Source organism: Oncorhynchus mykiss, chromosome 28, assembly GCF_013265735.2.
Source record: "Oncorhynchus mykiss isolate Arlee chromosome 28, USDA_OmykA_1.1, whole genome shotgun sequence".
NCBI classification, from domain to species: Eukaryota; Metazoa; Chordata; class Actinopteri; order Salmoniformes; family Salmonidae; genus Oncorhynchus; species Oncorhynchus mykiss.
In genome coordinates, this window is record NC_048592.1 from 710,897 (window position 1) to 963,599 (window position 252,703).

Sequence of the window (252,703 nt, forward strand, 5' to 3'; positions counted from 1 at the left end):
ATATACGACTGATTGTTGTCCTATGGACAGAGTCTCCCACCTCAGCTGTAGATCTCTGCAGTTCATCCAGAGTGATCATGGGCCTCTTGGCTGCATCTCTGATCAGTCTTCTCCTTGTATGAGCTGAAAGTTTAGAGGGACGGCCAGGTCTTGGTAGATTTGCAGTGGTCTGATACTCCTTCCATTTCAATATTATCGCTTGCACAGTGCTCCTTGGGATGTTTAAAGCTTGGGAAATCTTTTTGTATCCAAATCCGGCTTTAAACTTCTTCACAACAGTATCTCGGACCTGCCTGGTGTGTTCCTTGTTCTTCATGATGCTCTCTGCGCTTTTAACGGACCTCTGAGACTATCACAGTGCAGGTGCATTTATACGGAGACTTGATTACACACAGGTGGATTGTATTTATCATCATTAGTCATTTAGGTCAACATTGGATCATTCAGAGATCCTCACTGAACTTCTGGAGAGAGTTTGCGGCACTGAAAGTAAAGGGGCTGAATAATTTTGCACGCCCAATTTTTCAGTTTTTGATTTGTTAAAAAAGTTTGAAATATCCAATAAATGTCGTTCCACTTCATGATTGTGTCCCACTTGTTGTTGATTCTTCACAAAAAAATACAGTTTTATATCTTTATGTTTGAAGCCTGAAATGTGGCAAAAGGTCGCAAAGTTCAAGGGGGCCGAATACTTTCGCAAGGCACTGTAGGTTCGGAACTTTTGTGAAATAGCATAGTTACAAATAGAAATCATCAAACTGGATGGACATCAGAAATAGAGGAAGGACTAAGAACAAACAAGAGAGAACTATTGTAAAGTAGACTGTGTCTGTAGAATGTGTATAAGATGTATGGATTGAAGGTAGAAGCAGAAGTGTTTATTAGTTTACTGAAATTGGGGGATCGGCGGAATGGTTTGTGGGGAATAATAATAAAGGTATATTCTTTAAAAAAGTATGTATGTCTATATTGGTATGTGTATGTATATATGTGTATATATATGCATTGGTGTATGGATATACTGTATATATTTACCAAAAAAATATGGGGGATTGGAAATGATGCAGACAATTACATTGGAAGCAACATTCTTTCCGCAATATTAAGCTGATCCACCCTCTAATTTTTTTAAATTAAAAAAAATATATATATAATAAAAACATTTAAAAAAAATAAATAAAATAAATTAATGGAGCCTACATTAAATAATGTATTTACATTATTAAGGTTGTGTGTGTGTGTGTGTGTGTGTGTGTGTGTGTGTGTGTGTGTGTGTGTGAGAATGTTTTTCAACTCAAAAAAGCACACCGAGTTTTCTCAAACTACAAATTAAGCAATACTCTTACAATATTATCAATCACACTGATTGGAAAGATTCTTAGAGTAATTATGTAGATATTGATAATTAATATGTAGGCATAGATATCTCCAATCCTAAAATAAAATAATGAAGTAATTACAATGCATTTACATTGGGGATAATGTGTGTGTGTGTGTGTGTGTGGGATGTTGTTTTATTTTTCCTTGTCAGCCACCTATCTCTGCTTTGTCAATCGTGATAGACCCGGTGTATGCACTTCTGGGTGAGGCTATCAGGGGCAGTGGTGGAGTGCATGGCAGATCTGAAAGAGAGAGGCACAAAGTGACAGTAGGTAAACAGTTGTTGGTGTGAGGGAGTGAGCGTATGTTTATGTAATATAATTCTGAATGACCTGTATCCATCTGGGAATCCTCAAAAGTTTCTCCCTTCGCAGCCAGTGTAGTAAGAACTGGTGCAGCCGGTAAATGAAATACCACAGCAGAGGACTACTGTGACTGCAGCTGAACTGGGGGGTGGCAGATCTAAAAGAGAGAGGCACAATTGTATTAACTGACAATAATCATACAACTAAACAGACAGAATGAGTGTAAGGCCTAGATTCGATCAGATCAAGCGTTAACCGGCGATATCCGACACCCACATAGCTGATGTTTTGGTGGTGTCTGAGGTGCAACTGCGTTGGATCTGTCAAATCAGGAAGCAGCTGCTCTTGATCATTGTCACAAAACTACACCCGTCCTACTCACGTTACACTTTCTTGTTCTGAATTTGCATGTTACATAGAATTAATGACACTCAAATTCTAAATCATTAAACTAAATAATGAGGATTTCTATCAGCCTAATCGAGGTGTAGATTACATCTCAAATTGCAGTATTCTAACTTGTGTGTTTGTGTGTGTGTGTGTGGGGCAACCACGCAGCAGACTTCATTTTCCCGACTTCTCATTGTACTTCCCTCGCAATCTGTGGTGTGTGTGATATGTGTTATTTTGACTCAGAAGTGAGTCAACCTGACCACATCCTTGTAGTAGGACATTCAGTGATTAGATTCAGATCTGGATTGACAATTACGCTACATCATGTGAAGTTAAAAAAACCTCTAGGGCTTAGTCTACACAAATTGAATAAAGGATGCAGGACCTGAGCCCTAGGACGAGGACTACCTGGCCTAATGACTCCTGGCTATCCCTGTCCCCAGTCCACCTGGTCGTGCTGAGGATTCAGTTTCTGCTGTTTCTGTCTGTTGCTATGGAACCCTGACCTGATCAGGACTCACCGGAAGTGCTACCTTGTCCCAGACCTACTGTTTGATCCTGTCTCTCTCTACTCTAATTGCTCAGCTATGAAGGGCCAACTGGCATTTACTCCTGAGGTGCTTAACTATTTCATAATCTATAACCATAATCTATATGTGATTATTAAATGGCTGCACTCTTTTATAATCTCTACCAGCACAGCCAGAAGAGGACTGGCAACCCCTCAGAGCCTGGTTCCTCTCTAAGTTTCTTCCTAGGTTCCTGCCTTTCTAGTTTAGTTTTTCCTAGCCACTGTGCTTCTACATCTGTATTGCTTGCTCTTAGGGGTTTTAGGCTGGGTATCTGAATAAGCACTTTGTGACAACTGCTAATGTAAAAGGGGCTATATGAAATACATTTGAAAGATTGCTTGTATATGTGTCGTCGTCGGCCTACTAGCTGCCATTGATTCCCTTTTTTGTTTCTGTTAGTTTGGTCTGATTGGTTACACCTGTTTTGAGTTTAGTTTTGTTTGTGGGCTATTTAAGGGCACTAGGCCCGCCGGCTTTTGTGCGGGCTTGTTTTCTGTTCATGGTGTTGGATTATTTGTGGATTCTATTTTTCCGGACAGTTTAGTCCTGTTTGTTTGGACTGGGTATTTTATGCGCCCTTGTGTTTGGCATGTCCGTTTTCACTGTCTTTGGAATAAAGATCCGCGTTCTGAACTACCTGCTCTCTGCGCCTGACTCCTCCACCCACTACTCCTAGAAGCCGTTACAATATGCTTCTATTCATGTTAGTAACTCTAAATATGACATCTTACATTTCCTCAATAGGATGCTGCACCTTAAGCCAACACTTTTTCCTGGTCTTTCCTGCTGGGGACAGGGGGCTTCAGGTTTGGGAATGAAGGGGCTAGAGAATTGGAATATTAACAATAATTAGTGTTCACATTTATGAATGAATTAACTTAAAATTTCAGTTAGCTGTGTACCTCATCTGATTGAGAATTGCTGATGATATGCTGTATATGTCAATTTTCATTTGAAAATCTGCCACCGAACCACACAATTCTATCTGGTGAGAGTGCACACAACCATTAGTTTCTTTTACCAGGTCAAAAATAACAATTTGTTAAAGGGAGACCTGGCAAAGAGGACAGGGCTCTCAAGTAAAAGGCATATCCATAGCATGGTATAGATAAAGACAATGAGACACAACAACATCTGCATGAATGTCTGATCTTTCTATAATATTAACTAATTAAACCATAAAGCCAACGAATAACATAACAATAGGAAGGCTATTGTTTCTGTATTGTAGCCTACTGTATCCCACCCCATCAACCAACTACTAGCTAGTGACAAGGCTACGTTGTTATCATTTAGTAATGTTGTACTGTAGCCTACTGCACCCCATATCAACCAACTTTCCAACTAACGTTAGTAGTGTTCAAGGCTATATTGTTGTCATTCAGTAATACTAATGGTACTGTAGTGTACTGTAGCCTAACACATACATACATACATACATACATACATACATACAGACATACATACAGTGCCTTGCGAAAGTATTCGCCCCCCTTGAACTTTGCGACCTTTTGCCACATTTCAGGCTTCAAACATAAAGATATGAAACTGTATTTTTTTGTGAAGAATCAACAACAAGTGGGACACAATCATGAAGTGGAACGACATTTATTGGATATTTCAAACTTTTTTAACAAATCAAAAACTGAAAAATTGGGCGTGCAAAATTATTCAGCCCCTTTACTTTCAGTGCAGCAAACTCTCTCCAGAAGTTCAGTGAGGATCTCTGAATGATCCAATGTTGACCTAAATGACTAATGATGATAAATACAATCCACCTGTGTGTAATCAAGTCTCTGTATAAATGCACCTGCACTGTGATAGTCTCAGAGGTCCGTTAAAAGGGCAGAGAGCATCATGAAGAACAAGGAACACACCAGGCAGGTCCGAGATACTGTTGTGAAGAAGTTTAAAGCCGGATTTGCATACAAAAAGATTTCCCAAGCTTTAAACATCCCAAGGAGCACTGTGCAAGCAATAATATTGAAATGGAAGGAGTATCAGACCACTGCAAATCTACCAAGACCTGGCCGTCCCTCTAAACTTTCAGCTCATACAAGGAGAAGACTGATCAGAGATGCAGCCAAGAGGCCCATGATCACTCTGGATGAACTGCAGAGATCTACAGCTGAGGTGGGAGACTCTGTCCATAGGACAACAATCAGTTGTATATTGCACAAATCTGGCCTTTATGGAAGAGTGGCAAGAAGAAAGCCATTTCTTAAAGATGTCCATAAAAAGTGTCGTTTAAAGTTTGCCACAAGCCACCTAGGAGACACACCAAACATGTGGAAGAAGGTGCTCTGGTCAGATGAAACCAAAATTGAACTTTTTGGCAACAATGCAAAACGTTATGTTTGGCGTAAAAGCAACACAGCTCATCACCCTGAACACACCATCCCCACTGTCAAACATGGTGGTGGCAGCATCATGGTTTGGGCATGATTTTCTTCAGCAGGGACAGGGAAGATGGTTAAAATTGATGGGAAGATGGATGGAGCCAAATACAGGACCATTCTGGAAGAAAACCTGATGGAGTCTGCAAAAGACCTGAGACTGGGACGGAGATTTGTCTTCCAACAAGACAATGATCCAAAACATAAAGCAAAATCTACAATGGAATGGTTCAAAAATAAACATATCCAGGTGTTAGAATGGCCAAGTCAAAGTCCAGACCTGAATCCAATCGAGAATCTGTGGAAAGAACTGAAAACTGCTGTTCACAAATGCTCTCCATCCAACCTCACTGAGCTCGAGCTGTTTTGCAAGGAGGAATGGGAAAAAATGTTAGTCTCTCGATGTGCAAAACTGATAGAGACATACCCCAAGCGACTTACAGCTGTAATCGCAGCAAAAGGTGGCGCTACAAAGTATTAACTTAAGGGGGCTGAATAATTTTGCACGCCCAATTTTTCAGTTTTTGATATTGTTAAAAAAGTTTGAAATATCCAATAAATGTCGTTCCACTTCATGATTGTGTCCCACTTGTTGTTGATTCTTCACAAAAAAATACAGTTTTATATCTTTATGTTTGAAGCCTGAAATGTGGCAAAAGGTCGCAAAGTTCAAGGGGGCCGAATACTTTCGCAAGGCACTGAACATACATACATACATACATACATACATACATACAGTTGTCGGAAGTTTAGATACACTTAGGTTGGAGTCATTAACACTTGATTTTCAACCACTCAACAAATGTCTTGTTAACAAACTATAGTTTTGGCAACTAATTTTTCCAAAAATTGTTTACAGACAGATTATTTCACTTATAATTCACTGTATCACAATTCCAGTGGGTCAGAAGTTTACATACACTAAGTTGACTATGCCTTTAAACAGCTGGGAAAATTTCAGATAATTATGTCATGGCTTTAGAAGCTTCTGATAGGCTAATTGACATAATTTGAGTCAATTGGAGGTGTACCTGAGGTCTACCTTCAAACTCAGTGCCTCTTTGCTTGACATCATGGGAAAATCAAAAGAAATCAGCCAAGACCTCAGGAAAAAAATTGTAGACCTCCACAAGTCTGGTTCACCCTTGGGAGCAATTTCCAAATGCCTGAAGGTACCACGTTCATCTGTACAAACAATAGTACGCAAGTATAAACACCATGGGACCATGCATTCTGTCTCCTAGAGATGAATGTACTTTGGTGCGAAAAGTGCAAATCAATCCCAGAACAACAGCAAAGGACCTTGTGAAGATGCTGGAGGATACAGGTACAAAAGTATCTATATCCACAGTAAAACGAGTCCTAGATCGACATAACCTGAAAGGCTGCTCAGCAATGAAGAAGCCACTGCTCCAAAACCGCCATAAAAAAAGTATACGGTTTGCAACTGCACATGGGGACAAAGATCATACTTTCTGGAGAAATGTCCTCTGGTCTGATGAAACAAAAATAGAACTGTTTGGCCATAATGACCATTGTTATGTTTGGAGGAAAAAGGGGGAGCTTGCGAGCCAAAGAACACCATCCCAACCGTGAAGCACGGGGGTGGCAGCATCATGTTGTGGGGGTGCTTTGCTGCAGGATGGATTGGTGGACTTCACAAAATAGATGGAATCATGAGGAGGAAAATTATGTGGATATATTGAAGCAACATCTCAAGATATCTTGGTCGCAAATGGGTCTTCCAAATGGATAATGACCCCAAGCATACTTCCAAAGTTGTGGCAAAATGGCTTAAGGACAACAAAGTCAAGGTATTGGAGTGGCCATCACAAAGCCCTGACCTCAATCCCGTAGAACATTTTTGGGCAGAACTGATAAAGCATGTGTGAGGTTGGAGGCCTACAAACCTGACTCGGTTACACCAGCTCTGTCAGGAGGAACGGGTCAAAATTCACCCAAATTATTGTGGGAAGCTTGTGGAAGGCTACCCAAAACGTTTGCCCCAAGTTAAACAATTTAAAGGCAATGCTACCAAATACTAATTGAGTGTATGTAAACTTCTGACCCACTGGGAATGTGATGAAAGAAATAAAAGCTGAAATAAATTATTTTCTCTACTATTATTCTGACATTTCACATTCTTAAAATAAAGTGGTGATCCTAACTGACCTAAGACAGGGAATTTTTACTATGATTAAATTTCAGGAATTGTGATAAAATGTGTTTAAATGTTTTTGGCTAAGGTGTATGTAAACTTCTGACTTCAACTGTACACAAATATAGCTAGCTAGTACGAGTTCATGTAAAACAACTCTACAGATGATTACAAAGTTCGAAAGCAAATTTGATTTACCGGTCTGCTGCTTTTGGGAACTAGATGGAGGCATCCACATAGGTCATCTAGCATCATTAGCTAGCTAGCATGTTAGCTATAAACGTTATCTATCCAGCAAAATGTTGACTTCAAAAATAACAGAAGCCATGATGACTTAGTACAATAAATCAAATAGGGTTGAAATAATTAACAGGCTAAAAGTACTTTTCTGTGACTCACTAGCTAACTTCAGCTTGCTAGCTCAGTGACTGGTGCTGGCACCTCTTCCTGTTGATAGTTTCCCCATGGGGAAATCAGACTATAAATCAGAAATCAGACTAATCAGAAAAAGAAAAAAAAAACGTTTTAAATAAACAAATAAATATAAATATATTTATAAATAAATAAACATATAAATATAAATATAAATAAATGTAAAAAACTAGCGCCACAAAACCAGAATTATATTACATCCGGGTTGGCAGCGTTTCTCAGCCAGTAGAAATCATGAATCAGCTGGCATCATTTTTATGAATATATACAAAGAAATTTCAATTGAAAAAAGGTGAAACGAAAAGGACAGTTTGCTGTCTTCCAGCTTCAGTATGAAGTGATTGAGTTAGCTGTGTTGTTGGCTAGCTCCTTTGAACAACAGTGTCCTGAGGAGTGAGCAAATGTTCTATGCCAGGCGAAATTTCGCCTATTTTCTCATTGTTATGTGTGTATCCAAATAAATGTCACTAGAAAACAGCTTAAACAAATGCAAAGGCAAATACTTTGCTGTTATTCTGGTTGCACTTTTTGACGTGACTGTAAATTAGCCATAATTGGCTAGCTAGCAAGCAAGGGATACGATCGTTGCCAGCCAGTATGACAATGGAACGTTTAGATCAAACAAATGGGTCGCGTCCATAGATATAGAATGAATGACCAGCCGGCTTGGGTAGCAACACTAGATTTGTGTATGGAATATTGTACAAGGAGGAAATAATATTAATAAATTCAGCAAAATAACGTTTTTTTATGAAAATATGTCAATCATTATTTGAATATGTTGGTAACCCTTGTATAAAAGTGTTAATGCCCTTCGAAGCTTGTGTTTGGAGGATATACATTATTGGCACGGTTTGCCAATACTAACAACACCCGTGACAATATATCCTCCAAACACTGGCTTCCCTGGCATTATCACTTAAGCAGAGACGCTGTCATAGCATATTTAGGTTCTAGTCCCAGATTAGGTGCACGAGACTGGACGAATACGTACATTGAATTAGTTCTCCTGGAACTGGATCGGGTCCAAACGCATGCAATGACACACGCACACACAAACACACACAGCCCCCCCCCCCCCCCCCCCCCCCCACACACACACACACACAAACCTCCATAGTAAATGAGCGTGTCCATTAAACCTCCAAAGCCCCAGTATCCATCAGCCAAGACTCAAAACAACAATGTTGTTTTTAGAAACACTAGAAAGGGGCAGCAGGAAGGAATATTTCTTGAGAACGAGACACCGTGGGACCCCGGGTGGTCCAAAGGGGAAGCCAGTGAGGTGGAAGAGGACGTCACACTCGGACTGAGTGGAAAGAGCGGATGGCATCACCTCTTCCTGAGTGCGGATCGTCGTGGCGCCCTGGCGGAGCCCTCGGATGAATCACTCTGTGAACTTTATTGTTGCTCCTGTCAGGCAGCTTCGTGTGAAAGGGTCTCTGTCTCTCACCTCTGCAGCACCCCTTTCCCTTCCCATGTTCTATATGTAGATCTCCGTCGGTGGAGTGCCTCCAGACAGACTGCGTCCTTCACTCCCATTGTCCACGGATGTTGGGTGGACCGTTTAACACAGGGATGGGTGTTTCTCACCTAACGGCCACTTCGACAAAAACTGAGTCCCAAATAGCCCCCTATTCCGCATGTATCACTACTTTTGACCTGTGCCCTGTAGTGCACTATGTAGGGAATAAGTTGCCTTACGGGATGCAGTCACTGCACATCACTGTTTAGTTTTTGTTCCACCAGGGGAAGGTTGGGAACTGTGAAGATTGGACAGAGTAGACCCACCATGACAGCCCCCACTCTCCTTCCCATCCTCACATATACAGTGCATTCGGAAAGTATTCAGATCAGCATTTTGTTACATTACGGCCTTATTCTAAAATTTATTAAATAGTTTTTCCCCTCATCAATCCACACACAATAATGAGAAAGCAAAATCAGGTTTAGACATTTTTGCACAATTATTACAAATAAAAATGGTAACATCACATTTACATAAGCATTCAGAACCTTTACTCGGTACTTTGTTGAAGCACCTTTGGCAGAGATTACAGCATCAAGTCTTCTCGGGTATGACGCTACAAACTTGGCACACATGTATTTGGGGAGATTCTTCCATTTGTTTCTGCAGATCCTCTCAAGCTCTGTCAGGTTGGATGGGGAGCATCGCCACACAGCTATTTTCAGGTCTCCAGAGATGTTTGATCGTGTTCAAGTCTGAGCTCTGGCTTGGGCACTCAAGGACATTCAGAGACTTTATTATTTATTTATTTATTTATTTCACCTTTATTTAACCAGGTAGACCAGTTGAGAACAAGTTCTCATTTACAACTGCGACCTGGCCAAGATAAAGCAAAGCAGTGCAACAAAAACAACACAGAGTAACACATAAACAAACGTATAGTCAATAACACTATACAGTGTGTGCAAATGTAGAAGAGTAGGGAGGTAAGTAGCAATAAATAGGCCATAGAGGCGAAATAATTACAATTTAGCATTAACACGAGTGATAGATGTGCAGATGATGATGTGCAAGTAGAAGTACTGGGGTGCAAAAAAGCAAGAGGGTAAGTAATAATATGGGGATGAGGTAGTTGGGTGTGCTGTTTACAGATTGGCTGTGTACAGGTACAGTGATCGGTAAGCTGCTCTGACAGCTGATGCTTAAAGCTAGTGAGGGAGATATAAGACTCCAGCTTCAGTGATTTTTGCAATTCGTTCCAGTCATTGGCAGCAGAGAACTGGAAGGAAAGGCGGCCAAAGGAAGTGTTGGCTTTGGGGATGACCAGTGAAATATACCTGCTGGAGTGCGTGCTATGGGTGGGTGTTGCTATGGTGACCAGTGAGCTGTGATAAGGCAGTGCTTTACCTAGCAGAGACTTACAGATTACCTGGAGCCAGTGGGTTTGGTGACAAATATGTAGTGAGGGCAGCAGGGGGTTGTCAGCGTAGCCTAGTGGTTAGAGCGGTGGACTAGCAACCGGAAGGTTGCAAGTTCAAACCCCTGAGCTGACAAGGTACAAATCTGTCATTCTGCCCCTGAACAGGTAGTTAACCCACTGTTCCTAGGCTGTCATTGAAAATAAGAATTTGTTCTTAACTGACTTGCCTAGTTAAATAAAGGTAAAATAAAAAAGGGCCAGCCAACAATAGCATACAGGTCACAGTGGTAGGTATTATATGGGGCTTTGGTGACAAAACAGATGGCACTGTGATAGACTACATCCAATTTTCTGAGTAGAGTGTTGGAAGCTATTTTGTAAATGACATCGCCGAAGTCAAGGATCGGTAGGATAGTCAGTTTTAGAGGGTATGTTTGGCAGCATGACTGAAGGAGGCTTTGTTGCGAAATAGGAAGCTAGATTTAATTTTGGATTGGAGATGCTTAATGTGAGTCTGGAAGGAGAGTTTACAGTCTACCAGACACCTAGGTATTTGTAGTTGTCCACATATTCTAAGTCAGAACCGTCAAGAGTAGTGATGCTAGCCGGGCGGGAGGATACAGGCAGCAATCGGTTAAAGCAATCGGTTAAAAATTCACTTAGTTTTACTAGCATTTAAAAGCAGTTGGAGGCCACGGAAGGAGGAGCTCGTTTGGAAGTTTGTTAGCACAGTGTCCAAAGAAGGGCCAGATGTAATACAGAATGTTGTTGTCTGCTTAGAGGTGGATCAGAGAATTACCAGCAACAAGAGTGACATCCTTGATATATACAGAGAAAAGAGTCGGCCAGAGAATTGAACGCTGTGGCACCCCCATAGAGACTGCCAGAGGTCTGGACAACAGGCCCTCCGATTTGACACACTCAACTCTATCTGAGAAGTAGTTGGTGAACCAGGCGGTGCAGTCATTTGAGAAGCCAAGGCTATTGAGTTTGCCAATAAGAATGTGGTGATTGACAGTGTCGAATGCCATAGCCAGGTCGATGAAGACGGCTGCATAGTACTGTCTTTTATCAATGGTGGTTATGATCTCATTTAGGACCTTGAGCGTGGCTGAGGTGCACCCATGACCAGCTCTGAAACTTTTTTGCACAGTAGAGAAGGTACGGTGGGATTCGAAATGGTTGGTGATCTGTTTGTTAACTTGGCTTTCAAAGATTTTAGTAAAGCAGGGTAGGATGGATATAGGTCTATACTTTTAGGTCTAGAGTGTCTCCCCCTTTGAAGAAGGGGATGACCGCGGCAGCTTTCCAATCTTTGTCCTGAAGCCACTCCTGCATTAGGGGAAGGGGAACCTTTGCCCCAGTCTGAGGTCCTGAGTGCTCTGGAGCAGGTTTTCTTCAAGGATCTCTGTACTTTTCTCCGTTCATCTTTCCCTCAATCCTGACTAGTCTCCCAGTCCTTGCCACTGAAAAGCATCCCCATAGCATTATGCTGCCAACAGCATGCTTCACCTTAGGGTGAAGAGTTCAATCTTAGTTTCATCAGACCAGAGAATCTTGTTACTCATGGTCTGAGAGTCTTTAGGTGTCTTTTGGCAAACTCCAAGCGGGATGTCATGTGCATTTTACTGAGGAGTGGCTTCTGTCTGGCCACTCTACCATAAAGGCCTGATTGGTGGAGGCCCTTCTCCGACCGATTGCTGAGTTTGGCCAGGCGGCCAGCTCTAGGGGGACTCTTGGTGGTTCCAAACTACTTCCATTTAAGAATGATGGAGGCCACTGTGTTCTTGGGGACCTTCAATGCTGCAGAAGTATTTTGGTACCCTTCCCCAGATCTGTTCCTTGACACAATCCTGTCTCGGAAGTCTGAAGACAATTAATTTGACCTCATGGCTTAGTTTTTGCTCTGAAATGCACTGTCAACTGTGGGACCTTATATAGACAGGTGTGTGCCTTTCCAAATCATGTCCAATCAATTGAATTTACTACAGATGGACTCCAATCCAGTTGTAGAAACATCTCAAGGATGATCAATGGAAACAGGATGCACCTGAGTCTCATGGCAAAGGGTCTTAATACTTATGTAAATAAAGTATTACTCTTTTCTATATTTAATACATTTCTAGAAACCTGTTTTCACTTTGTCATTGTGGGATATTGTATGTAGATTGAAGAGGATTTTTATTTATTTAATCCATTTTAGAATAAGGCTGTAACGTAACAAAATGTGGAAAAAGTCAACGGGTCTGAATACTTACCGAATGCACTGTATATATTCTACAAGACAAGCACTTTATGACACTGTGGCAGACTTGGCTGAATAACAAACACTAGGCTGAGCTACATATATTATCATACATGATATAACAGAGCGAGAGAGGCCTTCGCATGGCTCTTATCAGTCTGAACCCTGACCCTGTTGTTTTAGTCTTGTTTGAATAGTGTGCAGCTGGTTACCTACATAGAGGAACAAGCTGAGGGCTATTGGGTTAGCTTTTCAATACTGTGTCAAGGACATTCATGTGTAGCTCAAGGCTTGAGGTACTCGAAGGGCCGGTTTACCAGTGAATCTCCATTGAAAGTGTTTTTTAATCTGGAACTAGACTCAATCTGTTTTAAACCCTATTCCTCACTGACTGTTGTCCAGCGTTTATCTGGCCATTTTGATGGTTATGCTATCATCATGAGGTTTCTACTGTACGTCACCAGACGTCAGCCACACTGATCACTATGACATTTAAAGGTAATTTACAATTAAGACAACATCTGCAGCGTTGACTGAATGAAGTCTCGGAGACCGCAGTAAGATTGCCTTTAAATGTTTCATAGCCGAAAAGGGGGCTATCGGATTGAATAGTTAAGTAAGTAATGAGTCAAGCCCTAACAGATTTGCTCTAGCAGTAAGAGATTTGCTACCTAAGCTGTGATGACTCCATGGGTGTCCAATCTTGCTGCTTCATCCAGACTGTACCCCATTCCTGGGCAGAGCAGGTCTATGATCAGTTTACTTATCCTAAATCCTTACCTTAATCATTGAGGGAGATAATATATACATTGAGTGTACAAAACATTAAGAACACCTTCCTAATATAGAGTTGCACCCCCCCTCTTTTGTTCTAGTCAAGCACTATAACACACCTGATTCAACTAACAAGGGCTCAGTGATTATTTTGAATCAAGTGAGTTAGTGCTGGGTTTAACAAAATTGTGCACCCCTCTAAAGGTCCAGCATTGAGAAATACTGAGCTGTATGGTATACCCCTTCAAAGTAGGAGGATACATAATAAAATAAAAGATGACTGGTCATTGGTCAGAATGACATCAGATTGTGATGTCATGATCTGGGCAAAAAACTCCATACCATCCATCCCTGAACAGGCTGAAATTCCAGGCATTTTTTGAAACAGCTGTTAAAATGGCATTATCATAATTTTCTCTTTCAGATTGCTATTTATCATTTGTTTTACCCCCTTTTCTCCCCAATTTCGTGGTATCCAATTGTTAGTAATTACTATCTTGTCTCATCGCTACAACTCCCGTACGGGCTCGGGAGAGACGAAGGTTGAAAGCCACGTGTCCTCCGAAACACAACAGCAGCATCCAACCCGGAATCCAGCCGCAACAATGTATCGGAGGAAACACTGTGCACCTGGCTACCTTGGTTAGCACGCACTGCACCCGGCCCGCCACTTGTCCCTACCGGCCAAGCCCTCCCTAACCCGGACGACACTAGGCCAATTGTGCATCGCCCCACGGACCTCCAGGTCGCGGCCGGCTGCGACAGAGCTTGGGCGCAAACCCAGAGTCTCTGGTGGCACAGCTAGCGCAGTGATGCAGTGCCCTAGACCACTGCGCCACCCGGGAGGCTATTTCAACCTCGTGGAAATATCTTTAAAAAAACGGGAAATCACATTTTTAACCACTGCCCCTTTAACACGGACAGCTTCTACTGAGATAGCGTTCCTCTTTAACGCATCTGATTCATTGGTGATTATTTCAGTCAGATGTGTTAGTGCTGGGTTAGAACAAGATTTTGCATCCCATAACAGAGAACTAGAAGAGTCTCAGTCTCTTCACTCACTTCTCCTGTTTGATGGATTTGATCCTCTCGATGAGGGTCCTCTCAGACTCCATGTCTATATCCGACCGGTTAAGATCATCCATTTGAGGTACGTCCAGCTCTGATGAATGTTTCTCTAAGATCTTCAGAGATACAGTATGAGCCAATATACCAGGCAGCAGACAAGACAACTATTTTTGGAAACGTGGGAATTGTATTCCCAAAGTGAAATTCCCAGTGGGAATTGGTATTTGGATCACCAGGTTTACATATTCTCAGATGTATTACACACAAGAGCATACCAAACATTAGGATCACCTGCCTAAATTTGAGTTGCACCCATCCCCCTTTTGCCATCAGAACAGCCTCAATTCTTCGGGGAATGGACTCTACAAGGTGTCGAAAGTGTTCCACTGGGATGCTGGGCCATGTTGATTCCAATGCTTCCCACAGATGTGTCAAGTTGGCTGGATGTCCATTGGGTGGTGGACCATTCTTGATACACACGTGGAACTGTGTGAAAAACCCAGCAGTGTTGCAGTTCTTGACACAACCGGTGTGCCTGACACCTAATATCATACCCTGTTCAAAGGGCACTTAAATCTTTTGTATTGCCCATTAACTGTCTGAATCCATGTCTCAATTGTCTCAAGGTTTAAAAATCTTTCTTTAACCTGTCTCCTCCCCTTCATCGACACTGAATGAAGTGGATTTAACAAGTGATATCAATAATGGATCATAGCTTTCACCTGGATTCACCTGGTCAGTCTATGTCTTGGAAAGAGCAGGTGTTCTTGATGTTTTGTACACTCAGTGTATATACTGAAAACTGACCTTAGATCAGTGTGTAGGATCAGCTACATAATCATCTCTGAGCTGGCCAATGCTGTGCAGTGTGTAATGGGATTTCAGAGAAACCCCTGAGAGAGAAGAGGGAGGTAGAGGGCGAGAGAGGGTAGCGAGAGAGAGAGAGGAAAATAGAGAGAGGGGCGAAAAAGAGGGTCCTAGCTTTGACCTGCCTCCCCCAGGCCCCTGGAACCGGATTAGGAGTCAGTCAGTCACTCAGTCAACAACAGCCTTCTGACTCTATGTCTACGTACCAAATACTACGGCACCCTATTCCCTATATAGTGCACTACTTTTGAGAGCCACAGAGCCATGAGGCTCTGGTCAAAAGTAGTGCATTACATACACTCTTAGAAAAAAAGGTGCTATCTGCACTGTAAAAGGGTTGCCGTGAATCTGACAGTAGATACAGGCAGCTCCGTGGTTAAAAAAAAATTATATAGTTTATATTACAGTACACCTGCTGTAATACGGTATCAAAGCTAGTGCTGTGTAAGGACAGTACAATACCGTAAATTGACTGTTTTATGCTGTAAAAAAACGAAATGCTAGTGTAATCTGAATGAATGGATGAATGAATTATCTACCATGGAACCAAAAAGGGTTCTCCTATGGGAACAGCTGAAGAACCACTTTGGAAAACTTTTGCTAGAGAATGGGGTGCCATTTGGGACACAGACCATGGCTCCATGGCTACTGGTTACATACTGTCAACAATAGCATCATGTGTTTACCGGTCATCTGCTATCCTTCAGTTGTCGTCAATAAGTAAGCCTTGTCCGAGCCAGAGTGGCCCATAGGGGCAGGAGCTTATCTGCTGTTTCATGTACCGTGAGTTGGCTTGATGTCCAAGTACACCCCCTGGACAGGAAGCTAGACTGTCAATACTACATCAATACTGCATGGCCCCAGTCTTAAATTGTTGTTCAAGAGAACCTCAGTAGACCTCACAACATGTATTTGTGTTTTAATGTCGCCATTAACTAGACCAGGCATTTATTTGTGTGCTCGTCATCGCTCTTATTTCCATCAGAAATGATGGGAAAGTATCTTGCTTCAATTTCCTCAAATGGTTATTGAACTACACTGTCAAGGAGGCAAAACAAGCCTTACTGTAAACACCCACAATCAGCCACTGCATACTGCTAAATAAATGATATTTTCCTCAATGGAAAACACTTTATTTGAAGTGTACCTACATGACTTGTATGACTTGTGAATGTGTAATGTAATCGCTTTGAATGTATTGTGAAGTGTTATACCCTTAAAAGAAACTGTTGCTGGAAATGTTGTGAACAAAAGACTGAACAGGGTGATTAAAACTAAAACTGCCTGGTGCCATAATGTTATTATAACTCCACATACCTACAGACAGACAGACTATGATATTATAATTTGTGTCAAGAAGTGCATCACAACCCTATTAGCTTCCTTACACCTTCTTATAATAAAAGATGTTCCCAGATTAGTGATGTGCTGAAATCGGCTCATTGGCTCAAAGCTGCTGGTCACCTCTCTCTCACCCTTACCCTCACCCCCCTCTCTCTCTTAACCTGTCTCCCTCTCTCCCATAGCCTTACTATAGCCCATAGCCATAGTAACTTTACTTCATAGTCATTTAGCAGACATTCTTATCCAGACCTATTTACAATAAGGGCATTAACTGAAATAGCTAAGGTAACCACATTCAATACCAATCATCACAAGTCAACACTTTTTGAAAAGAACTGCTATCAGAAAGCCCAGTGCTAGGCTCCATCCAGTGCCTGTGAGTGACTCACCTCCCACTACACAGCCTGCGGATGACACGTTGAACAGCATCATCATTAGTAAGATGGCTATAACATTCACGGCCTCCATATTGGCACTCAGAAGGAGCAGTCCTCCATGGGAATTAATGGAATTCTACAGCAGTATTTATTTGTATTGAGGACAGTAACATTAGTATTAGTACATTAGTAACTAACTTGGCATTTTTTGAAAGTAGAACATACATACAGGAAATATTTATTCAATTGTAGCAATATGTGGCAAATGATTTCAATTTATCCATGTTGCAGAGATCAGCACAGCACTGCCACCGGCAAATGTGTGCCGAGCTGGCACTTTCTATTCAGTTGAATAAAAAATATTGACACAAAAGCGTTGAAAAGAGGGTCAAAGTACTGTTGTTTAGACTGATTTGTCTCATGATTGGTCATCTCGTGTACAATCTGTGTTTCAGTCTGATCAGCTGTAGCCAACTAACAATCACAGCTGCAGGTAGCCTAGAGAAGCCTATGAGCTCTGATCCCATCTGGCCAGGGGAAACGAAGCAGTAATAGCCTAAGCTATGTTCCTGTATTTATAGCCGAAAATAGGCCTATTTATTTGTGTTAAGAGAAAATGTGAATGTCATCAAATTTGTTTTATATTAGAACTTCAGGCGGTTAGGCTACTTAGACATTATCAATCCAAAAGGATTGACTGGAATTAATCAATTAACACAATAGTGATGACGTACTGTGTGAGTAACTATTTAATTACAGATGTAAAGGCGTACAGCAAGCGCAGCCCTGTTAGTTGTATTGTCCAATCGCAGTTGTTGTGTAGTTTTTACAATACGACCAGATTATAAAAAGTCTTGTCCCATCATAGCCCATAAAACACAGTTTTACAGCTGACATATTACTATGCCAAGAGTGTGCATAGCTGTCATCAAGGCAAAGGGTGGCTACTTTGAAGAATATCAACTATAAAATATATTTAGATTTGTTTAACACTTTTTTGGTTACTACATGATTCCATATGTGTAATTTAATGGTTTTGATGTCTTCTCTATTATTCTACAATGTATAAAATAGTAAAAATAAAGAAACACCCTTGAATGAGTAGGTGTGTCCAAACTTTTGACTGGTACTGTAAGAATTCAGACCCTTTACTCAGTACTTTGTTGATGGACCTTTGGCAGCGATTACAGCCATGAGTCTTCTTGGGTATGATGCTACAAGTTTGGCACAACAGTATTTGGGGATTTTCTTACATTCTTCTCTGCAGGGCCTTTCAAGCTCTGTCAGTTTGGATGGGGAGTGTCGCTGCACAGGTACCCTTCCCCAGATCTGTGCCTCGACACAATCCTGTCTCGGAGCTCTACGGACAATTCCTTTGCCCTCATGGCTTGGTTTTTGCTCTGACATGCACTATCAACTGTGGGACATTATATAGATAGGTGTGTGCCTTTCCAGATCATGTCCAATCAATAGAATTTACTACAGGTGGACTCTAATCAAGTTGTAGAAACATCTCAAGGATGATCAATGGAAACAGGATGCACCTGAGCTCAATTTCGAGTCTCATAGCAAGTTTTAATACTTATGTAAATACAATATTTCTGTTTTCTATTTTTAATACATTTGCTAACATTTCTAAAAAAACTTTTTTTGTTTTGTCATTATGGGGTATTGTTTGTAGATTGATGAGGGGAAAAAAACATTGAATCCATTTTAAAATAAGGCTGTAACGTAACAAAATGTGGAAAAAGTCAAGGGGTCTTATTACTTTCCGAATGCACTTTATGGAAGCCCAATTCATTTTTATATGTTGATGCTATCTCAACATTTAGTATCTACAAATGTTGAGATACTACCTCAAAATATCGAGATACTACCTCAAGATATTGAGATCCTAACTCCAAATTTTGAGATACTAACTAGAAATGTTACCTGGTTAAGTTCTCAAGCTTCTACACGGGGAGCTCCAGCCGTTTCACAATTTTGTTTTAGCCCTGAACTAGTTCACTTGAATCGCCTAATCATTTAAAAGCATGCATTAAGGTGTCTGTAATATAATACACTTCTCAAAAATGAATGTAGTACCAAAATGGCTGCATAGTGGCTTCAATACAGCATCCCCTGTCAGTCATCCAGGGTTTATAGACATCATTGGTGTGTATGTGCGTGTTTGTGCATGTGTTTGAATTCCTGTAAGATTGAGGGCTATTTTCTCTTAATTGGTGACAGAAGAGGTTCCTTTTTTTATCCGAAATGTACTGGTCCTGCTGGGAAGGCAGGATGCTAACAGGTAGTGAGTTAACACTGGTAGTATTGTCCAGCCAATCCCCTGGCTGCCAGTACAGGAAAACTAATCTAAGTCATCTTTCCGCTTGTTGTTATCAGTTCTAAGCATCACCCATCAACTTTTCAACACAGGCAGGCTTGTGGTTAGTTATGATTACAGTAAATGAACAATAAGCATCTCCACCCTATCAAATCATGCGTCCCAAATGGGAGCCTATTCCCTATGTAGTGAACTACTTTTGACCAGGGCCCATAGGGCTCTCATCGAATGTCGTGCACTATATAGGTAATAGGGTGCCATTTTGGACGCAATGTAGTAAAATCTATTTTTATATTATTTTTTATTATCTATCTAGAACCCTTATTTTACCAGTTAAGTTGGTTGAGAAGAACACATTGTCCTCTCCACGCCAGCAACGAAGTGTGGGAAAGAGTTGGAGCCAGGGAAGAGGCGAGCCAGTATTTGTGGGTCGTTCCACCAGTTCGCTGCCTTTTGAGAAGTGTAACTTGGTCCCAAAAAACATTTATCATAAAGAGCACGTTTAACTTAATAAAAAACACGTTGTCCCAACTCAAGAGGGATAGGCCTTTGAAAAAGCCTTTTTGGTTCCACAGAACCATTTTGGGTTCCATGTAGAACCCTCTGTGGAATGGGTTCTACCTGGAACCAAACATGTTTTTCAAGGGGTTATCCTATGGGGACAGCTGAAGAACCCTTTTAGGATCTAGATAGCTCCTTTTTTTCTAAGTGTACTGTAAACATCAACACACATATGTTAGTCCCAAATGGCACCCTATCCCCCTATATAATGCTAAACTATTTAGGGAATAGGTCGCCATTTGGCACGGAAACATACTCCCACATCTTCAATAGTGTCTCTCTACAGCAGTGTAGGAAGAGACCCCATCAGTTCAGCCCTTTAAGACTGGCAAGTGAGACTAAGTATGCCGCAAATGGCACCCTATTCCCTACGTAGTGCATAACTTTTTTTAAAGTAGTGTACTAGTGCACAATGAGGAGAATAGGGTGCGATTTGGGATGTAACCCACCTTTTAAACAATGCATACATACAGAGAACACAAGTGAATTCAGAAAGCTAAAACTGGAAACAATTGGTACACAAATGTCTTAGTGATAGTCAGTTGTGTAAAGTACTTAAGTAAAAATACTTGAAAGTACTACTTAAGTAGTTTTCGGAGTATCTGAACTTTACTTTATTATTTCTATTTTTGACAACTTTTACTTCACTACATTCCTATGAAAAGTATGTACTTTTTACTCCATGCATTTACCCTGACACCCAAAAGTACTCGTTACATTTTGAATGCTTAGCAGGACAGGAAAATTGCCTAATTCACACACTTATCAAGAGAACATCCCTGGTCATCCCTACTGCCTCTGATGTTTGTAAATGATGTCTGAGTGTTGGAGCATGCCCCTGACTATCCGTAAATAAAATAAACAAGAAAATTACGCTGTCTGGTTTGCTTTATGTAAGGAGTTTGAAATGATATATACTTATACTTTGATACTTGAGTATATTTTAGCAATTACATTTACTTTCGATACTTAAGTACAGTACCAGTCAAACGTTTGAAATGATGTAATACATACATACACACACACACACACACACACACACACACACACACACACACACACACACACACACACACACTACCAGTCAAAGATTTTAGAACACCTACTCATTCCAGAGTTTTTCTTTATTTCTACTATTTTCAAAACTATGAAACAACACATGAAATCATGTAGTAACCAAAAAAGTGTTAAACAAATCTTATATTTGTTAAAATTTGTATTTTATATTTGAGATTCTTCAAAGTAACAACACTTTGTCTTGATGACAGTTTTTCACACTCTTGGCATTAAGACAAAAAATAAGAAAAACCCTTGAATGAGTAGGTGTCCAAACTTTTGACTGGTACTGTATATTTAAAACAAAATGCTTTTAGACTTTTACTCAAGTAGTATTCTACTGGGTGACTTTCACTTTTATTTGAGTAATTTTCAATTAAGGTATCTTTACGTTTACTCAAGTATGAAAATTTGATACTTTTTCCACCACAGGTGATAGTTCCTCTCTAAGCGGTTAGCATTGACATGGTCTATCTGAGCATAGGAGTTTCAGTGCAGCTGTTTTTCCCATAAAGGCTGCCAAGAACTAACACAGAGAGAAGAGATAACAACGCTGGACAATGTGATATTTAAACAGGGTAACCTAGTGGTTTGAGCGTTAGGCCAGCAACCTTCGAATCCCCGAGCTGACGAGGTAAAAATGGTTCTGCCCCTGAGCCTGGCAGTTAACCCACCGTTCCCCGGGCGTCAAAAACGTGGATGTTGATTAAGGCGACAGTCTAAGTAATTAATAAAAATCCCTATCCAAATCAGTCAATTTAAACTATTGTTTTTTTTCTCCATGGGCTGCATCTCAATATCTCACACCCACCTATTTCGGCCTTCCGCATCTGCGTGAAAGGTGGCCAAGATATAGCGTTATTTCTAAGACATCCCGAAAATCGGTCTTCTTCTAAATATAGGACAGACACTTAAAAATCTTATTCCTTATGATTCATTTTTTAACTTTTAAAAAATTTTTTTAACATGTATGAATGTGTTATTTAATAATGCGTTTCTATGGGTTATAGTAGTAAAGATTATCCATGGTATGACCCCCGCTCGTTTGTAGCCTATTCACAGATGCAATGTAGGTTTTTACAGTATTTTTTAGTCTAACTGCCTAATCCAATATATTCCAGTCCGTGTTTTCCTTTAGCCCCAGCTGGCTCACTTGCAGGTTTTGTTTACTGGCGGAGGAGAGGCAGAGAAGAGGATTTAACAATCTACCTCTCATGTGGGAGACTAAAATATACGTTTTCGACTTTATTTTTTGCTGTTGTCGTTGTGCAATAACCATGTGGTCATTTTGAAGGGAGATATCCCTCATGTAAAATCACCGAAACGCGCTTTATTGTGAAGAAATAGTGCGAACAATTTGACCAACGGTGAAGTCTGACAGTCAATGTTGTCTTGAGTGGAAGTCTCGTTAATGTCAGTATTGACCGAATCGAGTTTGCGGTTTAATTGTTTATTCTCTCCATACAAGGTTCAGTTGAGTTTAAGTAAACTACCTATTAATCGAAATACTTTTGCGTTTATTATTGTGGTATTTTTTGGTGAAAGACACCAGCGGTGAGCGTGAAACGCAGTGACCCGTGGATTTGGTTTAGTACGCCACGCGTGCCATGAACCTGAAGTTGTCATAAGGGAAGCTACAGAATGTGGGACTGCGACACGAGAGAAATTTCTGCACATCACTAGCTGTGGTTTTTATCCTTTCAATGCAAGGGAATAAGCCATTTCCGAAGTAGATACACGGCGCCATAGCGAGTGTTACCGAAAGCGTAATTCAATTGCGAGTTGGTATCAAATCGCACAAACTTGCGTTGTGGCCTGCTGCACAGCCAGCTAACAGTAGCTAGCAGTTAGCTAGCTACTCAGCTTGGCCTGTTCTGACTGCGGATTGAATCAAGAACAATTGAAAAGACCCAATGCCATGCAAGTTATTGGCAAGTGAGACTTTAGCTTCGTTTGTCCACAATGAATCACACTGTTGCATTTGTTTGTGGCGATTTTGAATATCCACCAGATCTGTACAGATAACTAGCAGTGGCTAACCAGGTAGCTAGTGAACACGTTGGACTCTTAACTTCCCTCCGCCCATTTTTCCGGAATGCATGTTTTTATTTTTGTTTACCTCTGGGTTCTCGTGGTTTAGCTAACGAACCAATTGACAGCTACCACTTGCCAGCTAGTTTTAACCGAGTTGACACGGATTCTAACCCAGTTCTCGACTGTGTCTTCGGTCGGATATTGATTTAAGTAAATATGTGTCAGCGGACTTTACTTGTGGTTTTTGTGACTGCCGTCTACGTATGGAATTGTCAGCCAACGAATGGAGAAAATACAGAAAGTAAGTAGCTAGTTATAATCTTCTCACCCTACTCATCTGTTTCACATGTGTTCACTTGCATAATTGTACCTAATTTAACAGTGTCACTGTTAAATTAGGTGTCACTTTTGGAAGGCTCTGCTTTGACATCAATATCCGCTATGATGACAGCAAGGCCAGCCTTTTCGTTAGATACGCTAGATTTAAACGGACAAAGGTCAATTTTATTGACTTTTTGGTTAGTAAAAAAATTACTTAACCACCTAAACTGATCAAAATGCCTTTGCAACCTGCAATTGTTCATGTCTATCCCATAAATGTGCTTGGCTATCAAATAGGTGCGTACAATGTACATCACATTGATTAGGGGTAGGGTGTTAGGGCTCAAAATTAGACACTGGTTCTGGTGTTATACTTTGTATTCCATATAGTACACGCTTTATTTCATGAGGGTGTGAGACTTACAATCGCTGAGATCTTATTTTCACGTGATCAGAAAAGGTACAAAAAAAATTGTGGACAGGACAATGATAAACCCTTGTCAAAAAGGCACAAAATCACCTGTATGGATTCTTAATTTCAACAAGTTTTGTCCAATGTCTTAAGATGGAGGGATCATATTGTTCTGACATTTTATGAAATGTATATGTAATATTATGACAATTAGGCTCTTAATATGCACATTAGGCAGTAGGGAATGCATAATTACTGTAATTTGAGGGCCAATTGTCATATTAACAAATATACATGCTTTATGCATAACTGAGAGTTTGTAACAAATTGAAACATTTTTTGAAATTAGAATAAAAAATATATACGGCTTTATGCAAATTAGATGCATAATAATATGCTAAGTAGTCTATACAGAATAAAACAAATACAGTATGTTAAACCCATTAATTTAAAGTCAGGTGGTCCTATTGTTAACATATATATTGAGATATTATGCACTCCTGGGAGTCTACACTGAAGAGTAAGGTGGCGCCCACACACTTGAGTGCGCACACACAAACAAACACACACCAGGGGTGGTAACAGAGTAATTGGGGTGACATGATCATGAACAAAAAGTAGGGTAACTATTTACTAGTTAGTAAGTTAGGTTGTATCACAGTTGTATTCAGTAGCCCCTCTGAATAGGACTAGAGTGCACACAAACACTTCTCAGCATCCCTACACACTCATACAGCACCAACACACACACACACAGCCTAACGCAGACTTACACTTCTCAGCACTCACACCAACACACATACGCCACATACGCCAATCAGTACTAGTCATTATTACAGGACTTGTACATGTATTAGCCATCTACATTACTGTGTGATTCACTAGATTGACTGTTGTGTTGCAAATACCAGTAAATTAGTTAACAAAATGACAGTTTAAAAGAGGGTACTTAATGTCAAACCAGACACTCTGAAATTACAGCAGGTTTATCACAGGACTGGATCAAATTGGATTAAACAAATTAGCATATTTCAAATGAAAGGTAAAGTATGGTACACCCATCTAGTACTGTATTGGGACCCCCTTTGCCTCCAAAACAGCCTGACTTCTTTGGGGCATATATTTTACAAGTTGGAAACATTCCACAGGGAGGTTGGTTCATGCTGACGCGATGGCATCACGCAGTTGCTGCAGATTGGACGGCAGTACACCACCGCCACCATTCTGTACCTTTGACATCAGTCAGGATGGGTCCATGTACTCATGCTGCTTGCAGCAAATCCTGACTCTGCCATCAGCATGACTCAAAAGGAACTGGGATTCCTTGGAAAAGGCCATGTTTTTCCACTCCTTAATTGTCTAGTGTTAGTAATCGTGTGCCAACTGGAGCCGCTTCTCCTTGTTTTTAGCTGATAGGAGTGGAACCCAGAACAGTGGTCGTCTGCTGCAATAGCCTGTGTGTGACGAGGATCGACGAGATGCCATTCTGCACACCACTGTTGTGCTGTTATTTGTCTTATTTGTGGCCCCAGTGGATGAGCCTATGCCCTCCCATGCCCACTCATGGCTGCACCGCTGCCCAGTCATGTGAAATCCATAGATTAGGGCCTAATTTATTTATTTCAATTGACTGATTTCCTTATGAACTCTAACTCAGTAAAATCTTTGAAATTGTTGCATGTTGCATTTATACATTTTTTTTCATTGTAAGTTGTTACGTCTTACATGTCCAAGCAGGAATGCATGATTCAAAATATTTTGATATGCAACCTAATCCAGTTATTGTCATGCATTTTGGATTGAACATTTTTAAAAATATTTTACCGTCAAATAGGGCTCCAGAATGTTTTGTTAAATAGAGATTAATTTGCCTTCATCTTTATGTACATTAACATTATATATTTGCTTAATTCAATTGGTGCTAATTCACCGCCTGAGGAAGTAGAAACTCAACACATTAGCTAGATCACGAACTGTAAATATAACACCTACTGCTAGTAGCCATGTAAGTGCAATGAGGCTAGTTCCCTTGCGATGGCCGATGCTCAATTTCACACCCTCTGTATTTCAAAGACATATCGGGTATCTTGATTGTAGAAGAGTGCTTTGAGCACAGTAATGATAGTTGAAAACTAACAACTATACCTACAGTAGAAGAGACACTCCTCTCTTTTTAATATGGACAACTAGTTGCTTCCAAAGTTGTTTTTTTTCCCCTGCCATTGCATTTTGAAGCAATTAAAAATGAAACTCGCACAGCCAAGTTAAAAGGTCGCATAATATGACTAAATTGTCACACTCTGGATTCCTGCGTATGGTTTCTATTCACCCCGTCTGCACCTGGTGACCCACTTGTGATTTTTAACTATTTGAAAAGCTGGGAAGAGTCAATGTAGTAGAATTCTTGACACTTTGTGATGAAATAGGCCTATACCTACTCTTGCACCAACACTATGCACCATTAATGTATTTGGGCATGGGAGTTAACCCTCTTAAACAGTCTTTGTCTAGCAGCATTGCAACAAATCAAACGCTCAACTAACACCTCTGTACTTGTTTTGGATGTTAAATGCTGTCGGGTTTGGTTTCAGCCTATGTGATGGGACGAGAGAACGAGTTGGACTGAGAGTTGGAAAAAACCTAATAGTAATGTCGGAGAGGTGCGAGAAGGGGGCCAGTCAGAGCCAGTAGCCGGGTAGCTACCCTTTTCATTAAACTGAAAGGGGGGGTGTTGAGATTGGGTAATGGCATCAGACCAGTTTGTGAGATTCTGTTGCTAGACTGACAATTCGTAAACAATTTGTGTATTGCTCGGCTACTGGCTCTGACTGGCCCCCTTCTCGCACCTCTCCGACTTGACAGTGAACCAGTGAGTGAGTGAGAGAAACTTGGGTCTCACGGAAAGTGTTTCATAACATTGACTGACAGTAACTGACCAATGCTTTTGCTGAACCAAGCCCGTGTCTGTATGTGACTTATGTTGTGAAGGAATTGTAAATGTTTATTGACCCAATACCTCTATCAAAATGGACAATTCTGGCTTGGGCAAGCTTAATTAATTAGTTTGTCAAAATGGCTAAATGAAACTAAAATCCTTGGTGGGTTTTATATTTAAATTTTTACATTTACATCACCCCATTTTACCAACTGAAGGTTTGAGTATAGGCATAGATTAAGAATTGTCCTATCTGTATCCTGTATCCTTTCTATTCTGTTGTCAGATCTGTATGCACAGGTCTCACCCTCCTTCCACATGGTAGAATGTCTTACGTTCTATTTCTGCCTGCAATGTTTGTTCATCATTACACTCTATTGTGCTACCATCCATCGTACGGTAGGTCACCTCGGGTACCAAGATACAGTAGTTAACCACAGGTCTCCAATGTAAAGTAGTAGTTCACCTCAGGTACCACCGTCCAGTAGTTCACCTCAGGTCTCCAACGTAGAGTAGTTCACCTCAGGTTACCAATGAAATCATTTGAAGTGGTCAGGTTGTCAAACCAGACAATATCAATATATCTTAGAAGTGTGCCTGAGGCTGGTCTAGCGGGTAATGCTGCCGCCTGCAGCATGTACACGTCACCCTTCAGCATGGGCACGTGTCCCGGCCCTACTACTACTCTGCGTCTACCTCCCTATCAGTGTCTCCCTGCTCATTTCCACTTAGCAGAATACATGTATTTTTGATATCTCCAAAGTGGCCAGGTTGTCAAACTACACATTATCAATCTATTCCTGAACCAGACAGTATCTACAGTGCATTCAGAAACTATTCAGACCCCTTGACTTTTTCAACATGCTGTTACGTTACAGCCTTATTATAAAGTGTATTAAATTAAAATTTGTACTCAATCTACACACAATACCCCATAATGACAAAGCGAAAACTGTTTTTTAGACATTTTTGCAAATGTATTAAAATTAAAAAACACCTTTTTATTTATATACAGTACCAGTCAAAAGTTTGGACACCTACTAATTCCAGGGTTTTTCTTGATTTTTACTATTTTCTACATTGTAGAATAATAGTGAAGACAAACTATGAAATAACACATACAAAATCATGTATAAACCAAAAAAGTGTTAAACAAATTAAAATATAATTGAGATTCTTTTAAGTAGCCACCCTTTGCCTTGACGACAGCTTTGCACACTTCGCATTTTCTCAACCAGCTTCATGAGGAATGCTTTTCCAACAGTCTTGAAGGAGTTCCCACATATGCTGAGCACTTGTTGGCTGCTTTTCCTTCACTCTGCAGTCCAACTCATCCAAACCAACTCAAAACAAATGATAGTCCCACTAAGCACAAACCAGATGGGAAGGCATATCGCTGCAGAATGCTGTGGTAGCCATGCTGGTTAAGTCTGCCTTGAATTCTAAATAAATCACAGATGGTGTCACCAGCAAAGCACCATCACACCAACTACACATGCAGAGATCATCCACTCACCGACTCTGTGTCTCACAAGACACGGCGGTTGGAACCAATAAATCTCAAATTTTGCAAAATCTGTTCTTTGGTCTGGTGTAATGTTCATTGCTCGTGTTTCTTGACGCAAGCAAGTCTATTATTATTATTATTGGTGTCCTTTAGTAGTGGTTTCTTTGCAGCAATTCGACCATGAAGGCCTGATTCACGCAGTCTCATCTGAACAGTTGACGTTGAGATGTCTAACTTGAACTCTGAAGAATTTAGGCTGCAATCTGAGGTGCAGTTAACTCTAATGAACTTATCCTCTGCAGCAGAGGTAATTCTGGGTCTTCCTTTCCTGTAGCGGTCTTCCTGAGAGACAGTTTCATCAAAGCGTCTGATGGTTTTTGCGTCTGCAGTTTAATAAACGTTTTCCCGATTGACTGACCTTCATGTCTTTAAGTAATAGACTGTCATTTCTCTTTGCAGATTTGAGCTGTTCTTGCCATAATATGAACTTGGTCTTTTACAAAATAGGGCTGTTTTCTGGTTACTATTTGATTCCACACGTATTATTTCTTAGTTTTGCTGTCTTCACTATTATTGTACAATGTAGAAAATAATACATTAAGCAAAACCCTTGACTGAGTAGGTGTCCTAACCTTTCACTGGTACTGTATGTAAATTAAATGTAATATTTCAGTTATTCATTTTTTATACAATTCTAAACCTGTTTTTTGCTTTGTTTTTATGGTGTATTGTGTGCAGATTGAGGGAACGCTCTAACCACTAGGCTGGTAGCCACGTTAGAGCGTTGGGCCAGTAACCGAAAGGTTGCGAGATCGAATACCCAAGCTGACATGGTAAAAATATGTTGCTCTGTCCCTGAACAAGGCAGTTAACCCACTGTTCCTAGGTTGTCATTGTAAATAAGAATTTGTTCTTAACTGACTTGCCTAGTTAAAGAAAGATAATCCATTTTAAAATAAGGATGTAACGTGACAAATGTGGAGAAAAGTCAAGGGGTCTGAATTTTTGCCGAATGCACTGTACATGTATCTATCCTTGAGGTGCTCAGGAGAGGGAATAGTCTAACCAAAAACCGTGTCAATCCATCTCACTCAAGAAGCTCAATTTCCACGCCTCATGTTAAAGACAGACATCCTTTTGTCATAAGTGTCACCCAGTGTGTAACTCTACTAAAGAACTAACTCTTGTTAAATGTCACTCGTCAAATGAGATCCGGTTGGTCTGTAATTGTGTAACATAACAAGCTATTGTCTGCATCCCAGATGATACCCCGTTCCCTATGTATACTGAACACAAATATAAATGCAACATGTAAAGAGTTGGTCCCATGTTTCATGTGATAAAATAAAATATCCCAGAAATATTGCATAAAATAAAAAGCTTTTTTTTTTCTCAAATTTTGTGCATAAATTTGTTGACATCCCTGTGAGCATTTCTCTTTGGCCATGATAATCCATCCACCTGACAGGTGTGGCATATCAAGAAGCTGATTAAACAGCATGATCATTACACAGGTGCACCTTGTGCTGGGGACAAAAAAGGCCACTCTAAAATGTGCAATTTTATTACACAACACAATGCCACAGATGTCTCAAGTTTTTAGGGCGAGTACAATTGGCATGCTGACTGCAGAGCTGTTGCCAGAGAATTTAATGTTAATTTCTCTACCATAAGATTCCTCTTTGTAAAAGTATTTATTTTCAACTCGCAATCTGTGGATTCGATTAGAAAGATTGAAATTGTACGTAAAACGTCACAGCATAGTTGAAAGATGTGTTGCGTAGAAACCCGAAGAGGGTGGCCAGCAGAGATGGGTGGGATAGGCTGAGGATTGGGATGTGGAATTGGAGACAAGTGGGAGTGGAGTTGCTGTGTGGGAGATAGAATGATGGTCAAAGATAAAAGTTTAAAAAAAAGTCAAGTTGAAACATAAAAAGTACATTTGAATGACACTGAGGCAGTGTTTTTACAACTAATGCCGGTTTGCCTGAGGCTGATGCCGTGCAGGTGTTTGTACACATGCATGTACACGCATTCATTCAAATTAACACACACAAGAACACACGCATACATGTAATAATGCCAGACATGCACACAAACATGTAGTTTGCTTTGCTGTTATGATTTTAGTTGTCCTTGATATCCATATCCATGTGCTTCTACACCTGCATTGCTTGCTGTTTGGGGTTTTAGGCTGGGTTTCTGTACAGCACTTTGAGATATCAGCTGATGTACGATATTTGTACGATATTTGATTTGATTTATTTATTTATACTTGACATTTTTCTGCATTGTTTGTTTTCTTCTGTCTTTTCACTTTCTCTTTAGTTCATTCTCTTGGTTGTTGGTGCATTGGGGTTTCTTGGGGGTGGGGAATGGAATTAATTGTATTTTTTATTTTTCTTCTTGGGGGAACTGTGGGAGGGGTCTCGAATGGTTGAGGGACAGCTATTGGGGAACTGTGGGGGGATCTTGGAGGGTTCATAGTTTATGTTTTTTGGCGTTGTGGGAGATCTGTCAACTTGGCCTTGAGCAGGGTATTGACCCTGGATGCTTCTGTGTGTCGCTCTGAATGGGAGTCTGTTCGATGACTGGTATGATATAGTTGTTGAGTGGCTTCACTGCAAGTATATTGTATGTTTCGGATATTCAATAAAATAAATACAAATATTCCTCCAATGTTTTAGAGAATTTTGCAGTATGTATGGCGTCGAGCGGTTTGGTATGGTTATGGTTATGGTATGGGCAGGCATAAGCTACGGACAACGAACATAATTGCATTTTATCGATGGCAGTTTGAATGCACAGAGATACCGTGACGAGCTCCTCAGGCCCATTGTCGTACCATTCATCCACCGTCATCACCTCATGTTTCAGCATGATAAGGCACTGCATCTCATTGCTAGAGGAGTTACTACAGACCCTGGTTCTATTCCAGGTTGTATCACAACCGGCCGTGATTGGGAGTCCCATAGGGCGGCACACAATTGGCCCAGCATTGTCTGGGTTAGGGTTTGGCTGGGGTAGGCAGTCATTGTAAATAAGAATTTGTTCTTATCTGCCATGCCTAGTTAAATAAAGGTTAAGTAAAAAATAGGGTGCTGACATGGCCACCACACAGGGAGAGTCAGTCAGTGGTGATCTCAGGTAATGAATCTGGTTATGTCCCAAAAGGCACCGTATTCCGTATATAGTGTACTACTTTTGACCAGCGCCCATCAAAAATAGTGTACTATATTGGGAATAGGGTGCCATTTGAGACACTCTGTGAGAAAACCATGAGTGTGTGTGTGGTTGATACACAGGAATTGTTTGTCTTTATTGTTCTCTTGAACAATAGTCCTTTAATCCTGGGTGACATGTTCAACTTTGTCAAGCTGTGAAACACCTCATTTTCAAGCAACTCAAGCACCTGGATCTGTGTGTATCAAGCAACTGAGTAAGAATGCTAATCTAGGATCAGTTCCCCTGTCTATAATCTTACTCATTATGATCTAAAAGTCAAACCTGAACCTGAATCAACACTCCTACTCCGAGATGCTTGATACATATGGCCCTTGATCTGACAATGTGCTTTCTTTCTGAGGTGCGTACTCAGTACGTGCCCTTGTCATGGAGGCCTAACTGACCTTGATCAAGGAAATGTCATATTACATGATACCATAAAGCAGGTAGGGATCCATTGTAGTGTTGCATGGTATACCAGTACCAAAACGTTGCCAACATTTTAGAATACGATTTCATCTGATACTACTGAATTTTTCGACCCTAAAATTCTAAATGTTTATAAAGTCAGTTTTGTTAATAAATTCAGTCAACGCAAAAAAAGCAACAGTAACTCTCCTGTATGCGCCCGTTCACTAATGTTCATTTCACTTTCATGTGTATATCACATTTAGCAGCTGTAATTAGCCAGCCACATCCCCTACCAGCAATCACTCACAGGTTCTCTCCGTCCTCTCTTCCTGCGCATCTGTTACATTTGGTTTTAAAATATAATTTAGCCATGATGTCAAGCAGGGATGCAGACCCTGGCGTTCTTCTGCTACATGTACATTTGATAGATTGGAGCAGTGTGCAGAGCGGGCAAAGTTGAAACATTGCATAATTTCATCACTTGGTATAACCAAGAGCACAGGCCTTTCTGAGTAGGCTTTGCAAGTTTGCTGTCAGCCTCTGAGTGTCAGAGAGAGAAAATAGAGCACAGTACTTTACAGCAATGAAAACGGCTTGTCTCTAGGGCACACCATTAATAAGAGATGACCCGTATTACCAGAGCGACTTTTTACAAATTCACATTCATTTTATATACTTTTACAAACAGCTGTTTTAAACTGTTCCCGGGTGGCTAATTATTGATTTGATAACAAACAACCTTGTTCAGTCATGTTACCTAACTAGCTAACAACCAGTTAAAGGAAAGATTCACCCATTAAGAATGTTCTATCGTTTTTCTATCTCTGAGCGATGTTCTATCGATTCCCGTGGTCATTTCATGTATGTTTAAGCTATTGCCTGTCAAGCATGCAGAAATACAGCCGGTATGACGAGTTTTGCATCGATACACATGAAAACATGAAATGACCCCAGGAGTCGATAGAATATCGTTCAGAGATGCAAAAAAACTATATATAACATTCAAAATGGTTGTTTTACGTTGTGTAATGTGAAACAGGATATGTAAAAGTTAATGCAGCTGGTGAGTTTGAGGAATGACTGAAGTACAGTGCATTTGGAAAGTATTCAGACTCCTTGACTTTTCCACATTTTGTTACATTACAGCATTATTCTGGGGCGGCAGGTGGTTAGAGCGTTGGGCCATTGAGCATTAACCGAAAGGTTGCTAGATCAAATCCCTGAGCTGACAAGGCAGTTAACCCACTGTTCCTAGGCTTTCATTGTAAATAAGTGTTCTTAACTGACTTGCCAAGTTAAATAAAGGTTTACATTTTTGAAATTTAAATTGTTTTCCACATGTGTCAAATACAATTTGATTTAATTTGAGGGGAACAAAGCAAAAATGCAGTGGAACTGGCTTCGAGGTCCAGAGTTGGGTTTGAAGGTCCTAGAGGCACAGTTCCTAAAAGCTTAAGCAATTATTCATCAATCGCCATCAAGTACCTTTAATACATTATAGAGATTTTTTAGAACATCATAGGCATAGTTGATCTCAGACTATGGTTAATACCGCTAATCCTTGTTAAGAGCCCGCTAGTAATTATTTAAAGTGCCTTTACTGTTCTGTTGTCTGAAACCTGAAATCTGTCTATTATTGGTAGCGTACTGGTTAGAGCGTTGGGCCAGTAACTGAAAGGTTGCTAGATCGAATCCCCAGATCAAGGCAGTTAACCCACTGTTCCCCAGGTGCCAAAGACATGGATGTCAATTTAAGGCAGCCCCCCCGCACCTCTCTGATTCAGAGGGGTTGGGTTAAATGCGGAAGACGCATTTCAGTTGACGGCATTCTTGGTATGGATTACATCACGCGCCGCTGCAGCCAATTGTCTGATCCGCTAGTGCCTCCCTGATCTTAGCTCCAGCAGCATATGTTGGAAAACAATAAACCAACGATCCACCTAGTAAAATCTTGAAAAGGGAAGTGTTGCAATAGCTGCTGGGTGTTTGTGTTCTTCCTGAGGCCACACTAGTGTAGGAGGGAGAGGCGTGTGAGGCCCAGGGAGAGGTTTATGTCCCAAATGGCACACTATTCGTATGTAGTAGATTACTTTGACCTGTAGTGAAGGAGGGAGAGTAGAGGGAGAGATGCACTCACACACATCTGGACAGTGCCCTTGCCCCCGCCTGTTGTCTACTTTTTCAGAAAAGGGCATCAAATTAACTGTGTGGTCAACCTACCGTTTCATTTTCACTTAACCTTTATTTATACAGGTTAGTCTAATTGAGATTTAAGTTTACATTTTTTAAATATTTTTTTTACAGTGAGACCTGTACAGTGTTTATGGAACCAGGCATGCAGCCAGTGTGGCTGTGGATGAAAACAAAATTCACCAGCCACTCAGACTCTGTACTATATGTAGCCTCATACCAGCGACATTTTCAGTGCAGGTTTATTTAGCCCATTCGTGTAGATACTATCTAAATGCATTCATAGTAGATGTAGGCAAGTATCTACATGCACTACATAAGAGTGCTGATGTTGGAGTTTTCTTCTTGAGTAGGTGAGTGTTTGAAGTGAATCAGAAGCTCCATAGCCGCCCTTATGTAGTTGGCTTGCGGGTTTCTTTTGGTATCTTCTTCCGGGAGAATCATGTCAGGACAACTGTACAGCTGCAGCATATTTTTGGGTTTTCATGTTCTGAAATGTTATTATATTCTGTAATATTATTTATATTCTGCAAAACCTTATCAGACAGTTTCATAATCTCTCAATTTCACCTTATAAATAGCTTGTTCAATTACAGAGCTTTTTCTTTCTAATCATAGACAATGGAACCTAAATTCTCAATTGACTTTAAGGATTCTAGAATTGAAGTCTAGGTTCTAGAATGAATGACCTGTATCTCCAGACAGCAGATTGTAATAGACAGTGTTTTTTTCTATTAGTTTTGCTAAAGTTTTATGTGCTATTTCAACAGATCAGTTTGCTCCAGCACCTACAGAGTTAACCTCTCACAGTCTACAGCAGATGACTGTTTAGGAATAGACGATTTTGTGTTAGTTTCTAGTTAGTTTCTACGAATATATTATTTCATTACTTGTTATTGCTGTGTTATATGATCCATTGCTGGCAATTCAGTGGTTTGCTCCAGCACCTACAGAGTTAACCTCCCAGCATGACTTTCCTATGACTCAATCCTGACCTTTGATTTTAACTCTCTGCCTGTTGTTAGTTGATCACCCCTGTTATTTCTTCATGCACAGGAGAGGTGGTACAAACGACAATTAAAGCCAATTAAGTTTGAATTCCTTTGCATGGGGATTCTGCTGTTTTGAGGAATAGAAATACATCATAGTTAGCCCCCCTCTACAACTCTCTTAATGGCTGTTAGACTCTGTCAGTGGTGGTGTGAGATATTATTGATCAGTGGAAATCTTCAGTCGTGATCCTTTTATCGATTATACAGTACCTCCGAGGCACAGACTTATCTCTATGTGTCTGTATGAGTTAGTCCAGCAGCCCCTGTCTGCCTGCCTGCCTGTCCGTGTGTGGCTGGTTTCCATGGTAACTCCATCGGTTTGCGTGATGTTCCCAAAACATCTCCTCTTTGTTTTTTTCCCAAGTTGATAGGAAGGACTCTTAACAGCTAGGTTGCTCCCCAAATGGCACAATATTACCTATGGGCCCTGGTCAAAAGTAGTGCACTATATAGGGAATAAGGTGCCATTTGAGCTCAGGCAGCCCTATACCTGTGGTGTTATGGATGGAATAGGATACCCCTCGACTGTTCATGAACTCTCTTACATCTGTGACGGTTGTCCCTGTTCTACCAGTTTGTGTTCTACACCGTTGTGACATCGGCGGTATTATTTGTTTGCATCAATGTTCAGTCATAGTAAAAACTCAATGTTAGTCATCATAGAATCTGGTACAGGTGAATCATGATTTGCCTCTGGAGAGTAACCAGCTTTCTACAGATGGGCATAAAGTTATATGATGAAAGCCTAACCACCACACTCAGCCACTGCTGTGTGGTAGGGTTGAACATTTTCCTGGTATTTTACAAATGTTCCATCCCGAGAATAAATCACTTTGCGATATACCTAAACCAACTATGTTTTTAGTGCCATTTAAATTGGACAATTAATAATGAGGCAAATAACAGTACTTTGGCTGTTTTTAGTTTTAATCAGTTTTTTTGTGAAACGCACCAAACAAGCTGTCGACCTCAATGGATACAGCGAGCCGCGATATCATACACAAGAGATGTCCTGCTTCATCTCTGGCCCTTTGCTTCAAGTCTACACTGCAATGGAGTACCACCATCATGACAATCAACATGTCCCCAAGGATAGGCTTCAAAACCAAGGAAGGGTGGCAGCAGAGGAGGAATTTGGATTCGGATGAAAAAAAACGCCCTTCAGAACACCTCTTCCATCTATTATGCATGGCAATGTAGAAAGCATAAGGAATAAGACTGATGAGTTACGGGCTTGTACCCAATACATCTGAGTACTGACAATCCTGCTTGATCTGTCTGAGACCTGGTTTATGGAACATGATCCCGACTCTGTTGTGGAGCTGCATGGCTACAGTGGGCATTCGTCAATGAGAAATATTGCAATCCTGCCCATATTACAACTAAGCACAAGGTCTGTACTAAAGATATTGAACTCCTTGCTCTTAACCTACGGCCATACTACCTGCCACAGGAAATAAATCCAGTCCGATTTATTTATTGTTTACATAGACTCCTCTGCTGACACACTCAAAGCTGCCGACTTGATTCATGACCTTGTATCCCAGGCTGGGACAGTCACCTGAAGCAGTAAAGCTAATCATGGGAGACTTTAATGTGTGCAATCCATCTCAACATTTACCATCATATCAGCAATATGTTACCTACCCGAACTGAAGCCTGTCTGGACCTCTGTTATGGTAACATCCCAGGTGTGTATTTTTCCAAGGCACTACCCAGTCTTGGGGGTTGGGATCATAACATGGTTCTGCTCATCCCAGTCTACAAAGTGTGTCTGCATCGAGAGAAGGCTTAAAAGGTAGAGATTCAAAGATGGACTCCTGAAGTGACTGAAGGATGCTTACTTTTTCTGTGGCTTAACCTCTCTGGGATCGTTCGGGATGCTAGCGTCCCACCTCGCCAACAGCCAGTGAAATTGCAGGGCGCCAAATTCAAAACAACAGAAATCTCATAATTAAAATTCCTCAACCATACAAGTATTTTACACCATTTTAATCGTTAATCGTTAATCCAACCACCGTGTCCGATTTCAAAAAGGCTTTTAGGCAAAAGCAGGTCAGCAACTAGTCACAGAAAGCATTCAGCCATTTTCCAACCAAAGAGAGGTGTCACAAAAAGCAGAAATATAGATAAAATTAAAATTAATCACTAACCTTTGACAATCTTCATCAGATGACACTCCCGGGACTCAATGTTACACAATACATGTATGTTTTGTTCAATCAAGTTCATATTTCTATCCAAAAACCTCAGTTTACATTGGCGCCATGTTCAGAAATGCCTCCAAAACATCCGGAGAAATTGCAGAGCTACATCAAATACTCATCATAAACTTTGATGAAAGATACATGTTTTACATAGAATTAAAGATAAACTTGTTCTTAATGCAACCGCTGTGTCAGATTTCAAAAAAGCTTTACGGCAAAAGCACAATTTTCAATAATCTGAGAACAGCGTTCAGCCACAAAAGCAAGCCATACAGTTACCTGCCAAATTGTGGAGTCAACAAAAGTCATAAATAGCATTATAAATCTTAACTTACCTTTGCTGATCTTCGTCGGAATGCACTCCCAGGACTCCCACTTCCACAAGAAATGTTAGTTTTGTTCGATTACGTCCATATTTATGTCCAAATTCCTCCGTTTTAGTTTGCGCGTTTAGTTCACTATTCCAAAGGCACAATGCGCGAGCGCAAAATCCAGATGAAAAGTCAAGAGTTCCATTACAGTTTGTAGAAACATGTCAAACGATGTTTACAATCAATCCTTAGGGTCTTTTTATAATAAATCTTCAATAATATTCCAACCGGACAATAGCGTATTCATTACACATTACTGCGCGCAGTAAACTGATTGGCCTCAGCCTAGTCCACTTGTTGAAACAGCTCTTATTTGACACCCTTCCACAATAGAAACCTCAAACAACTTTCTAAAGACTGTTGACATCTGCTGGAAGCCTTGGGAAGTGCAATCTGGTCCCATAGACACAGCATATTGGATAGGCAATCACTTAAATGAAACTACAAACCTCAGATTTCCCACTTCCTGGTAGGATTTGTCTCAGGTTTTCGCCTGCCATTTGAGTTATGTTATGCTCACAGACATGATTCAAACAGTTCTAGAAACTTCAGAGTGTTTTCTATCCAATACTACTAATAATAAGCATATATTAGCATCTGGGACAGAGTAGCAGGCAGTTACTCTGGGCACCTTATTCATCCAAGCTACTCAATACTGCCCCCCTCTCACCAAGAAGTTAACAATTGTATTGATATTTACAGATGACATACAAGTTTCTTATTAAGGCACATGAAAGTTCACATGTTCAAGAAGGCATTTCTGCCACAAAAACACATTTTGATGAAAACATTTTTTTTACGTTCAAACGGCTCGCCTGTGAAGTCGTGACTTGCGACATACACCTAGTTTCCTGAATTGGGTCATATATTTTCAAGCAGAGTGGTGGCTGCATTATTTTGTGGGTATGCTTGTAATCATTGAACTGGGGAGGTTTCAGAATAAAAAATTTACGGACTGGAGCTAAGCACCGGCAAACATTTAAGGAAAACCTGTTTCCATTTGCTTTCGACCAGACACTGGGAGATGAATTCATCTTTCAGCAGGAGCTCTAACCTAAAACACAAGGTCAAATCTAAACTGGAGTTGCTTACCAAGAAGATGGTGAATGTTCCTAAGTGACCTAGTTAAAGTTTTGTCTTAAATCTGGTTGTCTAGCAATGGTTTTCTAGAAATGATCAACAATTTGAAAGAGCTTGAAGAGTTTTGAAAATAATAATGGGCAAATGTTGCACAATCAGGGTGTAGAAAGCTCTTCAGCCATGTTCACATGGGCAGTTTGAAGTGATTCAAATCCTATTGATTCGCATATCCGATTCGAATCTGTTCTTTTTCCTGCAGTCTGAACATCCAAAAAACACACTGAATCGGATATTATTCGAGCCACATTTCAAACCACCTTCGGAGGTGGTTTGAAGTCGGATACAAATCTGATTCCTGGCCATGACTTGTCTGAATGGTTAAATCTGATTTATTTGAAAGTCTTTTTACAATTTTGTACATTCAAAGCAACTGGGAAACATCCATGGCAGGCATTGTCACCTTAGCTTGCTACGTAACTTCTGAGGGATAGGAAGCATGAGCACCACCACCAATCAGCCTACACCACTGCACACAGACCTGTCGTTACTGTGACAACTGCTTTAGCCTTGTTTGCAAATGACTGCTACCTGAACAAACACACACATCCTATTTGGTCACATGCAACTTGCTATTTGGACAGTCCGTAGTCCAAAACAGATTTGAAAAACAAAACTCTATGAGCAGTAAGGCCTGCAGTGCCAAGCAGAATTGTAAGGCTGCGTTGAGACACTGACTTATCAATGACCCAAGCCCAGCTCAGTTAATCCCTACCATGCTGAGTTGTCATAATGCTTCATTCAGCAAATGTACATTATACCACGGGTGTTGGTAGACAATGTAAGTAACCTAATGTATGTCTCTCTAACTGCCCTGAATGCCTCTGCTAATCCTACAGCTATCGCATGCAGTAATCATGTGCCTTGTATGGTTGAGAGGGATGAGGCAAAAGGAATGGCAAATAAGTCTGTCTGCACAACCGATTGGCAAACCTATTGCAAATTGAGAAATCATATGACTAAAATTAATAAAAAGAATAAACTACACTGAAACAAAGATGCATGACAATAAGAATGGTAGTAAAAAGCTTTGGACCACCTTAAATGACATTTTGGGACAAAAGGCAAACTCCGCTCCATCGTTCACCAACTGATATTGCCAACTACTTTAATGCTTTTTTTCATTGGTAAGATTAGCAAATTTAGTCATGACATGCCAGCGACAAACTGACACTACACATCCAAGTATATCTGACCAAATTATGAAAGACTGGCTCAAATAGCCGACCAATCAACTTGTTACCAACCCTTAGTAAACTTTTGGAAAAAAATTGTGTTTGAGCAGATACAGGCTATTTTACAGTAAACAAATTGACAACAGACTTTCAGCATGCTTATAGGGACGGACATTCAACAAGCACAGCACTTACACAAATTGAGAGAAATTGATGATAAAAAGATTGGGGGCTGTTTTATTATATTTCAATGTGGCTTTTGACATTATCGATCATAGTCTGCTGCTCAAATCCATTTTAAACCCACTTTGTAACACAACAAAATGTGGAAAAAGTCAAGGGGTGTGAATACTTTCTGAAGGCACTGTATATAGTGCACTACTTTATCAACACTAGTCACTATCACCACAGTGGACTGTATTAGATTCTCAGTTAGGAATGCCAGGCTCTGGCTGAATGAGATGTCCATCCCAAATAGCATCCTATTCCCTATGTAGTGTACTATGTTGGGAATAGGGTGCCACTTGGGACATGACCAGCCTGGTCAAAGGTAGTGCACTGTAAAGGGAATAGGCTGCCATTTGGGACGCAAACAGTGTGTCCACACTCCACAGCACACTGCTGGGAGCTGTTTGTTCTCTGGTTCCCAGGCTGCTCCTTTGGGTCATTTACTGTCTCTCCCTGTGTATGTATCTCTATCTGTTTGGGTCATCTTACCGCTTCAGCCCTTCTGCCGCTTTCTCTCTCTCCCTGTCTCTCTATCTATCTCTCCCTGTTTCTCTATCTCATACACTCTCTGAGAGGGGCTCTCATGATGGGTGATGATTTGGGGTGTTTGTGATGGATATCTTAATTAACCCGTGATGTCCAACACCAGGGCCCTCTATAGTTGTTAGTAAGACTTGTTCTTATACCTCTACTTATCTGTGTAGTAACAATGCAATTACTGCAGTAATAACATTCTAATAACATGTTATTAGTCTTTAGTCATTGCTAAATGGAAGGATTGTTCCTTATTCCAGTTGTGTAATAACAAAACTCCATTACAATGCATTTACTAAATTAGGCTACTCTGTAACAATGGCATAGTAAAGTTGTTCTTACTATAGTAATTACAGTGTTACTACTCGGGTGTAGTCAGAGCAGTAACAGTGATCATGACAGATCAACACGATCCGGAAACGTCTTGTTTGGAAATAAGTGTTGCAATGACAGGTTTCAGAGTATGCACCGCATGGTTCAATGTTTTCCCACACAGACTGTCTCTTTCTTTCTCTCGCAATTCAATGAGGCTGTCATTGTAACTAAGAATCTGTTAAAGAAGGATTTTGAAGCCTTTAGACAATTGAGACGTGGATTGTTTCAATTGGGGTGGGGGGGCTGCAACTCAATATTAGGAAGGTGTTCTTAATGTTAGTTTTGACTACTTTAATAGTGGATTAGGTCTACTCTATGCAAAATTAGCATCTCTTCCCTGTTTCAAACCTGGTAGTTTGGCTGATGGGACTACCAGCTCTCTGTAACCTAGAGAGCAAAATTTACACTGAAGAAAAAATATAAATTCAATTTCAAAGATTTTACTGAGTTAATTCATATAAGGAAATCAGTCAATTGAAATACATAAATCAGGCCTTAACATGACTGGGACTAAAGTTATGTGTCTGTTGGTCCCTAAAATAAAAAAAAAGGTGATGGCGGTGGATGAATGGCACGACAATGGTCCTCAGGATCTCGTCACGGTATCTCTGCGTTCAAATTGGCATTGATTAAAATGCAATTGTGTTCATTGTCCGTAGCTCATGCCTGCCCATACCATAACCCCACTGCCACCATGGGGCACTCTGTTCACAACGTTGAAATCAACAAACAACTCGCCCAACAACTCGCCCATACACACTATCTGCCATGTGCCCGGTACAGTTGAAACTGTGATTCATCCGTGAAGAGCACAGTTCTCCAGCGTGCCAGTAGTCATCAAAAGTGAAATTAGCTTCCCTGAGAGAGTTTCTGACAGTTTGTGCAGAAATTCTTTGGTTGTGCAAACATCGTTTCATCAGCTGTCCAGGTGGCTGGTCTCCAATGATCCCGCAAGTGAAGAACCCGGAGATCTTGGGCTGGCGCGGTTACACGTGGTCTACAGTTGTTAGGCCGGTTGTACGTACTGCCAAATTCTCTAAAACAGCGTTGTAGGCGGCTTATGGTAGAGAAATTAACATTGACTTCTCTGGAAACAGCGCTGGTGGACATTCCTGCAGTCAGGATGCCAACTGCACGCTTCCTGAACTTGAGACATCTGTGGCATTGTGTTGTGTGACACAACTGCACATTTTAGAGTGGCCTTTTATTGTCCCTAGCACAAGTTGCACCTGTGTAATGAACATGCTGTTTAATCAGCTTATTGATATGCCACACCTATCAGGTGGATGGATTATCTTGGCAAAGGAGTGATGCTCACGAAGAGGGATGCAATCAAATGTATGCACAAAATTTATTTGAGAGAAAAAAGCTTTTTGTGCATACGGAACATTTCTGGGATATTTTATTTGTGCGCATGAATTATGAGACCAACACTTTTTACATGTTGCGTTTTATATTTTTGTTGAGTGTAGTTACTTAAATTACAGCCTCCAGCCCCATGCCAAATAAGAGTAGAGTTGTCAGTTGTGATAACAGAGCTTACTTCCGTATTGGAATAAAATGTGGGAAGAAACCAATGACAGCGGCCCCTAGTAGAATAATGCTTACAGCCAATGACAGTGCTCAATACTGGAATGTGGGTATTAACAGCCAATGATGGCGCTCTATATTATAATGTGGGTAACACCCAGATATGTGGTTGCTGAACCAACTGTCTGCAGAGAGGCATGGGTTTCGTCAAACCAAGATACTGTAGATACATAACCACATATATTGATGTGAAATTTGTTTCTTCTCAATCCAGACTATTTTAGTCTATTTTTATTATAGTCCTTGGTCTCTTTGCCCTAAAACTGGTTTTGCAATGAAGGTTATATTAAATATTACACAATTCACTTACTCTGAACTATGCATAGCATACTGTACAACCATTTCATGAAATAGCTGTTAGATTTTATCTATCAATTGTATTTAACCCTTAATCAATGTTGGTCAGTTAAGAATAATTTCCCATTTGCAGAAATAATGAGCTAACTAAGATATCATCAATATTCTTATTAATTAGGCTACATATAGCATCTTAATCAGACTTATGTGGCTATTGCTTGGGTTCACTGTCTACACAAATGTTATTCACATTCGATACAACACAATAATTGCCCCTGAGGGGATAAGTAAAAAAGTTGTATTGAATTGAAATAAAGATATGTATAAGTGAGGTAGGGCCCGTGAAGGTGTTCTTAATGAACTTAGTAGGTTGTAGCAAGCAAAATAAACAATAGCCTACTGCGGTTTATTTCTTGAACTATAAAAAGCTCAACTCTTGGGGATATGATACAATACAAAGCCGAACTGATCATTAAATTAATGTGCTTGAAATACATTTTTTTTCTTCCCAGGAGGTAAAAAATAACATTGCATGAATAGGATATAATGCGCTCACTCAGATTATTCCTCATAAGTGGTTGGTTGTGGAATCTTCTTTAATGAAGTCCATAGAATTTAGATTGACAACACACCAAAAAATATGCAGACCAATAAATGTCTTGACAGAATATTTTTGATGTGCAATACTATCGTTGCCAGAATCCCATCACTAATCAGTTTGTCTCCTCCCCTTCCACTTCTCTCTCCTCTCTTCCATTCCCCTCTCCTGCTCCCCTGAAGTATCCCCTGGAATCTGCTCCAGTAAGGACATCCGGAACAACGTGACCAACCTGCGCTCCCTGGAGAACTGCACAGTGATCGAGGGCCACCTGAAAATCATCCTCATGTTCAAGACCAAGCCCGAGGACTTCAGGGGCCTAAGTTACCCCAAACTGACCGTGGTCACAGACTTCCTCCTCCTGTTCAGGGTCTACGGCATGGAGAGCCTCAAAGACCTCTTCCCTAATCTCACTGTGATCCGAGGTAACAACCTGTTCTTCAACTATGCTCTGGTCTTCTTTGAAATGCTGCAGCTCAGGGATATCGGCCTCCATAGCCTGATGAATATCACTAGAGGAGCGGTGAGAATCGAGAAGAACCCAGACCTCTGCTACCTCTCCACCCTGGACTGGTCCAAGATCCTGGACACTGTGGAGGACAACTACATCGTAGCCAATAAGAATGACCGGGAGTGCGGGGACGTGTGTCCTGGGGCGGCCAAGGGGAAGACCACCTGTCAGCAGACCACCATCAACGGCCTCTTCAACGAACGCTGCTGGACGCACAAGCACTGCCAGAGAAGTAAGTCACTGGGTTCTTATTTAGTTAATCCTTTATTTAATCAGGACGTCCCAATGATGTCAGAAGACCTCTTTTACAAGGGAGACCTGACTGTCTTTGGTTCTTAGTCATTTCTTTGTACGATGGAAGGAGTGTTTGTATTTAAATGCATGTAAAATTGCACACTAGGATAGATGTTTCCTTCTCTGCGGTTATTCCATGTTTTGGATACTCACTCTGTTTTTTCCTGCCATAACCTCAATCTGGGAGAAGACCCACTGCCGTGCACAGGGCTTGTACTTGTTTTAATGTGTCCGATTATTTATGTTTTAGTGTTTTGCTATTTATAAGCGAAAGTAGATCAGGGATCTTATCTGATTGAGGTGAATCTGGAAGGGGAGAGGGAGGGCAGGGGAAAAAGAGGGGGAGCAATCAAGAGTGGGGGAAGTGTGAAAGAGAAATTGAGAGTGGGGAAAGTGTGTGTGATAGAGAAGGAGCTCTCAGGTTGCAGTGATGTCACTTAACATTCAAAGACCTGGTCTCCAGGGGAGATGAAGGAGAAGAGTTGTTAGAAAGCGAGAGTGGAGTGTGTGTGTGTGCGTCAGACGGAGTGTTGTAGTCTTGCCTAGACACTTACTCACTCACTCGTGTCCTTTAGTGTAGAAAGTCCAGCTGCAGAGCCAAGAAGTCATATGCTAACTATTAGGGGTGTAACGGTACAGTTCGGTATAGGGGCCTCGGTTCGGTCCGCACTGTGAACCCGAATGAATACATAAAAAAACACTAAGCCTATTGGCTATGCCTACGCTGTGTTGTAGGCCTATGCCTCTTGAGTAAATATGAGCTGAAAAAACATTTTGAGGCTATTCCGTTAAAACAACTAGAGCCTATGCGCCCGTTGTACTTCAAATTCAAATCTTAATTGGCACATTTCAAACTGTCCTTTTGTGAGGCGCAGCCAGGAACTAGTTCTGTGCGATGGTGAGTGGTGGGGTCGATAAACCAGAATTGGAGGATCCTCCATCATCGTTTAAATCTACAGTTTGGAGACATTTTGGCTTCGAAGTAGATTACAACTGCGATGGGCAGAGAGTAGTGGATAAAATGTTAACAGTATGTCGCTCAATAGCCTTTGCAGCTGCCAACACCTCAAATATGTTGACACATTTAAGCCGACATCACCCCAGTATACCGGAACAAGACAGAAACGCAAAGAAACATCAACACAACACCCTGCCCCCTCTGCATTCAAGCAGCACCTGGCAGCTGATTCTTACATGGCCAAAGAAATTAAAGGAGCGATAGGTAGGCGGTTTATATTTTTACAGTCTTTGGTTTATAGCCGAGGATATGCGCCCGTTTTTGGTGGTTGAGAATAGAGGGTTTCAGCACCTCGTGAAAGTGCTTGAGCCACATTACGAACTTCCCTCTTGCAACCGTTTCAGCAAACAGGTAGTACCCACTCTATATAAGCAGGCCAAAGCCAAAGTTTTCAATGAATTGGCCAATGCACTCTGTGTTGAGCTTATTTAACAGTGACAGCCCATCACATTACCCCAGAGTGGGAGATGTACTGTGCTACAGACACGCCCCCTTTATGAAAGTCACACGTGCACATCTGGCACTGAAGGAGTCAGGGTCATGGTGCGTTTAACTAATATAGAAGTGGGAATTTACCACATATGGCTGGGAAACATCTACTGGAGCAGCTCTCCAACTGGTAATTACTAATGAGAAACTCCTCCGGAGCACCCGCTTCACCCACATGGTGACCCTTGATGTCACCTACTAAGGAAATGGCCTCTTAAACAGCATTTTCAGCAGTTAAATGCAACAACAAAACTATTTTTATAAAAAGCTATCTATTTGTGTATTTTTTTTTACTATAAGTTATTACAATCATGATAGCTGTACTTAATTTATGATTGACGCAGCTTGTTGGCCATTAGCCAATCAGAGGTTCTCTGAAAGTAGTGCACTATATAGGGAATAGAATGCCATTAGGGGCACACCCTGCCTGCTGCTGAGGCCCGTTCTCCTTCTGAAGTGGGTTTGTTGTGAAACCAGGAGCCCACCCATTCCACATTCACACTGTTCAATCAGCTTTCAGTCTGAGCTTGGAGAAGAATGTAACATATGGGTATTACTGAACCCCCTCTCTCTGCTCTGCCTGCCTGGACTGCAGTATTACGTAACACACTGTAGAACAAACACACACACATATACAGTACCAGACAAAGTTTGGACAAACCTACTAATTCAAGGGTTTTTCATTATTTTTACTATTTTCTACATTGTAGAATAATAGTGAAGACATCAAAACGATGAAATAATACATATAGAACCATGTAGTAACTAAGTGTTAAAACAATCAAAATATATTTGAGATTTTTCAATGTAGCCACCCTTTGCCTTGATGACAGCTTTGCACACTCTTGGCATTCTCTCAACCAGCTTCACCTGTAATGCTTTCCCAACAGTCTTGAAGGAGTTCCCACATGCTGAGCACTTGTTGGTTGCTTTTTTTCCCCACCATAATTTGCAAATAAATTCATAAAAAATCCTACAATGTGATTTTCTGGATTTTTTTTTCTCCCATTTTGTCTGTCATAGTTGAAGTGTAGCTATGATGAAAATTACAGGCCTCTCTCATCTTTTTAAGTGGCAGAACTTGCACAATTGGTGGCTGACTAAATACTTTTTGCCTCACTGTACGCCGTCTGCCATCTGCCCGGTACAGTTGGAACCATGATTCATCTGTGAAGAGCACACTTCTCCAGCCATTGAAGGTGAGCATTTGCCCCCTGAAGTTGGTTACGACGTCGAACTGCAGTCAGGTCAAGACCCTGGTGAGGACGACTAGCAAGCAGATGAGCTTCCCTGAGACAGTTTCTGACAGTTAGTGCAGAAATTCTTTGGTTGTGCAAACCCACAGTTTCATCAGTTGTTCGGTAGGCTGGTCTCAGATGATCCCGCAGGTGAAGAAACCGGATGTGGAGGTCCTCGGCTGGCGTGGTTACACGTGGTTTGCGGTTGTGTGGCCGGTTGTGCATACTGCCAAAATCTCTCATTGTCTTACGGTAAAGAAATTAAAATTAAATTATCTGGGAACAGATCTGGACATTCCTGCCGTCAGCATGCCAATTGGACGATCCCTCAAAACTTGAGACATCTGTGGTGTTGTTTAACAAAACTGCACATTTTAGTGGCCTTTTATTGTCTCCAGCACAAGGTGCACCTGTGTAATGATCATGCTGTTTAATTAACTTCTTGATATGCCACACCTGTCAGATGGATGGATTATCTTGGCAAAGGAGAAATGTTCACTAACAGGGATGTCAACAAACTTGTACACATCATTTGAGCAAAATAATCTTTTTGTTTATATGGAACATTTTGAGGATCTTTTATTTCAACTCATGAAAAGTGGGACCAACACTACATGTTGCATTTATATTTTTGTTCAGTATATTTAGGAAAAGTCCAGGACTGATAGGGCGTGACATTAAAAATTGCAGAGTAATAAAACAATTAGTCATGAGCAGTCCAAATGGTCCAAATGACCGCCTTAGCGCTTCTAGTGTTAAATATGTGGTGACTGTTCCATGGGGTTTCTTTCAGAATGTCTTTGTTCTGGTGAAATAATCTCATTGCGGTAGTGACTACTGAGCCATGCTGTGCTGTGCTGTGGTGTTGCGTGACAGTCTGTCTTTCATAGGGGATTGAGCACCACAGCTTCTGTACAGCAGCTGGCCTTTAATGTACTTTAGTCAAATGGCATCCTATCCCCTATATAGTGCACTACTTTTGACCAGAGCCAAAAGTAGTGCACTCAATTGGGAAAAGGGATACACCCCAACAATGAGACTCCAGCTAAATGAGTGCTGAATGAGCCAGAGGTTCCCAGGAGACTGGTATTTGACACGCATTATAAAATTATCTTCATTATCTTCCCCTCAGAGAAGATTACACACACACACACACACACACACACACACACACACACACACACACACACAGCTGTGAGGGAGGGAGGAAAATATAGTGGGGGAGAGAAGGGGACCAAGAAAGAGAGGGAGAAGAACATATAGGAAGAGAGTAGCAGTAGCAGCCTGTGTTCCAGTGTTATGATTGGTGTTCCAGTGTTATGATTGGTGTTCCAGTGTTATGATTGGTGTGCCAGTATTACGGTAGGTGTGCCAGTGTTACGGTTGGTGGTTCAGTGTTACGGTTGGTGGTTCAGTGTTACGGTTGGTGGTTCAGTGTTACGGTTGGAGTTCCAGTGTTACGGTTGGAGTTCCAGTGTTACGGTTGGAGTTCCAGTGTTACGGTTGGAGTTCCAGTGTTACGGTTAGTGTTCCAGTGTTACGGTTAGTGTTCCAGTGTTACGGTTGGAGTTCCAGTGTTACGGTTGGAGTTCCAGTGTTACGGTTGGAGTTCCAGTGTTACGGTTGGAGTTCCAGTGTTACGGTTGGAGTTCCAGTGTTACGGTTGGAGTTCCAGTGTTACGGTTGGAGTTCCAGTGTTACGGTTGGAGTTCAGTGTTATGGTTGGTGTTACGGTTGGTGTTCCAGTGTTACGGTTGGTGTTCCAGTGTTACGGTTGGTGTTCCAGTGTTACGGTTGGTGTTCCAGTGTTACGGTAGATATGCCAGTGCTACGGTTGGAGTTCAGTGTTACGGTTGGAGTTCAGTGTTACGGTTGGAGTTCAGTGTTACGGTTGGAGTTCAGTGTTACGGTTGGAGTTCCAGTGTTACGGTTGGAGTTCCAGTGTTACGGTTGGAGTTCCAGTGTTACGGTTGGAGTTCCAGTGTTACGGTTGGAGTTCCAGTGTTACGGTTGGAGTTCCAGTGTTACGGTTGGAGTTCCAGTGTTACGGTTGGAGTTCCAGTGTTACGGTTGGAGTTCCAGTGTTACGGTTGGAGTTCCAGTGTTACGGTTGGAGTTCCAGTGTTACGGTTGGAGTTCCAGTGTTATATATGGTTGGTGTTCCAGTGTTATGGTTGGTGTTCCAGTGTTATGGTTGGTGTTCCAGTGTTATGGTTGGAGTTCCAGTGTTACGGTTGGAGTTCCAGTGTTACGGTTGGAGTTCCAGTGTTATATATGGTTGGTGTTCCAGTGTTATGGTTGGTGTTCCAGTGTTATGGTTGGTGTTCCAGTGTTATGGTTGGTGTTCCAGTGTTATGGTTGGTGTTCCAGTGTTACGGTTGGTGTTCCAGTGTTACGGTTGGTGTTCCAGTTTTATGGTTGGTGTTCCAGTGTTATGGTTGGTGTTCCAGTGTTACGGTTGGTGTTCCAGTGTTATGGTTGGTGTTACGGTTGGTGTTACGGTTGGTGTTCCAGTGTTACGGTTGGTGTTCCAGTGTTACGGTTGGTGTTCCAGTGTTACAGTTGGTGTTCCAGTGTTATGGTTGGTGTTCCAGTGTTACGGTTGGTGTTCCAGTGTTATGGTTGGTGTTACGGTTGGTGTTACGGTTGGTGTTCCAGTGTTACGGTTGGTGTTCCAGTGTTACGGTTGGTGTTCCAGTGTTACGGTTGGTGTTCCAGTTTTATGGTTGGTGTTCCAGTGTTACGGTTGGTGTTCCAGTGTTATGGTTGGTGTTACGGTTGGTGTTCCAGTGTTACGGTTAGTGTTCCAATGGTGTTCCAGTGTTACGGTTGGTGTTCCAGTGTTATGGTTGGTGTTCCAGTGTTGGTGTTCCAGTGTTACGGTTGGTGTTCCAGTGTTATGGTTGGTGTTACGGTTGGTGTTCCAGTGTTACGGTTGGTGTTCCAGTGTTACGGTTGGTGTTCCAGTGTTATGGTTGGTGTTCCAGTTTTATGGTTGGTGTTCCAGTGTTACGGTTGGTGTTCCAGTGTTATGGTTGGTGTTACGGTTGGTGTTCCAGTGTTACGGTTGGTGTTCCAGTGTTACGGTTGGTGTTCCAGTGTTACGGTTGGAGTTCCAGTGTTACGGTTGGAGTTCCAGTGTTACGGTAGATATGCTAGTGCTACGGTTGGTGTTCAAGTGTTACGGTTGGAGTTCCAGTGTTATAAATGTGGTCCATATTGTGCTTACAGAATGACTTCTCTCTCTCGCTCGCACGGACCCTAAGAACTGTTGCAATGTTGCCTGGGTGTTATGTTACAGTCTTCATGTGCTGGTGAGTCCAGAAAGAGTCAGGTGAGGTGAATGGTGGTCATAAATATAGGCCTACGGATGGTCCAAATTTATCCTAATGGACGTCGCATACACTTGCCTCCACCAATCAGAGGCCTGTGGGATGGTCTGGGACACTAAGAATTTCCTAACTGCGAACACACACACAGCCTAAATCACCTAGCGTGTGTTTGACTGAAGATGTCCATTGTTTTTTCTAGCTTCTAGATAATAGCAGAGTAGCACAGTGGTGTAAGGGTGGATGTGTACCCCCCAGTGGTAGGCTGTGTGTGAGTGCACTTATGTATCTCTGTGTGCATGTGTATGTTTTTGTCTATAAGTCTGTGTCCACGTGTGTGTGTTTGTTGTGTGTGACACCTCTCTCCCCTGTGGCCGGCGGTGGTCTCCACACATCCCAGTCAAGTCTGTCTGGCACCAAGTCCATCTCCTCGTGGAACAATAGGAGTCCAAGTTCATAGAGTGTTCTATGCACGATTGTTTCCTGTCTTTGTGAGGCCAGTTCCTGTCCAAGGTTATGGATGGCCCCATGGGGCCGAGCGAGGGCCATCTCTCTCTCCGCATTGATGTTGCCGTGCAGACAGACTCTTTTACAACCAAAACACTTCCGCCATGTGACCTTATGTCTTGTTCCTTGAAAAGCAATGTATCTTCCTTTTGAAAAACTGATTTGGAGGGAATCAAGGGATTGTTAGCCTAATTATTGGGTTCTTACCTATAGTAGCTCATTGGTCTCCTCTTTCTTTGATTTGATTCTGACATGTGGAGCTCTGGTGAGAGGTGAGCCAATTTCAACAGCTCTGCCAGGCAAGAGGGAATGTGTGTGTGTTCATTAACCTGCCTGCCGTAGTGTTGCCGACTCATCCTCCTAAAACAGGATATGTGTTTGAAAGCCAAGCCAGCCCTGTCCAAGTCAAATCAATCAAACTTTATTTGTCACATGTGCCGAATACAACAAGTGTAGACTTTACCGTGAAATGCTTACTTACAAGCCCTTAACCAACAGTGCAGTTCAAGAAGAAGAAAATATTTACCAATAAAAAGTTACACAATAAGAATAACATTATGAGGCTATATACAGGAGGCACCGGTACCGATTCAGTGTGTGGGGGTACAGGCTAGTTGAGGTAATCTGTACATGTAGGTGGGGGCGAAGTGACTATGCATAGGTAACAAAAAACAGCGAGTAGCAGCAATGTATAAAAGGGAGGGGTGGGGTCGATGGAAATTGTGCCGATTTTATGAATTGTTCAGCAGTCCTATGGCTTGTAGGTAGAAGCTGTTGAGGAGCCTTTTGTTCCTAGACTTGGCGTTCCATGCCACGATGTGAATCACTCTCCATTTTCTTGAACTCTTGTAGAACTCAAACTAACTCTTCATTAAAACTCGTTTTTCAACCACTTCACAAATTTCTTGTTAAAGCTTGTTCGCAAATGGGTCTTCCAAATGGACAATGACCCCAAGCATACTTCCAAAGTTGTGGCAAAATGGCTTAAGGACAACAAAGTCAAGGTATCTGAGTGGCCATCACAAAGCCCTGACTTCAATCCTATCGAAAATTTGTGGGCTGAAATAAAAAAGAGTGTGCGAGCAAGGAGGCCTACAAACCTGACTCAGTTACACCAGCGCTGTCAGGAGGAACGGGCCAAAATTCACCCAACTTATTGTGGGAAGCTTGTGGAAGGTTACCCCAAACGTTTGACCCAAGTTAAACTATTTAAAGGTAATGCTACCAAATACTAATTGAGTGTATGTAAACTTCTGACCCACTGGGAATGTGATGAAAGAAATAAAAGCTGAAATAAATCATTCTCTCTACTATTATTCTGACATTTCACATTCTTAAAATGAAGTTATGATCCTAACTGACCTAAAACAGGGAATTTTTACTAGGATTAAATGTCAGGAATTGTGAAAAACTGAGTTTAAAAGTATTTGGTTAAGGTGTATGTAAACTTCTGACTTCAATTGTATGTAATCAAAAACTGTATGCTGTGTGTGTGTTTACGTATTCTATTTGCTGATTTAGTTAGTTAGTAAATAAATAATTAAGCCAATTTGTGTATCGCTGATTCATCACTTAGGGTTAGGGTTTGTGAAGATATCCAAGAACTGTGCGACGTTCATAATGAGACTGATGAGGTAATAATTAATAATTGACTGCTATCGAAGTAAGAGATATTTATATATTTTTAGAGTTGGTAAGTCAGGAGATGGTAACTCGCTAAATAACTTTTCCTGTGGTGCCCCAAATTCCTAATGCGTTAATTGTTACATGATTAATGAACCGTTGTAGGTAATTATTCGATAAATAGCAATCATCACATTATTGATAGTCATGACACTAGAAACATTAAACAACTGTTGTTCCCCAGCATTCCTAGAAAGAGGAGCACCAATTAGGGCTCCTGATCTGCGCAGCGGTCTAAGGCACTGCATCTCAGTGCTAGAGGCATCACTACAGACCCTTGTTCGATCCTGGGCTGTATCATAACCGGACGTAATTGGGAGTCCCATAGGGCGGTGCTCATTTGGCCCAGCATCATCCGGGTTAGGGTTTGGCCTGGGGTAGGCCGTCATTGTAAATTAGAATTTGTTCTTAACCGACTTGCCTAGTTAAATAAATGTATTTTAGTAATGTGCCTTCATGATTCACTACACTGTGTAGGAGGTCATATCCAAACGCCTGTCTCCCCTCCTTTCGGGACTCAAACAGATTTGTCGCGCTCTGGCGAGCTCTGGCGAGCTCTGGCGGGTTTTCCCCCTTAGTTGGTGTGAACACTACCCGAAGTCGGGAGCGCACTAAACAACGCGCTGTGGTTCCCTCAAAAAGGGTGGTCTCGGTCCAATTCCATTTGTACCTTTTATTGCGGTTCGCTGCAGATGAAAACACAGTCCAGACCAAAGAGGCAAGCAGTGTATTATTGGTTGTTTGACTGCAAGCATTTAATGAAATGCAAGTAGTACCATAACTTGATATCTCTGAAACATTCTGTGAGTAGTAGTGCATTTATGAGTGCATCTGATGCAGATTGGGGGAGACGGAGGCTATACCGTGGATATAGGCTACTAAATATAGCCTTTTGAAGTGAAATTCGTATGAATCATAGGTAGATTTAACGTGAGTATTTTTCTCCTTTAAACAAATGACATGGACGTGGTTTTGTTTATGCATTTTGTTCGTTTAACATTTGGAGATGTGAAACCAATGTAACAAATAATCCAACTTTGATTCGAACTATAACTCAGAACTGTGTGAAAATGCCTTAAGCCCTCTCTGTTCACACTCTGGTTGCTGCGCTACTGTACTACTTCGCAGTTCACCTCAATCTGGTGGTGGTGTTGTGCTGTAACGAACAGGGAGACACAGGTCAGTCAGTCTAGTGCCGCTTTGTGCTGCTCTGAGCCAGTTCACTGTGTGTCTGCTCGGCTGTAAGCCCTCGCTCAAGCTCAGCTCCTGGAATCTCTGGCATTTGAGGCATGTGTTAAAGCTGGGCAGACAAGTGTTTCTTCGCTACTCAGACAGTCACACACTGCTCAGACACACTCGTAGGCAGCACAGACACAAACACTCCGGCAGCACTTGTGTCTTGGGCTGTATACCGTACCCAGAGTAGGATTGTCAAACCTTTGAAGCTGTCTTTAAAGTTTATTAAATGTATATATTTCACTACAACATTTTTGCCAGTTAGATATCTTATAACTATTAAGATAACTGTCTAAAATGTGCTAAATACTCTCCAGTTGTGTGTTTGGTTTGCTAGCTATCTGAGTGGCTAACTTGCATGGTCAAGCGTCTCTTGAACTCAGCAGAGAATAGCCTCCTGGATCAAGATCCCTGCTGTTAAATACATTTTTGTGTGCATGCAGCACACTGTGACTAGCCTTTCTAGATACTTGTATAACTTTATGAGCTTAGTTATCTGTCCTTGCAATTTAGTTAGCACTTACAGTGCCTTGCGAAAGTATTCGGCCCCCTTGAACTTTGCGAACTTTTGCCACATTTCAGGCTTCAAACATAAAGATATAAAACTGTATTTTTTTGTGAAGAATCAACAACAAGTGGGACACAATCATGAAGTGGAACGACATTTATTGGATATTTCAAACTTTTTTAACAAATCAAAAACTGAAAAATTGGGCGTGCAAAATTATTCAGCCCCTTTTACTTTCAGTGCAGCAAACTCTCTCCAGAAGTTCAGTGAGGATCTCTGAATGATCCAATGTTGACCTAATGATGATAAATACAATCCACCTGTGTGTAATCAAATCTCCGTATAAATGCACCTGCACTGTGATAGTCTCAGAGGTCCGTTAAAAGCGCAGAGAGCATCATGAAGAACAAGGAACACACCAGGCAGGTCCGAGATACTGTTGTGAAGAAGTTTAAAGCCGGATTTGGATACAAAAATATTTCCCAAGCTTTAAACATCCCAAGGAGCACTGTGCAAGCGATAATATTGAAATGGAAGGAGTATCAGATCACTGCAAATCTACCAAGACCTGGCCGTCCCTCTAAACTTTCAGCTCATACAAGGAGAAGACTGATCAGAGATGCAGCCAAGAGGCCCATGATCACTCTGGATGAACTGCAGAGATCTACAGCTGAGGTGGGAGACTCTGTCCATAGGACAACAATCAGTCGTATATTGCCCGAATCTGGCCTTTATGGAAGAGTGGCAAGAAGAAAGCCATTTCTTAAAGATATCCATAAAAAGTGTTGTTTAAAGTTTGCCACAAGCCACCTGGGAGACACACCAAACATGTGGAAGAAGGTGCTCTGGTCAGATGAAACCAAAATTGAACTTTTTGGCAACAATGCAAAACGTTATGTTTGGCGTAAAAGCAACACAGCTCATCACCCTGAACACACCATCCCCACTGTCAAACATGGTGGTGGCAGCATCATGGTTTGGGCCTGCTTTTCTTCAGCAGGGACAGGGAAGATGGTTAAAATTGATGGGAAGATGGATGGAGCCAAATACAGGACCATTCTGGAGGAAAACCTGATGGAGTCTGCAAAAGACCTGAGACTGGGACGGAGATTTGTCTTCCAACAAGACAATGATCCAAAACATAAAGCAAAATCTACAATGGAATGGTTCAAAAATAAACATATCCAGGTGTTAGAATGGCCAAGTCAAAGTCCAGACCTGAATCCAATCGAGAATCTGTGGAAAGAACTGAAAACTGCTGTTCACAAATGCTCTCCATCCAACCTCACTGAGCTCGAGCTGTTTTGCAAGGAGGATTGTGTCCACTTCATGATTGTGTCCCACTTGTTGTTGATTCTTCACAAAAAAATACAGTTTTATATCTTTATGTTTGAAGCCTGAAATGTGGCAAAAGGTCGCAAAGTTCAAGGGGGCCGAATACTTTCGCAAGGCACTGTAGCTAGCATCCACTATGGTCATTTACATGTACGTTCTGATTAGACACTCATATTAGCGCCGGTAATACCACATTGTGTGCACTGCCGATTTATACGGTATGGCACAAGGACGGTATGAAAATGTGGATATCAAAAGTGTCACCTATACACAAGCATGAGATGAGAGGGGCCAGAGCGATGAGGGGAAGGAGCCTGACTGATGAGGTGGGGACTGAGAGATGCCTGCAGCATAGATAGGCATTCAGACTGCCTTTGCTGGTGTACAGACGAACTGCTGAGGAAAGATGCTTTTGGTATCCATGGACAGATTTAGCATGTGTTATTAAGTGGACTGTCCGGGTTAAAGTACCTGTAGTATGGCTTCCCTGTTGGCGCAGTGGTCTAAGGCACTGCATCGCAGTGCTAGCTGTGTCACCAGAGACTCTGGGTTCGAGCCCAGGCTCTGTCACAGCCGGCTGCGACCTGGAGGTCCATGGGGCGACACACAATTGGCCTAGCGTCGTCCGGGTTAGGGAAGGTTTGGCTGGAAGGGATATCCTTGTCTCATCGCGCACTAGCGACTCCTGTGTCTGGCCGGGCGCCGTGCACGCTGACCAGGTCGCTAGGTGTACGGTGTTTCCTCCGACACATTGGTGCGGCTGGCTTCCGGGTTGGATGCGCACTGTGTTAAGAAGCTTGGTTGGGCTGTGTTTCGGAGGACGCATGGCTTTCGACCTTCGTCTCTCCCGAGCCCGTACGGGAGTTGTAGCGATGAGACAAGATAGTAACTACTAACAATTGGATACCATGAAAAGGGGGTAAATCTTGTATAAGCCTAGTAGGTACTCCGATGCTCCAGCCACCAACACAACCCTTAATTGCTTGGCAACTGACAACTCTGTGACAGACTCAGCCTCCCGTATTAATTTGGCGCAGCTTCATGTCACAGTATTGACGTCTCTTGTAATTAAATAAACTAATTGGATAAAAAAAGCTAACTCAAAATACTGTACCTCTCCCACTTACTCCAACTTACTCCCCCGTCTGCTCTCTCTCTCTCCCTTCCTTAATTTCTCCCTGTTGGTCATCTGTATTCTTGTCACGTTGGAACATCCTGTCATTAGACCGCAGCGCTGGGTGATATTAAACAAAGTGCACCTCTCCTCCATGTTGTATATGCATCCCAAATGGCACTCTATTCCCTATATAGTGCACTACTATTGACCAGGGCACATAGTCTATGGTCAAATGTAGTGCACGATATAGGGAATAGGGTACCATTTGGGACTGACCCTGTGTGTTCTATTACTGAAGGCTGGCATAACAAACTAGCTAATGAAATTGTTTACAATTCTTGTTGCCGACAAACCCTGTTGCTATGACTCAGACCTGACTACCAACTGAGGAACTGGTTACCAGGAAATGAGAGAAATGACACAAGGTTATTATTATCCTATCTTTAATTTAAAATCACGCTTTAATTCAAAATTGACGGATAAAAGGTTTGACCCTTTAATTCCTCTGACATACTGTTCTCACCGTTTCCATCCTTTTCATCTACTCTCGCTCACTTGCGCTCTCCCTTACTCGCCCTCCCGCTCTTCCTTACTCGCCCTCCCGCTCTCCCTCATTCGCACTCGCCCTTCCGCTCACTCGCCCTCACTCGCACTCTCGCTCATCCTCCCGCTCATCCTCCCGCACCTGCCCTCGCTCACTCGCCCACCCGCCCTCGCTCACTCGCCCACCCGCCCTCGCTCTTTTGACAGAGTGCGTGCGTGCGTTCGGAGAGGCACTAAACTGCGAGAGGCAAGTAGGGAGGGACTAAGCAGGGACATGGGATGGTACAAGTGGTTAAAGTGCAGTAGACAAAGATGTGTAGGAGAGTAGCAGTTGTGAATGGAACATCAATAGCAGAAGATTGTGTGTGTGTGTGTGTGCATGTCACCGACTGACCTATGTGCTTGAGACACGCTAGTCATCAACCAGACCACATCAGTTTACAGCTCTTTCTCTCTCTCTCTTTCTTCGGGGGGAAAAAACAGATTTGATTTTCAAATCTCAAAATCTTTTTCAGTCGATCGGAAGATCACCATTTTAGGCTGTCAGACTCTCCTCATCTCATCTTTTCTCCATCTGATGCTTCTGCAATCATTTAGCAGCTAAATACCCACCTTGTTATGGTAGAGTGTTAATGACCAAGCGACCAGTACGCCACCACCACATTTCCTAGGTCTACATTTCAAATGGCAGGCTATTCTCTTTATAGTGCGCTACTTTTGACCCTACATGGTGTACTTCTTTTGACCAGGGCCCCTAGAGCACTGATCAAAAGTAGTGCACTATATAGGGAATGGGGTGCCATTTGGAGGACACACCACATTGTCTTGTGTGTTCTTAATTGACGCAGAAAGCCTGAATGGGGCTTCTCATGTTGCCATAGGGCTCTAGCCAAAAATAGTGCACTATATAGGAAATAGGGTGCCAATTAGGACGAACCCCGAATGTGGCTTATATTGTCCTGCTATGTTAAGCTAACAAGAAAGATAACGATTCTTACTAAATTACTATATTTAACTACGTTAGGGCTTAATATCACTTCCAGATACCACAGAGCACTCTTTTTCTCTCTCTTTTTCTCTTTCTCTCTTCCCCCACCCCCAGTGAAACTCGCCTCAAATTATTTTGTGGTCATAGTATGATTTCCTGATTACCCAATGTTGTCGTAAGAACAGCTGGGTAATAGCGCTGATATGATAGTCCCTGTTTGTTGTTGTTTTGTTTTACGTTTTGAGGGAATTAGGGTGTGTGTGTGTGACATGAAGAGAGCCAGGCATTCCTTCAGCATTCCTCCCAGCCTGCATCAGATCCACAACACTCAGTAACATGAACCCAGATATCCGTGTGTGTGTCTGGTTGCAGGCTCTCTTCGGGCAGATTTTCCCTTCAGCCCTGGGGTTCAAACCGTCAACCCTCCGGTTACTGGCCTGCCTCTCTAACCGCAAGGCTAGCGCTGCCTGTCCGCCTGTTCTTTCCATATGCCCATTGATAAGCTGTAACTGTTGTTGTGATTTCACACAGCGGCCCTGTGGCTTGAGTCGGGACCACATTCACAGGCTGCGTCTGAAATGGTATCCTATTCACTATATAGTACACACTACTTTTGACCAGGGCACATAAGGCTATGGTAAAAAGTTGTGCACTGTATAGGGTGCCATTTCGGATGCAGCCACACACAGCATTACTAAAGGACCCAGAAACAGAGAGAACTAAAGTCAGACTGGCAGCTCTTTTCACTGCTCCATAGTGGGCAGGGCTAAGCAGAGGAGCCCCATACCCTCTTCACAGTACTCAGTCAAACCAAGCTGAGCTGTAGTACTTTGGCCTGGTTACGCTTAAATATTGCGACAAGGAGAAAAAAATGTTAATTCATGTTTGCAAAACAATGTCCATACATGCTAGAACACTACAGTGCAAGAAGATATGTGATGATATGCTAACCATAATGCAAAAACATCAGCGAATTGACAGTGTGCGTGAGTAGGGCTCCAACGGGCCGACCCCTTCTTGCCTCGTGAATGACATCATTACTGGTTAAAGGGACGATTCTAAAAGTTTAATTTAGGCTTGTGGCGGTCACGAAATTTCATCAGCCGGTGATTGTAAAGCAAATAACTGTCAGTCTCACGGTAATTGACCGGCAATTAACATTAACACATTTAGCATCTCCTGGTGTCCACACACAGCCTAAAAGCCACTGACCTTTGGAACATCTACATTTTAAAAAGTATAATACATCCATGTAATATAGCCTGCAATCCATTATTTATTTTAGACAGGTCTAAAGAAACACGAAATGAAGAAAATGTAGTCTATTTCAGAAGAACAGAATAGCATACTCTGAGTTGTTCTTATGTTAGGTCCTGATCTGGCTATGCCAAATGGCTCTGGGCTACACTAGTTCATTTAGCAGACAAGATTTGCTTAGAAGTCCGTGGCATTATTTTATAGTATGAAGAATACAATTGAACAAAGCTGAATAATTTAGAAAGGATGTTTCCTCCAAACGGTTTGAGGGAGTCCGCACATGGGGCTATTCTGTGTTGAGCGGTTAACAAAGAAATAGGTACTCCTATATGCTTAATTTAGATTTATTAATGTAACTAGTTGTTCTACAAACATTGGGCTATATATTTAGATTTTTAATACATTGGGAAAGGGGGACACCTTGTCAGTTGTACAACCACATGTGTCTTCCGCATTTAACCCAATCCCTCTGAATCGGAGAGGTCTGGGGGACTGCCTTGTAAGGCTGCATGTTGCGACTCAAATAATGATTTGAAAAAAAGAATGAGCTCTGCACGCAGGCTGTATACACTTCATCAGTCTCTCATTCGACAAGGTTTTATTTAAAACCTCTTGGAACCACCCATCCCGGATCCGGGATAATTGTCATCAACTACACTAAATAGCATAGCGCAAAGGTCAAATAATCTTACTAGAAAATATTCATATTCATGAAATCACAAGTGAAATATAGCGAAACACAGCTTAGCCTTTTGTTAATCACCCTGTCGTCTCAGATTTTGAAATTATGCTTTACAGCGAAAACAATACAAGCGTTTGTTTAAGTTTATCGATATACTAACAAAACATTATGTACACCTAGCGGCAGGCAACTTGGTCAAGAAAATCAGAAAATCAGAAACGCAATCAAATTAATCGTTTACCTTTGATGAGCTTCGGATGTTTTCACTCACGAGACTCCCAGTTAGACAGCAAATGTTCCTTTTGTTCCATAAATATATTTTTTATATCCAAATACCTCCGTTTGTTTCATGCGTAATGCCTAGGAATCCACTGGAAATGGCGGTCACGACAACGCATACAAAAATTCCAAATTATATCCATAATATCGACAGAAACATGGCAAACGTTTTTTATAATCAATCCTCAAGGTGTTTTTCAAATATCTATTCGATAATATATCAACCGGGACAGTTGGCTTTTCACTAGGACCGGGAGGAAAAATGGCTACCTCTCTTTTTGCGCAAAAATCACACTGAAAGCCAACAACTGACTACTTACGCAATGTGGACGTTTACGCTCATTCTTCAAAATAAAGGCCTGAAACTACGTCTAAAGGCTGTAGACACTTTAGGGAAGCCACAGAAAAAGGAATCTGGTTGATATCCCTTTCAATGGGCAATAGGGATGCATAGAAAGACGGGGGTTTCAAAAAAAGATTCACTTCCTGATTGGATTTTTCTCAGGATTTCGCCAATATGTCAGTTCTGTTATACTCACAGACAATATATATTTTTTTGAAACTTTTGAGTGTTTTCTATCCTAAGCTGTCAATTATATGCATATTCTGGCATCTGGTTATGAGAAATAGGCAGTTTACTTTGCGAACGCTATTTTTCCCAAAATAAAAATAGTGCCCCATAGCTCCTTTCTAGTGCAGGCGTTCCACTAGCGGAACCTCTCGACAACATTCCGCTGAAAAGGCAGTGTGCGAAATTCAAAAATATTTTTTTAAATATTTAACTTTCACACATTAACCCAGTCCAATACAGCAAATGAAAGATAAACATCTTGTTAATCTACTCATCGTGTCCGATTAAAAAAAAAAAAAAAAAAAAATGCTTTACAGCGAAAGCACAACATATGATGTTAGGTCATAGCCAAGTCAAAAAAACACAGCCATTTTTCCAGCCAAAGATTGGAGTCACAAAAGGCAGAAATATAGATAGAATTAATCACTAACCTTTGATGATCTTCATCAGATGACACTCATAGGACATCATGTTACACAATACATGTATGTTTTGTTCGATAATGTGCATATTTATATCCAAAAATCTCAGTTTAAATTGGTGCGTTATGTGCAGTAATGTTTTGATTCCAAAACATACAGTGATTTTGCAGAAATACTCATAATAAACATTGATAAAATATACAATTGTTATTCACAGAATTAAAGATAGACTTCTCCTTAATGCAACCGCTGTGTCAGATTTCAAAAAAACTTTACGGAGAAAGCATAATCTGAGAACTGCGCTCAGAGCCCAATCCAGCCAAAGAAATATCCGCCATGTTGGAGTCAGGATAAATATTCACTTACCTTTGATGATCTTCATCAGAAGGCACTCCCAGTTCGACAATAAATTACAGATTTTTTCCATAAAGTTCCACTAAGTCCATAATTTATGTCCAAATAGCCACTTGTTGTTAGCGTGTTCAGCCCAGTAATCCATCTTCATGAGGCGTGAGCACTTCGTCCAGACAAAAACTTGAAAAGTTCCGTTACAGGTCGTAGAAACCAGTCAAACGATATATGGAATCAATCTTTAGGATGTTTTTAACATAAATCATCAATAAGGTTCCAACTGGAGAATTTCGTTGCCTGAAGAAAAGCATTGGATGGATTACTCTCTTGACAACAAGGTTGATGAAATCCTCAACACTGGGGCCCCACAAGGGTGCGTTCTGAGCCCTCTCCTGTACTCCCTGTGTGGCCACGCACGCCTCCAAGTCAATCATCAAGTTTGCGGACGACACAACAGTGGTAGGCTTGATTACCAACAACGACGAGACGGCCTACAGGGAGGAGGTGAGGGCCCTCGGAGTGTGGTGTCAGGAAAATAACCTCACTCAACGTCAACAAAACTAAGGAGATGATTGTGGACTTCAGGAAACAGCAGAGGGAACACCCCCCTATCTACATCGATGGAACAGTAGTGGAGAGGGTAGTAAGTTTTAAGTTCCTCGGCGTACACATCACGGACAAACTGAATTGGTCCACCCACACAGACAGCATCGTGAAGAAGGCGCAGCAGCGCCTCTTCAACCTCAGGCTGAAGAAATTCGGCTTGTCACCAAAAGCACTCACAAACTTCTACAGATGCACAATCGAGAGCATCCTGTCGGGCTGTATCACCGCCTGGTACGGCAACTGCTCCGCCCTCAACCGTAAGGCTCTCCAGAGGGTAGTGAGGTCTGCACAACGCATCACCGGGGGCAAACTACCTGCCCTCCAGGACACCTACACCACCCGATGTCACAGGAAGGCCATAAAGATCATCAAGGACAACAACCACCCGAGCCACTGCCTGTTCACCCTGCTATCATCCAGAAGGCGAGGTCAGTACAGGTGCATCAAAGCTGGGACCGAGAGACTGAAAAACAGCTTCTATCTCAAGGCCATCAGACTGTTAATCAGCCACCACTAACATTGAGTGGCTGCTGCCAACACACTGACTCAACTCCAGCCACTTTAATAATGGGAATTGATGTAAAATATATCACTAGCCACTTTAAACAATGCTACTTAATATAATGTTTACATACCCTACATTATTCATCTCATATGTCTATGTATATACTGTACTCTATCATCTACTGCATCTTTATGTAATACATGTATCACTAGCCACTTTAAACTATGCCACTTTGTTTACATACTCATCTCATATGTATATACTGTACTCGATACCATCTACTGCATCTTGCCTATGCCGTTCTGTAGCATCACTCATTCATTTATCTTTATGTACATATTCTTTATCCCTTTACACTTGTGTGTATAAGGTAGTAGTTTTGGAATTGTTAGTTAGATTATTCGTTGGTTATTACTGCATTGTCGGAACTAGAAGCACAAGCATTTCGCTACACTCGCATTAACATCTGCTAACCATGTGTATGTGACAAATAAAATTTGATTTGATGATTTGATTTGATTTGGAACGAAAGCTAACTATTGGGAGCGCGCGTCACGAGCCTGAGACACTCTGCCAAACCACTGACTCATTCAGCTCCCATTCCCCGGTTGACATCTAGTGGAAGCCATAGGAAGTGCAACTTGACTCCATAGACACTGTGTGTTTGGTAAGCCAAGCTTTGAAAAACTACAAACCTCAGATTTCCCACTTCCTGGTTGGAGTTTTCTCAGGTTTTCGCCTGCCATATGAGTTCATTTATACTCTCAGACATCATTCAAACAGTTTTAGAAACTTCAGAGTGTTTTCTATGCACTTAAATAGTGAATGAAGGATGCTTTTCCCGTGGTTAATTTTCATGCAAGCCAGGTAGGGTATACCCCTGTTGTAAAGATAAGCATTGTGCTTAATATTAGGGAAGTTGAGAAATAAATATAGTAGGCCTAGCCTATAGAAAGCTGATGGGATCCTCCTGTTTAAGAGGCCATCACTCTGTTTTCTCTCGCAATTGCATAGCCTATAGAAATGTTTGCACAACATGAGCTCATGGACTCTCATAAAGTGTTTGATTTAGATTTTCGATTACATTTGGATTGATGTCAGAGTGATTAGAGGATCAATAGAGTCCTGAGTACCAGGCAGGTAGCAAGTTTGGTAGGCTACTAATGACCATCAGAAGCGTCAGAACTTTATGGAAGTCTTATTACCGTTGATAAACGGTCATGTGGAATTTGACTGCCTTCATGACTCGTGACCACCGGTTTGGCGGTAATACGGTCACCGCAACAGCCCTAGTTTACACTTCATATTCATCTCCAGCACCACCCCAACATCAACATACAGTGGGGCAAAAAAGTATTTAGTCAGCCACCAATTGTGCAAGTTCTCCCACTTAAAAAAATGAGAGGCCTGTAATTTTCATCATAGGTACACTTCAACTATGACAGACAAAATGAGAAAAAAAATCCAGAAAATCACATTGTAGGATTTTTAATGAATTTATTTGCAAATTATGGTGGAAAATAAGCATTTGGTCAATAACAAAAGTTTATTTCAATACTTTGTTATATACCCTTTGTTGGCAATGACAGAGGTCAAATGTTTTCTGTAAGTCTTCACAAGGTTTTCACACACTGTTGCTGGTATTTTGGCCCATTCCTCCATGCAGATCTCCTCTAGAGCAGTGATGTTTTGGGGCTGTTGCTGGGCAACACAGACTTTCAACTCCCTCCAAAGATTTTCTATGGGGTTGAGATCTGGAGACTGGCTAGGCCACTCCAGGCCCTTGAAATGCTTCTTACGAAGCCACTCCTTTGTTGCCCTGGCGGTGTGTTTGGGATCATTGTCATGCTGAAAGACCCAGACACGTTTCATCTTCAATGCCCTTGCTGGTGGAAGGAGGTTTTCACTCAAAATCTCCCGATACATGGCCCCATTCATTCTTTCCTTTACACGGATCAGTCGTCCTGGTCCCTTTGCAGAAAAACAGCCCCAAAGCATGATATTTCCACCCCCATGCTTCACAGTAGGTATGGTGTTCTTTGGATGCAACTCAGCATTCTTTGTCCTCCAAATACGACGAGTTGAGTTTTTTTTTTTATTTCAAAAAGTTATATTTTGGTTTCATCTGACCATATGACATTCTCCCAATCTTCTTCTGGATCATCCAAATGCTCTCTAGCAAACTTCAGACGGGCCTGGACATGTACTGGCTTAAGCAGGGGGACACGTCTGGCACTGCAGGATTTGAGTCCCTGGCGGCGTAGTGTGTTACTGATGGTAGGCTTTGTTACTTTGGTCCCAGCTCTCTGCAGGTCATTCACTAGGTCCCCCCGTGTGGTTCTGGGATTTTTTATCACCGTTCTTGTGATCATTTTGACCCCACGGGGTGAGATCTTGCGTGGAGCCCCAGATTGAGGGAGATTATCAGTGGTCTTGTATGTCTTCCATTTCCTAATAATTGCTCCCACAGTTGATTTCTTCAAACCAAGCTGCTTGCCTATTGCAGATTCAGTCTTCCCAGCCTGGTGCAGGTCTACAATTTTGTTTCTGGTGTCCTTTGACAGCTCTTTGGTCTTGGCCATAGTGGAGTTTGGAGTGTGACTGCTTGAGGTTGTGGACAGGTGTCTTTTATACTGAAAGCAAGTTCAAACAGGTGCCATTAATACAGGTAACGAGTGGAGGACAGAGAGCCTCTTAAAGAAGTTACAGGTCTGTGAGAGCCAGAAATCTTGCATGTTTGTAGGTGACCAAATACTTACTTGTCTGTCATAGTTGAAGTGTACCTATGATGAAAATTACAGGCCTCATCTTTTTAAGTAGGAGAACTTGCACAATTGGTGGCTGACCAAATACTTTTTTGCCCCACTGTATGTGAAAATGGCATGTTTCAACGCTTTGTAGTAAAAAAGATCAATGAAGATAATGTGATAATGTGTTTTCCATGACAACATGTGGAGCCTCAAATAGAATTCGAATTTATAACGAAGTCAAAAACAAAGATTTAGCAGTTAGCTAGTCAAGTTGTTGTATTTTGAGGTTCAAAAAAGCAGAGATTTTGTGGTTGGAATTGCAGTATGACAATTTAGACGTGACCTAACAACGTTTGACAGACTGGTTTCGACTGGACAAACAAACAGTTGCTTAGCAACCGGATACAAACTTTTGTGAGTTCGAATATTTGGATAATCTTTATGATTGGAGGATAGCTGTGGGTTATCGAATCAGGATCCACTCCTCTGTTCTCCTCAAGGTCATTAATGATAAATGTTCATATTTGTAGATGGCAGAAAGGCCTGTTACTTTGACATTGACAAGGAGTGGAATGTTAGCTAAAGAGACTGGTACTCAGGCTAGAATGTCTCTGCTCTAACCGAGAAGTTTGGTCTTGACATCTTGCCACTTAGCTAGGAAGTTAGTAAACCAAATGCAAAGCTTGCACACATTTGTTTACATCTGTTAGTGAGCATTTCTCATTTGCAAAGAATAATCCATCCACCCGAACGGTGTGGCTTATCAAGAAGCTGATTAAACAGCATGATCATTACACAGGTGCACCTTGTGCTGGGGAAAATAAAAGGCCACCTTAAAATGGGCAGTTGTCACACAACACAATGCCACAAATTTCTCAAGTTTTGAGGGAGTGTGCAATTGGCATGCTGACTTCAGGAATGTCCACCAGAGCGGTTGCCAGAGATTTCATTTATTTACCATCAGCTGCCACAAATGTCATTTTAGAGAATTTGGCAGTATGTCCAACCGGCCTCACAACCTCAGACGATGTGTATGGCTTTGTGGGGCGAGTGGTTTGCTGATGTCAATGTTGAGAGCAGTGCCACATAGTGGTGGTGGGTTTAGGGTATGGGCAGGCGTAAGCTATAGACAACGAACACAATTGCATTTTAGGGATGGCAATTTGAATGCACAGAGATTCCATGACAAGACTCAGAGGCCCATTGTCAATCCATTAATCCACCGCCATCACCTCATGTTTCAGCATGATAATGCACGGCCCCATGTCGCAAGGATCTGTACACAATTCATGAAAGCTGAAAATGTCCCAGTTCTTCCATGGCCTCCATCCTCACCAGACATGTCACTCATTGAGTATGTTTGGGATGCTCTGACGTGTATGACAGCGTGTTCCAGTTTCCAACAATATCCAGCAACTTTGCACAGCCATTGAAGTGGAGTGGGACAACATTCCACAGGCCACAATCAACAGCCTGAACAACTCTATGACTATCTGTGACCGGGTATCTGTGACCAAGGTATCTATGACCAACAGATGCATATCTGCATTCCCAGACATGTGAAATCCTTATATTAGGGCTGAGTTAAGTAATTAATTAACTTAGTAAATTATTGGAAACTGTTGCATTTATATTTTGGTTCAGGATAATTTATTTGACACATCTTCGATAGTTATAAGCAGTGGTGTAGCAATCTCAGTGGCTTGTCCGAAATGGCACCCTATTCACTATATAGTGCACTATTGGGCCCATAGGGCTCTGGCCAAAAGTATTGCATTATACAGGGAATAGGGTGTCATTTTGGACACAGCCCGTGTCTCTCCTCATGACAATTCCTCACTGCCACACTGACAAGAGATGGAGTGGGTCAGTTTTTGTATGTGTGCTCGCATCAAAGTGAAGTGTCTGTCTGTTACTATGTAGCTCAGGTTTACTTTTCATGCATGCTGCCTCTGTGCCACTGTGTGAGTGACTGAGAGCAGTAGCAGTGTCTCCAGCACTTAAACGGTTAACTCTCAGCAGCTCCTCTTCTGAGTGGGGAGAGGTCATTTGAATGGCTAGCTTCCCCAACCAGACAACACATTGGTTAAAGCTGAGGGTGGATCTGCGGCTGCCGCTGTACTACAGAGTGGAGTCTACTCCCTTTACTGGATCAGGAGTCTGTTTGCTGTGTGTAGGCCTGCAGTCTGTTAGAGGGAGCGGCAGTATGTGTGTGGATTTTTATTTGGATGGGAGGGGTCGTCCATGTTGCAGCTGAGTTGAGAGTCTGGAGAGGAAAGGGGGAGACAGAGGGGCAGAGGGAACACCCAAAATTTAGAGAAAATACGTCAAGATGATTTTGTCGATGTAAGCTTCTCATTCAGAAATGTGTGTATCTAAACCCCTCTGTCCAGGATTTGAACAGAGGAAACATTTGATGCAGTTCTATTATCTGTCATTACCCTACTTTTACACAGATAAAGCGTGCAATTGTGCTGGTAAAAGAGTTTATCACTCAGGAGGATGTCAGTCACTTATTTTTCTCATTTTTGTTTTGCTCTGCATTTTCGTAGAGCTATATCTTTAGGTGTGTAAGTGTGTGTGTGTGCGCAGTTTGCTTGTTCAGTCTGTTATTCATGCACACAGACTCCAACAGTCCTTGTGGCCTGACCTGAGCCCCTCGTTAGGCTGCTGGTCAATCTTAATCTGTCTCGATAGGACTATATGGGATGAGCTAATCTGGTGGACAGGCAGTCAGCAAGGTGTTTACCTCTCTCTGACACACACACTGCCAGTGCCAACTGGCTCTGCACCTCAGCGATGGCACTGAACTTTACTGTGTGTGTGTACATGAGTGTGAGCACCTAACCAGTTTATTCTTGGCAGCTTGGCACTAGATGAAGCATGCGTGCGTGCGCCCGTGTGTGTGTGTGTGTGGGTGGCTAGGTCACATTTTTAGAAAGGGGCCAAGGCATCAGTAGCATTCAGTGTCTTCACAGCAAACCTGGGTCCAACACATACACTGAGTGTACAAAACATTTGGAACAACTTCTTCATGTTGAGTTGCACCCCCTTTTGTCCACAGAACAGGCATGGACTCTACAAAGTGTCGAAAGTGTTCCACAGGGATGCTCTCCCATGTTGACTCCAATGCTTCCCATAGTTGTGTCAAGTTGGCTTGATGTACTCTGGGTGGTGGACCATTCCTGTTAGGACTATAATGACACTAGAAGCTGGAAACTGTTGAGCGTGAAAAACCGGTGACACACTCAAACCGGTGCGCCTGGCACCTACTACCATACTCTGTTCAAAGGCACTTCAATCTTTTTTCTTGCCCATTCACCCTCTGAATGGCACACATACACAATCCATGTCTCAATTGTCTCAAGGCTTAAAAATCCTTAACCTGTCTCCTCCCCTTCATCTACACTGATTTGAAGTGGATTTAACAAGTGACATCAATAAGGTATCATAGCTTTAACCTGGATTCACCTGGTCAGGCTGTCATGGAAAGAGCATGTTTTGTACACTCATATATATCAAATTCTGAGTGAGAAAGTTAAACGCGCAAATATCCAATGTTAACCTTCTCTGTATATTCATGGTAACATCCACATTGGTAACATTCACAATGCAAAAGTGTTTAGAAACATATTCTATTCTTATTTACAATAAAAGTGACTCCAAAATGACACACTACATGATTTACCATTAATTTCTATTGGGCACAAAATAATCAGAAAAATAACCAAAACAAACCGCAAATGCATCCAACAAATGTGTGGAGTCACAAATTGATATAGTCATTGCATGCTATGAATATGGATCTAAACTTTTTACTACTTTAATACTCATACAAGTGAATTTGTCCCAAATACTTTTGGTCCCCTAAAATGGAGGGATTAAAAAAAAGGGATGTAATTTCTAAACAGTTCACCCAATATGGATGAAGATACCCTCAAATTAAAGCTGCGTCTGCACTTTAACCTCATAGTCATTGTATCATTTCAAGTCCAAAGTGCTGGAGGAAAGAGCCAAAACAACAACAACAACAACATTCACTGTCCCAATACTTTTGCAGTTCACTGTATCGCTCAGCCCTAGGTGGAAACATTGTGAAATCGAGTGAAACGGCCAGATATTACCTGAACTCTTTCTCTCTATGTAAATCCTGTCACTAACCCCCCCCCCCCCCCCCCCCCCCCACCTTCTGCACTCCCACAGTGTGCCCCCCCAGCTGTAAGCACCGGGCCTGTACCAAGGACAACCAGTGTTGCCATGAGTCATGTCTGGGGGGCTGCTCTGAGCCCCAGAACAGCAGCAGCTGTGTAGCCTGCAAGAACCTCCAGCACCAGGTACCGTATGGAGCAGTTCAACACACTTGAGTAACATTTGTTGCATGGCAATAAAGTTTTCATTCTTCAAGAATTCAAATTCTTGATGGGTGCTAGAGATGTATTTTATTAACCTGTAGATTTATTAACCTGAGTTTTCCCTGTGAAATATAGTTAGATGCGTGCGTGCGTGCATACTAGACACAAGCTTACTTATCTATTGCTGGAGGGGGGGAAGCTGAATCAAAACAGAATCGTGTTTATTTAAACTTTATTTAAACATATGTCTGTCCAGCAATGGAAAATAGCACTTAAACGTGTTATACTGAATTGAATTGATGTGGATGCTTTCCATCAACTCATCCCTATTCCCTAATACCAGGAGGCCTGTGTGGACCGCTGTCCCCAGGGATATTACACCTACAGGGGCTGGCGCTGCGTCCCCTTCTCCTTCTGCCAGGACCTCCACAACAAGTGTAAGCAGAGCAAGAGCAGCGACTGCCATGAGTATGTTATCCACAACGGAGCCTGTATACCTGAGTGCCCCTCCGGATATACTACTGTCAACTCCACCACGTAAGTCTACTTACTGTATATTCAACTCTACACCGCGGTCAACTCCACTATGTAAGTCTATAATACAGTACTATACACCACCATCAACGCTAGCACGTGAGCCTAAGTACTATGTTTGTATGCTGTATGAATTATATTGTCAACTCAACAATGAAGGGTAAGTCTACTCTATACACCATTTACGTGTCTGCAGTCGTCTCAATAGGTACGCGTCTGCAGTCGTCTCAATATGTACGCGTCTGCAGTCGTCTCAATAGGTACGCGTCTGCAGTCGTCTCAATAGGTACGCGTCAGCAGTCGTCTCAATTGGTACGTGTCTGCAGTCGTCTCAATTGGTACGCGTCTGCAGTCGTCTCAATAGGTACGTGTCTGCAGTCGTCTCAATATGTATGTGTCTGCAGTCGTCTCAATAGGTACGCACGCGTCTGCAGTCGTCTCAATAGGTACGTGTCTGCAGTCGTCTCAATATGTACGTGTCTCCAGTCGTCTCAATATGTACGTGTCTGCAGTCGTCTCAATATGTACGTGTCTGCAGTCGTCTCAATAGGTACGTGTCTGCAGTCGTCTCAATAGGTACGTGTCTGCAGTCGTCTCAATAGGTACGTGTCTGCAGTCGTCTCAATAGGTACGTGTCTGCAGTCGTCTCAATATGTACCTGTCTGCAGTCGTCTCAATAGGTACGTGTCTGCAGTCGTCTCAATAGGTACGTGTCTGCAGTCGTCTCAATAGGTACGTGTCTGCAGTCGTCTCAATATGTACGTGTCTGCAGTCGTCTCAATATGTACCTGTCTGCAGTCGTCTCAATAGGTACATGTGCCGTCTTCTCAATAGGTACATGTGCAGTCGTCTTAATAGGGACGTGTCTGCAGTCGTCTCAATATGGACGTGTCAAAAGTCGTCTCAATATGGACGTGTCTGCAGTCGTCTCAATAGGGACGTGTCTGCAGTCGTCTCAATAGGTACGTGTCTGCAGTCGTCTCAATAGGTACGTGTCTGCAGTCGTCTCAATAGGTACGTGTCTGCAGTCGTCTCAATATTTACGTGTCTGCAGTCGTCTCAATATTTACGCGTCTGCAGTCGTCTCAATATGTACGCGTCTGCAGTCGTCTCAATAGGTACGCGTCTGCAGTCGTCTCAATATGTACGCGTCTGCAGTCGTCTCAATAGGTACGCGTCTGCAGTCGTCTCAATAGGTACGCGTCAGCAGTCGTCTCAATAGGTACGCGTCTGCAGTCGTCTCAATATGTACGTGTCTGCAGTCGTCTCAATAGGTACGTGTGCCGTCATCTCAATAAGGACTTCTATGCAGTCGTCTCAATAGGTACATCTGCAGTCGTCTCAATATGTTCGTGTCTGCAGTCGTCTCAATATGTACGTGTCTGCAGTCGTCTCAATAGGTACGTGTCTGCTGTCGTCTCAATAGGTACGTGTCTGCAGTCATCTCAATAGGTATGTGTGCCGTCATCTCAATAAGGACTTCTATGCAGTCGTCTCAATAGGTACATCTGCAGTCGTCTCAATAGGTACATCTGCAGTCGTCTCAATTTGTACGTGTCTGCAGTCGTCTCAATAGGTACGCGTCTGCAGTCGTCTCAATAGGTACGTGTCTGCAGTCGTCTCAATTTGTACGTGTCTGCAGTCGTCTCAATATGGACGTGTCTGCAGTCGTCTCAATATGTACGTGTCTCCAGTCGTCTCAATATGTACGTGTCTGCAGTCGTCTCAATAGGTACGTGTCTGCAGTCGTCTCAATTTGTACGTGTCTGCAGTCGTCTCAATATGGACGTGTCTGCAGTCGTCTCAATAGGTACGTGTCTGCAGTCGTCTCAATATGTACGTGTCTCCAGTCGTCTCAATATGTACGTGTCTGCAGTCGTCTCAATAGGTACGTGTGCCGTCATCTCAATAAGGACTTCTATGCAGTCGTCTCAATAGGTACATCTGCAGTCGTCTCAATATGTTCGTGTCTGCAGTCGTCTCAATATGTACGTGTCTGCAGTCGTCTCAATAGGTACATGTGCCGTCTTCTCAATAGGTACATGTGCCGTCTTCTCAATAGGTACATGTGCAGTCGTCTCAATATGGACGTGTCTGCAGTTGTCTCAATAGGGACGTGTCTGCAGTTGTCTCAATAGGGACGTGTCTGCAGTCGTCTCAATATGTTCGTGTCTGCAGTCGTCTCAATAGGTACGTGTCTGCAGTCGTCTCAATAGGTACGTGTCTGCAGTCGTCTCAATAGGTACGTGTCTGCAGTCGTCTCAATATGGACGTGTCTGCAGTCGTCTCAATATGTACGTGTCTGCAGTCTCAATTTGTACGCGTCTGCAGTCGTCTCAATAGGTACGTGTCTGCAGTCGTCTCAATAGGTAAGTTTCTGCAGTCGTCTCAATAGGTACGCATCTGCAGTCGTCTCAATAGGTACGCGTCTGCAGTCTCAATAGGTACGTGTCTGCAGTCGTCTCAATAGGTACGTGTCTGCAGTCGTCTCAATAGGTACGCGTCTGCAGTCGTCTCAATAGGTACATGTGCCGTCTTCTCAATAGGTACATGTGCAGTCGTCTCAATAGGTACGTGTCTGCAGTCGTCTCAATATGGACGTGTCTGCAGTCGTCTCAATATGGACGTGTCTGCAGTCGTCTCAATATGGACGTGTCTGCAGTCGTCGCAATAGGGACGTGTCTGCAGTCGTCGCAATAGGGACGTGTCTGCAGTCGTCTCAATAGAGACGTGTCTGCAGTCGTCTCAATAGGTACGTGTCTGCAGTCGTCTCAATAGGTACGTGTCTGCAGTCGTCTCAATAGGTACGTTTCTGCAGTCGTCTCAATAGGTACATGTGCCGTCATCTCAATAGGTACATGTGCAGTCGTCTCAATATGCAGTCGTCTCAATTTGTACGTGTCTGCAGTCGTCTCAATATGGACGTGTCTGCAGTCGTCTCAATATGTACGTGTCTCCAGTCGTCTCAATATGTACGTGTCTGCAGTCGTCTCAATAGGTACGTGTCTGCAGTCGTCTCAATTTGTACGTGTCTGCAGTCGTCTCAATAGGTACGCGTCTGCAGTCGTCTCAATAGGTACGTGTCTGCAGTCGTCTCAATAGGTACGCGTCTGCAGTCGTCTCAATAGGTACGCGTCTGCAGTCGTCTAAATATGTATGCGTCTGCAGTCGTCTCAATAGGTACGTTTCTGCAGTCGTCTCAATAGGTACATGTGCCGTCATCTCAATAGGTACATGTGCAGTCGTCTCAATATGTACGTGTCTGCAGTCGTCTCAATATGTACGTGTCTGCAGTCGTCTCAATATGTACGTGTCTGCAGTCGTCTCAATATGTACGTGTCTGCAGTCGTCTCAATATGTACGTGTCTCCAGTCGTCTCAATATGTACGTGTCTGCAGTCGTCTCAATAGGTACGTGTCTGCAGTCGTCTCAATAGGTACGTGTGCCGTCATCTCAATAAGGACTTCTATGCAGTCGTCTCAATAGGTACATCTGCAGTCGTCTCAATATGTTCGTGTCTGCAGTCGTCTCAATATGTACGTGTCTGCAGTCGTCTCAATAGGTACATGTGCCGTCTTCTCAATAGGTACATGTGCAGTCGTCTCAATAGGTACATGTGCCGTCTTCTCAATAGGTACATGTGCAGTCGTCTCAATATGGACGTGTCTGCAGTTGTCTCAATAGGGACGTGTCTGCAGTCGTCTCAATATGTTCGTGTCTGCAGTCGTCTCAATAGGTACGTGTCTGCAGTCGTCTCAATAGGTACGTGTCTGCAGTCGTCTCAATAGGTACGTGTCTGCAGTCGTCTCAATATGGACGTGTCTGCAGTCGTCTCAATATGTACGTGTCTGCAGTCTCAATTTGTTCGCGTCTGCAGTCGTCTCAATAGGTACGCGTCTGCAGTTGTCTCAATAGGTACGTGTCTGCAGTCGTCTCAATAGGTAAGTTTCTGCAGTCGTCTCAATAGGTACGCATCTGCAGTCGTCTCAATAGGTACGCGTCTGCAGTCGTCTCAATAGGTACGTGTCTGCAGTCGTCTCAATAGGTACGTGTCTGCAGTCGTCTCAATAGGTACGCGTCTGCAGTCGTCTCAATAGGTACATGTGCCGTCTTCTCAATAGGTACATGTGCAGTCGTCTCAATAGGTACGTGTCTGCAGTCGTCTCAATATGGACGTGTCTGCAGTCGTCTCAATATGGACGTGTCTGCAGTCGTCGCAATAGGGACGTGTCTGCAGTCGTCTCAATAGAGACGTGTCTGCAGTCGTCTCAATAGGTACGTGTCTGCAGTCGTCTCAATAGGTACGTGTCTGCAGTCGTCTCAATAGGTACGTGTCTGCAGTCGTCTCAATATTTACGTGTCTGCAGTCGTCTCAATATTTACGTGTCTGCAGTCGTCTCAATAGGTACGTGTCTGCAGTCGTCTCAATAGGTACGTGTCTGCAGTCGTCTCAATATGTACGTGTCTGCAGTCGTCTCAATAGGTACGTGTCTGCAGTCGTCTCAATAGGTACGTTTCTGCAGTCGTCTCAATAGGTACATGTGCCGTCATCTCAATAGGTACATGTGCAGTCGTCTCAATATGTACGTGTCTGCAGTCGTCTCAATATGTACGTGTCTGCAGTCGTCTCAATATGTACGTGTCTGCAGTCGTCTCAATATGTACGTGTCTGCAGTCGTCTCAATATGTACGTGTCTCCAGTCGTCTCAATATGTACGTGTCTGCAGTCGTCTCAATAGGTACGTGTCTGCAGTCGTCTCAATAGGTACGTGTGCCGTCATCTCAATAAGGACTTCTATGCAGTCGTCTCAATAGGTACGCGTCTGCAGTCGTCTCAATAGGTACGTGTCTGCAGTCGTCTCAATAGGTACGTGTCTGCAGTCGTCTCAATAGGTACGCGTCTGCAGTCGTCTAAATATGTATGCGTCTGCAGTCGTCTCAATAGGTACGTGTCTGCAGTCGTCTCAATAGGTACATGTGCCGTCATCTCAATAGGTACATGTGCAGTCGTCTCAATATGTACGTGTCTGCAGTCGTCTCAATATGTACGTGTCTGCAGTCGTCTCAATATGTACGTGTCTGCAGTCGTCTCAATATGTACGTGTCTGCAGTCGTCTCAATATGTACGTGTCTCCAGTCGTCTCAATATGTACGTGTCTGCAGTCGTCTCAATAGGTACGTGTCTGCAGTCGTCTCAATAGGTACGTGTGCCGTCATCTCAATAAGGACTTCTATGCAGTCGTCTCAATAGGTACGCGTCTGCAGTCGTCTCAATAGGTACGTGTCTGCAGTCGTCTCAATAGGTACGTGTCTGCAGTCGTCTCAATAGGTACGCGTCTGCAGTCGTCTAAATATGTATGCGTCTGCAGTCGTCTCAATATGTACGTGTCTGCAGTCGTCTCAATATGTACGTGTCTGCAGTCGTCTCAATATGTACCTGTCTGCAGTCTTCTCAATAGGTACATGTGCCGTCTTCTCAATAGGTACATGTGCAGTCGTCTCAATAGGTACGTGTCTGCAGTCGTCTCAATATGGACGTGTCTGCAGTCGTCTCAATATGGACGTGTCTGCAGTCGTCTCAATATGGACGTGTCTGCAGTCGTCTCAATAGGGACGTGTCTGCAGTCGTCTCAATAGAGACGTGTCTGCTGTCGTCTCAATAGGGACGTGTCTGCAGTCGTCTCAATAGAGACGTGTCTGCAGTCGTCTCAATAGGTACGTGTCTGCAGTCGTCTCAATAGGTACGTGTCTGCAGTCGTCTCAATAGGTACGTGTCTGCAGTCGTCTCAATAGGTACGTGTCTGCAGTCGTCTCAATATTTACGTGTCTGCAGTCGTCTCAATATTTACGTGTCTGCAGTCGTCTCAATAGGTAAGTGTCTGCAGTCGTCTCAATAGGTACGTGTCTGCAGTCGTCTCAATAGGTACGTGTCTGCAGTCGTCTCAATATGTACGTGTCTGCAGTCGTCTCAATAGGTACGCGTCTGCAGTCGTCTAAATATGTATGCGTCTGCAGTCGTCTCAATATGTACGTGTCTGCAGTCGTCTCAATATGTACGTGTCTGCAGTCGTCTCAATATGTACCTGTCTGCAGTCTTCTCAATAGGTACATGTGCCGTCTTCTCAATAGGTACATGTGCAGTCGTCTCAATAGGTACGTGTCTGCAGTCGTCTCAATATGGACGTGTCTGCAGTCGTCTCAATATGGACGTGTCTGCAGTCGTCTCAATATGGACGTGTCTGCAGTCGTCTCAATAGGGACGTGTCTGCAGTCGTCTCAATAGAGACGTGTCTGCAGTCGTCTCAATAGGTACGTGTCTGCAGTCGTCTCAATAGGTACGTGTCTGCAGTCGTCTCAATAGGTACGTGTCTGCAGTCGTCTCAATAGGTACGTGTCTGCAGTCGTCTCAATATTTACGTGTCTGCAGTCGTCTCAATATTTACGTGTCTGCAGTCGTCTCAATAGGTACGTGTCTGCAGTCGTCTCAATAGGTACGTGTCTGCAGTCGTCTCAATAGGTACGTGTCTGCAGTCGTCTCAATATGTACGTGTCTGCAGTCGTCTCAATAGGTACGTGTCTGCAGTCGTCTCAATAGGTACGTTTCTGCAGTCGTCTCAATAGGTACATGTGCCGTCATCTCAATAGGTACATGTGCAGTCGTCTCAATATGTACGTGTCTGCAGTCGTCTCAATATGTACGTGTCTGCAGTCGTCTCAATATGTACGTGTCTGCAGTCGTCTCAATATGTACGTGTCTGCAGTCGTCTCAATATGTACGTGTCTCCAGTCGTCTCAATATGTACGTGTCTGCAGTCGTCTCAATAGGTACGTGTCTGCAGTCGTCTCAATAGGTACGTGTGCCGTCATCTCAATAAGGACTTCTATGCAGTCGTCTCAATAGGTACATGTCTGCAGTCGTCTCAATATGTACGTGTCTGCAGTCGTCTCAATAGGTACGTGTCTGCAGTCGTCTCAATATGTACGTGTCTGCAGTCGTCTCAATATGGACGTGTCTGCAGTCGTCTCAATAGGTACATGTGCCATCATCTCAATAAGGACTTGTTTGCAGTCGTCTCAAAATGGACGTGTCTGCAGTCATCTCAATAGGTACATGTGCCGTCATCTCAATAGGTACATTTGCAGTCGTCTCAATATGTACGTGTCTGCAGGCGTCTCAATAGGTACATGTGCCGTCATCTCAATATGTACGTGTCTGCAGTCGTCTCAATATGGACGTGTCTGCAGTCGTCTCAATATGGACGTGTCTGCAGTCGTCTCAATATGTACGTGTCTGCAGTCGTCTCAATATCTACCTGTCTGCAGTCGTCTCAATAGGTACGTGTCTGCAGTCGTCTCAATATTTACATGTGCAGTCGTCTCAATATGTACCTGTCTGCAGTCGTCTCAATATGTACCTGTCTGCAGTCGTCTCAATATGTACGTGTCTGCAGTCGTCTCAATATGTACGTGTCTGCAGTCGTCTCAATAGGTACGCGTCTGCAGTCGTCTCAATAGGTACGTGTCTGCAGTCGTCTCAATATGTACGTGTCTGCAGTCGTCTCAATAGGTACGTGTCTGCAGTCGTCTCAATATGTACGTGTCTGCAGTCGTCTCAATAGGTACGTGTCTGCAGTCGTCTCAGTAGGTACGTGTCTGCAGTCGTCTCAGTAGGTACGTGTCTGCAGTCGTCTCAATAGGTACATATGCAGTCGTCTCAATATGTTCGTGTCTGCAGTCTTCTCAATATGTACGTGTCTGCAGTCGTCTCAATATGTACGCGTCTGCAGTCGTCTCAATTGGTACGCGTCTGCAGTCGTCTCAATTGGTACGCGTCTGCAGTCGTCTCAATATGTACGTGTCTGCAGTCGTCTCAATAGGTACGTGTCTGCAGTCGTCTCAATAGGTACGTGTCTGCAGTCGTCTCAATAGGTACGTGTCTGCAGTCGTCTCAATAGGTACGTGTCTGCAGTCATCTCAATATGTACCTGTCTGCAGTCGTCTCAATATGGACGTGTCTGCAGTCTTCTCAATAAGTACATGTGCCGTCTTCTCAATAGGTACATGTGCAGTCGTCTCAATATGTACGTGTCTGCAGTCGTCTCAATATGTACCTGTCTGCAGTCGTCTCAATATGGACGTGTCTGCAGTCGTCTCAATATGTACCTGTCTGCAGTCGTCTCAATATGTACCTGTCTGCAGTCGTCTCAATAGGTACGTGTCTGCAGTCGTCTCAATATGTACGTGTCTGCAGTCGTCTCAATATGGACGTGTCTGCAGTCGTCTCAATAGGTACATGTGCCATCATCTCAATAAGGACTTGTTTGCAGTCGTCTCAAAATGGACGTGTCTGCAGTCATCTCAATAGGTACATGTGCCGTCATCTCAATAGGTACATTTGCAGTCGTCTCAATATGTACGTGTCTGCAGGCGTCTCAATAGGTACATGTGCCGTCATCTCAATATGTACGTGTCTGCAGTCGTCTCAATATGGACGTGTCTGCAGTCGTCTCAATATGGACGTGTCTGCAGTCGTCTCAATATGTACGTGTCTGCAGTCGTCTCAATATCTACCTGTCTACAGTCGTCTCAATAGGTACGTGTCTGCAGTCGTCTCAATATTTACATGTGCAGTCGTCTCAATATGTACCTGTCTGCAGTCGTCTCAATATGTACCTGTCTGCAGTCGTCTCAATATGTACGTGTCTGCAGTCGTCTCAATATGTACGTGTCTGCAGTCGTCTCAATAGGTACGCGTCTGCAGTCGTCTCAATAGGTACGTGTCTGCAGTCGTCTCAATATGTACGTGTCTGCAGTCGTCTCAATAGGTACGTGTCTGCAGTCGTCTCAATATGTACGTGTCTGCAGTCGTCTCAATAGGTACGTGTCTGCAGTCGTCTCAGTAGGTACGTGTCTGCAGTCGTCTCAGTAGGTACGTGTCTGCAGTCGTCTCAATAGGTACATATGCAGTCGTCTCAATATGTTCGTGTCTGCAGTCTTCTCAATATGTACGTGTCTGCAGTCGTCTCAATATGTACGCGTCTGCAGTCGTCTCAATTGGTACGCGTCTGCAGTCGTCTCAATTGGTACGCGTCTGCAGTCGTCTCAATATGTACGTGTCTGCAGTCGTCTCAATAGGTACGTGTCTGCAGTCGTCTCAATAGGTACGTGTCTGCAGTCGTCTCAATAGGTACGTGTCTGCAGTCGTCTCAATAGGTACGTGTCTGCAGTCATCTCAATATGTACCTGTCTGCAGTCGTCTCAATATGGACGTGTCTGCAGTCTTCTCAATAGGTACATGTGCCGTCTTCTCAATAGGTACATGTGCAGTCGTCTCAATATGTACGTGTCTGCAGTCGTCTCAATATGTACCTGTCTGCAGTCGTCTCAATATGGACGTGTCTGCAGTCGTCTCAATATGTACCTGTCTGCAGTCGTCTCAATAGGTACGTGTCTGCAGTCGTCTCAATAGGTACGTGTCTGCAGTCGTCTCAATAGGTACGTGTCAGCAGTCGCCTCAATAGGTACGTGTCTGCAGTCGTCTCAATATGTACCTGTGTGCAGTCGTCTCAATATGGACGTGTCAGCAGTCGTCTCAATAGGTACGTGTCTGCAGTCGTCTCAATATGTACCTGTCTGCAGTCGTCTCAATATGGACATGTCTGCAGTCGTCTCAATATGTACGCGTCTGCAGTCGTCTCAATAGGTACGCGTCTGCAGTCGTCTCAATAGGTACGCGTCTGCAGTCGTCTCAATAGGTACGCGTCTGCAGTCGTCTCAATTGGTACGCGTCTGCAGTCGTCTCAATTGGTACGCGTCTGCAGTCGTCTCAATTGGTACGCGTCTGCAGTCGTCTCAATTGGTACGCGTCTGCAGTCGTCTCAATTGGTACGCGTCTGCAGTCGTCTCAATAGGTACGCGTCTGCAGTCGTCTCAATATGTACGCGTCTGCAGTCGTCTCAATATGTTCGCGTCTGCAGTCGTCTCAATTGGTACGCATCTGCAGTCGTCTCAATTGGTACGCGTCTGCAGTCGTCTTAATAGGTACGTGTCTGCAGTCGTCTCAATAGGTACGTGTCTCAATAGGTACGTGTCTGCAGTCGTCTCAATAGGTACGCGTCTGCAGTCGTCTCAATAGGTACGCGTCTGCAGTCGTCTCAATATGTACGCGTCTGCAGTCGTCTCAATTGGTACGCGTCTGCAGTCGTCTTAATAGGTACGTGTCTGCAGTCGTCTCAATAGGTACGTGTCTCAATAGGTACGTGTCTGCAGTCGTCTCAATAGGTACGCGTCTGCAGTCGTCTCAATAGGTACGCGTCTGCAGTCGTCTCAATATGTACGCGTCTGCAGTCGTCTCAATTGGTACGCGTCTGCAGTCGTCTCAATTGGTACGCGTCTGCAGTCGTCTCAATAGGTACGCGTCTGCAGTCGTCTCAATAGGTACGCGTCTGCAGTCGTCTCAATAGGTACGTGTCTGCAGTCGTCTCAATAGGTACGTGTCTCAATAGGTACGTGTCTGCAGTCGTCTCAATAGGTACGTGTCTGCAGTCGTCTCAATAGGTACGCGTCTGCAGTCGTCTCAATATGTACGCGTCTGCAGTCGTCTCAATTGGTACGCGTCTGCAGTCGTCTCAATTGGTACGTGTCTGCAGTCGTCTCAATAGGTACGTGTCTGCAGTCGTCTCAATATGTACGTGTCTGCAGTCGTCTCAATATGTACGTGTCTGCAGTCGTCTCAATAGGTACGTGTCTGCAGTCGTCTCAATAGGTACGTGTCTGCAGTCGTCTCAATAGGTACGTGTCTGCAGTCGTCTCAATAGGTACGTGTCTGCAGTCGTCTCAATAGGTACGTGTCTGCAGTCGTCTCAATAGGTACGTGTCTGCAGTCGTCTCAATAGGTACGTGTCTGCAGTCGTCTCAATAGGTACGTGTCTGCAGTCGTCTCAATATGTACGTGTCTGCAGTCGTCTCAATATGTACGTGTCTGCAGTCGTCTCAATATGTACGCGTCTGCAGTCGTCTCAATTGGTACGCGTCTGCAGTCGTCTCAATTGGTACGCGTCTGCAGTCGTCTCAATAGGTACGTGTCTGCAGTCGTCTCAATAGGTACGTGTCTCAATAGGTACGTGTCTGCAGTCGTCTCAATAGGTACGTGTCTGCAGTCGTCTCAATAGGTACGTGTCTGCAGTCGTCTCAATATGTACGTGTCTGCAGTCGTCTCAATATGTACGTGTCTGCAGTCGTCTCAATAGGTACGTGTCTGCAGTCGTCTCAATAGGTACGTGTCTGCAGTCGTCTCAATAGGTACATGTGCCGTCATCTCAATAGGTACATGTGCAGTCGTCTCAATATGTACGTGTCTGCAGTCGTCTCAATATGTACCTGTCTGCAGTCGTCTCAATATGTACGTGTCTGCAGTCGTCTCAATAGGTACGTGTCTGCAGTCGTCTCAATAGGTACGTGTCTGCAGTCGTCTCAATAGGTACGTGTCTGCAGTCGTCTCAATATGTACGTGTCTGCAGTCGTCTCAATATGTACGTGTCTGCAGTCGTCTCAATATGTACGTGTCTGCAGTCGTCTCAATATGTACGTGTCTGCAGTCGTCTCAATATGTACGTGTCTGCAGTCGTCTCAATATGTACGTGTCTGCAGTCGTCTCAATATGTACGTGTCTGCAGTCGTCTCAATAGGTACGTGTCTGCAGTCGTCTCAATAGGTACGTGTCTCCAGTCGTCTCAATATGTACGTGTCTGCAGTTGTCTCAATAGGTACGTGTGCCGTCATCTCAATAAGGACTTCTATGCAGTCGTCTCAATAGGTACATCTGCAGTCGTCTCAATATGTTAGTGTCTGCAGTCGTTTTAATATGTACGTGTCTGCAGTCGTCTCAATAGGTACGTGTCTGCAGTCGTCTCAATATGTACGTGTCTGCAGTCGTCTCAAAATGTACGTGTCTGCAGTCGTCTCAATTGGTACGTGTCTGCAGTCGTCTCAATTGGTACGTGTCTGCAGTCGTCTCAATAGGTACGTGTCTGCAGTCGTCTCAATATGTACGCGTCTGCAGTCGTCTCAATTGGTACGCGTCTGCAGTCGTCTCAATTGGTACGCGTCTGCAGTCGTCTCAATTGGTACGCGTCTGCAGTCGTCTCAATTGGTACGCGTCTGCAGTCGTCTCAATTGGTACGCGTCTGCAGTCGTCTCAATAGGTACGTGTCTGCAGTCGTCTCAATATGTACGCGTCTGCAGTCGTCTCAATATGTTCGCGTCTGCAGTCGTCTCAATTGGTACGCATCTGCAGTCGTCTCAATTGGTACGCGTCTGCAGTCGTCTTAATAGGTACGTGTCTGCAGTCGTCTCAATAGGTACGTGTCTCAATAGGTACGTGTCTGCAGTCGTCTCAATAGGTACGCGTCTGCAGTCGTCTCAATAGGTACGCGTCTGCAGTCGTCTCAATATGTACGCGTCTGCAGTCGTCTCAATTGGTACGCGTCTGCAGTCGTCTCAATTGGTACGCGTCTGCAGTCGTCTCAATAGGTACGCGTCTGCAGTCGTCTCAATAGGTACGCGTCTGCAGTCGTCTCAATAGGTACGTGTCTGCAGTCGTCTCAATAGGTACGTGTCTCAATAGGTACGTGTCTGCAGTCGTCTCAATAGGTACGTGTCTGCAGTCGTCTCAATAGGTACGCGTCTGCAGTCGTCTCAATATGTACGCGTCTGCAGTCGTCTCAATTGGTACGCGTCTGCAGTCGTCTCAATTGGTACGTGTCTGCAGTCGTCTCAATAGGTACGTGTCTGCAGTCGTCTCAATATGTACGTGTCTGCAGTCGTCTCAATATGTACGTGTCTGCAGTCGTCTCAATAGGTACGTGTCTGCAGTCGTCTCAATAGGTACGTGTCTGCAGTCGTCTCAATAGGTACGTGTCTGCAGTCGTCTCAATAGGTACGTGTCTGCAGTCGTCTCAATAGGTACGTGTCTGCAGTCGTCTCAATAGGTACGTGTCTGCAGTCGTCTCAATAGGTACGTGTCTGCAGTCGTCTCAATAGGTACGTGTCTGCAGTCGTCTCAATATGTACGTGTCTGCAGTCGTCTCAATATGTACGTGTCTGCAGTCGTCTCAATATGTACGCGTCTGCAGTCGTCTCAATTGGTACGCGTCTGCAGTCGTCTCAATTGGTACGCGTCTGCAGTCGTCTCAATAGGTACGTGTCTGCAGTCGTCTCAATAGGTACGTGTCTCAATAGGTACGTGTCTGCAGTCGTCTCAATAGGTACGTGTCTGCAGTCGTCTCAATAGGTACGTGTCTGCAGTCGTCTCAATATGTACGTGTCTGCAGTCGTCTCAATATGTACGTGTCTGCAGTCGTCTCAATAGGTACGTGTCTGCAGTCGTCTCAATAGGTACGTGTCTGCAGTCGTCTCAATAGGTACATGTGCCGTCATCTCAATAGGTACATGTGCAGTCGTCTCAATATGTACGTGTCTGCAGTCGTCTCAATATGTACGTGTCTGCAGTCGTCTCAATAGGTACGCGTCTGCAGTCGTCTCAATAGGTACGTGTCTGCAGTCGTCTCAATATGTACGTGTCTGCAGTCGTCTCAATAGGTACGTGTCTGCAGTCGTCTCAATATGTACGTGTCTGCAGTCGTCTCAATAGGTACGTGTCTGCAGTCGTCTCAGTAGGTACGTGTCTGCAGTCGTCTCAGTAGGTACGTGTCTGCAGTCGTCTCAATAGGTACATATGCAGTCGTCTCAATATGTTCGTGTCTGCAGTCTTCTCAATATGTACGTGTCTGCAGTCGTCTCAATATGTACGCGTCTGCAGTCGTCTCAATTGGTACGCGTCTGCAGTCGTCTCAATTGGTACGCGTCTGCAGTCGTCTCAATATGTACGTGTCTGCAGTCGTCTCAATAGGTACGTGTCTGCAGTCGTCTCAATAGGTACGTGTCTGCAGTCGTCTCAATAGGTACGTGTCTGCAGTCGTCTCAATAGGTACGTGTCTGCAGTCATCTCAATATGTACCTGTCTGCAGTCGTCTCAATATGGACGTGTCTGCAGTCTTCTCAATAGGTACATGTGCCGTCTTCTCAATAGGTACATGTGCAGTCGTCTCAATATGTACGTGTCTGCAGTCGTCTCAATATGTACCTGTCTGCAGTCGTCTCAATATGGACGTGTCTGCAGTCGTCTCAATATGTACCTTCTGCAGTCGTCTCAATAGGTACGTGTCTGCAGTCGTCTCAATAGGTACGTGTCTGCAGTCGTCTCAATAGGTACGTGTCAGCAGTCGCCTCAATAGGTACGTGTCTGCAGTCGTCTCAATATGTACCTGTGTGCAGTCGTCTCAATATGGACGTGTCAGCAGTCGTCTCAATAGGTACGTGTCTGCAGTCGTCTCAATATGTACCTGTCTGCAGTCGTCTCAATATGGACATGTCTGCAGTCGTCTCAATATGTACGCGTCTGCAGTCGTCTCAATAGGTACGCGTCTGCAGTCGTCTCAATAGGTACGCGTCTGCAGTCGTCTCAATAGGTACGCGTCTGCAGTCGTCTCAATAGGTACGCGTCTGCAGTCGTCTCAATTGGTACGCGTCTGCAGTCGTCTCAATTGGTACGCGTCTGCAGTCGTCTCAATTGGTACGCGTCTGCAGTCGTCTCAATTGGTACGCGTCTGCAGTCGTCTCAATTGGTACGCGTCTGCAGTCGTCTCAATAGGTACGTGTCTGCAGTCGTCTCAATATGTACGCGTCTGCAGTCGTCTCAATATGTTCGCGTCTGCAGTCGTCTCAATTGGTACGCATCTGCAGTCGTCTCAATTGGTACGCGTCTGCAGTCGTCTTAATAGGTACGTGTCTGCAGTCGTCTCAATAGGTACGCGTCTGCAGTCGTCTCAATAGGTACGCGTCTGCAGTCGTCTCAATATGTACGCGTCTGCAGTCGTCTCAATTGGTACGCGTCTGCAGTCGTCTCAATTGGTACGCGTCTGCAGTCGTCTCAATAGGTACGCGTCTGCAGTCGTCTCAATAGGTACGCGTCTGCAGTCGTCTCAATAGGTACGTGTCTGCAGTCGTCTCAATAGGTACGTGTCTCAATAGGTACGTGTCTGCAGTCGTCTCAATAGGTACGTGTCTGCAGTCGTCTCAATAGGTACGCGTCTGCAGTCGTCTCAATATGTACGCGTCTGCAGTCGTCTCAATTGGTACGCGTCTGCAGTCGTCTCAATTGGTACGTGTCTGCAGTCGTCTCAATAGGTACGTGTCTGCAGTCGTCTCAATATGTACGTGTCTGCAGTCGTCTCAATATGTACGTGTCTGCAGTCGTCTCAATAGGTACGTGTCTGCAGTCGTCTCAATAGGTACGTGTCTGCAGTCGTCTCAATAGGTACGTGTCTGCAGTCGTCTCAATAGGTACGTGTCTGCAGTCGTCTCAATAGGTACGTGTCTGCAGTCGTCTCAATAGGTACGTGTCTGCAGTCGTCTCAATAGGTACGTGTCTGCAGTCGTCTCAATAGGTACGTGTCTGCAGTCGTCTCAATATGTACGTGTCTGCAGTCGTCTCAATATGTACGTGTCTGCAGTCGTCTCAATATGTACGCGTCTGCAGTCGTCTCAATTGGTACGCGTCTGCAGTCGTCTCAATTGGTACGCGTCTGCAGTCGTCTCAATAGGTACGTGTCTGCAGTCGTCTCAATAGGTACGTGTCTCAATAGGTACGTGTCTGCAGTCGTCTCAATAGGTACGTGTCTGCAGTCGTCTCAATAGGTACGTGTCTGCAGTCGTCTCAATATGTACGTGTCTGCAGTCGTCTCAATATGTACGTGTCTGCAGTCGTCTCAATAGGTACGTGTCTGCAGTCGTCTCAATAGGTACGTGTCAGCAGTCGTCTCAATAGGTACATGTGCCGTCATCTCAATAGGTACATGTGCAGTCGTCTCAATATGTACGTGTCTGCAGTCGTCTCAATATGTACCTGTCTGCAGTCGTCTCAATATGTACGTGTCTGCAGTCGTCTCAATAGGTACGTGTCTGCAGTCGTCTCAATAGGTACGTGTCTGCAGTCGTCTCAATAGGTACGTGTCTGCAGTCGTCTCAATATGTACGTGTCTGCAGTCGTCTCAATATGTACGTGTCTGCAGTCGTCTCAATATGTACGTGTCTGCAGTCGTCTCAATATGTACGTGTCTGCAGTCGTCTCAATATGTACGTGTCTGCAGTCGTCTCAATATGTACGTGTCTGCAGTCGTCTCAATATGTACGTGTCTGCAGTCGTCTCAATATGTACGTGTCTGCAGTCGTCTCAATAGGTACGTGTCTGCAGTCGTCTCAATATGTACGTGTCTCCAGTCGTCTCAATATGTACGTGTCTGCAGTCGTCTCAATAGGTACGTGTGCCGTCATCTCAATAAGGACTTCTATGCAGTCGTCTCAATATGTTAGTGTCTGCAGTCGTTTTAATATGTACGTGTCTGCAGTCGTCTCAATAGGTACGTGTCTGCAGTCGTCTCAATATGTACGTGTCTGCAGTCGTCTCAATATGTACGTGTCTGCAGTCGTCTCAATTGGTACGTGTCTGCAGTCGTCTCAATTGGTACGTGTCTGCAGTCGTCTCAATAGGTACGTGTCTGCAGTCGTCTCAATATGTACGCGTCTGCAGTCGTCTCAATTGGTACGCGTCTGCAGTCGTCTCAATAGGTACGTGTCTGCAGTCGTCTCAATAGGTACGTGTCTCAATAGGTACGTGTCTGCAGTCGTCTCAATAGGTACGTGTCTGCAGTCGTCTCAATAGGTACGTGTCTGCAGTCGTCTCAATAGGTACATGTGCCGTCATCTCAATAGGTACATGTGCAGTCGTCTCAATATGTACGTGTCTGCATTCGTCTCAATATGTACCTGTCTGCAGTCGTCTCAATATGTACGTGTCTGCAGTCGTCTCAATATGTACGTGTCTGCAGTCGTCTCAATAGGTACGTGTCTCAATAGGTACGTGTCTGCAGTCGTCTCAATAGGTACGTGTCTGCAGTCGTCTCAATAGGTACGTGTCTGCAGTCGTCTCAATAGGTACGTGTCTGCAGTCGTCTCAATAGGTACGTGTCTGCAGTCGTCTCAATAGGTACGTGTCTGCAGTCGTCTCAATAGGTACGTGTCTGCAGTCGTCTCAATAGGTACGTGTCTGCAGTCGTCTCAATATGTACGTGTCTGCAATCGTCTCAATATGTACGCGTCTGCAGTCGTCTCAATTGGTACGCGTCTGCAGTCGTCTCAATTGGTACGCGTCTGCAGTCGTCTCAATAGGTACGCGTCTGCAGTCGTCTCAATAGGTACGTGTCTGCAGTCGTCTCAATAGGTACGTGTCTCAATAGGTACGTGTCTGCAGTCGTCTCAATAGGTACGTGTCTGCAGTCGTCTCAATAGGTACGTGTCTGCAGTCGTCTCAATATGTACGTGTCTGCAGTCGTCTCAATATGTACGTGTCTGCAGTCGTCTCAATAGGTACGTGTCTGCAGTCGTCTCAATAGGTACGTGTCTGCAGTCGTCTCAATAGGTACATGTGCCGTCATCTCAATAGGTACATGTGCAGTCGTCTCAATATGTACGTGTCTGCAGTCGTCTCAATATGTACCTGTCTGCAGTCGTCTCAATATGTACGTGTCTGCAGTCGTCTCAATAGGTACGTGTCTGCAGTCGTCTCAATAGGTACGTGTCTGCAGTCGTCTCAATAGGTACGTGTCTGCAGTCGTCTCAATAGGTACGTGTCTGCAGTCGTCTCAATATGTACGTGTCTGCAGTCGTCTCAATATGTACGTGTCTGCAGTCGTCTCAATATGTACGTGTCTGCAGTCGTCTCAATATGTACGTGTCTGCAGTCGTCTCAATATGTACGTGTCTGCAGTCGTCTCAATATGTACGTGTCTGCAGTCGTCTCAATATGTACGTGTCTGCAGTCGTCTCAATAGGTACGTGTCTGCAGTCGTCTCAATATGTACGTGTCTCCAGTCGTCTCAATATGTACGTGTCTGCAGTCGTCTCAATAGGTACGTGTGCCGTCATCTCAATAAGGACTTCTATGCAGTCGTCTCAATAGGTACATCTGCAGTCGTCTCAATATGTTAGTGTCTGCAGTCGTTTTAATATGTACGTGTCTGCAGTCGTCTCAATAGGTACGTGTCTGCAGTCGTCTCAATATGTACGTGTCTGCAGTCGTCTCAATATGTACGTGTCTGCAGTCGTCTCAATTGGTACGTGTCTGCAGTCGTCTCAATTGGTACGTGTCTGCAGTCGTCTCAATAGGTACGTGTCTGCAGTCGTCTCAATATGTACGCGTCTGCAGTCGTCTCAATTGGTACGCGTCTGCAGTCGTCTCAATTGGTACGCGTCTGCAGTCGTCTCAATAGGTACGTGTCTGCAGTCGTCTCAATAGGTACGTGTCTCAATAGGTACGTGTCTGCAGTCGTCTCAATAGGTACGTGTCTGCAGTCGTCTCAATAGGTACGTGTCTGCAGTCGTCTCAATAGGTACATGTGCCGTCATCTCAATAGGTACATGTGCAGTCGTCTCAATATGTACGTGTCTGCATTCGTCTCAATATGTACCTGTCTGCAGTCGTCTCAATATGTACGTGTCTGCAGTCGTCTCAATATGTACGTGTCTGCAGTCGTCTCAATAGGTACGTGTCTGCAGTCGTCTCAATAGGTACATGTGCTGTCATCTCAATAGGTACATGTGCAGTCGTCTCAATATGTACGTGTCTGCAGGCGTCTCAATATGTACGTGTCTGCAGGCGTCTCAATATGTACGTGTCTGCAGTCGTCTCAATATGTACGTGTCTGCAGTCGTCTCAATATGTACGTGTCTGCAGTCGTCTCAATATGTACGTGTCTGCAGTCGTCTCAATAGGTACGTGTCTGCAGTCGTCTCAATATGTACGTGTCTCCAGTCGTCTCAATATGTACGTGTCTGCAGTCGTCTCAATAGGTACGTGTGCCGTCATCTCAATAAGGACTTCTATGCAGTCGTCTCAATAGGTACATCTGCAGTCGTCTCAATATGTACGTGTCTGCAGTCGTCTCAATATGTACGTGTCTGCAGTCGTCTCAATAGGTACGTGTCTGCAGTCGTCTCAATAGGTACGTGTCTGCAGTCGTCTCAATATGTACGTGTCTGCAGTCGTCTCAATATGTACGTGGCTGCAGTCGTCTCAATAGGTACGTGGCTGCAGTCGTCTCAATAGGTACGTGTCTGCAGTCGTCTCAATATGTACGTGTCTGCAGTCGTCTCAATAGGTACGTGTCTGCAGTCGTCTCAATAGGTACGTGTCTGCAGTCGTCTCAATTGGTACGTGTCTGCAGTCGTCTCAATAGGTACGTGTCTGCAGTCGTCTCAATAGGTACGTGTCTGCAGTCGTCTCAATAGGTGCGTGTCTGCAGTCGTCTCAATAGGTACGTGTCTGCAGTCGTCTCAATAGGTACGTGTCTGCATCATTTCAATAGGTACGTGTCTGCATTCGTCTCAATAGGTACGTGTCTGCAGTCGTCTCAATATGTACGTGTCTGCAGTCGTCTCAATATGTACGTGTCTGCAGTCGTCTCAATAGGTACGTGTCTGCAGTCGTCTCAATAGGTACGTGTCTGCAGTCGTCTCAATAGGTACGTGTCTGCAGTCGTCTCAATAGGTACGTGTCTGCAGTCGTCTCAATAGGTACATGTGCAGTCGTCTCAATATGTACGTGTCTGCAGGCGTCTCAATATGTACGTGTCTGCAGTCGTCTCAATATGTACGTGTCTGCAGTCGTCTCTATAGGTACGTGTCTGCAGTCGTCTCAATATGTACGTGTCTCCAGTCGTCTCAATAGGTACGTGTCTGCAGTCGTCTCAATAGGTACGTGTCTGCAGTCGTCTCAATAGGTACGTGTCTGCAGTCGTCTCAATAGGTACATGTGCAGTCGTCTCAATATGTACGTGTCTGCAGGCGTCTCAATATGTACGTGTCTGCAGTCGTCTCAATATGTACGTGTCTGCAGTCGTCTCTATAGGTACGTGTCTGCAGTCGTCTCAATATGTACGTGTCTCCAGTCGTCTCAATATGTACGTGTCTGCAGTCGTCTCAATAGGTACGTGTGCCGTCATCTCAATAAGGACTTCTATGCAGTCGTCTCAATAGGTACATATGCAGTCGTCTCAATATGTTCGTGTCTGCAGTCGTTTTAATATGTACGTGTCTGCAGTCGTCTCAATATGTACGTGTCTGCAGTCGTCTCAATAGGTACGTGTCTGCAGTCGTCTCAATATGTACGTGTCTGCAGTCGTCTCAATATGTACGTGGCTGAAGTCGTCTCAATAGGTACGTGGCTGCAGTTGTCTCAATAGGTACGTGTCTGCAGTCGTCTCAATATGTACGTGTCTGCAGTCGTCTCAATAGGTACGTGTCTGCAGTCGTCTCAATAGGTACGTGTCTGCAGTCGTCTCAATAGGTACGTGTCTGCAGTCGTCTCAATAGGTACGTGTCTGCAGTCGTCTCAATAGGTACATGTGCTGTCATCTCAATAGGTACATGTGCTGTCATCTCAATAGGTACATGTGCAGTCGTCTCAATATGTACGTGTCTGCAGGCGTCTCAATATGTACGTGTCTGCAGTCGTCTCAATATGTACGTGTCTGCAGTCGTCTCAATATGTACGTGTCTGCAGTCGTCTCAATATGTACGTGTCTGCAGTCGTCTCAATATGTACGTGTCTGCAGTCGTCTCAATAGGTACGTGTCTGCAGTCGTCTCAATATGTACGTGTCTCCAGTCGTCTCAATATGTACGTGTCTGCAGTCGTCTCAATAGGTACGTGTGCCGTCATCTCAATAAGGACTTCTATGCAGTCGTCTCAATAGGTACATCTGCAGTCGTCTCAATATGTTCGTGTCTGCAGTCGTTTTAATATGTACGTGTCTGCAGTCGTCTCAATATGTACGTGTCTGCAGTCGTCTCAATAGGTACGTGTCTGCAGTCGTCTCAATATGTACGTGTCTGCAGTCGTCTCAATAGGTACGTGTCTGCAGTCGTCTCAATATGTACGTGGCTGAAGTCGTCTCAATAGGTACGTGGCTGCAGTTGTCTCAATAGGTACGTGTCTGCAGTCGTCTCAATATGTACGTGTCTGCAGTCGTCTCAATAGGTACGTGTCTGCAGTCGTCTCAATAGGTACGTGTCTGCAGTCGTCTCAATAGGTACATGTGCTGTCATCTCAATAGGTACATGTGCTGTCATCTCAATAGGTACATGTGCAGTCGTCTCAATATGTACGTGTCTGCAGGCGTCTCAATATGTACGTGTCTGCAGTCGTCTCAATATGTACGTGTCTGCAGTCGTCTCAATATGTACGTGTCTGCAGTCGTCTCAATATGTACGTGTCTGCAGTCGTCTCAATATGTACGTGTCTGCAGTCGTCTCAATAGGTACGTGTCTGCAGTCGTCTCAATATGTACGTGTCTCCAGTCGTCTCAATATGTACGTGTCTGCAGTCGTCTCAATAGGTACGTGTGCCGTCATCTCAATAAGGACTTCTATGCAGTCGTCTCAATAGGTACATCTGCAGTCGTCTCAATATGTTAGTGTCTGCAGTCGTTTTAATATGTACGTGTCTGCAGTCGTCTCAATAGGTACGTGTCTGCAGTCGTCTCAATAGGTACGTGTCTGCAGTCGTCTCAATAGGTACGTGTCTGCAGTCGTCTCAATAGGTACGTGTCTGCAGTCGTCTCAATAGGTACGTGTCTGCAGTCGTCTCAATAGGTACGTGTCTGCATCATCTCAATAGGTACGTGTCTGCATTCGTCTCAATAGGTACGTGTCTGCATTCGTCTCAATAGGTACGTGTCTGCAGTCGTCTCAATATGTACGTGTCTGCAGTCGTCTCAATATGTACGTGTCTGCAGTCGTCTCAATAGGTACGTGTCTGCAGTCGTCTCAATAGGTACGTGTCTGCAGTCGTCTCAATAGGTACGTGTGCTGTCATCTCAATAGGTACATGTGCAGTCGTCTCAATATGTACGTGTCTGCAGGCGTCTCAATATGTACGTGTCTGCAGTCGTCTCAATATGTACGTGTCTGCAGTCGTCTCTATAGGTACGTGTCTGCAGTCGTCTCAATATGTACGTGTCTCCAGTCGTCTCAATATGTACGTGTCTGCAGTCGTCTCAATAGGTACGTGTGCCATCATCTCAATAAGGACTTCTATGCAGTCGTCTCAATAGGTACATCTGCAGTCGTCTCAATATGTTCGTGTCTGCAGTCGTTTTAATATGTACGTGTCTGCAGTCGTCTCAATATGTACGTGTCTGCAGTCGTCTCAATAGGTACGTGTCTGCAGTCGTCTCAATATGTACGTGTCTGCAGTCGTCTCAATAGGTACGTGTCTGCAGTCGTCTCAATATGTACGTGGCTGAAGTCATCTCAATAGGTACGTGGCTGCAGTTGTCTCAATAGGTACGTGTCTGCAGTCGTCTCAATATGTACGTGGCTGCAGTCGTCTCAATATGTACGTGTCTGCAGTCGTCTCAATAGGTACGTGTCTGCAGTCGTCTCAATAGGTACGTGTGCCGTCATCTCAATAAGGACTTCTATGCAGTCGTCTCAATAGGTACGTGTCTGCAGTCGTCTCAATAGGTACATCTGCAGTCGTCTCAATATGTTCGTGTCTGCAGTCGTCTCAATATGTACGTGTCTGCAGTCGTTTCAATAGGTACGTGTCTGCAGTCGTCTCAATATGTACGTGTCTGCAGTCGTCTCAATATGTACGTGTCTGCAGTCGTCTCAATATGTACGTGGCTGCAGTCGTCTCAATAGGTACGTGGCTGCAGTCGTCTCAATAGGTACGTGTCTGCAGTCGTCTCAATAGGTACGTGTCTGCAGTCTCAATATGTACGTGTCTGCAGTCGTCTCAATATGTACGTGTCTGCAGTCGTCTCAATATGTACGTGTCTGCAGTCGTCTCAATTGGTACGTGTCTGCAGTCGTCTCAATAGGTACGTGTCTGCAGTCGTCTCAATTGGTACGTGTCTGCAGTCGTCTCAATTGGTACGTGTCTGCAGTCGTCTCAATAGGTACGTGTCTGCAGTCTCAATATGTACGTGTCTGCAGTCGTCTCAATATGTACGTGTCTGCAGTCGTCTCAATATGTACGTGTCTGCAGTCGTCTCAATTGGTACGTGTCTGCAGTCGTCTCAATAGGTACGTGTCTGCAGTCGTCTCAATTGGTACGTGTCTGCAGTCGTCTCAATAGGTACGTGTCTGCAGTCGTCTCAATTGGTACGTGTCTGCAGTCGTCTCAATTGGTACGTGTCTGCAGTCGTCTCAATAGGTACGTGTCTGCAGTCGTCTCAATAGGTACGTGTCTGCATTCGTCTCAATAGGTACGTACGTGTCTGCAGTCGTCTCAATAGGTACGTGTCTGCAGTCGTCTCAATAGGTACGTGTCTGCAGTCGTCTCAATAGGTACGTGTCTGCAGTCGTCTCAATAGGTACATGTGCTGTCATCTCAATAGGTACATGTGCAGTCATCTCAATAGGTACATGTGCAGTCGTCTCAATATGTACGTGTCTGCAGGCGTCTCAATATGTACGTGTCTGCAGTCGTCTCAATATGTACGTGTCTGCAGTCGTCTCAATATGTACGTGTCTGCAGTCGTCTCAATATGTACGTGTCTGCAGTCGTCTCAATAGGTACGTGTCTGCAGTTGTCTCAATATGTACGTGTCTGCAGTCGTCTCAATAGGTATGTGTGCCGTCATCTCAATAAGGACTTGTATGCAGTCGTCTCAATATGTACCTGTCTGCAGTCGTCTCAATAGGTACGTGTGCCGTCATCTCAATAAGGACTTGTCTGCAGTCGTCTCAATAGGTACATCTGCAGTCGTCTCAATAGGTACATGTGCAGTCTTCTCAATAGGTACATCTGCAGTCGTCTCAATATGTTCGTGTCTGCAGTCGTCTCAATATGTACGTGTCTGCAGTAATCTCAATATGTATGTGTCTGCAGTCGTCTCAATAGGTACATGTGCAGTCGCCTCAATAGGTACATGTGCAGTCTTCTCAATAGGTACATGTGCAGTCGTCTCAATAGGTACATGTGCAGTCGTCTCAATAGGTACATGTGCAGTCGTCTCAATAGGTACATGTGCAGTCGTCTCAATAGGTACATGTGCAGTCGTCTCAATAGGTACATGTGCTGTCGTCTCAATATGTACGTGTCTGCAGTCGTCTCAGTATTTACGTGTCTGCAGTCGTCTCAATAGGTACGTGTGCAGTCATCTCAATAGGTACATCTGCAGTCGTCTCAATATGTACGTGTCTCCAGTCGTCTCAATATGTACGTGTCTGCAGTGGTCTCAATAGGTACGTGTCTGCAGTCGTCTCAGTAGGTACGTGTCTGCAGTCGTCTCAATAGGTACGTGTGCCGTCATCTCAATAAGGACTTGTCTGCAGTCGTCTCAATAGGTACATCTGCAGTCGTCTCAATAGGTACATGTGCAGTCTTCTCAATAGGTACATCTGCAGTCGTCTCAATATGTTCGTGTCTGCAGTCGTCTCAATATGTACGTGTCTGCAGTAATCTCAATATGTATGTGTCTGCAGTCGTCTCAATAGGTACATGTGCAGTCGCCTCAATAGGTACATGTGCAGTCTTCTCAATAGGTACATGTGCAGTCGTCTCAATAGGTACATGTGCAGTCGTCTCAATAGGTACATGTGCAGTCGTCTCAATAGGTACATGTGCAGTCGTCTCAATATGTTCGTGTCTGCAGTCGTCTCAATATGTACGTGTCTGCAGTCGTCTCAAGAGGTACATTTGCAGTCGTCTCAATAGGTACATGTGCCGTCATCTCAATAGGTACATTTGCAGTCGTCTCAATATGTACGTGTCTGCAGGCGTCTCAATAGGTACGTGTCTGCAGTCGTCTCAATAGGTACATCTGCAGTCGTCTCAATATGTTCGTGTCTGCAGTCGTCTCAATAGGTACGTGTCTGCAGTCGTTTCAATATGTACGTGTCTGCAGTCGTCTCAATATGTACGTGTCTGCAGTCGTCTCAATAGGTACGTGTCTGCAGTCGTCTCAATAGGTACATCTGCAGTCGTCTCAATATGTTCGTGTCTGCAGTCGTCTCAATAGGTACGTGTCTGCAGTCGTTTCAATATGTACGTGTCTGCAGTCGTCTCAATAGGTACATTTGCAGTCGTCTCAATAGGTACATGTGCCGTCATCTCAATAGGTACATTTGCAGTCGTCTCAATATGTACGTGTCTGCAGGCGTCTCAATAGGTACATGTGCCGTCATCTCAATATGTACGTGTCTGCAGTCGTCTCAATATGGACGTGTCTGCAGTCGTCTCAATATGGACGTGTCTGCAGTCGTCTCAATATGTACGTGTCTGCAGTCGTCTCAATATCTACCTGTCTGCAGTCGTCTCAATAGGTACGTGTCTGCAGTCGTCTCAATAGGTACATGTCTGCAGTCGTCTCAATAGGTACATGTGCCGTCATCTCAATAGGTACATGTGCAGTCGTCTCAATATGTACGTGTCTGCAGTCGTCTCAATATGTACGTGTCTGCAGTCGTCTCAATAGGTACGTGTCTGCAGTCGTCTCAATATGTACGTGTCTGCAGTCGTCTCAATATGTACGTGTCTGCAGTCGTCTCAATAGGTACGTGTCTGCAGTCGTCTCAATATGTACGTGTCTGCAGTCGTCTCAATATGTACTTGTCTGCAGTCGTCTCAATATGTACTTGTCTGCAGTCGTCTCAATAGGTACGTGTCTGCAGTCGTCTCAGTAGGTACGTGTCTGCAGTCGTCTCAATAGGTACGTGTCTGCAGTCGTTTCAATATGTACGTGTCTGCAGTCGTCTCAATATGTACGTGTCTGCAGTCGTCTCAATAGGTACGTGTCTGCAGTCGTCTCAATAGGTACATCTGCAGTCGTCTCAATATGTTCGTGTCTGCAGTCGTCTCAATAGGTACGTGTCTGCAGTCGTTTCAATATGTACGTGTCTGCAGTCGTCTCAATAGGTACATTTGCAGTCGTCTCAATAGGTACATGTGCCGTCATCTCAATAGGTACATTTGCAGTCGTCTCAATATGTACGTGTCTGCAGGCGTCTCAATAGGTACATGTGCCGTCATCTCAATAGGTACATGTGCAGTCGTCTCAATATGTACGTGTCTGCAGTCGTCTCAATATGTACGTGTCTGCAGTCGTCTCAATAGGTACGTGTCTGCAGTCGTCTCAATAGGTACGTGTCTGCAGTCGTCTCAATATGTACGTGTCTGCAGTCGTCTCAATAGGTACGTGTCTGCAGTCGTCTCAATATGTACGTGTCTGCAGTCGTCTCAATATGTACTTGTCTGCAGTCGTCTCAATAGGTACGTGTCTGCAGTCGTCTCAGTAGGTACGTGTCTGCAGTCGTTTCAATATGTACGTGTCTGCAGTCGTTTCAATATGTACGTGTCTGCAGTCGTTTCAATATGTACGTGTCTGCAGTCGTCTCAATATGTACGTGTCTGCAGTCGTCTCAATAGGTACGTGTCTGCATTCGTCTCAATAGGTACATCTGCAGTCGTCTCAATATGTTCGTGTCTGCAGTCGTCTCAATAGGTACGTGTCTGCAGTCGTCTCAATAGGTACGTGTCTGCAGTCGTTTCAATATGTACGTGTCTGCAGTCGTCTCAATAGGTACATTTGCAGTCGTCTCAATAGGTACATGTGCCGTCATCTCAATAGGTACATTTGCAGTCGTCTCAATAGGTACATTTGCAGTCGTCTCAATAGGTACATGTGCCGTCATCTCAATAGGTACATTTGCAGTCGTCTCAATATGTACGTGTCTGCAGGCGTCTCAATAGGTACATGTGCCGTCATCTCAATATGTACGTGTCTGCAGTCGTCTCAATATGGACGTGTCTGCAGTCGTCTCAATATGGACGTGTCTGCAGTCGTCTCAATATGGACGTGTCTGCAGTCGTCTCAATATGTACGTGTCTGCAGTCGTCTCAATATCTACCTGTCTGCAGTCGTCTCAATAGGTACGTGTCTGCAGTCGTCTCAATAGGTACGTGTCTGCAGTCGTCTCAATAGGTACATGTGCCGTCATCTCAATAGGTACATGTGCAGTCGTCTCAATATGTACGTGTCTGCAGTCGTCTCAATATGTACGTGTCTGCAGTCGTCTCAATATGTACGTGTCTGCAGTCGTCTCAATATGTACGTGTCTGCAGTCGTCTCAATAGGTACGTGTCTGCAGTCGTCTCAATATGTACGTGTCTGCAGTCGTCTCAATATGTACGTGTCTGCAGTCGTCTCAATAGGTACGTGTCTGCAGTCGTCTCAATATGTACGTGTCTGCAGTCGTCTCAATATGTACTTGTCTGCAGTGGTCTCAATAGGTACGTTTCTGCAGTCGTCTCAGTAGGTACGTGTCTGCAGTCATCTCAATAGGTACGTGTGCCGTCATCTCAATAAGGACTTGTATGCAGTCGCCTCAATAGGTACGTGTCTGCAGTCGTCTCAATAGGTACGTGTCTGCAGTCGTCTCAATAGGTACATCTGCAGTCGTCTCAATATGTACGTGTCTGCAGTCGTCTCAATAGGTACGTGTCTGCAGTCGTCTCAATAGGTACGTGTCTGCAGTCGTCTCAATAGGTACGTGTCTGCAGTCGTCTCAATAGGTACATCTGCAGTCGTCTCAATATGTTCGTGTCTGCAGTCGTCTCAATATGTACGTGTCTGCAGTCGTCTCAATAGGTACGTGTCTGCAGTCGTCTCAATAGGTACGTGGCTGCAGTCGTCTCAATATGGACGTGTCTGCAGTCGTCTCAATAGGTACGTGTCTGCAGTCGTCTCAATATGTACGTGTCTGCAGTCGTCTCAATAGGTACGTGTGCCGTCATCTCAATAAGGACTTGTATGCAGTCGTCTCAATATGTACGTGTCTGCAGTCGTCTCAATAGGTACGTGTCTGCAGTCGTCTCAATAGGTACGTGTCTGCAGTCGTCTCAATAGGTACGTGTCTGCAGTCGTCTCAATAGGTACATCTGCAGTCGTCTCAATATGTTCGTGTCTGCAGTCGTCTCAATATGTACGTGTCTGCAGTCGTCTCAATAGGTACGTGTCTGCAGTCGTCTCAATAGGTACGTGGCTGCAGTCGTCTCAATATGGACGTGTCTGCAGTCGTCTCAATAGGTACGTGTCTGCAGTCGTCTCAATATGTACGTGTCTGCAGTCGTCTCAATAGGTACGTGTGCCGTCATCTCAATAAGGACTTGTATGCAGTCGTCTCAATATGTACCTGTCTGCAGTCGTCTCAATAGGTACGTGTGCCGTCATCTCAATAAGGACTTGTCTGCAGTCGTCTCAATAGGTACATCTGCAGTCGTCTCAATAGGTACATGTGCAGTCTTCTCAATAGGTACATCTGCAGTCGTCTCAATATGTTCGTGTCTGCAGTCGTCTCAATATGTACGTGTCTGCAGTAATCTCAATATGTATGTGTCTGCAGTCGTCTCAATAGGTACATGTGCAGTCGCCTCAATAGGTACATGTGCAGTCTTCTCAATAGGTACATGTGCAGTCGTCTCAATAGGTACATGTGCAGTCGTCTCAATAGGTACATGTGCAGTCGTCTCAATAGGTACATGTGCAGTCGTCTCAATATGTACGTGTCTGCAGTCGTCTCAGTATTTACGTGTCTGCAGTCGTCTCAATAGGTACGTGTGCAGTCGTCTCAATAGGTACGTGTGCAGTCGTCTCAATATGTACCTGTCTGCAGTCGTCTCAATATGTACGTGTCTGCAGTCGTCTCAATATGTACGTGTCTGCAGTCGTCTCAATATGTACGTGTCTGCAGTCGTCTCAATATGTACGTGTCTGCAGTCGTCTCAATATGTACATGTCTGCAGTCGTCTCAATAGGTACGTGTCTGCAGTCGTCTCAATAGGTACATCTGCAGTCGTCTCAATATGTACGTGTCTCCAGTCGTCTCAATATGTACGTGTCTGCAGTCGTCTCAATAGGTACGTGTGCTGTCATCTCAATAAGGACTTGTATGCAGTCGTCTCAATAGGTACGTGTCTGCAGTCGTCTCAATAGGTACATCTGCAGTCGTCTCAATATGTTCGTGTCTGCAGTCGTCTCAATATGTACGTGTCTGCAGTAATCTCAATATGTACGTGTCTGCAGTCGTCTCAGTAGGTACATGTGCAGTCGCCTCAATAGGTACATGTGCAGTCGCCTCAATAGGTACATGTGCAGTCGCCTCAATAGGTACATGTGCAGTCGTCTCAATAGGTACATGTGCAGTCGTCTCAATAGGTACATGTGCAGTCGTCTCAATAGGTACATGTGCAGTCGTCTCAATAGGTACATGTGCAGTCGTCTCAATAGGTACATGTGCAGTCGTCTCAATATGTACGTGTGTGCAGTCGTCTCAATATGTACGTGTGTGCAGTCGTCTCAATATGTACGTGTCTGCAGTCGTCTCAATATGTACCTGTCTGCAGTCGTCTCAATAGGTACCTGTCTGCAGTCGTCTCAATATGTACGTGTCTGCAGTCGTCTCAATATGTACGTGTCTGCAGTCGTCTCAATATGTACGTGTCTGCAGTCTTCTCAATAGGTACATGTGCCGTCTTCTCAATAGGTACGTGTCTGCAGTCGTGTCAATATGTACGTGTCTGCAGTCGTCTCAATAGGTACGTGTCTGCAGTCGTCTCAATAGGTACGTGTCTGCAGTCGTCTCAATAGGTACGTGTCTGCAGTCGTCTCAATAGGTACATGTGCAGTCGTCTCAATAGGTACATGTGCAGTCGTCTCAATAGGTACATGTGCAGTCGTCTCAATAGGTACATGTGCAGTCGTCTCAATATGTACGTGTCTGCAGTCGTCTCAATATGTACGTGTCTGCAGTCGTCTCAATATGTACGTGTCTGCAGTCGTCTCAATAGGTAAGTGTCTGCAGTCGTCTCAATATGTACGTGTCGTGTCTGCAGTCGTCTCAATAGGTACGTGTCTGCAGTCGTCTCAATAGGTACGTGTCTGCAGTCGTCTCAATAGGTACTTGTCTGCAGTCGTCTCAATAGGTACGTGTCTGCAGTCGTCTCAATAGGTACCTTGTCTGCAGTCATCTCAATCAGGACTTGTATGCAGTTGTCTCAATAGATACGTGTCTGCAGTCATCTCAATAGATACGTGTCTGCAGTCATCTCAATAGTTACGTGTCTGCAGTAGAGGTCGACCGAATAATCGGAATGGCCGATTAATTAGGGCCGATTTCAAGTTTTCATAACAATCGGATATCGATATTTTTGGGCGCTGATTTGCCGATTTAAAAAAATATATGTATATTTAAAAAAATAATAATACAGTTTTTTTTTAAATATACCTTTATTTAGCTAGGCAAGTCAGAACACATTCTTACTTTCAATGACGGCCTAGAACGGTGGGTTAACTGCCTTGTTCAGGGGCAGAACAACAGATTTTCACCATGTCAGCTCGGGGGATCCAATCTTGCAACCTTACGCAATAACGACCTGCCTCTCTCTCGTTGCACTCCACAAGGAGACTGCCTGTTACGCAAATGCAGTAAGCCAAGGTAAGTTGCTAGCTAGCATTAAACTTATCTTATAAAAATCAATCAATCATAATCACTAGTTAACTACACATGGTTGATGATATTACTAGATATTATCTAGCGTGTCCTGCGTTGCATATAATCTGACTGAGCATACAAGCACACAAGTATCTGACTGAGCGGTGGTAGGCAGAAGCAGGCGCGTAAACATTCATTCAAACAGCACTTTCGTGCGTTTTGCCAGCAGCTCTTCGTTGTGCGTCAAGCATTGCGCTGTTTATGACTTCAAGCCTAACAACTCCCGAGATGAGGCTGGTGTAACCAAAGTGAAATGGCTAGCTATTTAGGGGGACGGAAGCTATACTGTTTCACTGGTAATACTAAAGTGCCTATAAGAACATCCAATAGTCAAAGGTTAATGAAATACAAATGGTATAGAGGGAAATAGTGCTATAATTCCTATAATAACTACAACCTAAAACTTCTTACCTGGGAATATTGAAGACTCACGTTAAAAGGAACCACCAGCTTTCAAATGTTCTCATGTTTTGAGCAAGGAACTGAAACGTTAGCTTTCTTACATGGCACATATTGCACTTTTACTTACTTCTCCAACACTTTGTTTTTGCATTATTTAAACCAAGTTGAACATGTTTCATTATTTACTTGAGGCTAAATTGATTTTATTGATGTGTTATATTAAGTTAAAATAAGTGTTTCAGTATTGTTGTAATTGTCATTATTACAAATAAAATAAAAAAAATCGGGCAATTAATCGTATCGGCTTTTTTGGCCCGCCACTAATCGGTATCGGTATCGGCGTTGAAAAATCATAATCGGTCGACCTCTAGTCTGCAGTCGTCTCAATATGTACATGTGCAGTCGTCTCAATATGTACATGTGCAGTCGTCTCAATAGTTACGTGTCTGCAGTCGTCTCAATAGTTACGTGTCTGCAGTCGTCTCAATAGGTACGTGTCTGCAGTCGTCTCAATAGGTACGTGTCTGCAGTCGTCTCAATAGGTACGTGTCTGCAGTCGTCTCAATAGGTACGTGTCTGCAGTCGTCTCAATATGTACTTGTCTGCAGTCGTCTCAATATGTACGTGTCTGCAGTCGTCTCAATAGGTACATGTGCAGTCGTCTCAGTGTGGTTTCAGAGGAGTTGTGCCAGTTAGATCGAAATGCTGCAAAGCCCTTTGCATCACGTCCTGCTAATTTCTGCTGTACAGTGCAGCATGACAGTGCAGTACTGCAAGGCTCCCCTGTTGTACAACGGCTGTTTGTGTGTGCGCATGTGCGGCGCTGCAGTGGGAGTGTGGAGGCGTTGGTTGGCACAGTGTATTCGCTATGCAGACAGTTCAGCAAGTTCAGGTCAGAGCAGCTAGCAAAGCAGGCAGGGAAAACAGGGCAGTGGTGTGTGTGTGTGTGTGTGTGTGCAGTGTTTTGTGTTGGGCTACAGAATACATTCCTCATAGCATTTCATTTCTGTTTGCTATTGCTGTCTCCACTCCATAGCTGAGCCAGTCTGAACTAAGCCAGCTGAGACAGTCACTCATGCAGGGCTAGGCTACAGTGCTCATTGATTTGCCAATAACAATGTTTAAGGTCGTCTGCTTGTGTGCATTCTAATCCTGGCTTGCCACTAGAGAGAAGAATCTGGGTGTGTTTATCACAGTGACCTTCGTGTGTGTGTGTGTGCGAGACAGACAGACTCCAGACACACTAATCATTAGTTGGACAGAGATGGGTCTGGCCTCTTCAGGCCTTGGTGTCTTTTGTTACAGCGTGAAAGCTGGGTAGGAGCTGGCTGTGTGGTTGGGGAGGGGCAGGCTGGAGGGTGGGCCAAGGTTGGTGGCTGGGTAGCTGGAGTCTGATGGCCCCACAGGTTATGGCCTGCATTTCACCACCCATTGTCCTCTCCTCAAATCTCTCCTTCTGTTCTCTCTCTCTCTCTCCTCTCTCTCTCTCCTCTCTCTCTCTCTCTCTCTCTCTCTCTCTCTCTCTCTCTCTCTCTCTCTCTCTCTCTCTCTCTCTCTCTCTCTCTCTCTCTCTCTCTCTCTCTCTCTCTCTCTCTCTCTCTCTCTCTCTCTCTCTCTCTCTCTCTCTCTCTCTCTCTCTCTCTCTCTCTCTCTCTCTCTCTCTCTCTCTCTCTCTCTCTCTCTCTCTCGTCGGAGTGCATGCTGGGAGTGAGTCGTCAAGCAGAGTGTTTGTGAGTGAGAGCGAATGGAATTTCTTTTCACTCTATTGGGTTTTGGTATGTACATATATATATATTGATTAGTTTAGTTGTTTTACGGATATATTGTTTAACTATCACTAAGCACGTATAGGGGTGGTGGGATCTTTGAGCACGTATAGGGGTGGTGGGATCTTTGAGGTTGTTTTTTCGCGAGGGCACAACCAGCGGGTGGGGCTGGTTGCAATGGCCACTCGCGGAAATGTAGAGTTTGAAAAACTTAGTCGGAGGCATGGAGTAAAAATTCCTGCTGCGGCTGGGTGTTCAGTGGAAGAATGTAGCTTGGCTGTGGGTGCTATCATTGGGTATGATAGCATCAAATCAGCCTCAAGGATGAATAGCGCTGTAGTGATATTCTTAGATTCAATTGAAAAGGTGAATAAGATAGTTGAGAGGGGTGTTGTGTTGCGGGAGACACAGACGCCGGTATTTCCGCTTATGAATCCTGCGAAGAAAGTTATGCTTTCTAACGTGCCACCATTTGTTAGAGATGAAGTGTTAGAGCGAGAGTTATCTCGCCATGGTCAAATCGTATCTACAATAAAGAAGGTTCTTTTTGGATGCAAATCTCCGTTGTTGAAACATGTCGTGTCTCATAGGAGACAAGTGCATATGATTTTAAAGAAGGAAGGAGATGAACTGAATTTAGCGTTTAGTTTTAAGATTGATGGATTTGATTATGTCTTCTATGCATCTACTGAATCAATGAAATGTTTTGGATGTGGAAGAGAGGGGCATTTGGTGCGTAATTGTCCCGAGAATGAACGCGCTGAGCCTGGTAGTAGCTTTAGTGCGGGTGCAACTAACGTACCACAGCGAAGGGATGAAAATACTACAGGTGTAGGGGAAGAGAGAAGGTGGGCAGATGTGGTTGGAAAAGTAGGAGAGGAAGGCATTGTGGATACGGGGGCAATTGTGGTAGATCAGAACAAAGAGGGAGGGGAAACAGTAGGTGAGATTGCGACTGCCGTCGCTGAGGTGGTGCTGGAAAATGAAATTGGAGGTCAAGAGGAGATTGAAATAACGGAAAAGGAAGCGGATGTTTTCAAAATACCGAGGAGTAAAAGGAAGAATTTAAGGGGTGGTGAAGGGTCTAATTCTAAGAGAAAGGTAGAGATGGATAAATCAGGTGAAGATGAACAGGTTGTAGAGATGGGGTTTTCTTCTGGGGAGGATAGCGAGAGTGAGTCATCTGACGCGTCACAACAATATAGTGAGATAGATGGGGTGGAAGGGAGGTATGGGATCGAGAAGATACGTCAATTTCTGAAGTTGACAAAAGGGAAGAAATATATGCAGGATTACAATGTAACTGATTTTTCCCTGAACGTGAATTGTTTATTGAATCAGCAAAGTTTCTGATGTCAAAAATTACAGGGGGAGGTTTGAAAAGCCCTGAAATTGCTAGACTCAAGAAAGTGGTCACGAGAGTAATAAGTGATGCAAATTCTAAAGAAAATGAAAGAGTTCAGTTGCAGTTTTAACTCTGTAAAGAGATGTGGTGGCTGTATCTTCCTCTGTATTTTTTTCTTATCCATGAGCAGTTTTAAGATCTCTTCTTTAAACGTAAATGGGGCAAGAGATGTTAAAAAAAGAGCCATGGTGTATGAGTTAATGAGGGGAAAGGGAAGTGACATAATTTTTCTACAAGAAACGCATAGTAATTTGGAAAATGAAGTTATGTGGCAACAGGAGTGGGGGGGGACAGTGGTGTGTAGTCATAAAAACTCAAAAAGTGGGGGTGTGGTTATCTTGTTCTCAAAAGGGTTTTTGCCTTTGTCATATGAGGTTGAAGAGGTAGTTGAGGGGAGGTTATTAAAAGTTAGAGCAAGGTATGAAAACATCAATATGTGTCTGATAAATGTATATGCCCCAGTGGTGACAGTTGAGAGGGTATGTTTTTTAGAGACATTATCAAATACCATTGAGAAATGTAACAAAGATTATTTGTTTATTGCTGGGGATTTTAACTGCACAGTTAGTGATTTAGATAGAAATCACCAAGAACCTCATATAGCCTCAAGGACGTTTTTGAAACGCCTTATTGTAACAAATGAACTGTGTGATATTTGGCGGAGTCAACATGGAGGAACAAGGCAGTACACCTGGGCGCATGTGAGAGAGAACATCATCTCTATGGCCAGGTTAGATAGGTTTTATGTTTTTGAGCATCAATCTCAGGTCTGTAAATCAAGTGTGATAACTCCAGTGGGATTTTCTGATCATTGTTTAATAACAGAGGTGGTGTTCATTAACGATGTAAAACCTAAAAGCGCATACTGGCATTTTAATATAACTTTATTGAGTGATGCTCACTTCAGGAATTGTTTCAGTTTTTTTTGGGAGAGGTGGAGGTCTCAAAAGGCCAGTTTTGTATCCCTTCAACAATGGTGGGATATAGGGAAAATCCAGATTCAACAATTTTGTAATCAATACACGGAGAATGTCACCAAGGATATCACCAGATCAATGAAAGCCCTAGAGATTGAAATAGTGGAACTCATGACGTTGGTTGAGACCACAGGAGATCGAGGCCATACTCAGGCCCTCAAGAGGAGAAAAGCTGCATTGGCAGATCTGCTGGGTATCAGAGCACAGGGGGCATTGGTGAGAAGTAAATTTCAGGGCATATCTGAAATGGATGCCTCATCCAAATTTTTCTTTGGTTTAGAGAAAAAGAATGGACAAAGAAAAATTATTCATTGTCTCAAATCAGCTGTTGGACAAGAGCTCACTAGCCCTAGTGAAATTAGAAAGAGGGCAGTAGAGTTCTATGCTGAGCTCTACAAGTGTGAGTACAAAGAGGACAAAACGGTGACACAGCAGTTCTTTGATGGGCTCCCAAAGGTGCCTGCAGAAGCTCAGGTTGAGCTTGAGCAACCATTGTCTTTGCAGGATTTATACACTGCATTAAATGGCATGGAAAATGGAAGGGCACCAGGCATTGATGGGCTTCCCGTTGACTTTTTTAAGTCTTTTTGGGCTATGTTGGGAGAGGATTGGTTAGAAGTAGCTAATGATAGTTTAACCGAAGGGTTACTACCAATAAGCTGCAGAAGGGCTGTCCTCACCCTACTGCCTAAAAAGGGTGACCTGAGGGAGGTGAAGAACTGGAGGCCGGTGGCTTTATTGTGTACTGATTATAAAATATTGTCAAAGGCTTTGTCCAACAGGCTGAAGGAGGTGATGGGGCAAATCATACATACGGATCAGTCCTACTGTGTTCCTGGCAGGCAGATAGGGGATAACATTTCTCTGATTCGTGATTTTTTGGACGTCTCTAAGGCTATTGGGTTGGATGCTGGTCTAATTTCAATTGATCAGGAAAAGGCATTTGACCGAGTTGAACATCAATATTTATGGCACACGTTTGAGGCGTTTGGGTTCAGCTCTGGTTTTATTGCCATGATAAAGGTGATATATGGTGACATTGAAAGTGTATTGAAAGTTAACGGTGGTTTGAGTGCTCCTTTTAAAGTGTGTAGAGGTATTAGGCAGGGATGTTCTATGTCTGGGATGTTATATGCTATTGCTATAGAGCCACTACTAAATAGCATTAGAAGTCGCATTGCAGGGGTGTGCCTTTCAGAGGATATTCCTCCTATTCGTCTTTCAGCCTATGCTGATGATGTAGTTGTGCTAGTGAAAAATCAAGCGGAGGTGGATAGTTTGAGTCTAATGGTTGATCGTTTTAGGGGAATATCCTCTGCAAAGGTAAATTGGGAAAAGAGTTGTGCTTTACAGATTGGAGAATGGTCTGGAGGGATCATGGTTTTGCCAGGGGGGCTAGAATGGTGTAAGGGAGGTTTTAAGTATCTTGGAGTGTACCTAGGAGATGAGGGGACTATGGAAAAAAATTGGAGTGGGGTGGTTGAAATGGTGGAAGGGAGGATGAGGAGATGGCGTTGGTTACTATCTCGTATGTCATATAGGGGGCGCACTATTATAGTTAACAATGTGATTGCCTCTGCACTGTGGCATCGGTTGTCAGTTTTAGAACCACCATCTGGCCTTCTGGCTAAGATACAGGCAATTATTGTGGATTTCTTTTGGGATAAGTATCACTGGGTTCCACAAAGTGTTTTGTATTTGTCAAAAGAGGAGGGGGGACAAGGTCTTGTACATCTTGCTAGTAGGGCTGCTGCTTTTCGGTTTCAGTTTATTCAAAGGTTGCTTTATGGACCGGAAAATGTGGTGTGGAGAGGGGTGGCAGGTCTTATATTACAGCGGGTTGGAGGATTAGGTTTAAAGAAGGCTTTATTTCTGGTTGATAGTAGCCAGATTTCTAGGGAGGGAGTACCTCCGTTTTATAGAGGCCTTCTCAGAGTGTGGAGCGTAATGAAGGTGTCCAGAAGAACTTCAGCGGAGTCAGTGCATTGGCTGTTGGAGGAACCTCTGGTGTATGGGGCAAGACTGGACTGTACAACTGCAGCTGTTCCACATTTCTCCAAGATTCTGGTGAAGGGGAAAATCATCACCTTAAGACAGTTAATGGCCATGGCTGGGCCCGCCTTAATGGATGGAAGACGGGTGGCAGAACAGTTGGGGATGAGGTCGGAAAGGATTGTCGGACAAATGCTGGGGAGCTGTAGGAAGGCTCTGTCAGCGGAAGAATGGGGTATGCTTAGTAGCCACAAGAAGAAGGTGCAAGATGAAGACGTCTCATTTCCAAAACTAGGGATTACACCAAATATCCCAGAGTCAGAAAGAAAGGCGTTATTGCTGGATTTGAGAGGGTTGGAGGAGGTGGGTTTGGATGAGGTGAATGGGAAGGAATTGTATAGGGGGTGTGTCAAGGTGTTGAATAAAGATAAATTGAAAAATAGAAAAGATACTCCATGGAGGGTAAAATTGGGCATTGATGACAAGGTAAAGCCAGCATGGAGAGCACTGTACAAACCACCGTTACAAAAGGGTACTGGTGATATGCAATGGAGGGTTTTGCATGGCATCATTGCAGTTAATGCTTTTGTATCTGTTATTAACTCAGATGTTAGAGATGGATGTCCTTTTTGTAATATAAGAGAAACCATTTTTCACTGTTTTATGGAGTGTGAGAGGATAAAACCTCTATTGGAAATGCTGGAATCTTTGTTTAAAGCAGTAGGGGAGTTTTTCAATAACACTGTTTTTATTTTGGGGTTTCAATATAGTAAACAACAGAAAAGAAAATGTCAAATGTTAAATTTTATTTTGGGACAAGCTAAGATGTCAATTTTTCTGAGTAGGAAACATAAGATAGAAACGGGATATGGGCAGGATGTAAGATGTGTTTTTAAAGGTTTAGTGAAAGCAAGAATAAAAGTAGATTTTGAGTTCTTTTCAGCTGTAAAAGATCTCCTATTATTTGAGGAGAAGTGGGCCTACGAAAGAGCGCTTTGTTTTGTAGAGGAGGGGAAATTATTTTTTGCTGCTGAAATAAGTTGAATGTATATGTTATGTATTTATTTTTGTTTAGGAATAACATTTGTTGTTTCATTTCTGAAAAGGCAGTGTGTCATTATTTATGTTAACACTTGAGTAAAAAATAAAGGTTTTATAAAAACTCAAAACTCTCTCTCTCTCTCTCTCTCTCTCTCTCTCTCTCTCTCTCTCTCTCTTCTCTCTCTCTCTCTCTTCTCTCTCTCTCTCTCTCTCTCTCTCTCTCTCTCTCTCTCTCTCTCTCTCTCTCTCTCTCTCTCTCTCTCTCTCTCTCTCTCTCTCTCTCTCTCTCTCTCTCTCTCTCTCTCTCTCTCTCTCTCTCTCTCTCTCTCTCTCTCTCTCTCTCTCTCTCTCTCTCTCTCTCTCACATTTTTCTACCCTCGCCCTCCACTATCCCAACTCTTTTCCTCTCTCGCTCTCACTATACATAATAGGTAGTGTTGTAAGTCATCCCGCCTGCCTATCATTATTGAATGCATCCCAAATGGCACCCTTTTCCCTATTTAGTGTACTACTTTTGACCAGGGCTCCCATAGTGACTATAGTGCACTATATACTGGGGTCATTTGCTGATGCTACAACAGTGTTGCTCTATCCAACACCACATACCGCCACTCTTCACGTATTAGTTTTAGTAAATCACACACGGACACACGTTTCCATGAAAATATGCTACAAATGCTGCAGGAAGAAACTAGACCTGACCCCATTTAGTTGACTGTACGATTGTTTGGTCGATAGGCTATTGATCTGCCAATATTATTTTTAATCGAGCAGTAACACGTATATTTTGGGGGGGGGCACACAAGACACCTGGCTGATTTGTGCCTGTCTCAGTGGGCTTATCTATTGCAGAGGCAACGGGGATGGCGGAGTCCAAGAAGAAGGGGAGTGTGGCTAAGATTCACAACGCATGTCTCTCTCCAGAATGCACTCGCTCTAGCCGATTCATGCACATTCATTGTTTCATAACTTCATTGTGTGAATTGTTTTCCCTTTGATTGTAAGTCTATCAATTCTCAATTGCATATATCACCAGTAGTACATTTACTGCTAATTCCCATAATTTCTAATGTACAATGTTGGTTGGGTTATGGTAATTTCTGTTAATGCATTCAATACATTATTATTAAAGTAATTTACTGTTCTCATTGTTGGAGTGGACACATTGTTTGCAGAGCGCATAACCTATGCTACAGATACAAGATTTGGTTTATGGAATTCAAGTTCGACTTTTGTAAATTAATTCATTTTCTTTTGTTTGGAGCGCTCATGTCATTGTTGAGTAAGGACGCGCACCTGATTACGCATAGAAGTAGGCCTGGGCTATCTGGCCTGCTCACAAATGTGAGCCTATAAATGTGCCCATTTGTGGATCTGATAGTATTTCTGATTGTCTTAACTCACCACCACTAATGAGGTGTGGAGCTTCTCAAGTAAGGTTTTCTTCACCTCAAACATCAAACAGCAAGCGAAGAGTCCATCCATTGACAATGACAATAGTTCCTTAATGTACAGTGCATTCAGAAAGTATTCAGACCCCTTGACTTTTTCCACATTTTGTTACGTTACAGCCTTATTCTAAAATGGATTTAATTATTTTTTTTCACTCATCAATCGAGACATAATACCCCATAATGACAAAGCGAAAATAGGTTTTTAGAAATGTTTGCAAATTTATATTAAAACCTTTTTTATATTAAAAACCCCCAGAAATATAAGAATTCAGACCGTTTGCTAATGAGACTCGAAATTGAGCTCAGTTGCATCCTGTTTCCATTGATCATCCTTGAGATATTTCTACAACTTGAATGGAGTCCAACTGTGGTAAATTCAATTGATTGGACATGATTTTGAAAGGCACACACCTGTCTATATAAGATTTCACAGTTGACAGTGCATGTCTGAGCAAAAAACAAGCCATGAGGTCAAGGAGTTGTCCGTAGAGATCCAAGACAGGATTTAGTCGAGACACAGTTCTGGGGAAGGGTACCAAAACATTTCTGCAGCATTGAAGGTCCCTAAGATCACAGTCTTCATCATTCTTAAATGGAAAAAGATTGGAACCACAAAGACTCTTCCTAGAGCTGGCCGCCCTGCCAAACTGAGCAATTGGGGGAGAAGGGCCTTGTTCAGAGAGATGATCAAGAACCCGATGGTCACTCTGACAGAGCTCCAGAGTTCCTCTGTGGAGATGGAAGAACCTTCCATCAGGACAACCCTCTCTGCAACTCTCCACCAATCAGGTCTTTATGGTAGAGTGGCCAGACGGAAGCCACTAATCAGTAAAAGGCACATGACAGCTCACTTGGAGTTTGCCAAAAGACACCTAAAGTGTCTCAGACAATGAGAACAAGATTCTCTGATCTGATGAAACCAAGATTGAACTTTTTGGCCTGAATGCCAAGTGTCACATCTGAAGGAAACCTGGCACCATCCCTACGGTGAAGCATATGGTGGTGGCAGCATCATGCTGTGAGGATGTTTTTCAGCAGCAGGGACTGAGAGACTAGTCAGGATTGAGGGAAAGGTGAATGGAGCACTCAGGACCTCAGACTGGGGGCGAAGATTCCCCTTCCAACAGGACAACGACCCTAAGCACACAGACAAGACAACGCAGGAGTGGCTTCGAGACAAGTCTCTGATTGTCCTTGAGTGGCCCGGACTTGAACCCGATCAAACATCTCTGGAGAGACCTGAAAATAGCTGTGTAGCGACACTCCCCATCCAACCTGACAGAGCTTGAGAGGATCTGCAGAGAAGAATTGGAGAAACTCCCCAAATGTGCCAAGCTTGTAGCGTCATACCCAAGAAGACTTGAGGCTGTAATCGCTGCCAAAGGTGCTTCAACAAGGTACTGAATAAAGAATCTGGTACTTAATGTAAATGTCATATTTCAGTAGATTTTTAAAAATACATTTGCAAACATTTCTTAAAACCTGTTTTTGCTTTGTCATTATGGGGTATTGTGTGTAGATTGAGAGAGAGAGAGATAGAGAGACGTTTTACTTTAGTCGGACACAGCCCTAGGAGAAACGCACACTGAACCCAACAACAAAGGTTGGAAGACAAATGTCCTCTTCCTCGATGGAGCTGCCAGTGTGTGCGTGTGTGTGGATAACATAGTGAGTGTGCTTGTGTGCTCACTAGACCAGATCATTCTCTCACCTCTCAAACCAGTCAGCATAAAAACTACCTTGACACATCGTGAATGGTTTGGCTCTGTGTTTGAAGGTTGAAGGGCTCGATCAGGGCGTACGACATTGTATACTTCTCTCTTATGAAAGATTGAACTTAACTCCATTGTTAGGTTATAGAGTAGTCCTCGCTCTCATCCTCTCTCCCTCTCTCTGGGAAGGTTGAGGGGTAGATGAGGGCACCGTAGCTCTTATGAAAGGATTATTGCCTACTTCCTTCAATTCATCGTGAGGTGACTTGAGGTTATAGAGTAGCTGTTGGGCAAACTCTGCTCGCGTGCGTGTACCGCCAAGTGAGAGTTTGATTATGTCTGTGAAGTGGTTCCCACCTCCTGTGAGTCGAACTCGGTGACTATGTGAACTCTCTGACTGTGTTAGTCTGTGTGTCTACCCCAAGAGTGTGTTTTCTGACTTGTGTGTGTTTGTACCGTATGACCTTAGGGCTGGGAATTGCCAGGGACCTCACGGTATGATATTATCACGATACTTAGGTGCTGATACGATGTGTATTGCGGTTCTATGTGTCTCACGACTCTATATGTACTGTGATTTTATTGTGATCCGATTTTCCAAACATATTGCTCACTATATGTCTGCTGCTGAGGAACAAGAGAGAGCCATGAGAAAACGAGTTTTAGAGATAAGTGTTAACATGTTGGCATACCATTTCAAACATTTGAAAACAATCTGTAGTTTTGGCGCAGGTACAGCCGATTTAGGGCTAGCTAAGGTTAACTACCTAGCCATTTTTTTACTAATAGGTACTTGGAGTCAGAGTATCAATATAAAATTGCAAAAAATAATTTTGCGATTCTCTACTGTATGTATTTTTCCCCTCATCCCTATCTGACGTGTGTGCTCTCTCCATCTCCTCCTGCAGGTTAATCTGTACTCCATGTGCTGGGCTGTGTCCTAAGGTGTGTATGGGCCAGAAGATGGTGGACTCTGTGACAGCAGCACAGGCTCTGAGAGGATGCACCGTGCTCAACGGCAGCATGGAAATCAACCTCAGAGGGGGAAGTGAGTATTGTGAGCCCTTGTCTAATTTACAAGTGTATGTGTGTGTCATTATGTCACCCCTGCTTGTAACCAAAGTTCCTTCTAAGTTAATAATAATTTGATTGTGTGCGTGTGTAGATAACATAGCAGCAGAGCTGGAGGCTAACCTTGGTCAGTTGGAGGAGATAACAGGGTATCTGACTGTCCGGCGCTCCTACGCCCTCGTCTCTCTCTCCTTCCTCCGCAAACTACAGGTCATCAGAGGGGACACACTGATAGATGGGTAAGTTGACTTTCCTTCTCGTCCTCTTCCTCCAACTTTCTTCTTCCAAGCCCTGCAGTTCGCTTCTTTCTCTTTCTGCTCCTCTTACTCCTCCTCCTCCTCCTCTCATATTCTAAACTATATCTGTCAGTAATACTTAAAATACACTTAAAAATACATCAGTATAATGTGTCTGTCAGGGTTGGGGTCAATTCCAGTCAATTCAGAAAGTACACAGGAATTCCAATTATATTTAATGAATTGGAATTTGTTTTACTTTCTGAATTGACTTGAATTTGAATAGAATTGACCCCAACCCTGGTGTCTGTTTCTTCCCCAGGGGTTACTCGTTCTATGCGTTAGACAACCAGAACCTGCGTCAGCTGTGGGACTGGAACAAACACAACCTGACCATCCTCCAGGGACGCATGTTCTTTCAACTCAACATTAAGCTCTGCATGTCAGAGATCCGCAAGATGGAGGAGGTGACAGGCACCAAAGACAGACAGCACAAGAACGACATCGTATCCAAGACCAATGGAGACCAGGCCTCCTGTAAGGAGCATACAGTCTTGAGTACACACACGCATGAACGCCAACACACAAATTTGCAGAGATGAAAACACTTTATATATATATGTTTTTTTTAATTTGAGTCATTTAGCAGACATTCTTATCCAGATCAACTTACAGGAGCAGTTAGTGTTAAGTGTCTTGCTCAAGGGCACATCAGCAGATTTTCACCTAGTCGGCTCGGGGATTCAAACCAGCGACCTTTTTCATCACTGGCCCAACGCTCTAGCCGCAAGGCTACCTGCCGCCCCACACACATGCTTGTGCACACACACGTACATACATCTGTAGTGTGTCACAGACCTAGGACAGTGTAGTACTGACCATATTGTGTGTGTGTGTGACTCTCTCAGGTGAGAACCAGGAGTTAAGGTTCACTCAGGTGCGTGCCACACATGATAAGATCGTGATCAGGTGGGAACCGTTCTGGCCTCCTGACTTCAGAGACCTGCTGGGCTTCATGCTCTTCTACAAGGAAGCGTAAGTACACACGTTTGTGTGTGTGTGTCGGACATGACTGTGCCATCTGAAATCATTTTTCAGAAGGGCAGCTGGAGTCCAAAGCCCTCAAGTTACTTTTGGGAATGAGCAGTTTCCAGAGAAGTGGAGTTTTAATTGTATCAGTACACTATGGGCTACAAACAGTCGTCCCTAGGAACTTAATACCATTTAACCACTTCCTTTCTGAAGAACTTTGCAGAATATTCAATGTACTCTGGAGCCTAGTACAATTCCTCCTTTCTAAGGACCTTTTTGGAGCAGTATGTGTGTCTCCTTATTTCTTATCTATGCTATTCTGTGTCTCTCCCCTCTCCCAGGCCCTACCGCAACGTGACAGAGTTTGACGGCCAGGACGCGTGTGGTTCTAACTGGGTAATAGTTGACCTGGATCCTCCAGCTCGGGCTACAGAGGGCAACCCACAGGTGGAGCCAGGTAACGTTTCATTCTCTTCTGTCTTACAACTGTATTGGAAAGGATAGATGTCTGTACACTGTCAAAATCTTGGGGGAAATCCAAAATAGAGGTTTGGATGCAGAAATATTGTGTTTATTAAGACATGATGCCCCAAAATGTGCATGAATAAAAATGGACAAAACAATGTTTTCGGTTGATTAAAGGTAGACTCAGCAATATGACGTAGCTGCAGAAAGTAAAGAGTATAAGTGGGTCAATTTCCACAACAACTAAGAGCGTTGAAGTGAGAGGCTCAACTTCTCCTATGTTTTGGTGCCCTGGCTACCGTGCTGTAACAGCATGAACTCTTGCACGTGCGATGATGCTGTGTGTGACTGTGTGAGAGCGAAGTCTTGCATTTAGTCTATCTTTAATCCATCATGAGTGTCACCTGTCTGTCAATCTGTCTAACAACTATACAGAATGGACGGACGGTTAAATTATTTTAGCTGCTTAGCCATTCATATTTGACAACTTTCAGCATACAGTACAGGTACATACTGGTCACTGTAGTAGAAAGGAAGCAACAACCAGTGTTTTGCTCAATAGTGTCCGTGCTGCAACACATCCCAGTAATATTGTTCCAGGTACCCCGATTCACTGTAGTAGCAAGGTAAGAACAAAAAGTGTTTCGCTCAATAGTGTCTGTGCTGCAGCATGTACCAATACTATTGTTCCTTCCAGGTACCCTGATCTTGTCTTTGAAGCCCTGGACGCAGTACGCCATCATGGTCAAGACCCAGCTCTCTGCCTCTGATGAACACCAGGTCCTCGGGGCCAAGAGCAAGATCATCTACATCAGGACCAACGCCACCAGTAAGAGCCCTTATTGAGATATTAGCTACCTCTCAAATGGCACCCTATTTCCTATATAGTGCACAACTTCTGACCATTATGGACCCTGATCGAAAGTAGTACACCATATAAGGAATAGGGTGACATTTGTGACGCAACCATACAGTTCTTCATTCAATTCTGTGAGTAAGACTCCTCATTCTCTCTGGTGATCTCAAGCCATCACCCCCCTCCCCCAACCCCTTAATCAGACCAACTGGTGAGTGGACTATCCAATATATTAATTGGCTAGCAGGTTCTCCAGAGTCAAAGGTAGGATTTGACCACCCCTGGTTAGGATAAGTGGTATAAGAGCTACAGTAGCTGGTAGATTGGCTGTTGTCCTCTGCCTCACCTCGACTGTTAGCTGAGGTGTGTCATAGCTAATGGCACGAGAACAAGGAAGAGGAAGGAAATGATGATGAGACAGGAGTGCTACTTGTACCTCCCAGTCTCATTGTGTCTCTGCTTCGTGCCCAATGTCTGAAGTCACACAAGCTGAGGTCATGAATCTGATGTCACCCTGTGTGTGTGTGTCTATCTGTGTATGTGTGTCACCCTGCGTGCATTTAGATCTCCCTGTGTGTGTGTGTCACTGTGTGTGTCACTGTGTGTGTCTCCAGAGGACATGCTGTGGTTTAGGGTTGAACACAGACAGGTGTCTAAGTTTGTCTGACTGGCTTCCTTTGTACTTGTTGTGCGTTGTCTCCTTCCTTCCTGATAAACCACATTACAGTGCCGCCTCGTCGCACCACGCAGCCTGGTGTGAGGCCACAGTTGGCACACAACCATCGGAGGCGGGCAGGCATGTCAAGGGTGTTCTAGTTGCAGTTCAAACAGTGTTCTACTGTAATTACAGTTTCACCGTTTTCGTCTCAAGCCTGGTCCCACATCTGTTTCCGCTTTATTGCCAAGTCCTTGTCACTTATTGTCACGTTATGTTTGGCTGGCATCCAGGCTACCTCTGTCTCTCTGTCTTTGTGGAGGTTGAACCGAACCTGGATTCAGCCCGTCTTGTGTCATGACTCCATCAACCACACATACAGTGCCTTGCGAAAGCCCCCTTGAACTTTGCGACCTTTTGCCACATTTCAGGCTTCAAACATGAAGATATAAAACTGTATTTTTTTGTGAAGAATCAACAACAAGTGGGACACAATCATGAAGTGGAACGACATTTATTGGATATTTCAAACTTTTTTAACAAATCAAAAACTGAAAAATTGGGCGTGCAAAATTATTCAGCCCCTTTACTTTCAGTGCAGCAAACTCTCTCCAGAAGTTCAGTGAGGATCTCTGAATAATCCAATGTTGACCTTAATGACTAATGATGATAAATACAATCCACCTGTGTGTAATCAAGTCTCCGTATAAATGCACCTGCACTGTGATAGTCTCAGAGGTCCGTTAAAAGCGCAGAGAGCATCATGAAGAACAAGGAACACACCAGGCAGGTCCGAGATACTGTTGTGAAGAAGTTTAAAGCCGGATTTGGATACAAAAAGATTTCCCAAGCTTTAAACATCCCAAGGAGCACTGTGCAAGCGATAATATTGAAATGGAAGGAGTATCAGACCACTGCAAATCTACCAAGACCTGGCCGTCCCTCTAAACTTTCAGCTCATACAAGGAGAAGACTGATCAGAGATGCAGCCAAGAGGCCCATGATCACTCTGGATGAACTGCAGAGATCTACAGCTGAGGTGGGAGACTCTGTCCATAGGACAACAATCAGTCGTATATTGCACAAATCTGGCCTTTATGGAAGAGTGGCAAGAAGAAAGCCATTTCTTAAAGATATCCATAAAAAGTGTTTTTAAAGTTTGCCACAAGCCACCTGGGAGACACACCAAACATGTGGAAGAAGGTGCTCTGGTCAGATGAAACCAAAATGGAACTTTTTGGCAACAATGCAAAACGTTATGTTTGGCGTAAAAGCAACACAGCTGAACACACACCATCCCCACTGTCAAACATGGTGGTGGCAGCATCATGGTTTGGGCCTGCTTTTCTTCAGCAGGGACAGGGAAGATGGTTAAAATTGATGGGAAGATGGATGGAGCCAAATACAGGACCATTCTGGAAGAAAACCTGATGGAGTCTGCAAAAGACCTGAGACTGGGACGGAGATTTGTCTTCCAACAAGACAATGATCCAAAACATAAAGCAAAATCTACAATGGAATGGTTCAAAAATAAACATATCCAGGTGTTAGAATGGCCAAGTCAAAGTCCAGACCTGAATCCAATCGAGAATCTGTGGAAAGAACTGAAAACTGCTGTTCACAAATGCTCTCCATCCAACCTCACTGAGCTCGAGCTGTTTTGCAAGGAGGAATGGGAAAAAAAATTAGTCTCTCGATGTGCAAAACTGATAGAGACATACCCCAAGCGACTTACAGCTGTAATCGCAGCAAAAGGTGGCGCTACAAAGTATTAACTTAAGGGGGCTGAATAATTTTGCACGCCCAATTTTTCAGTTTTTGATTTGTTAAAAAAGTTTGAAATATCCAATAAATGTCGTTCCACTTCATGATTGTGTCCCACTTGTTGTTGATTCTTCACAAAAAAATACAGTTTTATATCTTTATGTTTGAAGCCTGAAATGTGGCAAAAGGTCGCAAAGTTCAAGGGGGCCGAATACTTTCGCAAGGTGCTGTACCTCTAGGAGAAGCTTTCATTAAACATGATCTTTGTTCTCTAAAGTCATAGCAGCTGGCACAGCACTATCGACAAGCTGGCTGGAGGGTGGCGTGCATTCTCCAGGGTGTTCTGGTTTTTCTAGTTTCACCCACCTCGCCTGTCAGGCACCTGTCCTGTGTCTTGACTCCGTCACCCCCACAAACGCTCACACACACACCTCGAGAGGAGAATCTGTCATTAGACTTACTGTTCATTGTTCTCTAACAGAGTCTGATAATGTGGTCTGACCTGTACCCTGTAGGTGTCACCGTCATCATCAGTCACAGACCGAATGTCATCACACACCGGTACAGACAGTGATGCCTGGTACTCTCTGTCCTGTCAGTCACTCACCCTGGGGTTTTTACCCCTCCCCCTTCCGCTGCTGATACATACGCTTATTTCTAAATAACTATAGTGTATCGAACACTGTGAACCTTTTTTGTTGGTTATCATATTGTTATTTGACTAAATAAAGGGGAGTTCATGTCTGGGCATTGACTTACGCAGGACTGCTGGTGCTCAATCCTCCCCAGTAGTTAGTTGATTGGTTATTTGGCCCGAGTACACTCAGTCTAAAATTCTTCAATGGTTAGCAAGGAAGAATGAGTACATAGCAGCAGTGTACAGATCTCAAGGCCACGATTTGAATACCCCTGCACTAACAGAATTTAGTTGGTTTATATCATAGACCAGGGATATTCAAATCTGATTCTGGACCTTTTTTTACCTGGTAGTTAATTGCACTCACCTGATGTCCCAAGTTTGAATCAGTCTCAGATTCGAAGGCAGGTGTATGAAAACCAGCAGTGGAACTGGACATCAGGTCCAGATTTGAGTTTCTCTGTCATAGACATTAGTAACCCGTATGGTATGTATCTGTGTTCTCCCCCAGAACCGTCCGTGCCCCTGGACCCCATCTCATCATCTAACTCGTCCTCTCAGATCATCCTGAAGTGGAAGCCCCCAACGGACCCCAACGGCAACATCACTCACTACCTGGTGTACTGTCAGCAGCAGCCTGAGGCCAGCGAGCTCTACAAGTTTGACTACTGTCAGAAAGGTGTGTTTTAGAGAGACTGTTCAATTCTATTATATTCTACAAATGCAACTTCAGTCAGAAAGGTGGTTCATAGGCATCATGTATACTGAACAAAAATATAAATGCAACATGCAACAATTTCATTGATTTTACTGAGTTACAGTTCATATGTGAAAATCAGTCAATTGAAATAAATTCATTAGGCCCTAATCTAGGGATTTCACATGACTGGTAATATAGATATGCATCTGTTGGTCACAGATACCTTAAAAATGGGCCAATGGGCCTCAGGATCTCGTCACGGTATCGATAAAATGCCATTGTGTTCGTTGTCCGTAGCTTATGCCTGCCCAAACCATAACCCTAACCCCACCGCCACCATGGGGCACTCTGTTCACAACGTTGACATCAGTAAACTGCTCGCCCACACGACGCCATACACATGGTCTCCGGTTGTGAGACCGGTTGGACGTACCAAATTCTCTAAAACGACGTTGGAGGTGGCTTATGGTAGAGAAATGAACATTTTATTCTCTGGCAACAGCTCTGGCGGACATTCCTGCGGTCAGCATGCCAATTGCGCGCTCCCTCAAAACTTATGACATCTCTGGCATTGTGTTCTGTGACAAAACTGCACATTTTTGTTGCCGTTTATTGTGCACCTGTGTAATGGTCATGCTGTTTAATATGCCACACCTATCAGGTGGATGGATTATCTTGGCAAAGGAGAACTGCTCACCAACAGGGATGTAAACAAATGTGTGCACCCCCAAAAAATGTGTGCGTACTGAACATTTCTGGGATCTTTTATTTCAGCTCATGAAACATGGGACCAACACTATACATGTTGCGTTTATATTTTTGTTCAGTATAGTTATCATCATTAGTTTGACAACTATCATTAGTTTGACAACTATCATTAGTTTGACAACTGCCAGAAAGGTGAGTGTGAGTGTCTTCTTCGGTGGAATATTCTACTCTATTGGACTACTGCCAGAAAGGTGAGTGTCTTCTTTGGGTGGAATATTCTACTCTATTGGACTACTGCCAGAAAGGCAGTGTTTTCCATAAACGTCTAAATAGCCGATAACAGATTAGTTGTAAGCCGGCTACTTTTTCCACATCATAAATTAACTAGGTTTCTTTTCATTTAAAACTTTCAAATCGCAAGTCAGAAGAGTCTGTATAGGCTTCTCCCGAACGATATGCATAATCTAGTGATCTATTGGTAGGACAGGTACCTGTCAGTCACAAAGTGATACCTGTGTTATTTTTGTACACCGTGGTTGGCTGCAGTCAAATGTATTTTCATGGGGGAGGGAGACCATGATGTTTCTTCATTGTCTCCTGTGAGTGAATTTACATTTCCCATGTAATGTAAGTGGTAACGATGAGTTGAAATCCACTTAATTATTGTTATAATGTCCATGGTATAGCATCGGAACAAGTAAACCAAAGAGCTTGTTTGTATTTTCCTCGGATTATAAACCCGTGAAGACTTGTTAGTGACTGCTAAAGTGACTTGTCAGTGTAGCCTAGTGATGAGTTGTTCTGTTTGATCGGATTTGTTAGGGGCACGGAACCAGAACGCATCGGTTTGAGGGACGTTCATTTGGCTCCCTAATTTGCGTAATGATAGGCTACTACTGCTTTTTGGCGATTATCTGCAGATAAATTATGAAAACATTCAATGATTATGTTGAACACTCACTGCAGGAACAATTGGTAGTGGAGAGCGCCTCATTCTGGTCCAAAATATGATAAAGGAAAACGGATTGAAGTTTATAAAAGCTAATGTCATGATACATATATGGTATTATTAAAGATAGTGAAATGGCCTACTGGTTTGATTAAAGCGTTGACAATGAAGTAGTCAACTGCTGCTTTCTGTGTATTAAAGCTCATGTTTAACACCTGCTTCATTCTTCAGTCATACCTGTAGTTCTGTTTTTTGATTTTATATATATTTTTTAATTACCCCCCCTTTTTTTCCCTCCACAATTGTGTGGTATCCAATTGTAGTAGTTACAGTCTTGTCTCATCGCTGCAACTCCCATACAGACTCGGGAGAGGCGTCCTCCAAAACACAACCCAACCAAGCCGCACTGCTTCTTGACACAGCGCCCATCCAACCCGGAAGCCAGCCGCACCAATGTGTCGGAGGAAACACCGTACACCTGGCGACCTGGTCAGCGTGCACTGCGCCCGGCCCGTCACGGGAGTCGCTAGTGCGCGATGAGACAAGGACATCCCTGCCGGCCAAACCCTCCCTAACCCGGACGACGCCTAGGCCAATTATGCGCCGCCCCGTGGGCCTCCCTGTCGCGGCCGGCTGAGCTCGAACACAGAATCTCTGTTGGCATAGCTAGCACTGTGATGCAGTGCCTTAGACCACTGTGCCACCCGGGAGGCCTGTAGGTCTATTCTATTCCAACTGCTCTTAAATGCAAGTTAAACTAAGTGCACTAAGTTCAACTGATCGCTGCCCCCACCTGCCCGCCCGTCCAGCATCACTACTCTGGACGGTTCTGACTTAGAATATGTGGACAATTACAAATACATAGGTGTCTGGTTAGACTGTAAACTCTCCTTCCAGACTCACATTAAGCATCTCCAATCAAAAATTAAATCTAGAATCAGCTTCCTATTTCGCAACAAAGCATCCTTCACTCATGCTGCCAAACATACCCTCGTTAAACTGACCATCCTATCGATCCTTGACTTCAGCGATGTCATTTACAAAATCGCCTCCAACACTCAACTCAGCAAATTAGATGCAGTCTATCACAGTGCCATCCGTTTTGTCACCAAAGCCCCATATACTACCCACCACTGCGACCTGTATGCTCTCGTTGGCTGACCCTCGCTTCATTTTCGCCGCCAAACCCACTGGCTCCAGGTCATCTATAAGTCTTTGCTAGGTAAAGACCCGCCTTACTGGTCACCATAGCAGCACCCACCCTTAGCACGCGCTCCAGCAGGTATATTTCAGGTCACCCCCAAAGCCTGGTCACCCCCAAAGCCTATTCCTCCTTTGGCCGCCTTTCCTTCCAGTTCTCTACTGCCAATGACTGGAACAAATTGCAAAAATCACTGAGCTGGAGACTCATATCTCCCTCACTAACATCAGCCGTCAGAGCAGCTCACAGATCATTGCACCTGTAAATAGCCCATCCAACTACGTCATCCCCATATTGTTATTTATTTTTTTGCTCCTTTGCACCCCAGTATCTATACTGCACATTCATTTTCTGCACATCTATCACCCCAGTGTTTAATTGCTAAATTGTAATTACTTCACCACTACGGCCTATTTATTGCCTTACCTCCCTAATCTTTCCTCATTTGTACACACCATATATAGATTTTTTATATTGTGTTATTGACTGTATGTTTGTTTATTCCATGTGTAACTCTGTGTTGTTGTTTGTGTAGCACTGCTTTGCTTTATCTTGGCCAGCTCGCAGTTGTAAATGAGAACTTGTTCTCAGCTGGCCGACCTGGTTAAATATAGGTGAAATTAAAATAAAATGTAAAAATGGGCACCGGACTTTGTATAAAAGTGGGGGTGCACAATCTGGTGGCGGGTCTTGGGTTCCTCCCCAAATTGTTTCTTTTTTTAATACTTTTTTTGTGTTTGTTTTTTTTTTTACCCATTTTTCTCCCCAATTTTGTGGTATCCAATTGTTTAGTAGCTACTATCTTGTCTCATCGCTACAACTCCCGTATGGGCTCGGGAGAGACGAAGGTTGAAAGTCATGCGTCCTCCGATACACAACCCAACCAAGCCGCACTGCTTCTTAACACAGCGCGCATCCAACCCGGAATTCAGCCGCACCAATGTGTCTGGGGGAAACACTGTGCACCAGGCAACCTTGGTTAGTACGCACTGCGCCCGGCCCGCCACAGGAGACAAGGATTTCCCTACCGGCCAAACCCTCCCTAACCCGGACAACGCTAGGCCAATTGTGCGTCGCCCCACGGACCTCCCGGTCGCGGCCGGTTACAACAGAGCCTGGGCGTGAACCCAGAGTCTCTGGTGGCACAGCTTAACCGCTGCGCCACCCGGGAGGCCCCCAAATAGTTTCTTAACAGGGAATCTATGTTTACATGACAGAACATCCTTTCTTCCTAGGTTTTTGACACAAACTAAATTGAAAGACAAATGTTTCGGACTACAGTGCATTCGTAAAGTATTCAGACGCATTGACTTTTTCCACATTTTGTTACGTTACAGCCTTATTCTAGAATGGATTCAGTTGTTTTTTCCCCCTCAATCTACTCACAATACCCTATAATAACAAAGCAAAAACAGTTTTTTAGAAATATCACATTTACGCAAGTATTCAGACCCTTTACTCAGTACTTTGTTGAAGCACCTTTGGCAGTGATTACAGATTCAAGTCTTTTTGGATATGATGCTACAAGCTTGGCACACCTGTATTTGGGGAGTTTCTCCCATTCCTCCCTACAGATCTTCTCAAGTTCTGTTAGGTTGGATGGGGAGCGTTGCTGCACAACTATCGTCAGGTCTCTCCAGAGATATTCGATAGGGTTCAAGTCTGGGCTCTGGCTGGGCCACTCAAGGACATTCAGAAACTTGTCCCGAACCCACTCCCGTGTTGTCTTGGCTGTGTGCTTAGGGTCATTGTCCTGTTGGAAGGTGAACCTTCTCTGCTCTGGAGCAGATTTTCATCAAGGATCTCTCAGCACTTTGCTCTGTTCATCTTTCCCTCGATCCTGACTGGTCACCCCAGTCTTAGTCACCTCCTTGACCAAGGCCCTTCTCCCCCGATTGTTCAGTTCGGCCAGGTGGCCAGCTCTAGGAATTTATTTTTTTGTGGTTCCAAACTTCTTACCTTTAAGAATGATGGACGCCACTCTGTTTTTGGGGACCTTCATTTTTTGGTATCCTTCCCCAGATTTGTGCCATGACACAATCCTGTCTCGGAGCTCTACGGACAGTTCCTTTGACCTCCTGGCTTGGTTTTCGCTCTGACATTACTGTCATCTGTGGGACCTTGTATAGACAGGTGTGTGCCTTTCCAAATCATTCATGTCCAATACATTTACCCAATAAAGTTACATTTTTCAAATGATCTCTCTCAATAACATTTGTATATTGTCCCATGAAATAATCTGAACTCTTAATTTTTTGTCCCCCCCACCTAAAAAGGCTGCAATTTCCCCGCGACCCCGACTTTGAATACCACTGGCCTACAATATCCAAAACAACTAACACGCTGAATTCATACATTTTCAGTCATTTTAATTGTGAAGTCTCTTCTTTTTTTCTCAATAATACACCTAATTTTACCAATCTGGGAGGTAAAAGTTGTTAAAGTATTCAATGATTTAGTTGTGTATTTCGAATAGAATCAAGGCATTAGAATGTACCAGAGGCCACCAAAACAGAGCTCGTTCTACAAAAGAAATTCACCCCAGTCTGGAACACCCTGGCTGGCTATGTTTTCTATGTGTTACTCCATGTACTTGGAAAACCCTGTTGAAAGGTCAGGGTGTGCGAGACTGTGAAGTTCTGTGATTGAGGTGGATGGAATAGTTCTTTACCTGATTTGGCCTTCTAACAAGTGGCAGCCACTCACTCTGTGGCACACACACATGCTCTACTTTAACGTCTTCTCCTCCTCTACTCCCACTCACTCGCCCAAACAGTCAGGAGTCTAGACAACACTAGTCTGTAGGGGAATAATGTCAGAGTAGGTGTATATCAACCAGCAAAGATATTGCTGACAATTAATGACAGGCTCCCCCGGCTCTGTGTGCCTGTTTCTGTGTGCCTGTCTCTGTGCGCTTGTCTCTGTCTCCATCTTTGTCTGCCTCTCTCTGTATGTCTCCTCCTGTCTCCATCTTTGTATGTATATTTCTCTCTCTGCCTCTCTGTGTCACTGTCCGTCTTTGCCTCTGACTCTGTCTCTCCCTCCCTCCCTTCAGGTATGAAGCTGCCGTCACGGGTGCCCACCCAAGTGGACAGTGATGAGGAGGCCAAGTGGAACCAGACTGAGGATGAGGGGCAGGGTGGCCGCTGCTGTGCCTGTCCCAAAACAGACAAACAGCTGAAGAAGGAGGCAGAGGACTCAGAGTACCGCAAGACCTTCGAGAACTACATTCACAACGAGGTCTTCGAGCCCAAGTACGTATGACATCTACCTCAGTCAATCAATCAAGGACAAATGTCTCTATTTCTCTCTCTACTGCACCTGCTGTCTTGACCTGAATGCTCAGCTATGAAAAGCCAACTGACATTTACTCCTGAGGTGCTGACCTGTTGCACCCTCTGTAACCACTGTGATTATTATTTGACCCTGCTGGTCATCTATGAACGTTTGAACATCTTGAAGAACGATCTGGCTTTAATAGCCATATACTCTTATAATCTCCACCCGGCACAGCCAGAAGAGGACTGGCCACCCTCGGTGCCTGGTTCCTCTCTAGGTTTCTTCCTAGGTTCCTGCATTTCTAGGGAGTTTTTCCCAGCCACTGTGCTTCTACATCTGCATTGCTTGCTCTTAGGGGTTTTAGGCTGGGCTTCTGTATAAGCCCTTTGTGACAACTGCTGATGTAAAAAGGACTTTATATAATCCATTTGATTGATATTGATTGATTGATAAATCAATCAGTCAGTCTTTATTGTATAAATTATAATTTGTTAATTGTGTAATCAGGGTACAAAAGAACCAGCATACATAACATAACATAACACATCATGTACACACACTAGAGGTCAACCGATCGGCATGGCCAATAAATTAAGGTTGATTTCAAGTTTTCATTACAATCGGTAATCTGCCTTTTTGGACGCCGATTATGGCCAATTACATTGCAATCCACGAGTAAACTGTGTGGCAGGCTTGACCACCTGTTACGCGAGTGCAGCAAGGAGCCAATGTAAGTTGCTAGCTAGCATTAAACTTAGAATGTTTTTTATAAGATAACTTCACATAATCACCAGTTAACTACTCATGGTTGATGATATTACTAGGTTAACTAGCTTGTTCTGCGTTGATTATAACCAATGTGGTGCCTGTTAATTTATCATCGAATCACAGCCTACTTCAACTTCGCCAACGGGTGATGATATAACACAAGTGCATTAACCATAAACATCAATGCCTTTCTTAAAATCAATACACATTAGTATATATTTTTAAACCTGCATATTTAGTTAAAAGAAATTCATGTTAGCAGGCAATATTAACCAGGTGAAATTGTGTCACTTCTCTTGCATTCAGTGCACGCAGAGTCAGGGTATATGCAACAGTTTGGGCCGCCTGGCTCATTGCGAACTAATTTGCCAGAATTTTACAGAATTATGACATAACATTGAAGGTTGTGCAATGTAACAGCAATATTTAGACTTAGGGTTGCCACCCGCTCGATCAAATACGTAACGGTTCCGTATTTCACTGAAAGAATAAACTTTTTGTTTTCGAAATGATAGTTTCCGGATTTGACCATATTAATGACCTAAGGCTCATATTACTGTGTTTATTATATTATAATTAAGTCTATGATTTGATATTTGATAGAGCAGTCAGACTGACCGGTGATAGACAGCTGCATGCTCGTAAGCATTCATTCAAACCTTACTGCGTTAGCGATGATTGAAGCACAGCGCTGTTTATGACTTCAAGCCTATCAACTTCCGAGATTAGGCTGGCAATACTAAAGTGCCTATTAGAACATCCAATAGTCAAAGGTATATGAAACACAAAGGGTATAGAGAGAAATAGTCGACACGTCATAATTCCTAAAATAACTATAATATAATAACTACAACCTAAAACTTCTTAACTGGGAATATTGAACCACCAGCTTTCATATGTTCTGAGCAAGGAATTTAAACGTTAGCTTTTTTACATGGCACATACTACACTTTTACTTTCTTCTCCAACACTTTGTTTTTGCATTGTTTAAACCAAATTGAGCATGTTTCATTATTTATTTGAGACAAAATAGATTTTATTTATTTATTATATTAAGTTAAAATAAAAGTGTTCATTGTTCATTCAGTATTGTTGTAATTGTCATTATTACAAATATATATATAAAAATCATCCGATTAATCGATATTGGCCATTTTTGGTCCTCCAATAATCGGGATCGGCGTTGAAAATTCATAATCGGTCGACCTCTAACACACACACATTCACAATGTGTTTTAGGTAAGCTGTCGTCATTCATCATTTGTACCGCCATCCCTTCCCTTCCTGTTGTCAGACAAGCTGAGCGATCTTTACCTGCATACTGTTTCCCCAGCAACACACATCATCCAACTCGAATAACACAGGGCTGGGTTGCGTCCCAATAATCTCTCCTTTCTCCCGGTGTTCATGGATTTGAAAAGAAATGACTGACATGGAAACTTTTTCTAGCCCATGTCTACACTGGCGGGCATGCTTTGAAATGTATGGGGAGTAGTGAACGAGTGCACACTTCAGGAGGAAGGAGAGACTGTTGGGACGCAACAGTTATTTTTTCTTCAAGGCTAAATGGATCCTCATTTCGTTTAGTGCCTTCTGAATACGACTCAGCAACCTACCCAGTAGCAATAAACTCAACATAATGGTGTGATATATATACACTGCTCAAAAAAATAAAGGGAACACTAAAATAACACATCCTAGATCTGAATGAATGAAATATTCTTATTAAATACTTTTTTCTTTACATAGTTGAATGTGCTGACAACAAAATCACACAAAAATGATCAATGGAAATCAAATTTATCAACCCATGTAGGTCTGGATTTGGAGTGACACTCAAAATGGAAAAAAGTGGAAAAAAAAGTGGAAAACAACACTACAGGCTGATCCAACTTTGATGTAATGTCCTTAAAACAAGTCAAAATGAGGCTCAGTAGTGTGTGTGGCCTCCACGTGCCTGTATGACCTCCCTACAACGCCTGGGCATGCTCCTGATGAGGTGGCGGATGGTCTCCTGAGGGATCTCCTCCCAGACCTGGACTAAAGCATCCTCCATCTCCTGGACAGTCTGTGGTGCAACGTGGCGTTGGTGGATGGAGCGAGACATGATGTCCCAGATGTGCTCAATTGGATTCAGGTCTGGGGAACGGGCGGGCCAGTCCATAGCATCAATGCCTTCCTCTTGCAGGAACTGCTGACACACTCCAGCCACATGAGGTCTAGCATTGTCTTGCATTAGGAGGAAACCAGGGCCAACCGCACCAGCATATGGTCTCACAAGGGGTCTGAGGATCTCATCTCGGTACCTAATGGCAGTCAGGCTACCTCTGGCGAGCACATGGAGGGCTGTGCGGCCCCCCAAAGAAATGCCACCCCACACCATGACTGACCCACCGCCAAACCGGTCATGCTGGAGGATGTTGCAGGCAGCAGAACGTTCTCCACGGCGTCTCCAGACTGTCACGTCTGTCACATGTGCTCAGTGTGAACCTGCTTTCATCTGTGAAGAGCACAGGGCGCCAATCTTGGTGTTCTCTGGCAAATGCCAAACGTCCTGCACAGTGTTGGGCAGTAAGCACAACCCCCACCTGTGGACGTCGGGCCCTCACCCTCATGGAGTCTGTTTCTGACCGTTTGAGCAGACACATGCACATTTGTGGCCTGCTGGAGGTCATTTTGCAGGGCTCTGGCAGTGCTCCTCCTGCTCCTCCTTGCTCAAAGGCGGAGGTAGCGGTCCTGCTGCTGGGTTGTATGGCCTCCTCCACGTCTCCTGATGTACTGGCCTGTCTCCTGGTAGCGCCTCCATGCTCTGGACACTACGCTGACAGACACAGCAAACCTTCTTGCCACAGCTTGCATTGATGTGCCATCCTGGATGAGCTGCACTACCTGAGCCACTTGTGTGGGTTGTAGACTCCGTCTCATGCTACCACTAGAGTGAAAGCACCGCCAGCATTCAAAAGTGACCAAAACATCAGCCAGGAAGCATAGGAACTGAGAAGTGGTCTGTGGTTACCACCTGCAGAACCACTCCTTTATTGGGGGTGTCTTGCTAATTGCCTATAATTTCCACCTGTTGTCTATTCCATTTACACAACAGCATGTGAAATGTATTTTCAATCAATGTTGCTTCCTAAGTGGACAGTTTGATTTCAGAGAAGTGTGATTGACTTGGAGTTACATTGTTGTTTGAGTGTTCCCTTTATTTTTTTGAGCAGTGTATATAGCAAATAGTTATAATAAAATAAATGATTGATTTGATTAATTAATTGATTATCCCTCATTCCCTCCAAGACCAAGACAGCGCCGCTCCGCCATGGGCGTAGCCAATCAGACGCTGCCGTCATTCGCGGCGACTCCCACCACCCTGTCCGAAGGTTTCGCCACCCGCGGACCAGACAGTGACGATGCAAATGGTGTGGAGAGCACTAAAATCCAGCTGACAGTGTTTTCCAAGGAGTCTACGGTCATCTCCGGCCTCCGACACTTTACCTCGTACCAGATCGATGTGCTGGCCTGCAACCACCCCACAGACCCCTCACGCTGCAGTATGGCAGCCTTCGTCTCAGCTCGCACCATGCCTGAGGGTGAGGCTATCTACATACTAGCACACTACACATACACGCACACCCACTACTTAAAGCGATACTTTGGTAATGAGGCCTTTTATCTACTTTCCCAGAGTTAGATGAACTCATGGATTCCATTTTGATGTCTCTGTGTCCAGTATGAAGAAAGTTGGACATAGTTTCGCAAGCCAATGCTAACTAGCGTTAACGCAATGACTGGAAGTCCGTGGTATCTGCTTACATAAAAAGTGAATTCGACTCTGGGGAAGTAGAAAAAGGCCCTCATTACCAAAATCCCAAAGTATCCCTTTAAGAAACCACTGTAAGAAGTAATAAACCAGTTTAACATGATGATTTCTTGTCTACCTTTGCACAGTATTTCTAGACCAAGGATGTTTGTAGTAGTAGGATAGTAATGAGGCCATTTTAAAACCTTGTGTATCCTGTCTACAGACAAAGCAGATGACATAGTGGGGCCCATCAGCTATGACGTGACTGAGTACACAGTTCATATTAAGTGGCTTGAGCCTAATGCCCCCAACGGCATGATCATCCTGTATGAAGTCAACTATAAGAGACTGGGAGACACAGAGGTGAGAGCTCTCATACATGACACACAGGCACATAAGCAGACACGCACACACACACACACGTATGCAAACACACATAGGTACACAAGCATAAACACACACAAGCGCATGCATGCACGCACACACAAACAGACAAATACTGAACACTGGATGTGCCCTATAGTCTCACTTAATATAATACAGTCTCTCTGTGCTCTCATTTAGTGAATAGGACCGTTAATGGAAAAGTAATAATAGCCCAATGTTGCATCAGCGCTGTGTTTTAGTTACCATGGAAACGCTGCAAAGGCCATAGTCATCGCTGATGTTGAAAACAACATAATCACTCCGGTGGTTCTCAAGTAATAGTTATTGCACAAACATGTTTTTCTCAAATCAGGTCATTAGTTTTATTATTGGCTCATATGCAATGATTTCAAAACACATCTGATTCACACAGACATTCTATTCTATTTGCACCCAATCTTAAGTCTATTATTACGCATGGCCTGTTTTATCAATTCCTATTCTCAATCAATCAACAAAAAATATATATCTTAAGTGGCTTATTCAGCCCTTCTCCTGTCCCCTCCAATTCCTCTCCTCTTACAACGCAGATAAATGAAAATAAAGTGTGTGTTTGTTCTAGGAGCTGCACCACTGTGTGTCCAGGAAGATGTACCAGCAGTCGGGGGGCTGCAAGCTGAGAGTGGTGCATCCTGGGAATTATACCGTGAGGATCCGAGCCACCTCGCTGGCAGGAAACGGCTCCTGGACTGACCCCACACACTTCTACGTAGAAGACCTGCGTAAGAGACACACACACCACAGACCACTTGACCAATCAGTGAATCAATCAAAGATAAGTTGTATATGCAGCTTTTACATTAGCAGGACCAGAAACCTGGCCTAAATCTCCTAAACATTAGAGCACAGCGAGGCACAGTCAAATTAAGAAGATAATTGTATGTGACCATAACTGACTTTCTCCATGGCGATGTGTTTTTAGGGGTGGATCCATCCAATATGTTGAAGATTATCATTGGTTCAGTCATTTTTATCGTTTTGCTGATACTGATGACAGCGGGAGGATTCCTCATGTTCAAGAAGAAGTGAGTATTATGCTTACTACACGTCTATCTTACTACAGCCAACCCGACTGTCTATGAAAGAATCGGCCTGGTGTGTAGTCTGTTGTTCAAGAAAAGGTACGTAGTGTTACAAAGCTTCTCTCCTGACTAGTAGGATTACACCAGTAGTATTTATAGGCTTTTGTTACAGCACAGCACTAACACATGACTCAACTAATAGTGGTCTAAATTTCCATTCCATCAAACTTTATTTGCCACATGCGCGGAATACAACAAGTGTAGACTTTACCGTGAAATGCTTACTTACAAGCCTTGATACACACTGGAAACGGTTGAGCGTGAAAAACCCAGCAGCGTTGCAGTTCTTGAAACACTCAAACCGGTGCACCCTGACACCTACTACCATACCCCGTTCAAAGACACTTCAATCTTTTTTTCTTGTCCATTCATCCTCTGAATGCTACACAATCCATGTCTCAATTGTCTCGAGGTTTAAAAATCCTTAACCTGTCTCCTCCCCTTCATCTACACTGATGGACGTGGATTTAACAAGTGACATCAATAATGGATCATATAGCTTTCATCTGGTCAGTCTGTCATGTTTTGAGCACTCAAGTGTATAATCATGATATATTATTAACCCCTACCTCCTTGTGTTCCCTCAAGGCAAACCCAGGGCCCCTCTGGACCCCTCTACACATCGTCCAACCCAGAGTACCTTAGTGCTGCTGACAGTAAGGACACATTATGATAATATTCTTTGTTCTCAGCTGACCTTTGTGAATACACCTGTTTAAAAGCATAGCTGACTGGATTTTGATGTTATAACTAGTGTACCATGTAAATAGACAACTGACACATACTAGCTGTCACAACATTAGCACTATGGTGGATGTCTATGCGAATCAGAGATGTAGAATGTACAAGACTTGATTGTTACTGTCTAGTAGTGTCCAGCCATTGGCTGTGTGTGTGTGTGTTGTGATCTGCAGTGTACGAGCCAGACGACTGGGAGGTGGGCAGAGATAAGATCAACATCCTGCGTGAACTGGGTCAGGGCTCGTTCGGCATGGTCTACGAGGGCATCGCCAAGGACATTGTGAAGGGCGAGCCGGAGACAAGCGTGGCGGTGAAGACGGTCAACGAGTCGGCCAGTCTGAGAGAGAGAATAGAGTTCCTCAACGAGGCCTCCGTCATGAAGGGCTTCACCTGCCACCATGTGGTAAGAGACCTACAGAGGTTAAAGGGGATGCCACCTTACGTTTACATTTTTGTCATTTAGCAGCTTGTAATAAGGATCAATCAATAAAATGTATTTATAAAGCCCTTTTTACACCAGCCAATGTCACAAAGTACTATACAGAAACTTAGCCTAAAATCCCAAACATTAAGCAATGCAGGTGTAGAAGCATGGTGGCTAGGAAAAACTCCCTAGAAAGGCAGAAACCTAGAGAGGAACCAGGCTATGAGGGGTGGCCAGTCCTCTTCTGGCTGTTGGAGATTATAACAGTACATGGCCAAGATGTTCAAATGTTCATAGATGACCAGCAGGGTCAAATAATAATAATCACAGTAGTTGTAGAGGGTGCGGCAGGTGTACTCTCAGGAGTAAATGTCAGTTGGCTTTTCATAGCCGAGCATTCACAGTTAGAGACAGCAGGTGCGGTAGAGAGAGAGAGTCGGGTCCGGGACAAGGTAGCACGTCCAGTGAACAGGTCAGGGTTCATAGCCACAAGCAGAACAGTTGTAACTGGAGCAGCAGCACGACCAGGTGGACTGGGGACAGCAAGGAGTCATCAGGCCAGGTAGTTCCTGAGGCATGGTCCCAGGGTTCAGGTCCTCTGGGAGGAGAGGGAGAGAGAGAATTAGAGGGAGCATACTTAAATTCACACATGACACTGGATAAGACAGGATAAATACTCCGGACATAACAGACTGACGCTAGCCTCCCGACACAAACTATTGGTGAGGAAGGTGAGACCACCACATACCATGATCGTGAATAGTAGAATTGTCTTCAAAAAGTAGGTTGGTAGCTGCCACAGTTCAAGAATCAAAGCAAGTAAGGTAAACAAAATATTCCCTCAGGTGCGTCTGATGGGTGTGGTCTCTAAGGGCCAGCCTACTCTTGTTGTCATGGAGCTGATGACACACGGTGATTTGAAGAGCTACCTGCGCTGCCTCCGCCCTGACTCAGAGGTACATACACACACACACTCTACTGCCCCCTTGTGTCTTGTTGGAAACCAGACTAGTCTTGCACTGTCTCTAGCTGGCTGACTGACCAACTCTGATGGCCAGAGTGAGACTAAATTGCACCCGATTCCCTATATAGTGCACTACTTTTGACCTGAGCTCTATAGGCCCTGGTCAAAAGTAGTGCACGCTATACGGAATTGGGTGCCGTTTGGGATGCAACCTAGAATTATTGTGGCCCCCATGTTTTGTAAAATAGCCCTCGTATTAATAAATGTTTTATTGTTTATTTTTTACAGAATAACCCTACAGGGCGCCCGCCCCCCACTCTGAAGGAGATGATTCAGATGGCAGCAGAGATAGCAGACGGCATGGCCTACCTCAACGCCAAGAAGTTTGTCCACAGAGACCTGGCTGCTAGGAACTGCATGGTGGCGCAGGACTTCACTGTCAAGATAGGAGGTAGACTACACATATATACACGAGCTGGGATGATAAACCAAAAATGATCAACATTACTTTATTTTGCTTATGACGGTCATTTTTTGTGATTTTGCTACACAACGTTCCTGTAGATTGTTCTAAACCCATTATTTGGTCAACAGCCTATGCATTATTGTTTGTTCCTGTTATGAAAGTATCTGCCTGTTTCCCTTTGGCTGCTGTGTGAGCGAGCCACTCTCACTCCCTCTCCCGACTGCGCACGAACGAGGGCGAAATGGATTCTGAGAATTTGATCGTTGCTCAAAATACAATTGCGGGAAAATTGCGGGAAAAATACAGTTTTTAAAGCAACTACCGTTGTCCTAGTTACAGAGAGGAGAGTCACAGCTTTCTGTGAGTGTATAATTGATATATTTTGAGTTCATAGCACCACTTTATTTAGTATGGGTTTTGTTGTGGAGCTGAGTGGAGCGCTCCACTTGTGGTAAATAGACCTACATCAAGTAGCCTAGGCCTAGTGCTGGAAAGGTTTTGTACAACATTACATTTACTAATAGATTAATCAATTAGTCTACATGGCTATCCAGCAAAAAAATCATGTTTAGAGTAAGCTAAGTGTTTTGAGTTCCCACTTCCTCAGGCGGTGAATAATATAGCCTAGGCCACAAAGATGTCTGCAAATTCCTCTCTGAAGCACCCAAAGATAAATATGATCATTCTGGATCCTATTTTGACCCGTGGCACCTAAAAATATAAATCATGCATTCCGTGGATATGTTAGATGAAATAGCTTTTTTAATCATAGGCTACCATCTGTTGTCTTACTTGGCACTGGGAAAAATATGTATAGAGCCCTGCCGCTAATGTAAAGTAACTGTCCATTAAAAACAAAATGTATTGTTGTATTTATCGTTATCGAGCAAAATAGTTACGTTTTTCGCGTTATGACTTTTTGTCCATATCGCCCAGCTCCATTATATATACACACAAATGGCCGACAGTACTTGACTGTCAAGATAGGAGGTATGGCAACTCACCACCTTACTTTTAAAGGAGGGGAGTCGAACAAATTCAGTTGTACTGTTTCTACGGACTATACATTAATCAGTTAAATGCACCCTTATTAAGCGTTTAATATGTTAATATAGTTAAAACAAAGTCAAACAATACCATTTGAATATTTTTGATAGGGTCATAACAGATCTGTGGGTTGTGTTTTAATTGTCCCCCACTCCTTCAGACTTTGGCATGACCAGAGACATCTATGAGACAGACTACTACAGGAAGGGAGGGAAGGGTCTGCTTCCTGTCCGCTGGATGGCTCCTGAGTCTCTGAAGGATGGAGTGTTCACTGCAAACTCAGACTGCTGGTGAGGACACCTGACTGTGTTTGTCTGTCTTTCTCTGTGTGAATGCTTGCCGACTGTCGAAAGCAGGGATGGGCAACTGCAGTCCTCACGGGCCGAAGTGGTGTCACTGTTTTTATTTATTATACAAGGGGACAGGCCAGGTCAGGTCAGGTCGAGGGCAGGAAGAGGTCAGTAAGTCAGAGGTACAGAACGGCAGGCAGGCTCAGGGCAGGCAGAATGGTCCGAAATCCAAGGCAGCAATGAACAGGTACAGAATATCAGGCAGGCTCAGGGCAGGCAGAATGGTCAGAACCGGGGAGACTAGAAAACAGAAACTAGCAAGGCTGGAAATGGGAAAACACGCTAGTAAGACTTGATGGGACAAGACAAACTGGTATCAGACAAACAGAAAACACTGGAATAAATAACTAAGAGATAATGGGGACAAATGGGAGACACCTGGTGGGGGGTGGAGACAAGCAAAAGACAGGTGAAAAAGATCAGGGAGTGACGCATCAATGCAGAGAGGGAAATCTATACACAGTACCAGTCAAAAGTTTGGACACGTCCTCATTCAAGGTTTTTTAATTTTTTTTTTAACTATTTTATACATTGTAGAATAATAGTGAATGCATCATAACTATGAAATGACACATAAGTAGTAACCAAAAAAGTGTTAAACAAATAGAAATATATTTTATATATGAGATTCTTCAAAGTAGCTTTGCCCTTTGCCTTGATGACAGTTTTGCACACTGTTAGCATTCTCTCAACCAGCTTCATGAGGTAGTCACCTGGAATGCATTTCAATTAACAGGTGTGCCATGTTAAAAGTTAATTTGTGGAATTTATTTCCTTCTTAATGCATTTGAGCCAATCAGTTGTCTAGTGACCCAGACAATATTATTGGCACCTTCTAGAAGGGGTGGTATACAGAATATAGTCATATTTTTATAAAGACCAAGTCCATATTATGGCAAGAACAGCTCAAATAAGAAAAGATAAACGACAGTCCATCATTAGTCAATCCGGAAAATTTCAAGAACTTTGAAAGTTTCTTCAAGTGCAGTCGCAAAAACCATCAAGTGCTATTATGAAACTGGCTCCCATGAAGACCGCACAGAAAGGGGGGACCCAGAGTTACCTCTGCAGCAGAGGATACGTTTGAATTACCAGCCTCAGAAATTGGAGCCCAAATAAATGCTTCACGGAGTTCAAGTAACAGACACATCTCAACATCAACTGTTCAGAGGAGACTGCGTGAATCAGGCCTTCATGGTCAAATTACTGCAAAGAAACCACTACTAAAGGACACCAATAAGAAGTAGAGACTTGCTTGGGCCAAGAAACACAAGCAATGGACATTAGACCGGTAGAAATCTGTCTTTTGGTTTGATGAGTCCAAATGTAAGATTTTTGGTTCCAACCGCTGTGTCTTTGTGAGACGCAGAGTAGGTGAACATGGAGGAGGAGGAGTTGTGATGGTGTGGGGTTGCTGACACTGTCTGTGATACACAATGAGTCAAATATACAATGAGTAACGATAACTTGGCTATATACAGTCGTGGCCAAAATATTGGCACCCTTGCACTTTTTTCGAACAATGCACCATTTCTTTCAGGAAACTGTTTAAATTAAAACATATTTTGGTATCCATATATTTATGTCTTCAGTGTGCAGTTGAACAAAACAAAAAATTAACTAAATCTTAGCTAATTCCACAAAGAATTCCTACAATGGGTGGCAGGTAGCCTAGTGGTTAGACCGTTGGGCCAGTAACCAAAAGGTTGCTGAATCAAATCCCGAGCTGTCAAGGTAAAAATCTGTCATTCTGCCCCCGAGCAAGGCAGTTCCCCAGACGCCAACGACGTGGATTTCAATTAAGGCAGCACCCCGCACCTCTCTGATTCAGAGGGGTTGGGTTAAATGCGGAAGAGACATTTCAGCTAAACGCATTCAGTTGTACAACTGACCAGGTATCCCCCTTTCCCCCAAATGAGCCAGACAATATTATTGGCACCTTCTAGAAGTAGTTAGAAATAATTAGATTCCAAGCAGGTGATTCTCATTTACTTTGGACTTGAACTCACCTGTGGTGAGTTGAAGGTGCCTGCAGTATAAACGTCACATATTCAACCAGTTTAAATAGAGAAGAGGACTCATTCTCCTGGTTTGTGTCACTGTGTTTACCGCAATGAGAATGGACAAAATAAAGAAAATCAGAGAGTTATCTGATGAGGTCAGACACAAGATTGTAGCCAAGCATGGACAAGTCCACCTCCAGAGACCTTGATGTTCCTGTTTCCACCATATGTAATGTTATCAAGAAGTTCAAGGCCCATGCCACTGTAGCCAACCTCATTGGACGTGGCCCCAAGATAATTTGATGGAAGATTGCAGCGAAGGACTGTTTGAATGTTGGAGAAAGCACCTCTGTCAAATGCCACACAGATTCAAGCTGACCTTCAGACACACAAGGTACGACAGTTTCAACTCGCACCATCCGTCGCCAACTCAATGAAAGGGGGTTATATGGTAGGAGACCCAGGAGGACCCCACTGCTGAGAGAAAGACATAAGAAAGCCTGACTGCAATTTCCCAAAACACACCTAAACATGACAAAATCCTTCTGAGAGAACATCCTGTGGACAGATGAGACCAAATTATAGCTTTTTGGTAAAGTACAGAAAACAAAATTAAGCTTTCAAAGAAAAGAACACCTTCGCTAAAGTCATACATGGAGGAGGTTGAGTGATGTTTTGGGGTTGCTTTGCTTTCTCTGGCACCGGGCACCTTGAACGGATGCATGGCATCATGAAATCAGGATGATACCAAGGTATTTTGGAGCGCAATGTCGTACCCAGTGTCAGAAAGCTCGGTCTCCGTCGAAGGTCATCGGTCTTCCAGCAGGACCCCAAAGACACTTCAAAAATCACCCAGGAATGGTTCAAGACAAAACGCTGGACTGTTCTGAAGTGGCCAGCAATGAGTCCAGATCTAAATCTCATTGAAAACATGGAGAGATCTGAAAACAGCAGTTAGGAGAATGCACCCTTCTAATCTGGGATAACTGCTGCATCAGTTTGCACAAGAGGAGTGTGCCAAACTGCCAGTACAGAGGTGCAGGAAGCTCATTGATGGTTATAGGAAGCGCTTGATTGCAGTTATTTTGACCAAAGGCTGTGCTACCAAATATTAAGTCTAGGGTGTGAATTATTTTGTCAATGGCATTTCTTACTTAAATGGATATATTACGTTCTGAATCAAAAACAAAGGTTCTGTAATATTAACAATAAAAAATTGTGGAGACCAAAAATGTTAAATTTCAACTTATTTTTAGTTACTTTAAAAAAGTACATGGGTGCCAATATTTTTGTCCATGATCTACGGGGTACCGAGTTGATATGCAGGGGTACGAGGCAATTTAGGTAAATATGTACATATAGGTAGGGGTAAAGTGACTCTGCAACAGGATAGATAATAAACGGTGGCAGTAGCGTATGTGATGAGTCAAAAGAAGTCAATGCAGATAGTCCGGGTAGCTATTTGGTTAACTATTTAGCAGTCGTAAAGGCCCTGCATGGTCAATCCGGCATCTGCATTGGCCGTGCGGCATTTGCGGTGATATGGCCTCTGCAGACATCAGGGCATTCATACTTCTCGCGCTTTACGGAGCAGCGCAGAGCCGTTGAGCATAGTTGTTGTGAAGGAAAGTGTCAAGGAGGTGAGTTTGTGTTTATACAGCACCTCCCGCCCCACCTACCATTAACCAATCAGGTCACTGGGTCATATACGGAGCCCTTTGCATCGTTACAAAATTTGGGAGGCGCACAGCGATGCGGTACAGATCTCCATTTTGCCTCTGCATGCCTCCATTTTTGGATCAAGCATAAATTGGCTTTTGTGGTTTGGGAGTAAAAGCTGTTCAGGGTCCTGATCAGTAGAGGCTGGTTGGAGGAGGGAGCTAAAGGAGGACAGGCTCATTGTAATGCCTGGAATGGAATAAATTGAACGGTATCAAACACATTAAGCATATGGAAATCACGTTTGACTTTGTTCCATTCATTCCATTCCAGCCATTACAATGCGCCTATCCTCCTATAGCTCATCCCACCAGCCTCTACTGGTCCTGTTGGTTACAGACTTGGTGCATTGGTACCGCTTGCCATGCAGTAGCAGAGAGAACAGTCTATGACTAGGGTGGCTGGAGTCTTTGACAATTTTTAGGGCCTTCCCCTGACACGGCCTGGTAGAAATGTCCTGGATGGCAGAGAGCTCGGATGGCATGTAAGCGCCTTGCCAAGTAGTTGCTGTAGCAAGTGGTGATGCAGGCAGTCAAGATGCTGTCAATGGTGCAGCTTTATAACATTTTGAGGATCTGAGGGCCCATGCCAAATCTTTTCAGCCTCCTGAGGGGCAAGAGGCATTGTCACACCTTCTTCACAACTGTGTTGGTGTGTGGACCATGTTAATTCCTTAATGAGGTGGACACCAATGAACTTGACACTCTTGACCCGCTCCAGTACAGCCGACGTGGATGGGGGGTGCTCGGACCTCCGTTTCCTGTTGTCCACAATCAGCTCCTTTGTCTTGCTGATAGTGCTGAGCGATTAACTGAAACTATTTTCTAGTTATTTTTCCGATTTTAACCCTTCGCGCGCCAATCCCTTTTTGCGGGATCCATTTGACAACATACAGTGAAATTGCAGAGTGCCAAATTCAAACTACAGAAGATAGTCAGATTTTCGACCATAAATGGTCCTTTTGTTCGATAAATTCCTTATTTATATCCCCAAAATGTCCATTTATTTGGCGCGTTTGATTCAGAAATACACAGGTTCCAACTCGCCCAACATGACTACAAAGTATCTAATAAATTACCTGTAAACTTGGTCCAAACATTTCAAACAACGTTCCTAATCCAACCTCAGGTATCCTAAAATGTAAATAACCAATAAAATTTAAGACAGGATAAACTGATTCCAATACCGGATAAAAAACAACGTGAAGCGAGTTCAAGTTCACGCTCACCAAACATTAGACTCCACCTGGAGTGACACTTACAAAGAACAGCCATACTTCTTCATTTCCCAAAAGAAAAACATCGAAAAAATGTCTAAAGACTGTTGACATCTAGTGGAAGCCATAGGAACTGAAACCAGGTTCCTATTAAATAGGGATTCCCATAGAAAACTATTGGGATATACTATGACCTCAATTTTTATCCTCCCTGGATGGTTTATCCTCGGAGTTTCGCCTGCCAAATCAGTTCTGTTATACTCACAGACATTATTTTAACAGTTTTCGAAACTTTAGAGTGTTTTCTATCCAAATCTACCAATTATATGCATATCCTAGCTTCTGGGCCTGAGTAACAGGCAGTTTACTTTGGGCACGCTTTTCATCCGGACGTGAAAATACTTCCCCCTATCTCTAAGAAGTTTTAAACAACTAATTGACCGACGCCTGTTCAATTATTTGAATTCCATTTTGTTCATTTTTTCCCCGGGACCGAGTTTGGGAAACCCTGATCTACAGTGGCTTGCGAAACTATTCACCCCCCTTGGCATTTTTCCTATTTTGTTGCCTTACAACCTGAAAATTTGGGGGTTTGTGTCATTTGATTTTACACAACATGCCTACTACCACTTTGAAGATGCAAAATATTTTTTGCGTGTGAAACAAACAAGAAATAATACAAATAAAACAGGACTTGAGCGTGCATAACTATCCCCCACCCCAAAGTCAATACTTTGTAGAGCCACCTTTTGAAGCAATTTCAGCAGCAAGTCTCTTGGGGTATGTCTCTATAAGATTGGCACATCTAGCCACTTGGGATTTTTGCCCATTCTTCAAGGCAAAACTTCTCCAGCGCCTTCAAGTTGGATGGGTTCCGCTGGTGTACAGCAATCTTTAAGTCATACCACAGATTCTCAATTGGATTGACGTCTGGGCTTTGACTAGGCCATTCTAAGACATTTAAATGTTTCCCCTTAAACCCATCGAGTGTTGCTTTAGCAGTATGCTTAGGGTCGTTGTCCTGCTGGAAGGTGAACCTCCATCCCAGTCTCAAATCTCTGAAAGACTGAAACAGGTTTCCCTCAAGAATTTCCCTGTATTTAGCGCCATCCATCATTCCTTCAATTCTGACCAGTTTCCCAGTCCCTGCCGATGAAAATCATCCCCACAGCATGATGCTGCCACTACCATGCTTGGTGTTCTCGGGGTGTTGTGTTTGCGCCAGACATAGCATTTTCCTTGATGGCCAAAAAGCTCAATTTTAGTCTCATCTGACCAGAGTACCTTCTTCCATATGTTTGGGGAGTCTCCCACATGGCCACTATTCCGAAAAGCCCAGCACTGTGGAGTGTATTGGCTTAAAGTGCTCCTATGGACAGATACTCCAATCTCCGCTGTGGAGCTTTGCAGCTCCTTCAGGATTATCTTTGGTCTCTTTGTTGCCTCTCTGATTAATGCCCTCCTTGCCTGGCCTGTGAGTTTTAGTGGGCGGCCCTCTCTTGGCAGGTTTGTTGTGCCATATTCTTTCCAATTTTTAATAATGGATTTAATGATGCTCCATGGGATGTTCAAAGTTTCTGATATTTTTTTACGACAGAACCCTTTACTTCTCCACAACTTTGTCCCTGGCCTGTTTGGAGAGCTCCTTGGTCTTCATGGTGCCGCCCCTTGCTTAGAGGTGTTGTAGACTCTGGGGCCTTTCAGAACAGGGGTACAGTTGAAGTCGGAAGTTTACATACATTTAGGTTGGAGTCATTAAAACTTGTTTTTCAACGACTCCACAAATTTCTTGTTAAAAAACTATAGTTTTGGCAAGTCGGTTAGGACATCTACTTTGTGGATGACACAAGTAACTTTTCCAACAATTGTTTACTGACAGATTATTTCACTTAGAATTCACTGTATTACAATTCCAGTGGGTCAGAAGTTTACATACACTAAGTTGACTGTGCCTTTAAATAGCTTGGAAAATTCCAGAAAATGTCATGGCTTTAGGATATTCTGATAGGCTAATTTACATCATTTGAGTCAATTGGAGGTGTACCTGTGGATGTATTTCAAGGCCTACCTTCAAACTCAGTGCCTCTTTGCTTGACATCATGAGAAAATCAAAATAAATCCGCCAAGACCTCAGAAAAGAATTGTAGGCCTCCACAAGCAATTTCCAAATGGCTGAAGGTACCATGTTCATCTGTACAAACAATAATATGCAAGTATAAACACCATGGGACCACGCACGCAGCCATCATACCGCTCAGGAAGGAGACGCGTTCTGTCTCCTACAGATGTACGTACTTTGGTGTGAAAAGTGCAAATCAATCCCAGAACAACAGCAAAGGACCATGTGAAGATGCTGGAGGAAACTGGTACAAAAGTATCTATATCCACAGTAAATCTGGTCCTATATCAACATAACCTGAAAGGCCGCTCAGCAAGGAAGAAGCCACTGCTCCAAAACCGCCATAAAGAAAGCCAGACTACGGTTTGCAGCTGCACATGGGGACAAAGATCGTACTTTTTGGAGAAATGTCCTCTGGTCTGATGAAACAAAAATAGAACTGTATGGCCATAATCACCATCGTTATGTTTGGAGGAAAAGGGAGAGGCTTGCAAGCCGTAGAACACCATGCCAACCGTGAAGCATGGGGGTGGCAGCATCATGTTGTGGGGATGCTTTGCTGCAGGAGGGACTGGTACACATCACAAAATAGATGGCATCATGAGGAAGGAAGATTATGTGGATATATTGAAACAACATCTCAAGACATCAGTCAGAAAGTTAAAGCTTGGTCGCAAATGGGTCTTTCAAATGGACAATGACCCCAAGCATACTTCCAAAGTTGTGGCAAAATGGCTTAAGGACAACAAAATCAAGGTATTGGAGTGGCCATTACAAAGCCCTAACCTCAATCCTATAGAAAAGTTGTGGGCAGAACTGAAAAGGTGTGTGTGAGCAAGGAGGCCTACAAACCTGACTCAGTTACACCAGCTCTGTCAGGAGGAATGGGCCAAAATTCACCCAACTTATTGTGGGACGCTTGTGGAAGGTTACTCCAAACGTTTGACCCAAGTTAAACTATTAAAGGTAATGCTACCAAATACTAATTGAGTGTATGTAAACTTCTGACCCACTAGGAATATGATGAAAGAAATAAAAGCTGAAAAAATCATTATTGCTACTATTATTCTGACATTTCACATTCTTAAAATAAAGTGGTGATCCTAAACAGGGAATTTTTACTAGAATTGTGAAAAACTGAGTTTAAATGTATTTGGCTAAGGTGTATGTAAACTTCCGACTTCAACTGTATATGTACTGAGATCATGTGACACTTAGATTGCACACAGGTGGACTTTAATTATGTCACTAATTATGTGACTCCTGAAGATAATTGGTTGCACCAGATCTTATTCATTTCTTCAAAGCAAAGGGGTGAAAACATATGCACTCACCACTTTTCCATGTATTTAAAAAAATATATCTAATTTAACTAGTCATTTTTTTCATTTCACTTCACCAATTTGGACTATTTGTGTATGTCCATTTCACAATCAATTTAAATTGCAGGTTGTAAATGCAACAAAATAGGAAAAACACCAATGGGGATGAATACTTTTGCAAGGCACTGTAAGATTGAAAGTTGGTATTCAGCACTCCTAAAATAGTGATTTTTGTCAGACAGTATAGGCAGCAGCTCTATACTTTATGAGTTGACTTGGAGTAAAGTAATAGTAATCAAATAAAACAAATATTTTATTAAAGTAATGTTAATAAGTGATAAGCAGTAATAGTGACAACTGTGGGACTTTTATTGTTCTATTCTGTGTTACAGCATTCAACCCACATGTATCGAAACCTAAATGGAAAACCGTGATTATTTTTGTAATAACCAAAATGAAACCGAACTGAGGTCAGAACAATAAATTCCTTAACACTACTTGCTGACGTTGAGTGAGAGGTTGTAGCCCTGGCACCTCACTGCCAGGTCACTGACCTCCTCCCTATAGGCTGTCTCATTGTCGTCGGTGATCAGGCCTATCACCATCGTGTCGCTAGTAAACACAGCTGATTAAACTAATTGCATTCTAAACTGAATATCATGATTATTTGATTATTGGAGTCAGGTGTGTTAGCTGGGACTGGGGCAAAAGTGTGAAACCAATCAGGCCCCCGAGGACTGGAGTTGCCTGGTCCAGATGGACAGAATCTGGATCTTCTCAAGATTTTCTCCCTACCTATCTACCTATGGAGTTTTTCCTTGCCAGTGATTTTTTTCTCTCTCCTATGTTTTTGTGTCTCTCTTCCAGGTCATTTGGTGTGGTGCTGTGGGAGGTCAGTACCCTAGCGGAGCAGCCATACCAGGGCCTGTCCAACGAGCAGGTCCTGAAGTTCGTCATGGACGGAGGATTTCTGGACCGACCAGACAACTGTGCTGACCGGCTGTAAGTCTCACCTCCATACTGTACATATCTATGTCCAGCTGTGACTGGTCATAACAAGATTAATAATTATTGAAGGGAACTGTATGGAACATGGATTACACTTCTGTGTGTGATATTGATGAAATCGTGTTTCAACGACAACGAACATCAGCTCTCAACTATAAGATGTAACAGCAACTCCTCTCTCCTGCTATTCAGACACGACCTGATGTCGATGTGCTGGCAGTATAACCCCAAGCTGCGTCCCAGCTTCCAGGAGATCATCGAAATGCTCCACGAGGACCTTCACCAGTCCTTCCAGGAGGTCTCCTTCTACTACAGTCAGGAAAACAAGCCTCAGGAGCAGGAGGACTTTGACCTAGACATGGACAACATGGAAAGCATTCCCCTGGACCCGTCCTCCTACTCCCAGAGAGGGGACCACAGTTCCTCGTACTCTCAGAGGGGAGACCACAGCTCGGAGAGGGACGAAGCGGGTTCATCGCTGGGGTTGAGACAAAACAGCTACGAGGAACACGTCCCGTACACACACATGAACGGGGGAAAGACGAATGGACGGATACTAGCTCTGCCTCGGTCTAGTCCCTCCTAACAGAACACTGTATGGGTATTGTATCCCTATCTCCCCTTAGGCCCAACCTTTTCCCTCACACAGATGCATAGATATAAATATATGAATATATTTTTCTTTTGTTTTTTCATTTTATATAGATAAACACTTTTATCACTCAGAGGCCCTCTGGAAGTGTACATATCTCAGGACGTTAATGCTCTCTTGTCAAGATGCCACATCCAATAGACTACGGTATGTATGTTAATGTTCACACAGGAAACACACACACACACACAACCACACAGACACTTTTTGTATTTAAGAAAGAACCCCCCGTGCTTCTTTCTAGTCTTTGATCCTTAAAAAATATATTTCCAATCTTCCACAAATGGGTGGCAGTTTGGGGAATCAACTGTGAATCTAACTTTGGGACAACCAGAAGGCTGCTAACCCGAGGACTCTCCAGACTGTCCCTTGCCCAGGCCGAGGCGCTCTCCCTTGGCAGGTCAGCCCTCACTGGGTCCCTGGGGCTCCCTGGGCCATGGAGGTCCACCTGGGTCGCTCAATGTAAAAGTGCCCTTCTCTTCTATCTCTGGCTGTAGCTTGCATCTTATGTCATGGAGCTGTGTCTCTGTATCTTTGTACTCTCAAGTCGTCAACAAACGACACACTTGAGAACTAACTTTTGGATGAATGAATGTTTCAAATCCAATTTTAAATCTTCAAACAAACTTTATCGATCCACTGGAGAAGCTTGTTGTCAATTTTCTCCTCACACTCTGCAGTATTCCAGCATCACACAGAAATAATTAACAGATTTTTGGGGTTATATATTTTTAATTTATTTACGTTTCATTTTCTCTTTGCGTTTTCACATTTACAGCTGAAGGATATTTAAAAAACTGTTTCAGAAAAACATTTTGACGAAAGAAACGAGTTCCTCAGAAGACATAGCTGCTTCTTTTTATATATTTTAGTGGGTATAGAAAATATAAATATATTATTGATATTTTTTTTTTGTACATAGTGGTTGACATACATTGTCTTTCATGAGGTATTTCCAGTCTGTAGAAAAAAAGGTTTTACATGTTTGTCTCTTATGTTTATTTTTTTCTAATCCAGAATTCATACTAATAATCATTTGGACTTGTGATAAACCAGCAGCATATGGTATTTTCTCTTGGCTTGGCCCGTTGATATCAGATCAAATCAAACTGTCTGCTCTTCATAAATAAAGCAGCACGGTGCAACATGACCACGCTCTTTCTCTGTCCACATGCTTCTGTTACTGTTTACTTTGTTGTTGTTTACTATGTCATGGTGTCATGTGTACAATTCATCTAATAGGTCGGTCTTTGCTGAAATAAAAGATCCCAGAAATATTACATACGCACTTAAATCTTATTTCTCTTAAATTTTGTGCACAAATTTGTTTACATCCCTGTTTAGTGAGCATATCTCCTTTGCCAAGATATGTCACACCTGTAAGGTGGATGGATTATCAAGAAGCTGATTAAACAGTATGATCATTACACAGGTGCACCTTGTACTGGGGACAATAAAAGGCCACTAACATGTGCACAACACAACACAAAGCCACATGTCTCATGTTTTGAGCAAGTGTACAATTGCCATGCTGAATGCAGGAATGTCCAACAGCTGTTGCCAGAAAATGTCATGTTAATTTCTCTTCCATAAGCCACCACCAACGTTACTTTAGAAAATTTGGCAGTACGTCCAACCGGCCTCACAACCGCAGACCACGTGTATGGCAGGCATAACCTACGGACAACAAACACAAATGCATTTTATCAATGGCAATTTGAATGCACAAAGATGAGGTGACGAGATCCTGAGGCACCTTGTCGTGCAATTCATCCATCACCTCATGTTTCATCGTGATAATGGATGGCTCCATGTCGCAAGGATCTGTACACAATTCCTGGAAGCTGAAAGTGTCCCAGTTCTTCCATGGCCTGCATACTCACCAGACATGTCACCCATTGAGCAGCACCCATTTACACAGCGTTTTCCAGTTCCCAATATCCAGCAACTTTGCACAGCCATTGAAGAGGAGTGGGACAACATTCCACAGGCCAAAATCAACAGCCTGAACAACTCTATGCGAAGGAGATGTGTCGCGCTGCATAGGGCAAATGGTCACACCAGATACTGACTGGATGTCTGATCCAAGCCACTACCTTTTTTTTAAGGTATCTGTGACCAACCGATGCACACAGTGGGGCGAAAAAGTATTTAGTCAGCCACCAATTGTGCAAGTTCTCCCACTTAAAAAGATGAGAGGCCTGTAATTTTCATGATAGGTACACTTCAACTATGACAGACAAAATGAGAAAAAAAATCCAGAAAATCACATTGTAGGATTTTTAATGAATTTATTTGCAAATTATGGTGGAAACAAGCAAAATTTCTGGCTCTCACAGACCTGTAACTTCTTCTTTAAGAGGCTCCTCTGTCCTCCACTCGTTACCTGTATTAATGGCACCTGTTTGAACTTGTTATCAGTATAAAAGACACCTGTCCACAACCTCAAACAGTCACACTCCAAACTCCACTAACACAATTGTAGACCTGCACCAGGCTGGGAAGACTGAATCTGCAATAGGTAAGCAGCTTGGTTTGAAGAAATCAACTGTGGGAGCAATTATTAGGAAATGGAAGACATACAAGACCACTGATAATCTCCCTCGATCTGGGGCTCCACGCAAGATCTCACCCTGTGGGGTCAAAATGATCACAAGAACGGTGAGCAAAAATCCCAGAACCACATGGGGGGACCTAGTGAATGACCTGCAGAGAGCTGGGACCAAAGTAACAAAGCCTACCATCAGTAACACACTACGTCACCAGGGACTCAAATTCTGCAGTGCCAGACGTGTCCCCCTGCTTAAGCCAGTACATGTCCAGGCCCGTCTGAAGTTTGCTCGAGAGCATTTGGATGATCCAGAAGAAGATTGGGAGAATGTCATATGGTCAGATGAAACCAAAATATAACTTTTTGGTAAAAACTCAACTGGTCGTTTTTTTTTTTACCTTTATTTAACTAGGCAAGTCAGTTAAGAACAAATTATTATTTTCAATGACGGCAGTGGGTTAACTGCCTGTTGAGGGGCAGAACGACAGATTTGTACCTTGTCAGCACGGGGGCTTGAACTTACAACCTTCCGGTTACTAGTCCAACACTCTAACCACTAGGCTACCCTTGGAGGACAAAGAATGCTGAGTTGCATCCAAAGAACACCAAAGCTACTGTGAAGCATGGGGGTGGAAACATCATGCTTTGGTGCTGTTTTTCTGCAAAGGGACCAGGGCGACTGATCCGTGTTAAGGAAAGAATGAAGTGGGCCATGTATATTGAGATTTTGAGTGAAAACCTCCTTCCATCAGCAAGGGCATTGAAGATGAAACGTGGCTGGGTCTTTCAGCATGACAATGGTCCTGGAGTGGCCTAGCCAGTCTCCAGATCTCAAACCCATAGAAAATCTTTGGAGGGAGTTGAAAGTCCGTGTTGCCCAACAACAGCCCCAAAACATCACTGCTCTAGAGAAGATCTGCATGGAGGAATGGGCCAAAATACCAGCAACTGTGTGTGAAAACCTTGTGAAGACTTACAGAAAACGTTTGACTTCTGTCATTGCCAACAAAGGGTATATAACAAAGTATTGAGATAAAAGTTTGGTATTGACCAAATACTTATTTTCCACCATCATTTGCAAATAAATTCATTAAAAATCCTACAATGTGATTTTTCTGGATGTCTGTCATAGTTGAAGTGTACCTATGATGAAAATTACAGGCCTCTCATCTTTTTAAGTGGGAGAACTTGCACAACTGGTGGCTGACTAAATACTTTTTTGCCCCACTGTATCTGTATTCCCATTCATGTGAAATCCATAGATTAGGCCCCATTTATTTATTTATATTGACTGATTTGCTTAGATGAACTGTAACTCAGGAAAAATCTTTGAAATTGAAGCATGTTGCGTTTATATTTTTGCTCTGTATAAATCAAATCCAATTGTATTGGTCACATACACATTTTTAGTAGAGGTTATTGCAGTTGTAGTGAAATACTAGCTCCAACAGTGCAGTGGCATCTAACAATTCACTACAATACAAACAAATCTAAAGGTAAAATAATGGAATTAAGAAATGTATAAATATTAGGACGAGTAATGTCGGAGTGGCATTGACTAAAATACAGTAGAATAGAATACGGTATATACATATGAAATGAGTAAAGAAGCATGTAAACATTAAAGTCACCAGCGATTCTATGTATATAGGGCAGCAGCCTCTAAGGTGCAGGGTTGAGTAACTGGGTGGTAGCCGGCTAGTGATGGCTATTTAACAGTCTGATGGCCTTGATATAGAAGCTGTTTTGCAGTCTTCCGGTCCCAGCTTTGATGCACCTGTACTGACCTCGCCTTCTGGATGGTAGCGGGGTGTACAGGCTGTGGCTCAGCTGGTTGATGTCCTTGATTACCTTTTTGGACGTCCTGTGACATTGGGTGCTGTAGGTGTCCTGGAGGGCAGGCAGTGTGCCCCTGGTGATGCATTTGGTAGTACACATCACCCTCTGGAGAGCCCTGTGGTTGCGGGCGGTGCAGTTGCCATGCCAGGCGGTGATACAGGATGCTTTCATTTGGATGCAGGATGCTTTCAAAAAGTTTGTGGTTCTTAGGGGCCAAGCCAAATTTCTTCAGCCTCCTTAGGTTGAATAGGCGCTGTTATGCCTTCTTCACCACACTTGTCTCTGTGGGTGGACCATTTTCTAAGCTTTTACCTTCTCCACTGCGGTCCCGTCGATGTGGATAGGGGGGTGCTGTTTCCTGAAGTCCACAATCAGCTCCTTCGTTTTGTTGACATTGAAGGAGAGGTTATTATCCTGGCACCACTCTGCCAGGGCCCTCACTTTCTCCCTTTAGGCTGTCTCGTCATTGTTGGTAATCAGGCCTACTACTGTTGAGTTGTCTGCAAACTTGATGATTGAGTTGAAGGCGTGCGCGGCCATGCAGTCATGGGTGAACAGGGAGTACAGGAGGGGGCTGAGCACGCACCCTTGTAGAACCCCTGTGTTGAGGATCAGCGAAGAGGAGGTGCTGTTTCCTACCTTCACCACCTGGGGGTGGCCCGTCAGGAAGACCAGGACCCAGTTACACAGGGCGGGGTTCAGATCCAGGGCCCCAAGCTAAATGATGAGCTTGGAGGGTACTATGGTGTTGAATGCTGAGCTACAGTCAATGAACAGCATTCTTACATAGGTATTCTTCTTGTCCAGATGGGATAGGGCAGTGTGCAGTGCGATGGTGATTGCATCGTCTGTGAATCTATTGGGGCGGTATGCAAATTGAAGTGGGTCTAGGGTGTCAGGTAAGCTAGAGGTTATATGATCCTTAACTAGCCTCTGAAAGCACTTCATGATGACAGAAGTGAGTGCTATGGGGCGATAGTCATTTAGTTCAGTTACTTTTGCTTTCTTGGGTACAAAAACAATGGTGGACATCTTGAAGCAAGTGGGGACAGCAGACTAGGATAGGGAGAGATTGAATACTACATTTTGGCCCAATTACCTCGACACGGGTGCCCCCGCACATTGACTCTGTACCGCCACCCCCTGTATATAGCCCCGCTATTGTTATTTACTGCTGCTCTATAAGTATTTGTTATTCTTATCTCTTAGTTTTTTTGTTGGTATTTTCTTAAAATTGCATTGTTGGTTACGGGCTTGTAAGTAAGCATTTCACTGGTAAAGTCTGCTACACCTGTTGTATTCGGCACGTGACAAATACAATTTGATTTGATATGTCCGTAAACACTCCAGCCAGCTGGTCTGCGCATGCTCTGAGGATGTGGCCAGGGATGCCGGCTGGGTCGGCAGCCTTGCAAGGTTTAAGACACTTAAATGTCTTACTCACATCGGCCACGGAGAACGAGAGCCAACCGTCCTTGGGGGCGGGCAGCATCGGTGGCACTGTGTTATCCTCAAAGCGGGCGAAAAAGGTGTTTAGCTTGTCCAGGAGCAAGAGGTCGGTGTCCGCGACGTGCTTGGTTTCCCATTTGTAATCCATGATTGTCTGTAGACCCTGCCACATACAGTAGTAGTCAAAAGTTTGGACACACCTACTCATTCCAGTTTTTCTTTATTTGTACTATTTTCTACGTTGTAGAATAATAGTGAAGATATCAAAACTATGACAAAACACATATGGAATCATGTAGTACCCAAAAAAGTGTTAAACAAATCAAAATATATTTTATATTTCAGATTCTTCAAATTAGCCACCCTTTGCCTTGATGACAGTTTTGCACACTTCGCATTCTCTCAACCAGCTTCACCTGGAATACTTTTCCAACTGTCTTGAAGGAGTTCCCACATATACTGAGCACTTGCTGGCTGCTTTTCCTTCACTCTGCGGTCCAAACCATCTCAAATGGGTTGAGGTCGGGTGATTGTGGAGGCCAGGTCATCTTATGTGGCACTCCATCACTCTCCTTATTGGTCAAATAGCCCTTACACAGCTTGGAGGTGTGTTTGGTTATTGTCCTGTTGAAATCAAATGATAGTCCCACTAAGCGCAAACCAGATTGGATGGTGTATGGCTGCAGAATGCTGGTTAAGTGTGCCTTGAATTCTAAATAAATCACAGACAGTGTCACCAGCAATCCACCCGACACAATCACACCTCCTCCTCCATGTTTCACGGTGGGAAATACACATGTAGAGATCATCCGTTCACCTACTCTGTGTCTCACAAAGACACGGCGGTTGGATCCAAAAATCTCAAATTTGGACTCATCAGACCAAAGGACAGATTTCCACCGGTCTAATATCCATTGCTTGTGTTTTTTGGCCCATGGAAGTCTCTTCTTCTTGTGGTTTATTTTCTGCAAATAGACCACGAAGGCCTGATTCACACTGTTCTCTGAACATTTGAGATGTGTCTTTTACTTGAAATTTGGAGCATTTATTTGGGCTGAAATTTCTGAGGCTGGTAACTAATTAACTTATCCTCTGCAGCAGAGGTAACTCTGGGTCTTCCTTTCCTGTGGCGATCCTCATGAGAGCCAGTTTCATTATAGCGCTTGATGGTTTTTACGACTCACTTGAAAAATCATTAAAAGTTCTTGAAAATTTCCGGATTGACTGACCACCATGTCTTAAAGTAACGATGGACAGTCATTTCTCTTTGCTTATTTGAGCTGTTCTTGACATACTTTTGACTTGGTCTTTTACCAAATAGGGACATCTGAATACCACCCCTACCTTGTCACAACACAACTGATTGGCTCAAATGCATTAAGAAGGAAAGAAATTCCACAAATTCACTTTCAACCAAGAATACATTTTAATTTAAATGCATTCCATGAAGCTGGTTGAGGGAATCCCAAACTGAGCAATTGGTGACCAAGTACCCAATAGTCACTCTGACAGAGCTCCAGAGTTCCTCTGTGGAGATGGTTGTCCTTCTGGAAGGTTCTCCCATCTCTGCAGCACTCCACCAATCAGGCCTTTATGGTAGAGTGGCCAGACAGAAGCCACTCCTCAGCAAAAGGCACATGACAGCCCACTTGAAGTTTGCCAAAAGGCACCTAAAGGACTCTCAGACCACAAGAAACAAGAGTATCTGCCTGATGTAACCAAGATTGAACTCTTTGGCCTGAATGCCAAGCATCATGAAGGAAACCAGTCACCACTCATCACCTGGCCAATACCATTACTAGCTGGCTTCCACCCGGTTACTCAACCCTGCACCTTAGAGGCTGCTGCCCTATATACTTAGACATGGAATCACTGGCCACTTTAATAATGGAACACTAATCACTTTAATCATGTTTACATACTGCTTTACTCATCTCAGTTCTCTCACTTAAAAAGATGAGAGAGGCCTGTAATTTTCCTCATAGGTACACTTCAACTATGACAGACAAAATTAGAAAAAAAATCCAGAAAATCACAATGGAGGATTTTTAATTTATTTATTTGCAAATTATGGTGGAAAATAAGTATTTGCTCAATAACAAAAGTTTATCTCAATACTTTGTTATATACCCTTTGTTGGCCATTGCAGAGGTCAAATGTTTTCTGTAAGTCTTCACAAGGTTTTCACACACTGTTGCTGGTATTTTGGCCCATTTCTCCATGCAGATCTCCTCTAGAGCAGTGATGTTTTGGGAATGTTGCTGGGCAACACGGACTTTCAACTCCCTCCAAAGATTTTCTATGGGGTTGAGATCTGGAGACTGGCTAGGCCACTCCAGGACCTTGAAATGCTTCTTACGAAGCCACTCCTTCGTTGCCCGGGTGGTGTGTTTGGGATCATTGTCATGCTGAAAGACCCAGCCACGTTTCATCTTCAATGCCCTTGCTGATGGTGGGGGGGTTTTCATTCAAAATCTCACGATGCATGGCCCCATTCATTCTTTCCTTTACACGGATCAGTCGTCCTGGTCCCTTTGCAGAAAAACAGCCCCAAAGCACCCCCATAATTCACAGTAGGTATGGTGTTCTTTGGATGCAACTCAGCATTCTTTGTCCTCCAAACACGGCGAGTTGAGTTATCAAAAAGTTATATTTTGGTTTCATCTGACCATATGACATTCTCCCAATCTTCTTCTGGATCATCCAAATGCTCTCGAGCAAACTTCAGACGGGCCTGGACATGTACTGGCTTAAGCAGGGGGACACGTCTGGCACTGCAGGATTTGAGTCCCTGACGGCATAGTGTGTTACTGATGGTAGGCTTTGTTACTTTGGTCCCAGCTCTCTGCAGGTCATTCACTAGGTCCCCCCGTGTGGTTCTGGGATTTTTGCTCACCGTTCTTGTGATCATTTTGACCCCACGGGGTGAGATCTTGCGTGGAGCCCCAGATCGAGGGAGATTATCAGTGGTCTTGTATGTCTTCCATTTCCTAATAATTGCTCCCACAGCTGATTTTTTTCAAACCAAGCTGCTTACCTATTGCAGATTCAGTCTTCCCAGCCTGGTGCAGGTCTACAATTTGGTTTCTGCTGTCCTTTGACAGCTCTTTGGTCTTGGCCATAGTGGAGTTTGGAGTGTGACTGTTTGAGGTTGTGGACAGGTGTCTTTTATACTGATAACAAGTTCAAACAGGTGCCATTAATACAGGTAACGAGTGGAGGACAGAGGAGCCTCTTAAAGAAGAAGTTACAGGTCTGTGAGAGCCAGAAATCTTGCTTGTTTGTAGGTGACCAAATACTTATGTTCTACCATAATTTGCAAATAAAATCATTAAATATCCTACAATGTGATTTTCTGGATTTTTTTTCCTAATTTTGTCTGTCATAGTTGAAGTGTACCTATGATGAAAATTACAGGCCTCTCATCTTTTTAAGTGGGAGAACTTGCACAATTGGTGGCTGACTAAATACTTTTTCGCCCCACTGTATGTGTGTGACTAATACAATTTGATTTGATCCCTATGGTGAATCATGGTGGTGGCAGAATCATCCTGGGGGATGTTTTACAGCGTCAGGGACTGGGAGACTAGTCAGGATCGAGGGAAAGATGAATGGAGCAAAGTACAGAGAGATCCTTGATGAAAACCTGCTCCAGAGCGCACAGGACTTCATACTGGGGCAAAGGTTCACCTTCCAACAGGACAACGATCCTAAACACACAGCCAAGACAACACGGGAGTGGCTTCAGGACAAGTCTCCGAATGTCCTTGAGTGGCCCAGCCAGAGCCTGTAACAAAAAGTGGCAAAAGTCAAGGGCTCTGAATACTTTATGACTGCGACGAAATAGACTACTACAAAAGCTACAAGTACATATTGTGTTACTATAATTCAGCATTTATCATCCATAGTACACTTGAAACTAAATAAACCATTATCATCATTGAATCTTGGGACAGCTCTTTGCCATCTGCACTTGATACCAGTTGGGGTCCTATGTGACTCACTGGACATAGCTAGCTAGCTAAGATTAGCTAGCGTAGCTAACTGTGACTGTTAGCTAGCTACAGTAACTATGTTAACCAGGTGCTTTCTTGTCTAGTCTTAGCTAGACTACCAATGTTTTATAAACTAAAACACTAGCTACAGTTGAAGTCAGAAGTTTACATACACTTAGGTTGGAGTCATTAAAACTTGTTTTTCAACCACGCCACATATTTCTTGTTTTAACAAACTATTGTTTTGGGAAGTCTGTTAGGACATCTACTTTGTGCATGACACAAGTCATTTTTATTAGGATTGAATGTCAGGAATTGTGAAAAACTGAGTTTCAATGTATTTGGCTAAGGTGTATGTAAAGTTCCGACTTCAACTGTAGCTCAATTAACTATCTAATATCACACAGGATAGACACTAAATGTATTGACTTAGCTAGCTACCTCTGCTCTAACAGTTGGCTAAGATAGCTAGCTAATATTAATGTTATCTGATGTTAACGGAGAAACTTTGAAAACAACCATGACCATTCAAGAATCTAAGCAAACCACAACGTCCAAACTAATTACGACAAATACAAAAGCTACAATTACGTATTTTGAACTTTTTGTTATCTTCTCCGGCTGGCCTCGACTGTTAACCAACTGAGTGACTCTAATAACGACCGTTGGAAAGACAGACGCCGAGTCGGGCTCGAGCTGCAAAGCAGATGGCTCGAGCAGCAGAGGCAGCCGCTGCTGAATCGTGTGTTTTTGTTTTTGCTAGCTGCCTATTAAGGATACTTAAGCAACGATTGATGTTGGCAATTGATGATACATGTATGATGTTCAGTGGCAACCCGTCATCACTGGTGGGTCTCAAATTGTCATTTGAGACCCATATGTTTTGCTTCCTTTTCAGAAACATCCAAATGGAACTTGTTCTTGTAGTCAGGTGCAGTTAGAGCTGCCGCCGCTGAAAGATCAGTTTTCAGGAGTGCAAAAGCTGTTGAGGCTTCAGGCGTCCAGGCCAGGGGAGAATGTAGGTTCCTGGGTCCAGCATCACGCACTATTTCCCTCAGGGGTTCAGTTTTGGATGTGTGTGCCACCGATATGGAATCAGATGACAGCATTTGAGGGAACTTGATAGCAGAATAGGTGCATCCTGTGTCTTACCAGGAACTGATGGGGGACACCCTCAACTTCGCACATCATTGTTGGTTCAGTGTGCTGTTGAAAGTGTTGCCTCCCTTCTCCTGCCGTGGGTGGTGAGCATCTTCATGGCCAGGGCATGGCGTTCCCTGTCATACCTTGGAACTGTGGTTGGTTGTAATCTTGCTGTTGGTTGTAGTATAGATGAGGAGGGGGTCCTCCTCTTCCTCTCCCTCTTCCTCTTCCTCTCCATTGCTGTTGCTGCGGGGAGAGTGGTTTCATGCAATCTCTGGCAAAGTGACCGGGAATTCCACAGTTATAACACTGGTAGTTTCCCTTTCTGGGTGGTCCAGCGTAGGGGCCCCGTTGAGCCCATTGTGGCTGTTGTTGTTGCAGGATATACTGCTGTGGGGGAGGGTATTGGGTTGGTTGGGCCCCCCTAGAGGCAGTGAGTGAGGCTGCCTGCTGTTGGATCATTTGAGAGACCGTCTGTGCTACGATCTGAGTGATATCTGGCTGTTCCCGTTGGTCTTGAGTTTCTTCTGTAATCATTTGTTTTTTAGGTTTCTCACCTTTCTGTGCCTCTTTTAGTTGAAGCTTCAAGAGTTGAACTTGGAGGGACTGGACCTGGCTCTCAGCTCCCCCTCTTTCCTTGTTGTGTTGGGATACATGGTGGTGCACATGCATATTGAATTGGGTCAGAGGAAGTGCAATCAACCCCACTGTTCCTCTGAGTTTGGTTTTAACATCTCCAGGACACCCGTTCACACATGCTGAGTGTGGTATCAGTGTGATCGAATGGTTCTTCGTGGACCGATCTCCATGTGGTCTTAGCCCTGTCCAGGTATGCTGCAGGTTGCTCACCTGGGTTGATTGTAAAGGAGGATAAGGTGGCATGGTTTCTTTCTGTAGGGTATGCTCTCCGTAGAACTTCCCATAATCTGGTACGGAAGGGGTCTATGGGCAGTGTTGGGGCCCGCCATCCAAGGTCAGCTGCTGTCATGAGGGCCTCCATGGTTCCGTGGTCGGTGGCTCTTGCTAGAAGTGCTTTCATGTCTCCTAGGCAGAGTTGCAGGCCTGACGTAAGTGTCTGCAGTTGAAGTAGCCACGCTGAAGCTCCCCCATGTAAGCTAGGCATCTGTTCCATCAAGGTTGTTAAATCAGTCATTTTCCAGGGCTGGTACTCCAAAGTGTGTGCATCACCTGGTGTCGGTCGCAGGGTGTACTGTCCTGCCATCTCCTGCTCTCGCTCTCTTCTATCAGCAATTCTGGAGGACCGACGGAGTGTTTCGGACCCCATTGATTCGGTAACTTCGGTTACTGTTCCTCTCATTATGCCTTCCACACGGAAGGCTCCCTCTCTGTTGTTATCTTGGTTAGCTATAAGCTCCCTGAGTTCCTTAGCCCGAGCTATTAATGATTGCAGCAGCTCCTGCATCCTAGTCACGTTTGGAGCTTCCATCGGAGCTGGGGTGAGCACCATGTCAATTTCTTCTTCGTTTTCAATATCCATGTTCTGATGACTGTCCTCCCTATCCGTCCGATAGAAGTGGTTTGAATCTAATCTTGTTTGTAGGTGTCCTCTGGTTTCAGAGGTGAGAGAGTTCACAGAGGAGCATTGCGGCCTCCGTTCCTGGGGGAGGCCTCCTGCGCCTGGAGTCCCAGTTTCGAGCTGTTCACATACAATATGGCCACCCGTTATCCCCAGTGTCATTTCCCCTTTTAACTCCCCTTGCTGTACTCTCAGAACTGGAGCCTGTATTGCGGGAGGTGCCCTGGACAGGAATGGGTTGTTACCGTGGAATGGGTTGTGTGACGGGCTCCGGTGATTTTGTCCCTTTGAGTATGGCGGGGGCTGAACTGCCTCCATTGTCAATTTTGGATATAGTGAGGAAGAAGCGGCCTCAGGGGGAGCCGTGGGTAAGTTTTCAGGCGGGGCTTTCTCTCTGTCTCTCGTGCCTATTTTTTTGAACATGTGTTTCTTGTTTCTCTCCGTCTCACTCGCTTTTGCCTGCTCTACTGCATCCTCTAGCTCTTTCTGCATACCTTGGAGTTCCCCCCATGTAGGGGGTCCTCCGCTAAAGTAACCCGCTTGTGTCCATTTTAGCCGTATTCCTTTCCACACTTTCTCCACTTTCTCATACTGTTCTTTACCTCCCGCTCTATCAATCATACTCTGATCTAAATATTCATTGAATTTGAGTTTGGGCGTGGTGGCTGCAGACATTTTATCTAATTTGCTGATATTGTGTATAATGCGTTATCTAGGTTTTTTCAGTCCTTACTATGTGGTGTTTATTTCTATCGTTGTATGCTTAGCCCGTCCCTGGTCGAGACCAGGGATGTACTGTGGAGCTGACTCAGACTTCTCCCATGCGCCCCCACCCTCGCACAGAAAGATCTTATCAGTAACCTGGTGGCATTCACGTGTGTGCTTCTCCGGCATGTAATTTGAATTTGTTCAGCGATTTGTTTAGGTATTTTCTAGAAATGATTCGGCGATTTCCTTTTGGAACAATATATCAGTGAATATATGCGGTTCTATAACAATTGTCAGAGTAATTCTAGCTCTGTAGGAAATATAGATAGAAATTTAGACAACTAAAAGTTGTTCAGTGAATTATTTAAATACTTTCTGCAAATAATTCAGTAACTTCCTTTTGGAACTTATATCAGTAAATTCAAGCGATTCTATAACAATTGTCAGAACAATTTTAACACTTTAGGCAATACCAGCAGAATTGAGAAACTGAAAATCAGTGTTAGCCCGGCCGCTGTGAATCAAAGCGTCACGTTGATTCGACTATTGGGTGGCTAGGCTATCAGCACGAGTGCATAATAGCCCAGTTACGTAACTTATCCTGGCGGTTACTCCACAACAAACGTTTCTCTCAATTTAATTTCTCCGGTCTCAAAATCGTGGAACGTCAACTCTAGTTCATACGTTTTCTCAATACTACATTCATTCGTACAAAATTCACATTGAATTTCCAACATCCATAATTGTGTCCTTTACATGTTAAAACACAGCCTCTGCTTAACCTCACCTCTATCAGATTTCAGAACAAACAGGGTTCCGAAGGAATTTAACACATTGGTCAATCACAATTCACACATTCCTATTAAAATAACTCCTCAATACTACATTCATTCGTACGAAATTCACATTGAATTTCCAACATCCATAATTGTGTCCTTTACATGTTAAAACACAGCCTCTATTTAACGTCACCTCTATACACAACCTAATATATTTATAATTAGGACAGTTTTCTATGCAGATTTCAGAACAAATAGGGTCCCGAAGGAATTTAACACATTGGTCAATCACAATTCATACATTCCTATTAAAATAACTCAGTATAAGCCAATTAGAAAAAATAAAACAAGCAAAACAAGATCTCTTTGATCAATGCCTTAGGTTCTTATGTAAAAATAATTTGGCAACGATTCATACTCACGCTCAGTACTTTCTGATCAAAATTTGGTTTAGACTATAATACAATATGCAGATTTCGATTTACCAGGCTCTGCTTACCTTTTAAGTAGAGCGCTCTGATCAGGTTTCCTGAGGCAAGACGAATGGTTGTGGTAGTTGTACTACCGGTCACTCTTCCATCAGATTTTGAGCCGCTGATTTGTCTCGCCTCTCACACCAACTTATCATAGATCGAATTCAGGAATAACCATCCTCTGCTACCAAGTTCTGTTGATGTTCAATTACTGGAGAGTTGAGACCAAATCACGGACGCTGGACAGAGTGGATTTCAGTTGTAACAAAAGGCAGTTTTAATGAGTCAAAAGATATCTTGTCCTGCCGTTTTACGTGCACGGACCTAGTTCATATAACTCATTAAGTGAGTCAGGTGAAAAAGGGACCTAGACATTGGTCACAGCAGATTTTATACATAGAATGATGTAGGTGGAGTCTTGTCGTGGTGGTCTTCTGACTGGTCCTGAAGAGTTGGAGGCGGGCCTGCTCCAGCCAGAGCAGGAGCCTCATTGGTGCACAGCATAGTCTTGTTCTGAGCACCCGACCAGTAGAGGGGGTTGAGATGTGTGTTTATACAAGGAGATATTTGTGTGTCTGGAAATCTGATACAGGAGAGCAGAGGGGGTCGTGAAAGAAGAGAACAGAGGGGGTCAGTTTTATGGCTGGGTGTATGTGTTCTTGCGATGGAATGTCTTTGTTTCCTGGGGTGGTAAGACAACAGAGCTGAGGGGGGGTAGTTTTATTGCTGGGTGAGTGAGCTGGTTCCTGTTTTAGCAGGGGTAAGTAAGATGACTTGAGTCAGACGGTTTGGCTTGGCGCTGTATAATATATGAGCTATGTGTATGAATGTTTACATATATATGTATATGACAAATGTAAAAAAAAACGTGTTAATAAAGCTGCATACAAACATGTCTCTTTTTTGCTCTTGAGTAAGGCAGCTCAAAAATGCAGGTTTCAGCCTAGCTCAGTGCTTTTTGTGATGGTGGGGCAGCCAGCGGAAAATACACAGCGTAGGGGTTGGTAATGTTCTCTAGTTGCACCGTGATTGGCTCAGTGTTCTGTCACGCATGGGGACACTACTTCACTGCAAAATCTACAGGGAGAACTCCAAAATTCAAGCCCCTTGGGTGCTGCCATAGATTTACATTAGAAGTGCCCATCCAAGAAGGCTCAAGGTAATTGGTAAAATGACATCAAATCACATATCTACCGTAGCTTTGATTGGACTGATCATGTCAACATCATATTTTCAAAATCTTAGCTAGCAAGCTAGTCAAGCAGTCATCATCATGAATCAAGTCGACAATCTACTGGCAAACCCTTTTCATTTCTTGTCATATGAAGAGAAATTAGAGATAAAACGTATTGGTGCTCATCGGCTTTTGGACATAAACATTACACAACAAGTTGGAAATCGCAAATTCAACAATGAGTGGATTGGATGAAATCAGTGGCTAACTGCAAGCGTTGCAGAGGAATCACTATTTTGCTACACCTGCCTGCTACTCGGTGGAGAGGGTGTGTGGTCCAAGTCTGGGATTAACGGTCTCTTTTCCAAGTTTAACAGGATAAGCATTCACACGCAATACCATCGGCCAGAAAAGGTTGAATACATTGGCCATGCTGTCAATCCAGCATTACTTCTGCCGCGTTCAAAACAACTGGAAACTCGAAACTGGGAAATCTCAGACTTCAGTAAGTTCACGACAACTGGGAACTCGGAAAAGAATGAGCTCAGACTGGGAAAATACGTTTTGAAAGGTCATCCAACTCAGAATTGCAAGTCAGGAACTCTGGCCTCTTTCTAGAGCTCTGACCTGAAGATCAGTGACATCATGATTCAACCATGTTTTTATCTGAGTTCCCAGTTGTCTTGAATAGACCATAAACTGTATGTTGTGCTGTAGCTGTTAGTAGCCCATGTGCCTCACCCTAATAATTTGGTCCCTTTTCCCTCAACTTAGCCCACTGTTCTGACTTGGTGGTGCACATGTAGCCTATGGCCTGTTTTAGATGAATGTAATCATTGAATATGGTAAGAGCTTTCATTGTCTGCTTATATGCCTCATTTATCTTACGGCTCTGACTTGGTGTACAGGGAGAATACTGTAAGAACGGCCCATGTTCTGAATTCTGTCGCTGTACATTTCAAAGGTGCTAAACAAATAGTTATTGACTACGTCCATCTTAGCTCGCTCATTGCTTTATTTGAAATTACGGATTGCATCTTATCCGCTCATCGTTACCATATGCCATAATTTGTACATCTCAATTGTCAGTAAAAAACACATTTGTTTTTAAGCAAGTCAGCCATGTTTTAAAAATGCAGTAAATTAGTCTGAATGCACTGTTTCGCTGGCAGAGAAGGCTATGTTGATAGCCAGGTATGGCGGTGGTATGGATTCACTCCATGGTGATGAAAAGAAAGTAGGTCCTAGCAGTTTGTGGGCACCGTTTGTCACCGTTATAGTCCACTGAATGTATTGTTTAGTGTTGTGTGTAGTGGCTTTGCTGGCATGCATTAAAAAAATATATGTTGAGATTGCCTCACCAAAATGTACATGCTAAAATCGCCACTGGTAGCAACCTAACCATTATGAAACTTATATTTGATCAAATAAACCTTATATGTAGCAAATTAGCATTTACATGTTTTGTTGACCACATTCGACCCTCATTAACCTCCATACAAAGATTCCTCACTTCGTGGTCTTATTTTCGAGGGCAGAATAACCCTCCAGTTTTGCCTCTTTCTCTGGTTGCGTTTAACTATTAAACGAACGGCTCCCAGAATGCATTGAGAAGGTAGGATAACATAAAGAATGATAGAGGCTTCTAGTTGCCAAAATAATATTTTAGCATGGGCAGTGCCAATGAGGGCTTTCACCTATTTAATGTTGTCAGCTCGGTGGGACTTGCAACTTCATTGGCTGAACTCTCCTGGTGACCCTGTTGGCGTCATTGTCCAACCAGGTAATCAGGAAGGATCCGCCAATCGTGAAGAAGAAAATCACAGACGCTATAAAGGCACAGATACAAAGTGTCCTCTATCTATCTCTATGTAGGAAACGGCACAGGCTCGTACACGCAAACGCTGTCGATGCTATCCGGGATCCTTAGCAGCTGATACAAAGTAACAACATTTTTACTACAGTTTGCGCTGGAATTAGTTCGAGGGTGGGGGTAAGAATTTATCGAGACTATCGGGTTGATGTCATATTTTATAGTTTTATTTCACGGGGAAATGAAATACTTCTTGTTGACTTAGTCAGGTCAGGTGTTACAGCCTATGTGGACCTGGCAAATGAATGTTGCTAGGTTGGTTGGGTCGCCATAAAAACGTTACATTGCAATGATCCCAGTAACGACATGTATTTGACGTACTGAAATGAAATGCTTTACAAACATATGCCTTGTAGCCTTCAAACTTAAATTCCTACCTCAATGCAATATTTGCTCAAAATAAGCTGTTGAAAGTCATTCAAGTCACTTGGATGTTATCTGTTGTCAAACTAAGATGTTGAATATCCATCTCTCTCCAAGACATCAAAGTGTAAACGTTAACAGACACCCACTTGTACCTATTTATCTACACATTTCTCACCACTACTGAAATTAACACCTGCCATTCACACTCGGGGCTATTCCCTGTTAGGGAGTGAAAAGGTTCTAAACCTCAGTGGCTGTGTTTAAAACAGTACATTACATTAGAAAGACAGATCATCATGGATCCCTGTTAGAAGATCTGACAGGGGTCACTATCACCTCTCAGATAGAAACTAAACATGGGACACTGTTGAGCAAGCTACCTATATGGTGTGTGTGTGGGGGGGGGGGGGGGCGCATTAGTGAGGCTGTATTCTGTATTTTTCAGTTTGTCCATGCAGAACCCCTGATGGGAGTAGGTCACATGATTATAAGTAGGCCTAGCTAGCTGTGCTGGAGCTCACACTCTCTCACACACACACACCACTCACATAATTTTCCTCCAACCCAAGGATTTAGACTCTCGCATGAGAATTCACCTCCACAGTCCACAAACGCACGCACAGAGCGAGAGAGCAAAAGGGAGAGAAATATACTTTAGCTATTTCCTGTTAATGAGTAAACAGTGTGTCAAGGCCCCTACCCTGTGGACATCATGAAGGGAGCATGTTGAACATTTGCTAGTGGCAGTGTACTGACTAATGTTTTACAGGCAGTCAGTGTTGTAGTGGAGTATTTTTTTTATTTTGCATTACATTCGTTTACAGTTTTTTTTCTGGGAGAATGCATTGAAAGTAGAGAAAGCGTTAATCTATTGATACTGCGTTCACCTGCCGGGATACTTGGCTGACCTGTATTTCACGCTCCACACCCCCTCTCCCCTCCTCCCCTTTCCTCCCAGGTCAGTATGGGGAAGTGTAAAACTTACATTCCTAAATGGCACCCTATTCCCTATGTAGTGCATTACTTGTATGGGCCCTGATCAAAAGTAGTGCACCATGTAGGGAATAGGGTGCCTCTTCTTGACTCTCTGTGTAGTGTACTGTAGGAGGAAGCTGTGTCCTGTCTGTTGTGTACTTAACAGGTGAGCCAGAGACTGTAGCGACAGAAGGGTGTGTGAACTGTGTCTTTAGTACCCAGCTGTGTGAACTAAGCCACACACACACACACACACACACATGCAGCCAGTGGGTTACTTTACTCTATGGCACATACTCCTGTCTGTATGTTTCGGCCAGCCTTGGTGTCACTAGGCTGTCACTGGTGTGTGTGTGTGTCCACCCACCCACCCAGTAGAGAGAGATCTTTGAGCTACAGTGGTTGGACATATAAGACCAAACTTGCTCTGAGGCCCATACATACTGATGGTGTACTGACATAACCCTTTCTCCATCCATTTTAGCATGACATATGCTTATGAATGTTTTTTTATTAATATATTTATGCCTTATAAAGGATCTATGAAGGCTTCATGAAGTTGATAGCATATTTTATTTCAATGCAATTTAGTTGATGGAGTCAGTTCACAACTGTGACCGTTAGGTCTATGCTATGATACTAATGAACATCAATCAAGTTCGTAGGAGCATGTCAAATTGGGTCTCAAATTAAAGCTAAGAGACTATTAGAAAACTTAGAAAACATCTACAGTACCAGAAAAAGTCAAGGTTTTAGAAATGCATTAAAACACAATGATGTTGAAGACCCCTGACAAGTTATATTAACACTTTTTAATATTTAGTTTTGGAGAATTTTTTTGCCTCTTGTAAGTTTAAGAAATATTGCCTTCTGCCTCGAAATTCCGTTACCAAAACAACACATCTTAAAGATATTTTTTTTATTTCTCTCCCTCATGAAGAGGGAGGATAATGAACATACACAGAAGTAACAAGTAAAGATAGACCTATCAATTAGTGTTTTTACTGATATCAATTTTATGTATTAAGTGATTAAAACTCAAAATTCCGTTACCAAATCAGTAACGGGATTTCTAAAAAATCGCTATCGGAATTTCTGCAATTTAATTTGTTACAATGGGAAATCATAGTTGTCACAAACCACAGTTGGGTTCACATATTTGGATAGTACAGTAGAGTACAATAAAGTATAGTACAGTACAGTAGAGCACACTGAGCTGAATTCACTAATGTATTGTGCTCTACTCTACTTTACTGAACTCTACTGTTCTGTACTGTGCTCTACTGTGCTGTACTTTGATGTCCAAACTTGCAGTGGTGGAAAAAGTACCCAATTGTCATACTTGAGTATAAGTAAATATACCTTAATAGAAAATGACTAAAGTAAAAGTAAAAATTACCCAGTAAAATACGGGTTTTAAATATACTTAAGTATCAAAAGTATAAATAATTTCAAATTCCTTACATAAAGTAAACCATTTTCTTGTTTTTTAGCCAGGGGAACAGGTGAACACTCCAACACTGAGACTTAATTTACAGATAGCCAGGGTCACACTCCAACACTCAGAAATAATTTACAGATAGCCAGGGGCACACACCAACACTGACATAATTTACAGATAGCCAGGGGTACACTCCAACACTCAGACATAATTCATAAACGAAGCTTGTGTGTTTAGTGAGTCCGCCAGATTAGAGGCAGTAGAGATGACCAGGGATGTTCTCTTGATAAGTCTGTGAATTGGACAATTTTCCTGTCCTGCTAAGCATTCAAAATGTAACAAGTACTTTGGTTGTCAGGGAAATGTATGGAGGAAATGTATATCATTTTCTTTAGGAATATAGTGAAGTAAAAGTTACCCCCAAAAACTACTTAAGTAGTACTTTAAAGTATTTTTACTTAAGTACTTTACACCACTGCAAACTTGTGAAACATAGATGACTAGGATTACTTCAGATTTGATTACCCCAATTCTGTTACTGGGTGTAAATCCTCTTCACTTACTGTAGTTCAATAACCAAAAATGTTTTTTTTCAAAGTCAATGTATCATGCCATAGCTGATACCCCATTCTTTCTGCAGACATCGTGGAATCCTAATTTGAAAAACGTGGACACAAAAAACTGAGGGAGATTTTACTGAAATTCAGTATAAATTGTTAAAATGATTCATTGTGCATAGAGTTGTATGGGTTGTTAAACTTTGAAATCAATATTTTTTGTGTGGCGTACTTTTCAATAAAAAAAAAAAGAGAGAGAAAAAAGAGAGAGAAAAAGAGTCTCGGTGCAAGTTCTTTATCATGGAATTGCCCCCTGCTCTCTTGTGTGAATTGCCCCCTGCTCTCCCTGCCATGTGTGTTGTCAGTGAGCTCGTCTGACTAGGGCTGTGGTGCTGTAATTGTGTCAAACCAGCTTTCTTTCCTTTCCACACCACAGGCTTTGTTTCTGTTCTGTAATAGAAAATAGTCTTTGTCAGGATTCAACACGATCTAATCCTCTCTTCTTGTTTGGGGTATTTTCAGGCTTTTGATCGTTTCAAGGAACGGTAGAAATAGTCTAGAATGTCATTGTGTGCTCTAGCCTTAAGATTTCCCTTCACTGGAACTATGGGGCAGCCCCAGAGCTACTCCTCCTACACCAAACTTTACAGTTGATACTATGTGTTTGGGCAGGTAGCATTCACCAAACCCAGATTAGTCCGTCGGACTGCCAGATGGTGAAGCGTGATTCATCACTCCAGAGAACGCGTTTCCACTGCTCCAGAGTAAAATGGTGGCGAGCTTTACACTACTCCAGCCAACGCTTGGCATTGCGCATGGTGATCTTAGGCTTGTGTGCGGCTGCTCGGCCATGGAAACCCATTTCTTGAAGTTCCTGACGAACAGTTGTTGTGCTGAGGTTTCTTCCAGAATAATTTTAGAACTCGGTAGTGAGTGTTGCAAGCGCTACACGCTTCAGCATTTGGCGGTCCCGTTCTGCGAGCTTGTGTGGCCTACCACTTTGTGGCTGAGCCGTTATTGCTCCTTGATGTTTCCACTTCAAAATAATAGCTCTTACAGTTGACCATGGCAGCTCTAGCATGGCAGAAATGTTATGAACTGTCTTGTTGGAAAGGCTGCATCCTATGATGGTGCCACATTAAAAGTCACTGTGCTCTTCAGTATGGGCAATTCTACTGCCAATGTTTGTCTATGGAGATTGCATGGCGGTGTGCCCGATTTTTATACACCTGTCAGCAATGGGTGTGGCTGAAATGACCGAATCCACTCATTTGAAGGGGTGTCCACAATTGTTTTGTGTATATCTAATCTAAAATCAGTTTAAACATCTAAAATTATAGTAGGCCACAACAAACAAAACACTGTCTTTACATGAAACCAAACTTCCAGTACCGTATACGGTATTGTGACCTGGCCAGGTTATTTCTCATTAGCTTTACAAATGAGCAATTAAATAACAAAACACAATGTAATACAAATGCAATCTCTCTCCTCCCTCCATCCAGCAATCCTGTATACAGGTTCCATCCCCCAGGCTCCCATGGCCTCCCAATGGCCTTGGACCCATCATCCTGACTTTTAACCCCCACATACTGTAACACATGGATAACCTGGATGCTGTCAGAGGACTTTCTCCTCGATCCCCTCCTCCCGAGGACTCTGTGTCCCTCTCTTCGTCCAGCACCGACATCATCAACTTAGAAGGTACAGGATCAGAGAGTCAGCTACGCTACAGTAGTTGCAGTAGTTAGTCCTGTATGTGTTATTGTACCTGCCTTATGTTTGTTGTGTGTTATTGTGACACTTTGTTTTGTGTGTGTCTAGATGTCCATTAAGCTGTGTGTGTGTGTGTAGATGGCCACTACAGTGCCCTGCTAGCGGAGTTGGAGGCTGATGCTCAGGACCTAGAGGGAGAGTCCTGGAGTGTCTCTGTGGACCAGCAGTACATAAAGAGGCTACACAAAGACGCTATAAAGAGACAAGATGTCATCTATGGTAAGACTATAGCTGGGGTAGCTGATCTTATCATTAAAGAACTGATTTGGGTGATGATGATAACCATTGCTACAATTATGTTGATGACTTTATAACAGTAATAATGATGCCGATGGTACTAACTTTAATAATAAGCATAAGCATAATTATAATGCTGTGTGTGTGTGTGTGTGTGTGTGTGTGTGTGTGTCAGAGTTGATCCAGACTGAGCTGTACCACATGCGGACCTTAAAGCTGCTGCTGAGTGTGTACCAGTATGAGCTGAGACGCAACCTACAGATGGAGGAGACTAGGCTGGACAGGATGTTCCCTCAGGTAACACATGGAGAGATGGGGAGAGAGTGCGAGAGATCGGAGACTGAGCCTTCAGATGAAGGAGCATAAGCTGGACTGGATGTTCCCTCCGGTGACTTCATCTCCTGCTTAAAACCAATAGGTGTGTATTACATGTACAGTAATCATTTCCTTTACTCTTCCATCAGATGGACAGCCTGCTGCACATCCACCAACACTTCCTGTGGTGTCTTAGAGACTGCCGCGACGGACAGAATCACTACACAGTCACACAGCTGGGAGCTATACTCATCAACCAGGTAGGAACCATTACACCCTTACACAGACGGGTAGGAACCATTACACAGTCACACAGTTGGGAGACGTACCCATCAACCAGGTAGGAACCATTACACAAACAGGTAGGAACCATTACACAGTCGCACAGTTGGGAGACATAATCATCAACCAGGTGAAAACCATTACACTGTCACACAGACAGGTATGAACCATTACACTGTTACACAAACAGGTAGCAACCATTAATTACACTGTTACACAGAAGGGTAGGAACCACTGCACTGTAACACAGACAGGTAGGAACCATTACACAGTCACACAGACCAGGGGAAAACGACTACCACCTCTCATTTAAGCCATGGAAGTTGAAGGCCGACCCCGGTACTACAGGCATTGTTAGCAAAAAACATGATCCCCAATTTTAGTGAATGGATAAAAGGGCAATCTTCGTGAAGACAATCAAAGTACCAATAATTGCTTCTAATACACCAGATGTATCTTCGAACCGATTATTTTAAAATCGCACACAGAATAAGTTATTTTTGTTGATTTTGTTAATTTTGTTGCTAATGGCAGCCTGCAGTACCCAGGTCCGCCTTCATCTTGAGTTAATGAATGTGTAGGGCAGCTGAGCTAGCCTGCAACTTCACTTCCTGGAGTAGCTGAAACTGCGCAAGTTGTCTCCACGAGACGCCATCTTAACCGACCTAATTTGGCTTCAATGCGCTATTGAGTCTTCACATAGGAATGGTTTCACATGACTGATGGCTTGGTCCATTCATATATACAGTCATTGAAACAGACATGTAGTAACCATTACACTGTAACACAAACAGGTAGGAGCCATTACACTGTCACACAGCTGGGAGATATACTGATTCTGAGAAAGCATTCTCAAGAAATCATGACTCTCTCTGTACTATCCCTTTGTCATATATTGAGTCATACCTGATGCTTGTTGTTTACCTAATCATCATGATGATGTGGTGGTGTAGTTTTCAGGTGAGATGGGAGAGAGGATGAAGGAGAGCTATGGAGACTGCTGCAGTCACCACACAGATGCTGTCAGCTTCTACAAAGAACAGCTACAGAACAACAAGAAGTTCCAGAACTTGATTACGAAAATCGGTCGGTTGTCCATCGTGCGGCAGTTAGGAGTCCCAGAATGTATTCTGTTGGTGACTCAGCGGCTCGCAAAGTACCCCTTTCTGGTCGAACGCATTCTACAGAACACTGATGGTAACTAACAGACTTCGTTAGGTAACTGAATGCCTTTAAGGTGGGCTCAGGTGGGCAAGGATGCATATATCTTTGCACTATCAGCCCCCAGGCCCAGCATGCTTGTTAACTGCGCTGTTCACAAATTAAATTTGATTTTACTTCCTGAATTGACTGAATTTAATTGGAATGAACCCAAACCCAATCCTCTACTCTCATCCCATCTTCTCCCATCAGCTGACAGTGAGGAGCACGATGCCCTGGCCCAAGCCCTGGTTCTGATCAGAGAGACCATCTCTGCTGTGGACTCTCAGGTCCATGACTATGAGAGGGCCTCTTGGTTGAGAGACATAGGCAGAAGTTTGGAACCTCATTCCCGCGGCAGGCTGAAGGATGGAAGGGTGTTGAAGAGAGAGGACCTGGCAGTGGGGTCCAGAAACCTGCTCCATGAGGGGACTGTCAACTGGCAGGCAGCCAACAGATGGCTGAAAGGTGATTTAAAAAGAAATAGTCAAATCCAAAATTATTGGCATCCTTGATAAAGATCAGCAAAAAACTGTATCAAATAAATAATACATATACTGAGCTATATTGTAAGCAAAAACAATATTTTACATGTAAAAATTTTTCTCTCAAAAAGATTGGGGTCAAAATTATTTGCACCCCTGTTTTCGGAATCTTTCCAGATCCTTGATATCCTTAATCTGCGCTTGTAGACTGCCCAAACACAGGTTTTCACCGTGATTCAAGTCCGGAGACTGAGATGCCCAATGCAAAATGTTGATTTTGTGGTCAATTAACCACTTACTTGGGGTTATTGTCTTGCTGGAAGATCTGCTTTCGGCCAAGTTTCAGCCTCCTGGCAGAGGCCACCAGGCTAAAATGACCTGGTACTGGGTAAAGTTCATGAGTTGACCTTAAATATATTCTCTGGTACTTTTGTATACTTTTTAGCCAGTAGTTCTGAAAGTAGTGTCCACGAGCCAAAAGTGTACAGTTACAGTGAAGTATTGGGACAGTGACACATTTGTTGTTTTGGCTCTGTACAGTCGTGGCCAAAGGTTTTGTGAATGACACAAATATGCATTTTCAGTCTGCTGCCTCAGTTTGTATGATGGCAATTTGCATATACTCCAGAATGTTATGAAGAGTGATCAGATGAATTGCAGTTAATTGCAATGTCCCTATTTGCCATGCAAATGAACTGAATCCCCCAAAAACATTGCCACAAAAAGACCAGCTGACCATCATGTCAGTGATTCTCTCGCTAACACGGGTGTGAGTGTTGACGAGGACAAGGCTGGAGATCACTCGGTCATGCTGATTGAGTTCGAATAACAGACTGGAAGCTTCAAAAGGAGGGTGGTGCTTGGAATCATTGTTCGTCCTCTGCCAACCATGGTTACCTGCAAGGAAACACGTGCCATCATCATTGCTTTGCACAAAAAAGGTCTTCACAGGCAAGGATATTGCTGCCAGGAAGATTGCATCTAAATCAACCATTTATCGGATCACCAATAACTTAAAGGAGAGCGATTCAATTGTGGTGAAGAAGGCTTCAGGGCACCCAAGAAAGTCCAGCAAGCGCCAGGACCGTCTCCTAAAGTTGATTCAGCTGCGGGATCGGGGCACCACCAGTACAGAGCTTGCTCAGGAATGGCAGCAGGCAGGTGTGAGTGCATCTGCACGCACAGTGAGGCGAAGACTTTTGGAGGATGGCCTGGTGTCAAGAAGGGCAGCAAAGAAGCCACTTCTCTCCAGGTAAAACACCAGGGACAGACTGATATTCTGCAAAAGGTACAGGGATTGGACTGCTGAGGACTTGGGTAAAGTCATTTTCTCTGAATATCCTTTCTGATTGTTTGGGGCATCCAGAAAAAAGCTTGTCCGGAGAAGACAAGGTGAGAGCTACCATCAGTCCTGTGTCATGCCAACAGTAAAGCATCCTGAGACCATTCATGTGTGGGGTTGCTTCTCAGCCAAGGGAGTGGGCTCACTCACAATTTCGCCTAAGAACACAGCCATGAATAAAGAATGGTACCAACACATCCTCCGAGAGCAACTTCTCCCAACCATCCAGGAACAGTTTGGTGACGAACAATGCCTTTTCCAGCATGTTGGAGCACCTTGCCATAAGGAAAAAGTGTTAACTATGTGGCTCGGGGAACAAAACATCAATATTTTGGGTCCATGGCCAGGAAACTCCCTAGATCGTAATCCCATTGAGAACTTGTGGTCAATCCTCAAGAGGCGGGTGGACAAACAAAAACCCATCAATTCTGACAAACTCCAAGCATTGATTATGCAAGAATGGGCTGCCATCAGTGTGTGGCCCAGAGGTCTTGAAAAAGAAAGGTCAACACTGCAAATATTGACTCTTTGCATCAACTTCATGTAATTGTCAATAAAGGCCTTTGACACTTGTGAAATGCTTGTAATTATACTTCAGTATTCCATAGTAACATCTGAAAAAAATATCTAAAGACACTGAAGCAGCAAAATCTGTGGAAATTAATATTTTTGTGATTCTCAAAACATTTGGCCACGACTGTACTCTAGCATTTTGGATTTGAAATGACACAATGAAAACGAGGTTAAAGTGCAGACTGTCAGCTTTAATTTGAGGGTATCTTCATCCATATCGGGTGAACCCTTTAGAAATTACAGCACTTGTTGTACATAGTTCCCCCATTTTAGGGGACTAAAAGTATTGGGACATATTCACTTGTATGTGTATTAAAGTAGTAAAAGGTTAAGCATTTAGTCCCATATTCAAAGCACGCAATCACTACATCTAGCTTGTGACTACAAATTTGTTGGATGCATTTGCTGTTTGTTTTTGTTGTGTTTGTGTTTTGTAACCAATATAAATGAATGATTCATAATGTATTGTCATTTAGTGTCACTTTTATTGTAAATAAAAATAGAATATGTTTCTAAACACTCCTAAATTAGTGCGGGGACTCCCGTGATTACGGATCATCTTTAATGAAGTGTGAATAATGATGAGTGACAAAGTTACAGACGCACAAATATCATACCCCCTCAAAAGCATGTCTTGGGGGTTTGATATTTGTGCGTCTAACTTTCTCACTCATCATTATTCACAATTCATTCAGGATTATCCATAATCATGGTAGCATCCACATTAATGTAGAAGTGTTTAGAAACATTATATTCTTATTTACAAAAAGGTGACTCCAAAATGACACAATACATTATGAATCATTCCTTTCTATTGTGCATAATCTGAAACACAACCAAAACCAACAGCAAATGCATCCATCAAATGTGTAGAGTCACAAGCTTGATCTAGTCATTGTGTGCTATGAATATGGGACCAAATACTAAACTTTTTATTACTTTAATACACAGGAATTTGTCCCAATCCTTTTGGTCCACTAAAATGGGGGGACTATTTACAAAAAGTGCTGTAATTTCTAAACCGTTGACCCCATATCTGTCATTCTGCCCCTGAACAGGCAGTTAACCCACTGTTCCTAGGCCGTCATTGAAAATAAGAATTTGTTCTTAACTGACTTGCCTAGTTAAATAAAGGTATAAATAAAAATATGGATTAAAATCCCCTCAAATTAAAACTGACAGTCTACACTTTAACCCCATAGTCATTGTATAATTTCAAAGTGCTGGAGTACAGAGCTAAAACAACAACAAATGTGTCACTGTCCCAGTACTTTTGAAGCTCACTCTATGTGCACCAAGTCATTGCTCTCGCTCTGTGTGTGCATCTTGCTAGCTGTCACTCAAATAGCGAGGGGCTGAAGCTCATTTGGCTGAAACTTGAATTGCTAAGGGCATTGGCCAGTGTGGGGTTTATTTATGCTCGTGCATCCTTATTTTGACGCCAAACCCACCACTGGTGTGCGTGGCCAAAGAGATCTATTTTCATGTTTTCATAACACTGGTTCCAATGCCGTTTGGCATCCAAGTGCCAACTCCAGGCGTTTAGATTTGTCGGATGACATGAAAATAGAACTCTTTGGCCACGCACACGGTGGAGGAGCAGCTGTACAGTGAACAGGAGGAGGCCAGGCTAAACCAGAGACTTCCAAGGTAAAAGACACAACCCATACCAGCTCTACCCGATCGCTTCAAAATGTCCTCAATAACAGCTGCCTGCAACTCCCATTGTCAGGTCATATGGAATATATGTGTGTGTATCTGTAGGTCTGTTTTTTTTCTGACCATAGAATCTGTGTGTGTCTCCAGGGAGTCTATGTATGAAGGATGCCCAGATCATGCAGAGCCTGACAGAGAAGCTGCGTATGTTTGCTGACATGGCGGAGGCTGTAACAGGGCTGGAAGATGTAGCTAATCACTCTCGTCTGCTGCTCCGCAGTGACGACTTAGACCCCCAGCAGGGGGAGACACTGCTCAAGGGGGCCATCACTGAGGGTAAGTTTGTATGACAAATGCACCCCTAGACCTTATGCAATTGTGGAGATCTGAGAGGATTTGATAGGTTAAAGCAATATTGTAATAGCTCCACCGTCACCTCTGATAGGCTGGCCTTGGTACTCCTGCTAGGTCTGATAATAGGGAACTTAACCCTTTTCTTTAGTAAATCTGATATACAGTTGAAGCCAGAAGTTTACATACACCTTAGCCAAATACATTTACACTCAGTTTTTCACAATTCCTGACATTTAATTCTAGTAAAAATTCCCTGTTTTATGTCAGTTAAGATCACCAATTTATTTAAAGAATGTGAAATGTCAGAATAATAGTAGAGAGAATGATTTATTTCAGCTTTTATTTCTTTTATCACATTCCCAGTGGGTCAGAAGTTTACATACACTCAATTAGTATTTGGTAGCATTGCCTTTAAATTGTGACAAACGTTTCGGGTAGCCTTCCATAAGCTTCCCACAATAAGTTGGGTGAAGGTTGGCCCATTCCTCCTGACAAAGCTGGTGTAACTGAGTCAGGTTTGTAGGCCTCCTTGCTCGCACACACTTTTTCAGTTCTGCCCACGACTTTTCTATGGGATTGAGGTTAGGGCTTTGTGATGGCCACTCCAATACCTTGATTTTGTTGTCCTTAAGCCATTTTGCCACAACTTTGGAAGTATGCTTGGGGTCATTGTCCATTTGGAAGACCCATTTGCGACCAAGCTTTAATTTCCTGACTGATGTCTTGAGATGTTGCTTCAATATATCCACATACATTTCCATCCTCATGATATTTTGTGAAGTGTACCAGACCCTCCTGCAGCAAAGCACCCCACAACATGATGCTGCCACCCCCGTGCTTCACGGTTGGGATGGTGTTCTACGGCTTGCAAGCCTCTCCCTTTTTCCTCCAAACACAACGATGGTGATTATGGCCAAACAGTTCTATTTTTGTTTCATCAGATGAGAGGACATTTCTCCAAAAAGTATGCTCTTTGTCCCCATGTGCAGCTGCAAACTGTGGTCTGGCATTTTTATGGCGGTTTTGGAGCAGTGGCTTCTTCTTTGCTGATATCGATATCGGACTCGTTTTACTGTGGATATAGACCATTTTTTGTACCTGTTTCCTCCAGCATCTTCACAAGGTTCTTTGCGGTTGTTCTGGGATTGATTTGCACTTTTCTCACCAAAGTACATTCATCTCGAGGAGACAGAACGCGTCTCCTTCCTGAGCGGTATGACAGCTGCATGGTCCCATGGTGTTTACACTTGCGTACTATTGTTTGTACAGATGAACGTGGTACCTTCAAGCGTTTGGAAATTGCTCCCAAGGATGAACTAGACTTGTGGAGGTCTACAATGTCTTTTCGGAGGTCTTGGCTGATTTCTTTTGATTGTTAACAAGAAATGTGTGGAGTGGTTGAAAAACTAGATGTAATGACTCCCACCTAAGTGTATGTAAACTTCCAACTTGAATTGTGAATACTTATTGGCCCACCATGAGAATCCAATGTCAGCTTATCAGTCAGATAATCAGCTTTTAGTTTATTCTTCTTCTCTCATCAGTGGAGAATCTGCAGCGCCTTCTCCTGTCCGGTGTGACTCTGAGAGACCCCTACCCCCCTCCAGAGGACTTCCTGGGATCACTGGGATACAGTTTGAGACCCGAAGATCTACGGCTCCTTCGAGGGGGGCTAGGCCTTGAGGGGCTGCGGAACCTAGCCGCACTCAGGACAGCCGAAACCTTAGGGCGCTATGTCTGCAATCCCATACCCCCTATGAAGAGTAAGTCTACCGCTCAGTCTACAACTCATATAGATGGACTATGGTTGCTGGATTTACCCCTACTCCTCTCTGATTCAGAGGGGTTGGGTTAAATGCAGAAGACACATTTCAGTTGAATGCATTCAGTTGTACAACTCATTAGGTATGCCCCTTCCCTTTCCCTTATTATACCACTGTTCGTATTAATATCTGGTCATACTGTATCATTCCTCTTATCTCACAAATCCAGTGTTTTCTTTGGAACACAGTTGAACGTTATTTGTTCAACATTTGCTGTGCATGTTTTCCAGATGGTAATATACAGGCGGGAGAACGGCCAGGCAGTGTGGCGGTACAACCTCTAGACAGCAGTCAGCATTCAAACTCTGACCCCCAGCTACAGGACCTTGACCAGTCAGAGAGTCTGGAAATGTCGGTGAGTGACTGGCTGTCCCATTCTCTCCCTTTCACTTCCAAGTGGGCACTTGTTCCCTCCTACAAGTGTGCTATTGTTCTCTCCTCAGGGAGGGAGGTATTGACTGGTTTAGTTCGTCTGATTCATGGTATTGTGATTACAGGCTGAGTCACCTGCACCAGCATCATACTGGACTTCTCCATGCCCAAATCCATCCTTTCCTGAAGCTGAGGTAAGTGTTGCTAGATGACTCTGAAGTCTGAACATATCTTGATGTTTAGGTTCATGAATATCTGCAGTCACACTTTTTTTTTTTATTGTGCTAACCTGTTGGAGCCAGTTTTTGTGTTTTATTAGTTATGCAAATATTTGTCTATTAGATCATATTTATATTTAAGGATCATTTAATTTATTTACAGTGCTGTGAAAAAGTATTTACCCCCTTTCTGATTTTCTCTATTTTTGTATATTTTTGACACTGAATGTTTTCAGATCAAATCCTAATATTAAATAAAGGTAACCTGGAAGGCCCTGTTTAGTTTTCGAGAGACATAACAACGTTCCACTTTTGACACATCTGTCCATAGAACATAGAACATTCTTGACAATCATCCAGGTGCTTTTTTTTTTTCAAGGCCAACTTGAGTCGACTTTTTAGACGACATGGGTCCCGTTATGTCTGACGAAAACCAAACACTGCATTCCACAGTAAGAACCTCATACCAACGGTCAAGCATGGCAGTGGTAGTGTGATGGTTTGGGGATGCTTTGCCTCCTCGGGACCTGGACGACTTGCCATCATTTCTGCTCAGTATTATAGAATTGTATTTTTTTTCTCCAATTTTGATCTTGTCTCAATCGCTGCAACTCCCCAACGGGCTTGGGAGGCAAAGGTCGAGTTATGTGTCCTCCGAAACATGACCCGCCACACTTCGCTTCTTAACAGCACCATTGTGTCGGAGGATACACCGTTCAACTGACGACCGAAGTCAGCCTGCAGGCGCCCGGCCCGCCACATAGTCACTAGAGCAAAACCCTCCCCTAACCCAGACGACGCTGGGCCAACTGTGCGAAGCCCTATGGGACTCCCGATCACAGCAGGTTGTGACACCTCCTGGGATCGAACCCGGGTCTGTAGTGACACTCGGGAGGCCTGTATTAGATAATTCTAAAGGAGAATGTCAGGCTATCCATCCGTGAGCTGAAGCTGGGTCATGGAGCAAGACAATGATCCAAAACACAGAAGCAACTCTACATCAGAATGGCTGAAAATCTACAAATGTAAAGTTTTGGAATGGCCTAGTCAAAGTCCAGACCTAAACCTATTTGAAATGTTGTGGCAGAACCTGAAATGAGCAGTTCATGCATGAAAACCCACAAATGTTTCTAAGTTAAAGTAAGAAGAGGGGGCCAAAATTCCTCCACAGCGATGTATGATCAACAACTCTACGAAGTGTTTGGTTGCAGTCATTGCAGCTAAAGATTTTCACACAGGGGCATTGGGTATTGTATAACTTTGTCAAAATGTTGTGTTATTTGTTCACTCAGGTTCCCGTTATCCAACATCAGGTTTTGGTCAAAGATCTGATAACATTCGGTGTCAAAACAAAAAGAGAAAATCAGAAAGGGGGCATATTATTTTTCACGGCACTCTGTGGTTTATGCATTAATTTGGTTATGCTCTATTATTTGAATTCTAACAGGCCAATTACTCCCTCTATCCTCATTTAGTTGTAAGTATGGGTGGGCCCGCCCGGATATCCACATATTGGGTATATAGAAACAGGAAGTGAGGCCTGCGCGTTATGGCAAATGTTTTACCTTGATCTAATTTGTATACCTGTTATACTGGAACCTTTTGTTTACCTTGCAGTTATTTGTTTGGATTCTTGTGTGCATCTCAAATCTTGCAATTGGTTTTCCCACGGCTATTCGAAAGCTGCTACACAACCTTACTTCTATCTCTCTCTCCCCAGTTCTTTGACAGAGTGCTGCTGCTCTCACAGAAACTCTACAGTCTGCTGGTAAGACATACTGTATCTATTCTTTACATTCTACAGACAGTTGCTACGATTGACCGGTCTTCTCTTACTATTAGATAGGTTTTAACTGTGTCCCCTGACCGTCCCCTGGTCTGAAGTTTGTCCTCTGCCTCCTGGTGTTAAGTTTGTTCCCTGCCCGTCCCCGTAGGCCATCGTGTCCCAGCAGGACAGCCACATCGAGTTGCAGCGTGCCTCGCTGTCAGACCGTGAGCATCCGGGCCGTCCTCGTGGAAATGTGCTCCTGGAGCAGGAGAAACAACGTAACATGGAGAAACAGAGAGAGGAGATGGCCAACTTCCACAAGCTGCAGACACAGCACAGACAAGAACAGGTATTGAACTAGAACACCGTTTATTACATTATAGAAATGGAGAGAGGAGATGGCCAACTTCCACAAACTGCAGACAGCACAGACTAGAACACAGTTTAAATTCCTGAGGTAGAAAATGGTTTATTAGGTTAGAGAAACGGAGAGAGACACCATCAGGAACAGGTAGCTAGAATAGAGCTTTAAACTGCAGAAACTGTATCAGTTATTACGTCTTTCAGCTTTTACCAAAATATAGCCATGTTGTATATGTATACATACAATCTTGTTATACGGTTACACCTGCTGGATGAATTTCCTGTGTCTTTTTATTTTTATCTCGATTAATCCTCTATCTATTGTGTTTTATCTATGATATCTATCTCATCTCTCTGCCTCACAGGTGTCAAACTCGTTCCATGGAGGGCAGAGTGTCTGCATGGTTTTTGCTTCTCAGTGATTGATCACTGATTTACTTAGGAACTTTCCTCGCCTGGTTTTCTAGTTGCTCCAGCAGAAACTCAGGCCTCCATGTAATGAGTTTGACACCCCTGCTTATCTATCTTACTTTTCTCTCATTGCTATTTGATCCATCTCATTCTCAGGCTCGCTGGGAGGAGGAGCAGGCGTGCCACCAGTTGCAGGCGGAGGTCCTGGAGGCAGAGCTAAGACACAGAGAGGAGGAGTGTAGGAGACTGAAGGAGAAGCTAGCAGAGGAGAGGGGGGAGCTGGAGAGATGGAGAGAAACCTACCAACAGGTTTCTGCTTTGTTTTGTTACATTATACAGTGTTACAATATAACAATGGTGGTCTTACTGTGATAAGAGTGTCTGCTAAATGACCAAAATGTAATATGGTCTATTAAGAGTTTTTAAAAAAACAAAGCATCAATTGCCAATTTTATCCAAGTGAGTGCTGCTGGCATGTTTCCATTGTTCATGTGACTTACCTTACCAACAGGATCTGGAGAGGCTGAGAGAGTCTACAAGGACTGTGGAGAAACAGAAGGAACGCCTGGATTTACAGATGAAGTTGAAGAAGAACAAGACCATTGCCAAACCTGGGAGTTTTAACTTCAACACTCAGCAGGTGAGGAGGTGGTGTGGTCGTTAAGGACTGAGGATCAACAGTGAGAGGGAGGTTAATTATGCATTTATATACATTGATGTTTAGGTCACCTGGTCATTCTCTTCTTCTTCTCAGGCTGTCCCCCACTCTCAGTCGTTCCGAGGGGACCTCCCCCACTCTGCTTCCTTCCGAGGGGACCTCTCCCAGTCGTTCAGAGGGGACCTGATTGGTGGTTGGACCACGGGAGGTGACGTGACCCCCATCCCAGCCTCGAAGGTCCACATTCAACCTAGCCTCTCTCTAGCCACAGCTTTCCTGGAGCCACCCCCAGAGGTGAGACATAGCTAGGACGTAACGTGAGCTAGACTCCATGGATGGACAGTATACCAACCACAGATAGGGTTGACAAATTCCGGCAACTTTCCCCAAATTCTAGAAATAGGAAATATGAGAAGTAGAAGATTTCTGTAATATTTTGGAAAAGTTAACGGTACTTTGCAAACCCTATCCACAGGACTATGTGAATATGTGTTCACCTTCCAGCATTTTTGTATTCCATTTGTTGTACTGTAGTGTATTGATATTTTGTATGCTGACCTCACAAAATGCATTTCCATGAAAAGTGACAAAGTTCCCTATCAGATGGTACACTCGGTACAACACTCTTACGAGTTTGATCCCCATAGCTGTGTGTTGTAACTCGTTTCCCAGTAGTTCCCAGTATTCATAATCTCATTCCCAGACACTTCCGCCCAAATGCGAGTCTGGTGGACCAACGTGTGCCAAACTTGGCCTTCATTAGCCAATACAGAAAGAGCAGGAGAAACTCCCAGAGCATAAGCATTGACTTAATCTACCAACCAATCATTTCCGACAACTAAGGTTGGGCGGTATTCAGATTTTCATAGCGTCATACAGTTTCTGTACCACCTGGAGTATACGGTATTACCGGAAGTGCACACAAGGGACGCCATTTCAAATAATAACTGTGCGCGATAGCGTGGGGACAAGGTTACAGTATTCCTAACTTTACATTATTGTGTTATAGGTGCCCCTTCATAGAGAGAGCATCAGCCCTGCGCCCCCTAAAGCGGAGGTTCCCATTCACCTGATCAGCACCACCAACCAGGTGGTCCACAAGCCAGGGGCTGTGCAGCAGCAGATCCCCACCAAGCTGGCTACCCTCAGCAGCAAGGGCAAGGAGAAGAGCAGAAAAAAGGGATCGCACCAGCGCATGCATAGTGCAGGTCAGAACACAGCACTGTAGAATATAACGGAATACTTCATTACAGACATGGTAGAAATGATCACATAAAACTACCCACACTGGATGGTTAGATGCTCCTATAGTTTTTATTAGCAATGTATTGAAGACAAAGGCTCTTCATCGGGCTTAGTGGGAAGGGAAGGACCATCCTCAGTGAATTTTATAAAAATAGTGAAACATAAAAAAAGTGATCATATACTAAATATATTCACATGTCACCAAATAATAGATTAAAACACACTGTTTTGCAATGAAGGTCTACAGTAGTCTCAACAGCACTCTGTAGGGTAGCACCATGGTGTCGCCAGGGGACAGCTAGCTTCTGTCCTCGTCTGGGTATACTAACTTCAATACAAAACCAAAGAGGCTCAAGGTTCTCAACAGCCTTCCATAGATTTACACAGCACAGGAGGTTGGTGTCACCTTAATTGGGGAGGACAAGGGCTCATGGTAATGACTGGAGCAGAATTAGTGGAATGGTATCAAATACATTAAACACATCCTTTCCATGTGTTTGATGCCATTCCATTTACTCTGTTCCAGCCATTATTATGAGCCGTCCTCCCCTCAGCAGCCTCCACTGTTACACAGAAATTATGACAACTTCCGGAGGACATCCTCCAACCTCAGAGCTCTTGCTGCATGAACGGACATGTTGTCCACCCGATCAAAGGATCAGAGAATGAATCTAGTACTGAAAGCATACGCTACAGCTAGCTAACACTGCAGTGCATAGAATATGGTGAGTAGTTGACTCGGCAAGAGAAAGATGACAATAGTTGAACAGTTTGAACAAATTAATTTCTTAAAAAATGGAGGCGCAAATGGAGCTAGCTAGTTTAGCCTACTCAAACACCCAGCTCAAACAGAGAGGGATGCTATGTTAGCTAGCTGGCTATGACTGTCCAACACTTGAACTCTTCCAAGTCAAGGTAAGCTTTTGGTTTGACTAATTTATTGCCAGCCGCCTTCTAAACTGCTTACTGACTGTACACTGTACAGCATGATTGTAGTGGGTTTACTAACACATTAGTTATATTAGCTATGTTGACTAGGACATCACTTTAGCTAATATGGTGAAAACAATGTAGGCTGTATGTATTGCTTATGATATGAAGGTTTAGCTTGGACATATCCCCCCTGGTCACAGACAGCTGATGTGTTGTGCATTGAAGTCCACAAGCGAAGGGAAAAGGTGAGAGGAAGAGAGTGGGTAGATGTGAGAAGGAATAGAAAAAGCTATGAAAGTGAACTGTTTGCGTCTGATCAGGGGTGTATTCATTCTGCCGATTCTGTTGAAAAACGTTTCTTAAACGGAACCAAACAGGGATAAACATACCTGAATTTGTCCAATAGAAACTCTCGTTTGCAACTGTGCACCTACATTGTAAACGTTCATTCATAGCTAGGTTGAAGCAACCTCATAGGTATAGGGAGAATTCAAGTAGTAGCCTAAATCTATTGATGTTACATTGAACTGGGTGAATGGGATACGAATGACAGTCATTCAATATGCTGTTATAGAAATAAGGCCATGCTCATAAAAAATGGTGTCCTCATCTTAAACAGCACCAACCACCACTGGTGGGATCATGATGTCAATCACAAGTCAGATCTTTGAGCAAATTATAACATTTACCTCCACTGTTGATATTTTCTATGTTAGGGAGTGAGTAGTTGTCTTTCTTCCTGCAGCATCTATAGACATGTCTCAGGTGGTGCCGATCAGAGTGACAAGAAAAGAGGGCGGGAGTCTGCGAGGGAAGAGGACTGTGAGTCCTCACAGGAGCTACCAAACAGGTAAGACGAGAACCTCGGGATTTCCAGATACACATTATCAGATTATTACCATGACTGGAGATATGTTTTAACGTCTCAGGATCTAAATTAACATTAAGCATGTACAGACACACGATGAGTAAGTTAACCCTATGTTGCTATCCCTCCTCAGATCGTTTCTTTAGTCCTCCAGAGCCTCTGTCCAATGCCAAGCACTCCCAGACCCTATTGTCTAGCAGCAGCATGAGGATGAACAGCCAGAGCCACTTCCCTCCACCCGAACCTCCCCATCCTCCACCCTTCCCAAAAGACATAGCCAGCAAACCAACCAAGGAACGCGTAATCTACCTGTAAGGCGACAGGGTAAGACCAAAACCCTATGCCAGGGGTCTGCAGCTGGGTGCCTGTGTGCCAAAACCGGTCCACAAGTGATTTTATTTGGCCCTCAAAAGCAGTCTGTTCTGATCAAAGTAAAGATGTGATTTTTAAAATATTTGGACTGATTTGGCTTTTCTAATTCCTTGTACTTCTTGAGTGCCTGTTGAATTTCCAAAGACATTTATATTGTTCTGATGAGTGTTTCTGTCATGGTTTAAGAGAAAGTGTCTCTAACCACTCACGTCTTTACTTTTAAAGGATTCTTATTCATGTTGAGCAGTGGTGTTAGGAAGCTGTTTATTATTTTAACTTGTTTACAGATCTGAGGTGCCAAGTACGCTTTATTCTCAGAGCACATTAGAAACTACTCTAATCTATATAGTCTACCTGCTGCTTGAAATCAGAATGTCTTAATGAAAATAATGCATTTGTCATAGCTACATTTACTTCCATACATTCTATCTGTTAGAGGGAATAATAACTGTATGGGGTTCTGGTGTATTTTAACACTGAATAATAATGACTACTGGAAAGAGATGATGCTAATTCTGCTGTGGTTTCTGTCATGAGGGAGACAGGAATGGGTGTCATGACAGTTTGTGCACTTGGTGGACTGTTGAATGCAGAAGGCCTGACCACGTGATATCAATGCTCAGAATGGACTGTAGTAAGTCAAGTTTTACCACACAGCTTCCCTGTGTGTGTGAATGTACAGAAATGTTAGGACACTGTGTTTAGTTTGAACTGGAGCAAATCGTTTTTCCTTTTTGCTCATTGTGTAACTGTAACAAGGTTATGTTCTGGGAACCAAGGTAACTTGTAAATAATGTTTTAATAATGAAACTTTTTGAATTATGTTTTAATATGGGGGAGGTTGTTTGGAAGGATTTGTGAATTATGTTGCTCACAGTTTCCAGTGAACACATACATATAATTAGAACATGTTATATACAGTGCCTTCAGAATGTATTCATACCCCTTGACTTATTCCACATTTTGTTGGGTTACAGCCTGAATTCAATGAGTGAAAACATAAAAAAAAAAGATTTTGCAAATGTAATACAGAAATCAAATGTACATCCCCTTTGCTATGACACTCCAAATTGAGCTCAGGTGCAACCAATGTTCTTTGATTATCCTTGATGTCACGACTACTTTGTTAAATTGTTTGGACATGAATTTTAAAGAAACACACCTGTCTATATAAGGTCCACAGTTGACAGTGGATGTCAGAGCAGAAACTATACTATGAAGTCCAAGGAACTGTTATTAGAGCTGAGATAAAATTGTGATGAGGTATATATCTGGAGAAGGGTATAAAACTATTTCTCGATTGTTGAAAATTTCCAAGAGCACCGTGGTCTCTATCATTGGGAAATTATATTGAACTACCCAGACTCTGCCTAGTTGGCCTTCTGTCCAAACTGAACAAGAAGGCCCTTGGTCAGGGAGGCAATGACCACTCTGACAGAACTCCTTGACTGAGATGGGAGAACCTGCCATAAGAACAACATTCTCTACAACACTTCACCAATCTGGACTTTATGGGAGGATGGCCAGACGGAAGACACTTCTGAGAAAAAGGCACATGACAGCACACCTGGAGTTTAGAAAAAAGGCATGTGAAAGACAGATCATAAGGCAAAAGTTTGTGGTCTGAATGCAAAGCACTGAGAAAACCAGGCACAGCTCACCACCTGTCGTGAAGCATGCTGGTGGCAGCATCATGCTATGAGGATGCTTGTCAGTGGCAGGAACTGAGAGAGTGGTAAGGATAGAGGAAACATTGAATGGATCCAAATATAGGCAAATCCTTGATGAGGACCTGCTTCAGAGAGCAAATGACCTTAGACTGCGAAGATTTACGTTCCAACAGGACATAAGCATACAGCCAAAGAAACACTGGAATGGCTTCAGAACAATAATGTAAAAGTCCTTGAGTGGCCCAGCCAAAGCCCAGACCTGAATACCATTGAAAATCTATGGAAACACTTAAAGATTGCTGTTCACCACCGCTCCCTATCTAGCTTAACAGAGCTTGAGAAAACCTGAATGGAAGAAAATCCTCAAATCCAGATGTAAAAAGCTCATACAGACATACCCAAGATAACTCAAATCTGTAATCACCGCCAAAGGTGCTTCTACAAAGTATTGACTCGGGTGTGAAAACGTATGTAAATTAGATTTCTGTATTTAGTTTTGAATGCAAAAATGTCTACACATGTTTACACTGTCATTATGGCGTATTGCATGTAGAGGGGCGGAAAGTATTTCATCCATTTAGAATTCTGCATGTAACAACAAAATATGTAATAAGTCAAGGGGTATGAATACTTTCTGAAGGCACTGAAGATCTATGGTCTGACTATTCTGTTGTAATATCATTGTTCTGCTGAACTGTTGTTCTTCCCATCCACAGCTGATAGAAATAATAAAAAGAAAGAACCATGATGATGTATGTAGCCAGCCTTGCCTGTCCAGTCAATGTCATCTCCGAATTATTCCCCTCCTACCCTTTCCAGTCTAAAACAGAAATAATGATTTTATTAGGATGCCAATTGCGACAGCTAGTCTTACTGGGGTCCAAGAAAGTACAGACACAATACTTTACAATTTACATTTAAAAACATGAATATGTTTGTTTGCATCTATCAGTTACACTTCATATCAGTACATACACAGGAAGTAGGTCACATGGAGAGGCGTTGCTTTATTTGTTGTTTTAAACAGGTTTGCTGCTCACTTGTGCCATATGAGATGGAAGGGAGTTCCGTGCAATCATACTGTATGTTTCCTTGAATTTGTTCTGAACCTGGGGACTGTGAAAAGATCCCTGGTGGGGTAAGTGTGTGTGTGTGTAAGTTGACTATTGCAAACAATCTGGAATTTAACACATTCATGTTTCTTATAAAAACAGGAATTGATGCAGTCAGTATCTCCTCAACTCTTAGCCAAGAGAGACTGGCATGCATATAATTGATATTAACCCTCTAATTACAATTAAAAGCTAAATGTGCTGCTCTATTCTGGACCAGCTGCAGCTTAACTAGGGCCATCTTTGCAGCACTTGACCATATGACTGGACAGTAATCAAGTGAAGATAAAACTTGAGCCTGCAGGACTTGCTTTGTGTGTGTTGTCAAAAAAGCACAGACCTCACCCTACCTTTACAACTCTCAAATCAATGTTTTGACCATTACATTATATAATCTAAGGTAAAACGGACTGCAACTCTTTGTTTAGGGCTGCTGTGGTTGCGTACCCCCCCCAACACACACTTTGCGACCAAAACATTTTAGTAACCCACCCCCGTGACAGCAGAGAACTTATGTTTTAACGTTCCTTTCCTGCCATTCAGCACATTTTGCCATGGGGCGTAGAGAAAATTGTGCTGCAATTCTACACTTTCCCATGGGGCGGAAAGAAAGATGTGTAGTTTTAAAGCTAATTTCCTGTAATTCTACACATTTTGCCACACAGTTCAACTGACTACCGGAAGTCAGCCTGCAGGTGCCCGGCCCGCCACAAGGAGTAGCTAGAGCGCTATGAGCCAAGTAAAGACCCCCGGCCAAACATCCCCTAACCCGGATGACCCTGGGCCAATTGTGCGCCGCCCTATGGGACACCAGGTCACGGCCGGTTGGGATCGAACCCGGGTCTGTAGTGACGCCTCAAGTACTGCGATGCAGTGACTTCGTCTGCTGCGCCACTCAGGAGGCCCCATGTTTGCAGTTAATATAACTGATGATCAATGGCTCCACCCTATCGGTAATTAGACCATGCTTACGATAAGTTTAGATAGCTGTCCGCCTCTGTCTTCATAAAACAATATGCACAGACATACAAGGCCAAAACCCATTTAAGGCTATATTGAATATTATAAACAAATCGGTTAATCTAGGGGGTTTGATTCAATCCGTATTGCTGAAGTTCAGCACTATTGTGCACTTGAAATAAAGGTAATTTCAGTTTGAGCCATTATATACAGCGTTTACCGTGAATGCAGCGAGAACGTTGCCTTTCAATCGTGCTATAGCGCTGAATCGAGCCCTAAGTCTCCTTATAACGTAGTTAGTGTAATGAATTAGTACTTACAACTTAAACTGTTTACCTAGGCAAACATTCTTACATAACTGCCTACAATGTAATTAAACACATACATGGGTTTTACACCTAATTTGAAGTGGAACCACAACATCTACTGGAAAAAGAGTGGGGACAACCTTAAATGTATATAAAACAGCCTGGATCAAACCAAACCCATAGCAAGCTAAGATAAAAAAAATATAGATATTTGGGAAGATTTCCCAAACACAGATTAAGTCTTATTCTGGATATATAAACACTTTACATGAAGATTCTCCACAAAGCTTGCTTTTTAGTCCACTAGGACAGTGTCCCTTTATGCCCTAAATCAATAATCATTATTATCATATACCTTTGGCTGGTTGAGAATACATGATAGCACCACACGAAAAAGGGTATGTCTGATACTTCAGTCATCTTTGATGTACAGAGGACAGGCCGTAGTGTGGCTCTTTCGTTCTTCATGGTACTTAAAGAAGAAAAAGAAAGGGAACAAGCCGACAGATTTATAATGGTGGTATCATCCCAAATCGCACCCCATTTCCTATACAATGCGCTACTTTTGACCAGGGCCCAATTTAGGGAACAGGGTGTAATTTAGAATGCACATATTGACCTTCTAGTAGTGTAGATTATAATGGCTGCCAGGCCTCCCTTAAAAAAATAGATTCAATGGGACTCACCTGGTTAAATGTAAAAAATTATTGAATGCTTTTCTGCATATACATTTTTTTTGGGGGGGGGGGGGGGGCAAACTGAACAGGATGGTGTTGAGGGTGGGGTGTTGAGCAGGACAGGTCATGTGTATTGGATGCGACTCAGGCTGACTACATGGGAGATGCATGAACATAATCGGTGACCACATCATATGGGGTTGAACAGGGCAGAGTAGGCCATCTATAGTGGTGTGACTCAATTTCAGTCACGGAGGTCTAACTCATATGGGAAGGGCCAGGGGGTGTTGGTTAGCGTAAACCTTTATTTCCAACCTTCCTCATGTCCGATTGGAATAGCCGAGTAGTGAACAAGACTTTGGCATAGTGTGTAGTGAGAAAATTAGACATACTTTTTACTTAGAGAAGTGTCTATTGTTATATGCTAGTGTTTTTTCCCCCCTGATACAATCTTGTCGACAGCTCAGAGCCGTTTGGGTGCAAACGCAGCATGCGACATCACGTTTTATCTATCTGCCAGAACTCAGCTGTGTGGAAACTTGCAGAAATGAGCACGGTGTGAGCTGTGGCAAATGCCGTTAGACGAGTAATCCCTCGTGCAATCTTAATCTGCACAGACAAACTAATCTTTTACACACTGTTCCCTGCCCGTTTACACACATCTGCCAAGAGGTTGTACTTTCATATAAAAGCTGAGACCCCACTGTTCGTTGGGCTCCAAAATCTGCACAATTGAGTGACTTAACTGCTCCGTTTTTGGAAATCTTATAATTAAGTTGTTTGAAGAATCAGGTCTCTCTTCCTTTTGGTTAGAATTTCCATTGAAGCTATATTGTGCTCTTTGCCTGTCCCAGACTGGCTTGGTGTTGTTTAGCCTGGGTCATGTCTGGCTCATTTACCAGGACTCCCATGGCTGATCCTGCAACCCCAAGGATATGAAGAACAGCTACTGTAGGTTGGGTGCCCTCCCTCCCGCTCATTCTTTCATCCATCCTCCCCTCCTCTTTACACACCAAGTGCACTGAAATGTTCATAATTTCTGTCTGTTACGAATGTATAGAGAACCTTTGTAAAAAAAAAACAATAGAAACTAAATGAATAAGAAATTGGCATCCTAGAAATCCTTTTCTGATTTGCTGGCCTCTGGAGGGGGTGTGTCCTGAAGTGGGTCCTCACTCTGCTTCAGGACCTTGTAGTTCAGGATTGGTGAGGGGCTCCTCTCTGGTTGGTCCTGGGGTTTGCGTACAGTTGATTGGTTGCAGAACTATGGGAAGCTGGGCGGGACAAACAGAGGAGAAACATCAGACCACTGTGGAGCTAGTCTGAGACAACAATAAGCACACGACAGTTTATGCAGAATACCAAAACATATACTGCCATTCCTCTGTCAAGTCAATTCTAGATCAATGGACTAAATAAAGCCTTCATTGTATTTCTATTATCACAGCAACCCACTGACTGGAGGAGTGTGCAACTATAGCAAGCTTGTTAGTGCTCTAGTATCTGCGCATTAAAGATTTTGACTATGAGTAGGTGTCTCTAACGCCCAGGAACATCTGATTCAAACTCCCATTAGACCGCTCCGCAAGAGTTATATGTTTGTTCCTCACCAAATATGGAGTTTCGTTGAGAAACTATCGTCATTTACTCCTGTTGCGGCCAGTATGTACTTCCAAAAAAGGCCTAAAAAAATGCCTATTTGGCTCCTCCAATCACTCATTACTGCAATGCACAGGTCAGAAGTCTACAACAGCAGAATACTGAAGATTAAAAAATAAAAGGTTTCTTGTATATTTTTTCAGACCCTTTTTGGAAGTACATACTGGCCGTAATAGGAGTAAATTAAGAGTTGCTCAGCGAAACTCCATATCCATAACGTTTGCAGAGCTCTCTAATGGGAGTTAAAAATCGGAGCTTCCTGGGTGTTAGAGAGGAGACATCTTTAAAACACATTTTTTGTTTATTTAACAAGGCAAGTTAAGAATTTGTTCCTATTTACAATGACGACATACCAGAACGCAAAGGGCATCTTGAGGAGGCGGGGGCTGGGATTAAAAATAAAAATATATAGGACAAAACACACAACACTACATAAAGAGAGACCTAAGACGACAACATAGCAGCACAAAACATGGTACAAACATTTGGCACAGAAAACAGCGCAAAGGGCAAGAAGGTACAGCCAATACCTCACGCAAAGCAGCCACAACTGTCAGTAAGAGTGTCTGAGTCTTTGAATGAAGAGATGGAGATAAAACGGTCCAGTGTGGGTTTTGTTGCAGCTCGAGAGCACCCTTACCTGCCAATCTATAAATGATGTCGTAAATGATGTCGCCATAATCTAGCATGGGTAGGGTGGTCATCTGAATCAGGGTTAGTTTGGCAGCTGTGGTAAAAGAGAGATTACGATAGAGGAAACCAAGTCTAGATTTAACCTTAGCCTACAGCTTTGATATGTTTTGAGAAGGACAGTGTACCGTCTAGCCATACTCCCAAGTACTTGTATGAAGTGACTACCTCAAGCTCTAAACCCTCAGAGGTAGTAATAACACCTGCGGGAGGAGGGAATTATCTTTACCAAACCACATTACTTTTGTTTTGGAGGTGTTCAGAACAAGGTTAAGGGCAGAGAAAGCTTGTTAGACAATAAGAAAGCTGTGTTGTGGAGCGTTTAACACAACATCCGGGGAGGGGCCAGCTGAGTATAAAACTATCTGCATATAAATGGAAGAGAGAGCTTCCTACTGCTTGAGCTAGGTTGTTGATGTAAATTGAGAAGAGTGTGGGGCCTAGGATCAAGCCTTGGAGTACTCCCTTGGTGACAGGCAGTGGCTGAGACAGCAGATGTTCTGACTTTATACACTACACCCTGAGGTAGTTAGCAAACCAGGCCAAAGACTCCTCAGAGACACCAATACTCTTTAGCTGGCCCACAAGAATAGAATGGTCTACTGTATCAAAAGCTTTGGCCAAGTCAAAAATTGCAGCACAACATTGCTTAGAATCAAGGGCAATGGTGACATCATTGAGGACCTTTAAGGTTGCAGTGACACATCTATAACCTGAGCGGAAACCAGATTGCATACCCGAGAGAATATTCTAGATGAACAGGGCAAGAAAGCCAGTCAGTTGATTATTGAGAAGTTTTTCCAACACTTGATAAACAGGGCAAAATAGAAATAGGCCTATAAAATGTAAGATTAGCTTGATCTCCCCTTTAAATAAAGGACACACTGGCTGCCTTCAAAGCAATGGGAACCTCCCCAGAGACGAGAGACAGGTTAAAAAGGTCAGAGATAGGCTTGGCGGTGATAGGGGCAGCAACCTTAAAGAAGAAAGGGTCTAAACCATCTGAACCAGATGTTATTTTGGGGTCAAGCTTAGAGAGCTCCTTTAACACCCCACCTGCAGGGAGAAACTTTGTAGCAGGGCAGGGGAAAGAGAGAGGAGCATCAGGGATAGTCGCATTAGAAGGGGTGGGAGATGAGGAAATGTTGGATGGGCAAGGAGGCATAGCAGAGTCAAATGAGTCCTGACTCAATGAAGTGGTGATGAAAGAGCTCAGCCATGTGCTCCTTGTCTGTAACAACCACATCGTCAATATTAAGGGACATGGGCAGCTGTGAGGAGGGTTTATTCTCCAGGTCTTTAACAGTTTTCCAGAACTTCTTGGGGTTAGACCCATAGAGAGAACTGCTCCTTAAAGTAACTAACTTTGGCGTTCTGGATAGCCTGAGTGCACTTTTCTAGTTTGCCTGAATGAGAGCCAGTCAGCCCGAGTATGTGTGGGCCAAGCGATTTGCTAAATGGCATTCTTGAGGTGGAGTGTAACTCTACCAGATCATGGTCGAACCTGGGGCTGAACCTGTTAAATTCTCATTTTCTTTATGTGCGCATATTTGTTAACGATACCCCTGAAAATAAATAAAAAATAAGGTCCAAGCGTCTTCGACAGAGGGGATCAAGCTGATTCTATACCAATATACAGAGGCCAGCTCATGAAGGAAGGCTTGCTCATTAAAGTTTTTTAGCAAGCGTCTATGACAAGTCGTTTCACTGAGCAGCCATTACACAGGCTGTAAAACAGTGATCACTTAGGTCATCACAGAAAACACCAGACTGATACCTATCAGGAGGATAACATCAAGGAGAGTAGCTTTTTCTGGGTGTTGGAGTCATACTTTGTAGGATTGGTAATAATCTGAGAAAGATTTAGGGAGTCCCATTGCTTTAGGACTAGGTCAGGTGGTTTAAGCACATCCCAGTTTAGGTCACCTAGCAGGACAGATTCAGACTTAGTGTAAGGGCATTTAGGGTACAGGCCGGTGCTGATGGTGGACATTAACACCCAGCAACAGTCAACAAAGAGCTAAAACCAGCAAATGAAATTGATTGGGGATCGACTTGGAGACAACCGAGCACTAAAGGTATTCCTTGGTAAAGATTGCCACTCCACCACCTTTGGAAGATCTGTCTTGCCGAAAAAGGTTAACATTAGTGTTCAAAACACTCCTCCTTAATCACGTTTCAGTAATGACCAAGACATCTGGATTGCATCAGTGAACCCACACTTTCAATTGATACATTTTAGGTAAAAAAGCTTCTAGTGTTAACGTGCAGAAAACCCAGGCTTTTACGAGAGCAGAGATCAGTGAAGCAGATATCAGAGCACAAATCAGAATGGGGGCTAGCAACAGTAGATGGGCCAGGGTGTACATGCATGTTTTCCAGAAAAAAAACAGCAGTAATACAATTAGGGCACGGCTGAGGACAGGGAGAGCTCTGCAGTGTTGACTTAGAACATTTGAATGTTCATTAGATGGTAAAAAGATCATATTCTACAGAAATGTCATCAGGTAACATGAATACAAAGCCGGCGAGAGGTGGTTAGCATAGGATGGGAGGCCAAAAGTCTGTGTAACCAATGGAGCAGGGCTGTCCAAACCTGTTCCTGGAGAGCTACCCTCCTGTAGGTTTTCAACCCCAGTTGTAACTAACCTGATTCAGCTTATCAACCAGCTAATTATTAGAGTCAGGTGCGCTAGATTAGGGTTGGAGCAAAAACCTACAGGATGGTAGCTCTCCAGGAACAGGGTTGGACAGCCCTGCAATAGAGAGTCAGAGTCCCGAGTGCGGGAACACACAGATTGTCCCACAGTTAAGTAAACAAGCAAGTTCATAGTCAACAAAGCACACAGGAGTCATGAGGATATCATGAAATATGAAATATCATAAAGCACAAGAGAAAAATATAATTTGGGGCTAGCCATTGTAAGTTCAGAGTCACTTGCCCCAACAGTCCATGTGTGCTGGAGGCGATCGAAAGCTCGGGAGAGAAGGGGGATTGTGGCGGGGGTACCTGTACCAGACAGGGGGAGACAGGCCAGGGAGACGGCGAACAGATTGCCAGGTGGAATCCAAGCAGCAGTGCAGCAGGCAATGGGAGTAGGTGAGAAGTTTGAGAGATGTTTTTTTTTTTCTCTGCACAGATGGAGGGGGTGGGGGGGGTGGGAGGGGCTGTGAAACTCTCCTGCCATTGTTAGGCCAAACGTTCACATCTCTCACTTTACACTTAAGTGCTAATTTTAGTCAGATTCTTTCCTAGCAGCTTGATAGCCTTAATGATTAAGCTTTATATAACAAAATGACCTAGAGACAGTATTTTACTGTTTGGCTTCAGAAAGGAGGTTCAGACTGAATATTACTCACTCAGTTTTGTGTTGGATGGTATTTCCAGGTTCCGCTGTGTTTCTTCTGAAGGTTTTGGCTATTTAGAAGTTAGTTTTTGTTGATAGTCCTTGTTGGTAATAGTCCATTCAGTTCATTTTATCCAAAATCAAGGTTTTAGGTATGGAATTGTGAATTGTAATAAAGGTTTTGATGTTAGTATCCTTTAATAAGTCCTTGCAAATTTTTGTTTTACTTATCTACATTTATCAAACTCTAATTTTATGTTTTTGCAGAAGAACTCAGGAGCCCATGCTCTCTGTGTGTCTCCGTCTCTCTCCCTGACCACAGATAGTGGGGCAGCTTGTTAGCAGAGGTATGGCTGTACATTGAGCGATAGATCTGACACACAGAGGGGGAGGAAACATTAAGAGGAAAGCAAGAGCCTTAAGAGCACCTTGTCACACAAAACCCAGTAGCTTCGAGAAACATGTTCACAATTATCAGTTCAGAGAAAAGGGGTGAGATACAAAGTACAGTACTCCCTTGTCACCGCCAGATACTATGGGTTGTCAACTACCTACCAAATGGTGTTTCATGACCCAAAACACTATTATGCATAGCGTCTATTCTAACGCCACAACATTACAATCTACTGTAAGACAATCTGACTGGTATCTAGCAGCAGAGGACTATAATTATACTAGTAAAGAATAAAGGCAAGCCCAGATCAGATATCGTCAGCGACATTCATAGACACTGGAGCCCTCAGCAGCCGACTATAGCAAAGAACCCACAGTAAAATGACAGCATGGGTTGGGAGGGCAGAGCAGGGGAACAAAGAAAGCGATATCTAGTTTTTGGGGCTACAGTACTCAACAGTAAAACTAGAATTTAAAGTTTGGTACATAGCACTAGACAGGTTTCTTTCCGTAGACGGCGGCGACACTCATATCAAACTGGTAATCACCACAAATCCACTTCCTGTCCAGAATAAGGGCAGCTCTTTGCGCCACAGCGCCACCGCGAGGCTGGAGAGGAGGGTGCAAGGCACCAGGTACAACAGTGCCGGCTGACCCATCTGCATCAGGGCAAGAGCTACAAAGGTGATGAGCAGCCCGATACCATAACCTGTAGAGCGGGAGCAAGGGAGAGGGTGAAAGAGGTAGGGGAAGCGTGAATCAGGTGTGTTACTGCTTGGTTGGAACAAATATTGTCTGTTATAGACTACAAAGTCGATTTGACAATCAAAAAGATTATGCAAATGAAAATGTGTTGGTCTTACCGATAGTGCAGGCCAGGAAATAGAACCGTGAGGACTGCATGAGGATGTCAAACCTGTGACAGTAGGCTACCAGCAGACCTGACACACACAGAGAGCGAGGCAGAGAGCGAGGCAGAGAGCGAGAGACCAGGTCAGCTAAGCTGGGACAAGTTCAGATAGCAGCTTTATCTCGCCACAGAAAGATGCTGTATGATATAGGTCCAGGTCAGGGAAAACTCTTGGCCCTAAATGAGATTTAGATTAGGCACTATGGGTGTTACCTGGTACTAAGACAGGATACAAGAGTAGAGTAAATCAAATTGTATTTGCCACATAACCAACAGTGTAGACTAACAGGGAAATGTTTACTAAATGGGCCCTTCTCAACAATGCAGGGAGAAAAATAAAAATAATAATAAAAATACGAGGAATAAATACACAATGACTAATGATAACTTGGCTATATACAGTGCATTCGGAAAGTATTCAGAGCCCTTGATTTTTTTCCACATTTTGTCACGTTACAGCCTCATTGTCAAATGGATTAAATTGTCCCCCCCCCCCTCAGTTTACACACAATACCCCATACTGACGACAAAGCAAAAACGGATAGATCACATTTACATAAGTATTCAGACCCTTTACTCAGTAATTTGTTGAAGCACCTTTGGCAGCGGTTACAGCCTCGAGTCTTCTTGGGTTTGAAGCTAAAATCTTGGCACACCTGTATTTGGGAGTTTCTAGCATTCTTCTTTACAGATCCTCTCAAGCTCTGTCAGGTTGGATGGGGAGCTTAGCTGTACAGCTATTTTCAGGTCTCTCCAGAGATGTTCGATCGGGTTCAAGTCCGGGCTCTGGCTGGGCCACTCAAGGATTCAGAGACTTGTCCTGAAGCCACTGCTACGTTGTCTTGGCGGTGTGCTAAGGGTCGTTGTCCTGTCGGAAAGTAAACCTTCGCCCCAGTCTGAGGTCCTAAGCGCTTTGGAGCAGGTTTTCATCAAGAATCTCTGTACTTTGCTTCATTCATCTTTCCCTTGATCCTGACTAGTCTGCCAGTCCCTTCCACTGAAAAACATCCCCAGAGCATGATGCTGCCACCACCATGCTTCACCGTAGGGATGGTGCCAGGTTTCCTCCAGACGTGACACTTGGCATTCAAGACAAAGAGTTCAAGCTTGGTTTCATCAGACCAGAGAATCTTGTTTGTCATGGTCTGAGAGTCCTTTAGGCAAACTCCATGCGGGCTGTCATGTGCCTTTTGCTGAGCAGTGGCTTCTGTCTGGCCATTCTACCATAAAGGCCTGATTAGTGGAGTGCTGCAGAGATGGTTGTCATTCTGGAAGGTTCTCCCATCTCCACAGAGGAACTCTGGAGCGCTGTCAGAGTGACCATCGGGTTCTTGGTCACCTCCCTGACCAAGACCCTTCTCCCCCTATTTCTCATTTTGGCCGGGGAAACAGCTCTTGGAAGAGTCTTGGTGGTTCCGAACTTCTTCCATTTAAGAATGATGGAGGCCACGGTGTTCTTGGGGATCTTCAGTGCTGCAGAAAGTTTTTGGTACCCATCCCCAGATCTGTGCCTCGACACAATACTGTCTTGGAGCTCTACGGGCAATTCCTTCAACCTCATGGCTTGGTTTTTGCGCTGACATGCACTGTAAACTGTTGGACCTCATGTAGACAGGTGTGTGCCTTTCCAAATCATGTCCAATCAATTGAATAAACCATAGGTGAATTTGCTAACATTTCTAAAAACATGTTTTTGCTTTGTCATTATAGAGTATTGTGTGTCGATTGAGGACATTTTTGTAACGTAACAAAATGTGGAAAAAGTCAAGGGGTCTGAATTGATGTGCAGGGTTACAAGGTAATTGAGGTAGATACAGTATGTATACTGAACAAAAATATAACATGCAACAATTTCATCGATTTTACTGAGTTACAGTTCATATGAGGAAATCAGTCATCAGAAATAAATGTATTAGGCCTTAATCTATGGATTTCACATGACTGGGAATACAGATGGGCATCTGCTAGTCATAGATAACTTAAAAATGGACCTCGCAATGGGCCTCAGGATCTAATCACTGTGTTTTTGTGCATTCAAATTGCCATTGATAAAATGCAATTGTGTTCGTTACCAGTAGCTTATGCCTGCCCATGCCATCATGGAGCACTCTGTTCATGTCATTGACATCAACAAACCGCTCACCCACATGACGCCATACACTTGGTGTGCGGTTGTGAGGCAAGTTGGACGTACTGCCAAATTCTCTAAAACGACGTTGGGGATGGCTTATGGTAGAGAAATTAACATTCAATGCTCTGGTGGACATTCCTGCTGTCAGCATGCCAATTGCACACTCCCTCAAATTGAGACATCTGTGGCATTGTGTTGTGTGCATTTTAGAGTAGCCTTTTATTGTCCCCAGCACCTGTGCACCTGTGTAATGATCATTCTGTTTAGTCAGCTTCTTGAAATGCCACACCTGTCACGTGGATGGATTATCTTGGCAAAAGAAACATGCTCACTAACAAGGATGTAAACCAATTTGAGCACAAAATGAAAGAAATAAGCTTTATGTGCATACGGAACATTTCTGGAATGTTTTATTTCAGCTCATGAAACATGGGACCAACATTTTACATGTTACGTTTATATTTTTATTCAGTGTACATATAGGTAGGATGTAAAGTGACTAGGCTAGACTAGGATAGATAATAAGCAGTAGCAGCAGCGTATGTGATGAGTCAAAGGAGTTGGTGCAATGTAAATAGTCTGGGTGGCCATTTGATTAATTGTTCAGCAGTCTTTATGGTTTGAGGGTAGAAGCTGTTAAGGAGGCTTTTGGTCCTAGAGTTGGCGCTCCGGTACCACTTGCCATCCAGTAGCAGAGAGAACAGTCTATAACTTGGGTGACTGGTGTTTTTGACAATTTTTTGGGCCCTCCTCTAACACCGCTTAGTGTATAGGTCCTGGATAGTAGGAAGCCCCAGTGATGTACTGGGCCGTACGCATTACCCTCTGTAGCGCCTTACGGTCAGATGCCGAGCAGTTGCCACACCAGGTGGTGATGCAACCGGTCAGGATGCTCTTGATGGTGCAGCTGTAGAACTTTGAGGATCTGGGGACCCATGACAAATCTTTTCAGTCTCCTGAGGGGGAAAAAGTGTTGTCGTGCCCTCTTCATGACTGTCTTAGTGTGTTTGGACCATGATAGTTCATTGGTGATGTGGACACCAAGGAACTTTTAAACTCTAGACCCGCTCCACTACAGCCCCGTCAATCTTAATTGTGGCCTGCTCAGCCCGCCCTTTCCTGTAGTCCACAATCAGCTCCTTTGTCTTGCTCACATTGAGGGAGAGGTTGTTGTCCAAGCACCACACTGCCAGGTCTCTGACCTCCTCCCTACAGGCTGTCTCATCATTGTCGGTGACCAGGCCTACCACTGGAGTGTCGTCAGCAAACTTAACGATGGTGTTGGAGTCATGTTTGGCCACACAGTCGTGGGTGAACAGGGAGTACAGGAGGGAACTAAGCACGCACATCTGTGGGTGCCCCATGTTGAGGATCAGCATGGCAGATGTGTTGCTGCCTACCCTTATCACCTGGGGGCGACCCTCAACGCCTTGATGATAGTGTTGGAGTCGTGTGTGGCCACGCAGTTGTGGGTTAACAGAGAATACAGGAGGGGACTAAGCACACACCCCTGAGGGGCCCCCATGTTGAGTGTCAGCGAGGCGGATATGTTGTTGCCCACCCTCAACACCTGTTGGCAGCCCATCGGGAAGTCTAGGATCCAGTTGCAGAGTGAGGTGTTCAGTCCCAGGGTCCTGAGATTAGTGATGAGCTTGGAGGGGATTATGGTGTTGAACGTTGAGCTGTAGTCAATGAACAACACTCCTCTTATCCAGGTGGGAGAGGGCAGTCTGGAGTGTAATAGAGATGGCATCATCTGTGGATCTGTTGGGGCGTAATGCGAATTGGAGTGGGTCCAGGGTATCTGGGATGGTGGTGTTGATGTGAGCCATGACCAGCCTTTCAAAGCCTTTCATGGCTACAGATGTGAGTGCTGATGGATTCTGGGTTCTGACTCCTAAACTTGTAATAGTGTTAATTATCAGGTATCCTATTGAAATATTGAGTGCTATAGTCTAGCGTCAACACCAGAAGATAATGGTTATCTGTAGGAGGAATGTATATGGTGGAGGGCAATCACATGTGGCAGGGACTAATAAGAGTGGAGAGATGTGGTTTAGTGAGGAAGGGGGCCGAGGTCAGGGCACGTTAAGGGAGAAGGAACAGTTTATGGCCCGCATCACTTAATTTCCTGCCTAGCAATAAAGATGTAATGCTTAGAGAGGAGGAGGACATCACCCAAATTGGGAAAGAGATATATATACAGTGGGGCAAAAAAGTATTTAGTCAACCACCAATTGTGCAAGTTCTCCCACTTAAAAACATGAGAGGCCTGTAATTTTCATCATAGGTACACTTCAACTATGACAGACAAAATTAGGGAAATAAATCCAGAAAATCACATTGTAGGATATTTAATGAATTTATTTGCAAATTATGGTGGAAAGTAAGTATTTGGTCACCTACAAACAAGCAAGATTTCTGGCTCTCACAGACCTGTAACTTCTTTAAGAGGCTCCTTTGTCCTCCACTCGTTACCTGTATTAATGGCACCTGTTTGAACTTGTTATCAGTATAAAAGACACCTGTCCACAACCTCAAACAGTCACACTCCAAACTCCACTATGGCCAAGACCAAAGAGCTGTCAAAGGACACCAGAAACAAAATTGTAGACCTGCACCAGGCTGGGAAGACTGAATCTGCAATAGGTAAGCAGCTTGGTTTGAAGAAATCAACTGTTATTAGGAAATGGAAGACATACAAGACCACTGATAATCTCCCTCGATCTGGGGCTCCACGCAAGATCTCACCCCGTGGGGTCAAAATGATCACAAGAACGGTGAGCAAAAATCCCAGAACCACACGGGGGAACCTAGTGAATGACCTTCAGAGACCTGGGACCAAAGTAACAAAGCCTACCATCAGTAACACACTACGCCGCCAGGGTCTCAAATCCTGCAGTGCCAGACGTGTCCCCCTGCTTAAGCCAGTACATGTCCAGGCCCGTCTGAAGTTTGCTAGAGAGCATTTGGATGATCCAGAAGAAGATTGTGAGAAAGTCATATGGTCAGATGAAACCAAAATATAACTTTTTGGTAAAAACTCAACTCGTCGTGTTTGGAGGACAAAGAATGCTGAGTTGCATCCAAAGAACACCATTCCTACTGTGAAGCATGGGGGTGGAAACATGCTTTGGGGCTGTTTTTCTACAAAGGGACCAGGACGACTGATCCGTGTAAAGGAAAGAATGAATGGGGCCATGTATTGTGAGATTTTGAGTGAAAACCGCCTTCCATCAGCAAGGGCATTGAAGATGAAACGTGGCTGGGTCTTTCAGCATGACAATGATCCCAAACACACTGCCCGGGCAACGAAGGAGTGGCTTCGTAAGAAGCATTTCAAGGTCCTGGAGTGGCTTAGCCAGTCTCCAGATCTCAACCCCATAGAAAATCTTTGGAGGGAGTTGAAAGTCCGTGTTGCCCAGCAATAGCCCCAAAACATCACTGCTCTAGAGGAGATCTGCATGGAGGAATGGGCCAAAATACCAGCAACAGTGTGTGAAAACCTTGTGAAGACTTACAGAAAACGTTTGACCTCGGTCATTGCCAACAAAGTGTATATAACAAAGTATTGAGATAAACTTTTGTTATTGACCAAATACTTATTTTCCACCATAATTTGCAAATAAATTAATAAAAAATCCTACTATGTGATTTTCTGGATTTTTTTCTCATTTTGTCTGTCATAGTTGAAGTGTACCTACGATGAAAATTACAGGCCTCTCTCATCTTTTTAAGTGGGAGAACTTGCACAATTGGTGGCTGACTAAATACTTTTTTGCCCCACTGTATATATATAAACCACTGGTGGAACCATGTCTTTGTCCTATGCAGCTGTGTGACCCAATGGGTGAATAAACTTGATTTAAGCTTTACTAATTGTCTGTGAGTTTTACTCGGTTCATTTAAAACCTAACAGGGTGATAGTCATTACCTTGGCCTTCTTAAGCACAGGTCTGCTTGAAATATCTAGGTATAGAGTAGAGGGCAGATTATAGAACAATAATGTTACCTGGCACTAAGATGTCTCCAAATCCCAGCAGAGAAAAGGGCCTGTCACACAGAGCCAGGGGGGAGGAGTTGAGGCAGGGCACTTTAAGCACCATAGGAAGCTGGAGAAAGGACAGGAAGGACAGAGAGCATAGATTAGTACATTATTTCTTACTTTTATTACTACACCGGTTCAAGTGAAAAAACAACTTGTGACGCCAAATGAACAACAAAACATAAAATCAATTGATTGACCGATTAATTAATGATGCCAACTGTACCTTTTCATGTGTGGAGGAGTCAGAGGGACCAGCCGCAACCTCCACCATTATACTCTCACCACTCTGAAGACAGAAACACAGGAAACATGGTAGTGGCTTAATGTATGGTTGATCTAGCAAGTTATAGTTCTTTAAGTTCGTCCTGTAACAAAAAGCGTTTTAGAATGAAAATGTATCATTATTTCTTATTGAAAAGTTGGGCTCAACCATGAATGACTGACATACCTTGGTAAAGAGAGGTGTAATAAATACAAAGAAAATATCGTAGACAAACAGGGTCACCAACAGCATGGTGCAGGCCTGGAAGAAAGAACATCAAAGAAGACATTAATATGTCTTTTCATGCCCATGGTTAGATACACAGGCCATTGAGTGTCATAGAGCCCCGAGTTGTGGTTAGGAAAGTCATGGTCATTAACACACATGCATGATCATCAGTACAACTCGTGACCCTAGTTAGTTATTAAATGTGGTCAGTACCATAGACATAAAATCTATTTAAAAATAGTCCCAATTACAATCCACGACAGACCGATCGACTTAGTTGGATACGGACTTAAGCCTATTTTAACACAATTGTATAATTAGCCTAGCAGTAGTAATTGTGTTATGGGTTAGATGGAATGATCTGTGGGCATTGTATTTGGGCAGAGAGAAAGTACAAAGGCCTGTCTCTGAGGGCCTCATTCCATAAGGTTTGAATAAGAGCCAAGTGTCTGGCGATAGAGCTGATAGAACAGTAATTACAATCTATAACCGTGTCTTATATCTTTACTGTTTTATACCATTATATACTCTTAAGATAAATATATAGCACATTACATACACATACAGTACCAGTCCAAGGTTTGGACACACCTACTTATTCAAGTTTTTTTTCCTTCTACATTGTAACATAATAGTGAAGACATCAAAACTATGAAATAACACATATGGAATCATCTATTAACCAGAAAAGTGTTAAACCAATCAAAAAAAGTATTATATTTGAGATTCTTCAAAGTAGGCACCCTTTGCCTTGACAGCTTTGCACACTTTTGGCATTCTCTCAACCAGCTTCATGAGTTAGTCACCTGGAATGCATTTCAATCAAAAAGGTGTGCCTTGTAAAAAGTTCATCTGTGAAATTTCTTTCCTTCTTATTGCGTTTGAGCCAGTCAGTTGTGTTGTGACAAGGTAGGGGGGGTATAGAGAAGATAGCCCTATTTTGGGAAAGCTCAAGTCCATATTATGGCAAGAACAGCTTAAATAAGCAAAGAGAAATGACAGTCCATCATTACTTAAAGACATGAAGGTCAGTCAATCCGGAAAATATCAAGAATTTTGAACGTTTCTTCAAGTGCAGTCGCAAAAACCATCAAGCGCTATGATGAAACTGGCTCTCATGAGGACCGCCACATAAAAGGAAGACCCAGATACCTCAGCCTCAGAAATTGCAGCCCAAATAAATGATTTAGAGTTTAAGTAACAGACATCTCAAAATCAACTGTTCAGAGGAGATTGCATGAATCAGGTCTTCATGGTCGAATTGCTGCAAAGAAACCACTACTAAAAGGTCACCAATAAGAAGAAGAGACTTGATTGGGCCAAGAAAAATTAGCAATGGACATGAGACCGGTGGAAATCTGTCCTTTGGTCTGATGAGTCCAAATTTGAGATTTTAGGTTCCAACCGCCATGTCTTTGTGAGACGCAGAGTAGGTGAACGGATGATCTCCGCATGTGTGGTTCCCACCGTGAAGCATGGAGGAGGACATGTGATGGTGTGGGGGTGCTTTGCTGGTGACACTGTTGGGGATTTATTTAGAATTCAAGATACACTTAACCAGCATGGCTACCACAGCATTCTGCAGCGATACGCCATCCCACCTGGTTTGCGCTTAGTGGACAATAATTTGTTTTTCAAAAGGACAATGACCCAACACACCTCCAGGCTGTGTAAGGCCTATTTGACCAAGAAGGAGAGTGCTGCATCAGATGTGCTGCATCAGTGCTGAATCAGATGACCTGGCCTCCACAATCATCGGACCTCAACCTAATTGAGATGGTTTGGGATGAGTTGGACCGCAGAGTGAAGGAAAAGCAGCCAACAAGTGCTCAGCATATGTGGGAACTTCTTCAAGACTGTTGGAAAAGCATTCCGGGTGAAGCTGGTTGAGAGAAAGCCAAGCGTGTGCAAAGCTGTCATCAAGGCAAAGGGTGGCTACATTGAAGAATCTAAAATTATTTTTGGGGGTTACTACATGATTCCATATGTTTTATTTCATAGTTTTGATGTCTTCACAATTATTCTACAATGTAGAAAATAGTAAAAATAAAGATAAACCCTTGAATGAGTAAGTGTGTCCAAACTTTTGACTGGTACTGTTTGGGATGGGCGGTTATAAATATGTGCTTGTAACGTTGTATCTGGTCTTGGAAGCTACAACACCCAGTGTGGTGAATGAATCTAGCTTGAGCTTTCTTTGATATCTGTCTGGGTTATTGAGCCATAATGTAGAAACTAACAACTTGAATGGGGATACCCATACTAATGATTCTACTTATATGGTCAGTACATTATAGAGCTCCATCTATGCTGGTTTACCCATAGAAAAACATAGAAAGTAATCTTATTATAGGATCTCTATACAGGTGTACCCACCTTAAATGTGGGCAGTCTGATAGTCTTGAGCATGTAGAGACAAAAGGCTATGCCCAGGGCATCCTGTAACACCCAAGCCCACCTAGGTGAGGGGACATACACACACACATATAAAAATAATCATTTTGGGGGTGCAGGTACCCTGGTGGTTAGAGCATTGGGCCAGTAACCGAAAGGTTGCTTGATTGAATCCCCGAGCTGACAAGGTAAAAATCTGTTGTTCTGCCCCTGCTGCCCCTGAACAAGGCAGTTAACCCACTGTTCCCCGGTAGGCCATCATTGTAAGCAAGAATGTCTTCTTAACTGACTTGCCTAGTTAAAAAAAAAAAATGCAGGCTTTTGGCCGATAAAATACATAAAAAACAACAAATAAAATTGCCGCCAACCAATTGTCCATAAGAATAAAAAAATCCCATAGCAAAATACAGCTTTTTCAACTATTCGGTTCATGAAAATACCAGTTGATGACAAGTATATTTGACCGTACTGCTATGGGATCCCCCATGGCTCCTCACTATGCTAATTTGTATGTGGGTTACATGGAGAAACAGTCTATTTTCAATCTTCTCAAAAATGTTTTCTTGCCTAACATCATTATTTGGAAATGGTATATTGATATTATTTTTGTTCTATGGACGTGTGTTGCAAAACAGCTCCAGGCGTTCCATGCTTTTCTGAACATTTGAGATTTACTATTTCATTTGATACACGTCAAATCAGTTTTCTTGATCTTCTGATATTTTCTGAAGTGAAGTGTTCTATATCTTTTGTGAAGTGTTCTATACACGGATCTTTACAGGAAACCTACTGATCGTAACAGTTTGTTGTGGGCTGATAGTCACCTACTTCACCTACACCTACTTCCCAATTCTGTCAAATCAAAAGAATTTGTAAAAAACAAATCAGATTGACAGAAATATGGTTGAGACACAAAGAAAATTCAAGGAGAGGGGGTACAAAAGTGGTCAGATTAATACTGCCATTGAGAAAATTCTAAACAAAACGAGCCATGGGTCAGTCTCGCAAAAAGAAGCATTCTTGCATTTTAACTACCCCGCTATTCAAAGTACTCTGAACAAATGAAGGGAATCGTTCTCAAACATTGGCACATTCTATGATCCGATGAGAGTATCGGTAATGTGTTTTCGGACATCGGTCGTATTATCGCGGGGCAGAAACCTCAGAGATCAATTGGTAAACTCTGATTTACCACCCCAAGATATCCCTGCACAACGTGTATTGCGCCCCTACTGGATGGAAACTACAAGTGTAATGGCTGTGCTCAATGCAATGGTCCTTATAGATGTAGATCCTTCAAACACCCCCAAACAGGGAAACAGATCCCAATCTAAAGGTGTTATTACGTGCTCCACTAAGGCAGTTATTTATCTTATAACTTGTCCTTGTGATAAAAATGATGTGGGTAAAACAAAGCGCAAATTAAAAGTACGTATCTCGGAGCATCGTAGCACCATAAGGTGCAAAAACTCGACTTACCCAGTTGCGGCCCACTTTTTGGAAGCAAACCACTCGATTTCGTCTCTACGTTATATTGGCATCGAACATGTCACCCTCCCTAGGAGGGAGTGACCTCGACAATTTATTATTAAAATGAGAGGCTACCTGGATCTTTAATTTAAAGGCCCTTGCTCCCTTCGGTCTCAACGTAGACTTTGATCTGAAGCCATTCTTGTGATTTTGCTATTGTAAATGTTTGTAGGCTTATGTAGCCAAATTGCATCTATGATCGTATGCTATCCATTTATATTTTTTGTATGCTATTTTAATATATGAGAATGAATCAATGATATCAGGCCACACCCGGCCATGATTACAGACACCTGTGTGTGTCTTTTGACACTATATAAAATTAGTCACCCCGCAGTGTTCGTCATTATACCCTGATGAGGACAGCTTGTCTGTTGAAACGTTGGACACAACATTTTTGCATATGAGCTCCTAGAATGGCCCCAATAACATATTGGTAAAATCATGGTACAATTATTAAGTTATTGGATATAGCCTGTGGTCTATCATCAGGTGTGCTATTAAAACCTGTTGCGACGAGCAATCCCGTATCCGGGAGCGTAATTATAGCCTCAAGTGCATTACCATAACGCAACGTTAACTATTCATGAAAATCGCAAATGAAATGAAATAAATATATTGGCTCTCAAGCTTAGCCTTTTGTTAACAACACTGTCATCTCAGATTTTCTCTGGCAAACAAACAGCACAGACCTGAGGACACCATCCAACCTGGAACTGAGTGAGTAGTGTTTGGTCTGATGCTATTTTGAAAGCCAAGAAGAAAAAGAAAAAAAGAAAATAAAGTACATTACAAAGATATATTTTATTTTAAATGGAGACTGAATGCTGAGTTAAGGCTCCCAGGCTTGCAAGGACAGACCAGATGCAAATTCAATGAGCACTAAGGTGTGAAGTAAAAAGGTGTTGAGGCCTTTGGTCCCAACAAGTGGCAACAAGTGGCAGTCTTTGAAGCATCCTTTGAAGCCCCCACCAGCCGTTCAAAGACCATTCACTGGTATTTTCTACAAGAAATCTGCCTCCAGAAATAAAAGCTTCACCCAAGTGGGTGTGACACCTACTACTGTTGCACTGCTGCTTGGATTCCACCTGGCGATCTGTTCACCGTCTGCCCTGGTCGTCTCCCCGTCTGCTACAGGTACCCCCACCACACTCCCCTGTCTCTCCCGAGCTTTTGGTCACCTGAAGCACTCACACACTGTTGGGGCGAGTAACTCTGAACTTACAATGGCCAAGTCGTTATACATAAAAAATATATATTGTACGTTTTGCTACTTGCCTCATGACTCCTGCATACCTTGTTGACTACAAACTTTCTTTACCCAACCGTGGGACCGAGTATGTTTTTTCCCCACACTTGGGACTCTGCCTCTCTATTGGTTACTTTTGGCCTCCCATCCTATTCTAACCACCTCTCACCAGCTTTGTATTCATGTTACCTGATGAAATTGCTGTACAATATGATCTTGTTGCCATCTGATGCACATTGATGTCATAAATCAGCACTGCTGAGCTCTCCCTGTCCTATGCCGTGCCTTGATTGTATTACTGTTGATGATATCTGGAAATGTGCATGAACACCCTGGCCCATCTGTTGCTAGCCCCCATTCTGATTTGTGCTCTGCTTCACTGATCTCTGCTCTCGTAAAAGCCTAGGTTTTCTGCACGTTAACACTAGAAGCTTATTACCCTAAAATGGAACATTTGAAAGTGTGGGTTCACAGCAACAATCCAGATGTGTTGGTCATTACTGAGACGTGGTGAAGGAAGAGTTTTGAATACCGATATTAACCTTTCTGGTTATAACCTTTTCGGCAAGGCAGATCTTCCAAAGGTGGGGGAATGGCAATCTTTACCAATGATCACCTTCAGTGCTTGGTCTTTCCCCAAACAATTTGATTTGCTGGTTTTAAGCATTAAACTTTCAAATAACTCTTTGTTGACCTGTTGCTGGGTGCTATCGTCCTCCGTCAGCACCGGCCTGTACCCTACCTGCCCTAAACTCTCTCCTGGCCCCTTACACTAAGTCTGAATTTGTCCTGCTTGGTGACCTAAACTGGGACATGCTTAAACCACCTGAGCACATGGCTAGCTCTTCAGTCACCACTTCATTAAGTCAGGATTCCTATTTGACTCTGCCATGCCTCCTTGCCCGTCCAACATTTCCTCATCTCCCACCCCTTCTAATGCGACTATCCCCGATGCTCCTCCCTCTTTTTCCCCTGCCCCGCTACAAAGTTTCTCCCTGCAGGCAGTCACTGAGTCCGAGGTTCTGCCTTCCAAGCAATGGGTACCTCCCCAGAAAAGGCTTGGCGATGATCGGGAAGCAACCTTAAAGAAGAAAGGGTCTAAACCATCTGACACAGATGTTTTTTGGGGGCTTTCTTAGTGTCCAACAAACTTTCTCTACCCTAAACCTTGTTCTGAACGCCTCCAAAACAAAGGTCATGTGGTTTGGTAAGAAGAATGCCCCCCTCCCACAGGTGTTATTACTACCTCTGAGAGTTTAGAGCTTGAAGTAGTCACCTCATACAAGTACTTGGGCGTATGGCTAGACGGTGCTAAAGTTCAATCTAGACTTGGTTTCCTCTATTGTAATCACTCCTCTTTCACCCCAGCTGCCAAACTAACCCTGATTCAGATTACCATCCTACCCATGCTAGATTATGGCAACATCATTTATAGATTGGCAGGTAAGAGTGCTCTCGAGCGGCTAGATGTTCTTTACCATTCAGCCATCAGATTTGCCACCAATGCTCCTTATAGGACACATCACTGCACTCTATACTCCTCTGTAAACTGGTCATCTCTGCATACAGACCCACTGGTTGATGCTTATTTATAAAACCCTCTTAGGCCTCACTCCCCCCTATCTGAGATATCTACTGCAGCCCTCATCCTCCACATACAACTGTTCTGCAAGTCACATTCTGCTAAAGGTCCCCGAAGCACACACATCACTGGGTCGCTCTTCTTTTCAGTTCGCTGCAGCTAGCGACTGGAATGAGCTGCAACAAACACTCAAACTGGACAGTTATCTCAATCTCTTCATTCAAAGACTCAATCATGGACACTCTTACTGACAGTTGTGGCTGTTTTGTGTGATGTATTGTTGTCTCTACCTTCTTTCCCTTTGTGCTGTTGTCTGTGCCCAATAATGTTTGTACCATGTTTTGTGCTGCTACCATGTTGTTATGTTGCTACCATGCTGTGTTGTCGTCTTAAGTCTCTCTTTATGTAGTGTTATCTCTCTTGTTGCGATGTGTTTTGTCATATCTATATTGTATGTATATTGTATGTATTTTAAATGTTTAATCCCAGGCCCCCGTCCCCGCATGAGGCCATTTGCAGTAGACCGTCATTGTAAATAAGAATGTGTTCTTAACTGACTTGCCTAGTTAAATAAAGGTTCAATTATTATTATTATATATTTTTTTAAAACAGAAACCCTGACACAAACACCTCAAGAATACTATATTAGCCTACTGAGCTGCATTCATTATATCTGGGAGCAAAAGGCTGAAGCCACTCTTCAGGTCTCAGGTAATGTTACTCATCCCTCTAGCATAGTTAACCAGTGAGACGGCTGGAAGATTCCCGGAATAAGGAGAGAATAAGCAGGAAATCCGGGAATCCTCTAACCAGGATTTCTGAAACTCTGTAGACAATGGATGTGAGAAAGACCCTTTAAACAGGTCCACATTCAAAGCCACGGGTCCAAACGGATTACCAGGACGTGTACTCAAAGCATACGTGGACCAACTGGCAAGTGTCTTCACTGACATTTTCAAACTCTCCCTGACCGAGTCTGTAAAACCTACATGTTTCTAACAGACCAGCATAGTCCCTGTGCCCAAGGAAGTGAAGGTAACCTGCCTAAATGATTACCTCCCCGTGGCACTCATGGCGGTAGCATGAAGTGCTTTGAAAGGCTGGTCATGGCTCACATCAACAGCATCCTCCCGGAAACCCTGGACCCACTCCAATTCTCAACAGATACACAGATGACGCAATCTCAATCGCACTCCACACTGCCCTTTCCCACCTGTACAAAAGGAACACCTATGTGAGAATGCTTTTCAATGACTACAGCTCAGCGTTCAACACCATAGTGCCCTCAAATATTATCACTAAGCTAAGGACCCTGGGACTAAACCCCTCCCTCTAACTGGATCCTAGACTTCCGCCCCCAGGTGGTAAGGGTAGGTAACAACATGTCTGCCACACTGATCCTCAACACTGGGGCCCCCCCGGGGTGTGTACTTAGTCCCGTCCTGTACTCCCTGTTCTCCGACGACTGCGTGACCAAGCACGACTCCATCACCATCATTGAGTTTGCTAACTACACAACAGTGGTAGGCCTGACCACTGACAACGATGAGAGCCTATATGGAGGTCAGCGAACTGTCAGTGTGGCGCCAGGACGACAACCTCTTCCTCAATGTGAGCAAGACAAAGGAGCTGATCGTGGACTACAGGAAAAGAAGGGCCGAACAGGCCCTCATTAACATCAACAGGGCTGTAGTGGTGCGGGTAGAGAGTTTAAAAGTTCCTTGGTGTCCACATCACCAACAAACTAGCATGGTCCAAACACATCAAGACAGCCGTGAAGAGGGCACGACAACACCTTTTCCCCCTCAGGATGCTGAAAAGATTTGGCATGGGTCCCCAGATACTCAAAAAGTTATACAGCTGCACCATCAAGAGCATCCTGACCGGTTGCATCACTGCCTGGTATGGCAACTGCTCGCCATCTGACCGTAAGGCGCTACAGAGGGTAGTGCGTATGGCCCAGTACATCACTGGGGCCAAGCTTCTTGCCATCCAGGACCTATATAATATGTCAGAGGAAAGCCCATAAAATTGTCATGGACTCCAGGCAAGCACAAAGTCTAGGACCAAAAGGCTCCTTAACAGCTTCTACCCCTAAGCCATAAGACTGACAAACAATTAATCAAATAGCCACTGGACTATTTACATTGATGCCCCTTCATTTGTTTTGTACACTGCTGCTACTCACTGTTTATTATCTATGCATAGCCACTTCACAGCTACCTACATGTATAAATTACCTCAACTAACCTGTACCCCTGCACACTGACTCGTTACTGGTACCCCGTATATAGCCTCGTTATTGTTATTTTATTGTGTTACTTTTTAGATTTTTTTTATTTATTTGGTAAATATTGTTCTTGTAAAAAAAAACATTGTAAAAACTGTACTTGAACTGCACTGTTGGTTAAGGTCTTGTAAGTAAGCATTTCACGGTAAGGTCAGCACCTGTTGTATTCGGCGCATGTGACAAAGTTCGATTTGATTTGATCACACGCCCACAGAAACTCACTGGTCTTCGTTGCGGAACACGCCCCAGATAACACTGACTCCGATGCAGAAGGCTGACAGCAGCAGCATGCGGACCTGAGGCCTCTTGTGGCAGTAGGGAAGGTTGTTCTCTGGGATCCTATATACACACACAACAAACCAGGAATAAATTAGAAGTTGGAAAAAGTAAAAACCAACAATAGTTAGAGAAGAGTAAACTATTTGCATTGATTCAGTTTGTGTTTTTGATTGGTTGATTGAATAGGCCTACTCTTCTTGTGATTTGTGTTAGGTTGATTGGGTACCCCTTAATCTGTGATTATGAACAGATCTTTGTTAGGTTTATTTGATAAGTATCTCACCTGCACTTGCCAAAGGGGAGTCTCCTCACAAAGGGCCAGAGACAGTTGTAGAGGCCAACAGACGAGGCCAGACAGAATATCCCAATAATGATATACACTAAACCGACAGAGAGCGCGAGGATTAGCATACACACTATATACACACACACACAGAGAAATGAACAGGAGGCTGTGGCTAAAGCAACAAACAAAAAAAGGTATGTAGAACTCAGATCGATTGTCTGTGGGGTGAAGTTAACCTCCCCTTTCATGTAAAAAAAAGGCATGACCATCATGCTTTTAGGGAAAGAGGATTAAATCTTGTACATGTATTAAACTGAGTTTGACCAATGCCAGTCATTTTCTCTGTGACAGAAAACTTTAACCCCTGCAGGAAGGGCAGTGTATTTCAACTAGCTTATTGTAATGTAATTACCTATTTTTTAACTGACATCTGCAAAAACAGGTAGAGAGAAAGAGAGACATGGAGAAAGGCTGAGGGAGGCGGACAGACAGACAAAGAGAGAGAGAGACAGAACGCTACAGGTAGAGATAACGACAGCTACAGGTGTATATCTCGGTGTGTACCCAGGTGGTCGTAAAAGAAGTAGAGCAGCACGAGCATCGAGCAGCACATGACCACAAACACAGAGATCATGATGGGCGTCACATCCACCGTCTCCTCATCCTGCTTCTCCGCGCTGTCGTCACGCTTGTGCTTCATGTAGCGCCTGCAAAGGGACACAACAGGGACACGTGAGGGAGGGAGGATGCCCCTGGGATGCCGAACTGACCTCTGAACAGTAGAGGCAATTTCAGTCAAGCCCTCTCTCTCTCCACTCTGCTTTTAGCCACCCCAGCAATGGCCACTCAGCTTTGCAGTGTAGCTGGCTCTTTCTCTCTGGTCAACATCACTACTGAGTCACTCTAAATGACAACACCAGTCACATAGCCATGCCCTCCACTCCACATAGAATGTCTCTTCAGACAACACAAGGATTCACTCAGCCTTGGCCTATGACACTGCCTCCACACACAGTAGAATGAGTCTTCAGACTGCAATTCAATGGAATAACATCGGACAAGATGAAACTGTCTTGGGTGGGTTTTCCCCAGAGATGATAACTAGGGATGTGCATCTGACTCTATACATGGGCTCTAATACGATACAGGAACGATCCATTTTCATTTGAAACAATTCGGTTTGATTAGAGAACGAATCGATGCGATTCGGTAAGATACACTAATGCATAAACACATACATTTTCCATTCTAAATTAAAATGGCACCGAAGCAGAAGGCAGACGTTTTACATGCCCCAACCGATTGTGTTTTTTGTTAGTTTATCTGCGTTGTTTGTAACTTCTTTACTATTTTTGTACATAATGTTGCCACTACTGTCTCTTATGACCGAAAATAACTTCTAGACATTAGGACTGCGATTACTCACCACAGACTAGCAGAATAATTTTTCTTCTTTCACGACTCTGATGAGCCCGAGGCGGAGGATATACGGCTCCCTCAGGAACAGGCCCCTACCCCAGTGATCTGCGTGAAGTGGCGGAGAAAGAGAGGCCGGAGGGCGGGCTGCCTTCTGAGGAGTAGGCAGCGATCGAATAAACCCCCACTCCCCTCAAATCTGCTCGCAAACATGCAATCTTTGGACAATAAAATGGACGAGTTATTGGGAAGATTAAACTACCAAAGGGACATTGAAAACTAACATCCTATGCATCACGGAGTCGTGGCTGAATGACGACAATATCAACATACAGCTGGCTGGTTATACGATGTACCGGCAGGATATAACAGCGGCGTCTGTTAACCTCTATGCGCACCGAACCCGTTAGCGGGGTTCAATTCGAAAACATACGGTGATCGCTACATAAATAGTCATATTAAACATTCATGCAAATACAAGTGTCTCACATGTTTCGAAAGCCTAGAGTCTTGCTAATCCAACTGCGCTGTCAGATTTAAAAAAGGATTTACTGCGAAAGAATACGATGCGATTATCTGAGGACAGAGCCCCATAAAAAAAAAACTATTTCAACCAGCACAAACGTTACAAAATCACAAATTGCGATAAAATAAATTGTTTACCTTTGACAATCTTCCTCTGTTTGCAATCACAATGCTCATTGTTACACAATTAATTATCTTTTGTTTGATAAAATACATTTTTACAGCCTAACACGAAACATTTTGTGAACCGCTTGTGTCGTGAATTCCATCTCATTCAATTTTCGACGACACATTCGATGTAAATACACACACTAAACGTGACTTTTCCAGTCATGTTTGGTTTCATTGCAATCAACTGGTTGTTTGTAACACAACCAAATGTGATGGGTCATTTCGCGGGACGTATTGACTGAAAGAAAGCGATTTGAAGACAACAAGTAATGACATCATTGTGCGCCTATGATATGACTGCTGTTTCGTTGATTGACTGTATTTTAACCCAATGACCACTGATCGTCTTGAAATCTAGCTTGGTCGATAGCCATGTGCTGAGGTAAACGGCAATATGTAATGGTTATGTGTTGGAAGACCAACCCATGTAGTAAACTCCGGCGTAAAGAGGGTCATTCACCATTGATGATTCATACTGGAAGGAGCCGCGCATGATGCGCACAGCACTTTTTTTGTAAAGCGCATCTTCAGCTGTTTATATATCAATCAGTATGGCGACTAAGTCAGGGAAAGCTAAATCTAAGTCTAGATATACAGATGTACACACAATTTTGGAAGAAATAGATCGGGAAAGTGAGACAGAGATTGTTGGAGGATGATTCATTTAGCTAGCATAGCTTTGATTCCCAAAAGGAGGAATATTTTTTGAACGGAGAGGACATCGTTTTGGACTGGTAAGTTCTTCTCATGCTAATGCCATTGTTTGAAATTAATAATATAAAATATTATTTGTGATTTAAAACATTTTTTGTAGCAATATATAAAAATGTAATGAAATGTGTACACGTTGGCTATACGGGTAAAGTACACGTTGGCTATACATTGTGGGTGGGGGTATGTTTGTAAGTATGTATGACCCATAGCCTATGTTTGTATGTATGTGTATGACCCATAGCCTATGTTTGTGTGTGTATATACACACATATTGTGGATTAGAGGGAGCATGGCCGAGATGCGTGTCTGCCGCTCCACCCCACCCCACCCCCACATGAAATAGCCTATTTGAGGCTGTTGAGGGGAAGGCAGGCCCACAACAATGGCCAAAGTGAAATGGAGACAGTAGATACAGCTGGTCTGTTGTAATATAATAAAGACAGTAGATCTAGCTGGTCTGTCATAATATAATAGAGACAGTAGATCTAGCTGAAATGTCATAATATAAAAGAGACAGTAGATCTAGCTGGTCTGTCATAATATAAATGAGACAGTAGATCTAGCAGGTCTATAATAATATATTCAACCTTATGTTCCCTGTACTCTCTCATATATATATATATATTAATTATACCTGTTGATACAGGGCTCATATGTGAAACTATTCTAACTGAACATTTTCTTTCACAGTGACACTGACTCCGAATGGGAGCCCCCAGTGCCAAGGTGTCCATCCCCCACTGAAGCTGGTTCATCCAGCCGGACACCTGTTGTCTCAGCGCTACTGGGGCATGGAGTGCAAAAAATGTCCCCATTCCAACTGCAATAAAGGACTACAACAAGAGCATGGGAGGTGTGAACCTGTCAGATGCGCTGATAGGCTATTACAATGTTCTCCATTAGACGATGAAATGGTACAAGACCTTCTTCTATCATTTCATCGACATTGCTGTGGTGAATGCATTCATCCTACACTAGGAAATGGCTAAGAGCTGTGTAAAGCCCCCCTCATCTCACAGCTAGCCTTCAGAGAGCTGCTCATCAAGGAGCTTGCTGGCTACAGCACCACTGCACCACGTTCTGGCCCCTCTACCTCTGTCCCTTCTGCTCCTGCCACAAGTGGTGTTCATCTGCCCAAATGTATTTATGCAGGCATGGATGTGCCTCAGGGCCAAAAGGGCACAGCATGGAGGAGTCGCTGTCGTCTTTGCAAAATGAAGTCCCCCATCACCTGCACCACATGCTTGGTGACCCTCTGCTTTACAGCAGAAAGAGACTGTTATGGCACCTGGCATCAGCAGCACAATATTGTGTGGAGGACTGAGGGTCTTCCAAATATTGAAACTGTTATTTTGTAAATGTATATATATTTTTTCATGTTTTTCTCAATTTTTTGGGGGGGGTGTGTTAGAATACAATTTTGGTATTTTGTATATAGTTATTCCATTCTAAATGTATAACTTCACCAATTTGGCCACTTGGGTACATTTGGGCTACTTGTGTGGGACACCTGGGTGACTTCATGATAAATGTCATGTAGCACACTCATTTTGGAAGTTATCATTCTGAAACTTTGCACAAGTACTGTTGCCCTCTTATGTTTTTCACGGAAATTGTCCCCATCATCCTATCTGAATGTTTGTTTTATCTTGTTCATTATAAAGATGATACAACAATAAAAATAAAAAACTTAGGTTTTTTTCATTGTATTATCTAAACCAGATCTATTTTGTTATAATCTCCTACATTCAATTCACATTTACACAAACTTCAGAGTGTTTTCTTTCAAATGAAACCAAGAATATGCATATCCTTGGTTCTGGGCCTGAGCTACAGGCAGTTAGGTTTGGGTATGTCTTCAGGCGGAAATTGAAAAAAGTAGGGGGTAGCTGTAAGAGGTTCAAGGGCGGCGGTCTATGTATTTTTGTAAACAACAGCTGGTGCACGATATCTAAGGAAGTCTCGAGACATTGCTCGCCTGAGGTAGAGTTTCTCATGACCTACCGAGAGTTACCTACCGAGAGAGTTCTAATCTATATTCTTTGAAGCTGTTTACATACCACCACAGTCAGAGGCTGGCACCAAGATAGCTTTGAATGAGCTGTATTCCGCCATAAGCAAACAAGAAAACACTCACCCAGAGGCGGCGCTCCTAGTATTCGGGGACCAAACTGAAATCAGTTTAACCTCATTTCTATCAACATGTTAAATGTGCAACCAGAGGGAAAATAACTCCAGACCACCTTTACTCCACACACAGAGACGCATACAAAGCTCCCCCTCACCCTCCATTTGGCAAATCTGACCATAATTCTATCCTCCTGATTTCTGCTTACAAGCAAAAATGAAAGCAGGAAGCACCAGTGACTAGATCAATAAAAAAATGGTCAGATGAAGCAGATGGTAAGCTAAAGGACTGTTTTGCTAGCACAGACTGGAATATGTTCAGGGAGTACACCACATCAGTCATTGGCTTCATCAATAAGTACACAATTGACGTCGTCCCCACAGTGACCGTACGTACATACTAGAGGTCAACCGATTAATCAGAATGGACGATTAATTAGGGCCGATTTCAAGTATTCATAACAATCGGAAATCTGTATTTTTGGGTGCCAATTTCCGATTATTTATTTTTTATACCTTTTATTTAACTATGCAAGTCAGTTAACCATTGCACTCCACGAGTAGCCTGCCTGTTACGCGAATGCAGTAGAACACATTCTTATTTTCAATGACTGCCTAGGAACTGTGGGTTAACTGCCTTGTTCAGGGGCAGCATGACAGATTTTCACCTTGTCAGTTCAGGGGATCCAATCTTGCAACCGCACAGTTAACCATTGCACTCCACGAGTAGCCTGCCTGTTACGCGAATGCAGTAGAAGCCAAGGTAAATTGCTAGCTAGCTTTAAACTTATCTTATAAAAAACAAGCAATCATAATCACTAGTTATAACTACTGATCCAGTTTAGCAGGCAATATTAACCAGGTGAAATTGTGTCATTTCTCCTGCGTTCATTGCACGCAGAGTCAGGGTATTTGCAACAGTTTGGGCCGCCTGGCTCATTGCGAACTAATTTGCCAGATTTTACGTAATTATGACATACATTGAAGGTTGTGCAATGTAACAATAATATTTAGACTTAGGGATGCCACCCGTTAGATAAAATACCAAACGGTTCCGTATTTCACTGAAATAATAAACGTTTTGTTTTCGAAATGATAGTTTCCGGATTCGATCATATTAATGACCAAAGGCTCGTATTTCTGTGTGTTATGTTATAATTAAGTCTGATTTGGTAAAGCAGTCTGAGCAGCAGGCCCGTAATCATTCATTCAAACAGCACTTTCGTGCGTTTTGCCAGAAGCTCTTCGCAAGCACAGCGCTGTTTATGACTTCAAGCCTATCAGCCTAATGGCTGGTGTAACCAATGTGAAATGGCTAGCTAGTTAGCTGGGTGTGTGCTAATACTGTTTCAAACGTCACTCGCTTTTAGATTTGGAGTAGTTATTCCCCTTGCGCTTTTGTGGAGCGATGGGTAACGATGCTTCGAGTGTGGCTGTTGTCGATGTGTTCCTGGTTCGAGCCCAGGTAAGGTCGAGGGGGGGGACGGGAGCTATACTGTTACACTGGCAATACTATAGTGCCTATAAGAACATCCAATAGTCAAAGGTATATGAAAAACAAATGGTATAGAGAGAAATAGTCCTATAAATACTATATTAACTACAACCTAAAACCTCTTAGCTTGGAATATTGAAGTCTCATGTTAAAAGGAACCACCAACTTTCATATGCTCTCATGTTCTGAGCAAGGAACTTAAATGTTAGCTTTTTTTACATGGCACATATTTTACATGGCACACATTACTTTCTTCTCCAACACTTTGTTTTTTCATTATTTAAACCATGTTTCATTATTTATTTGAGGCTAAATTGATTTTATTGATGTTTTCTAAGTTAAAATAGGTGTTAATTCAGTATTGTTGCAATTGTCATTATTACAAATTTAAAAAATATATTTAAAAAATTTGGCCGATTAATTTTTTTGGTCCTCCAATAATCGGTATCGGCGTTGAAAAATCATAATCGGTCGACCTCTAGTACATACCCCAACCAGAAACCATACATTACAGGCAGCTTCCGCACTGAGCTAAAGTCTAGAGCTGCCGCTTTTCAAGGAGCGGGACTCTAACCCGGAAGCTTATAAGAAATCCCGCTATGCCCTCCTACAAACCATCAAACAGACAAAGCGTCCATACAGGACTAAGATCGAGTCGTACTACACCGGCTCCGACGCTTGTCGGATGTGGCAGGGCCTGCAAACCATTACGGACTACAAAGGGAAGCACAGCCAAGAGCTGCCCAGTGACATGAGCCTACCGGACGAGATAAACTACTTATACACTCACGTCGAGGAAAATATCACTGAAACATGCATGAGCGCACCAGCTGTACCGGAAGACTGTATGATTACGCTCTCCGCAGCCGATATGAGTAAGACCTTTAGACAGGTCAACAATCACAAGGCCACAGGGCCAGATGGGTTACCAGGACGTGGACTGTGAGCATGCAGCTAGAAATGTACCAACTAGAAAGTGTCTTCACTGACATTTTCAACCTCTCCCTGTCCGAGTCTATAATACCAACATGTTTTAAGCTGACCACTATAGTGCCTGTGCCCAAGAACACTAAGGTAACCTGCTAAAATGACTACTGACCCGTAGCACTCACGTCTATAGCCATGAAGTGCTTTGAAAGGCTGGTCACCATCATCCCAGAAACACTAGACCCACTCCAATTTGCATACCGCCCCAACAAATCCACAGATGCTGCAGTCTCTATTGCACTCCACACTGCCCTTTCCCACCTGGACAGAAGGAACACTTATGTGAGAATGCTGTTCATTGACTACAGCTCAGCGTTCAACACCAGTGCCCTCAAAGCTCATCAATAAGCTAAGGACCCTGGGCCTAAACACTTCCCTCTTCAACTGGATCATGGACTTCCTGACGGGCCACCCCCAGGTGGTAAGGGTAGGTAACAACACATCCGCCACGCTGATCCTCAACACAGTGGCCCCTCAGTGGTGTGTGCTCAGCCCCCTCCTGTACTCCCTGTTCACTCATGACTGCACGGCCAGGCAAGACTCCAACACCATCATTACATTTGCTGATGACACAACTGTGGTAGGCCTGATCACCGACAAACGAGACAGCCTATAGGGACGAGGTCAGAGACCTGGCCATGTGGTGCCAGGACAACAACCTCTCCCTCAACGTGATCAAGACAAAGGAGATGATTGTGGACTACAGGGAAAAGAGGACCGAGCAAGCCTCCATTCTCATTGACGGGGCTGCAGTGGAGCAGGTTGAGAGCTTCAAGTTCCTTGGCGTGCACATCACCAACAAATTAACATGGTCCAAGCACACCAAGACAGTCGTGAAGCGGGCACGACAAAACCTATTCCCCCTCGGGAGACTGAAAAGATTTGGCATGGCTCCTCAGATCCTCAAAAGGTTCTACAGCTGCGCCATCGAGGGAATCCTGACTGGTTGCATCACTGCCTGGTATGGCAGCTGCTCGGCCTCCGACCACAAGGTACTAGAGAGGGTAGTGTGAACGGCCCAGTACATCACTGGGGCAAAGCTTCCTGCCATCCAGGACCTCTATACCAGGCGGTGTCAGAGGAAGGCCCTGAAAATTGTCAAAGACTCCAGCAACCCTAGTCATAGATTGTTCTCTCTGCTACCACAAGGCCGTACCGGAGCGCCAAGTCTAGGTCCAAGAGGCTTCTAAACAGCTTCTACCCCCAAGCAATAAGACTCCTGAACATCTAGTCAAATGGCTACCCAGACTATTCACATTGACCCCCCCTATCCACACCACTGCCACTCTGTTGTAATCTATGCATAGTCATTTTAATTAACTCTACCTACATGTACATACTACCTCAACTAACCGGTGATCCCACACATTGACTCTGTACCAGCACCCCCTGTATATAGCCTTCACATTGACTCTGTACCGGTACACCCTGTATATAGCCTCCACATTGACTCTGTACCGGCACCCCCTGTATATAGCCTCCACATTGACTCTGTACCGATACCCCCTGTATATAGCCTCCACATTGACTCTGTACCGGCACCCCCTGTATATAGCCTCCACATTGACTCTGTACCGGTACACCCTGTATATAGCCTCCACATTGACTCTGTACTGGCACCCCCTGTATATAGCCTCCACATTGACTCTGTACCGGTACCCCCTGTATATAGCCTTCACATTGACTCTGTACCGGTACCCCCTGTATATAGCCTTCACATTGACTCTGTACTGGTACCCCCTGTATATAGCCTCCACATTGACTCTGTACCGGTACCCCCTGTATATAGCCTTCACATTGACTCTGTACCGGTACCCCCTGTATATAGCCTTCACATTGACTCTGTACCGGTACCCCCTGTATATAGCCTTCACATTGACTCTGTACCGGTACCCCCTGTATATAGCCTTCACATTGACTCTGTACCGGTACCCCCTGTATATAGCCTCCACATTGACTCTGTACCGGTACCCCCTGTATATAGCCTCCACATTGACTCTGTACTGGTACCCCCTGTATATAGCCTCCACATTGACTCTGTACTGGTACCCCCTGTATATAGCCTTCACATTGACTCTGTACTGGTACCCCCTGTATATAGCCTCCACATTGACTCTGTACCGTAATACCCTGTATATAGCCTCCACATTGACTCTGTACCGTAATACCCTGTATATAGCCTCCACATTGACTCTGTACCGGCACCCCCTGTATATAGCCTCCACATTGACTCTGTGCCGTAATACCCTGTATATAGCCTCCACACTGACTCTGTGCCGTAATACCCTGTATATAGCCTCCACACTGACTCTGTACCGGCTCCCCCTGTATATATTGTTATTTTTTACTGCTCCTCTTTAATCTCTTATTCTTATCCGTATTATTTGGAACTGCACTGTCGGTTAGGGGTTTGTAAGTAAGCAATTCACTGTACACCTGTTGTATTCGACAAGTGACAAATAAAATGTGATTTGATTTAAAATCAAATCTGCTGCTGATGTAGCTCATGAGCTGGGCCTCTCTGAGCTGGAGCCGTCTTAGCTGACTTGTGTGTGTGAGAGTGTAAATTATGTATGTCTATAGTGTGTACTATGTAGGCACCTGAGCTGAGCCAAAGAGAGACTTGGCATCTACCGACCCACTACCACTATCATACTGGGGGGGGGGGGGCTATGTTTTTTGTCCCCCCACTTTGGTTCTGAAATCACCATCACTTGTCATTTTTTCAGATTAAGTGTTTGAGCTAGTAATGTAACCATTTTTAACGTTTACAAATTATCCAATGAATATGTAGTACAACTTTGGATTCCATCCCATCTCAAAATAATCAAATGATTTTGACTTTTCGCTTCGGCCATGAAGTGTGCCTCACAAACATGATTGCCGTCCTCATTATGAAATTATTAACTTAACCCTTTTTATCTACAAATGACCAAATGCACTGATGGTTTTGGTAGTTATGCATTAAACAATTGCTGATGGTGAACCTGAACAATCCAAATAAATAGATTGTAAACCCTGTTCAGCAGGTATAGCCAGATGAGTCGTCTTCAGAAGCTTACTTTTATACCAGTAAAACACAACTTTTACACCATGCACAATAACCTAGCAAATCACATATGTTGTTACTCAACTAATAAAGCCATTTTAGCATTTGAATGCTGAAAGTGCAGCACAGATGTGCAAGATCAGGAACAGGCCGACTACCTCGGTCTGCGAGCGAAGCAGTTTGACAAGGCTACTGATATTGCCTGGGGTTATCCGGCATGCAACATGACTTGTAGATGAATGACTGTCAACCCAGTTACATGCAGTTCGACACTGAAAGAGAGGACGCATCAGTTGTCCCAAAAGATGAGCGGGGCCTCCCGAGTGGCGCAGTGGTCTAAGGCCAGAGATTCTGGGTTCCAGTCTAGGCTCTGTCGCAGCCGGCCGCGACCGAGAGACTCATGGGGCGGCGCACAATTGGCCCAGCGTCGTCCGGGTTAGGGGAGGGTTTGGCCGGCATGGATGTCCTTAACCCATCGCGCACTAGCGACTCCTGCGGCGGACCGGGCGCAGTGCACGCTGACACGGTCGCCAGGTGTACAGTTTCCTGCAACACATTGATGCAACTGCCTTCCGGGTTAAGTGGGTAGTGTCAAGAAGCATCGCGGCTTGGTTGTGTTGTGTTTCTGAGGATACACGGCTCTCGACTTTCGCCTCTCCCGAGTCCATACGGGAGTTGCAGCGATGAGACAAGACTAACTACAGATTGGATACCATGAAATTGGGGAGAAAAAGGGGTAAAAAAAATATTACATTTTCCGAACAAAAAAAACATTTGCTAAACATTTTAGCAAATCGGCAATTTGTAGCCTTTTAATGTATATTCTGACAGGTGCGTGGTGCAGGTGCACTTGTAACTTAAACATTTGAATCAGGGACTGATTCGGTGTATCGGTGAATCATTACATCTCAAATGATAACCCTTGATAATTAGACCTTGGTCTAAATGAAGCCCCCACCACACTTCCCTTGTCTCAGAGCACGCTGCTTTCCACAACTGTCTGTTTGAGTGGCGTAGGGCGGTCTAGCGGTCTCCGCTGCTGCCTCCAGATCACATATACTGCTGCAGCATTGATTCAAATCTGGCCCAATGCAATGTCAGCGCACACTCTCCTCTATTTTCCTCTCTACCTCTTTCCTATTGTTAATTTGTTTAAATAAATATAATTCATTCATACATACACACACACACACACACACACACACACACACACACACACACACACACATACATATATATATATATATATATATATATCTGAGCTTTAACTATTATTAATCATTAGTTATAAAAGAGACATGAGGGGTGACATAATGAAGCTTGGGAGAGGCTGAGTGCAGGGAAAATGGTCACATGTGGCACTACTGATAAGGGGAGGAACTGTTTTAGGCCCATTTCACTCAGCTCCCTGACAGGCAATAATGATGCAATGTGTAGTGATAAGGAGGAGACTCTCTCCACGGGTGAAACCACATATTTGTCTAATGCAGCTGTATGGAACCTCTGGGCAGAAAAACATGGTTTAAAGCTTTCATGGTGTCCGTTGAGTTTGTACTCTGAAAATTAGTAACTATTTATCTATCTATCATATATCACTATATACAGTTGAAGTCGGAAGTTTACATACACCTTAGCCAAATAGATTTAAACTCAGTTTCACAATTCCTGACATTTAATCCTAGTAAAAATTCCCTGTCTTAGGTCAGATAGCATCACCACTTTATTTTAAGAATGTGAAATGTCAGAATAATAGTAGAGAGAATGATTTATTTGAGCTTTTATTTCTTTCATCACATTCCCAATGGGTCAAAAGTTTACATGCACTCAATTAGTATTTGGTAGCATTGCCTTTAAATAGTTTAACTTGGGTCAAACAGTTTGGATAGCCTTCCACAAGCTTCCCACGATAATTTGGGTGAATTTTGGCCCATTCCTCCTGACAGAGCTGGTGTAACTGAGTTAGGTTTGTAGGCCACCTTGCTCGCACACGCTTTTTCAGTTCTGCCCACAAATTTTCTACGGGATTGAGGTCAGGGCTTTGTGATGGCCAGTCCAATACCTTGATTGTGTTTTCCTTAAGCCATTTTGCCACAACTTTGGAAGTATGCTTGGGGTCATTGTCCATTTGGAAGACGCATTTGCGACAAAGCTATAATGTCTTGAGATGTTGCTTCAATATATCCACATCATTTTCTTCTTCAAGATGCCATCTATTTTGTGAAGTGCACCAGTCCCTCCTGCAGCAAAGCACACCCACAACATGATGCTGTCACCCCATGCTTTTTTTTGTTTTGTTTTTTGCTTGCAAGCATCCCCCTTTTTCCTCCAAACATAATGATGGTCATTATGGCCAAACAGTTCTATTTTTGTTTCATCAGATGAGAGGACATTTCTCCAAAATGTAAGATCTTTGTCCCCATGTGCAGTTGTAAACCGTAGTCTGGCTTTTTTAATGGCGGTTTTGGAGCAGTGGCTTCTTCCTTGCTGAGCAAGGAATTTCAATTTCAAGTTATGTCGATCTAGGACTTGTTTTACTGTGGATATAGATACTTTAGTACCTGTTTCCTCCAGCATCTTCACAAGGTCCTTTTGCTGTTGTTCTGGGATTGATTTGCACTTTTCGCACCAAAGTACGTTCATCTCTAGGAGACAGAATGCGTCTCCTTTCTGAGCGGTATGGCGGCTGCGTGGTCCCATGGCGTTTATACTTGCGTACTATTGTTTGTACAGATGAACGTGGTGCCTTCAGGCGTTTGGAAATTGCTCCCAAGGATGAACCAGACTTGTGGAGGTCTACAAGAGGTCTTAGCTGATTTCTTTTGATTTTCCCATGATGTCAAGCAAAGAGGCACTGAGTTAAAAGGTAGGCCTTGAAATACATCCACAGGTACACCTCCAATTTACTCAAATGATGTCAATTAGCCTATCAGAAGCTTTTAAAGCAATTACATAATTTTCTGGAATTTTCCAAGCTGTTTAAAAGCACAGTCAACATAGTGTATGTAAACTTCTGACCCACTGGAATTGTGATACAGTGAATTATAAGTGATCTGTCTGTAAACAATTGTTGGAAAAATGACTTGTATCATGCACAAAACTATAGTTTGTTAACAAGACATTTGTGGAGTGATTGAAAAAACGAGTTTTAATGACTCCAACCTAAGTGTATGTAAACTTTGGACTTCAACTGTACACACACACACACACACACACACACACACACACACACTACTAGTCAAAAAAATGTGGACACACCTACTCATTCAAGGGTTTTACTTCCTGTTTACATTGTAGAATAATAGTGAAGACATCAACATTTTGAAATAATACATATGCAATCATATAGTAACGAAAGAGATTGTTAAACAAATCAAAATATAAAATATGTATTAGATTCTTCAAAGTAGTCACACTTTGCCTTGATGACAGCATTGCACACTCTTGGCTTTCTCTCAACCTGCGTCATGAGGTAGTCACCTGGAATGCATTTCAATTAACAGGTGTGCCTTGTTAAAAGTTCATTGGAATTTCTTCCCTTCTTATTGCGTTTGAGCCAATCAGTTGTGTTGTGACAAGGTAGGGGTGGTATACAGAAGATAACCCTATTTGGTAAAAGACCAAGTCCATATTATGGCAAGAACAGCTCAAATAAGCAAAGAGAAACGACAGTCCATCATTACTTTAAGACATAAAGGTCCGTCAATCCGGAAAATGTCAATAACTTTGAACGTTTCTTCAAGTGCAGTCGCAAAAACCATCAATCGCTATTTATTTAGAATTCAAGGCACACTTAACTACCATGGCTACCACAGCATTTCGCAGTGATATACCATCTATCTGGTTTGCGCTTAGTGAGACTATTATTTGTTTTCAACAGGACAATGACCCAACAGGGCTATTTGACCAAGAAGGAGAGTGATGGAGTGCTGCATCAGATGACCTGGCCTCAACAGTCCCCCGACCTCAACCCAATTGAGATGGTTTTGGATGAGTTGGATTGCAGAGTGAAGGAAAAGCAGCCAACATGTGCTCAACATATGTAGGAACTCCTTCAAGATTGTTGGAAAAGTATTCCAGATGAAGCTGGTTGAGAGAATGCCAAGCTGTCATCAAGGCAAAGGGTGGCTACTTTGAAGAATCTAACATGTAAAATATATTTAGATTTTTTAAAACACTTTTTTGGGGTACTATATGATTCCATATGTGTTATGTCATAGTGTTGATGTCTTCACTATTATTCTACAATGTGAAAATAGTAAAATAAAATAAAAACCCTTGAATGAGTAGGTGTCCATACTGTACATATCTGCCACACTTCTTGATGGCCTTGCTGATCCTACTACCACCAGTCTCACTTGTTGTTGTCCTTACTGCTACTACTACTACCAGTCGTACTTCTTGATGTCCTTGCTGCCGGCCCAGTATCCTCCGATGGCCACCGTCCCCACAGCCATGAGGAAGATGATGACCATGTTGTAGTCCAGAACAGGCTCGCTCGGGGCGTACATGGCCACCTCTCGGCCCTGTCCAAACGTCTGCAGGGGACAGGAACATGGCATTTGGGTCAATTTATTGATATTTGTTAGTCACGTTAATTGTCAAACATTAAGTTTGTTTGAACAGAGTCACATACAGGAAGGAGGATGCAACATGCCAATCGCGGCAGATAAAACATGTCATAAATAGAACTGACCTGGTACCTTAATGCTTTCTCTACATGTTAGAGGCATCTCTGATCTATAAGATATATGCTTTACTGAACATTGCACAATCCCACATTGTGCCTTGCTGAACAGTGTTGATGTAGCCTGGTCCCAGATCTGTTTGTGCCATCATTCTACTCCTTGACGGTCCTTGTCATGTCAAACAAGCATGATGGCTGGCACCTAGGCTCATATTGGTTGGTCTCCCCTCTCACCTTACTGATGTCCAGCATGTCAGTGTAGCTGAGCAGCGCCACAGGGATGTCAATCTTCTCATACTGAGTCTTGTTTCCTGCTGGTGGGGTCTTATCAGGAAAAATAAATTAGCAAATACTGTACAGAAGCAAAAGCCTTTTAGAAAAATCTATATTCAATCTATTATTCATACACCAAGTAGGCTACTAGGACAGATGCACACGATGACCTACAGTCACCTCCAAAATAATTGGCACACTTGACAAAGCAAAAAAGACTGTATAAAATAAATAATACAAATACTGTGCTATATTGTGTGCTAAAATTATATTATTTTATACTAATGCAATTGCTCAGAGAAACAACCAGAAAATAGGTGTCAAAAGTATTGGCAGCCCTGTTTTCAAAACTCCGGCATATTTTTCAAAAATATTTCATGAATTTGGAGAACACATTGGGAAGGATCTTAGACCATTCCTCCAAACATAATATTTCCAGATCGTTGATATCCTTCAGTCTGCACTTAGACTGCCCTCTTCCATTTAAACCACAGATTTTTTAAATCAGGTTCAAGTCAGGAGACAGAGGGCCAATGCAAAATGTGGATTTTGTGGTCAATTAACCATTTCATTGTGAATTTTGAAGTGTACTTGGAGTTATTGATCCACAAGTTTCAGCCTCCTGGCAGAATCAGACAGGTTTTTGGTTAAAATATCCTGGTACTTGTTAAGGTCAATGGCATCAGGAACTCTTCCAAGGGCCCCAGGACCAGTGGAAGCAAATCAGCCGCATACAATCAAAAGATCCACCACCATATAGGCAGGTACCAGTAGTTATGAGGTTATTTTCAGCATACTTCTTTTGATGCCAAACCCACCACTAGTGTACGTGGTTTTGAGACTTAGTGACCCGAAGATACCAAGTTTTGTAATTTTCAACTTTGGCTCTTAGATTTTTCTTTGACTCCCAAACCATCTTCTTCACTGTGCATGGGGACACTTGCATCCAATACCAGGCAAGTTGACCACTGTTCCAGTGGTTTTAAACTTCTTAACTTCTTAATTATTCTTGTTGTACCTAATGCCTGATTTATGAAGACGAACAACCATTTGTCTTTTCTTTGCCTTTTCTCATGGTGATGGATGACATACGTTGTACATGTGTGTTACCAAGTTTTCATACCCCCAGTGAAACTGGAAGACATACTGGAGGCCACAATACAGTACAAACTGAGATTACATTTTTTTTTTAAAGTAGAATGTTATTGCAGATTTCATTTTGTTTGATTTAATTTCTAAGAATCTTTAGGGGTGCCAATAATTTTGACACATCTTTGAGAAAACATATATTACTTCTTAAACTAAATCTATTTCTCTAAGCAATTGTATAATTTTTCATACAATATAGCTCAGTATTTATATCATTTATTTATACAGTCTTTTTTGCTCATCTTTATCAAGGGTGCCAATAATTTGTGGTGACTGTATAACCTGAATACTAAGGTGTGTTCAAATGCTCTTATTCTGCTTCCAAGCCTATTAGAACTGCAGTAGTGAAGATCAAAGGAAACAGGAGAGATAGCTAAAGAACATAGACAAGTATGGAACCACAGGCTAACATGATAGGACTTGCTGAATGATATGGTTTGACTCTTACTAGCCTGTCTTTTCTGAATGATATGAGTTGATTCATGCCAGCCTGTCTATGATATGAGTAGTCTCTTACCAGCTTGTCTTTGCTAAATGAGTTGACTCTTACCAGCCGGTCTTTGCTGAATGATATGACCAGTAATGTAGTTGTAAATGCTGATTGCCATTCGCGGTAAGTAAAGTTGCGCTCCCTATACTTTCAATGCCTTTTTTTCTGCCGAAGGTGGGTGAACACAAATGTGGTTTTACCCTCCAATACACCATTGGATATGACTCTTACCAGCCTGTCTTTGAAGAAAGATTCACCTCTTACCAGTCTGTCTTTGCTGATGATGAGCAAGCCTTTAGCTCCGTTGAGCTGGGCCAGGCGGACCTTCTCGTAGAAAGTGCAGTTCCCCCTCATTACCATGGGGATACGATTGGTGAAGCCCCCCTCCGGGACGTCCGACGAGGAACACAGGACTGACGGTGTCAGGTCATAGATCTGGAGACGGGACTGGAGACAAAGGATAGGTTAACAATGGGGGGCGCTCGCAATGTTTCAACTTGTCAGGGCAGCTGTATTTTGAGAGTATCCAGCATAGAGCACAAACACACACTACTGTTTGTCCGACATCTCTCAGGAATTTAGGTTACTCCACCACTTACTGCTTTGTCGAGGTGCTGAGGTAGACGAGCCCACTGGGAGTTGAAGAAGATGCAGTAATCTTTTCCTTTGCTCTGGCTTTTGTTTCTGAAATGGGCCATGCCATATTCCCCGACAACCTTGCATAAGAGAATGAAAATTATTAACAGACAGTGGTCAGAAGAACTTAAGATGTTTCAGAGACTGGCCTAGACCTTGATCATGACTCTCAGTTCCATTACATTACACATAAGAGTCATTGGACGAAGGTGTAATGTTCAGACCGATCCCCGACACTCAATCGGAACCAGTGGAGGCTGCTGAGGAGAGGACAGCTCATAATTACGGCTGGAATGGAGTCAATGGAGTGGTATCAACCACATGGAAACAACGTTTTTGAGGTGTAGGATACCATTCCATTGACTCTATTCAAGACATTACTATGAGCCATCCTCCCTTCAGTAGCCCCCACTGGTCTGAACATTAACACGCATCATTTGCGGTACGGTTTTGGAAGCATAGTATCCTTTAGAGGTCGGCCGTTTAATCGGAATGGCTGATTAATTAGGGCCGATTTCAAGTTTTCATAACAATCGGAAATCGGTGTTTTCGGACACCGATTTGGCCTTTTTTTTTTTAAATGTAACGCCTTTATTTAATCTTTATTTAACTAGGCAAGTCAGTTAAGAACACATTCTTATTTTCAATGACGGCCTAGGAACGGTGGGTTAACTGCCTTGTTCAGGGGCAGAACGACAGATTTTCACCTTGTCAGCTCTGGGGATCCAATATTGCAACCTTACAGTTAACTAGTCCAACGCAATAACGACCTGCCTCTCTCTTGTTGCACTCCACAAGGAGCCTGTTACGCGAATGCAGTAAGCCAAGGTAAGTTGCTAGCTAGTTAACGATCCCTGTACAGGGATCAACATCAGGGGAAATTTCAGAGTGACAACTAAAAATACAACTTCGTAACATTAAACATTCTTGAAAAGGCAAGTGTCTTACACCCTTCAAAAGATTAGAATCTTGGTAATCAAACTATGTTTTCCAATTTAAAATAGCTATTACAGAGAACAAATACCATGCTTTTGTTTGAGAAGAGCAATCAACAACAGAAACATTTTCCGCCATGACAGTTTTTACACATTTACATCTGAAGGTAAAATGATGACTTACATTCTGATATTTTGCTCTTATTTCTCTTCCTGAGGGTCCCAGTGATCAAATGAAGTGCCGTTTTCTTTGAAAAAATCAATTTTTATAGCCAAAATCGAAACATTTTGTAAACTGTTTGTGCCATGAATTCCATCTCTAGCAATTTTTTTACGGAGCATTTGACGTGATTACACACCGTAAACAATCGTTTATCTAGTCATGGTTGGTTTCAGTGCATTCATCTGGATGTTTGCAACACAGCCAAACGTCATTGTTTTTTTTTTTGCGGGGAGTATTGACCAAAGTGAACTGATTTGAAGACAACGAGCAATGACTACCTTACGCACCAATAATTTTAGCGAAGCTTCATTGATTGACTATATTTCTGCCCAATGATCACTGATCTTCTTGAAATCTAGCTGGGTAGATAGCCAATGAGCTGAGGTAAACGCCAGTATGTAATGGTTTTGGGTTGGACCACAATTCCTTGTTTGTAATCGCACGCGCAAGGAACTCCATTCTCGCCTTGACGATCAGAGGAGTTGCTGTAAGGCTTTTTACGCGCAGCTGTATTTCGGAAAGTTGTAGTTTCAACGATTTCATTGAAGATATCATGGCGAATAAATCAGGAAAAGCGAAGTCAAAGTCTAAAGTGAAAGTGAAAAAGTGAAAGTGAGACAGATGTTTTGTTTGAGGAATCTTGGAGTGTTATGATTCAAACGAACTGAAGAGCTGTGTCTGCGAGGACAGGACTTCTGGACGGGTAAGTGCTAATGCCGTTTTATGAAATATAAAAAAAAAAAAATATATATATATATATATATATATATATATATATATATATATATATATATATTTTATATATAAAAAATTTACAAAATTTAAAAATTGCAATGAAATGTGTGGTTTGTTTGTGTGTGTGTGTGTGTGTTGGTTTGTTTGGGTTTGTGTGTGTGTATATATATGTATATTTATTTTTTTCCATGTCAGATTATATTTTCCATTTTTTTATTCAAATGGAATGGAGTAGAACAGCAAACACACACATGGCCACTGCGCCTGCTACTCCTCTTCATTTCCATATGAAATAGCCATTGGGTGCTAGGGGCGAGTGCAGGCCCACAACAATGACCGGAGTTGAATGGAACAGCACTTCACCTTAGTGACTGTTCCCTCTGCTCTATACAATACATATCTGTTTATTTTATGTGATGATAAAAGGCTCATACAATACAAATATTTTTTTTATGTTTTCTTTCACAGTGATAGCGACTCCGACTGGGAGCCCCCGGTGCCAAGCTGCCCGCTCTACCTCTGCCCCCAGTGGTGTTCATATGCCACAGTTCATTACTGCAGGCATGACTGTGCCTCAGGGCCAAAAGGGCACAGCATGGAGGCGTTGTTGTGTTCTGTGTCGCATGAAATGCACCACTTGTTCAGTTTGCCTCTGCTTTACATCAGAAAGAGACTGCTATGGGACAGGGCACAGGCAGCAAAATATTATGACGAGGACTTCCAAGGCGTGTACTGTTTTTAACAAATATTTATTTTCTAATATTTTTTTTTAAATTGTTTTGTGTGTGTGTGTGTGTTAGAATTGCTTTTTGATATGTTGTATATAGTTATTTGCACTGCTGTATATAGTTATAGGTCATTTCACCAATTCGGCCACTTGGGTACATTTGGGCAACTTGTGTGGGACACCTGGGTGACTTCATGCTAAATGTCATGTAGCTCATCCATTCCTGAAGTTATCAGTCTGAAACTTTGCACATCTACAGTTGCCCTCTTGTGTTATCCATCAAAATTATCTCCAGCATCCTATCTGACTGTGTGCCTATTCTAGTACATGTGAAAGATGAAACTACAACAATAAAAAACAGAAAACGTATGCTCTTTCTTTCTCTTTTCTTCCACCATATCTACTGTGTTATATTCTCCTAGATTCAATTAACATTTCCACAAACTTCAGAATGTTTCCATTCAAATGATACCAAGAATATGCATATCCTTGCCTCTGGGGCTGAGCTACAGGCAGTTAGATTAGGGTATGTCTTCAGGCGGAAATTGAGAACAAAGGGATGCAGCCATAACAGGTTAAACTTATCTTATAAAAAACAATCAATCATAATCACTAGTTAACTACACATGGTTGATGATATTACTAGATATTATCTAGCGTGTCCTGCATTGCATATAATCTAACTGAGCATACAAGTATCTAAGTATCTGACTGAGCGGTGGTAGGCAGAAGCAGGCGCGTTAACATTCATTCAAACAGCACTTTCGGGCGGTTTGCCAGCAGCTCTTCGTTGTGGGTCAAGCATTGAGCTGTTTATGACTTCAAGCCTATCAACTCCCGAGATGAGGCAGGTGTAACCGAAGTGAAATTGCTAGCTAGTTAGCACGCGCTAATAGCATTTCAAACGTCACTCGCTCTGGGCCTTGGAGTGGTTGTTTCACTTGCACTGCATGGGTAACGTTGCTTCGAGGGTGGCTGTTGTCGTTGTGTTCCTGGTTCGAGCCCAGGGAGGAACGAGGAGAGGGACGGAAGCTATACCGTTACACTGGCAATACTAAAGTGCCTATAAGAACATCCAATAGTCAAAGGTTAATGAAATACAAATTGTATAGAGGGAAATAGTCCTATAATTCCTATAATAACTACAACCTAAAACTTCTTACCTGGGAATATTGAAGACTCATGTTAAATGGAACCACCAGCTTTCATATGTTCTCATGTTCTGAGCAAGGAACTTAAACGTTAGCTTTCTTACATAGCACATATTGCACTTTTACTTTCTTCTTCAACACTTTGTTTTTGCATTATTTAAACCACGTTTCATTATTTACTTGAGGCTAAATTGATTTTATTGATGTATTATATTAAGTTAAAATAAGGGTTCATTCAGTATTGTTGTAATTGTCATTATTACAAATAAATAACAATTTCAAAAAATTCGACGATTAATCGGTATCGGCTTTTTTGGTCCTCCAATAATCGGTATCGGCTTTGAAAAAACATTATCGGTCGACCTCTAGTATCCTTCATATAAGCAAGAAATCATTTTCAAAAAAAACTACAGATTAAATTGATACACACTTTTACAGGGTTAGTGTTCCCACACAGCCATATCTCCATGTTACAGCACGTTTACGGAAGACAGAGGGACAACCTGTGCTAATTAGCTTTCTAGCATGCTCCAAACACCTGTGTAACGGAAGAAGGCCGCCAGAAGCGTGTTGTCACCAAAAATATACTGTCGGCTGCAACTGTGATGAAGCCGGTTATAACACTGTACAGTAAGTGTATATTTTGCATTTGACAAATTATTTTTGATGTAATATTAAAGTAAAGGGCTTTATGTTTCTAGAACGGTATCTAAATTGGGAATCGATACACGTTTAGATGGAGTATTTGGCTGTCAGAGCCAGTCTACCTCTGAAAATAACAAGGTCCTCGGACTTTAAAGTGACAATCAGCAGTAGAAACAATAACAAAGGCGTGTCCCCGCCCCTGTTTCGGTAAAAAGCTGATGATAGGGCTGGAGAAATGTAACCACCCTCAAATTCATAGACAGAGCTATGATGCAAGGACTGACAATAATGTTTCTACCATGTTTTGTGCTGCTACCATGTTGTGCTGCTGCCATGTTGTTGTTATGTGGTGTTGCTACCATGCTATGTTGTCATAGGTCTCCCTTTATGTAGTGTTGTGGTGTCTCTCTTGTCGTGATGTGTGTTTTGTCCTATATTTTTAATCCCAGCCTGGTTGTGAATGAAGTTGTCAAGGAAGTGAATTTGTGTTAATACAGGACCTATGGAGCCTCTGGTTCACATTTCCAGAGCAAGCCTAAATTGTCTTTAAGACTGGCCACACTAACGTTAACTGTGGGTGCAGTACTGCATCTTTCCAACACCAGTTAGTTAACGTTAGCTAGCTAGCTTTACTCTTATGCACAAGCTTAGCTAGATATTTCTCAAAGTGACAATACCAGCAGACACGATATGAGAGGTGTATAATGAATTAATCTTAAACCACCGCGATACTTCAACTATCAAAGTCATATTACAGAAGGATTTACAGAGGACGTCTAGCAGACCCTGAGTCGCGCAGCGGTCTAACATGCTGGAACAGACCGCCCGCATGCGTCTTCGCGCGCATGTTGATTTCGTCCACCCACACTAGACGTGATCACGACACAGGTTGAAATATCAAAATAAACTCTGAACCAACTATATTAATTTGGGGACAGGTCGAAAAGAATTAAACATTAATGGCAATTTAGCTCGCTACCTTTCTGTTGTCCTGGGATATCAACATTTGGTTGTTATTTTACCTGAAATGCACAAGGCCCTCTACTCTGACAATTAATCCACAGATAAAGGGGTAAACTGAGTTAGTTTCTAGTAATCTCTCCAACTTCTGGCTACTTCTTCTTTGGGCTTTATATGGTGGTTGGCAACCAACTTTAAGGTGCATTACCACTACCAACTGGACTGGAGTGTGGACCTCAGTTCATCGTTCAATCACCCAAGTGGGTAAATGCTCCTAAAAACCAATGAGGAGATGGGAGAGGCAGGACTTGCACATGTCAAGTGTCACACATAGAACCAAGTTCTATTTTAGCGTCTGGATACACAGACGCTCGTTGATGCACACACGATGCAAGCGGTGTGGTCAGCATGTAATGCACTACATCGCAGTGCTAGAGGAGTCATTACAGACCTGGGTTCAATCCTGAGCTGTATCACAACCGGCCATGATCAGGATTCCCATGTGGCAGCACAGAATTGGCCCAGCATCGTTAGGGGACTGTTCGTTGTAAAAAACAATTTGTTCTTAACAGACTTGCCAGTTAAATAAAGGTTAAATAAATACACAATAAAACGAGCCCTGTGTAGCTACGAATATTCTCAGCGCCCTACTGTACCTCGACTAACCTGTATCCCAGCACATTGACTTGGTACAGGTACCCCCTATATATAGTCTCGTTATTGTTATGTAATTTTCTTGTGTTACTTTTTGATTTGATTTTGTTTATTTAGTAAATATCTTCTTAACTCTATTTCTTTAACTGCATTGTCGGTTAAAAAAAGGCCGCATTTCACGGTAAGGTCTACCTACACCTGCTGTATTCCGCGCATGTGACAAATAAAATTTGATTTGTACTCAATCGTTGGTGTATGTTAGCATGCACATGTAACGGATGTGAAACGGCTAGCTTATTTAGCGGTGGTGCGCGCTAAATAGCGTTTCAATCGGTGACATCACTTGCTCTGAGACCTTGAAGTAGTAGTTCCCGTTGCTCTGCAAGTGTCGCGGCTTTTGTATGTAACGATGCTTCGTGGGTGACTGTTGTTGATGTGTGCAGAGGGTCCCTGGTTCGCGCCCGGGTATGGGCGAGGGGACGGTCTAAAGTTATACTGTTACACACACTAATTACCTCGACAAAAGTACGAGTACTGACTGTTTAGATTGTTTTACAGATTAAGGTCACATTATATTAGGTGGATAGACATGAGACCAATCTCACCTGTTTTATGAAAATAACTGCCCAAACCAGGTTTAGCGAAGCCTTCATGCTGCTTAGCTTATTGTTATCTCCCAATTACCCGCACAGCTCCCGCCCATATTATCAAATGCGTTTATCATTGGTTGATTTTGATCCAGCGCCGAGGTACATACATTTTGATTGGTTTACATCGATGCCAATGAAATTATTTTGATAAAATCCAGGTGTTTTATGTCAGCATGTTAGCTAAACTTGTGATTTAAAATACATTGAGGAGTTAAAATTGGTCTAAAATAGGCTAAATTTGATTTAATGTATATAGAAACAACTTAAAACAGAGGAGCTAAAAATTGATTATTTTGCTTCTTCCGGGTCAAAGGTTGGAGTTCGAAAGGCGTAGCTGGAACAGTTTAAAAATGGCGGTGAGTCAACCATATCTTCTATAAACTTTTTTAAATCGTCGTAAACTATTTATTGACTATTGTATATTATTTACTTAGCGATTGAAAATACGTGTCTCTTTCAATCCAGCAACAGTATTCTGGTAACTAGCAAGTGAGGGCAGAGTAGACATATTTGGGAGCGTGCTAATTAGATTGCATCGTGTTGTCAATGAAACCGACTAAGCAAAAAAAATATCTCTTGAAACCCCGTTGGGACGTTGCAGATGACGAGAATATATTCAGCAAAACGTGCAACGTTAGACCACATAAGAACATTCCGTATAGATATAAAAAAAAAAAAAACATAATCATCAAATGAACTCAAGTTGTCTGAGAATGATGGGCCGTCTACTTCAAAAATCTAACAGGGCAGTTCATACAGGCTGCAGGAGGTTGTGGAATATTTGGTAGGCTTTTATACTGAACAAACATTTTAACGCAACATGTAAATTGTTGGTCCCATGTTTCATGACCTGAAATAAAATATCCCAGAAATGTTATATACGCTCCAAAATCTTATTTCTAAAATGTTGTGCACAATTGTTTTACATCCCTGTTAGCAGTGCTTGACTTGGGATGGAAGAAGTGCAGGAGCTATCTTTTTCCAAATCGGTCCATTAGACTATGTTCACTGAAATTCACAAATGACATTATGCTGGACAGACCTGATTATTTACTGTTAACAGGTTATACAAATTTTCCATGACTTCTAACCAAATGTTCATTATTATTATAGCCTACATGAAAAAGTAAGTATTATTGGCACTGGAAGCACTGAAAGCTGCTCTGTGTGATGTAGACATACCACCTTCTACAGTGGTTGTGCCCTTAATCAAGGCACTTAGTCCCCCACATAGAGCTGCACTGTTAGTCACATGCTGTTAACATGTGGTCAACCCTCCATCTGGAGAGGTCCTGGGTGTGCAGGCTTTTAACATTACAACCAAATACTTTTGTCTTTTATAAAATTATTCCCTCATTCAATTAAACAGGGATCAAATGGATACGGTAGGCTACTTCAAAGCAAGGTATCTAACTAGACATGTTTATATATAAGGCTGAAATATTAATGTTTCTGGGGAGATCTATGCACAGCAAGTTGTCAATTAGGCTACTCTTAAAAATATTCTAACGTTGTCGCAATTACATGGCTAATGTTTAATAGAGGAGAATCCCAGCTTTCCAAATGTGCAGATGTATTTAGGCTCTACAGTGCTGGTGGAAAGGCAACAATGAAATTAATGCTTAGCTATAGTTAACTAGTAGCAGTTGTCTCGCTAGGTATGTTTTGAATTGGTGATCTAGTCAGTCTGTCGTTATTTTATACCTGCTTCTGAAATGTCGCTCTCTCTCCTCGGGCAACGGCCCACTCGCACTGGCACACACGCAGCACCATAGACCTGCACTGAAGGGTCATTCCGATATTGGCTGATATGTAGTTGTTTAATTGATTGATCATTTTTAAAGTGTGCTTTCATGAATTACATTAACAATTATGAAACTAATTTCCATGACTTTTCGTGACCCTACAAACCCTCATTTGACAATTTGGAACAGTGCATCATGCCATTCAAGCTGGCACATTTTCAATCTGCACAATCCCGAAAAGCCTACTGGCACACACATATTCACAGATTAGAGGCAAATAAACTTGAACTAAGCGGAATCAAGAAATGAATACCCACTTTCCATTGCTATTCAATGAAGATTCCACTTTGATCAACCTTTTTTGCCTTGGTGTGTGCATCTGGAGCCAGTGATAGGCTATTTTAGTTTTTTATAGAGGAGCCGGTATGCAATTCCCCCAAAATTTGAAGTGTCGGTACAGCCTTCAAACAGCTCCCGCCCAAGTCAAGCACTGCCTGTTAAGGAGCATTTCTCCTTTGCCAAGATATGCCACACCTGTTAGGTGGATGGATTATCAAGAAGTTGATTAAACAGCATGATCATTACACAGCTGCACCTTGTGCTGGGGACAATAAAAGGCCACAATGACACAGATGTCTCATGTTTTGAGGGAGTGAGCAATTGGTAACAGCTGTTGCCAGAGAATTGAATGTTACTTTATCTCCCGGTACTAGCTACTCACTGTTTATTATCTATGCAGAGTCACTTTACCCCTACCTACATGTACATGTTACCTAAATTACCTCGATTAACCTGTACGGTATCCCCTGTATATAGCCTCGTTATTGTTATTTTATTGCAATTTCTTTTTTCTTCTTGAAAATGCATTGTTGGTTAAGGTCTTGTAAGTAAGCATTTCACGGTAAGGTTTGGCGCATGTGACAAATACAATTTGATTTGATAAGCCGACCACCAACGTCATTTTAGAGAATTTGGCAGTACCTCCAACCGGCCTCACAACCACAGACCATCTGTAACTACACCAGCCCAGGACCTCCACATCCGACTTCTTCACCTGTGGGATCGTACGAGGCCAGCCACTAGGAACGCTAATGAAACTGTGGTTTTGCACAACCAAAGAATTTCTGCACAAACCATCTCAGGGAAGCTCATCTGCATGCCCTGTCATCCTCATCCGGGTCTTGACCTGACTGCAATTAAGCTTCAGTGGGCAAATGCTCATCTTCGATGGACATTGGCACGCTAGAGAAGTGTGCTCTTCATGGATGAATCCCGGTTTCAACTGTGCCGGGTAGACGGCATGTATGGCATTGTGTAGGCGAGCGGTTTGCTGAACAAAGTGCCCCATGGTGGGGTTATGGTATGGGCAGGCATAAGCTATGGACAATGAACACAATTGCATTTTATTGATGGCAATTTGAATGCACAGAGATACTGAAATACTGTGACGAGATCTTGGTAGCCGCCATAATGCACGGCCCCATGTTGCATGGATTTGTACACAATTCCTGGAAGCTGAAAATATCCCAGTTCTTCCATGGCCTGCATACTCATAAGACATGTCACCCATTGAGCATGTTTTGAGATGCTCTGAATCAACGTGTAAGACAGTGTGGGCCAGTTCCCGCCAATATCCAGCAACTTCGCACAGCCATTGAAGAGAAGTGAGACAACATTCCACATGCCACAATCAACCGCCTGATCAACTCTATGCGAAGGAGATGTGTCGCGCTGCATGAGGCAAATGTTGGTCACACCAGATACTGACTGGTTTTCGGCTCTTATGCCCCTACCTTTTTTTGTAAGGTATCTCTGACCCAACAGATGCGTATCTGTATTCCCAGTCATGTGAAATCCATAGATTAGAGCCAAATGAATTGATTTCATTATATGAACTGCAACTTAGTAAAATCTTAGACATTATTGAATGTAGGGTTTATATTTTTGTTCAGTGTACAAGCATCCAAATTAATAAAAAAAAAACCTGGGGTGTATTCATTACTCATATTCTGTTGAAAAACGCTTTGCAACAGAAACCGTTTACGCCAAACATAAAATGTTTTGCAACGAAAACTAGTTTATTAGACAAATTCAGGCAGTTCCCTCGTTCCGTTTGGTTCTTCAACGGTTTCCGTTGCAAGACGTAATGACTACACCTCTGGACAACCAGAAACTGTGCATTTATCAATAAACGTGAAAAACGGAGGCGCAGTTCCTATTAGTGGCCAACTCAGGGGACTGCATGTACCAAGGGTAGATGCAAAAAAATGTCAGTGGATAATTTCTTCCATTAACTCTAGCCTTTTTGGATTTGTTTGCCACTTCGTGGCAATTCTGGGTTAATAATTTTGAGCAGACTTTATGCGTTTATGTGGTGAAATAGAATTAGAACTGCCCGCAACCTACGAAGTAAATTGGAGCCAAGCAACCAGCATAGCAACGGACGCTTTGGTTCATTACGTAATCCGGTCAGAACGTTGCAAATTCTAGCAACAGACCTTGCAACACAATCTTATTTTTTTATTTTTTACTTAGCAACACAATCTAGAGCTCATCGAATCCCATTGTGACGTAGAGGGGGACACTATTTGGCATGACAGCCCCCTTCTTGACATTCTTTTCCTGCGATAGTACACTTTTTGCCATGGGGCGTAGAGAAAATAACCAGGTTTCCATCTAACCTTTTTATGCGAGTAAAGTACATGTTGGATTAAAAAAAATGTCATGACAGGCCTAAAGGAAATAGCTAATTTGTCTGTAAACTTTCCAAGTGTCAACAAAACACTCCAGACAAGGTGGGATCTTTTTGTGTCAGTAAAATACATTATGCAAGAAAATGCGGTGGAAACGCTTTTATGAGCAAATATTGATATAATAACTCAAGGTATTTGGACCTACTTAATTCATTTTGATCAGTAGTTACACCTAATGGTTATTTTTACTTTAAAATTATTATTGCAGATTTACCTAATATACTTGTTATTCAAACATTATTGAATTGATAAATAATCATTAGAAATTGTCAGGTTGACAATGTATGTAAGTCTTCATGTCTCTAACATAACTGGGTCAAATACCTCTAAAATGAATAAATTACTCCTTTCCAATTAATATATATGATCTTCTTCTGGTGACATGATGATCAATGCTTGGCTGCCTAATTATTATTAGATTTTTGAAACATTTGATGAACCTTTATCTAACTAGGCATGTCAGTTAAGAACAATTTCTTATTTACAATGGCAGACTACACCGGCCAAATCCGGACAACGCTGGGCCAATTGTTCGCCGCCCTATCGGACTCCCAATCACGGCCGGTTGTGATACAGCTTGGTTTCGAACCAGGGTGTCTGTAGTGACGCCTCTAGCACTGAGATGCAGTGCCTTAAGACCGCTGCGCCACTCAGGAGCCCCGATTGACCCCCCCCACCCTGAGCTCTTATGTCCATAATAATGTCATCATGTACTAGGCTACCCGTACTGTATCTGCCAGTTGTTAGCTAGAGTGCACGTGCCAAGACCAGAGTGGGCACAATCACCATTTATTGCAATTTTTTTATTTTCTAGCAGCCAGGGGCCCTAAGCGACCGTTTATTTCGCTTATGCCTGGAACCGGCCCTGCATAAACTTATCCTAAACCACCTAATATATCGTCCACTATCTGTTCTATAGTTCTTACAAATTGAAAATAGGTGTCTTTCAATCTAGTTACAGTCTTCTGACCACTACTAGCGAGAGATGGAATGGGTTGAAATCTTTGTTAGCGTGAGGTTCAAACTCATGATTGGTTCATCGCAGCGTGCTAAATAAATATACTAAATGTTTTCCTTTCAGGACAGAAACCAGGACAGAAACAAGGAAGGAGAGAAGAAGAAGAAAGAGAGTATCTTTGACCTGTCAAAGTACATTGATAAACAAATCCGTGTGAAGTTTCAGGGAGGACGAGAGGGTAGGCCTAAATCACAGTTTTTACCTTTTGATCTAGCTATTGAAAAGAAAGTGAAGATAACATTTACTTAGTCCTCTTCATTACTATGTGAAAACATGCAGCTTTCACAACAGAACACTGACAAACTTTTGCCTGTGTGGAAATGCTGTTCCATGACTGGCCACAGTCCTCATCCTCTTCTCTAGTGTTCTTCTCCTTGATTCCATTCAAGATAATAATCAAAATGTATTTGTCTCAGCCAGTGGAGTCCTGAAGGGGTTTGACCCCCTGTTGAACCTGGTATTGGACAGCACCATCGAGTACTTGCGGGGTATGTAGTAGAAACTAAATCTTGCTTGTATGACCTCATATCACTTCTACAGAAGTAAAAATGCACTGCTGGGTTTTTGAGGAGACTGTTGCCCACAGACTTAAATGGAACACGTATGTGATGTAGCCCCTCAGTAAAAAAAATTGACAATGAAACCAAAAGGTCATCCTTTGCCAATTTTATAAAGAAGGTTGTGTTGGGTCATTCATGGTGAAGTTGCACATACTATCAATGACCTCTGGCCTGTTTTGTCACTTCCTTCTGTTGTTTCCAGATCCTGACGACCAGTTCAAGTTGACTGAGGACACGCGGCAGCTGGGCCTGGTGGTTTGTAGAGGGACGTCCGTGGTGCTCATCTGTCCTCAGGACGGCATGGAAGCCATCCCCAACCCCTTCATCCAGCAGCAGGACGGATAGTCGGCCAGTCTCATTCCTCTCGGATGACCTCACAGTAGTCCAATTCCTGGGGAGTATGTCAATTGTATTTCCTTGATTCCTCGCATCCTCTACTTGCCTCCTTCGCAAAATGCATTGGAGAAGATCCGAGGGTGGGGAATGTAAGATTTACTCCGTGCTTTGAGAAGGAGACAAGGAGGGAGGATGTGAGGATTCAATTAAATATAATTGAGATTAACTCCCCTGTCCCATCTCCCCAAGGTGTACTTCATGTTTACAGCCCCACACGTCTTTGAGTCCCTATAATCAGGAAAATCATTTTGTTGTAATTTAATTGGTTTTGCCAACCTGAATATTGATCTAGCAGGGTATGGTGTGATAGCATGTATTTTGTTTATAACTGAAGAATAGTGATTTAAATGTTCGTTTTTGGTGGGTAAGTGTCTCTGACTGCAGATTTTTTGTTGTTGCTGTGATGGTAAACACTGAAAACGGTTTTATTACTTTTTACTACTGTTTTCCCAGTCAGGCCAGGATTGAACGATATGGCATATTATGTTTTTACGTTCCAAATGTAATACATTGACTATTTTCTTTATTCGTGTGTTTTGCGTTTTCTTTGAGCCTCAATGGAACATAGGGCACAACTGGAGTAAATAATTGTGGTTAATGAAACAGACCCATACACAAACAGACCCATACACAATCGCAGTGGCGATTTTAGCATTTAAATCTTGGTGGGGCAAAAAAAATCAAGTGGCATGCCAGCAAAGCCACAAGACTAAACATTAATTGCACTATAGCGGTGACAAACGGTGCCCACAAACTGTTAGGGCCTACATAAAGCTGTCCCAATATAAACAGACAATGAGAAGCTCTTACAATATTCAATAATTACATTTCTCTAAAACAGGTTATAGGCTATATGTGCACCACCAAGTTAGAACAGTAGGCAAAATGAATTAGGTTGAGGCACATTGAACACCGTTTAGGTCTTTGCGTGTCAAAAAACATACGTCATATAACACTATTTGACGTGTTAAATAAGCTTTTAATTTGACACGTCAAATAACACAATTCTATTATAGAATGTTGTGTGTGTGTGCTGAATTTGTACGTGTAAGCCAAGCACCAGCACCATGAGTGACACAACACTGAGCCAATCACGGCGTAACGCTCCAGATTTTGCTGGCTTGCCCTACCACCACAGAAAGCACTGAGCTAGGCTGAAACATCTGCATTTTGTCTTACTCAAGAAAACAAAAAAGAGACCATGTGTGTATGCAGCTTTATTAACTGAATTATATATATTTTACATTGTTTGCAAACTGATATGTGACATGTATTAATGCCAAATAACATGTAAAACAGGCAAGCCCAAAAAATATTATTTATTTGTTCTACAAATGTGGAGCTGCCCCACCTGCCCTGGATGACGGGTCGCCACTGATGCCAAGATGTCCAAGTTGTGGAAAAGATGTCATGTTTTAGTTGATGAAAATGTGACATGTTGCAATTGTGGTGGGAACCATGAAGCAACTACTTTGGAATGCCCGACAAGGGTGAAGGAGAATGAGGTGGCCAAAATCAGGGCTGTCCAGAGTGTTTCATATGCAGCGGTTCTTAAAAGGGTTGAGGGTTCAAATGGTGTTCCAGAAGAGTCCATGGTGGTGGATAAGCCTTCACTGCAGACTGCAGGGGTTGTCTTTCACCAGCAGGACCCAGATATTTCAAAGGTTAAGAAGGTGGACATTGTCACCTTTATAGCTATGGTGATTAATGGCACTGCCAAGGTGGAGAGAAGGTCCAGGAAAATAGATTAGTTATTGTGGGTGCGGTTCCTGGGATTGAAATATTTCTTGGCGGAGGAGTTGCATAGAGTATTGTCAGAAGCCATTTGGAGATTTGAAGGAAGAAGTGGGAGTTTGTTTTGTTTTTATCAATGTACTATTTTTATTTGGGTGGATTAGCTTAGTTTTCCCTAGCTTAGTTTTCCCTATCGTGTATGGATTTACTTTTTACCTTTGTAATATATCAAATCAAATTTGATTTGTCACATACACATGATTAGCAGATGTTAATGCGAGTGTAGCGAAATGCTTGTGCTTCTAGTTCCGACAATGCAGTAATAACCAACGAGTAATCTAACCTAACAATTCCACAACTACTACCTTATACACACAAGTGTAAAGGGATAAAGAATATGTACATAAATATATATGAATGAGTGATGATACAGAACGGCATAGGCAAGATGCAGTAGATGGTATAGAGTACAGTATATACATATGAGATGAGTAATGTAGGGTATGTAAACATTAAGTGGCATTGTTTAAAGTGGCTAGTGATACATTTTTACATCAATTTCCATTATTAAGATGGCTGGAGTTGCGTCAGTATGTTGGTAGCATGTTAGTGGTGGCTGTTTTAACAGTCTGATGGCCTTGAGATAGAAGCTGTTTTTCAGTCTCTCGGTCCCTGCTTTGATGCACCTGTACTGACCTCGCCTTCTGGATGATAGCGTGGTGAACAGGCAGTGGCTCGCTCGGGTGGTTGTTGTCCTTGATGATCTTTATGGCCTTCCTGTGACATCGGGTGGTGTAGGTGTCCTGGAGGGCAGGTAGTTTGCCCCCGGTGATGCGTTGTGCAGACCTCACTACCCTCTGGAGAGCCTTACGGTTGTGGGCAGAGCAGTTGCGTACCAGGCGGTGATACAGCCCGACAGGATGCTCTCGATTGTGCATCTGTAGATGTTTGTGAGTGCTTTTGGTGACAAGCCAAATTTCTTCAGCCTCCTGAGGTTGAAGAGGCGTTGCTGCGCCTTCTTCACGATGCTGTCTGTGTGGGTGGACCAATTCAGTTTGTCCGTGATGTGTACGCCGAGGAACTTAAAACTTACTACCCTCTCCACTACTGTCCCGTCGATGTGGATAGGGAGGTGCTCCCTCTGCTGTTTCCTGAAGTCCACAATCATCTTCTTTGTTTTGTTGACGTTGAGTGTGAGGTTATTTTCCTGACACCACACTCCGAGGTCTCTCACCTCCTCACTATAGGCCGCCTCGTCGTTGTTGGTAATCAAGCCTACCACTGTAGTGTCGTCCGCAAACTTGATGATTGAGTTGGAGGCGGGCATGGCCACACAGTCGTGGGTAAACAGGGAGTACAGGAGAGGGCTCAGAACGCACCCTTGTGGGGCCCCAGTGTTGAGGATCAGCGGGGTGGAGATGTTGTTACCTACCCTCACCACCTGGGGGCGGGCCCGTCAGGAAGTCCAGTACCCAGTTGCACAGGGCGGGGTGAGCTTGATGACGAGTTTGGAGGGTACTATGGTGTTAAATGCTGAGCTACAGTGGGGCAAAAAAGTATTTAGAAGGCCACCAATTGTGCAAGTTCTCCCACTTAAAAAGATGAGGCCTGTAATTTTCATCATAGGTACACTTTAACTATGACAGACAAAATGAGAAAAAAAATCCAGAAAATCACATTGTAGGATTTTTAATGCATTTATTTGCAAATTATGGTGGAAAATAAGTATTTGGTCACCTACAAACAAGCAAGATTTCTGGCTCTCACAGTCCTGTAACTTCTTCTTTAAGAGGCTCCTCTGTCCTCCACTCGTTACCTGTATTAATGGCACCTGTTTGAACTTGTTATCAGTATAAAAGACACCTGTCTTCAACCTCAAACAGTCACACAAAAACAAATGCCCCAAACACGGGGACTAAAACAGTCCAGCAAAAAATCCACGAACAGGAAAACAAGTTTAACCTCTAACGTGCAGACTAGTCACACAAACAATCCCGCACAAAGAGCAGGCGGGCCGGCTGGCTAATAAAGCCTAACTAATCACCAAATAAACCACAGGTGTAACCAATAAACAGACAAGGAGGGGGAGGAAAGAATCAGTGGCAGCTAGTAGGCCGGTGACGACGATCGCCACCCGAACGGGAAGGGGAGACACCTTCGGTAGGAGTTGTGACACATAGAGTCAAATAAAGTTAGTTCAGGGTCATCGATGTGTCTGCTTGGGGGGGAATATATACGGCTGTTATTATAATCGAAGATAATTCCCTTGGTAGATAATGCGGTCAACATTTGATTGTGAGGAATTTGAAGTCAGGTGAACAGAAGGACTTGAGTTCCTGTATGTATTTATGATCACACCACGTCTCGTTAATCATAAGGCATACCCCCCCCCCCCCCCCCCCGCCCCTCTTCTTAGCAGAAAGATGCTTGTTTCTGTCGGAGCGATGCGTGAAGAAACCAGCTGACTGCACTGAGTCCGTTAGCGTCTCCCGAGTGAGCCATGTTTCCGTGAAGCAAAGAACGTTACAGTCTCTGATGTCTCTCTGGAATGCTACCCTTGCTCGGATTTCATCAACCTTGTTGTCAAGAGACTGGACATTGGCGAGTAGTATGCTAGGGAGTGGTGGGCAATGTGCCCGTCTCCGGAGCCTGACCAGAAGACACCCTTTTACGGTGTCATTGTTTAGGGTCGCCGGCTGGGATCCGATCCATTGTCCTGGGTGGAAGGCAAAACACAGGATCCACTTCGGGAAAGTCATATTCCTGGACTTAATGATGGTGAGTTGACGTTGCTCTTATATTCAGTAGTTCCTCCCGACTGTATGTAATTAAACCTAAGATTACCTGGGGTACCAATGTAAGAAATAACACGTAAAAAAAACAAAATACTGCATAGTTTCCTAGGAACGCGAAGCGAAGAGGCCATCTCTGTCAGTGCCGGAAGTACATGGATTTTTTTCCATAATTTATTCTCTCATTATCTGAGGAATGACACGTTTTGTACTTTTGAACAGCAGTCCATCTGAGTATGTCAAGTCCTCTCTGAAGGTTCAGTAGTGCTGTATTTTCTTTGTAACTTTCCCTCTCGTATCTGGCCATCCTTTAACTGTTTCTGTGACTAGTCTTAACTCTTCATCTTCTGCCGTTGTTGTTTTGAATTGCTGCAATTTCTCTTCTGAAATAGTGATGTAGTTTACATCCAGCTCACCATCCAGCTCTCTCTGTTCCTTCAGGTATGCTCAGCTCAGTGCATCAGCGATGTGCATCTCTGTTCCTGGTTTGTATATCACATGTAGACTATCTCTGTACTCTCATCAGCATTCTACTACACTGTCTCTGACGCTCGTCGGATGTGGCAGGGCTTGAAAACTATAACGGACTACAAAGGACCGTAGATGCCCAGTGACATGAGCCTACCAGACGAGCTAAATGCCTTTTATGCTCGCTTTTATGCTCGCTTTGAAGCATGCGTGAGCATGCTGAAGCATGCGTGAGAGCACCAGCTGTTCCGGACGACTGTGTGATCACGCTCTCCGTAGCCGTTGAGTGCAAGACCGTTAAACAGGTCAACACTCACAAAGCCGCGGGGACAGATGGATTACCAGGACGTGTACTCAAAGCACGCGTAGACCATCTGGCAAGTGTCTTCACTGACATTTTCAACCTCTCCCTGACCGAGTCTGTAATACCTACATGTTTCAAGCAGACCACCATAGTCCCTGTGCCCAAGAAAGCGAAGGTAACCTTCCTAAATGATTACCGCCCTGGAGCACTCACGTCGGTAGTCATAAAGTGCTTTGAAAGACTGGTCATTGCTCACAGCAACACCATCATGCCAGAAACCATACTCCAATTCCCATACCGCCCCAACAGATCCACAGATGATGCAACCTCAACTTAATCCCACTCCACACTGCCCTTTCCCACCTGGAAGAAGGAACACCTATGTGAGAATTCTGTTCATTGACTACAGCTAAGCGTTCAACGCCATAGTGCCCACGAAGCTCATCACGAAGCTAAGGGCCCTGGGACTAAACACCTCCCTCTGAAACTGGATCCTGGACTTCCTGACGGGCCACCCCCAGGTGGTCAGAGTAGGCAACCGGGTGGGTGGGTTCCTGAATGCTGTAGCGGTCTAAGGCACTGCATCTCATTGCTAGAGGTGTCACTACAGACACCCTGGTTCGAATCCAGACTGTGTCACAACCTGCCGTGATTGGGAGTCCCATAGGGCAGTGCACAATTGGCCCAGCGTCGTCCGGATTTGGCCAGTGTAGGCCGTCATTGTAAATAAGAATTTGTTCTTAACTTACTTGCCTAGTTAAATAAAGGTTAAATAAATTTAAAAAACACATCTGCGACGCTGATCCTCAACACTGGGGCCCCTCAGGGATGCGTCCCTTCCTGTACTCCTTGTTCACCCACGACTGCATGGCCAAGCACCACTCTAACACCATCATTAAGTTTGCTGACGACACAACAGTGGTAGGCCTGATCACTGACAACAATGAGACAGCCTATAGGGAGGTGGCAGTGTGGTGCCAGGACTAGGGTTGCAAAGGGTCGGAAACTTTCCGGTAAATTCCCAGAATTCTTCCGGAGATTTTCCATGGGAAGTTAAGCCCAGGAATTTGGGGAATTTTGCTTAAATTCATCAATTCATTATAAAAGCCCTTCTTACATCAGCTGATCAGCTGATGTACAGAAACCCAGCCTGAAACCCCAAACAGCAAGCAATGCAGGTGTAGAAGCACAGTGGATAGGAAAAACTCCCTAGAAAGACCGAAACCTAGGAAGAAACCTAGAGAGGAACCAGGCTATGAGGGGTGGCCAGTTCTCTTCTGGCTGTGCCGGGTGGAGATTATAACAGAACATGGCCAAGATGTTAAAATGTTCATAGATGACAAGCAGGGTCAGATAATAATAATCACAGTGGTTGTAGAGGGTGCAACATGTCAGCACCTCAGGAGTAAATGTTAGTTGGCTTTTCATAGCCGATCATTTAGAGTATCTCTACCGCACCTGCTGTCTCTAGAGAGTTGAAAATAGCAGGTCTGGGACAAGGTAGCACGTCCGGTGGACACGTTCGGGTTCCATAGCCGCAGGCAGAACAGTTGAAACTGGAGCAGCGACCAGGTGCGAACACGACCAGGTGGACTGGGGACAGTAAGGAGTCATCAGGCCAGGTAGTCCTGAGGCATGGTCCTAGGGCTTAGGTCTTCTGAGAGAGAGCGCGAAAGAGAGAGAGAGAATTAGAGAGAGCATACTTAAGCTCACACAGGACACCGGATAAGACAGGAGAAATACTCCAGATATAACAGACTGACCCTAGCCCCCCGACACAAACTATTGCAGCATAAATACTGGAGGCTGAGATAGGAGTGGTCGGGAGACACTGTGGCCCTTCCGACGATACCCCGGGACAGGGCCAAATAGGCAGGATATAACCCCACTCACTTTGCCAAAGCACAGCCCCCACCACCACTAGAGGGATATCTTCAACCAGCAACTTTACTATCCTGAGACAAGGCCAAGTTGAGCCCACAAAGATCCCCCCCCTGGCACGAACCCGAAGGGGGGGGGGGGGCTCCAACCCGGACAGGAAGACCACATCAGTGACTCAACCCACTCAAGTGACGCACCCCTCCTAGGGACAGCATGGAAGAGCACCAGTAAGCCAGTGACTCAGCCCCCGTAATAGGGTTTGAGGCAGAGAATCCCAGTGGAGAGAGGGGAACCGGCCAGGCAGAGACAGCACGGGCGGTTTGTTGCTCCAGTGCCTTTCCGTTCACCTTCACACTCCTGGGCCAGACTACGCTCAATCATAGGAACTACTGAAGAAATTAGTCTTCAGTAGAGACTTAAATGTCGAGACAGAGTCCGTGTCTCTCACATGGATAGGCAGACCATTTCATAAAAATGGAGCTCTATAGGAGAAAGCCCTGCCTCCAGCTGTTTGCTTAGAAATTCTAGGGACAGTAAGGAGGCCTGCGTCTTGTGACATGTACATGTAGGTACAATTGAAGTCCGAAGTTTACATACACTTAGGTTGGAGTCATTAAAACTCGTTTTTCAACCACTCCACCTGTGGATGTATTTCAAGGCCAACCTTCAAACTTAGTGCCTCTTGTTGACATCATGGGGAAATCAAAATCAAAAGAAATCAGCCAAGACCACAAAAAATAAATTGGAGACTTCCACAAGTCTGGTTCATCCTTGGGAGCAATTTCCAAACGCCTGAAGGTACCACGTTCATCTGTACAAACAATAGTACGGAGGTATAAACACCATGGGACCACGCAGCCGTCATACCGCTCAGGAAGGAGACTCTTTCTGTCTCCTACAGATGTACGTACTTTGGTGCGAAAAGTGCAAATCAATCCCAGAATAACAGCAAAGGACCTTGGAGGAAACAGGTACAAAAGTATCCACAGTAAAACGAGTCCTATATCGACCTGAAAGGCTGCTCCAAAACCGCCATAAAAAAGCCAGACTATGGTTTGCAACTGCACATGGGGACAAAGATTGTACTTTTGAGAGAAATGTCCTCTGGCCATAATGACCATTGTTATGTTTGGAAGAAAAAGGGGGATGCTTGCAAGCTGAAAAACACCATCCCAACCGTGAAGCACGGGGGTGGAAGCATCATGTTGTGGGGAGGCTTTGCTGCAGGAGGGACTGGTGCAATTCACAAAATCGATGGTATCACGAGGAGGAAAATTATGTGGGTATATTGAAGCAACATCTCAATACATCAGTCAGGAAGTTAAAGCTTGGTCGCAAATGGGTCTTCCAAATGGACAATGACCCCAAGCATACTTCCAAAGTTGTGGCAAAATTACTTAAGGACAACAAAGTCAAGGTATTGGAGTGGCCATCACAAAGTCCTGACCTCAATCCTATAGAACATTTGTGGGCAGAACTGAAAAAGCATGTGCGAGCAAGGAGGCCTACAAACCTGACTCAGTTACACCAGCTCTGTCGGGAGGAATGGGCCAAAATGCACCCAACTTATTGTGGGAAGCTTGTGGAAGGCTACCCAAAGCGTTAAACAATTTAAAGGCAATGCTACCAAATACTAATTGAGTGTATGTGAACTTCTGACCCACTGGGAATGTGATGAAAGAAATAAAAGCTGAAATAAATCACTCTACTATTATTCTGACATTTCACATTCTTAAAATAAAGTGGTGATCCTAACTGACCTAAGACAGGGATTTTTTACTAGGATTTCCATACATGTTTCATTTTAAAACAGCTTAACTATTTATCTGTACATGGAATTTTATTTCTTTTTGTTTTACTCTTTTTTCTAATCTTTACAGGAAAATGCCACGGCACTATCTGATGTGTGGAGACATTTCACTGCAGCTAATGTAGAAGGAAAAGCTTTGTACATTTGCAAATACTGTGCCAAATAATATGTGAAGAATGCAACAAAGATGCAGAATCATCTGGCCAAGTGCATAAAGTTCCCTCAGCGCTCCCAACAAGTGTAACCGATGTGAAATGGCAAGCTCGTTAGCGGGGTGCTAATAGCGTTTCAATTGGTGACGTCACTCGCTCTGAGACCTTGAAGTAGTTGTTCCCCTTGCTCTGCAAGGGCCGCGGCTTTTGTGGAGTGATGGGTAACGATGCTCCGAGGGTGGCTTTTGTCGATGTGTGCAGAGGGTCCCTGGTTTGAGCCCAGGTAGGGGCGAGAAGAGAGCTATACTGTTACACAAGCAACCTCTGACAAAAGTCCTATTACTTCTATTCGAGGTGAAAATTATGAATCAGACACCTTATCGATAGCAACAGCTCATAGTCCTCCTGGAATCTGAAGTTATTTTCACAAAATGGAGGAACGTACAGAAATGCAGATGAATGTCTTGCTCAAGCTGTGTATGCAACTGGTTCACATCTGATGCTCACATGCAATGTGTATTGGAAGAGATTTCTGAATGTTCTTCGCCCAGCATACACCCCTCCAACCAGGCAAGTATTATCTACTCATTTGCTGGATGCAGAGTTCAAGCGAAGGTCAAGCAAATCATAGTGAAAGCAGACTGTATTGC

General features: G+C 43.2%; 4 protein-coding genes across 9 annotated transcripts; 3 read left to right on the forward strand and 1 right to left on the reverse strand.

Annotated features, from left to right (window-relative positions):
• Positions 1–22,107: 22,107 nt before the first annotated feature.
• Positions 22,108–147,210, forward strand: LOC100136604 (insulin receptor). Of its 4 annotated transcripts, XR_005040201.1 has the most exons (25): positions 22,108–23,477; positions 43,924–44,484; positions 70,164–70,294; positions 70,656–70,849; positions 113,178–113,317; positions 113,435–113,579; positions 113,899–114,113; positions 114,485–114,611; positions 114,950–115,065; positions 115,771–115,902; positions 119,497–119,664; positions 125,599–125,797; positions 129,885–130,177; positions 130,613–130,752; positions 131,378–131,537; positions 131,738–131,840; positions 132,486–132,553; positions 132,812–133,041; positions 133,908–134,018; positions 134,315–134,477; positions 135,700–135,829; positions 145,136–145,270; positions 145,469–145,877; positions 145,982–146,075; positions 146,223–147,210. XR_005040201.1 is itself a non-coding variant. In XM_036966058.1 (24 exons), exons 1-23 carry the CDS (start codon positions 23,393–23,395, stop codon positions 145,860–145,862), a joined length of 4,140 nt encoding a protein of 1,379 aa, XP_036821953.1. In that variant the 5' UTR covers positions 22,108–23,392; the 3' UTR covers positions 145,863–145,877; positions 145,982–147,210. The 4 variants fall into 4 exon arrangements, 2 of the variants coding, with proteins under 2 accessions (XP_036821953.1, XP_036821952.1); XM_036966058.1 differs by having other exon boundaries at positions 145,982–147,210; XR_005040200.1 differs by having other exon boundaries at positions 22,110–23,477; positions 145,469–146,075.
• A 16,204-nt stretch (positions 147,211–163,414) lies between these two features.
• On the forward strand, positions 163,415–185,386 carry LOC110508311 (rho guanine nucleotide exchange factor 18). 3 transcript variants are annotated; one of them, XM_021588737.2, is made up of 19 exons: positions 163,415–163,519; positions 168,294–168,492; positions 168,643–168,783; positions 168,977–169,098; positions 169,266–169,376; positions 170,352–170,595; positions 170,812–171,066; positions 174,805–174,990; positions 176,553–176,771; positions 177,062–177,186; positions 177,329–177,397; positions 179,142–179,189; positions 179,356–179,538; positions 180,120–180,272; positions 180,475–180,603; positions 180,718–180,915; positions 181,631–181,829; positions 183,545–183,649; positions 183,801–185,386. In XM_021588737.2, exons 2-19 carry the CDS (start codon positions 168,390–168,392, stop codon positions 183,980–183,982), a joined length of 2,772 nt encoding a protein of 923 aa, XP_021444412.2. In that variant the 5' UTR covers positions 163,415–163,519; positions 168,294–168,389; the 3' UTR covers positions 183,983–185,386. The 3 variants fall into 3 exon arrangements, with proteins under 3 accessions (XP_021444412.2, XP_021444411.2, XP_021444413.2); XM_021588736.2 differs by having other exon boundaries at positions 163,451–163,569; XM_021588738.2 differs by lacking the exon at positions 163,415–163,519 and having other exon boundaries at positions 168,353–168,492; positions 168,613–168,783.
• Positions 185,387–186,692: 1,306 nt separating this feature from the next.
• LOC110508312 (signal peptide peptidase-like 2B) lies at positions 186,693–236,477 on the reverse strand. Its single transcript, XM_036966059.1, is given in 16 exon segments — positions 186,693–189,940; positions 189,942–190,040; positions 195,404–195,564; positions 195,719–195,796; positions 201,909–202,008; positions 202,168–202,230; positions 202,393–202,467; positions 204,811–204,892; positions 211,702–211,818; positions 212,042–212,138; positions 212,609–212,751; positions 226,924–227,063; positions 227,447–227,536; positions 229,389–229,571; positions 229,724–229,840; positions 236,396–236,477. Coding segments are annotated over 16 exon segments (1,653 nt in total). The 5' UTR covers positions 236,444–236,477; the 3' UTR covers positions 186,693–189,880.
• Positions 236,478–236,642: 165 nt separating this feature from the next.
• LOC110508313 (U6 snRNA-associated Sm-like protein LSm7) lies at positions 236,643–243,438 on the forward strand. Its single transcript, XM_021588741.2, has 4 exons — positions 236,643–236,796; positions 242,020–242,134; positions 242,373–242,444; positions 242,719–243,438. The coding sequence occupies exons 1-4, from the start codon at positions 236,791–236,793 to the stop codon at positions 242,859–242,861; spliced, it is 336 nt and encodes a 111-aa protein (XP_021444416.1). The 5' UTR covers positions 236,643–236,790; the 3' UTR covers positions 242,862–243,438.
• The last annotated feature ends 9,265 nt before the right edge of the window (positions 243,439–252,703 follow it).

Bases quoted from the DNA above. Each gene is read 5' to 3' on its own strand.
- LOC100136604 (XM_036966058.1), top strand. From the start codon at position 23,393: ATGTGTCAGCGGACTTTACTTGTGGTTTTTGTGACTGCCGTCTACGTA. The intron at 115,066-115,770 runs GTAACGTTTCAT...TGTTCCTTCCAG, and splicing joins CAACCCACAGGTGGAGCCAG to GTACCCTGATCTTGTCTTTG. The intron at 134,019-134,314 runs GTACATACACAC...TATTTTTTACAG, and splicing joins GCCTCCGCCCTGACTCAGAG to AATAACCCTACAGGGCGCCC.
- LOC110508311 (XM_021588737.2), top strand. From the start codon at position 168,390: ATGGATAACCTGGATGCTGTCAGAGGACTTTCTCCTCGATCCCCTCCT. The intron at 181,830-183,544 runs GTCAGAACACAG...TTCTTCCTGCAG, and splicing joins CCAGCGCATGCATAGTGCAG to CATCTATAGACATGTCTCAG. The intron at 183,650-183,800 runs GTAAGACGAGAA...ATCCCTCCTCAG, and splicing joins TCACAGGAGCTACCAAACAG to ATCGTTTCTTTAGTCCTCCA.
- LOC110508313 (XM_021588741.2), top strand. The intron at 242,135-242,372 runs GTAGGCCTAAAT...TATTTGTCTCAG, and splicing joins GTTTCAGGGAGGACGAGAGG to CCAGTGGAGTCCTGAAGGGG. The intron at 242,445-242,718 runs GTATGTAGTAGA...TGTTGTTTCCAG, and splicing joins CACCATCGAGTACTTGCGGG to ATCCTGACGACCAGTTCAAG.